The sequence below is a fragment of the Chiloscyllium plagiosum genome, unplaced genomic scaffold (assembly GCF_037043375.1).
Source record: "Chiloscyllium plagiosum isolate Xiang-an unplaced genomic scaffold, Cpla_swu_hap1 HiC_scaffold_9, whole genome shotgun sequence".
NCBI lineage: Eukaryota > Metazoa > Chordata > Chondrichthyes > Orectolobiformes > Hemiscylliidae > Chiloscyllium > Chiloscyllium plagiosum.
The window spans coordinates 81,376,935-81,665,292 of NW_028270147.1; the positions used below are offsets into that span (position 1 = coordinate 81,376,935).

The following is a 288,358-nucleotide window of genomic DNA, read 5'->3' on the forward strand; positions in this document are numbered from 1 at the left end:
ATCTTTTACATATTTTAGCACTCATCCCTGTAATTCAATCTCATATCCCATCATACAATTTTGAAACGAACAGTGGATCAACCCATAGTTCAGGCAATTTTTTTTCATGTTCTTAAAGGAATAAATGAGTAATCAGGCCATGCTATATTACTGGTTGTGTATAAGTTGGCTTCTGCATTTTCCACATTATGACAGGGACTATATTTCAAAAACCTTACAATGACTAGTAAGCACTTGAGCATTTTCTGCAGTCATGACAAGTGACAGTTTTCTCCCTCTTCTTCAAATTCAAGATGGCATGATGAGGAGAGGACAAAGACCCTCACCAACCTTCACCTGCCCCTTCCACTTGCTTGACTCATCCCCTCCCCATCCAGATCAGATATCCCAGCTCCAGGAGATCTCTGCAAGAGTTCCTCTGGGTAGTGGTTCAAGGCCCAATCATCTTGAGCTGACCTTCCCTCTACCATAAGGTCAGAAACGGGGATGTTCACTGATGATTGCACATTATTCGGCATCATTTATGATAAGTCTGATACTATAGCAGTCTACATCCACATACTGTATGACCTCGACAAGGCTGACAAGTGGCAAATAATATTTGCACAAGTACAAGAAAATGACCATCTCACAAAAGATAATTTAACCATCACCCCTCAGCAATTAATGGCTCTACCAACGCTATCAACATCCTGGGGGTTACCATTGATCAGAAACTGAACTGAACCACATAAACAATGGCGCCTAGGAAGTCTCTGGTGAATAGCTCACTTCCTGTCTCCCTTGTGCCTGCCCACTATCAATAAGGCACAAGTCAGGAGTGTGATGGAATACTGTCTGATTACCTGGATGAATGCAGCTCCAACAACACTGGATACCAGGATAAATTAGGCCATTTGATAGGCACGCAATCCATCATCTTCAACAGTCACTCCCTCCACCACCATCAACAATGGAAGTAATATGTACCATCTATAGGAAACCCTGCAGCCACTCAAGTTCCTTCGACAACTCCTTATAACCTGTGACCTCCACCCTCTGAAAGGTCAAGATCAACAGAGGAATGAGAACACCACCATCTCCAAGTCTCTCTCCCCGCCACACCCCACCCTAAATTGAAACTTTAAAAAATTGTTCCTTCATTGTTGCTGGGTCAAAGTATTGATTTCCCATTCTAGTAGCAGTGTGGGTGTAGCTCCACACCAAGGACTGTAACATTTTAAGAAAACAGCTCACCATCTCTTTTTGAAGGGTAAATAGGGATGTACAATAAATGCTGGCAAACCAGCAACACCCACATCTAATGTAAGAAAAAAAGTCATCCTGTTATACAGGATACAATTTGAATAATGCACCTAAAGGCAATTAAATTTTTAAAAATACAATAAAACTAATTTATTCCTATAGCCCCTTACTTGCACTACTAGAGACTACCTAATTCTACAGATTTGAAGCATCCAAGTTGAGCAGGTAATAGAGAAGGCAAAGGGACTGTTGGCGTTTATTTCAAAGGGAATGGGATATAAAAATAGGGAGGTTTCGGTAAAACTCTACAAGCATTAGTCAGTCTACGGTCACAGTATTTGTGAACAATTTTGGTGCACTTATCTAAGGAAAGATATGACTAGAGAAATTGAGATTTTGGTTAAGAATAATGAGGAAGCATATGTCAAGTATAGACAGCAGAGATCAAGTGAGTCCTTAGAAGAGTATAAAGGCACTGGGAGTATACTTAGGAGGCAAATCAGAAGGGCATAAAGAAGACATGAGATAGCTTTGGCAAATAGGGTTAAAGGATTCTAAAGGACAAAGGGTAACTATGGAGAGAATAGGGCCCCTTAAAGATCAGCAAGGCCACCTATGTGTGGAACTGTAGGAGATGGAGAGATACTAAACAAGTATTTTGCAATGGTGTTTACAATGGAGAAGGATATAGAAGATAGAGAACACGGGGAAATAAATAGCAAATTGAAAAATATCCATATTACGAAGGAGGTGGTCTTAAAATGCATAAAGGTGGATGAATCCACAAGATCTAATCTGGTGCAGCCTAGAATTCTGTGGGAAGTTACAGAAGTGACTGCTGGGCCCCTTGCTGAAATATTCATATTATCGAAAGCCACAGGCGAAGTTAATGGAAGACTGGAGGTTGGCTAACCGGATGCCATTAAAGAAATGTGGTAAAGAAAAGCCAGGGTACTACAGCCTGGGGTCGGTGGTGGGTTGGTTGTTGGAGGGAATCCTGAACAACAGGATTTGTATGTATTTGGAAAGACAATAACTGATTAGGGATAGTCAACATGGCTTTGTGCATTGGAAGTCGTGTCTCAAGAACATGATTGAGTTTTTTGAGGTAACAAAGAGGATTGATGAGGGCAGAGCAGCAGACGTGATTTAAATGGACTTCAGTAAGGCGTTCGACAAGGTTCCCCATGAGACACTGGTTAGCAAGGTTAGATCACACGGAATAGAGGGAGAACTAACTACTTGGACACAAAACTAGCTTGAAGGCTTGACAGAGGGTGTTGGCAGATGGCACAGTAAGAACTGCAGATGCTGGAAGCCAGAGTCAATAGATGTGAAGCTGGAAAAGCACAGCAGGTCAGACAGCATCCGAGGGGCAGGAAAGTCAACATTTTGGGCCGAAACTCTTCCTGCTCCTCAAATGCTGTCTGATCTGCTGTGCTTTCTCTTGAATTACATTTCCTTAGGTAAGTGAACCAAAACTGTTCACAGTATTCCAGCTGTGGACTGATTTGTGCCTTGTACAGTTGTAGCAAAACTTCCCTATTTTTATATTTCATTCACTTTGAAATGAAAGCCAATAGTCCATTTGCCTTCCCTGTTACCTGCTCAACTTGGATGCTAACCTTTTGTGATTCATGCATGAGGAACCCCAATGCTGCAGCTTCCTGCAGTGTTTCTCCATTTAGTATTCAGCTTTTCTTCCTGCCAAAGTACATAATTTCACATTTTCCCATCTAAAATTCCATCCGCTAAATCTTTGCTCACCCACTTAACCTGTATACAGCCACCTGTAGACTCCAGTTACCTAATCACAATTATATATTTTTCTTAAAATTCACTTTATTTCTACCACAAGAGGTAGAAGGCCAAGAGGTTGCATAAGGAACACTCAGGTCTTCTCTAGAAATAATCACCTTCCCACATACAAGACCATACCAAAAGTTCTCTCCACATGCTGGCCAATATTCCTTCAGTGTAGACCATCGAACTGCTGCTAACTGCCATTATACAGTCATTCCTTTGTATCCACAAGGGTTCCAATCCTGAGAACACCTGCACATAATGAAATTTGAGAGTGTGGAATTTGTTAAAAATCACAGATAAGACTTTTGCCAGTGAATTTTAATTGTCTTGTTTGGTGCACCTAGGCAAATTCATGATTTCATGATTACAGATTTATTGTATTTCTGCTCACTGGAAGTTAGCAACTGAGTAAGTACTTGAAGTTGAGGCCTGGGAAATTAAATTGACTAGGTTTTGTGGTGGAGGGTTGCTTTTCAGACTGAAGGCTTGTGACCAGCAGTGTGTCACAAGGATCACTGCTGGGTCCATTGGTTGTCATCATTTATATAAATGGTTTGGATGTGAACACAGGAGGTATGGTTAGTAAGCTGGAGGTGTAATAGACAGCGAAGAAGGTTACCTCAGAGTACAATGGTATCTTGATCAGATGGGCCAAAAAGCTGAGAAGTGGCAGATGGAGTTTAATTTAGATAATTGTAAGGTGCTACATTTTGGAAAGGTAAATCAGAGCAGGACATATACACTTAATGGTAAGATCTTGGGAAGTGTTGGTGAACAAAGAGACCTTGGAGTACAGGTTCATAGTTCCTTGAAAGTGGAGTCACAGGTAAATAGGATAGTGAAGAAGACATTTGGTATGCTTTCCTTTATTGGTCAGAGCATTGAGTGTAGGATTTGGGAGGTCATGTTGTGGTTGTACAGGACATTGGTTAGGCTATTTTTGGAGTATGTCATGCAGTTCTGGTCTCCCTCCTATTGAAAGGATGTTGTGAAACTTCAAGTGATTCAAAAAAGATTTACATGAATGTTGCCAGGGTTGGAGGTTTGAGCTATCGGGAGAGGCTGAACAGGCAGGGGCTGTTTTCCCTGGAGCGTCAGAGGCTGAGGGGTGACCTTAGAGAGATTTATAAAATCATGAGGAGCATGGATAGGATAAATAGCCAAGGTCTTTTCCCTGGGGTGTGGAAGTCCAAAACTAGAGGCCATATGTTTAAGGTTAGAGGGGAAAGATTTAAAAGGACCTAAGGGGCAACCTTTTCACATAGAGGTGGTGTGTGTATGGAATGAGCTACCAGAGGAAGTGGTGGAGGCTGGTACAGTTACAACACTTAAGAGGAATCTGGATGGGTATATGAATAGGAAGGGTTTAGAGGGATATGGGCCAAATGCTAGCAGGTGGGACTAGATTAGGTTAGGATATCTGGTAGACATAGATGAGTTAGACGGAAGTGTCTGTTTCTGTGCTGTACATCTCTATGACTCTACTTTTGGACATTGGAACAGTTTAGAGAAAGTTCACTTGGCTGATCCTGGGTATGGAGGGATTTTGTTATTAAGAGAGGTTGAGTACATTGGGCTTGTACTATTTGGAGTTTAGGATAATGAGAGGAGATCTCATTGAAACATAAGATTATTAGATGGCTTGACAAGATAGATGCAAAGATATTGTTTTTCCTTGTGGGAGACTCTAGGAACAAAAAGAGTATAATCACACAGTAAGAAAGAGGTCACCCATTTAAACAGATGAAGACAATGTTGTTTTTCTCTCTCAGAGGATAGTGAATCTGTGAAATCTTTACTACAGAGGCTTGTTGAGGTTAGGTCATTAAATATATTGAAGGCTGAGATGGACAGATTTTTAACTCTTAAGGGAATCAAGCATTTTGAGGATAAGGCAGGAAAGTGACTTTGAGGATTATCAGATCAGCCATGAACTCGAATGGCAGGACAGACTTAATAGGCGAGATGTCAAAGAATGTGGTACTGGAAAAGCACAGCCAGTCAGGCACAATTCAAGGAGAAAGAGAATCAATGTTTTGAGCCTAAGCTCTTCATCAGGAATGAGGTGTCCCAAAGGGGTTGAGAAATAAATGGGAAGTGAGGGGGGAGGTGATTGGGGGTGGAAAAGTAGCTGAGAATGCAAGAGGTAGATGAAGTTAGAGGTGAAGGTGATAGGTCGGAGAGGAGGATGGGGTGGATAGATGGCAAGGAAGATGGACAGGTAGGACAGATCAAGAGGGCGGTGCCAAGTTGTAAGGTTGGATAAGGATAAGGTTGGGGAGGGGAATTGAGGAATCTCGTAAAATCCACATCGATCCCATGTGGTTGGAGGGTCTCAAGGCACAAGATGCAGCGTTCTTCCTCCAGGCGTCGGGTGATTAGGGTTTGGCAATGGAGGCTGCCCAGGGCCTGCATGTCCTTGGTGGAGTGGGAGTGGGGTTGTTTTGTGCGTGTCCCGGAGATATTCTCTGAAATGTTCCACAAGTCGGCATCCTGTCGCCCCCAATGTAGAGGAGACCACATCGAGAGCAACAGATACAGTAGATGACATGTGTGGAAGTGAAGTTGAATCTCTGACGGATGTGGAAGGCTCCTTTGGGGCCTTGGATGGAGGTGAGGGATGAGGTGTGGGCATAGATGTTGCAATTCCTGCGGTGTCAGGGGAAGGTGCCCATAGGGGAGTGTGGGTTGGTGGGGGAGTGTGGACCTAACAAGAGAATCGCAGAGGGAATGGTCTTTACAGAAAGTGGATAGAGGTGGGGAGGGAAATACATTCCTGATGGTGGGGTCTGTTTATAGGTGGCAGAAATGGCAGAGGATAATGCGATGTATCCAGAGGTTGATGGGGTGGAAGGTGAAGACCAGGAGAGTTCTGTCCCAACCCCCTCCCATTTATCTCTCAGGCCTCTTGGGACACCCCCTTATTCCTGATGAAGAGCTTATACTTGAAATGTCGACTCTCCTACTCCTCAGATGCTGCCTGACCGGCTGTGCTTTTGCAGGACCACACTCTTCCACTCTAATCTCCAGCATCTGCAGTCCTCACTTTTCCCCTTGATGGACCAGATGGCTTACTTCTGCTCTTATTTCATAGAATCCCTACAGTGTGGAAACAGGCCATTTGGCACAAGTCTAGACCAACACTCCAAAGAGTAACCCACCCAGACCTATTTCCCAACCCAATACTCTACTTTTACTCCCGATTAATGCACCTAACCTACTCATCCCTGAACACTATAGGCAATTTAGTATGGCCAATTCACCTAACCTGCACACCTAAGACCCACATCTTATGGTCTTCTAGCTCACCAGTTATGAAAGCCACAACAATTAACTCAGTCCACAACTCACAACAGCATCTAGAATTGATGGAGTCTTCAGTTCCTGACCCGAACATCAAATTAAAAAGCCTGCGGTTTCAGACGGATGGCCTTCCCTCTATTCAGATTAAAACAAAAGACAATGGCACCATGTTAGATTGTAGGTGAACTTCCTGAATAAATTTAACTGCCCCCTCATCCATCCATTTGCTCAGTTTCCTCGATTTGCTGGAGTTAAAAGAACATCTATGGTTTCTGTTACAATCTGTTCTCCCAGAAACTTCAATGTAAAATTGTTCAGTTTTAAGGATAGCATTAAAAGTGAAATAATTCATGATCCTTCAATATTACAACTATCTACACAACAGATTAGGGAAAATATGCACTTCAGTTCAACAAACAGAGTTTTGTTTCCAAAATACAAGATCACATGAGAGTTGAAGTACGGTTTGTTAATTTAGACCACATTGTATTTGCTTTCAGCAGATGTATTCTCGGAGTGGGAGAAGGTCAATTTTATTTTGCATTAATACCAAAATCCATACAATTGAAACTTGGAAGCACAATGCTGAGATCATAGTTTCAATTCCTTTCCCATTTGCTGTCATTGTTTTATTCAAAATTTGATTTGGGAAGTTATAGCCGTTTAATAGAAAGAAGGCCTCCTGCATGTGTGAACTGACAGTGCTTTTTCATACACTGCATGTTATCAGTAATGGCTAGAATCCCTCAGGCCAAGAAAAATGGGTTTAAATTGCTGTGATTGGTTATAATCAGCACTTCTAATTGAAACAGCCTGTGTTACTGGGGAATTCTGGGATCTCTGGCAGGCTCCCAAGAATGTCCAGAATGTTAGCTTTTTTCTGCACATCTTACATCAGCTTAGTTCATGTGACAGAGAAAGTACGGAATTCTAAGAAACTTCAGACCAAAGACAGGTCAGTTAGTACATTCAGACAGACAATTAACAAGATATTCTGGACACCCATGTTGAGGAGAACGGTCTTTGTCTGAAAGGTAAGCTCTCTTTTTAAATCCTTTGTGACAGCTCTGTACTGGATGTCTAATCTTTTTGTCTAAACCGGGAATATCTTACTACATTTTAACAGAATGAAGATAAATCATGGCTAATTAAAACCCAACAAAAGACGAAGAGCAAACACATCTTTTGTAGCTCTCCTTTCAAGGATACGTTAGTACTGAAAACTGTGGAAAACAAAATAAAAGTTTTGTGGTCAAACTACAACTTTTTTTTTGCTGTCTGCATGGCAGGCATAACCAGATGATCATCGAGAGCACCAGAGCTCCAGTGCTTGATGTGTGTCCAGATGCAGGTTTCACCGATTCTTAACATTCAAGCATCATGAAGCTTTAGAATTATTGTCCACCACCAGATTATGGACATTGTATGTGCAACCCTCTCAGAGCATTGTTTGCATTTAGAATACTCTGCCTTAAGAAAAAAGTGGATGCAGAATCTTTTTTTTAAGAAAGGCAGAGATATATAGATTCTCGGATTACCAAGGGGATGAAAGTTTATCGAGGGTATGCAGGAATGTAGAGTTGCGATTAAAATCAAATCAGCCCTGATCTTATTGAATGGTGGAGCAGGCTTGAAGGGCCAAGAGCCCTATTCTTGTATATTCATAACTTTTCCTAATCTGTGTCTACTTTTTCTTTAATTGTATTATTGTGTTTACATGAATTGGCTGTATTTTCCTTATGACTTATTTATACAGCTGTTTAATAAGGATACATAGACTCTCCCTAATAGTGTTTCTGCTTATGTAGAACTAGTTTTACAAGATTTATTTTAATTTCCCAGCACATTGTTGCTGAGTGTCTTTGTAACTTTGGACTGAAAACCTGTGCTTGCAAGTCCAGAATTGTTCCAAAGCATAAATCCCCACAATGGTTGCAGTTGGCTAGTGAGGGTCTGGAAAACACCTCAAGCATATGACTTATTTTTCTGGGTAATGACCCCACAGATTCAGGCTGGGATTAGTGCTATATTAATGTCAGATTAATGCCTTAATTTTTCAACAAATATGGAAGTCAAATGATTTACCCTCTATCCAAATCCAAAGTATCTGCATTACTAATCATAGAATCTTTACCTCACAACAAAAGGCCATTCAACCCATAATGTCTATGTTTGCTTTCATAAGGGACAATTTAAGCACTGCCACACCTCCGTCCTCTTCCCATATTTCTCGTCTTCAGATATTCAGAAAACATTTATTTCCCAGGAGGCCATTCAGCCCCATTGTGTGCACCTACTGAAAAATGAACACCCCAGCCTAATCCAAGTTTTGAGCATTTGGACCAGATCCATAGAGATAATAGTACTTGGGACATATACCCAGACACCTTTTAAATGAGTGGAAGGTTTTTGCTTCCACTATCCTTTCAGCCAATTAATAAGACTCCAATCATCTTTTGAAGAAAATAATTTTCTTCATTTACTCTGATCTTTTTACCAGTCACTTTTTAGATCTACCCTTCCAGCCATTGAGAACTCTGCTAAGGAATATAGCTTTTTCCATTCTTTTCTGAATCCTTTCAACTTTGTAATAATCAAACATTTCCTCAGCTGCTTCTGTTTACTCCAATTAAAACAATTCTGGAAATACACAACCAATCAGGAAGTGTCTGTGGAAGACAGAACAACTACCTTCTTAGGTTAAAGACTTATCAGTTTTGATTACAGTTTTATCTTTTTTTATTATCTGCGGTCATGATGCATAAGTACAGTGAACTAAATTGGTGTATGAAAGGAAAAAGTGATCAAAGCAAGTGAAAAAGTCACTGTAAAGTAGCCAGGAATATGAAGCATATTAAACAAGATTTAGTAAAGACTCAAGGAGGAGAGTAGCTAAAGTAATCTGTGATCCCTTCAGGTAGAGAGAGGATAAGTTATCATGGAGAATGGGGAGATGGCAGAAATATTTTTTAAAAATTGTCTTCACAAGCAAAGACATGTTAAATGCTAGAAAAATCAGGGACAAATGAGTGAAGAACTTAAGGTAGTGAGTTAATTAATTTCAGTGGAATTAGAAAAGCTTAAAGCATTAAAAGCCAATAAAATCCCTGGCCCCAATAGTCTATATCATAAGATTCTAAAAACAGAACAATTGATACAGGGAAATCAGAGTTATAATTTTCCTTCCTAGGGCCTAGCCACTGCCTGTTTAGTTTGTAGTTAAGCAGGCCTTTTCTGGTAGAAGCAGCACAAGTCTGTCACCAGCTCGTCAGAGAGATAAACAGACCCTTCAGTCCAACTCGTCCATGCTGACCAGATATCCTAACCTAATCTAGTCCCACTTGCCAGAACCCGGCCCATATCCCTCCAAACCCTTCCTATGCATACACCCATCCAGATGCCTTTTAAATACTGTAATTGTACCAGCTTTCACCACTTCCTCTGACAGCTCATCCATATACACACCACCCTCTGTGTGAAAAAGTTGCCCCTTAGGTCCCTTGTATATCTTTCCCCCCTCACCCGAATCAAATGCCCTCTAGTTCTGGACTCCCCCACCCCAAGGAAAATACCTTGTCTACTTATCCTATCCATGACCTTCATGATTTAATAAACCTCAGTGCCTCAAGACAATCTAACCATAAACATTCTTTCTCTCCACACATGCTACCAGGCATGCAGAGCTATTTCAAGAAATGTTTGTTTACGTTTCAGATTTCCAGCATGCGTAGTATTTTATCTCAGTTAAAGAACCTCAGTGGGCAGTAAAATGGGAAGTGGCCTTGAACCTTCCTGTTCAGGTGCTCACTCTGCCCAATTCATTGTCCTTCTCATCTCTGAGTTCATCACCTTGCAGAAGATTCTTCCCAACATTTTCATCATGGTCATTGAGTTGAAATGTTTAATTCTGTTTCTCTATCCGTGAATGCTACCTGACCTGTTCAATTTTTCCAGCTTTTTTTATTATTATTTAGCAAGGAGTATCATCTTGCCTACTCCTTAGCGCAAAATAGCAATCTATTCATTCTCTTGTCATGCACTGCTATGAATATTGGGTTTAAATGTTTTCTAATCAACTCATTTAGAGACATTACTACACTTTGAGGAGTAGTACTTGAAGCTGGAACTCCTAACCCAGAGGAAGGGATGTTACCAATGCCATAGGTGCCCTTGATAAGTATTGCAGTAAAAATATACTCCACTTTCAATTTTGTTTTCCAAAGGAGAAATTAATTGATGACATAATGAGCCATTGAAATGTTTATATGGCAATAAACTATAGTACTTTACCTAATAGTTACTGTCATTCCTCGTCATTCCCAGAGGCAAGGAAGGATAAAGGACAATTTTAATGTATTCTGCCACTCAGGTAGCTGAGGAGATCAGATGCAATGATAATTGTGGATTAGTGGAAAGTAATATTATGTCATAGAAGTCTACAGCACAGAAAAATGGCCTTCCAGACCATCAAGTCAGTGCCAGTCAAAACAAGCACCTAACTATTTAATTAGTATTGGTTGGTATGTAAAACTGGGATCCCCCAGCCTTCATGCACAGTGACTTCAGTTAGAAGTACCTCATACTGAGTCAGTGGCAAGGGAGCAGAATGCATTATGCATGTCTCCCTTCATCACTTGCAATTCTGAAATGGAGAATGTTGTTATCATTCATTGGTTTGATGTTAAACACAGTCTGCCAAGACTGAGTTCAAAGTAAAATAATATGTTTTGAGCTTAGCAGTGCTGCAATGAAAGCAAAAACCAGGCTGGATGGAATCAAACAGGAGCTTCAGGAAAGATAAGCTGATGAAAATCTACTAAAGGGAACAATGTCCATAGAGTAGGCTGCATTGGGCTGAAAAATATGCAACTTGTCCACATTGTAAATAGCAACCTATAATAATCTCTTTCCAAACTTTACCTGAGCTGTTACTAATTGTTTCCCTGGAAGAGGCCTACTGTCAGAACAGTTACCTTTCACAATTTTATAGTTTAAATGTGAGAATGTTATTCACTTGGAGATTTAAACCTGAACTTGCCTCTTGTTCATCAATTGCTCAAATAGTTATTTAGCTCTTACTGCATTTGGAAATTCATTCCAGATGTGTTCATTTTGAATTAGTATCGTGATTTGTGAAAAAAGAATTTCAAACTTTCAAATCAAATTATATGGATTAATCTTCACATGAAATCTATTTTTTTATCACTATTAGGTTTATAATTTCTGTCACTTTCATGACTGTTTGGACAGGATGCTTTTAATTTACCTTAGCTTTAGACCATGGCATTTAAAAACAATCAATCACAGCAATCAATTAGATTACCACAACTGCTGTACTGGAACAACTGGGATTTCCTGTTCCAGATATGAAGTGATTGTTCTGAGAACTGGCAATGTTTTTCTTGTTAAACCATATAGACTGAGCAACTAGAACAGGAAGTGCTGGTAGGTCCAAAAGTGATTAAATAATCTGATCAGTTTGCATTAACTGTGCTTGATATCATAATAGAAGACAAAGTTGAAAGCATGGTCTGATATTCCATTCAGGCCAATCACATGAATTGGACAGCACTGCCAGCTTGGCTTGTTGGCAACACTTTTGTCACTGAGTTAGAAAGTTGTCAGACTGCCATCTTTGGCTATGCTGTTGGAGATGCTGTGTTGAGACATTAAGCTATTCCAGGCCCAACCTTACAATTAGGCCCTCATGACCTGTCCTACCTGCCCATCCTCCTTCTCACCTATCTGCTCCACCCTCTTCTCCAATTATCACCATTACCCTCACCTTCATCTACCTAATTACACTCTCAGCAACCTCCCTCCCAGTCACCCCCCCCCCCTCCTATTTTATCTCTCCACTCCCTCAGCTGACAAGCCTCATTCCGGATTAAGGGTTTTTGCCCGAAACGCCGATTCTCCTGCTCCTCAAATGCTGCCTGACCTGCTGAGCTTTTCCAGCACCCGACTGTCGACTCTGATCTCCAGCATCTGCAGTCCGCACTTTCTCCACATTAAGCTATCTGCCTTGTCTGGTGGAAGTAAAAGATTTGGTACCACTATTCAAAGAAAAAGGGATCTCTCCCATAGAGCCAGCCAGTATTTATCCTGCATACAACATCTAAAAAACAATCTTGCCAGTTATTTAATTACTGTTTGAGGCTTTGCTGTTTACAATTGGCAACCATGTTGCCATCATTACAACAGTAACCTTGCTTCTAAAATACTGCTTTGGCTGTGAAGCGCTTTGAGATATTGTGGAGGAAATGATAGTTATTGGTTTTTAAATCTCACACCTAATTAGCTTAAGTCAGCATCAATTTTTTCCTGATTACTCTCCTGTGAAAGACATTGAGATATTTTAGTTTTGTAAAGGTGCCTTATAAATACTAGTTTTGAAGCAGCAATATTCAATCAAGTTAATTTTGTTTTACCAGTGTAGGAATCTTATTTTCTGGCTCACTGGAAACAGGCTGAAGTGATCTGAGCATAGCAACTTGAGAGTTTTATTTCCTCTTTCCCTTGTATGGAAAGATGCCCACTCCCCTCCAAGATGTTCCCCACACTCTCCCATAGATTGGAAACTCAGCAGAATGTGGGATCAGTCTTTAGAACACCACATTAGGCAGTATAAAGCTACAGTTCTCAATAACATAATAACTGTAAAAATTAATTTGTAGTTCTGAACATGTTATATTTTGAAATTATTCTGAAACATTTTAAAGCTTGTTAAAAGACATCATTTCATTGATGAGCCCAATTCAATTTGAACCACGACTGCCAACATAATTTCATTGCTATGAATTAAAACAGATAACCATTTAATTCATCCTACGAGCATAATATTTTTTACTTAAAATGGTCAATTCCCAGTTAGAAAGAAACAACTTACATTTATAGAGCAGCGTACTAAAATTAGATCCTTCCAAGATACTTCATAGTAAATAAGGTAACATTTGGTCTGCTGCAGCTACTATTCAAGTAAAAAAACAGAATCCAACACATACAACAAGATCCTGCAAATAGCAAAAGTCAAAGCTTGATATATGTACAAAGGTGATCCAGCCGTTCAGCCAGGAAATAGAAGGTAAGAGCCTACACTATTATGTAATTTGTAGATTTAAGCAAACAATGGATAATTGTTTTGTTAAGAGGTTAGAGTCATAGAGATGTACAGCATGGAAACAGACCCTTCGGTCCAACTCGTCCATGCCGACCAGATATCCCAACCCAATCTAGTCCCACCTGCCAGCACCCAGCCCATATCCCTCCAAACCCTTCCTATTCATATACCCATCCAAATGCCTCTTAAATGTTGCAATTATACCAGCCTCCACCACATCCTCTGGCAGCTCATCCATACACGTACCACCATCTGCGTGAAAAAGTTGCCCCTTGGGTCTCTTTCATACCTTTCCCCTCTCACCCTAAACCTATGCCCTCTAGTTCTGGACTCCCCAACCCCAGGGAAAAGACTTTGTCTATTTATCCTATCCATGCCCCTCATAATTTTGTAAACCTCTATAAGGTCACCCCTCAGCCTCCGCTCCAGGGAAAACAGCCCCAGCCTGTTCAGCCTCTCACTGTAGCTCAGATCCTCCAATCCTGGTAACATCCTTGTAAATCTTTTCTGAACCCTTTCAAGTTTCACAACATTTTTCCGATAGGAAGGAGACCAGAATTGTGTGCAATATTCCAACAGTGGCCTAACCAATGCCCTGTACAGCCGCAACATGACCTCCCAACTCCTGTACTCAATATTCTGACCAATAAAGGAAAGCAAACACCGCCTTCACTATCCTATCCACCTGCGACTCCACTTTCAAGGACCTGTGAACCTGCACTCCAAGGTCTCTTTGTTCAGCAACACTCCCTCGGACCTTACCATTAAACGTATAAGTCCTGCTAAGATTTGCTTTCCCAAAATGCAGCACCTCTCATTTATCTGAATTAAACTCCATCTGCCACTTCTCAGTCCATTGGCCCATCAGGTCCAGATCCTGTTGTAATCTGAGGTAACTCTCTTCGCTGTCCACTACACTCCAATTTTGGTGTCATCTGCAAACTTACTAACTGTACCTCTTATGCTTATGGTGAACAATTTGTTTACTTACAGCATCACTTTAGCAACAAAATAAGGTTCTCCAGTTAATTGCTTCCTATTCACTGATTCACTATAAATTCTGAAATTGGCAAATAAAACCAAACCATTAGGTACTTAGTATATTGCAGGAGCAAAAGATATGGTAGTGTTACCTGACTAGTAATCTGGAGAGTTAGGAGATAGAGATCTGTGTCCAAATCCAACCTGGAAGACTGGGAATTTAAATTCAATCTAATCTGGAGATCTAAAAAAAAATCTGCTCTCAGTAATGGTGACCAAGAATCTAGTGAGTTGCTGTAAAAAGCCAACTGGTTGAATCAGTAATTTAGGGACATTGTGAAGAGGATATAGGAGATTTAAAAAAAGACAAGGTAAAGAGATATCAATAAAGTGAATGTGCAAAGATGAGACAAATGGAGTATTGAGGGGAAAACGTGAAATAATCTGTTTTGGCAGCAAGTATGAAAAGGAAGCATATTGTCTAAAATAGTGAAGGCCAAAATACCACTGAGATGCAGAGGGATCTGGGTGACCTTATGAATGAATCCAGAAAAGGTTAGCATGCAGATAAAGCAAGTGATATGGAAAACTAATAGAATGTCATAGAACATAGAAGAATACAGCGCAGTACAGGCCCTTCGGCCCTCGATGTTGCGCTGATCCAAGCCCACCTAACCTACACTAGCCCACTATCCTCCATATGCCTATCCAATGCCCGCTTAAATGCCCATAATGAGGGAGAGTCCACCACTGCTACTGGCAGGGCATTCCATGAACTCACGACTCGCTGAGGAAAGAACCTACCCCTAACATCTGTCCTATACCTACCCGCCCCTTAATTTAAAGCTATGCCCCCTTGTAATAGCTGACTCCATACGAGGAAAAAGTTTCTCACCCTATCTAAACCCCTAATCATCTTATACACCTCTATCAAGTCACCCCTAAACCTTCTTTTCTCCAATGAAAACAACCCCAAGTGCCTCAGCCTTTCCTCATACGATCTTTCTACCATACCAGGCAACATCCTGGTAAACCTCCTCTGCACCCGTTCCAGTGCCTCCACATCCTTCCTATAGTATGGCGACCAAAACTGCACACAATACTCCAGATGTGGCCGCACCAGAGTCTTATACAACTGCAACATGACCTCAGTACTCCGGAATTCAATTCCTCTACCAATAAAAGCCAGTACGCCATATGCCTTCTTCACCGCACTATTTACTTGGGTGGCAACTTTCAAAGATTTGTGTACATGGACACCAAGATCCCTCTGCTCATCCACACTATCAAGTATCCGACCGTTAGCCCAGTACCCCATCTTTTTATTACTCTTACCAAAGTGAATCACCTCACACTTAGCTACATTGAACTCCATTTGCCACCTTTCTGCCCAGTTCTGCAGCTTATCTATATCCCGCTGTAACCTGCCACATCCTTCCTCACTGTCTACAACTCCTCCGACGTTCGTATCATCCGCAAACTTGCTCACCCAACCTTCTAACCCCTCCTCCAGGTCATTTATAAAAATGACAAACAGCAATGGTCCCAAAACAGATCCTTGCGGAACACCGCTAGTGACGGCACTCCAAGATGAACCTTTGCCATCAACTACTACCCTCTGTCTTCTTCCAGCCAGCCAACTCCTAATCCAAACCTCCAACTCACCCTCAATGCCATACCTCCGTATTTTTTGCAGTAGTCTACCATGGGGAACCTTATCAAACGCCTTACTAAAATCCATATACACCACATCTACTGCTTTCCCCTCGTTCACCTCCTTAGTCACCTTCTCAAAGAATTCAATAAGGTTTGTGAGGCACGACCTGCCCTTCACAAAACCATGCTGACTATCCTTGATCACATTATTCCTATCCAGATGTTCATAAATCCTATCCCTTACAATTCTCTCTAAGATTTTGCCCACAATTTATCACAAAGGGAAATGATTACAAAAGTAGGGAGATTATATTTCTGAACACTGGTGAGACCCCATCAAAAGTACTGTGTAAACTATTGGTCACCATATTTAAGAAAGGATGTAAATATGTTGAAGGCAGTTTGGAGGTTTACTAGCCTATTAACTAGAATGGGCAGATTGTCTGATGAGGGAAGATCAGACAGGCTGGGCTTGTACCTGCCAGAGTTCAGTGTAATTGGCAATTTGATTGAAAAGGTATAAACTCCTGAGAAATCTTGACAGGGCAGTAATGAAGATGTTTCCTCATAATTAGGTGGAAATGTGGATTTGTGGTTACAATCAAATGAGCCTAGTTCACCATTCAACAAGATCACAGCTCAAGAGCCTACTCCTGGATTTGCATGTAACTTTGTTGCCCTCACAAATCACAGAGGTGTGACTCTACACCTTCCAAGCTATGCAGCTGCATTGCAGCTCCACTTTGTACATGATAGCTCTATGAAGTGGCCGCTCAACAAACTTAGAATCTGTGTACTTGTTACAGGTACAAAAACAAAACCCTTCCAGATCCATAATAAGTGTTAGTCTCTGAAATGTCTTCTAAACAGGCTTGGTAAACCAATTCTAGTTAATGACTTATTATAGCAACCTTGAGGCCAATCTGGGATAGGCATTGTTGGCCTCATCAGCAGTAAGACATTGGAGAAGTATTAGGCCATTTGGCCTATCAAGTCTGCTTCACCATTCAGTCATGGCAGATAGGTTTATCAATTCCATTTTCCTGCCCTCTCTCTGAAACCCATGATCCCCTTGACAATCTATCTTAAGTACATTCAAATGACTTGACCTCCAAAATCCTCTACAGAGAGGAATTCCACAGGTTAACCACCCTCTGGCAGAAGAAATTCCTCTGCACCTCAGTTTGAAAGAGTCATCCCTTCATTCTGAGGCTCGTCTCTCCTACTTATAGAAGCATCTTCTCCATGTCCATTCTATCCAGGCTTCTTGGTATTCTGTAACTTTCTATCAGATTCCCTCCTATGCCTCTTGTCTCCCTGTCATCTTTCTAAACTCCATCTTCTGTGCTGGACCCATGATTCTGGATTTCACTTTATTCTGTCTTTTTCAAAAACCTTACAAACAATGAACCAGAAAAGCACCTGCTCCCCTCTGTACCAAATTCACTAGAGCTACATCTCACTCTGGAAACGTTCTCTCTTTCTTGACTAGATGAAACTTACTGATCATGCACTTTCAAAAGACTTCCTCTAAAAGAGAGCTCAGGTAAGTGAGATGACTTTTGCTAATTAAGCTTCACTAGCAGTTAACACCCATTAAAGTTCTATTCAGGCTAACCTGCCCTTGTGAAGCTCATTGATATCCCTATCCTTTTAATGAACTTTTAAAAATCAACAGCTTCATTTCTAGTTAGGCAATGTTGTGGAACAGTCAGGATTTAAGGAATTTGTTTATTTGCAAAAACTTGGCTCATTCAAAACTAAAGCATGCAATTCATTAAATTTACACAGGATTGAAGATGTCAAAATCCCAAACTCCTGTCAAAATGTTGTTTTATTGTTCTGCATTCTTGGATGCCTCATGGGCTCAATTATGTTCGCAACTCATAGACTCTGACAAGATATGTCTGCCAATTTGAATGACAATTTAAAGACACACAATTATCACTAATGCACAAAGTATTGCCTGTGTCATTGCAATGTAAAAACATAATATAAAAGACATAAAAATTCATCTCAGCTTCATTAATGTGGCGCTCCAATCTTCCAACAGCTCATTTGATGAAATGGTATTGTTTAGTTTCCAATCTGTGGTTTTGAGAAGAAGCCAGAAAAAGAGAAAAATAAAATTGTTTCACTCAATTGCTGGCATGTTTCCTATTGAACTAATTATTTGAAAACTTTATTTAGCATGTAAACTGTCCAGATCTCTTGAAAAACAAACTTTCCTACAGTTATGTTTAGTGTCTGATGAACTACTCATAATTTTGTTATTGTGAATATCTTGTCAAAATTGTACTCTTGCTGCAGTGGGTAACTACATACACCATTTTGAAGCTTGCTTATACCATAATATTAATATGTCCCTTTTCTCCTCCTTATTTTATTCTATTTGACTTGCTTTCATCTTTCCTCCATTCTTCCACTCGAAAAAATGGAGCACTGTGCTTCTAATAATTTTCACCATCAATAAAGGTGCAGTTGAGTTTTCTCTACCTATGTCTTTCTCACTATCCCTCGCACTTTCATATGTCAAAACTATGCTTCAACCAGCCAAATGAATTAAAAGTGCCCTGTATTTGCCTATCATTCCTAACAAGACACTAATTATAAAATTTGCTGTCTGGAGATTGAGTGTGAACCTACATTCTAGTAAGGTGTGGCAAGGGTTGATAACTTACAGTGAAGTTTGTATTTACATTTCTATATAAGGTAGCTCTTCAGATTTTAGATAAAATATTAGTGAGGAGTCAATGCTCTTTGACTGGATTCCTTACAGTGTAGAAACAGGCCCTTCAGCCCAACAAGTCCACATGACCCTCCGAAGAGTGACCCTCCAAACAGTAACCCACCCAGACCCATTTCCCTCTAACTAATACACCTAGCTCTATGGGCAATTTAGCATCGCCAATTCACCTGACCTGCACATCTTTGGACTGTGGGAGGAAACCGGAGCACCCGGAGGAAACCCACACAGACATGGGAAGAATATGCAAACTTTACACAGACAATTGCCTGAGGCTGGAATCAAACCAGGGTCCCTGGTGCTGTGAGGCAGCAGTGTTAACCACTGAGCCACCGTGCCACCCAAAACGTATTTTGAATACACCAGCATTGATGATGATCTGGTCCATGGCGGTCTTTACCCCATTTGTTCCATATTGCCTGTAACATAACTGTAATATACACATTGGAACTGTACTGAACTTGTCTCACGATGGCCCACATTGTAACTGCCCCTGTGATTTTTTTAAGTGTAATCAGCTGCTGCAACATATGAACTCCTTAGGGAGCAGGAGTTAAAATGTCACTTTTAATGTGCTATGCAAATATTTGATGAGCTGATATGAAATCATATGTTTTAATTTAAAATAAACAATGTGCCATGATGCAAGGACCTTGTTTGTAAACATAAAGTCTCCACATTTCTGAAATGGAATACTGCTGTGAACATTTGAATATCTTCACAATGAACTGAATCCGAAGTGCCTTTAGAAAGCAAGTTTATTTGGATATGAAATTTGATAACTCCCAAAAAGGACATGGAGCATACAATGTGCAATTCAGCTGTGTTTAATGCTTCTGACATAGTCAGCATGAAAATGTTGTATTTGTTGCACATTGATTGTAATGTGCACTCAGCGTGCTGTTGTGTGGCTGCATGCCTCAAAATACAATCATGAGTGGTTCACTTATACTACTTAAATCTATTCTACTGTTCGTAAAAGGAAGATGTGTTTTGACTATAGTAGATAGTGGAAGGTGTTCTTAAAATGATTCTTTGTTGGGAATGTCATGACAGTGCCATAGCATGGCATAGGGTAACCTCAAAGATCGTCAGTTGCTGCTATAGAACTATTGGGTGGAGGAGGTGGCGAGCAGGACATAGCTGCTGAGGTTGAGGAGACTCTCCTGACAAGCCTAGAGGAGATAATGGACCCAGATAACCAAGTTGATTAATTCCAGGAATCAAGACCCAAATGCCTGGACATATTGCTGCAAGACATTCATTTTTCCTACCTAAGTACTCCAGCCTCCTATCTGACCTATCGTCATCACCCCCTCCACCTATATCTACCTATTGCCTTCCCCCCCAGCCCCACCCCCCCATCCTCCTATTTATCACTCAGCCCCCTTCCCCCACCCGATGAAAGCATTATGCCTGAATCGCGACTCCTCTGCTCCTCGGATGCTGCCTGACTTGCTGTCCTTATCCAGCGCCACACCTTTCGACTCTGATCTCCAGCATCTGCAGTCTTCACTTTCTCTCTTTCATCCTCACTTGCTTGTTTATTTTCCCCATTATATGTATCTAAAATGTTCCCCTCAACCATTGTCTGTCAAAGCAGATTCCATGTACTTTCCACTCTGGAAATTATTTGATTTCTGTATTCTGTCTTGGTGACTATCTTATATTGATGGCTTCTAGTCATACTCTTCCCCACAAGAGAAAACATTTCCTCTGCACATTCTCCCGGTTTCCTCCCACATCCAAAAATGTGCAGGTTAGGTGAATTGGCCATGCTAAATTTCCCACAGTGTTCAGGGATGTGTAGGTTAGGTGCATTAGTCAGAGATAAATGTAGAGTAATAGGGTAGGGGAATGGGTCTGGGTGGGTTACTCTATGGAGGGTCAGTGTAGACTTGTTGGGCCAAATGGCCTGTTTCCACATTGTAGGGATTCTATGATCACATACCAGTGAGCAAGGTCAGGGAACCCATCTTCAACTATTCAAATAAGAGCACCTCTAGCTTCAGATGCTACTCAATATTTACCAGATAAATATACATATGTTGAATTAGGCAGCAAAAGATTGAGATTTAAAAGGATTTGATTGTAAATCTTTAGTTTAGTACAAATACTCGCATCCACCCTTTTCTTGTAAGGAAGAACCCAGCTCTTTTGCTTTCCTTTTTAATGATCTGAATGGGCATGTTCAGTATGGACCTCTGAACGGAAAATTGTTTGATGAATCTGTTGGAGCTTTCTGAGGAGGTCATTACCAAAGGGAAGTCAATAGACATTGTGGATATTTTTAATCAACCTGTTCAGAGGTGTTATGACACACCTCTGGAGCAGATAGGATTTAAACCTGGTCCTTCTAGCTCAGAGATAGGCATGTGACCAAATGCCAAAAGAATCCCACTTTTTTTTGTAAAACAGACACGCCACATATTTAACAAATTACATAAATGAAGAATGTTTTAAAAAATATCTTTAATCTACTTGTTCAGATGTATTTTTACACTCTTCTGCAGCAGCTGGGTCTTGAACTCAGGTTTCACTCCCTCTTGCAGAAGCAAGTCAGCACATGACTGGGAGCAACAACACCTATGGAGTGAGGATAGCCATGAGTGCATGTCCTAGTTCCCATGGTCGACACAATGCTTGTTAGCATTGGAGCAACCACTGCCGAGGCCATATTCAGTATGGGCTTTGAAACTATTGAGGATGGTGGTGCATTCATTCCTAACCCACCTCGTCATATCTCCCATTTCTCTCTTATCCCACAATCTCTTATGATTTACCAACAGCAAACAGTGTAAGAATGCATCTCTTGCTTTCTCGCACCAACCCTTCCCTCATTGGTGTTTCCTCTTCGAACTGCAGCCTGGTCAGGCTGTGGTGAAAGAGGAAGAGCAGGAAGACAGTAATGAAGAAGAATGCCATAGTCAATCTCACGCTCTAACTCAGATACTGTTCTGTGTACTTCACAGGATTGTTCAGACATGGGGTCAGCATATGGCTGGACACTGGGCATGAAAGCCCTGCAGTCATGGCAGGCACCAAGCATATCAGGGGACACCTTATCATAGTGGGAACTCACTTGTGGGTTTTTGCAGCAGAGAACTCAAATAAGATAATGGGGTGGCACATTGGCTCAGTGGTCAGCACTGCTACCTCACTGCTAGGGGCCAGGGTTCAATTCCAGCCTCGGCCGACTGTCTGTGTGAAGTTTGCACGTTCTCCCCATGTCTTTGTGGGTTTCCTCCGGGTGCTCCAGTTTCCTCCCACAGTCCAGAGATGTGCAGGATAGGTAGATTGGCCTTGGAAAGTGCAGGGTTACAGAGATAGGGTAGGAGGGTGTGTCTGGGTGAGATACTCTTTGGAGAGTCAGTATGGACTTGTTGGGCTGAATGACCTGTTTCCACACTATAGGGACTCTACAGAAAGGTAAAGTAAGTCATAGAAGAGTGGTGATTATGCACAATGGCACATTTGCAATCCACCCAGAAAACCTCCGGCTATTGCCAATGAATATGAAGATGCCTGGCATCGTGTTGTTATCAGAGTTTTGAAGAGCTTGAAGCCCATTTGGTATTGAAATGGTGGCTGACTCCATGAGCAGACTTGTTCTCTCAACTATGATGTTGTGTCTGATGGTTGATGTCTTAGCTTCAATCTCAGAAGCAGAAGGACCCCAATATCTAAGTGATGTAATGACATCTTAGACCGAGATCAGTCAAGCTGGGTTTACAGCCACACAAGCTCAGTATGCAAGAGGTGCTTTCTTACACTGTTTGCTGTTGGTAAATCATAAGAGATTGTTGGATAAGACATACCAAAACATCTAAATTACAACAAAAGACAACCGGCAAATAACCTGAAAGTAGTCGATTGTGCCTTTAAAAAGATCTGAGCAGAGATCCTTCCTGCAGCTGACCACATGTTCAGCAATATGAGATCAAGAAAAGGAATTAGTTTGGTCATTAGGAATGATCATTGATATCAAACTGGCATTACAGTGAGCATGACAAGTGTGCGTGCATGCTATGAATACAACTTTGGAGGCCAAACAGCACTGAATTATAGTGCCTTTGATTTCTATATGTAGAACAGAAAAGGTGGAAGGTGATTACTACAACTGAACAGTGCACTCAGTAGAGTATACATTTCTGCCAGGCTATTTCAATTCAATATTACAATGCAACTCGTCCTTGAAGCTATTTATAGCCTAGCTGAACTACAAAACTGAAACAAAAAATATTTTAAGAGCTTCCATCTCAATGAAGAGGCTTCGGGCTAATCCACACCCAACAACCTGCACTGAAAACTCCACTCCTGTTTTGACAACTGTGACAAATTCCACCACAGTGTCCAAAACAATTCTCAACGTTCTTTCTTCTAAAGAAAATACTAAATTTGTCTTATCTCTCAATATTAACATATCCTTTAAAGAAAATCCAGACTCTGCATCTGGATGTGCCCAAAAGTAATCAATGTTTCCCATCTGTGTATCAAGTTTTGTTGAAATTGCTGCACAGTTTTGAAATATATTGTTTACAGACTAACAAACAAGGGTTAAACATTATCCCATGCTTCTCCATGCTGGAGGTAATAAGTGGACCAATCATTGTTTACGGAACTAATCAAAGATGGAAAAGGATTCAACATCTATTATTCCAAGTCAATTGCATCTGTTATCATTTCCAAACAACATTTTGTGTCAATCCCATCTGTTAACAATTTTCTTCAGTTGTTAATTAGACCTTCATCATATTTATCATTTTAGAAAATTACACAATGTCTTGTTTTTTTTGTAAATTATAAAACAAATAATAGTAAGGACAGAACACTGAGTTTACTGATGCCAGCATTTGATGGATAATCAGACAGGCAAGGAGCCAAGATAAGATTGGCACAGACAAAGGTCTAAGTAAATATGTACCACAGGAACGTAAAGTTTGGCATAAGGCACATGATAATGGTGAATCACTGCATAATAATCTCATAGTTACACGCTGCCAAAATGAATGAATTTGCAGGGTAAATGTATTGCGTTCTGAAGGTCACATGGATGAGGACATGTTTTACATGTTTGCTACTCAAATTCTACCATTCCCATTCTGTTAACAGCATTAAAATTCTTGAAACTTTCACTATGTTAAGCAATAGAAGATTTAGCAGGACAGCTCATTATCATACTGGTAATACTGGTGCCAAGGCAGATTCAAGGCACAACTAATAGTCCCAAGATTGCGGGTGGCAGTCAGAGGATGGTGGAGGATAAATATAAGAAGTCTACTTTTGTCGAATTATACTTATCAAGAGCTCAGGATAGGAAAGGAAGTTAGAACATAGAGTGAAATTTCCGTTCTAGAACAAGGGGTGTAACTAATCTGACAGTCATCTTGGTAGTACAGTACTGTAGATGGTAAAAATACTGTAACAGTTTACTCTTCTTTTGTTCTTTGAATAATCATGCGTATCTTTGACTGAGTATAAAGAGATCAGAATCTAGGTCTTCCTTCGTCAGCGAATTGCATCTATATGTTACTTTATCAGGGCAACTTCACTTAAAGGATACATTGCCAGAATATTGTCACATTGTAAGAGTTGAATACTTGAGTACCCCAACACTTCTGTGATCATGTTTTTATTGACCATGAGAGCTTGCTTCTACTAAAATCCTGTCACATTTAAGAGCTTTTGTTCTTAAATACTAAGTCCCATCCTAAACATTTTTGTTACAAGTTGTACAGGTATGTTTAAAGTTGATTTATTTCTTTATACAATATTGAAGCACGTCCTCAGGGTGCCAGCTTTAGTTAAGAAGCCAAATTAAACAAATTAAAGACATTTTGAATTGCTCAATGTAGGAAGTGACTTATTTCTCGACTTCAACAAGCAACAACTGCATTTTCAAGATTTTAGTGGGGTTCTCTTTTTTAGTCAAATGTGAATCTACAGATTCATGCTAAATATAGATTAATAATCTCTGCGTGGTCTCTATCAACATTACCTGATTGGCATACCTCCACTTTGTCATCAAAATTATAATATCTGCCTCACAGCGCCAGAGACCCGGGTTCAATTCCCGCCTCAGGCGACTGACTGTGTGGAGTTTGCACGTTCTCCCCGTGTCTGCGTGGGTTTCCTCCGGGTGCTCCGGTTTCCTCCTACAGTCCAAAGATGTGCAGGTCAGGCGAATTGGCCATGCTAAATTGCCCGTAGTGTTAGGTAAGAGGTAGATGTAGGGGTATGGGTGGGTTGCGCTTCGGCGGAGCGGTATGGACTTGTTGGGCCGAAGGGCCTGTTTCCACACTGTAAGTAATCTAAAACAAAAATCTAAAAAAAACCATAGCCAAAGATGTGCAAATAACATTATAATCCTGCCAAATCATGGAATGGTAACAGAACAGAAGAGATCCATTCAGTACATGCAGTTCAAACACTGGCACGCTGCAAGAGGAATTTAGTTTCTGACTGTAGTCCTGCATTTTTTCCCCATCAGTTATTTATCCAAATCCCGTTTGTAAGCAGAAAGTGAATCTACTTCTACTTCTCTAAATAGTACATAATCACTTCCTGTGTTTAAAAAAAAGTCCTTTGTTTCTTTTGACAGTCACTTTTTAAATCTGATTCTTAACTCTTCTGCCGATGGATACGGTTTCTCTCCAAATACGCCAACCAGACCTTTCATGGTTTCAAGTCTTTTTATTAACTATCCTTCCAACTTTCTCTCCTCTAAGAAGAACAAATCCGACGTTGCCAATCAAATCAAGCTTTGGATTAATCAGTCCTGGAACCATTCTCCTGAATCTCTTTTTGGACCCTTTCTAAAACATTCATAACTTTCCTAAAGTGCAGTTTACCAGAAGAGGACACAACAGTCCTGTTCATGTTGAACCAGGGTTTTATAATAAAAGTAAAATAGAGTTTTATTTTAACTGCATCAGTGACTTGTCTACAGTAAGGCACCAAAGTTCTTTGACTGCGAGACTATGGAAAAGCATGCTTCTGATTTGAGTGATGGTAGGGAATTTAGATTGAAAACTCTTCTGCTAATCATCTACTCTACCAAAATTGCCCTTTAATTTTCTAGAGAAAATCATCTACTGTCTATCTTTTCGTGCTTAGGGCTATGATTGCTGATTGCCAGGTTATGTAGGGAAATACCATCTCAATGATGGATGAAAGCTGACATGAGCTCCCTGATGGCACTGAGGCTCAATTGCTGTATTAAAGGAATATAACCAAACTAGTCCTCTTCTCTTCTTCGGAGCTTAATGGTTTCAATGTAAGCGTAGGAGGTAAAGAAGGAAGATTTTCATTGTGTCTCCAGATTGTATTCCCAAAGTTCAATTCTTTTTGGTCTGGGACAGAAACTACAGATGGATCCTGAAAAGGCACAAAGACAAAGTCTTTTCCCTGGGGTCGGGGAGTCCAGAACTAGAGGGCATAGGTTTAGGGTGAGAGGGGAAAGATATAAAAGGGACCTAAGGGGCAACTTTTCCACGCAGAGGATGGTATGTGTATGGAATGAGCTGCCAGAGGATGTGGTGGAGGCTGGTACAATTGAAACATTTAAAAGGCATCTGGATGCATATATGAATAGGAAGGGTTCGGAGGGATATGGGCCGGGTGCTGGCAGGTGAGACTAGATTGGATTGGGATATCTGGTCAGCATGGACAAGTTGGACCAAAGGGTCTGTTTCCGTGCTGTACATATCTATGACTCTATGACTCCATAAGCCTGCCTCAGGATAGCAAATCTTACCAATTCTGCAAAACCTACATAGTATGTTGGACAGCTGCATATTCCCCGTTTTCTTTTCTCTTTGCAAGTCATCCACAATGTGTGTGTGTTTTTTTTCAACACCATATGCAGCAGATCACTGCCAGAATGATAAATCTTTGATTTCACAGCATGCCACATGATGCAACAGACCAATTAAAACTGATTTCAAAATAATGTCAGATGTTCCCTTCAATGATGATCAATGGAATCAGAACAATCTGTTACTAAGTTTGTACAACTCTATCGTACCATTTTGTTTTTATTTGTATCAGCTCAAGTTCACCAATATTGGTATAATTTTTACAAGATATATGTGTACTGTTGTTGCGTATGATGCACGTGTACTTAAGGGGGTGTATTTTAAACTGCTATCAATCATGACCCACCTCTAGGCAGGATGTAGTGCAGTCATCCCATGATTCTTTACTCAGAATACAGGGGCAGAACTCCAAGGCAAGTGTGTCTATGAAGCCTTCCAAGCAACACTATATATATGTGTTCTTATCTTCTTCAGGAACCCAGTTTTTTTTTTTAACATTCCTTGGGTATTTATTGGTACTTTCACCTAAAAAAGAAGAACATAACATCTGTGCAATAGATCTTGGGCTCAATATCACCATGCCAACTCCACTACTTTTCTAAAGTTAATTTTTCTGAAGTTACTGCCAGTTCCTTCTCGAAAGCTAACCCTGCACAAAGAAACCTCATTCAAATATGATGAATATCAAAAGTTGCCAAAAAAATTACTAGGGGAAAGTAAGCAAGGAAGAGAAAAGTTCATTTAAAAATTATCCATTTATATTCAGCACTACATCATTAAAATAAATGAATAATTCATCTTGGCAACAAGCAAGGTTGGTGTCCTTAGTATCTCCATTTGTTTTGATCTCTGCCACAGGTAGCTAAAATAGTCAGACCCAAACTGGTATTACTCCTTGTAATGAATGTTCTTGATCAAGTCTGTGACCTGCACCCTCCCTCCTAAAAGTTTATTTTCATTTTAACACACTGCCCATCAAACCTACAAGTCCTCATCAGGGAACATGTTTCTCAGTGAGTCATTTCTTACAGGATTTAGACAGTCAATGTGAGCTGTGTAAGAGCATTATTAAAAATGTCATGTATAGCTTACTCTCTTATGTGGAGTTCATGATGCACAAAATCATTTGCCATTAAAATTGCACAATCTTTTGCCATTTTGACTGACTTCAAGAAAAAAATCTACAATTCTTCATAAAATAGGAATTTAAGTCCCAATGAAAACTAAAACAGTTCAATAATAGATATCTTTTTTGCAAATGTGTAAAACAGTTTCATTAGAGTACTCCAGGAGATGAGCCTAGCCAATCAGTACAAGGAGACCAAGATATGACTTGATTGACGCATCATAACCTGGCCATCAGTTTTTCCTTTGGTCACATTTGAGTGCTCAGCCAGTACAAGCCATGGCTTTCTTGTATTTGAATTAAAAAGGAAATCAATTGACTGCTGTTCCTTGTTGAATTAATCAATAAGTTAAAATCTAATTTTAATTAGAACAAACAAGGCATGCCTCGTAACTGAACACTTTGACATGTTTTCATTTAATTACTTTCTTGTATAAATTGCTGTATTAGTTTGGTGAGGGGTTTCCTTGGGATGAGCAGCACAAGGAATTATTTAAGAAGTATTGAACCTCAGCTCAGTTCATGTCATCTGCCACTAAATGTATATGAAAAGACCGGTTTGCGGTGAAGAAGATATGCTCATAAGAGGTTAATTGTCACAGGTTGTTGGAAATTTTGTGTTGGTCTGCTATTACCCTTGCAAAAATAGGGGCCTCGAGTTTTACAGTCAACAGTGAGACAAAAGCATTTGCTACTGACCTTGAAGAAAGGTGCTGCTTATGGTCTAGCAATTTCTGTAGTGCAGATTTCCCCTTTTTGATGGCAAATCTGACACCCAAAGCAAATAGAACTGCAGGCATGAAGCAACAGTGATGTCAGGAAATAGAATAAGCAGCCAATTATATTGAATCATTTTCACAGGCAGCAAATCTGGAAGTTAAAGCATTGAATCCTTTTGCTCTTAATTTATGTCTATGTTTGAAGCCTTAAATTCTGTCTGGAAGCTATGATAAAGGTCAGCGAAGTTCAAGAGAAATGAAAATGTGGATTTATCAGAATTATATGACTATGAATCTCTATGACTCTATGAATCTATGATATTGCACAAATGTAAAATTAGCATTTGCCCCTCAATGTTTCGTTGCACCAGCTCCATAGATCTGTGGTCAACCAGTGTGAAGGGGAGTTGGCAGGACAAAGGACCTCATTGTCAGCTTGATGCTGGGAATAGCCAAAGTGAAAGTATCAAGTCCAACCAATGGAGAGTTGAGGAGGCCAGTCAGGTCAGCCAGATGCCTCTGTTCCATAGGAGAAAGTGAGGACAGCAAATGCTGGAGATCAATGTCAAGAGTGTGGTGCTGGAAAGCACAGCAGGTCAGGCAGCATCCGAGGAACAGGAGAATCGACGTTTCAGGCAAGAGCCCTTCATCAGGAATGATGCTTGTGAGCCAAGGGGTTAGAGAGATCTCAGGAATGAAGCTTGTGAGCCAAGGGGATAGAGAGATCTCCACCCCCTTGGCTCACAAGCCTCATTACTGATGAAGGGCTCTTGCCTGAAATGTCGATTCTCCTGCTCCTCGGATGCAGCCTGACCTGCTGTGCTTTTCCAACACCAAACTCGTGCCTCTTTTCCATAGTCAAGTCCACACTTGGGTGTCCATGGAGAAGGAACATGTGGTGTCCACCAATACATTTCAGGCCTTGTGTGACCAATGTGTACTACAAGGCCTGGCATGCATCATCTCCCTTCCAAATGGTACTTTAAGTTAAATTTTAGTTTTCTTAAAGTTTTGGTTTTAGTTACATTCTTCCTTGAGGGCCTGTCAACTAGTGCATTACTTCTTTCAGTTGATTTAATCAAAAAAATTAAAGTAGTAGTATTTCAGACAAGGGTATTTAATAGTAATTATGTGAAAATGCTATTTAAGGCAAAGTTACTCCTTGTTTAATAAGGATTTCAAAGGTTTTTTGCAGGAAGACTAGAAACATAAAAAAAGTGTAAGTTCTGGTCTATTCACAGATTTCCCATTGATTGCAGTCTGATGGAACCTCAGCGGGGAAATGAATAATCACTGTTAATAACCACTCGTGAGCATCTCTTAACCACAAATTGCTGACCTTTTTTTATTTACAATCAGCAGCAGATGCCATGAACTGAGCACTATTTTATTCAAATAAACACTTAAAGAACTGCAGATGCTGTAAATCGGAAACAAAAACAGAAGTTGCTGGAAAAGTTCAGCAGGTCTGACAGCACCCGTGGAGAGAAATCAGAGTTAATGTTTCTGGTCTGCTGAAATTCTGATCATTTCAATGTTACTATCATTTAAATATCTATGTTAAGCTTATCTTTAACCTATCTGAGCTTCAACAAATTGCTATAATTTTCTTGTAAGTACAAATGAATCTCACCACAGATAACCAAATGGTTTGTCATGTTCTGAGGACCATATTAAAGACATGATCTATAGTCCTGATAATAAACTTAACTTCTCTGGTTCAGAAAGGTAGCAATTCATACTGCACAATTTTATTCCTGCAGATAAAAACTTGTTCTAGAATCATTCTAAATTACATGTTTTTAAACTTTTTCTTTCTGCTTTTTCTGTCTTTGAAATCAAATCTTTCTCCTCAAGAGGGTAATTCTCTTTCTCTACAATGTTAGTCTGATTCATTCTGTTGTTTACTCTGCTTCCTTCCCTATCCTTAGATTCACTGGTCAAGGTCATAACAATCATTCTTTAAGTTGTTCCTTAAAATTTACTTTGCTTGTTTGTCCAGAAACTCCCATTTGCATCTTGTTATTTTTGCCTGATTTTGTTTCTTCAGTCATTGGAATATGATAATTGTGCTTACTTAAATGAAGAACAAGTTGCTGTTGAGTGCTTCATGATCAGATGGTCAGATGAGATGCAAAACCAGCACCCCAAGAGTAAGAACACTCTGGCGATTGTGTAGTAACACTAGTCCCTACTCCTCAGATTTAATCATTTAATTCACTGCAATTTGTGGGAATTTGCTACATGCAAATTGGCTACTGTGGTTTCATGCAGTGGAGGTGACTTTGCTTCAAAATTGGTTCCAGTTCATTGCAGCAGAAAGAACTGTGAAGCCAATATAAAACTTAAGGCCTTCAACAAAGGTGGTTTATCTGATGAGGTAATGTTTATTTTACCTCCCATAACGTAAGAAACTGGCCATGGATATTTTGATCTTGAAGAATCCAGTAGACATTTATTGCATCTAACTACTATAAAGTGTCTGGACTGTATTGAACTAGTTATAACTGAGGAGCATGCTTCCAATAGAGTGTCATGCTTCAGGTGATCTAGGTGATGAAATCAGGAGAAATAACACCTTAAAGATGCCATGTCAAAGTCATACTGCTCAATAATAACAGTGTGTACCATCTGCTATGATATGTGAAGCACTGCATAACAAAGCATCATTGACCACATCTCCCAAAACATAACTTCTACCACCTGAAAGGACAATGACAGCAGATATGAGGGACAGCACCACCTCCAAGTTGCTCTCTGTCTCTCACTATCTGGACTTTTAAGTATATTATCAGTGCTGGTTGAAGTCCTAATACTTCCTCCCTAACAGAATTGTGGGTGTGCCTGATCAAGAAGGCAGCTTCTTGATCAAGAACATATTCTGAAGGTCCAGTTGGGATGGGCAATAAATATTGAGTTTACCAGTCACTACCACATCTAATGAAAGATTACAAAAAAAATTAAATTTTGTTTGTTGTTTTTACACTTTAAACCTGATGTTTCTTTAACATAACTGAGACTATGTCCATGTGCATCTTTTTTATAGTTTGGCTTCTCTCCCTGCTCTCAACTGCAGCCCCAGAATGCTGCTCCAAATAATCAAATACAATGTTAACTCACCTCAAGTCCATTACTGAAACAGATTTGGAGTGGGTCTATATAAGTTCTGCTGATGCTGTGATGGCTGGAAGCTCTTAGTGAGATGTTGACTGGTAAATTTCAGCCAGAGTTCAGCACCCGCGGAAAGACACCACAACAGGGCTCCAATGTTGGATGCTTTATGTTAAACCGCAAAAGGGAAGAAAGTCCAAAATAAACGGAAGGATTCAGATGCGTGCAAAACAAAGGCCTTTGCAAAGATTGTGTCAACAAGTCTGGTTTCTGTTCAGTGAAGTACCATCGGCTTCCTTTAAAGCTTCTTAAAAGCACATTTTGAAATAACTTGGCTCCTTGTCCACTACAGATTAATTTCCATCGGATCAGCTGTGTTGTGGATCATGAAGTTAAGTGATTCACTTCTGTTCCCAGAACAGTTGACCTCCCCTGTTATATTACACATTATAAATTTGAACAATATCTTTTTGATCCATTCTCCAAATGCAGTGTGTGAGGTTAAAAATATAAATACAATGATAATTTAACTCCAGTTGTTGGTGAAATCAGACATGGACTGAGACATAAGACTGCGATTTTGTATACTTGATACTCAGAAAACTTAACATCGTTGAGGGTGTTTAATGGCTGAATGATGTAAAACTGACAATATGGTATTCTTACCCATTTTCAACTAGTCAAAATTTTCCCACTGTCTCCATGAAACTACTCACCTGTCTTGTAGTCCATTAATGCTTAAGGTAATCTACTAATGTTGCAGCTCACTAACCCAGTCTGTATTTCAAAACTGCATTCTCTACTTCTCAATATCCTGGTCACTTCAAAGGTATCTGGGCAGTTTTTGCATCACATTCTGCGAAGTGGCCATTACCGTTTCTTATGGGACAGACTTGACAAGTTTTTGTGGAAAGTAAATTATGGGTTGGCTGTTTCTGAAATCATGAGAAACTTCTCACATTGATCTAAATATATTCTCGGGTTATTTGGCAATATCATTTCTTTGAACACTCGAATAAAATGTTGTATTTTTCTCTAGAATTCCCACTTAAACAACTTCACTCTCCACTTACACTCCTTTTAAGATTCTCCTGAATAAAAACACTTATTTGATCAAGCTCCTAATCCTCCTAACGTCTTGGATCAGATCTGATTTCTGTGTAATCATCCTTCTCTGAAGACCCTTGAGATGTTTTTCTGCATTAAAGATGCCATATCAAAGCAACTTGTTATTCTCGTAATAAGCACGCAAGAGCTAATTTTGTACTTTAAATGACTAAGGCAAACTGCCAATGTTTACTGACTCTCTAATATATGGTTAATCATCTATGTGAAGCAATTTAGAGAATTGCACATGTTGTTGTAATAATGATATTTCAAGCTTATGTTGAATCCTTGAAGCAGCTTTTATTAAAAAGAAGTCAAATAATAATTTGCCAATAATTTCTGTTGGCTCTAACGGTTCATTTGTTTAACAATCTAGTCTGGATAAAGATTTAAAGAAATCAAGTGGGGTCAAGACACAAATTCATCTTTGGGCAGTCTCAAAATGTTTTGTCACAAACAGGAGGTGGATTGACTCTCCTCTTTACAACAAAGCTTTTATTTCTTCTCATACTCCATATCATACTGAAATTAAAATATCGTGCGCGAGTTCAAAACGAAGTATCTAATTGTAATACTACCTTGATTTTCTTTATTACTTACTAGCCCTGAAAAAAAAGACATGACATTAATCACATGCATACAAACACAAGTATAAAGTTTAAAAAAGAGAGAGAATTTGGTATAAAAGGGAAGGTAAAAGAATCTGCAGTTTATAAGTTTTTAGAGTCCTTGAGGTTATAGCTTTTAACCTGAGACTATGGTTTAAATGAAGTCTTGTATGCCTAGCAATTGCAAAATTTATCAATACATTTGAGTTTTTGGCGATTGGAAATTTCTCCAATTTGCTTTATTAGCTGATATTGTCTTTTAAGAGGGAGAGAGAGAGAGATTTCCAGTTCTGCTGTTTCTCTCTGTTTAAAATATTGCTTCATGGATTTTCCCAAGCTGGGTAATTTGTAAGTGAGCCTTTTATTCCCCCTTATGCATAAAGGTGTAAATCAAATGGGAGATATAGATTTCAATGCCTTTAGATAAAGATGAATTTTGGCTTCAGCTGGTTCTTGTTTATTGATGGGTACGTGGGCAGGCTCAAACTCTGGTGAACAGATTTCTGCAACCATTTTAAGTCTTTTTTTTTTACCTTTTCAAAAACAATTTTTAGTCCATGAGGATCCCCATTATTGATGAAGTTAAATATCGGTAGTTCATATTTTACCACTGATAGCAATATTGAAAGCTGTTTCATTCTTAAGATGTATTCACCACTTCCTCACTGAGTTTTGCCACAATTATAAATTTTGGCAGGAATGGTTATGGAAGAAAATTGGGGGTAAGTTGTTGGCGGTGGTACACCAGAATGATAACATCAAGGACTCACCAAAATTCATTCAAGCCTTTTCATCATACATTGGAGCTTAACCAATTTCAACCTTGGCAAACCTTTGGTCTCACCAAGGTCCTGTACATTTGTAGCAAGGCATCCCTGATCCTGAACTTGAATATTCTCACCAATGTACCCTCTTCACCATCTGCTGCACCTAGATGCTTACTTTCATGGAAGCACAAAAGAGAACTCCAGAGAAAGAGAAGATGATCAAGGAAGTAGTTTGATAGGCTGTTGGTCAGAGCCTGCAGTCGTTCTGTGAGACCAAAAGGATCTTCTCTTCTGTTTTGACCCTCATTTTCTGAGAAGCCCCCTTTTGTCGGGACACTGGTTTAGTAGCTCAAGATCTGGGAATATTGATCAGGGTTTGTATTTCCACTTAGAGTCACAGAGATGTACAGCATGGAAACAGACCCTTCGGTCCAACCCATCCATGCCGACCAGATATCCCAACCCAATTTAGTCCCAGCTGCTAGCACCCGGACCATATCCCTCCAAACCCTTCCTTTTCATATACCCATCCAAATGCCTTTTATATGTTGCAATTGTACTAGCCTCCACCACTTCCTCTGGCAGCTCATTCCATACACGTACTACCCTCTACATGAAAACGTTGCCCCTTAGGTCCCTTTTATATCTTTCCCCTCTCACCCTAAACCTATGCCCTCTAGTTCTGGACTCCCTGATCCCAGGGAAAAGACTTTGTCTATTTATCCTATCCATGCCCCTCATAATTTTGTAAACCTCTATTAGGTCACCCCTATGTCTCCGACGCTCCAGGGAAAACAGTACCAGCCTGTTCAACCTCTCCCCAGGCATTTTTTGCTGGTTAAGGATTGAGTATGAATAATAGACAGATTTTTCTAAAAGAAAAATATGAATATTTCATAGAGATGTACAGCATGGAAACAGACCCTTTGGTCCAAACTGTCAACAAATAATATAACTTTTTTAAAGTAATGTTTATGATTACCAGTAAGTACATTAAGCCTTAATAGGGTTTATTGGTACTGATGAGGTTTATATATGAGTAAGATTTAATAATATTTATTAATATTTGTGTTTTTTAAATTAAGGTTTGATAGTAAGATATATTAACAGTTGAGAGGTCATTAACTAATAGATGGATGAAGGATAGTGCTGCTCTGGCCTTAAGGCATGTCTTGTGCAATGTAGAAACTCCAGAAAATTTTCTATGTCCTGGATTATCATTTGTGCAGGAAGCAACATCAGTTGTAGCACTTTGGTTCTTGAACGTTAAATGGCATCTTTGCATTGCATCTAGGCTGAGGCTTTATGTAGAGCATATTTATATATGAGTTGACCACAAGCTTAAGAGTCTGCAAGGGTGGACCAATGGATGACCAGCAAGCAGTCCAAAAGACATGGTAAATATAAATTTTCACCGTAGTGCTACTGGACCATAAGGGTGCTCTCTGATGGTGGTTTAAGCTGAAGATCACCAGACCTCAGGCAAGGGAAGAGGTTGAGAAGGAATGTCCTTTAGGGTCACCTCAGCCTTTTGGAGGAATTGAATCCACACTGTTGGCAAAACTTGGCCTCACAAACTAGGCCTCCAGCCAACTGAAGCAACTGTCCACCTAAAAGAAATGGACAGGTTTTATAAGAGTCTCTTTAGGTACGCAAGATGTAAAGTTTAGTTAGGACAAATATGGACCCATTACTGATGAAGACAGGATAATTTACAGTGCTGAACAGGAAAAATAGCAAAGAAACTAACCGTTTTTTAGGTCTGTCTTCTTGGAAGAAGATACAGAAAATATCCCTGAAATACTAGGTGGTCAAAGGACTTGTGAAGCTGAGGAATGAAAATAACTTAGTATCAGTACAGCAGGAGTACTTGAAAAGTTATTTAAATTGAAGATTGGTAATTCTACTGGACCAGACAGTCCTCAGCCCAGAGCGTTGAGGAGGTGAAGAATTTGGAGTTACCATTTAAATAACATCTTTGTTACCCGGGAAACATTAATGGATTAAGAACCTGTTCTAACTCCTGGGTTTGTATTAAAATTAACTCCTGATTCACTTATAATTCCCCCAACTATAACCTTTTGTCAATCTTTGATGTCCCAAGCATTCTCCAAAGCCCCCGTCCACCCCACCAGCCACCCCCAGCTCACCCTGGCCCATTCCATTCTGACACTAATTCTCGCATATTTTACCCACCTACCTTTATTCAGTCACTGTTGAAGAGATTTTGGGACTTTTAACTTGTGAAATGCAACTACAAGTGTTAGAAAGAAGGGTGTGTCTTGGCAGAACTTCTTCAAGGTTGAGAGAGACTCACTCACTGAGATGGACCTCTCCCTGGTTTCCTTGGATTTGGGCAAGCCAAAATCAGAAATGTTGGACAGAAAATCCCTAATTGCTATGTTGGTAATTTTAAAGAAGATCAGCCTCAGTTAATTCCTTTCCCTAAAGGATTTTTCAATTAATGTTGCCAATGGGAAAGATTATTAACAGTGAAGCAAACTTCTAAGAGCAGCTTTAATCTTGTGCTGATTGCGTACATCATTGTGTGTCAATGCCTGAACACAACATGCACTTCAATGTTAAGTTATTAACTGAGACCCAGACTTGTATTCTCATAATTTAAATGAACCAGCACACTTAGAATTATAGAAACAAAAAATGGTTACAACACAGTAAAAGGCTATTCAGTCTATTGTATCTGAGGCTGGCCTCCTTCAGCAATTCACCTAGTGTCACTCTTCCGTCTTTTCCCTGTAGGGTTGCGATTCTTTCCTTTTGAACCAATTATCTTTTGAACAACTTGGCTGGACCATATTCTCGTGCATTCTCAATCCTAACTGCTTACTTACATCAAAGCACTTTTTTCTTGTCTTGTCATTGCTTCTTTTACCAGTTTTCTTCAATCAGTGTCCTCTGGCTCTCAATTCTCTCACCAATAGGAAAGGTTTCTCCCTAACTATTGTATTCAGCCCCCTCCTGATTTTGAATACCTCTATCAAATTTCCCTGTCAACATTCTTTTCTCCATGGGGAGCAGTGCCAGTATCTCTAATCTCCTTTTATACAAGCTCTTCATGCTTGGAACCATTCTGTTTTTGTCTTTCTTCCTGATTATCAAACGCATAACCAATTCCTAGATAACCGAGAAACATAATTGTGTTTCCGACATTTCTGTTGAAATCATTGATACATTCCTTAAAAAGCAGGGGATCTGATAGTGAGCCCTGCAGAATTCCACTGGAAATAGCATTCCATTCGTAAACACATCTCATCTCTCAACTTCCATCCTTTTCTTCCTGCTGCTGAATCAACTTCAAATCCAATTCTGTCATCTTCCCTTAGGGCTCAAGGCTTTTACCTTTCTGACCAGCTTACCATGTGATACTTTACACAGAGTTGTGAGAGCATGGAATGCGTTACCAGCAACAGTTGTGGAGGTAGGGTCATTGGGGACATTTAAGAGACTCCTCGACATGCATATAGTCACAGAAATTTGAGGGTGCATACATGAGGATCAGTGGTCAGCATAACATCGTGGGCTGAAGGGCCTGTTCTGTGCTGTACATGTTCTATGTTCTATGTTCTGTAAGCACATGGATGATTTTGGGATTGTGTAGGGGGACGAGCTGAGAACAGTTCACAGGTCAGTGCAACATCGAGGGCCGAAAGGCCTATTCTGCGCTGTATTGTTCTATGTTCTATGTAGTTGCTGGTTGATTTCTTTTAGTTTTTGTTTCAATTCTGTATATCCTTGTGTTTTGCCAATTTGTTTCATGTTGGATATGTCTACATGGAGTTGTTTGGCAGGCACAGTAATATATTTTGCTGAATTTAATGTTCTGCTCAAAGCAGTCACTCCCTGATGTGGTGCAGTAGTTTGCCTTCTCCCTAGAATACAGTACAACTTGGAAGAAACAGGAAAGCCCATCCCGAAGTTGAAAAACACTGGAGAAGCAGAGTACATGGTTAGCGATGGAAAGAAAGCTATTGCAGAGTCAAAAGCACTTACGGAGATAGCAAGAAACCAACATTCAAAAAAAAAATTGATTAGATTAGATTACTTTCAGTGTGGAAACAGGCCCTTCAGCCCAAACGTCCACACCGACCCGCCGAAGCGCACACACCCCAGACCTATTCCCCTACATTTACCCCTTCACCTAACACTATGGGCAATTTAGCATGGCCAATCCACCTAACCTGCACATTTTTGGACTGTGGGAGGAAACCGGAGCACCCGGAGGAAACCCACGCAGACACTGGGAGAATGTGCAAACTCCACACAGTTAGTCGCCTGAGGCAGGAATTGAACCCCGGTCTCTGGCGCTGTGCGGCAGCAGTGCTAACCACTGTGCACCAATAAATAGGGAATTGTTTAAGCCATAAAGGACCTCCATTTGAGGGGAGACTCAATCCAACTAGTTTTAGAGTCACAATTGCTAAGAGACACACTAGGACAAGGCTGCTGTGACAGCAGGGAAAATGAAACATAAATGACAGCAGCCTGCAAGTGTCCCAGCAAACCCTTTTCCTGGAGGACCTGACAGGCATAAGGCAAAAATTTGGGTTTGTTGATCTGGAAGATTTTTTTTCATTATTTCATTCAGAAGATGTGGATTTTACTGATTAGCTTACATGCAGCATGCATAGAATGTCTAAGCAGCCTCACAACTTAGAATTGTTCTCTCAGCATACCAAGTGAATTTGGAATACTGTGCCTCAGAAGATGATGGAGGCAGTGTTATTGAATATTTTTAATGCAGAGGTGGTTAGGTTTTTCTTAGGCAAAGCCATTGAAGGTAATGAGGAATAGATAGCAATGTGGATTTCACAACCATCCCCTTATTGAATCTTAGAGTAGATTCAAGAGGACCGAATGGCTGGTTTTTGCTCCTGAATCATATGCCCATAAAAATAAATGTTAAATTGGCTACCAAAGCAAATGTATTAATTATTTCAGTTGCATAGCCAAGGTTGAGGCCAGGAACCCTCCATTAAACTTTAGGGACTTAGGAAGTGCAAGAATTTAGAGTAGGAGACCATATATACATGTGGCAATGGAAATGAGATTATGGAAATCTAGGATTCAATTCCTAATCATTATCATTTTTATTTAGCAGAGCTGTTTGTCTACTTTTATATATTCTTCAGTCAATAGACATCAAAAACATCCTAATCCTAGCATTGCAGTAAATGGGGCAGATCCTTTCTTTCTCTTAAATGGTGCAAAACTAAGGCAGTTCCCAGCCACCTGGCAGTGGTTTGCTTGTTCAGAATATAGTTAAAGAGAAGGCAACCAATAGACAAATTGTTCATTTACTCCAATCAAATGCAGCTTTCGAAGAGAATCAGTCTACTCTTGGGAAAGATAAGGAGGAAGTAACTTTGTCTCTTTATTGCACAAAAGCTGCCCACATTTGCAGCATCAGCAACTGCAGTCATGGTTAGATCAAGAATTTCCTCCCTATATATATGTCCTGATGACTATTGGGAAGCAGAAAGGTAACTTTATATTACTACAATCATTAATGAAGCCAAGATCTGTTTTTAAAAAAAAATCTACACCTAGTAAAGTAACTATAAAACCTGAGATATCAAGAATTATAGAGATGGAAAGAGATCTTCAGTCATCAAGGGAGCTGTCTCAGAGCTTCAAACTATTCAAGGTGAATGGTGACACACCTACATGAGCAGAAGCAAAGACTATGTAACAAATCCATGTAATCCTATACACAGAACACTTATGTAAGCTTCACATTTCAAAAAAAACTTCTTCCAGTAAAGATTCACCAAGAAGTCCAACCACTTCAGATAGATAACATGAAGTTAGCTTGGGAAAATAAAATCCTGAAGTCTAAAGTTAATATTCAACATGTAGAACTAATTCATGTGCAAGAGAAGCTCATAGGTCATGAAAATATTGAATAGATTTTCTCAGCCAAAGCTTAATTCAGATTATTGAGCTCATAGACACATGGAGTGAGCTTGAAGAGCTCAGAACTCAATCATAATTGGCATTGTCTATCTATCTTAGTGAGACAACTGAACTAAATGTCCAGGTGTTAGCAATCAAGTCTTGGAGACTGAAAATAAGAAGCTTGTAAAAGCTTTGCAAAAATTTTACACTTAAACAACAAGTATTCTCACCCAAGAGACACAACGGAAAGGTATTTTGAGGAATAAGAAAGTCTCTTTGTTCCAGAAATATTCAGAACTCCAGGATCAAGGTGAATGAGTACCTGAGGAAAATTCTCTGCGACTGTTAAAGACCCTAGTCTTTCAAGAAGAAACACAGGACATTGAGAGATCAAGAGTCTTTTAATTCCTTCTTAATGACAGAGATTGCTGCAGAAAGCAGCTTGTCTTTCAAGTAGCACTGCATATCGAAGTATCACACGAGTTTTCTGTTGGTCCTAGTTTGGCAGATTATTCTGTTGTCTGGTATGTCACAGACCTAGTGTCTGAGATGTACTTGCTTAAAATTCAACAGCCTCACCGTGTTCGGTGATAATCATTTAACATTGAAGTGATACCACAAAAAGGAATTGAGGATCAGAAGACAAGTCACTTAGAAAGGAAAAGCTTATTCAACTTGGAGCACTTCAGCTGCAAATCTGATTTTTTTCAATCAGTCTGCACTTGCTGCCATATTCAAGTGGAAGCATATCTGTGCATACAGTTTGAGGTACTCTTTTTACAGTAAGGGAGGAACGTGATAATGTAGTCACAGCTCATGGGAGAGATGCTTTGAACTGAATGCAGTAGAGTCATAGAGTCATAGAGATATACAGCACGGAAACAGACCCATCGGTCCAACCCGTCCATGCCGACCAGATATCCCAATCTAGTCCCACCTGCCAGCACTTGGCCCATATCCCTCCAAACCCTTCCTATTCATATACTCATCCAAATGCCTCTTAAATGTTGCAGTTGTACCACCCTCCACCACATCCTCTGGCAGCTCATCCATACACATACCACCCTCTGCATGAAAAAGTTGCCCCTGAGGTCTCTTTTATATCTTTCCCCTCTCACCCTAAACCTATGCCCTCTAATTCTGGACTCCCCGATCCCAGGGAAAAGACTTTGTCTATTTATCTTATCCATGCCCCTCATAATTTTGTAAACCTCTATAAGGTCACCTCTCAGCCTCCGACGCTCCAAGGAAAACAGCCCCAGCCTGTTCAGCCTCTCCATGTAGCTCAGATCCTCCAACCCTGGCAACATCCTTGTAAATCTTTTCTGAACCCTTTCAAGTTTCACAATATCTTTCCGATAGGAAGGAGACCAGAATTGCACGCAATATTCCAACAGTGGCCTGACCAATGTCCTGTACAACCGCAACATGACCTCCCAACTCCTATACTCAATACTCTGACCAATAAAGAAAAGCATACCAAACGCCTTCTTCACTATCCTATCTACCTGTGACTCCACCTTCAAGAAGCTATGAACCTGCACTCCAAGGTCTCTTTGTTCAGCAACACTCCCTAGGACCTTACCATTAAGTGTACAAGTCCTGCTAAGATTTGCTTTCCCAAAATGCAGCACCTCACATTTATCTGAATTAAACTCCATCTGCCACTTCTCAGCCTATTGGCCAATCTGGTCAAGATCCTGTTGTAATCTGAGGCAACTCTCTTCGCTGTCCACTACACTTCCAATTTTGGTTTCATCTGCAAACTTACTAACTGTACCTCTTATGCTCGCATCCAAATCATTTATGTAAATGACAAAAGGTAGAGGGCCCAGCACCGACCCTTGTGGCACTCCACTGGTCACAGGCCTCCAGTCTGAAAAACAACCCTCCACCTCCATTAGGGAAACACCATCACAAATGCTGTTACCTAACAACTATAGTTACAGGGCAACAGTGATATAATTTACAATGATGCAAGGTAGATCTATTCTGATAAAAGAGAAATTTTACACCCTTCATCAACCCCTCCATGCCCAACTCCCATACCTGCCATCCTCACCCTTCCCTGTACAAGTGGAAGGAGGTTTGGGGAATTCTAAGCTCCAAATATTCAAAGATTCAATTTCCAACATATCCACTTTTAATACAGGAGTTTGGGTGGGACCACCCAACAGTCACAGATAATTTTCCTCAGCTAATCATTCACCTTGATCCTGGAGTTCTGAATATTTTTGGAACAAAGGGGCTTTCTTGTTCCTCAAAATACCTTTCCATTATGTGACTTGGGTGAGAATACTTGAAACTTTATTGCTGGAACAGCACAGCAGGTCAGGCAGCATCCAGGGAACAGGAGATTCGACGTTTCGGGCACAGGCCCTTCTTCAGGAATGAGCAGAGAGTGTTCAGCAGGAGAAGATAAAAGGTAGGGAGGAGGGACTTGGAGGAGGGGCGTTGGAAATGTGATAGGTGGAAAGAGGTCAAGGTGAGGGTGATAGGTCGGAGTAGGATGGAGGCGGAGAGGTCAAGAAGAAGACTGCAGGTCAGGAAGGCGGTGCCGGGCTGGAGGGATTCGGCTGAGACAAGGTGGGGGGAGGGGGGATGAAGAAACTGGTGAAGTCCAAGTTCATCCCCTGTGGTTGGAGGGTTCCCAGTCGGAAGATAAGACGTTCCTCCTCCGACCGTCGCGTTGTTGTGGTTTGGCGGTGGATGAGTCCAATGACCTGCATATCTTCGGTGGAGTGGGAGGGGGGAGTTGAAATGCTGTGCTACAGGGTGGTTGGGTTGGTTCGTCCGGGTGGCCCAGAGGTGCTCTCTGAATCGCTCCGCAAGTAGGCGGCCTGTCTCCCCAATATAGAGGAGGCCACACCGGCTGCAGCGGATGCAGTAGATGATGTGGGTGGAGGTGCAGGTGAATCTGTGGCGGATATGGAAATTTCCTTTGGGGCCTTGGAGAGAAGTGAGGGGGGAGGTGTGGGCGCAAGTGTTGAACCTCCTGCGGTTGCAAGGGAAGGTGCCGGGAGTGGAGGTTGGGTCGGTGGGGGGTGTGGATCTGACAAGGGAGTCGCGGAGGGAGTGGTCTCTACGGAAAGCTGATAGGGGAGGGGAGGGAAATATATCCTTGGTGCTGGGGTCTGTTTGGAGGTAGCGGAAGTGACGGCGGATGATGCGCTGGATGCTGCCTGACCTGCTGTGCTGTTCCAGCAATAAAGTTTCAACTTTGATCTCCAGCATCTGCAGACCTCACTTTCTCCCCTGAGAATACTTGTTGTTTAAGTGTAAAACTTTTGAAATTCTTTTACAAGCTTCTTATTTTCAGGCAGCAGACTTGCTCCTTGAGAATCAGGTTAAATGTTAATAGGACCATACGTCTTAAATTCTATCTGGGGATAACCTCTAATCTCAGTCCTGACACCTGACCTCTCCATTGATCTATAGTCCCTCCTCGTTCCTTCATCTGCTCTGCGCTGCCAAACTCTAGCCTGCCTGCATCCAGCTCAATCCAGTTACTAGACCATTAGCAAATGGAAGAAGGTGCCCAATATATGGGCAAAGAGGTGGAAATCCACTGCAAGCTCTACCTCCTAAAGAGATTTCACAAAGTCGTGGAATTGTTATGGTGCTGAAGAAAGCTCTTCAGCTCATTGTGAGTGCATCGTTTCTATTAGTTAGTGCCATTCTCCTGCCTTTCCCCCATTTCCCTGAATACCTCAGTTCATCCACTACTTCATGAGAATCACTGGGGATGGTCTGTCAGCTATGGCATAATCAATTACAATAGGAAATAAAGGAAAAGCACCATATTCACACAATTAACTAAAGCAATTGCTATCTTTTTCATGAAAAGGTTTTCACTTCCAGTTTTGGATATGAAATCTGACCCTCATATCTTTAGAAAATAAAAATTCCAATTGTCACACTGAGGATGTTTCAAATTGTCAACAGAAAGGATTTCTGGGAAAGGCAGCACGTGAATGAATTCTCTTGCAGCTGGACAATCGTGCTGTCATTGAAGACTGTTCCCTTTTTGTCTTTGAAATGAATATCATGTCTGCATCCTGTTTAGAATTGTCAACTAACTTAGCACAATTCTGAACTTTTCACGAAAAATATATTGGAAAAATAATCTCTATTCTAGTCTCCTTCAAGTGAAGTTCCTCTGAAGATTAGGTTTAGCTTCATGCTGCACAGGTTTATGTCAGCTGCTCACAACAACTATTAGCTTTGTTTACTATCTGTGTGTTTAGAAACCCTTGGTTAATAAAAGTGATTTGCTATTAGATATATCCACAAATGCTTAGGGTCAGAGTGCAATCCTTGCCAGATAGTTTAGAGTTTATTTTCTGTTGTACATCCTACATCTGAATTTTTTTTTAGACTTTTTCACCAAAAAAATTGAATGTTTAAAACAAATGCACACAGATTTACTGCAATACACTTTTGCAACATTTTTCACTCCATAGGTCCATGGAGTCATCGATATTAACTCCAGTTCCCATGAAATTGCATTGCTTTAAATCAAACATAGGCAAGGAAACCCTTCTGCTGATTGCCACCACCATTACCCTCCATCAGCAGATGTATTGGTCCTCCCCCACGTTAAACACCACCTTGAAGCATTGAAGATGGCCAAGGGCACAGAGTGCATTCTGGATGAGGGGTTGCCAACTGAAGAGGATTATCCAGGAAGTCTTCAGCAACTGTAGAGGAAAACCATCAGACGTTGAAATAAATGGATGTATTTGAAATATCTTTTTCAAACTTTTGCTTGTTACAAATATATTGAAGAGGGGGATTAAGGCTTCAAAAAGACTAGAGATGAGATGCCATGTGATGAAACCACCAGAGTTGGCGTCTCTGGGTGGAGATGGTGTCAATGCCCATCATCGAGGGACTCAGTAGCACCACTACCAACATATCTAACTGAGCCCTGGACTTGGCCTACAGCACGTGATGAGAGAACTGACAAGACGGAAGAGCCCACTAGTAGGGGTGACAGCAACACAGTCATTCTGAACGTGTGGTTTCATCTTCACACTAGGGCAATACTCCATTGCCCTAATGTTTCAATAATTACTTGTCTGAATGAGATCATTTATGATTCAATCTAGCAACTTAAAACTGGGCATCTATGAAGTACTCTGGGCTACCGCAGCAGCAGGACACAGTTTAGTGAACACATAGCTTGCCTGTTAGAATTTTCTCTTGGAGGTTGGTGTGGTGGTTGGGTTCATGGACACAGTTACTTTTTTAAAGGTAATCGACCATTCATACGGAATTTTCAGATAGTGTATTAGGTTTATTAAGAAGCAACAGTTAAGATACAAAATATGGGCTAATTAGGCAGAAAGGGAGATAGCCATAATAGATTGAAATAGTGAAGGCAGCGTCCTTTCCTCCAGCTAAGGACTATTTGGGTTTGTTCCTCCTCTCCTGACCTATTTTACATCTGAAGGAAGCAACTCTCTGGCAAGGATTGCACTCTGACCCTAAGCATCTGTGGATATATCTTATAGTAAATCACGTGTCTGAATCCTTTTATTAGCCAAGGGTACAAGACAACCACTCTTAACATCAGAATAATGATAGCTCCCTTTGCCCTAAGTTAATTTTTCATTTTTCTTAAGAACAAAATTTTCATTTTCCTAAACATTGCAGTGTTAATAGGGTTCATATGATACTAGTGATCTGGTGATCCTGGTAATCCTTTTGACCATTATAATACCTTCCTTCTGTACCTCTTTGTTAGCTGTGGTCATGTTGGTAAAGGGAAGTAATTGCTACAACAGTCATTTATGAAACGTAGTGCTGCACAGGTAACACTAGCCAAAACTCACTTTAAAGGGACTCCAAATTGCAACATGATTTCTCCCTCACTCTACCATTACCATCAAGAAAATACAGCCCAATGAGGAATATAGGCCAGCATGTCAAGAGCAGCACATGTGCAAATGAGATACCAAACTGTTGAAGGTACAACATACAAATTAAACAGGCACAAGCAGCATATTAGATGAAGCCAAGGGATCCCACAACAAGTGGATCAAATCAAATCTCCTTTGTCTTGGCAAATCCAATGGAAATGTTATCAATTAAGCAACAGGAATCTCCATAAACATTCTCATTCTCAACGATGACAGAGCATACAAGTGAGTGTGAATTTAAAGGCTGAAGCACTTGCAATTATCTTCATTGATGATCCGTCTTGGAATCCTTCTGAGGTCCCCACTGCTAAATTTACAATCTTCACCCAACCCAAGTTCACTCCACATGAACACAAGAAAGGCAACATGATCTTGGTTTATCATAACTGTCGTGCCAAAGACACATGCTCTCAAACTAGCTTTACACTTAGAAAAAAATTAAATATGAAAATTAGCATATAAAATACTCATTTAATATGTGATACTGCCTTATTGTTCACTGCAGTCTTGTTGTCTTCATCTGTCTTTTGCTCTATAGCAAACATCTGCAGCCTTTTCATATAACATAACCACAACTGTAGTCTGGTTAGATGTTGAGTTACTGTCAGAGAATGATGGATTTTTCTTTTACTATAGAATGCTCTTTATCCAAATAAAAACTTATCTTTTATTGCATCTTAGTCACTGTTCATTATCATGCAGTAACCTGTCAAGATATAGTTGCATTCCAAGTACAATTCTGTGCATTCAAAATTCTACCCTTTAAGCCTCATTATACTGGATAACTATCCTGAGTTATATTGACACAAGGCATACTGCAGGAGGTAGATTTTCTGTGAATGTTTTGGGGCATATTCAAGTTTATGAAAGGGCTTATAAATATTCTCTCTTCTTTTCTTCACGAGACCACAATTTGTCTTGAAATTCACGTGCATTGCTCCTCTGCTTCCCCAGTTTTTAAAAATTGGCAAAATTCCTTCAAGCTCCAGGAACCATTGAAGAGGATGTTTGGCACGGTTGCCTTCATTGGTCAGTGCACTGAGTATAAGAGTTGGACCTTAAAATGTGTTGCTGGAAAAGTGTAGCAGGTCAGGCAGCATCCAAGGAGCAGGAGAATTGACATTTCGGGCATGAGCCCTTCTTCAGGAAGAGTTGGACCATCATGTTGGGCTGTACAGCACATTGATGAGGCTACCTTTAGAACACTGTATTCAATTTTGGTTTCCCTCCTATAGGAAAGATATTATTAAACTTGAAAAGGTTCAGAAAAGCTTTACAAAGATGTTGCTGGGATTGTAGGTTTGAGCTATAGCGAGAGGCTGAATATGCTGGGACTATTTTCTAACGAGCACTGGAGGCTGAGGGATGACCTTAGAGATTTATAAATTCATGAGGGGCATGGATAAGACGAATAGCAAAGGTCTTTTTTCATGGTAGAGGAGTCCAAGACTAGAGGCCCTAGGTTTAAGGTGAGATGAGAGAGATTTAAAAGGGACCTGAGGGGCAACTTATTCATGTAGGGGGTGGTGCATGTATAAGCAAGCTGCCAGAGGAAATGGTGGGGGCAGATACAATTACATTTAAAAAGAATCTGAAAGGGGATCCATAGGAAGGATTTAGATGGATATAGGCCAAATGCTGGCAAATGGGACTAGATCAATTTAGGATATCTGGTCAGCATGGACAAGTTGGACCAAAGGGTCTGTTTCCAAGCAGTATAACTCCATGACTCTATGACAAAGGTCTTCGTGTTGACAGAGCAATGTCAAGTCTTGGCAAGGTGCATGTGTATGTAGCGAGAGTGATCCGAAATAATTTCTGGTATATTGTGGAGGTTTCCAGATAGCTTTTCAGTGAGTAATGTTCATTAGATAACTAAATATTGTGAAGGATATTTGAGTCTAGATCATTTTTTTGTTGAAGAATACTGAAACTGGAAAACACTTTGCACCACACAAATTGTGAACTCTCTTCACAGACTTGTTTTTGGACTGAGGCTGACTTTCAAATCCTGGAGGAGGAAGAGGTTTAAAGACTTTTAGAATCTGGGATAGAATATGGAAATACAAAACTGTGAGAGCTGCACAACATTAAACCTTACAATATACTACCCCTGTTAAAAACTGCTATTCCAATTTTTGTTTCTGACAATGCCCATATTTTTAGCTGGGGAGTTGCATGGGAGAAGGGTTCAGATTGAAATGGACTGTGTGTATTTGTTTAAAAAAATTATGATGAACCTTACAGGGAGCCCCTGCTGGCCAACTGCCTTCATCCGAAATTGCCAGTTTGGTTCCTGCTTTCCAATCACACAAGTTAAACTTTGGCAAGATGTGACCTCTGGATCTTGTCAGACTTTTCCATTTTCCTTTCCTTGGCGATGATCTCCTATGATATTTTCAAGAATTCATGTAGGCCAACCAAAAATAAAGAGTGTCACAAGGTGGCCATTTTCAGAACATTGTACAAACTTTACAAAGTATTTTCACTGTCAGATAAGTATTAGTTCCATGTAAGCATATGAAGGTTGCAATGCGATGCATTTTTATTTTATTAAAAATAAAAACAACTTTGCAATTGCATTGCAGTTTAAAAACAGACATATGTTTAAATTGTTAATGCAAGTTAATCTACAGTCAAGAGATTAAAAATTTGTGGATTTACCAAATGATATTTTTTCAGTAGAGGAATAATTTTGTGGGGCCTTCTGAAAACAGAAAACTGAAAACTTATCTGACAGTGAAAATACTTTGTAAAGTTTGTACAATGTTATAACTTGATGTATTCTCCAAGCATTGCTGGGCACTGGCAACACTATAAGGCTTTCTATCATTAAACAGATACGGCATCTAATTCATGTTTCCCATCCAGAAATTGTCTCCCACTTACCAGTTCCACTTCACAGCCCTGAGTGATTGGCAGCACCCCAGTCAATCAATATCAATAACAGATAAGGTCACATTCCTCCCACAATCAAAACTAACAATATCATTGTTCAAAAATAAATTTTTAGAGTGGGTGTAGAATTCATATTGGTCAACACCAACATTTGGAAGTAGGTTACTATTGGTGAACAAATCACTTCAAAGTGACAACCTACAATGTGTTTTTGATTCAATCTAACATAGAGCTAGCGAAGAGGAAGAGTGTCCATCAGCACCTACACAAAGAAACAAATCAGTTGGGCTTTTATTCAGAATGCATCAAAACATTTTATCCTCATGTTTTCACTTCATGATGTGATTATAATAGAAAATTGTGATGAATTTGACGTTGACTCTCTGGAAGAGTTTCCCTTAACTTGGCCAAACTCTAATCCATCACAAAGCAGCACAGGAAACGTCCATGAATGTTTATCATCCAAAATGTTGTGATGTTTGCAGTCAGCCTGGTGAACGAATTGGATCACTGAAATTTTCTTCAGAACACAATCCACTTCCTTACAGCATATCATGTTGGGGGCAAATTTCCCCCAACCAGTAGCAGGTGCATTGAATGAAAAGATAGATTTTATATAGGCCTCACTGGAATGAATATAGATAGGTAGTGAAAATGCCACTTGAGGTGTGAGTATGGCAGAGCTACACCCTCAGAGCTACCCCGGGCAAACAACAACTTGCCAGTTAGCAATTAAGGCCTATGGGCAGCTATTTTTGGAGGTTGATGGGGATGTTCCAAGTGGCAGTTTGGGGTGGAGGGGAGGGTTCAAAGAAGGGCAGTACTTCAGTCAGATTTAGAGGCTCCCCCTTTCTAATGAAGGCCTTATGTCCAAAACGTCGACTCTCCTGCTCCTCGGATGCTGCCTGACCTGCAATGCTTTTCCAGCATCACACTTTTTGACTCTTTACTTTACTCCAGCATCTACATTCCTCACTTTCTCCTCCACCACCACTGCCTGCCAAGATTCTGCAACAGTAGCAGGTTATGTCCTTTAAGGCTAATGGTGGGGTTCAAAAGCTCACATGGAAAATCTTGCCCCAGCAGACTGATCTGTGGTTATGAAGTCAGGAATCTCCACAAAGGTCAAGAAAATAGCAATGAAAGATTCCTCATCAAGAGTATCAGTTTAATGTTGATATGTAAATGGAAAATTCACCCCCAGTCAGTGCTATGCTACAAGGTAGCGGGTTGTGTTCTGAAGAAAATTTCAGTCACTTCCATGTCTGTCGCTGTAAGAATAAGGTCCTCCAGTGTAGTTTGTATATGCAGCTGTGTTGCAAACTAAGCAGGGATAAATACCTTATGATTACTTTCACTATAGTCAATGTTTGCTGTAATAAAGTTGATTATTATTAAAATCTACCCAAAAACATTTCACAATTGGTAAGATAGGTGGTTGAATTAAAGCAGGATTTGGCAATAAGATCAAGTCTACTGCTTGTTTGGGAGTTAAATTCCAAGACATAGTTTGAACTGCATAGACTGTTACCTTGTTAAAATTGCAAAGAATGTACATGCAATCAAAGTTCCTTATATTCCTGCTGCTGGCTGACTTCACAATCCACTCTGGAGTAGTGCCACAATAATAAAATGGACTTCATCACAACACTTGCCTCTCCCCACCCATATGTAAGAAATACACAACTGAATCCCACAGACATCCAGACGCAATTGTTTTGTCTTCCAGGATACATCTAGGCCCACTACTACTTTCGAAAAGGGAAATATATGTGGAAAAGATGGTGAAACAACAGATTCTTCATAAGGAGTTCAGGAAGATAGTCTTCTCTTGCTCTAGTCTCTATCTCCCCCAACCCCACCATATTTTTATTATTTAAATATTTATTAAAAACTGTGAACAGCTGAATAGAATACAATTGTTTTACACTTGCTACTGCAATGTTTGCACACCTTGGACTCAGCTGCTGGTCAGAGTAATGAAACCAACATTTTGGCAAAACACCATGAAAGGAATTGCTCCTTTTTTCCCAAGTGAACTTTAACAATAGGTGCCATGTTGTCTCAGATAATGCATTGAAGGTGTGAAGTGCCCTGTGCGAGGCTGTCTGTGCCCCAATGTTCAGACTGATTCTATTCCTAAAAAGGAATTTACAGCATGTTACATGGATTCATGCAGTTTTTGAGCACAATAAAATATAATTCTGCAAGTAAGATTCACCCCACAAACTTATATGTATATTTGCAGAATATGTGGGTGTGTGTCTGGGGTTGGGGTATGACTGTGCATGTGTGTGAGTGTAATGGGGTATAAATCTGTGAGAGGATGTGAGTGTGGGTGTGTATGTGTGAGTGTATGACAGAGAGCTTGTGTATGAGAGAGGGTCTGTGTGAGTGTATGGGTCTGTAGGAGTGTGTGTGTGTGTGTGTATAGTGCAGTGGGGTGCAACTATGCATACTGAACTTGGCTATGTCAGATCCATGTAAGATTCTGTAAATCCCTTTTTTAGGAATAGAATCAGTCTGAACGTTGGGCACAGACAGCCTCGCACAGGGCACTTCACACTTTCGATGCATTATCTGAGTCAACATGGCACCTATTGTTAAAGTTCACTTGACCATGCAACATTTTAAAAAAGTTCAGGAATTTACATAGTCATTCTAAAAGATGACAGACTTAACAAACAATCCAGGTCTTTTTCAAGATATAATTTCAGTTGCGTCATCAAATAAACCTGTTAGACTATAACCTGGTGTGGTGTGATTTTTAACTTTCCAATTAGTTTACCTGAAGATGTGTCACAATGTTATCACAGTATCATTCCAATCGTATAGCACAGAGGACACCATTTGGCTCATTGTGCTCTTCCTCTGTAACCCTGCAGTTTTTTTATTCCCTTCAAGCATATCAGATTTCCTCTTGAAAGTTCTGGTCGAATCTACTTTCACCACCCTTTCAGGCAGTGCATCCAAATCATAGCTGTTGTATTGTTGCACAGATCTCTGAAAGCTACTATAACTTTAAGAAAGTCAAATAACATCATGTCATGTGACACACAGATAAATGTGTATACAGAGTATGTGCAACTAGTGAGCCTGTGTCAGTTAGGCAAGTGATTAGTGAGTCAACTATGTATCTCCATAATTAGTAATAGGGAAGCATATAACCCACATTGATGTGTAATTCTGAGATGTCACATTAGTGTACATAGATCGTTGTTAACGAAGTTGCAAATATTTGTCTCAGCAAAACTCTATCTAGACCGTAACTGTTCCATAGGCTAACACATAGGAAGGCACATTTCATCATGGTGGCAGCAAGTGAACACTACAAATTGATAACAGTACATTTATACTAGAATCTAGTCTCAGTAAATTCGCTTTTAAAAGTTAAAAAGGTGATGAGAGCAGTCACAGCCATGTCTTTTTATTCTTAACTGTCACCCATCATCTGTCTGAGTTCTGTGCTGAGGTTCCCTCTAACAACCAAGACTGAACAACCTGTATCAAATCACAGAGTAACAGTTGTGAGTATATACTTTCTCTCCCAAGAGAAAAGCAAGGCAGGCCATTGTGTCTGTTTTTTGAAAGAAAAACAGCATTTTGCAAGTGGCCCAGTACAGTTGATTTCATAAAGCAATCCTCATTGAAGTATATCCCAAATCGCTAGAAAAACATTGTATATATTGTTAAGGCCTTAATTGTGCACAGTCATCAGTTGATTCTGCTATTTTCTTCCTCAGTGTTCGAGAAGGTGTGGAGGTGTCAGTATAGTACTGGGGTGGACAAAGTAAAAATTCACAACACCAGGTTATGGTCAAACAGGTTTGTTTGGAAGTACTAGCTTTCAGAGCACTGCTTCTTCATCAGGCAGCTGTGGAGCAGGATGATAAGACACAGAATTTCTAGCAAAAGATTACAGTGTTATGCAACTGAAACAATATATTGAACAAATCTAGATTGCTGTTACTTTCTTCACCTTTTAGAATGGGTTGCAGGTTTCGGTTCATTAATATGTAAATCCCAGAACTTCTTTCAAGTCATATTCTCAAGATAACTTAAGGTTTCATGTAAAAAAGTGACTTCTCAGCTCAGACAATGCATTAAAGGTGCGAGGTTAGAGTTTGTCTGTATCCCAAACTTGAGTCAGACTGGTTCTATTTCCAAAGTTTATAAAATGTTCCATGGATTGACTGCCTGCAGATAGTATGCTTGATATCATTTCAACAGGTGCTCCACATACAGACGTTGCATAGCTATTTACTTTAAAAGCAAATACAAAAAGCAAAAAAAGCACCAATTTTCAGTTCCTTCAATTTTTAAGTCCCATATTGCCAAAGTATCTCCTTTTTGAAATTAGCTTCACAAAGATAAATAAACATAGAAAGATCACAAGCATTGTTTGGCGAGGTTGAAAAATGTATCCAGCAAATGTGTTCTTCAATATTATGATCCCTCCAGTGTTATCACATTAGAAGTAGATGTGAAATAACTGCACAGAGGCCAGTAAGGGTGGCACCATGGCTCAGTGGTTAGCACTGTAGCCTTACAGCACCAGGGACCCAGGTTCAATTCCAGTCTCGGGTGACTGTCTGTGTGGAGTTTGCACTTTCCCCCAGTGGGTTTCCTCTCAGTGCTCAGGCTTCCTCCCACTATCCAAAGATACGCACATTAGGTAAACTGGACAGGCTAAATTGCCCATAGTGTTCAGGGATGTGTAGGTTGGGGGTAAACATAGGAATGGGTTTAGGTGGGATACTCTTCAGAGGGTCAGTGTGGACTTGTAGGGCCAAAGGGCCCATTTACACGCTGTAGGGATTCTATGATCCTGACACCAAAACACCTTTACTTACATTTGCAAAGTACATTGATTCTGACTAGCCAGTTCAAAGGTGGTCCTGAGACTGAGGAGACCTGCTGAATCTCCCGTTTATATCAGTTAGCCATGGCTCCTTGATTAGCCAGGTTAGCAAGATCTCATAATTAATGAGATCCACCTGGTCCTGGTTCCAATCATTCCATGATGAATCCCAAATAGGCCTCAGATCCTGTCTATTGTGGGATGAGAAGCCAGTTGTGTTTGTTTCCAAAGTCATGATGATAACTGAAACAAAACTATTCAACATAGAAAGGGAAACATTCTCACTCTTGTTTGCATAAGATAAACGTTCCAAACTTTAGTATTTGGCAGACAATTCATTGTTCATTCCAACCAGGAAGTTAGCACATTAATATATTGAGTCACAGAATCATACAGGATGGAAACAGACCCTTCAGTCCAACTTGTCCATACCAACCAGGAATCTTAAACTGAATAAGTCCCATTGGCCTATATTAGTCTAAACCTTTCCTATTCATGCATCTGTCCAAATGCCTTTTAAATGTAATTGTACCCACCTCTACCAGTTCCACTGGCAGCTCATTCCATACATGTACCACCCTCTGTGTGAAAACATTGCTCCTCAGATCTCTTCTGAGCTGTGGGTAAAGCCTACAACTAATATTTTCCATGTCCAAGAACATGATTGAATTCTGGTGACTCACCTTCTCCCCAAATTTGCTTTGGTGAGGCAAATCAAAGATATCATTAGTGCAACAATTGCTCATACATTGACTGCTGGTATGCTTGGTGTTCCTCAACAAACTGCATTTGCTAACAGTCTGCAGCACATGCATGCATCTTTCTAATCTCACTCCCTTCAATGTAATGGTTTTGCAGAATGCACTGTCCATATGGTAAAGTTCAAGAGGTTAAATGCCAAGATTTTCAGAAAGCCATGTCAAACCAACGTCCTCAATGGAAAGATTCGTCCTCAATGGAAAGATTCATCCCTCACGTTTATGAGATCCATAATGTTCTTCCATCATATATTTTACCACTGAAGCAAAACAAATGTGATTCATTGTTGGAAAGAAGGGTATTTAGCCAGGGTGGCATAGTGGCTCAGTGGTTAGCACTGCTGTCTCACAGCGCCAGAGACCTGGGTTCAATCCCTGCCTCGGGTAACTGTCTGTATGGAGTTTGCATATTCTCCCTACGTCTGCGTGGGTTTCCTTCGGGTGCTCCGGTTTCCTCCCACAGTCCAAAGATGTGCAGGTTAGGTCAATTGGTCATGCTAAACTGCCCGTAGTGTTAGGTACATTAGTCAAAGGGGAATGGGTCTGGGTAGGTTGCTCTTCAGAGGATTGGTGTGGACTTGTTGGGCCGAAGGGCCTGTTTCCACACTGTAGGGAATCTAATCTAAATCCGTGTCCTCTCGTCGTTAATGGAACTGCCTGGGGAAACAATTAACATTTTGGTGGGTTGCACGTAGAAATTAGGGTTGTGGGTTTCTATGCTAAACCTTTGCCATTGAGAGGAAAGTTTGCATTTGTGGTTCAGTTTAAATATGAATTATTCTCTCCCCACAATAACCAGCTCTCCCATGGTGGTTGCTGGTTCTGTGAGATAACCAAATTGAAAGGAATGAGTATCTCTTACTTATTTTTGACAAGCCCAAGCAAAGAAGTTTGAGTGTAATTACAAAATTAGCAGAGGTTTGCAGACTGGTTGCTCCCTGCTGCCTTGCATTGTAACGGCACAGGTGGGAAGAGCCAAGAACCAGAGATATCAAAAAAAAGAAATTATTTTTTCTCCCATTAAAAAAAGGAATTTTATACATCCACAATCCCTTGCTGTTTTGTTGCAAGCCTCAATGTGTCTTTTATTCGTCGGCAGTCATCTTGTAAATAACTGCCATTTCAACCACCATGGGGTATGTCGTGCAGAGATGACTAAACATTATTAACAACATCTGGATTAGCTGGCAGCTCTCTGTTACTGAGGGCGGAAAGCCGACTTTCTCTTGGACTGCGCTCCTCGTGGACGAATGCCTCAGACACACACTCTGAATCTGAGAGATGGGCTAAAGGCATAAAAAGCAGTAGCAAGGGAAAGCAAACGTAAACAAGCCCAGCAGAATATGATAATTCAGAGTCTTGTCACTCGGGTGGCTCAAAGCCTCGACACTGTGTATGTAGTGGACACCGTGTCAGGCATGCTTTAGTTTATGTAGTACGAGCTTAAAAAGCTTGTTTACTGAAGACTTTTGGACACTCGTTGTCAGCAAGTCCTCCGTTTAAGCCCGACAATCCTGAAACGCAGACTTCATTTACTGAGAGCCGGGAAAAGTGCTCCAGCTTTCATGCCCGTAGGGATGACCTGATTGCATGATCATCTGGCCGCCCTTCCCTCCCTCGGTTTCATTGGATGAGTGGGGCAGATGGATGTATGAATTATGTTAATATGGCGTTTCGTACAAAGACGAAGGTGTTACCTGCCTTTTCCCAGAGCTGGACTCTCTGCTTTTAAGAGCGGTTGACCAGGGCTAGGAGCTGGGCTCTGAATGCCATGTGAAACAGCGTGTGTTGGAAAGTTGTGATTGATTTGGATTTGCAAGTGTTTGAAAGCCTTGCGGAGGAGTTAGGATCCTGAGAAGATTCTTTGTGTAATCAGCTCAGGTAGGTACATCGTTAAGTTTAGTTTTCATTGCTGATTTACAGCTCCGACTCTTAATGCTGTCCTGTCTCTTTTTGCTGTCTTATTTTCAGTTTTCACAAGGCCAATTGCAGTGGATCACGTAAACCTGTTATTGTTTTGTGAGCAGTGTGCTTCAGGTTGTCTCTCATGACCTGCAAAACTTTAATATTTACAAATACTAGCTGAGGGGGTCTGACTGAAAGCAGATCTGAGGCACGGGGTCCAGAGAAGTGATTTTTTTTTGTCTGATTTCTGTTGCAAATATTTCTCGTGTATTTTCCGGGTACTTGACATCGCCGTTGAAGTGAAATTTGTTTGCTCTCCCTTCCCGAGTGCAGAGTCTCATATCCCAGTAATATTCCATCTAGACTCAGCAGGTATGGCGACATCCGTGGAGGGAGAAACAATTGATTAAGCAGAATTTCTGCACTCAGGGAAATACCCCCCCGGAACAGGCAGGAATGCAGATCAGCTCTCCACTGGGGCTCTTGTGGTGCAGTGGTAGTGTCCTTACCTCTGAGCCAGGAGCCAGATGTGTGTCATGACACCCATAAGCAGATTGCTCCTCGGATGCTGCCTGACCTGCTGTGCTTTTCCAGCACCACTCTAATCTGGTGCTCTGGTTTCCAGCACCTGCAGTCCTTGTTTTTACCTGCTTTTTAAAAAAATCCCACACACCATTGAAACGGGCAGTCAATTTACCATAACCAGTGTCAATTCTCTACCCTCGCTCACATTTATCTGGTGCGTGAGAACTACCCCCATTCCACCACACACATGTTGCATGTAGAGGTTGCTCGCTCATAAGAGAGTTTCTCTGTCTCACTCCAGGAAACCCTTGCAGTTGGAGGCTCCCTCTCCCAGACCCTGCCATTCCTGAAAACATTATTTATGTTAATACTTCCAGGTGTGCCATCAGGTTGAAGTACTCCTGAGGTTTCCTACCTCCCTCAGCATTGCCCACCCCACCCAGTGCTGCCGACCCTCTGACCCAACTGCATCGAGTGCTCACCCTCTCTATTTTTAACAGGACTCTAAGAGCAGAAGCAGCCATTAAGGAGGCTGTTTCCAGTGACCTTGTTGATCCCCTCCCACTGTTAGAAAGTGCCCACTCCAGATATGTATTTTTGGTTCAGACACTGGGACGCTGAAGCCAGTGGGGAAATGCCCAATATTTCAGGTTGATGATTCATCATCAGGAATCCATCTGAAATGTTGACTCCTACGTCTTTCTCCGTAGATGCTGCCCAAGCCTCCTGAGTATTTCCAAAAATGAATTCCAACTTAGTCCTACCCTTGCACCTTCCAACTCAGTATTGGCAGTGAGGGGGTTAAGACAACTCTCTCATATTCACTTGAGCATCGACTTTGTTAGAATAAATGAGTGAGTCTGTAACCACTTAGTGTCCAATGCTTTCTCAAATGGACATTTCGCTTCTGCTGAAATACCTGCTTTAGGATGCCAATGGTTTGTTTTATAGCATTTTGTTAGGCAATTTGGCTCTTACTTGCATGTGTGTCTGCATGGGTGACCCCTTTTTTTTGCCACAGTATGCATGTCCATCTAAAAGCTCAGAACTTTCAAATATTATTCATTGCTGAGGCTTAAGAAGGAGAATTGCTCTTTAAACACATTGGAGGAAATGGCATGATACCAAGACCCCTTATCCCCTCCTCCTCCCTCTTCCAGTGGCTTCTCCTGCTCTGTGTAATCTCTCATTATTTTCCCAGTCATTCTTGATTCCAACAGGAAGGCCTAACCCTGTACCCATGTGGATCCTATGAAAAAGTCTTTATTCCCCAAGGAGGACTGAAACCTTAAACTATGGAGAATTATAGAACCAGCCAGAAGAAGTCAAGCAGAAACCAATCTCTGAGTAATCGATCAAACTTTCAAATAGCACTGGTGGGAATTCTTGCTGCTTTAGTACATGCTAGTCTGTACCAGGGTAAGAGAGGTAAAGGTTATAGTATGGAGATCCAAAGTGGCAGTGCTCATCAAATACTGAACAACTTCATGAGTTGCCTGCTCAATCTGTTTCCAGTGATGTTATGTGTACATTTGCTAACCCAATTACTTATATAACTTTCGAGTACTTTACATTACAAGTGTGCAACATCAATTTGGAACCTGAAGGAACCTCAGAACACCCCAAATAATGATTTCCATTGGGTCCAGTTTTGCCACCTATGTCTTAAAGAAAAATAATTTTACCTGACTGCAAGTTATTCCTTGGAGTCTGAAGACTTGCTCCTTGACTTTTTAGCACTGCTGTCTTACAGCACCAGGGACCTGGGTTTGATTCCACCCTCAGGTGACTGTGTGGAGTTTGTACATTCTCCCCGTGTCTGCATGGGTTTCCTCCTGGTGTTCCAGTTTCCTCCCACAGTCCAAAGCTGTGCAGGTTAAGCGGATTGGCCATGCTAAATCTCCCATAGTGTCCAGGGATGTACAGGCTAGGTGGGTTAGCAAGGGGAAATGCAGGGTTATAGGCATAGGGTAGAATGGTGGGTCTGAATATGCTGTTCTTCAGAGGGTGTGAACTCAATAGGCTGAATGGCCTACTTCTACACTGTAGGGAATCTATGATTCCATGATTATAGATTTTTCTTGATTTACAGTTGACTGTAATAATATGGGGCTGATAAGAAAGGTTTTTGTGATGTGTAAAGAATTAATCACCTTGGTGGTTCAAATGCCAGCTTAAAGGCTTTATCTTGAAGGAAGTGAAAGACTACATTGTAAGGATATAATACCACAGGGTTTCTCATGGATTATTCTTCGGAATGGTTGGGTACCAATTTTACATGAACCGTACCCCTGTTTTCAAGGGAAAGATGCAGAACAGTTACTTGGCATTTTAATGCCAGAAGAGAAGGAAAACGTGGCACTGTCCACATACCCAACATTGGCCAGGTCACACATACCATTGGCAGAACCCTGGCAGAAGGAATTCTGCTTTTGCTGTCAGTTTGTCAATGGGGTCTGGCATGATATGATTCAAGACCAAAAACTTCATCACTGCTAACACTGCCAGGGAGTTTAAATCATATTAAATCACAGTCTTTCTACCAAGATTTAATATATATTCTTCATGGTATTCTTTGTATGTCTGTCCCTTTTTTAAATTTCCTGTAGCGGTCTATGTATAAAGGCAGCTGTTGTTTGTGCAACATGAGGGGACCTGTGCCAAGCCAAAACAGTGTATAAAACCTTCTTAAAGGGACATTTCCATTTTGTAAAAATACTTGCTGTTTTTATAGCAGTAACATCCCACAAGTTTTCACATCTCGCATACTTCAATCGGGTTTTCAAACAAATGACTTTGTTTCACAAAGGCAGTAGCCTTTAATAATCAGTACCAGAAGTGTAAGCTCAGACAGACACAGTGAGTTGCTTGAAAAACAACCAGCAAACAATTAAGATTGAATCAATTTGTAAGACTTTGAAAGATTCCTCAGAATGTAGCTGCTACACATTACAAGAATTTGAAAAAGCTTGTCATCTTGGAGTCTTTCATAGACTTCCATAGGTTTCCAGTCTGTGGACTGGAAAACTAGAATTGCTTCTCACCAAATTGAGAAATTGTCGCTACTGGAATCAGAATGAAATCCAACTGAAGTTGACTAGGAATAAACTCTTTGTGTCTCATATAAGCGTCACAAAATTCTTAGTTTAAAGTTATTACTTACGAATATTTGTACTGAAATCTTCCAAATTTTAATACTTGGCAACAATTAAAATAATTCTTCAAGTTTGTTGAATTATAATCGAACTTCATTCATCAACTATACGTAGGGCAGCATGGTAATACTGCTGCCTCACAGTACCAGGGACCCAGGTTCAATTCCACCCTTGGCTGACCATCTGTGTGGAAAGTTAAAAATCACACAACACCAGGTTATAGTCCAACACTTGATGAAGGAGCGTCGCTCCGAAAGCTAGTGTGCTTCCAATTAAACCTGTTGGACTATAACCTGGTGTTGTGTGATTTTTAACTTTGTACACCCCAGTCCAACACCGGCATCTCCAAATCATGACATCTGTGTGGAGGTTGCATGTTCTCCCTGTGTCTGTGTGGGTTTCGTCTGGGTGCTCTGATATCCTCGCACAGTCCAAAGATGTGTAGGTTAGGTGAATTGATCATGCTAAATTATCCATAGTATCCAGGGATGAATAGGCTGGGTGGATTAGCCATGGTAAATGCAGAAGTATGGGGTTAGAGTGGATGCGCTTTGGAAGCTCAATGGGCCAAATAGCCTCTTTCTGCACTGTAGGAATTCTAGCTTTCATTTTTAAGAGTTCACAAATTCAGGATAGTGGTTTCAAACACATTTGTGTTTTGTCTACCCTTGATCATAGACTCCATCTATCTCTGAATTTGTAACTAATCTATTTAAGCAGTCACTACAGTCTTAGCAGATCATAAGGCTGGTCTCTCATTACAGACGGACAACTAGTGCTGGTTTAACCTGAGGATCATGACTTCTCTGGTGCAGAGAGAGGTTGAGAAGGAGGAGGTAACCTCAGCAAGTAGCAGGGATTGAACTCACGCTATTAGTTTCATTATACATTCAACTCGCCATGCAGCAAACTGAGCTAAACTGACCGTATTGCAGAAAGAATATGGAATGTTGAGAGATTTCCCATTTTATGTGGAATGAGCACTCGATTCCATCACAGTAACAGCAATTTGAATTTATCTAGTGTCTTTAACAAAGTAGAGTTCCAAGAAAATGCAGGGAATATACAAAAATGTACAAAACTCACAGCAGATGATATTCAAACAGATATGCTTTTCCAAAGATGTAGATTTAAAGGTGCCTATTAAAGGAAAAGGATTAGGTAGAGAGATGGAGAGTTGAGAGTGTGGTGCCAGAAAAGCACAGCAGGTCAGGCAGCATCCAAGGAGCAGGAGATTCCAGCATCTGCAGTCCTCACTTTCCCCTAGAGAGATGGAGAGGTTTATAGGTAGTATTCCAGAGCATGGAGTCAAGCAGCCTGGAGACTTGGCCATCAATAGTGAAACAAGGCAAGTAGAGAACACAGTTGATGGGTTGCATACGAGAGGAAGATAGAGTAGGGTGGGACAAAGCAATGGAGGGATTTGAGTACAAGACTAGGAATATTAAAATTGTGGCATTGCTGAATGTAGAATAGCGAGCAGTTGGGTGATGGGTGAATGAACGAAGTGTGAGTTGGAATATGGCAACATGATTTTGATTAGCTCAAGTTTACAAAGGATGAAAGATGGCAGATTGATTAGCGCTGAACTGGAATAAGTGTGTTTTGAGGTAAGAAAATCATGTCCCATTTTGTAAAGGTCACAATGGGTTCTCATAATATAGTTTGGGGAAGTATGAAAGGCAGAACCAAATTTAAAATTGGATTTGTCACAATCAAACCACTTGAATGTCGTTATTTTAATATTTTTCTGAATGTTGTTATTTAATTTTTTTTCACAGAAGGCTCTTAGCTTTTTCATATGGTTCATTGTTGGTACTGAGTTATTCACACCCAAACTCCTAATGTATATACACTGAGACATTTGCCCACTCTGACGCAGACCCTAGTACTGCCCTCCACTGAAAGAGGGAGTGGAGTTTTTCATTTGTGAGAGGCGTGGTCAATAAAAGATCATGCTGTTTTTATTTCTTCTACAGAACGTCAGCCAGAACATTACAGTTTGTTACAACGTGCCTAAATCCTGCTTAGCGAGCACTGACATGTGTGACAAGTCAAGCAAGGGGCAATCCTCGCAGTTAGCATCAAAGTTCTATAAATATTAGAGGTGTTTAAGAGCATAGCATTTGTTTTGGGTTTTCCTAATAGCAATATTGCAAAGGCTAAAAGGAGATTTAAACAATTTCCACAATATGCTCGTAATCACATATAGAATATCATCCTCTGCATGTCACTTACGAAAAGGCACAGTCTTTTCAATACTTGAGCATTCCTGAATAAAGCTGAAAATGTGTTGCTGGAAAAGCGCAGCAGGTCAGGCAGCATCCAAGGAACAGGAGAATCGACGTTTCGGGCATAAGCCCTTCTCCAGGAACGAGGAAAGTGTGACACTTTCCTCATTCCTGAAGAAGGGCTTATGCCTGAAACGTCGATTCTCCTGTTCCTTGGATGCTGCCTGACCTGCTGCGCTTTTCCAGCAACACATTTTCAGCTCTGATCTCCACCATCTGCAGTCCTCACTTTCTCCTCCCATTTCTGAATAAAGACATATATTGCCAACGTTTTTCATCTTGTGCTTATAAGAACAATTCTCAAGAATATCAAGATGAAGGAAGCCAACCTTTATACTGTCTGAGAGGAGAGTTCTGATTTGTTGGCAAATGGAAATGATTATTCTTTTGGCAAGTGGACACTGATTTTTTTAAAATAATTTTTGGAATATGGATGTCGCTGGCTGGGTCAGCATTTGTTGCCCTTCCCCAGTTGGTGAGCTACCTTATTGAACCAGCAGTCCAATATTAGATGTAATTCTATGTTTGGACAACATTTGCTGGATAATCCTGAGTGCACAAAATTTTACACTACCAATTTAGGCTTAGCATCAGGCTTGCAGTGCAGCACACTTACATGTATTGGAAGTTACATATTATTTATGCATAGGGCCCTGTTCTTTACAGACAGAATTGTCATGTACATGCACTGCTCCTGGTTCAACTCAACAAATTACATGACATCTATTCACTGGTTTGTTTCTCAGGAGTCAACTTAACTAGTTTAAAATTTAAACAATGTTTGGCAATTAACTACCAGTCATCTCTCACTGATGCATTCTTTGTAGCAAAACCTCTACCAATCAGAGTCCATTTGCCAAAACCCAACAGTAATCAACACTCTGCTGTCATATTGTACTAATGTTAGTTTCCCTTTCCATTGTTATTTCTTGCAAATTGTCCTGATAAGTGCAAGACAAAAAGCTTCAACAAAAGGTGTCCCATTTTCAGTAATATCCACATTCTGACAACTTTACACTGCTGTTTTTTTTTACGAGGTCCTGTGCATTTCTTTTGTTCAGTTAACTCTGCAAAATTACTTGTACCAGTGCTTCTTAAAAAGACAATTTCAGAGTGTGAGCTGTCAATTTGTTTGGATGAATGCTACAAACTGTTCGAGTCCATGTGGATCAGAGCAGAGGTTGGGAGGTATGTGAGGAATTTTCACTACCTATGCCCTGCATATGTATACTGGGATGAGAATTCAGGGCAGGAATCTCTCAAGGGCTGCAAAAACTGAGAATTCTTGAAATTAAAATTCAAGCACCTGCATGTTTTGTCACAAATCAGGGAATATAGATATGCCTCTGAAAATGATTCGTCACTGGCATCACAAATAATTATTTGAAGTATTTCATAGAGGTTTAATTGAGAGAAGCATTATGCAGACATTTATCAGTATGCATTCAAGCAACTGATCACATCTTAACACCTCCCCCAAAATTATTTGTAGATTTTAATTATTCATGTGGGAATTTCCTCTTCCACTCTTTCTAGAAAAAATGTGCGTCAGTATAAAATACTGGCCTACATGGCCTGCCAATACCCCTATGTGTTGATGTGACTTGTCTCAGCCACCAAAGGCAGATCTCCAAATAGCTTCATTACACCCAGGTCAAAATCATAGGTTCTACAAGGTAGAAAAAGTAGCGGTTGCCAATTCCAGCTTTTAATTGTTGTTACAGACCTCTGCCAGAGAGCATAACTGTGAATAAGAAAGAACCTTGCATTTATAAAGCATCTCTGATGATCCAGGATGCTACAAAGCTGTTCACAGCCAATGAATACCTTTTGAAGTATACCCAGATTAAAAGATAACTATTAGCCAGGACATTGAGAAATGATGACGATTTCTTGCAAAAAAAAAAGCCATGGTGCACTTTGCCATTAACCTGAGAGAGCAGCCTTGACTTGACATCTGTCTTAAAGATAGTGCATTCTGACATGTGCATCACAGAATACATGTCAGCCTGGATTCTGTGGGGAGAAAGTGAGGTCTGCAGATGCTGGAGATCAAAGTTGAAACTTTATTGCTGGAACAGCACAGCAGGTCAGGCAGCATCCAGGGAACAGGAGATTCGACGTTTCAGGCACAGGCCCTTGATTCTGTGCTCAAGCCTTGTGCAATGGGAATTGAACTGATTAATCTTCTAGACTCGGGTGACAGGAGCGCTACCACTGAATTACCACTGACCAGAGAATTGAGTATGGCTATGATTCCCCTGAGACAAACACCTCTGATGTTGAACACGTCGATCTCCACGGTCACCTTTTGTGAAGATATTGGAGACGTACGATTACATATGAAACCAGAAGCTCTGTGTGCACTGTCCTCGTGAGGCAAAGCATAACAGCAAAGGAGAAATATCGTGGAGAAAATGTTAGGATGATTTGGCAGACAAACGTTGTCATCAGGCTAAAAAGGGAGCATTTCTTTGGAGTACAGGAGCCTTTCTGCATATTCCATCTGCAAAGGATGCAGTATGCAAGAGCATCAAAACTAATTCATATTAGCTTGAGGTTTTTATTCAAATGATGGAATGATAAATTATTCTACATTACTTTTATAGACACGATTGTATTTATTTTAACTTACTGAAAATGCAGTGGTAACATGATCAAACTGTTTCTAACATCAAGTTAGTCATTTTGAAATACTTTCCACATTCCCCTAATGCCACAATGCATGCTGGATCCACGAGACCTCGCTGATGTGTCACTTAACTGTGCCATTCAGTCTCAGTCTAATGCTTTGAAACTTTCTGCTTCAGGCTGCTCTGTTTCCACTGAAATCTGCTTTTCATTACTGCTTGGAGGATGTGCCTAAGGCCTGAATTTAAGTCCAGGCCTTATATATTTCTGCTGCTGGATCTATCTTTTGATTTTCGATGTGCTTTGAAACTTAAATGATTTACTCAGTACTTTTTCTCTAAGGACCTTTCATTAACGTATGAGGAATTTAAAGGCTTCAGCTTTCTATTCTTGTTCACTTCAAAGATTGTTCAGTTTAATGAAATTCTAGAAGCTTTCTGTGATGTGCCTGTTTGGCACATGGAGGAGACCTGCTAAGTGAAAGGCAGTTTGATTCCTTTCAAATTCTCAAAGTATACACAGAGGCATGTGAGTAGTGTAGGTGGATTGATTGAGGTCAAGAGTGTGGTGTTGAAAAAGCACAGCAGGTCAGGCAGCATCCGAGGAGCAGGAGAATCGATGTTTCAGGTATAAGTCCTTCATCAGGAATGAGGCTCGGAGCCTTGGGGGTGGAGAGATAAATGGGAGGGGGTTGGTGGGGCTGGGGGGAAGGTAGCTGAGAGTGTGATAGTTGAATGGAGCTAGGGATAAAGGTGATAGGTCGGAGGGGAGGGTAGAGTGGGTAGGTGGGAAGGAAGATGGACAGGTAGGATGGGATATGAGGGTGGTGCTGAGCTGGAAGGTTGGAACTGGGGTAAGGTGGGGAGAGGGAAAATGAGGAAACTGATGAAATCCACATTGATGCCATGGGGTTGCAGGGTCCCAAGGCAGAAGATGAGGCGTTCTTCCTCCAGGCGTCGGGTGGTGAGGGAGTGACAATGGAGGAGGCCCAGGACCTGCCTGTCCTCGGTGGAATGGGAGGGGGCAGTTGAAATGTTCAACAACGAGGCAATGGGTTTCGTTGGTGCGGGTGTCCCGGAGATGTTCTCTGAAGCGCTCTGCGAATAGGCGTCCTGTCTCTCCAATGTAGAGGAGACCGCATCGGGAGCAATGGATACAATAAATGATATTGGTGGATGTGCAGGTGAAACTTTGGATGTGGAAGACTTAGATGGAGGTGAGGGGGAGGTGTGGACGCAGGTTTTGCAATTCCTGCGGAGGCAGGGGTGGGTGCCGGGAGGGGACGGTGGGTTGTTGGGGGGTGTGGACCTGACAAGGTAGTCACAGAGGGAGCGGTCTTTATGGAAAGCAGATAGGGATGGGGAGGGAAATATATCTGTGGTGGTGAGGCCCGTTTATAAGTGGTGGAAATGGTGGAGGATGATGCGATGTATACAGAGGTTGGCAGGGTGGAAGGTGAGGACCGGGGGGTTCTTTCCTTATTGCGGTTGGAGGGGTGGGGTTCGAGGGCAGAGGTGCAGGAAGTGGATGAGATGTGCTGGAGGGTATCATCAACCAACTAATTATGATGATGATGAAGGGCTTTTGCCCGAAACATTGATTTTCCTGCACCTCGGATGCTGCCTGTTCTGCTTTTCCAGCACTACACTCTCGACTCTAATCTCCAGTATCTGCAGTCCTCACTTTCACCTAACTGGATTGATTGAGGTGTTCACCAGTTGAAAAGGTTAATCTTGCTGGATTAGATTATTAATGTACCACAAAATGCATCAGTTGAGCATTGGGAATGGTTAGGATAGGGTTTTTGCACAGTGTTTGTATAACATTCAGAAATTCTAAAGGAAAAGAATAATCATGATGATTGTTACACCTTTAGGCTGCCATCCTTTTATTTAGTCATGGAATTGATTGGCCTTCGGGATATGGGCGATACTGCCATGTTGATTCACCACCCCTAGTCATTTTCTCCTTGGGAACCCTGCTGCCTTCAGGATTCAATATAGAGTTCAGTAATTTTAGAATCTGAACACTTTATTCTGTTTCTTTCACACAGCCCCATACCCCTGGTCCTGTCATGAGTCATAGAGTCTTACAGAGTCATATAAGTGTACAGCATAGAAGCAGACCCTTTGGTCCAACTTGTCCATACTGACCAGATATCCCAATCTAGTCTAGTCCCATTTTCCAGCACTAGGCCCATATCCTATTCATATAGACAATAGGTACAGGAGTAGGCCATTCAGCCCTTCGAGCCTGCACCGCCATTCAATATAATCATGGCTGATCATTCCTAATCAGTATCCTGTTCCTGCCTTATCTCCATAACCCTTGATTCCACTATCTTTGAGAGCCTTATGCAACTCCTTCTTAAATGAATCCAGAGAGTGGGCCTCCACTGCCCTCTGGGGCAGAGCATTCCACACAGCCACCACTCTCTGGGTGAAGAAGTTTCTCCTGAGCTCTGTCCTAAATGGTCTACCCCGTATTTTTAAGCTGTGTCCTCTGGTTCGGCACTCACCCATCAGTGGAAATATGTTTCCTACTGCCAGGGTGTCCAATCCTTTCATAATCTTATACGTCTCAATCAGATCCCCTCTCAATCTTCGAAACTCAAGGGTATACAAGCCCAATCGCTTCAGTCTTTCAGTGTATGGTAATCCTGCCATTCCAGGAATTGACCTCGTGAACCTACGCTGCACTCCCTCAATAGCCAGAATGTCTTTTCTCAAATTTGGAGACCAGAACTGCACACAGTACTCCAGGTATGGTCTCACCAGGGCACTATACAGCTGCAGAAGCACCTCTTTGCTTCTGTACTCAATTCCTCTTGTTATGAAGGCCAGCATGCTATTAGCCTTCTTCACTACCTGCTGTACCTGCATGCTTGCCTTCATTGACTGGTGTACAAGAACACCCAGATCTCTCTGTACTGCCCCTTTACATAAATTGATTCCATTGAGGTAGTAGTCTGCCTTCCTGTTCTTGCTACCAAAGTGGATAACCATACATTTATCCACATTAAACTGCATCTGCCATGCATCTGCCCACTCACCTAATATACCCATCCAGATACATTTTAAATGTTATAATTGTACCAACATCCACAACTTCTTCTGGCAGCTAGTTCCATACACGCATCACCCTCTGAATGAAAATGTTGCCCCTTAGGTCCCTTTTAAATTTTATCTTCTTTCTCCCTAAACCTATGCCCTCTAGTTTTGGACTCCCCCACGCCAGGGAAAAGACCTTGTCTATTTATCCTATCAAGCCTCTCATAATTTCAATAAACTTCGATAAGGTCACTCCTCAGCCTCCGACACTCCAAGGAAAACAGCCCCAGCCTATTCAGCACATGGGCTTCTTTCAGCACAGCCAACCCATTTTCACTTACTCATGGTCCCCATTATCAGCTTTAGTTTCTTCCTGGTTTACCTTGGCTAATCATCCCTTTTATCTGCCTGACTAAGCTCTGTCTCCATCTATTTGCTCACTCATTTCCCCATCCCTTATATCCTGCACATTTTCCTAGCTACTAATAGTTCTGATGAGGGGTCTCTGGACCCAAAATGTTAACTTCGTTTTCTCTCCACAGAGGCTGCCAGACCCCCTGACTTTCTCTGATGAAAAAGTGTTGCTGGAAAAGCGCAGCAGGTCAGGCAGCATCCAAGGAGCAGGAGAATCGATGTTTCGGGCATGAGCCCTTCTTCAGGAATTCTGCTCCTGCTCCTTGGATGCTGCCTGACCTGCTGCGCTTTTCCAGCAACACTTTTTCAGCTCTGATCTCCAGTATCTGCAGTCCTCACTTTCCCCTGACTTTCTCTAGCAATTTCTGTTTTTTGTTTCAGATTTCCAGAATCTGCAGTTCTTTGTTTTATGTTATTGCATTGAGACGGTGTTGGTGGACCACCTGGAACTGCAGCAGTTTTTTTTCTTTTATTCACTACCAGATGTTAGCATGGCTGGCAATGCCTGCATTTATTGCTAATCCCAGGAAGGTGATAATGAACATGTAACCTGCATGGTGTATCTACTCCTCTGTCGATGACATCTGGGAAGGTCTAGGATTTTGAGCCACTGATGAAGGAAAGATGATATATTTTCAAGTCAGGATAGTCAGTGGCTTGGAGGGGCACTTTCAGGTGGTGATGTTCCCCTGTAGCTGATGGGCCATCTAGGTAGTAGAGGCCATAACCTTGTAGTGCAACCTAGCACCAATACACACTGCAGTCAGTGTATGATCTCTAGAAGGTATTCCAGTCATGGCCCATCTCTTGCATGCTAACCAAGAGCAAGCCCAAACTCCATTCTCACACACACGTATTTTGAGAGATTTGCTAAGAAGGAGACAACTGAAAGTTCCATCTTTGAAAAGATCCTTGGGCTGCAACAAGGATCCCCAGCTATCCTTTATAATGAGGGGCTCCACACAGATACTACCACTAAAGATAAATCCAGTTTCCTGAACCAATGTCTTCTCATGAATTGCTGTAACTGTCTGGAAATTGGTCTGAGTCCGACCGTTTGGCACCTGAGATGTGAATACTAACACAAAGTCTGTGACTGCTATGTCCCTGGTGAAGGAATACAAGTTCGTGTTGGATTCCTCTGTGTCTTGGAGGTAATGGTGACCACTTCAAAATGTCTGATATAATTAATGAATTGTTATGAATATGGTTCTTTTCATATGTGGATTCAACAAAGAGTTAAAGGAATGAAACTCAAGTAGAATTCGTCTGCTATGTCATTAAAGTTGCTTCTATCTTTCTTCTCTTTGGAGTTTGGGTACACATTACACATCAAATGTGGTCAAAAAGAAAGCAAACACACTGCCTCTCTTCCCACATAAAATTATTGATGTTACTAATAGTGCTGAGTGAGTATAACTGAAGTGAGACAGGAAAAGTGAATAGAACATGTGAGCAAGTAAGTTTAAGATGGATACCTACATTTAGTGAAACTACAACAGTTTATAGGGGAATAGTGCAGCTGTGGTTCCTTTAGTGGCTTCCTCATTTCCTGATGCAGAAGGTTATGGATGCATGTTGTTGTCTTGAAACTTGAGCATGACAGCTAGGCAGATAATTCAGTGCATTAGAGAGGGGGTGCTGCATTACCTTTCAAATGAGTTGTTTAACTAGTCAGGTAAATATAAATGACCCTGGGGCATGATTTTGAAGAAGAGAGGATGTGTCCCTGTTGCTGAGGCCAACATTCATATCTCAAATGATGTCACAAACCAGTTTATCTCTTATTGCCATGTTGCTGCTTGTAGAATGTTTCAGTTATTCAGCTTTGTATTACTTTCATTGTATGAATGAGCTCACTGTGTATCAAAGGATTTTACTAACAATAGTTTCTAAATTAAATAATTTAGCAATGCGAAAAAAAACTTTCCTCATTCACCTCATCAAGAAACTTAAAATTTTTGTTTAGAATCTGGTCTGGTCATTTTTCACAGCTTTCCTCCCTAGACCCAAACTAGCACAGTATTAACAAAAAATGAAAGAACTGTGGATGCTGGAAATCAGGAACAAAAACAGAAATTGCGAGAAAAGTTCAGCAGGTCTGGCAGCATCTGTGTAAAGAAAGCACAGTAACTTCATTGAACTTGTTTGAAGAAGCAACAAAGAGGATTGATGAGGGTAGAGCAGTGGATGTGATCTATATGGACTGCAGTAAAGTGTTCAACAAGGTACCTCATGGTAGCAAGGTTAGATCAGATGGAATACAGGGTGGACCAGCTATTTGGATATAGAACTGGCTCGAAGGTAGAAGATAGAGGGTGGTGATGGAGGATTGCTTTTCAGATTGGAGGCCTGACAAGTGGTATGCCTCAAGGATCAGTGCTGGGTCCACTGCTTTTTGTCATTTATATAAATGATTTGGATGTGAACATAGGAGGGATGGTTAATAAGTTTGCAGATGACACAAATATTGGAGATGTAGTAGACAGTGAAGGTTACCTCAGAGTAAAACACGAGCTTGATCCGATGGGCCAATGGGCTAAGGAGTGGCAGATGGAGTTTAATTTAGATAAATGTGAGGTGCTGCATTTTGGAAGGGCAAATCAGGGCAGGACTTATACACTTAATGGTAAGGTCCGAGGGAGTGTTGCTGAACAAAGAGAGTACAGGTTCATAGTTCCTTGAAAATGGAGTTGCAAGTAAATAGGATAGTGAAGAAGGTGTTTGGTATGCTTGCCTTTATTGATCAGTGCATTGAGTATAGGAATTGGGAGCTCATGTTGCGACTGTACAGGATATTGGTTCAGTCACTTTTGGAATTTTGCTTGCAGTTCTTATCTCCCTGCCATAGGAAGGATGTTGTGAAACTTGAAAGGGTTCAGAAAGGATTTACGAAGATGTTGCCAAGATTGGAGTTTTTGACCTATAGGGAGAGGCTGAATAGGCTGGGGCTATTTTCCCTGGAGCGTCAGAGGCTGAGGGGGTGACCTTATAAAGGTTTATAAGATCAAGAGGGGCATGGATAATGTATATAGGCAAGGTCTTTTCTCCAGGGTGGGGAGTCCAAAACTAGAGGGCATATGTTTAAGGTGAGAGGGGCAAGATATAAAAGGGACCCAATGGGCAACTTTTTCACACAGACAGTAGTGTATATATTGAATGAACTGCAAGAGGAAGTGCTGGAAGCTGATACGATTACAACATTTAAAAGACATCTGGATGAGTATATGAATAGAAAGGATTTAGAGGGATATAGGCCAAATGCTGGCAAATGGGATAAAATTAAATAGGTTATCTGGCCAACATAGACAAGTTGGACCGAAGGGTCTGTTACCATGCTGTATATCTCTGTGACTCTTTTACTCTATGTGAGTTAATGTTTCAGGTCCAGTGACCCTTCTTCAGAACAGTGTTAATAAACACTGGTACTTCTACAGTTTTGAGATGTTTTGCATTGGTATGGTTTAGACAAGCAGAAATTCACTTAGTGTGGGCAATTTGTTTTGGGCAATTATAATTGGTTTCCGAACATGAACCGGCAATTCTAGACCTGTGAGGCTGACACTGGGCTTGGATAACCTGTTAGTACATAAAATGAGGGAACAATTAGAGAAACTTGATCGAGAACAAAAAACACAGATCTGTTAAAGCCAAAGGTAATAGCAGTATTTTTGAGTGACCAATATAATGGATAAAAGTAAGTCATCTGATAGATGCAGAGTACATGAATTTCAGGTTGTTCCATGAGGAAATATGGCAGTGTGAATAGAAAGTTTGATAAATATTACAGTTTAAATGTATACCGCTCAGATTGGAGAAGGGTAAGAGAGGATGTTGTTGGACCATTTTGTTCTGAGTATATCACTGATTTTCATTTGGGCATTGGTAGCATCATCTCCAAATTTTCAGGAATCACAAAAATACTACGTTTTACAAATAGGCAGTAGGAAGATAAGGAGACGTTAGCAAAATGGCAGATGATTAGAAAATGCATTTTATATTAATAGGTTTTACGATAATACAGTTTGAGATGATGGTTAAGGAATGTAAATAGTGATGAGACACAGACTGGTGTGGGTGAATAGAGAGACCAAATGACCCAAACATGCAATTCAATGAGTGTGCAATTACAAGGAACTAAAGCCAAGGACCGTTTCGGTTTTTCAAATGGGCTGTGTGCAAGACTGAAGAAATAATGATTTTGTACAAAGTAATAGTTAGATAATATATTGCCAAAAGCAGTTTGGGTGTTTACCGAGTTTACAGTATAGACTGTTTACACCATAGATTTCCACTGCAGTAGTAAATGTAAAGAAAACCTTTAACACCCATTTTGACAGCGTATGAAGGAAAAAGAGGAGTTTTTGGAACAAGGGTCAATAATTTGGTCACCCAACAGAATAAAAAGAGAGCATCAATGGAATTCCTTCCACAATGGATAGTGGAACAGTCGCTGGGCAGGACTCAGTTATAGATTATGGAAAGAGGATGATGGAGAGCACTGAGCTTCATTTTGTTTCTCTTAAGTGAAGAACTAGCACAGACATAAACATTCAAAAGACCTCTATCTGTAGTGTAAACTGCTGTGGTTCTTAAATACCACACACCTAAGAGAAAGCTGTAGACAAAGTAGCTTAAATTGAACATGACAAATTGGCAAAATGAGTAAGTAAATGAAAGAATCATTGAACCTTACATGAAAAGAGGAGGCCATGTGATCCAGCATGTCTGTACAGCTATTTAAACCAGCTGATCAAATTCATCTCACTACCCCAGTAAAATGTCTTCTATTTCTTTTGTAAATTGGATTGAAAAAGGATCCAAGAAGTGGTACAATGGGAGTTGTCTGGGTAGGGAATGGTGAGAATCCAGTTCAGACAATAAACTTGTTCGTAGACGTGTTAATTCTAGTAGTGTACATTCAATAGTGTTTGGCAAATGTGGTCTCATCCTCCAGGCAGGTCTCCTTCTCTTTCTAGTCTGACTTCCTCTTTCACTGTTTCTTCTTCTCAAATACTGTTCCTTTGCAATATCTTTCGGTTCTGAAGAATAGTTTGTGACTGACAGTTCCAGAACATCACAACATGTGACATTCCACTCTAAAGGTGGAACAAGAGTCAATAATTTGATCACCCATCTCAACAGCAGTCTGTCTATATAATGGAATCAGTGTAGTCTGTCAGAGGTGTGTGTTATGTGTGTGAGAGAGTGAGAGTAAGCACAGAACCTTGTAAATAGTTGACGTTGTAAATAAACTTCAGATATCTAACTCAAGGAGAACCAAACTGTCGGTGGTATGCATTACGTGGGCTAATACAGAGTAGTAAATCACCAAAATAAAGACATCATGGTGATTGTTAAGGTCCAGGCCAGACCCCCCTCAAAACATTTTAAGAAGGTAGCCCAATACCTAACTTTTATTTTTTGTAAAGGCAGATGTAAGGTGAATATTCCAGGAGTGATACAGCTGGTCAAACCACTCAGATTTAGACAAAACAGAATTTATTTAAAACATTTTGGATGAAACACGAACAAAAGGAAACAGAATTTAAAATAACAACTTATTTGATAACACAACCGACACAATATCATAAATTAACAAAGCTATTCCAATTCCTGCAACATCCCATTAACACACCCCTTGGCAAAAGGTAAATTCAAACACAGGTTCTTACAGGCAGGAGAGGTTTCAGAAGGATAGATCAGGCAAGAAACATCTGTTGAAGCATAAATCTTCTATTTACAATCGGCTGTTTCTCCAGGTCCCCAGAAGTTTTCAACTCCTTGTTAAAGCTAAACCAATCTAGAAAAAGCCTGAACTGGTTTAAAAAATCCTAAAGGCATCCTCTGGCTGATGACTTAGGTGGTTTCTGTCAGCCATTTTGTCACCACTGCCTTTACAACCCCTCTTGAAAAAAACTAAGGGCAGTATAACCTTGTTAAAGGTATCATCACAGTGACAGTACATGGGCAGTAGAAGATGGTGACACCAAGTATGTGTTGAATGCTAGTGTTTACATCTAGTTAGTGGCAATACATGGACATTGCAGTTTTATGAAGTGACAGCAGAGGAGCAGACCTACCCTACTGTCATTTTGTTAGGTTAAAGGAGCTACATCAATGCAATTTGTCATTGTTGTCTTTGAACAGAGCTCCACAGCACAAAATCATTTTCAAACAGTGATATGTATATTTTACAGTTCACCATCCGTAACTCTCATGTCTGAGTGGTGTTGAGAAAGAGTCAGAACATAAGAACTAGAAGTGGGAGTAGGCTGTCCGGCCCTACGAGCCTGCTCTGCAACTCAGTAAGATCATGGCTAAACTTTTCGTGCACTCAGCTCCACTTACCTGCGTTTTCACCATATCTCTTAATTCCTTTATTTTTCAAACAAGTATCTACCTTAGTTTTAAAAGCAATTACTGAAGTAGCGACAACTACTTCCCTGGGCAAGGAAATCCATCGATTAATAACCTCTGGGTGAAGAAGTTCCTTCTCAGTTCAGTTCTAAACCTGCTTCCTCTAATCGTGAGACCATGCCCTCTTGTCCTAGTTTCATCTACCATTGGAAACACCCTCGCTACTTCTATCTTATCGATTCCCTCCATAGTTTTATATGTTTCTATAAGATACCCCCCTCATTCTTCTGAATTCCAATGAATATAATCCCAATCTACTCAGCCTCTCCTCATAAACCAACCCCCTCAACTCCGGAATCAACCTAGTGAACCTCCTCTGCACCCCCTCCAGTACCAGCACATCATTTCTTAGTAAAGAGACCAAATCAGCACATCCCAGGTGTGGTCTTACCAGCACCTTGTACAGCTGTAACATTACCTCTCTGCTTTCAAACTCAAACCCTTCAGCAATGAAGGATAACATTCCATTTGCCTTCCTAATTACGTTGTACCTACAGACCAACCTTCTGTGATTCCTGCACAAGGACATCCAGGTTCCTCAAATCAGCATGCTGCAACTTTTTACCATTCAAGATAATAATCTATTTTGCTCTTACTCCTACCAAAATTAAAAATCACACAACACCAGGTTAAAGTCCAACAGGTTTAATTGGAAGCACACTATAACCTGGTGTTGTGTGATTTTTAACTTTGTACACCCCAGTCCAACACCGGCATCTCCGAATCATCCTACCAAAATGTATGACTTCACATTTGCTAACATTACTGCCAGACCTTTGCCCACTCACTCAATGTATCCATGTTCCTCTGCAAAGTTTCACAGTCCTCTGCCACTCATCTTAGTGTCATCGACAAATTTTGACACTGTACACATGGTCCCCAACTCCAAATCATCTATATAAATTGTAAATAATTATGGTCCCACCTGATCCCTGAGGCACACCACTAGTCACTGATTGCCAGCCAGAATAGCACTCATTTATCCTCTTATCCTCACTGTTGGCTTCCTGTCAGTCAACTAATCCTCTATCCACGCTAATACTCCACCCCTAACAACATGCATCCTTCTCTTATGTAGCAGCCTCATATGCAGCACCTTATCAAAGGCCTTTTGGAAAACTAGGTACACCACATCGACTAGGTGCCAATTGTCCACCTTGCTCATCATGTCTTCGTAGAATTCCAAAAGATTTGTGAAGCATGACCTGCCCTTCATGAACCCGTGCTGCACCTGTGCAATGGGACAATTTCTTTCAAGATGCCCTGCTATTTCTTCCTTGATAATAGACTTCAGCATCTTTCCCACTACAGAGGTTAAGCTCACTGGTCAATAATTCCCCATATTTTGTCTATTTCCCTTTTTAAATAGTGGCATCACATTTGCTATTTTCCAATCTGCTGGGACTGCCCCAGAGTCCAGCGAATTTTGGAAAATTACTGCCAGTCTACCTGCTATTTCTCCCACCATCTCTGTTAGTACACTGGGATGCATTTCATCAGGGTCAGGATACTTATCTATCCTTAGCTCCATTAGATTACCCAACACTAGCTCTTTTGTAATAATACTTGTTTCCAGATCCTCACTTACCTTCGTCTCTTCGTCAAGTACTGGCATGTTTTTAGTGTCCTCCACTGTAAAGATTGATGCAAAGTAACTTTTCAATGCCTCAGCCATTTCATCATATCCCATAACTAACTGTCCCTTCTCATCCTCTAAAGGATCAATATTTGCTTTAGCCACTGTTCTTTTTTTATATATTTATAGAAACTTTTGCTTTCTGTCTTTATATTCTGTGCTAGTTTTTTCTCATGCTCCATCTTACTTTTCTTTATAGCTCTTTTTGTGACTTTCTGTTGACCTTTAAAGTTTTCCCAACCTTCTGGATTCCTGCTGTTTTTGGCCACTTTGTATGCCTTCTCTTTCACTTTGATAGCCTGCCTTATTTCCTTGGATACCCATGACAGATTACCCCTCCTCTTACAGTCCTTCCTTCTCACTGGAATATACTTTTGCTGAGCACTTTGAAAAATTTCTTTGAATGTCCGCCACTGCTCATCAACTGTCGCTCATAAAGTCTCTGTTTCCAGTCTACTTTAGCCAGGTCCTCCCTCATTCTATCATAGTCCCCCTTATTCAAGCACAGGAGTCAGGTATTGGATTTTATCTTCACACTCTCCAGCTGTATTTTAAATTCATCCATACTGTGATCGCTCCTTCCAAGAGAAGGTCATTAATTATTCCTGTCTCATTACATAGGACCAGATCTAGGATAGCTTGCTCCCTCATCAATCCATTACATGCTGTTCAAGAAAACTATCACGGATACACTCAACGAACTCTTCCTCAAGGCTACCCTGACTGAGCTGGTTTGACCAATCTACATGCAGATTAAAATCCCCCATGAAAGTAGCCGTACCACTTTTGAAGGTATTCGTTATTGCACAATTAACGTTGAACCAAACTGTGCAAATGTTCATTTTCATGTCCCTACAAGCATCAGTTTTTTAAAAGAGCTTCAGTTAGAGCTGTATGGGCGTTCAAAAATAACTAACTTCTCAAACATTCAACCAAAGTGGATGAATCTCGTTACATCAACTCCTACATTTCAGTCTATCAACCCCCATCAAACCAGAAAAACTCTACAGTGTGGAAACATCTGGAGGAATATGTGGGTGGTCTGATTAGTAAGTTTGCAGATGATATGAAGATTGGTGGAGTTGCTAACAGTGTTGACGATTGTGAAAGGATACAATGGTTTATAGCTAAATTGGCGACTTGGCACAGAAATGGCAGATGAAGTTTAATTCAGACAAATACAAGGTGATGCATTTTGGAGAACCAAATTTAGGTGTGAATTATACTGTAAATGGCAGAACTCTTTGGAACATTAACATACAGGCAGATTTGTGTGTGCAGTCCACTATTCCCTAAAAGTGGCAACACAGGTAACGGAGGTGATTAAGAAGGCATGTGGCATGCTTACCATCATCAGCCAAAGCATGGAGTACAAGAGTTGGCAAACCATGTTGCAGCTATATAATACCCTTGTTAGGCCACATTTGGAGTATTATGTGCAGTTTTGGCTCGCCATACAATCAGAAGGACGTGGAAGCTTTGGGAAGTGTACAGAGAAGGTTCACAAGGATGTTGCCTGGTCTTGAGGATACTGGCTATGAGAAAGGTTAAAAAGAGTAAGATTGTTTTCACTGGAAAGATGATGGCTGAGAGGACACCTGATAGAGGTCTACAAAATTATGAGAGGCATAGATCAGAGGCTTTTGTCCAGGGTTGAGGTTTCAATTATAAGGGGACACAGGTTCAAGGTGAGAGGGGGAATGTTTAAGGGAGATGTGCGAGGAAAGATTTTCACACAGAACGCACTGCCAGAAGAGGTGATGGAAGCAGCCCCATTGGTAACATTTAAGAAGCATCTGGCTGGTTACATGAATAGGGAGGGAATACAGGGATACGGACAGAAGGTTTTGTTTAGTGTAGTTAAGGCATGATAATCGGCACAGGGTAGGAGGGCATTCATGGTCAAAGGCTGTGAAAAGCTGTATACAAATATAAGATATTTATTTATTCAATGAGTGCATGCAAATTGCAAAGAACAACTTAATGGCAAATGTGTAGAAAATAAAGAATTAACCGTTTAGTCTTTGGATTGAATCCTAAGATATTATTTGTGAGTTCCCGAACGGAGCCTCCAGCACTAAAGCTGACTATCTCTGCCACTGTCAGTGATTGCAATAGACTGATTAACTCTGCAGATCTTCATAGGCCAGCCCGCACAAGCCTGTGCTGTATTCGTGGACTGCTGCTCTGCCACACCTATTCAAATATCACTTTTATACTAGATCCTTTGTCCAAGGTTGTGTATTATTGGCTCCCTGAAATCACAAGAAATCCTCACCGTTTCTTCATTTATCCCACCCCTTCCATCTCCCTCCTTGTCTTTATCTCCACCCAACTTCCATCCTTTACCTTTAGTAACCATTGTCATCATAGTTTTTGTCCAAGTGAGCATCTCTGTAGTCTTCAAATCTCACACATTGGAGGTTCCCTTCCCTAAACTCACCATATCATTTAAAGTAACTTACAAAGACAGAAGTGTGTGAATCTCACTAGACCAAAAGATACATAGATTCATTGATTTATACAGTACAGAAAAGGCCCTACGGCCCATCGAATTTGCACCAACATAACTACTAAAAGTGCACTAATCCCAATTTCCTGCACTTGTCTCATATCCTTGAATGTTATGATATTTGAAGGGCTCATCCAAATATTTTTAAAGGTTGTAAGTTTCCAACCTCCACTACCTTCCCAGGCAGTGCATTCCAGATTCCCACCACCCACTAAGTTAAAAAGGTTTTCCCAAATCTCCTGTCTCCTACCCTGAAATTATGCCCTCTTGTGATTGACTTCTCAACCAAGGGGAATAACTGCTTGCTATGCAGCCTGTCCATACCCCTCATAATCTTATTTACCTCAATCAGGTGCCTCTCAGTCTTTCCATCTCTAAAGAAAACAATCCAGGCCTATCTAGTCTCTCCTTATTTGTTTTTTAATTTTGTTTTTTAATTTCTCCATTCCAGACAACATCCTCAGGATCCTCCTCTGTATCCCTTCTAGTGCTACCACATTCGTTTCTGTAATGAGGTGACCAGAACTGCACACAGTACTCCAGCTGTGGCCTGACCAAAACTCTGTACAGCTACAATATTATATCCTTGCTGTTATACTCTGTGCCAAGACTGACAAAAGCATGTGTCCTATATGTCGCCTTAGATGGGGTAGGAAGACAGGTTTCCACTCACACTTTGCTGTCCCCTTAGTCCCAACTCCCGAGCTTCTTCATTGGCCTGACAAATGCATGCACGGCCAGAAAAGCTGAGGATGAATACAATTTTGTTTTTTTTTTCTCCTATGGAATACATACAAATTACAAAGAATTTTGAAATTCATTAGCAACAATCTCAACAGTGTGCTTTTATTTCTCTCATTTTTTTAACAGATTGTCAGGGTCACACTAGAGATGGTCAGGTCTTCTGTGAGTGCTTTTTATTGACATTACAACTCATTTCTACTCTGGCATCCAATCAACAAACTGACATAAAATACATCCAAAACAGCCTCAAATGCTCTCAACATTCGTTTACTTTTGTGCAGACCTCCCAAGAGAAGATTATGGAGACAGCATCCCATAAGTACAAAGCATCCTTCTGCGATGTTGTTATCGAATCCATTGTGTGTGAAAGGTGGACGATATTGGAAGGCAAATCCCCTACTATAAAGTAAAGGGAAATACATTTCTCTGTTCACCCATCTGTAAAAACAATTTGATTCACAGAGCACTGCAGCCACCAACAGACGGAAATTAATAACAGAGAATGCTTGGAAACACTCAGATTGTTGGTTATTTCTGAAAATGAGTCCACATTTTAATAATTAATTGGTTCCCTCTTTTACCAGTTGTTGACTGACTCGCTACCCACTGCCATTGTTTTTATTTGGTTCAGAGTTTCAACATATGCAGTTTTCTTTGTACATTATTTCAGGAATATATATAGATTGATACCAGAGAAGTCTTATGGTACAGAAGAAGGTCATTTGGTCCTTTGTGTTGACTGGCTTTCCAAATGGGCATCATGACTTAGTGCCACCCTTCCATTTTGTCCCCATTTCCTTGCACATTTGTTAAATAGAAACAATCAACCTCTTCCTTCTTGAATGCTTTTCCAGTTGAATGTCAGTGAACCTGCCTCTACCACATTTCCAGGCAGCACATTCCAAACCCAAACCACTTGTTCTGGAAAAACTTTCTTTCCAACATCACATTTGTTTCTTTTGCAAATCACTTTAAACCTGTGTCCATTTGTTCCTTGATCCTTTAATGATTGGAAACAATTTCTCTCTTTCTACTTTATCTTGTTCCTTCAGGATTTTGAAAACTTATATCAGTCCTTCTCTTAACCTTCCTCTCTGCAACTGAAGCAGTCCCAACTTCTCCAAGTTATCCTCAAAACCAAAGCTTCTCATTCTTTGAATTGTTCTTGTAAATTTCTTCTGCAGTCTTTCCACTGCATTCTGATCCGTCCTATAGTGCGATGCCCACAATAACCCAGTTGAGGTCTGAGAAGGGCCTTATACAACTTCAGCATGACCTCCTTGCTCAAAGCCCCTGTTAGTAAAGTCCATGATACTGTACGTTTTACTAGTTGCTCTGTCAACTTCTGCTGCTACCTTCATTGATTTGTGCACTCCCTTTAAAATTGTACCTCTTATATTATATGTCCATGGTCTTCTCACCAAATGCATCACCTCACGCTTCTCTGCATTGAACTTTATCTGCCACTTATCTGCCCACTCCACCAATCTATCTGGGATGTGTACCTTCTGCAAGTGTGTGTGCGTGTGTGAGGGTGTTGATCTTCTGTACATATGTTCATCCAAGAGAAGATTGTGTAACTGTGTGAGTGCCTCTCCACACACATTTATAAGAGAGATCCTGTGCATGTCTGTGTATTAGTTCTACAAGTGTGATTATATGTACAGGAAGTAGACCAGAAGCATTTAAATGACACCCGGGAATTATAATAGTCAAAAATTGTATCTAGGACCAGCAATGCTTTTTGTTCTGGCTCTGCCCCCCACACACATTCAAAATCTATTCCATATGTTTCATGGTTCATTTACCCAATGAACCTCTGGGCACTCCACTGATTGTTCTTAGCTTCCGGCTCCAGAGATGAAACAGTGGATTATCACATCAGAGCTGGATTTGTCATTCTTTCAGATTTCTTTTGTTGATCATATATCACCAGGTAATGCCACTTCTCCAATAATGACGGTCTATATTTTGCCCGTATAATACGCAATAACACATAATTGGAATGACAGCTCAATGGAGCAGTTTTATCAACTTGAATCATCGAGTACATTCTGAGACTGCAGCCTTGAATGCACTCTTTGCCAAATCTACATCTCCTGCGAAAATAAATTCTGATTATCTCTCAGAATTTTCCCAGATTTCCCAATTTTTGCTTGAAGTTCTCAAAACTTCTAAGAAAGAGACAAAGACGGTTGTTCTTCAAAGCAAGACAATATTTAGTCATTTTTCTTTCTTAAAAATATGTCAAGTTGCATGGCAAGTATTCCATGAAAGCTTTGTAAAACATTGAGCAATACTTCCTACTTCTCTCTTGCAAGAATGTGAATTTGGGCACTTAACATGAAAAAAAAAGGAGGCCTCAGGAGTTGAAATCATGCACTCGCGTAATTTATAGCTTGAATCTAGTTTAACATGTTGAGATTGAACTTTCCTCTCTCCCAGGTGAAATCAGTTTGACAGCCCAGTTTCAAGTTTAGAGCTAATTCTGCAGTGAATAGCATAACATTTGCAGCATCACTCAGAGGACAAAACCATATATCTTTTGTAGAAAATTAAACCATATCCCACTCGGGAAGTTCTTCAAGAATTTGGGCCAGAAAATGCGAGTTTTAATCGAGAGAATCTTTGGTTTTACCACAGTTAACCTGAGTTTCTTACAGACATTAAATGTAAAAATATTTCTTTGTTCAACACCAACCTCTTTCATGAAATGTTGGACTTAAAGACTCCAAGAGCAGGTAATTTATTTTAGATAATTAGATCCTTTAATTTAGCAGGTAATCCAAAATTTGAATTTGTTTATAGAATGATTTATATTTTAACAATAGCTGCAGTTCAAAATCAGAAACATTTTAATCAAGTATTGTATGTGTAGCTCTTTTGCTTGGCCAATATTTCTCAGACAATACAAACTAGATTAATGCTTTGCATGTTTCTCATCCAAATCTATTACAGTTTTAGAGCAACTGATGAAATTTCCAGTTATCAAGCCAAGAGAAAAAAAGAAATGGTTGCTATGTGAACTGAAGTGTTTTGGGAAAACAACATTTTTTTTGCCCATATGTTGTTCTCGTGACTAGTATAACTCTGACACTATATGACTGGCAAACAACACTGCATTTGTTTCACTTCAGCCTGCATTTGAAATAACTTTAAACTATTATTCTGAGTGAAGACTTGATGGAATTTTGTTTATTCAGTCAAAGGAGAGAAAGGAATAATGCTGTCTCTGCTTATCGATCAAAAATATTTATTGGATTTAAGCTTATTAAACAAATGTGTTTATTCAAATAAAAACTGAAAACAGTGGAATTGTTAAGTTAGCCAGGCACCATCTGTCATGAAAGCTGTAGAGATAATGGTTCATGATGATGGTCTGCTGTCAGACCTGGAGTATTTCCAAGGGTCAAAGCTGTCCATCGCTGGTCTTCAGGTTCAGACAAACGTCAATTGCCTTAGACCATTACCAATGTTTCTTTCACTGTAGATACTGTCTGTTCTGCTGAATACTTACCAGCATTTTCTGTTTTTGATTCAGATTACAAGCATTTTCACTATTCAGTCCAATTTATTACCCAGATTTGTCTTAATTTTATGATGTTAAAGGGGAGAGCAATTTGAAGCAAAGCATGAAGCACCACAAAGATTTTATGACTCCTCGCAGTAAAGATCTTTTAACAGAGGAAGTAATGATGTATTGTTTGGCATGGGCCCGTAACTATGCACAGCAGTCGGCAAAATAACAAGACAGAATGACCCCAGTTTATATTGTCAGCAATAATGAAGATAATGTTTGTTTTACGATTAAAAATAAATACAGCTGTTAAATAAACAAGATGATATTCAGTAAAATATTAGGCTGAATAAGACAGTACACAGGCGCCAGATGCACCCAAAGGACTGGAGCTATTTTCTGCATTTTGCACATCTGAACAGATGCATGAGCTATTAATCATCTTGATGGAAGATGCCATATTGAACGAACAGTGCAAGAGTACATCCACAAAACGTACTGCAGCAACTCACCATAGCTCCTTCAGTAGCGCATTGCAAACCTGAGACCTCTGCCATCTGCAATTTCCCCTCCAAGCCATACACAGTGGTGTCTTGGATCTGTATCATCATTCCTTCACTGTCACTGGATCAAAATTCCTGAAACTCCCTCCTTAACAGCATTGTGAGTGTACCTACACCACACAGACTGAAGTAGTTCAAGAAGATGTCTCACTGCCACCTTCTGAAGGATAATTATGGATGGGTTCTGAGGAAGGTCGCTTGACCTGAAATATTAACTCTGAATTCTCTCCACAGATGCTGCCAAACCTGCTGACCTTTTCTAGCAATTTCTGTTTTTGTTTCTGATTTCCAGCATCTGTAGTTCTTTTGGTTTTTATAATTATGAATGGGTTTCCTTGCCAATGATAAACATCTCACATCCTGCAAAAGACCAAAGTGGGATTTCTTGCCAATTATCAAATGGCAATTGACTTCTCATGTGCCTTTCTTCACATTGTTTGGATATTAAACTGTCAGCTTCTAACCTCTAATAGGATTGTACAAAGCCTTCACGGGTGGGGTGTAGAGTTTCCTCTGACCTTCATTTTTGCTCCTGGATCAGGAGCACAGATTCCGGCTCCACAACCTGACCTGGAAAGAAGTGTTGTAGATGGTAGCATTTTTGTTCTAGGGTAGGGGGTAGGGCTTTGGGAGCCATGGTATATGAACCAAAAGACTATGTGGAGGCTGATTGTGGAAGACAGGTTGCTGAAATGGGCTCTGTGAACCAGATCTTTGAGAAAAACACCACAACAACAAACAGCCCTTTTAGCCATCACCCCTTTGTCTCCCCTCAACAACACCACACACACTCCCCATCAATGCCAACTCATGCCACCTCATGGCCCTTTCTAACACCTCATTGCCACACATAGCTCCATGACAGCTTATGCCTCTTCACCCAACCACTATAGCTCTTGTACCCTCCATGGCTGGCACATACTACCTTTTACCCTTGCATCTACCTGGCCAATTCACCTGATATCCATCATGGGCAAATATCTGGAACCACACTAAAATAACATAAAATGACATTCTCAAGTATCTATTAAATGATTCATTATTTCCTAAAAGCTGTCATTAATTAAGAATCCATTCATTACATTGAACTCTCTTCAATCCCATACAAAAACGAGCAGTGAAATTCATAGACCTGTTTCAAAGAGTCTGTAACAGTGTGGAACTCTCAGCCAAATCATGAAATGGCAGGCACCCCAGTGTGATAATGCTTGTGAAATAAGTCAATCAGCACCATTCCAGTAATTATCATGCTGATGATTATGTCAACAGATTGAAATAGCAAAAAAAATTCCACTCAGTATGTTTTTCAACTATTTCAAGGGCAGGAGTTTTAAATGCTTTAGACAGTTGCTGTTGACTCTTCCAATGAGGTTTAAAGTTTGACTTAGTTTATTTGCTTTTTACATTAATTCACCTCTACTTTTAATGATTTCAAAGGACACCTTTCCTCTCCCAAAAGTCACCTAACCTCCCTAAAGGGTATCCCGAAGCTATATCCAAAGAAGTATCTGCCCTCTCCAAAAGTGTACCCAACCTCTCCAAGCAAGCTGTTCTTAAAAAGCCTAATCTGCACAGCACATTGTCCCACTCCTGGCAGACAAAAATCAGAGATGACTGCTGGATTGGCAGTGGCTATATTAGCAGCTGCCTCCCTAAGACAGAAGTACAATTTGATAGTTGTTGCCATCTCTCCACTTACAAAAGTAGCATTTACTACATTCGGGGCCAATCTGTCTCTGGAAAATAATGCTGTAACAATGGAGAGATTTGCCTTCAAAGCAAAAATTCCAGCCTGTCTCTCTGTCTTTCTTTCTCTAAGAAGGACCTGGCATTATAATGTGCGCATTCTTGACAGTCCAAACCCAGTCACTCACATTCATGAGTGAATTGAGTGAAGCACAGATTGATGTAAACAATTAAGATGTTTTTTGGAATTTGAATTCTTGCATAGTTATCATAAATGGATATTGTTGTTAGGGGAGAGATGATTGTAAAGAAGACCTGTCATTGACCATGTTTGGTAAAGAGCAGACATCAGTGCCACACATATAGAAATGGAATGCTAGTTGCAAGCATGAGGGATGGCTTCAACATTGTTTAAACAGTGCCAAGAAGACATTTTAGTCAGACGTAGATTCCTTGATGTCTGATTATGGACTAATAGCAAATTATTCTTTGACCGTCATTAAATAGAAAATCCAGCTGAAAAAATATCTGCATGATGCCAGTCATTTCATCAATTCAGCCTCCAGTGATCATACCACACCCATCAATAACCATGTGGACATGTGCCTGGACAGATAAAAGAAACAGGAAGAGTGATTGAACAGGTTGGAGGCAACAACTAGATAGTGTAAACCATTAGTAAGATTAACTTTCAAAGGTTGGGGTAATTTTTTTGAATTCCGCGAAGTGGTCAAGCAAGCTCCTGAAGGTCATGGTTATGCATGAAGTAATACCAGTTTAAACTCAACTTGCCCAAAACACTTTAATACTGTGATCCCTTCTTAGCTATTTAATATACAAATATTAATTTTCATGAAGAACGCAACATTGATTTTCCATTTAGTATGTGAAGATCGTGGAAGTTACTGTTGCATTAAAAGTTATACCTGATTTTCATTGGGTTTGTGTCTCCAGTTTTCTGTGAAATTTGTTGAAATTTTCACTGCATTTCCTTAGAAGTAGACTGCTTGAGAATCAAGCCAGTTGCTTTGTCCTGGATAGTGTCAAACTTCTTGAGTGTTGTAGGAGTTGCACTCATTCAGGCAAGTGGGGAGTATTCCAACACATTTCTGACTTGTGCCTTGTAGATGGTGGACTAAAGTCAAAAGATGAATTATTCACTGCAAGATTCTTAGCCGCTAACCTTACTTGTAGTCACAATATTTATATGGATGCTCCAGTTCAGTTTCTGGATAACAATAACCACAGGATGTTAATTGTGGGAAATTCAGTAATGCACTATTGAATGTCAAGAGACAATCTCTTGGAGGTGGTAATTGCCTGGAACATGTGTGGTACTAATGTCACTTACCACTTAACAGTCCAAACCTGAATATTGTCCAGAGCTTGCTGCATTTGAACATTTACTGCTTCAGTGGCAAATGGTGTTGTACATTATCCAATCATCAATGAACATCTCCATTTTTGATCTTATGATGCAGAGAAGGTCATTGACAAAGCAGCTGAAAATGGTTGGGCCAAGGACACTCCTTGAGGGACTGTCCTGTAGAGATGTCTTGGAGCTGAAATGACTGACCTCCAACAATCACAACTATCTTCCTTTGTGCCAGATATGATTTCAACAACCTGATTCCCATTGATTCCAGTTTTGCTAGGTCCTCTTGATGTCACACTGTCAAATGTGACCTTGACATCACTCTCACCTCCTCTCTGGAATTCAACTCTTTGGCCTACATTTGAACCAACATTTGGAATGTGTGGCTCTGGTGGAAACTGGATTTAGACATAAAATTAAACCATAGTTCCATTATTATAACAAGAATAGGGGTAGATTCAAGAGGAAGCTACCAGGAAGGGAAGAATAAAATTTTTAAGAGTGATGTGAGATATCAAAGGATGATCTGATTCACGTATTCAGGATGTTGAAACTCATAATAAAGTATGTTGCGATAAATCATTTCTAATCATTGGTGGAACTCTGACAGGACATATCAAATTTAAAATGCTCACAAGGAGAATTGAAGGCAAAGTTTTGAAAATGTCTTTACATACAAAGTACTTAGACTTTGGCATTCTCTGTCACAAGCCACTATCAAAAAAGTGCTTTTTCTTTTAAAAAGAAAGTTGCTTAGATAAAGCAATGCTCAAGAGTACAGGAAACCATTCTCAAAATTGGATTACATTAGATGACTCATAAAGAATAACACTGGTACATTTTAAGACTGGCAATGTTGTGTAATGTTTTGTGTCATCAATGGGCTCTCTTTGAGGTTAGATTAATTTATTCCTTAAATTTTTTTGCATTTTAAATAAATTCATCACTGCTTTATTTTGATTGTCTTTCTTCCTTTTCATTAACTTAGTTTCTCAGCTCTTAATTTCAGTAAATTCCTTTCACCCTGTTTGATGCATCTGTATATTGAAATATTGTATGTTCCAACTTTGAATGAATGATTATTATCATCCATGTAGTTTTTGATTTGCACTGTTGTTTTTGTTTAAATTGTATCATCAAAAAGTCAGAAAAGAATCAATTAATGTTTTCCAATGGACATGTCATTCCGTGGTTCGCCTGCTCACTAGACTACACTCTGATAAGCAGGAACGTGCTCTGTCTCCAGAACTAAAGTGCATTGTCTAACCTGAGATGTCACCTCTTATACATTGATAAAACCTTTAATTATCTAGGGACAAAGCCTTGAAAGCGATTTAGATTTTGCATTTTAATCAGCAGTCTACTTCCTAACTGATTAAAGGATTCAACAAGGGCAGCTAGTTTTAAAGTTGTTAACTTTTTGCTTATAAATACTGTGTCATATACCTCTGTATCATACCATGTCTGAGGAAGGAGCTGAGCTCCAAAAGCTTGCAATTCTGAAAAAGCTATTGGACTAAAACCTGGTGTTGTTTGATTTTTGACCTTGTCCACCCCAGTCCAACTCTAGCATCTCCATATCAGACTGCCTAATATGTGGGATATACCAGAGAGGCAGTTAGCAAAGGGAAATGGAGCTACTAAGCATCTTAGAGGAATTATCTCTGTTTGTATCAGCAAATGTGTCTAACAAATGGTCCGGTAAGTTTACAGCACTTTCCATGTTGTCAAGGCTTCAAGCAACGTTGACAGCTCTCTGTCCATCTTCACAAAGTTGGAGCTAGAAAGTTTGGATTCTAAAGGTCAGATACTGAGATGGAACATGACAGCTTCCCAATGCCTCCTTTCTACCTGAAATTATTGTCAAACTAATAACCAAGAAACAAAACGATGACAATTCATCCAACTTCGATTTTCTACTTTGGAGAACACCATCATAAGATTATAGGGGAGCTATGGACGGTTAGGGAGAACTAGTAGTGGAGCTTCACATAAGGCTACAAATGACCACAGATTTAGAAGCTGCGATGATCTTTCCTTAGTAGATCCCTTTGGAGATATCCAATTAGATATTTCATTTGTACAAACAAGGGATGGGGGGAGGGAGGGGAAGGTATGCACAAAATGTAAGATAGTGAGAAATATAGAGGAACAAAGAAAATATTCATAGACAGATAGTTAAAGGTGGTTAAGAAGAGATATAGGATACACTATATTAGCTGAGCCACAGAAAAACAGGTAAGTTATGGGGGAGTTATGTAGATTGCTACTTAGGCCACAGTTAAAGTACTGCAAACAGTTCTCATTACCACATCACAGGAAGTATATGATCACACTAGAAGATTTAAGAACTTGCTTCCAGGAATGGTGAGTTTCAGCTATGGCGAAAATAATAAAGGTTGGGCTTGTTTTCTTTTGAATAGAGAGTGCTTGGGGGATTTATTTGAGGATAGGAAGAACCTATTTCTTTTAGCAATAACTTGGGGGCACAGATATAAACTAATTATCAGAGGATTAAATGAAAGTGAAGAAGTAAGACTCATATGGTACTCAGTGCCTGAAAGGTTAGTAGAGGCAAAAAATAACACTCCTAACATTTAAAAAAGCATTTTCACTTTAAATGTTGTAACCTAAATACACTATGGACAAGAGCTGGTAAGTGTTACTGAACTGGCTCCTCTTTTTCAATTTCCACAGACATAAAGATCTGAATTGCCTCCCTCTCTACTTCAAACTTGTTTGTAGTTTAAATAGGATTTGTGCAAGCTGAACAAATACGGTAAAAAAAATGTAGGCACCAATTGTAAAAGGAGGAGGACTGCAATAAAATGTGATTTTGTTACTGTAACATGGGAGGCATTCATGTTGTACCAAATGTGGCAGTGGATAAAGCCCCCATTATTCTGAATTGTCTGTGTTACACTGCCATTAAAAAAAAGTCTCCATGTCTTGTCATTATCAAATGCCATGACTATATCAAAAGATACTATTACTGTAATCTTCCAGACTGTCTACTGTGAGATTTTTTGGTTTTTTTCTTAGCATTTTTCTTTTACTGCTTTTAAAACAAAAACAGTTGGACCTCTGATATTTTTATTTTAGACACACTCTCTGGGCATTTCAAACCTTTTTTTTTCCTTGATCTTTGGTTTGCATTGGTCCCATTCCCAGGAATGTCGGCAGCAGCAGGAGTGGTCCCCTTCTCGGGGGTCGGCAGGAGCAGGAGTGGTCCCCTTCCCAGAGTATCGGTAGTAGCGGGTTTCTTTGTTGAAGTGGCAGTCCAAGGAGCCGGCAGTGGCAGCAACATAAGCCAGAATGAGGCATAGGGGCCCAGCGTTGAGCTTGAGCCCAGTTTGGGAGCCAGCAGCTGCATGGTCGAGATCGGCCCAGCACAGACTCCTGTTGGGAACAATGTTGGCAGAGGCAATATGGCACCGAAGAGTGGTGACACGGGTTCCAGTGACGGTGGTGCGGCACCAGGGCATGGCTAGGCCCAGGTATCTGATTGTAGAGTTGGTGACATTCCCGCTGCGGTGTCTTGCAGGGGACTGTGGGAACTTGAGTGATCTCAGACTGAGGGATGGGCTTACTGGAGGCAAGGACTCATGATGAATGGGGCGGGGAGTGATCTTGTTGTTTCCTTTTTTTGTATTTCTGATTCTGTTTTTAATCCTGTCTTTTGTATACTGCATCGATGCCAGAAAGTGGCAATTTTGCACACTTTTCAATGTACTCCTGTATTTGTGTACTTGATTACACATGACAATAAATCTAAATCCAAATCAAACTCAATTGCATTTGAGAGCAGGATGAAATTGAAAGCTCTTCCCTAAACTCTGTTACAGTATCTGCTCAAACACTTTCTCACTAATGTTTCAGACATTGAATAGCAGTAACAAGTATGAGAATGGCAATGAGGAATTTTGTTAACGCCGTGCAATGTCTTATGACAAACCAAAGGTTCCTTGCTTGGTGCAGTAGCAACAATGTGACTGGAATATATTGCTCAATGGGTCTGCTTTGCATTAGAGAAACTGGACGGATTCAGAATAATATTTTCTGCTTTATTCATCCTCACAACAACAGAATCATGTTGATTTTGCATGTGACTGCTTTAAGCAGGATAGCAGGCAGACATTTGAAATACTAGGGGTTAGAACAATGGCACCAATTGTGGTTTGGGAACTCCTGAGATCTGTGTGAGTTTTGTAGTGGCTGTATAACTGAGCCACGAAATAGCATAGAATGGAAACTAGGCTTTTGATAAGCCACTCGGCCCTTCATAGCAATTGATGATCTATTTGCATATGACAAATACTTAGGTGACTTGTGAAATGCTTGTTTTTTTTCTGTAATGTTCAGACATGGGGAGTTGCAAAAAACCTCAAGAAAATTAAACTATTCATCATTGTGATGTAATTTTGTCCCAACCATAGTACTAACACAAAACTGCTCAAAACAATGTAAACCTATTTGTCTGGTTTTCAGCTGTGGCCCAGTGATAGCATTATCGCCTCTGAGTGAGAAAGCTGTGGGTTCAAGTTCCATTTCAGAGATGTAAGCACCAAATTGAAGCTATGCCCTGATGCAGTACTGAGGGCGTACTGCACTGCCATAGGTGCTTTAATGTGCATGAGACATTTAGAGGGAAGCCCTGCCTGCATACAAGCCATTGAGCATAAAACACTTCATGACAGGAGTGTTTTCCTGATGTAATGGCCAATATTAATCCTTAATACTAAAACAGATTGGCAGCTGTATTCCCCTGCATTTCAAAATGCTTTGAGATGTTGTGAAAGGAATTATATACATGCAGGTTCTGCCTTTCAATGCCTGTAGCTCAATTGATTTACAAATAAACTGCAAAAATGCAAAATTTCACCTAAACTTTAGAAGGAACAAACAGCAAATTTTATCATATGATAACTTTTCAAAAGGAATTCTTCACTAACAGCAGATACTTATAAGTAATTGAGGCATATTCCACATTCAAGTTATGAGCATTATATTGCTCTTATTGTTTTGAGGAATTTGCAGCAATGACATGGTTAACCATAGCTTTGAAGCCCAATGTAAACACATGGATTGTAATGTGGGTGAGGTTTTACAGTTCCATTTGGCAGCAGAGAAATACATAGCTGTAAGACTAATGTGATTGCAGGTCTGCTAAAGAAATAAGGCAAATTCAAACAGCTAGAATATAGTTTAGAAAAGGTGATACTATTATTTAAAGTTCAGTACTTACTCTGGTTCTCTTTTTTTCAGACCTGAAAATCTGCTTACCTAAGATGGTCGCGACTTCATTTCCCATTATACATCTGCTATTAATGCTGCTACACCGCCTAGATCTTACAAGTGCTCAGGTGAATCCAGGTAAGGTGTCAACTAGCAATATGATTGATTTAATGTTTCTGAAAATAACATCATAGAATTAGATACGTGTACATGGCTTCACAATTTGTTAATTTGAAAATAACTTTGCAAACAAACAAACCGTCTTTTTCTCTCCCCAAATATTTTAACTCCCCAAAATCTGATATGCTACATTATACATGGAATACTTAAAATATAGCTTTTAGTCATAGAATCATACAGCATAGAAATAGACCCTTCAGTTCGACTCGTCCATGCTGATCAGGTTTCCCAAACTAAACTAGTCCCATTTGCCTACATTTGGCTATGTCCCTTTGAACCCTCATCTAAATCATTAATATATATTGTGCATAGCTCAGAACCAAGCACTGATCCGTGCAGTACTGCAGAAGTCACCTCCTGCTACTCAGAAAAAAGATCAGTTTATTCCTAATCTTTGTTTCCAGTCTGCCAACCAATTTTCTAACCATGTTTTTACACTACTCCCAAACCTATTTGCTTTAATTTTAAATGCTAATTTCTTATGAGCGACCTAATTGAAAGCCTTCTGACAGTCCAAGTAAACCACATTCACTTGCTCCCCCTTATTCACTTTATTAGTTGCATCCTCAAAAAATTCCAGTAGATTTGTCATACGTGATTTCCCTTTCATAAAGTTGTGCTGACTGATCCTGTCCGATCCTGTCACTATTTTCCAAGTGCTCTGCTACTGAATTCTTTATCACAGACTCTAGCATTTTCCCACTATGGATGTCAGGCTAACCGGTCTATAATTCCCTGTTTTATCTTGACCTTTTTTAAATAATGGGGTTACATTAGCTATCTACCAATCAATAGGAAGTGTTCCACTGTCTAGAGATTATGAATGATGACCACCAACTCATCCAATATTTCTAGGGCCACTTTATTAAATGCTTCAGGATGTCAATTTATTAACTTTTAATCACACCTACCTCCATAACATTATATCCCTACTAATACTGACTTCCTTCAGTTCATCCTTCTCATTAGACCATGTCCCCAATATCTTAGGACATTGTTTGTGTCCTCCATTGCAAAAACAGATGCAAGTGTGTATTTAATTGAACATTTCCTCCTCTTAATCAATCCTTTTGTTGTTTGTTGAAATCTGAACTGCTCCCAATCCTTAGGCCTGCTGCTTTTTTTTGATCAGTTTGTATGACACTTCCTTGGATCTATTGCAATCACTAAATTTCCTTGTTGGCCAGGGCTGGGTCACCTTTTCTATTTTATTTTTGTGTCAGACAGGAATGACCAATTCTTGCAATTCATCCACATGATTGTTAAATGTTTGCATTTATGTTTCCACTGTCAGCCCTCTACGTAATATTCCAGTTTATCATATCCAGGCACCTGATAGCCAGCTCCCATTGTAGCTTCCTTTACTGAGATTCAAGATCCTCATCTCAGAATTAACTACATCACATTCTATCTTGAATTGGCTGCCCTCTTCTCCATGTATTTCCTCGATTTATTGATCCAGAAAAGCATCCACTACACACTCAAGGAATTCATTCCGTGTGGTATGGTTTCTAATTTGATTTGTCCAATCTATACAGAGATTAAAGTCATCAATAATTACAACTGCACTTTTATTGCTTGTATCTCTAACTTTCAGTTTAATGCCTTTCCCAACGTTAACAGTACAGTTTGGGGTTCAAATGTATAACCCCCACTATTGTTTAAAAGGTAAAATCTTTAATTAACATTATAGCTTCCTTTTATTTCATGCTACTCGAGCAGAATTAGTTCCTTTGTGACCTGATTCTACACCATGGACAAGTCAGATTTACAACCACTCCACACTGTTGAATCTTTACAGATGCTATTAAAATTATACCTTTTTTGATTTCCTAGGGTGAAGCAGTATCACAGGAAGAATCGCCACTGAAATTCTGATTGATTAGTGCCCCATTTTTACTTAGTACAGAGGAACCTTGAATATCAGTTATCCAAATTTTAGATTATCCGAAGGGGATCTCAAGGTCCTGATAGAAACGTTATGTCAAGGAGCTGCTTCAACCCTGATCACATCTTTTGTTTGCAAGTGCAATGATTAAAAAGGAACCCGGTGCACTGAAATGCTGCCAAGAACAGTCCTGGACAGTCCAGCAACTGTCTCCAAATGACTGACATCCCGTCCTCTCTCTCATCCCACACACTTTCCTTGGAGTTCTACATTGGGGTGAACCCCAAACCCCCCCTTCCCCAGATAATCTCTCCAACATTGTCCTGTACAGGGCAAAGGTGGAATCTATCAGAAGGTTGCAGTAAAAGGTTGTGCGTGTGCTATTTGGAGACTTACCCCACAAAAGCAGCAGCAGTCTTACTGTTGGTGTACAGTCTGGCTGCCAGGGGTGGTCAGCCGGGGGGAGGGGGGCGGGGGCACGGACAGGGGGTGCGGGTTTGAGGAGCTGGCAGGGGGGCAGGGTCGGCATTGGGGTGACGGATGATGTTGGGGCAGGGTGGGGGTGGAAAGTTTTGGGGCGCTGGTGAGGGTGACGGGGTTGGGGTGAGCAGGGAGTGGGGGCAGAGTTGGGGGTGGGTGGACAGGGTTTGAGGGGTGGGGTTGGGGGCAGGGGTGGGGCAGACGGGGTTGGGGTGGCCGGGGGTGGGAGATGGAGTTTGGGGGGGCGGGGTTGAGGACGGGCAGGGGGCAGGTGTTCACATGCGGTGTGCTGCTGCCTAGTCTCCTGGATGGGGAGCAGACTTATCAGAAAACTCCGAGTGCCAGAGGAAATCAATTAACCGAATAATCAATTATCTGAACGAAATAGTGCCCGCCCACCTCTTTCAGATAATCTTTTTTAGATTGTTGCACAAAGTCAAGATTTACTCCAGTTGACAGAGATTGATTGTTATTGCTATGGACCAGACTAGACCCCCTCAAAATATTTTTAAGAAGGTAGCCTAGATCCTAACCTTTCTTTGTTTTAAAGACAAATGTAAAGTGCTGTGTTCCAGATACAAAATAAATTGGGTCAAACTACTCGACGTTAAGCAAAACACAATTTATTCAAACATGATAATTAAAATACAACAAAAGGAAGAAGAACTTAGAATGACTTAACTCTTCAGGAAAAAATAACAGAATAATAGATACAGTAACTATTACTAACTTTTCCAATATAATAACATCTCATAAACAAACCCCTTGGCAAAAAGGCAACTTCAGAAACAGATGGTCTCATGTGTAATCCAACAACAAAGAGAGAGAAAGTATATCAAGCAAAAACTCAGAGAGAGTAGTAGCTTCCAATCCCATTAAGACACAAATAATAAATGATGCTGAATCTCAAGGCTAAAAACAAGAAATCCTGGTCTGTGAGAGCTGGCCACACCTAGCCATGCTGCTTCTATTTTTCCAATTTAAAAAAAACAAGGCCTCCCAAGCTGTTTATGGGCTTTTACTAGCCAGCTCTGTACCTCTGCCTTAAAATCTCTCTTTAAAGAAACCAGGACAAAATAAACTACTTAAAACCAAAGCATCATTACACATCCCCCCCCCCCTTGAAAATAAATGAACCATCAATACATACAAAGGTAGCTTAATTTTTAAAAACACTGTTGGTACACTACAATGCATATACATTACATTGACTCTAAGCATGCAAACTTTCACTACTACAGGCTATTTCAGTCTTTTTTTTTCTGTTACCACATGCCTCCATCTTTCTTCATCAAAATCTTGACCACACCTCAGCAATTACGTTCTCTCATCCTGCCATGTGTATATCTTCAAATTGAATGGCTGAAATAATAAGCTCCATCTAAACAATCTGGAAATTGTTATCTTAAATTTCTCCAAAAATTTTAAAGGGATTATGATCACTATATACAATTGTCTCAGACACATTACTGGCAATGTAAATGGTGGAATGTTGTAATGCCAACACCAAGTTCAAGGTTTCTTTCTCAATCATGGAATATTTCTATTGATGATCATTCAATTTTCTGGAAAAATACCCATTAGGTCTTTCTGTCTTCACATTGTCTTCTTGTAAGAATGCAGCATCAAGACCCACATCTCTCGCATCGATAGCCACCTTGAATGGCTTTGTGTGATTAGATGTGGCTAACACTGGAGCAGTGGATAACACAGTTTTTGGGCTGTCAAATGCCTTGTCCACTAAAACTTTCTGCACTTTTTCAATACGTCAGCCAGTGGAGCAATCTCATTGTGAAAATTCGGTATGAACTTCTGATAAAAACCACTCAAGCCCAGGAATCGTGGTACTGCTCCTTCCATTTATGGTGTGGGAAACTCCTCCGATAACCTTTGTTTTCAAATCACGTAGGGCCATTTGTCCATGTCCAATGACATGGCCCAGGAATATGACTTGAGCTTTTGCAAATTCACTCGTAGCCAGGTTTATCACCAAGCCACCTCCAAAAGTCGATTGAACAATTCCAACAAATGTTCCTTCCAAGTGTGACTAAAAATCACCAGATTGTTCATGTATACCACACAACTGAGTAATCCAGGGATATCTTTGTTGGTTAGTCTTTGAAATGTGCCTGGTGCATTTGTCATACCAAACAGCATGACGTTAATTTGATACAGTCCATTCAGTATCATGAAAGCCAAAATTGTCTTTGCTGTTTCAGATGAAGGTACCTGCGAGTACTGTCTGAGTAAATCCAACTTAGAAATATAAGTTGCTGTCCCACCTTTTCAATACAGTCTTCCAAATGTAGAATAGAATATGAACCAAACTTTGTAACTGAATTGACTTTGTGATAGTCCACACATAATCATTGGGTGCCATTTGGTTTTAGCATTATTACCATATGGGTGAGTTCCAGTAGCTACAACTTACTTTAATTATGTTGTCTTTGAATGTGCATTCAATCTCTTTTTTTAAACTGTGCTAACTTTAGAGGATTAAACAGTTAAGGATGTTGCTTAACTGGAACAGCATTTCCTATATCTATATCTTGCATAATAAGATTAGTACAGGTAAACAACCCTTTATCTGAAATCCCAAAATCTGAAAAGCTCCAAAATCCAAAGGTTTTTTTGTGAAGTTTTTTTCTCAATTACAAGGTTGTTTGGCATCCAAACAGTCAACCCAACTCCACACCCACTCGATGCGTGTCACTCAGATGCGATGTAGGGAGATATGGCTCAGCACTGGCAGGCCTCAATTCTGTTTCAGGGCCCGTTTTACTCAGTGTGTCTGCTCTTTGGTAAGATATTTAAAAATTTCACATCAAACTATCACTAATCCTGAAATTCAAAAAATTCTGAATTCCGAAAACCAGCTGGTCCCAAGCATTTCAGATAAAGGATTGTGCACCTGTACTTCCCAGCTTATTCCCATATATTTCCCCATGTGATTGTAATAACTCTTTCTGGTCATTTTGATTTTCCTTTAGAAGGTAATTCAAATATCTATCCCATTGTTTTTAGAACTGTCTCATTGTCCAATTTAATTTGAAGAATGTCCATATCAGAATCATCTGAACTTGGTTCTTCACTCTGTGTTGTAACCATTAATGCATTCCCTTTTTGCTTTCCTTCCTTATCAAAATAACCTTTGAACATATTCTCAAGACACACTCTGTGAGACTTCTTTCTATCTGGCATTCCCTTCAAATACTTCACCTCACTTTCCTTTCAATTTGTTATGGCCCACTAAACCTTGCTGGTAAACGTCCACCTACCTTTGGAAGTAACAGTAACACTTTATCTCCACTAGCAAAATTGAAACTTTTTGATTTTTTGTTTGCTTCCTGTTTCATCATATGCTGAACTACTTTTAATTGCTGTCTAGCCAACTCAGCTTTCCCTAACATTTCACACATAGTCCAAATGTTTGATCTCTGACTCACCAATTTCTCCTTAATTAATTTCTGTGGGTCCTCTCACCTCATGCCCAAAAACTAATTCAAATGGACTGAATTTGATAGATTCATTTGGTGCATCCCTAATTGCAAAGTGTATAAATGAAATTCCTTTATCCCAATCTTCTAGATAGTCTTGACTGTAGGTCTTCAACATGGTCTTTAAAGTTTTATGCCACCATTTTAATGCAACTTGTGATTCTGGAGTGGATTTGAATTGTTTTATTCCTAAGCTAGCCATAATTTTTAAAAATAATTTTAATGTAAAATTTGACCCTTGATATGATTTTATCTCTATGGGTAGTCCGTACCTAGTAAAAAAAAATTGAGTGACTCTTATACAGTCCTTTTAGCTGTGATACTGTGTAATGGCATGGCCTCTGGAAATTTCCTCATAGAATCTCTTCAGTGTGGAAACAGGTCCTTTGGCCCAACAAGTCCACACTGACCCTCTGAGGAATAACCCACCCAGATCCATTCCCCTACATTTACCCTGACTAATACATCTATCCTACACATGGGCAATTCAGCATAGCCAATTCACCTAACATGCATACCTTTGGATTGCGGGAGGAAACCAGAGCACCTGGAGGAAACCCTCACAGGGAGAATGTGCAAACTCCTCACTTGCAATCGCTCAAGATTTGAATCGATCCTGGGACCCTGGCACTGTGAGGCAGCAGTGCAAACCACTGAGCCACTGTGCCACCAATATTGTAGACACATCCATTATGGTTAGCAAATATGATTCCCACTTTTAGTCCTATGCAATCAATTACGACCCTTGTAAAAGATCTCACAAATGTGGAATGGATATTTTGGGTTCTGGTTTTATCGCTGCCTAAGGTTTCTCAAATACCTGAGGAGTCTGGAAGAAGAGTTACACAAACATTGACTTCTCCACCTCCTGAAGCAGCCTGGCTTGCTGTTTTCTTCCAGCGTCCTGTTTGTCTACCTTGGAATCCAGTATCTGCAGTTTTTTTGTCTCTAACGTACGATATGTCCAGCAAAACTCAACCACATCCTTACGCAGTCCAGGCCAATGAAAATGGTTTCGTAATTTGGCTAAATTATCCTTATTCCAAATGACCACCTACTCCTAATTCATGTGCTACCCACCACACCTCCTTTCTATAACCCACGGCTAATACAATTTCATGAACTTCTGCCTATTTCGCATTTGCCTGAATATGCGATGGTCTCCATTTCCTCTTCAAGACCTTGTTTTAAAGTCTGGAAGGTTTTTACCTTCTGGACACTCAGATTCTCGTCTGTGTATGCTTTTTTGATACAACTGCTTCAGTTTTTTTATCTTTCTCTTGTAATTCAGTTAATTTCTCTGAACTAAAAATATTCACTTTGTCTTCCACCTGTTCTTGTTTTTGCTCAACCATTTGATCAAACATAGTCTCTCACAACTGAACCTCAATTTCCCTATCTTTATTCTTTTGTTTCTCCTCCTGCTTCAACCTGTGGCTTTGTGACCTTGTTACCACACAGTCAGGAAAAATATCAGGATAAACTTCTTATAATACCTCAGTTGCCTGATTTTCCACTGGCTTTTCAACCACAGCAGGCATCACTCCCACCTGCGATCCAGTTATATCATTACCAAGGACAAATTGTATTGCTGGAACCAAGAGTTTGTCCAGTCTTCCAGCCATCACTTCTCCACTTTTCACTGGAAACTCCAACCTAACCTTACATAATGGAGCATTTCTCATCTCGCCATGAATTCCACATATTAACACTTTTTCTGGCAACAATCCATTTAAATCACATATTTCTTCATCTCTCACCATCGAAGATTAATATGCTGTCATATCTCTTAAAATTTTAATTTCATGTATGAAATTTAATGGCACGTATGCGTGAACCTTACCCTCGTAAGTAAATTCTTTAATGAGATCTGGCACTTTCCTCTGAACTAACCCCGATCAGGTTCTATGTTCAATTGCAGCTTTTTAGCATCTACTGTGCTTTCCTTTACCACTTCAACAAAACTCGCTTATCATTTTTTCCCATATCGTCTTCCCAGTGCTTTTTCTAAACCACCAACAACTTCATGTGGCCTACTTCATTGCAGTGAAAACACCTGACCTTTTTTACTTCTGTTACACACTCATAGGTTTCAGGATGGTCTACACCTGAACTTGAGGGGCACCAGTATCCTTGGCGGGAGGTTTGCTAGTGCTCTTGGGGTGGGGGTTAAGCTAACTCTGCAGGGGCATGGGAACCTAGACTGTAGCTTTAGGGTGCAGGACCTGGAGTGTAGGGAGGTTAGGAACATGGCATCAATCTCAAAGGAGGGTGCCTGTAAACAGGAAAGTGGCTTGAAGTGTGTATACTTCAATGCAAGAAGTATACGAAATAAGGTAGGTGAACTTGCAGCGTGGGTTGGTACCTGGGACTTTGATGTTGTGGTTATTACGGAGACATGGGTAGAACAGGGACAGGATTGGCTGTTGCAGGTTCCAGGGTTTAAATGTTTTAATAGGGTCAGAGGTAGGGTCAGAGGTGGGGGTAAAAGAGGGGGAGGTGTGGCATTGCTTGTCAAAGATCGTATCACAGCGGTGGAAAGGACGATGGATGAAGACTCGCCATCTGAGGTAGTTTGGGCTGAGGTTAGGAATAGAAAAGGTGAGGTCACCCTGTTAGGAGTTTTTTACAGGCCTCCTAATAGTCCTAGAAACGTAGAAGAAAGGATTGCGAGGATGATTCAGGAGAAGAGTGAAAGTAATTGGGTGGTTGTTATGGGGGACTTTAACTTTCCTGATATTGATTGGGAAAGCTATAGCTCTAGTTCGTTAGATGGGTCGATGTTTGTCCAATGTGTGCAGGAGGGTTTCCTGAGACAATATGTAGATAGGCCAACAAGAGGTGAGGCCATACTGGATTTGGTTCCGGGTAACGAACCAGGCCAGGTGTTAGAATTAGAGGTAGGTGAGCACTTTGGAGACAGTGACCACAATTCGGTGACTTTTACTCTAGTGATGGAGAGGGATAAGTGTGCACTGCAGGGCAAGAGTTATAACTGGGGGCAGGGAAATTATGATGCGGTGAGGCATGACTTAGGATGCGTGGCTTGGAAAAGTAGGCTTCAAGGCAAGGGCGTAATTGATATGTGGAGCTTGTTCAAGGAGCAACTATTGAGTGTCCTTGATAAGTATGTACCTGTCAGGCAGGGAGGAAAGGGTCGTGTGAGGGAGCCATGGTTTAATAAGGAATTGGAATCCCTTGTTAAATGGAAGAGGGCGGCCTATGTAAAGATGAGGCGTGAAGGTTCAATTGGGGCAATTGAGAGTTATAATGTAGCCAGGAAGGACCTGAAGAGAGAGCTAAGAGCAGCAAGGAGGGGACATGAAAGGTCCTTAGTTGGTAGGATTAGGGAAAACCCTAAGACTTTCTATAGGTATGTCAGGAATAAAAGAATGACTAGGGTAGGAATAGGTCCAGTCAAGGATAGTAGTGGGAAGTTGCGTGTGGAGGCTGAAGAGATTGGGGAGACACTGAATGAATACTTTTCGTCAGTATTCACTCAGGAACAGGACATTGTTGACGATGTGAATACTGAGTCATAATTAAGTAGAATAAATGGCTTTGAGGTATGTAGGGAAGAGGTGTTGGAAATTCTGGAAAGGGTGAAAATAGATAAGTCCCCTGGGCCTGATGGCATTTATCCTAGGATTCTCTGTGAAGCAAGGGAGGAGATTGCAGAGCCATTGGCCTTGATTTTTATGTCCTCGTTGTCTACAGGAGTAGTGCCAGAAGACTGGAGGCTAGCAAATGTGGTTCCCTTGTTCAAGAAGGGGAGTAGGGATAACCCTAGTAACTATAGGCCGGTGAGTCTCACTTCTGTTGTGGGCAAAGTCTTAGATAGAATTGTAAGGGATAGGATTTATGAACATCTGGATAGGAATAATGTGATCAAGGATAGTCAGCATGGTTTTGTGAAGGGCAGGTCGTGCCTCACAAACCTTATTGAATTCTTTGAGAAGGTGACTAAGGAGGTGGATGAGGGTAAAGCGGTAGATGTGGTGTATATGGATTTTAGTAAGGCGTTTGATAAGGTTCCCCATGGTAGGCTACTTCAAAAAATACGGAGGTATGGCATTGAGGGTGAGTTGGAGGTTTGGATTACGAATTGCTGGCTGGAAGAAGACAGAGGGTAGTAGTTGATGGTAAAGGTTCATCTTGGAGTGCCGTTACTGGCAGTGTTCCGCAAGGATCTGTTTTGGGACCATTGCTGTTTGTCATTTTTATAAATGACCTGGAGGAGGGGCTAAAAGGTTGGGTGAGCAAGTTTGCGGATGATACGAAAGTCGGAGGAGTTGTTGACAGTGAGGAAGGATGTGGCAGGTTACAGCGGGATATAGATAAGTTGCAGAGCTGGGCAGAAAGGTGGCAAATGGAGTTCAATGTAGCTAAGTGTGAGGTGATTCACTTTGGTAAGAGTAACAAAACGATGGGGTACTGGGCTAATGGTCAGATACTTGGTAGTGTGGATGAGCAGAGGGATCTTGGTGTCCATGTACACAGATCTTTGAAAGTTGCCACCCAGGTAAATAGTGCGGTGAAGAAGGCATATGGCGTACTGGCTTTTATTGGTAGAGGAATTGAGTTCCGGAGTCCTGAGGTCATGTTGCAGTTGTATAAGACTCTGGTGCGGCCGCATCTGGAGTATTGTGTGCAGTTTTGGTCGCCATACTATAGGAAGGATGTGGAGGCACTGGAACGGGTGCAGAGGAGGTTTACCAGGATGTTGCCTGGTATGGTAGGAAGATCGTATGAGGAAAGGCTGAGGCACTTGGGCTTGTTTTCATTGGAGAAAAGAAGGTTTAGGGGTGACTTGATAGAGGTGTACACGATGATTAGGGGTTTAGATAGGGTTGACCGTGAGAACCTTTTTCCACGTATGGAGTCCGCTATTACGAGGGGGCATAGCTTTAAATTAAGGGGTGGTAGGTATAGTACAGATGTTAGGGGTAGGTTCTTTACTCAGCAAGTCGTGAGTTCCCTGCCAGTAGCAGTGGTGGACTCTCCCTCTTTATGGGCATTGGATAGACATATGGAGGATAGTGGGCTAGTGTAGGTTAGGTGGGCTTGGATCGGCGCAACATCGAGGGCCAAAGGGCCTGTACTGCGCTGTATTCTTCTATGTTCTATGTTTCCTTTTTACCTAGTGTTGAACTATATTTACTATCTTCAATGAGGTTTCATTCCCTTGCCACCTGAGGATTTCTCTTTATCCCAATTTCTATCTCTCACAATTTAAAATTGATGTCAAAACCCAACTTCTGATTATTAAACCAACTCATAACCATCAGCCCTTTCTGCTGTTAATCTTGCAGCTTAACTTTCTGCTCTTCCACATGAGTTCTCATTACCTCAGGAGATGAATTTTGAAATCTTCCAAAATAATTGTTTAAGATCCCTAAAGTCTCATAAACAGCCTTATGAATCTTCAACTCGCCAGCTTGCCATTTCTGCCTTAGAACCTCTCTTAAAAGAAACCAGGATTAAATACACCTCTTAGAGCCACACAATCATCATGTTATGGTGATAATTGTCTTTACATATGTACCATTCAAAGAGTAAGGTGGTTCAGTAGGTGTGAAAGACAGTCTAGTGGCAATCCACACCACAGACTAATGATCCAGATGGGCAGGCTGATAGTTTGGAACATGGTTTCAAATTCCACTGGTGAAATATAAGTTCAATGAATCAATCTGAAATTGAAAGCTCGTTTCAGCAATTGGTGACCATGACTGCCCTCCATAGTCAGGAAAACCTATCTGGTTCACTAATGACTTTAGATTAGATATGTTTATCAACATTTATTTACCCATTCTAACTTACATATGATTCCAGCCCCAGACCAGTTTGATTGGCTCTTAACTGCCCTCTGAAAAAACCTAGCAAGCAAGCCTCACAGTTCGAGGGCTTTGACAGCAGCATCCACATCCCATGAAGTAATCCATTTAAAATTGGCTAAATTTAACTAGACAAACAAAATATAAAGCAAAGGAATGTAACAGCAACAATGGTTTGTTTTTTTCTCTTTTTGGGTACAAGCACATCCATTCATTTTCAACACTTACTGTTTATGTTTAGAATCATATATAAGCTATTTCATAAAAACATCATTTAATTTTTCACAGATTTAATATATTTTCCTCTTAATCAAAGGTAAGAAATATATAGGATATGTAACTAGAATAAATATGAACTGCACACCCCACCCTCTTCAAAGTGTTCCTTAAAAGAAGGGTATGTGGGTCCAACTTCACTCAATGGGAGGCAAATTTGGGATTAATTTTGGATGTGCCTTGTTGCAAAAATAATGATCAGCATATTAACAGAGGCCAAAATTGGAGCTTTTAATAAGTTGAATGCAATGCTTGAGGAAGCTAGAGGGCTCTTCCAGATCAATGCCACAAGAGGGATATGAATAATCCAACTCTCCATAATTACCTTGAATGAAATCTGCAGGAAATTCCCTAAGAATTGGCCAATGGGCTGGTTCAGCATTGAAATCTTTTGTTTAATCAGTTGCTGCATCTTTATATTTAGAATGTTTAATGTATTTATAACATGAGCAGTTTTCCATTTAACTTAGTAGAGCAAGATTAATTGTGAATGCGTATGGTATCACTTTGTCATCATAATGTTAAGCAGTGACAATGTGGTTCCTTCTTCCATTGGTATTTCTCCATGTAGGTGCAAGAGACTGAGCTTCAAAGTATATGAAACAGAAGCATATCCAACAGCTAAAATTCTGCTCCACTTGCCAAATTTTGGCCCTTCTGATTACCTGCTATTTTCATCACTCCATAGCTGTGGAATTTTTCACAGTGGTGTTTTGATACTTGAGATTCTTGTTAAACCGCAGTCTGGGTAACTCAGACCAGACACATACCTTCCGAGCATGTACCTCTGATGCTGCAAACATTCCGAGTCATAATCTTATGCAGAGGCAGTTGAATCAAAACTGATCACCAAAACAGCAAGTGCATATCATTGCCATTAGTGATGATCGAGTGCTCAAATATTGATCCTGTTTGAAACAAATTACTCACTTTTGATAGCTTCTCTTAGTCACACTCTCTTTATATGTGAAGGTGAACAATAAATATCAGTGTACTACTTAATCTACTGAGAGGAGACATTAAACTACTCTCAGTGACACATCCAACTCTCTCTATGAACTTTCAAGGAACCACTCTATTGTCACACCCTAAAAATGTGAGAACAAATGGGCTGGTGGTTATTGCTCGTATATAATTATTGGTAGCATGTCAGTTATCACCTGGAGATGCTGAGGAATGAAGCCTGCTTCAATTAACAATCTGACTCTCCCTTCCTCCATATAAAAAGGTAGAACTCACCCCTATTTGTTAAACAGTTTAACTAAGATTAAATATTATGAGCAGACAAGACATTCTGGAGGCAAACATGTGCCCTGTAATTGTGGCCTAGTATCTGGGTACACCAGTGCATTAACCTGTAAAGTTACAATTTCTGAAATTAAATCAACCTGTTTCTGAAGACAGGTTGGGGAGGCACTGATTTTAATAATAACATAGGTCCAAAATAGGATAGTTTTCTGCTAATTCTAATACAAAATCAAAATGCTGGAATACAGAAAATTAATGAAATACTTAGCAGGTTAGGCAGCATCTGTGAGGAAAGAGAGAGAGAGAGAGAGAGAGATAGAGTTAATGAGTTAAATTTCATCATTGCCCAAGGAAAACCTGATGCTGGAACCAAAAATGGGAACCAACCCCTGCCAGCGGGCACTAGGATGCTGGAATAGCATTTTGCTACCACAGACAATTGAGGATAGTGTTCCACATCCCAGAGATGACAGCCCAATCAGAGAGCAGCTGGTTAATGAAGTTGGTGCCTGATCAATGGAGACAGCCATATTGATCCAGGTGGGCTCATCCTGTGGCTTCCAAGGTGGAGAGTCCTACCACCTTGTTAGCCAGACATAACCTTATGGTCTGTCTATTTGATGGAAGCTCCTCTCAATGCTGGTACAATGCCCAGTGCAACAGGAGGTGGTCCCTAGTTGCACCACGTCCATTTTGCTAATGGTAACATGCCTTTGCAGTGGAAAGTGTTGGTCTCCCCTGCCAAATTACCAACCCTCCCATTTCCGAGCCCACATCTAGAGAGTTTCAAATGAATGACCTTCCATCAGAACTGGAAAATGTTAGAGATGTGACAGTCAAAAACAGTGGAGGCTGAGGAAAAAGGAGAGTGGGTACATGAATGAAAGTCTGAGTTTGTGATAGGCTATAAGGGAGAAGAGCAACTTTGATAATGATTCTGCTGCTACTCACACCATCTCTTGACACACCTTTTCTTCCTTTTCTTGTGCCATTATGGTTGGTTTGCACTATCATGCCTTTTGTCAGCTAACCTTTCCTGCTTCCAGCATTATCACCTTTTGCTCATTCCTCCACTTCCTTCTTTCCCTGTCTACATACATGCTATAACCATGTTACAACTTAGGCTTGTTTCAATCCTGATGAAAGGGCAGAAAGCTGAAATCTTCATTTTGTTTCTCTTTCCACAAATGATCATATGAGTATTTCCAGCATTTTTTATTTCAATGTTTAATAATTCTACTTAACCTGATAATTCAAATCAAAAATTATTGTTTACCTGAATAATTAATGGCTTGCTACCAAATCCAGGCAACATTCAACTTTGATAATTGCAGGTTTCTAAGAATTCAACTGTCCTGACATACATTTCCCATGGCAACACCTCAACCAATCAGAATGGACTTGTTTTTTTCTTCTTTAATTTAAGCTAAAACACAAATTTTTCCCTGGTGCATTCTCCATGCTAATGTCTTATTCAATTAGAGCCTACCAATGAGCATCCTTCTCTCACATAGTACAAATTGTTGTTCTCGTAGAGAATTGGTGATCTTGCATCTATTCTGAAAAGTGTAAGACAAAAGCTTTGACAGCAAGTCTCGTTTTTAAGCACTGCAACCTTTCTGGGCCCCTAATTCTGGTGCAAAAACAGAATTCTCATTTTTCTATTTGAAATGAAGTAATTCAAATGAAAAATCATTGTTTACCTGAATAATTAATGGCTTGCTACCAAATCCAGGTAACATTCAACTTTAGGGCAGCACGGTGGCACAGTGGTTAGCACTGCTGCCTCACAGCGCCAGAGACCCAGGTTCAATTCCCGCCTCAGGCGACTCTCTGTGTGGAGTTTGCACATTCTCCCCGTGGTCTGTGTGGGTTTCCTCCGGGTGCTCCGGTTTCCTCCCACCATCCAAAAATGTGCAGGTTAAGTGAATTGGCCATGCTAAATTGCCCGTAGTGTTAGGTGGAGGGGTAAATGTAGGGGAATGGGTCTGGGTGGGTTGTGGGTCAGTGTGGACTTGTTGGGCTGAAGTGCCTGTTTCCACACTGTAAGTAATCTAATCTAAATTGGTTTCTGAGGCTTCCACAGCAAACAGATTAATCTCATATGTCATGGGTGACTCAAAGCTATCCAGTTTCTGGTGTAAATAAATTGAGTCAGGTTTTCTAGTCTTTACCAGTACTTACTTTTCTTTTTGTCCTTCACAATATATGAGCTTTCACTTATATTTAGAAAGGTAGTTGTGCATAAATATAATATCTGAATGTTGCTGAAATTGCACCTTGTACTCATCATGACATTTCACAAGTAGACAAATTTAAAGGGGAAACCATCGTTTATAAGAGAAGAGAACTAAATAGTTGGCAAATGGACTCTCACTAGCAGAGGCATTGAAATGGAGGATGCATCTATTAATTTTGATTGACAGTTAATTACCATGCTTTGTTTTAATAGGACTGCAAAGTGTGCTCTTTTTTTTAGCAATACTTGAATTATGTACTACCAAATGACAAAACATAAAATTCTGTAATTTATTGGGTCAGAGTGCCATCCATCAAATATTTTGTATAAAATGAAAATCTCAGTACAATTGAAGCTAATGAACAAGTAACTGCTGTTAATACCCAAAGCACAGCAATGTTCAGTTATACCAATCCTTCTTTACATCCATCTAATATGTCAGTCACTATATCCATCCAAAGAGGATGAGCAGGGCATCATTAGATATCTTCCAACACATTTCCAGTTCCATAGACAGGATCTTCTTTGAGTTTCAGAGCCTGAATGTCAGAATTGATTGTAGGTCTGTCACCCACAATTGTCAGGTGACACACTTGGGGAGCTCTTTCCACACAAAATGTGAGGAGGAGTCCCAGTGCAGCCAATCAAATCAGAGGTTTTGCAGCTCAAGAGCCTTAGCAGCCCTCCAGGAGATTTAGGCATTGCGGAGGCCCAAAAATGGAGGTGCCCTGAAACCAAGAAAATAAGTATCTCAGAGGTGCCAAGCTGATAGGTATTGGTGACTTTTGAGACTAGTGTCACTTTTGCGGTCTGCAGCATGGTCTTTGACGCCAATGACCCTGGAAATATTGCACTATTAAGTTATCAGCCTCTGCATATGGTAGGTCATCTACTCCACTACTGGGCCATGTTTTTGCCCATTCACTAAGCCAGTCCAAATTCTCCTGAAGTCACTTTACATCTTCCACACAACAGACATGCCCACTTGGCTTTATATAATACATAAATTTGGAAATATTACATTTGGTCCCTACCTCCAAATCTTTGATAAATTTATTGTGAGCATCTGGGGCTCAAGTACTCATCCTTGCAGTGCCCCCTAGTCATATTCTGCCAATGCAAGAATTACCCATTTACACTTACATTCTGCTTTCTGTCTGTTAGCCAATATTGAACCATATCAGTAGATGCCCTTCTGTGCAAAGTGTTTTAATTTTTTTACCTAAACTCCTGTGGGAGACTTTCTCAAGAATTCTCTGAAACTGTAACTATACCACATTCATTGGCTCACCTTGATCAATTTTGCGAGTAATATCGTCAAAAACTCAACAAAATTTGTCAAACACAATTTCTCATTCACAAATCCAAGCTGAATATGTCCATCAGATCATTATTATCTGAGTGTCCATTTATCCCATCTTTCATAATAGTTTCTAGCATTTTCCCTACTACTCACTTAAGGTCTGTTGTTCCCCATGATCTGTTTTACTCCTTTCTTAAATAATGTGGGAACATTTGCTACTTCCCAATCTGTGGAAATCATTCCAAAATCAATAGAATGTTGGAAGATAATCACCATTGAATTGTCTAACTCTATAACTATCTGCTTTGACATATTGGGATGTAGACCATCAGGTTCTGGCAATTTATCAACCTTTGGCCCCACTGATTTCTCCAGTACAACTTTCTTACTAATGTTAATTTCCTTCAACTCCTCATTCTCCCTAACCACTAGGATCCCTAATTCTGGGCGATTTCTTGTATCTCCCTGAGTGAAAATGGACACAAATCAATCATTTAACTTCACTGCCAATTCTCTATTCCCCAATATAAATTCTCCTGACTCTGCCTGTATGGACCCACTCTTATTTTAGTCAAAATGTTTCCTTTTTATGAGCCCTAAGAAGCTTCTAATGTCTGTTTTTACATATTTTGCTAGATTATATGCATATTCTTTTACCCATTTCCTTACCAGTTTCTTGTTCCTCCTTTGTTATATTCCAGAAATACTCCCAAACCTCAGATTTACTGCTACATCTGGTAACTTTATAGCACTTTTCTTTTAATTTTATATAATCCTGGACTTCCTTTGTTCACCATGGTTGACCAACTTTGTAAAGATGTACACAATGTTTTTTAACCATGGAGATTCAAAAGCAAGAAAACAGCATGAATGTGCTTGACAATGCAACAGTCCCAGAAGCTTTACAGCCAATAAATACTTCCTGAAGGCCAGCCACAATTGTAATGCAGAAAACATTACAGTTAATTGATGTACAAGCTCCCACAAACAGCAACATAATAATAACCAGATCATCTTTCTTATAGCAATATTAGTTGAGGGGTAAGTTTTGGCAGGGAACCTGAAAGAACCTGTCTTCTTCATACTGTGTCATGCAATGTGTTTCATCTACCTTGGGCTGCACAGTGGCTCAGTGGTTAGATTCTGGTCTCGGGCGACTGTCTGTGTGGAGTTTGCACATTCTCCCCGTGTCTGCATGGGTTTCCTCCGGGTGCTCCGGTTTCATCCCACAATCCAAAGATGTGCAGATTAGGTGAATTGGCCATGCTAAATTGCCCATAGTGTTGGGTGCTGAAAGGAAAATGGATAATATAAACATGTCAAGACTTTGAGATTCAGCATTAGGTAACAGTCCAAATAGGATTTTATCAAATGTTTCTGGAATTTAAAAATTGCAAATAACAAGCATAGACATTTTCCTGTGCATTATCTTTGTGCCTGAAGGGAAGATAAATCACCTATTTAACATATCATGCATAAAAAACACTTCTGGTAGTTAAAAACTCCATCCATACTGCCCAGATTCTGTGCTCAAATGTCAGAATTGGGACTTGAACCACAACGTTCTTTTGCAGTTTGAGCTATTTAAGTTTGAGCCAGATACCAAGCTGGTCGTGGAGCTCCGCAGAAGATGGTAACACCCTCCTTTTGGCAGTGTATTCTGAAATGCTGCTCAGAGGCTGTTGGGTGTCTCGAAAAATGTTAAATGTGTTAGATTCCATCGAAGTAGGAAGTTAGCAGATTCATTTGCTGATTAAAAAAAATTTGCTTAAGCCCTAAACACCTCCAAGCATTGGTGTTTATTAAGAAAATCTTTGTATCAGCTGAAGAAAAAGCAGTTATTTGTTTAATCAGAAAGATATTTAATTTCCTCGAACATTAATACCATTTTTCTCATTACTTGCTCTGCTTTGCTTCTTGAAAAGTCCAGCTGTAATATTTGACATGAACTGACTTTCTGCTCAAATTATATGATACACATGACCAAAGTCTAATGATAATGTATGTATGTTGGAGCCAGTGGTAAGACGGTAAATATTGGGGAAACAATTAGACCATTCATCTTGTTTTTTTTCCCATATTGCTGCCAAGGTCTACAGTGCTGGTTTAGGACTGTACCAAACTGCTGTAAAATCAGGGTGGAATCGAGTCTAGTACTTTTCCATTCTTTGTGTTCAAAGCTGAAAGTCTTTTTTCATCATACTGTATCCTCTATGCATGCTTGCAGTCCGTGGGTCTGCAGCTGAGACACAGGAACTGAGGATAGTGCTTGATATTGTCATTGCAGGAAAGGCCAGAGAGGTGACAATTTGGAGTGGACTCCAGCTGAAACTCATGAGTTCGACAACTTAAAGAAAATAAACCCAATACACTTTGCAAGCATCGTGATTGTGTAATGTCTGTGTAGATTTGACTCAGCTTGCTTTGGCCGACACCAAGCCAAGGAGACTATTTTCATAATATTTCATGAAACAGTATTCTCTGCCCCCACACCCACTCCCATCCTACTGCGCTACCTCATCAGTGCGGAAATTGAATATTGACACGTCCTTGAACTTCTAACCATTTTCTGTGGATCACTGCATCTTACTTCACACAAAATAAAACTTTATGAACATTCAAGGAAACAGACTTCTTTTATTTGGAGACAATGTCAAACAGTACAAATGGATCTCCTGCGGGTTACCATTCTGTGGAAGGTACTTTCGTACACTGTGCTTTTAAAGTTTGTCTTTTCAGCAATGTGCAGCCAGTCCTGAAACTATTTATTGTCCTCGTTTGTTTTTAAAAAAAAATTAGTTATGCATTTGACAAATCTGACTTGTTCAAGTAAAAGTGGAGTTCATATCAAATGAGTTCACTACAGCAACTAATGCTGCTTCAAGAAATCCATTGAACTTTGAATTAAAACTGCACTGAGCACAAAATGATGAGTTGGCACTGGGAGTAGTATTTAAAAATAAATGCCTATGTCGAGTTGGGTATATGCAGTAATGAGTACCAAATGTCGTGGATAAGTATCTTCATCCTATGTTAGTGCAGTAAACTTTACTGCTGAGGGCAAAGTGGGAGTGCTGTTGAAAACTGTCACTGTCCGTGTTGCAGATGGCAAGTTTCTCCCCACCTCTGTTCCTATGAATCACAATTGACATTATTCCACAATCAACGTCTACCTCCATAATTCCTTTGCTATCATATAAATGACTTACAGATAAACAAAAACCATGTATAGATATTTTCAAGTAACTTTCAGTCAGAAGTATGACATTGTAGCACATTTGATTGCGATGTGCATTGTTACCTTGATTGAATGAAAAGCATACAACAACCAATATCATTTTTTTTCTATTTTTATGAAACTTAACAAGACTCAATCTGCAGAAGCTATGATCCTGGTGGGGTCCAATAAAGCTTATAGAAGAACTCTGAACAATCAAACATTTAACTGACTGAGCAATGCCAAAAGATTTACATTTTTTAAAAATTGTATAAATAAAAATAAATTGAACAAAGTAAGTGCCATTAATTTAACACTATCCTATAAGGACTTACGTTATAAATTCAGTTCTACTTTTCCTTGTCCTGCTTAAGAGATTCTTTATCTAATGGAATGTTGAAGGTTTTGCTGGAACCAATCCAAAAGGTATGCCACACCTCTCCATAATTTAACTTAATTCACATTAATATTCTAGCTATTCCTTGAGGTATCAATTATATGGGCTCCTTCCATTTAGTTGAACAATCCTCCATTTTCTTTCAAGAACTCATGACTCTGAATTCTTCAGCTACTTGCTCTATCTTTGAATGTACACAAGCTGTTTGGTTTACCTAGATTTCTCTGATAGCCTCTGTATAACTCGCTTTAATGACTGCTTTCTGTCAAAAGACTTTGAGGTTCACTATTGATTTCTAACATTAGCTACAAACCAGACTATATTTTTGAGCTGCCTTTCCCTGGTGAAAACTAAACTAAACTGAAATGATTTGGAGGTGACAGTGTTTGACTGAGGTATACAAAGTTAAAAATCACACAACACCAGGTTATACTCCAACAGGTTTACTTGGGAGTACTAGTTTTCAGAGCGCTGCTCCTTCATCAGGTGATTGTCCACCTGATGAAGGGACAATGCTGTGAAAGCTAGTGCTTCCAAATAAACCTGTTGAACTATTTAGATTAGATTACTTACAGTGTGGAAACAGGCCCAACAAGTCCACACTGACCCTCCAAAGAGCAATCCACCCAGACCCATTCCCCTATATTTACTCCTTCACCTAACACTATGGCAATTTAGCATGATCAATTCACCTAACCTGCACATCTTTGGACTGTGGGAGGAAACCGGAGCACCCGGAGGAAACCCACACAGACACGGGAAGAATGTGCAAACTCCACACAGACAGTTGCCTGAGACGGGGAATTGAACCCTGGTGCTGTGAGGCAGCAGCGCTAACCACTGTGCCACCGTGCCGCTAAATGTGCTTTAACCTGGTGTTGTGTGATTTTTAACTTTAAACTAAAATGAACTGCCTGATTCTGTAGCAAACACACAGATAGGTCAAACAAAGGAAATTTCTACCCCTACATTCCACCTCCATGATCTTAAAATATCTTTGGATACTCTCAAACAGAAATGTAAAGAAATCACTTTACTTCCCATGTTAACTTTTGAATCTGTAATCTATTTGCTAATGGTGTTTTACCACTCTTTCTCCAAATTCCCAGATTCCATTATAATACAGAAGGGTCATTCATTGTTCAAGTTTATTTCCACTATCAAAAAATACAATACAACTTTTAAGTAGAATTAACCTTGAGGCTTGTTTGCTTACCTTTTTTTCAATCAGATGTCCTCACTTACTGTAGTTGGAGCTTTAATTTTTATAACTTAGTTATATTCTAAAACATTTGAGTTATGATCTGGATATTTGCATCAGTCTGTTCAATGCAGAAGTGAACTTCTGACTTAAAATGAAGGGCTGAATTTTGTATCAACGACAAAGCAAAAGAATTCAAAGAAAGCCTTGCTCAAAAGTTGAGTGATAGCTCTGGTGAGAATTATAGCTCAGTCTCTATGTTGTGTTTTGTAACGTTCTTTATGTGGTTTCCTATTGTGGGCCTACTGCAATGTCATTGAGCTGGCTAAGCTACCAATTACATTAAAGAATTATTTGAGACAGCCAGGCATGAAACTAAAAGCACTAATCATCAAATCACTTTTCCAGAGAATGAGATAAAGATTGGGGCAAATAGACAATGTAGAAGCTGACATATCATGAACAAGCATTTTTATGACTAATGACTTTTTAAACTGAAGGCGTTTGGTATGCTTACCTTTATTGGTCAGAGTATTGAGTACCTCTGGAGTTGGGAGGTCATGTTGCAGCTGTACAGGACATTGGTTAGGCCACTGTTGGAATATTGTGTGCAATTCTGCTCTCCTTCCTATCTGAAAGATGTTGTGAAACTTGAAAGGGTTCAGAAAAGATTTACAAGGATGTTGCCAGGATTGGAGGATCTGAGCTACATGGAGAGGCTGAACAGGCTGGGGCTGTTTTCTCTGGAGCGTTGGAGGTTGAGGGGTGACCTTATAGAGGTTTACAAAATTATGAGGGGCATGGATAGACAAAGTCTTTTCCCTGGGATCGGGGAGACCCGAACTAGAGGGCATAGGTTTAGGGTGAGAGGGGAAAGATATAAAAGAGACCCAAGGGGTAACTTCTTCACGCAGAGGGAGTTACGTGTATGGTATGAGCTGCCAGAGGAAGTGGTGGAAGCTGGTACAATTGCAACATTTAAGAGGCATTTGGATGGGTATATGAATAGGAAGGGTTTGGAGGGATATGGGCCGGGTGCTGGCAGGTGGGACGAGATTGGGTTGGAATATCTGGTCAGCGTGGACAGGTTGGACCGAAGGGTTTCTTTCCATGCTGTACATCTCTATGACTCTAAACTAGATTTAACTAAAACTATATTTTTTTTGTTTGAAATAGTGATCAGTCATAATAGAGACTTGTAGCACCATCCCACAATTTTAAAATTATTTACTCAAATAAAAGCAAAATACAGCTAATGCTGAAAACCTTAAATAAAAACACAATGTGCTGGAGAAACTCAGCAGGTCTGACAGCATCTATGGAGAGAAAGCACAGTTAACATTTCAAGTCTGACATGGACCCTCCTTGAGAAGAAGTTATGTTGGACACAAAATGATATATCTGTTTCTCCCTCTCCAGATGCTGCCAGATCCCTTGAGCTTCTCAAGTAGTCTCTATGTTTATATTATCCATTTTCCTTTCAGCACCAGATTGATTGCTCAGAAATAGTCATTACTCGATTGTAATGATAATGAAAACTGACTGTTTTCTGTCAAGACGGTACATATTTTAGGCCATAAGCATTACTTTACAAGATAATCTTTTATCCCTGCACAACAACTATCTATAACTGTTGAGCAAACTGCTGTCAGTCTAAAGCAACCTACTGTCACAGTCACTGAATTGTCCTGTTACATGAGGTGAAATAAAGGGGTATGCATTTCTTTTGTTCCTATGCAAACATTTATTTCAACAAATAACTGGCTCTTCATCTACTGTACCACTGCACAACTCCATACTGACATTTTAAACATTTGCCAACTTTGTGAAAAATAAAGTTACCTCATTATTTTATTTTAAATGCTGGAATGTTCTGAATTACATTCCCCAATCATTGACCACAGCTATCTTTAAATCCAAAAGCTCACTTTCCATTTTTGCAAGTTGAATTCAAAAGGCTCAATGACAATATGGCTTGAAAATGGCCAGTTGTCTAATTTACGGCCTCCATCAAAACTGGAACGAGGTAGGCTTTGATCAGGTGAGGGTTGCAAACTTGATTTTCAAGATTTCAAGCCTCCACTGACCTGGTTCAGCATTTTTTTGAAGTTCCCCTGTCTATGTGGAATGCATCTTAAATGCAGCAAAGCTGCAAGATATCAATAACGCGTGTTAATATTTACCCTTAAACAGTTTAATAAATTTGTAAATGGGATTTATAAGCAGAACATTTATAAATTTACTCGAGTTAACACACGAATGGAAAAAACAGTAATCAACCTTTTGTAGGCATCGTTTACACAAAGCTTCTGAATATCATTTCCAGAAAGAACTGGGGCAGATTTAATCTAATGGAATTAATTAATGCATTAACCCAATACATTAACCCAATACATCAGAATGATGAGAAAGAAAGAGACAATATGTATGTGTGTGAGAGAGAGAGGAGCACTACTAAATAAATGCAACGTTAAAGACCTGAACTCTTCATCTTCTACAGCTTTGTGTCGCTATCCACTTGGGATGTCGGGTCAGAAAATCCCTGATGAAGACATCACTGCTTCCAGCCAGTGGTATGATTCCACTGCAGCGAAACATGGAAGGTGAGTGGACATGCTGTCTGCAGTTTCTAGTCATTAATAGGTGGAATGTGATTTTTACAGTGACCATACAATAGAGTACCAGCTGTGACAATGTCAGGACATGTTTTTGACGTCTAAGGATTTATCCATGTTACAAGATAGGAAAATCGGAGGGGAAATTCAAGGCCGATCGATGCTTGAACAGAACACATCAGATCTTTCAGCAGACATAAAAAGAAATGACAGATTGGTGTGTGCAACTTCAAGACTGAAAACTCACAAAAACAGAAATAACTGAAAACACCAGGGGCATGGAAACTAATTTGATTAGCACTTTCAAGAGCTGGAGCTGAAACCAAAGTCTCCAAATTATCCCATAATTTACTAAATATTGGGAAGATCCAAGCCTTCAGTCTTCGACCCATCCACTAGTCACTGATGCCATCCCTCTCCTTGGCACTTGTCTGAAGCTAAACAAGTCTCTTTGCAATCTTAGTGCCCTACTTGAGATGAAATCTAACTCTGTATCTACTCTACCATCAAGGCTATTTGCTTCCAGCACTGTAACATCATCCGATTCTGTCCCTACCTAAGTTCATCTGTTGCTGAACTCTCCTCCAAGCTTTCAATACTGCCAAATGCCCATTGTCCATGTGCATAAAGTTTGAAGTTGAGACTAACTCTCCAGGTGTGACAGTCAAATTCTAAATCTTGGCTTACGTTGGTTATGGTACAAAACTGGTGCATATTCCTGGAAAATATTCCTGATTTCATTTTCAGTTGTAGATATCCAAGGGTAAATACTAGAGCACATACCTGGTCGTACCCTGGGAGTTTCCTGATAGGAATGCTTTGTTGTAAATGTATAGGGTTATATATTCAGTTATGAATACTAATAAAAAAAACCTGAGAATATCAGGGGTTATCTGGCATATTTCAGCTTTAAATACTTAGGTGTGAAATGCACTCCAGTGACTTACATTCCTGTGTAGGTCAAGAGTAAATAGGTATGAATGTTATAGAATCATAATGCAAAAAAGGAAGCCGTTTGTCCCAAAGAGTCTATATTGGTTTTCTGTAGAGCGGTGTAGTCAGTCCTATTTTTCTGATCCATTCCCAAAGCCTTTCAAGTTTATTTTCTGTTTCCCTGTCCACAGATGCTCCCGGACCTGCTAAATTTCTCGAGCATTCTCTTTGTTTCAGATTTCCAGAATCCACAATATTTTGCTTTAATTCGGGCAGATTCTACCCTGGCTTTCAAAGGAAATTAGATAATTGTCTGAAGAGAAATAAAGTGTAAGGATGCATGGATAGGGCAGGGTACAAGTTGCTTTTGTGGAAAGCACAAGGCATTAGATTCCATCTGTATTGTAACTATTCTATGAGTCCATCCTTCCCACTTGCACCTTGCAGTTTACTTCACTGGACCTGATGTCAATACTATTTAAAACTTTTCAATTTGAACACTATTGTATTTTGCTACCCATGAGCTGAGCACTGATAATGCTCTCTTGCCAACTCATAGGCTGGATTTTGAAGACGGGGATGGAGCCTGGTGTCCAGATGGTCCTGTAGATCCTGAGGACATGGAATTCCTTCAGGTTGACCTGCGAACTCTGCACTTTATTACCCTGGTGGGCACTCAGGGGCGCCACGCTGGAGGTCATGGCAATGAGTTTGCTCAGATGTATCGGCTTGACTACAGTAGAGATGGGAACCGATGGAATTCATGGAAAAATCGACATGGGAAACAGGTAAATTAAGCATCAAAGGCATACCCATATTTTACCACAGCTGGCAATGGGAGCAATTGAAACCATTGCTCAGTAACATCCAATTCATATGGTGAGAGCACAAATGGTGAGTAAAGAGTGTTATGGTTATAGAACATAGAACATAGAATAGAACAGTACAGCACAGAACAGGCCCTTCAGCCCACGATGTTGTGCCGACCACTGATCCTCATGTATGCACCCTCAAATTTCTGTGACCATATGTATGTCGAGGAGTCTCTTAAATGTCCCCAATGACCCTGCCTCCACAACTGCTGCTGGCAAAGAATTCCATGCTCTCACAACTCTCTGTGTAAAAAATCCGCCTCTGACATCCCCTCTATACTTTCCTCCAACAAGCTTAAAACTATGACCCCTCGTGTTAGTCATTTCTGCCCTGGAAAATAGTCTCTGGCTATCGACTCTATCTATGCCTCTCATTACCTTGTATACCTCAATTAGTTCCCCTCTTCTCCTCCTTTTCTCCAATGAAAAAAGTCCAAGCTCAGTCAATCTCTCTTAAGGGTGGCACGGTGGCACAGTGGTTAGTACTGCTGCCTCACAGCACCAGAGACCCGGGTTCAATTCCCGCCTCAGGTTGTGTGGAGTTTGCACATTCTCCCCGTGTCTGTGTGGGTTTCCTCCGGGTGCTCCGGTTTCCTCCCACAGTCCAAAGATGTGCAGGTCAGGTGAATTGGCCATGCTAAATTGCCCACAGTGTTAGGTAAGGGGGAAATGTATGGGTGGGTTGCGCTTCGGCGGGGCGGTGTGGACTTGTTGGGCCGAAGGGCCTGTTTCCACACTGTAAGTAATCTAATTGTGGGCAGCACGGTGGCACAGTAGTTAGCACTGCTGCCTCACAGAGCCAGAGACCCGGGTTCAATTCCCGCCTCAGGCGACTGACTGTGTGGAGTTTGCACATTCTCCCCGTGTCTGCGTGGGTTTCCTACGGGTGCTCCGGTTTCCTCCCAGTCCAAAGATGTGTAGGTCAGGTGAATTGGCCATGCTAAATTGCCGAGGAGAAAGCTGAAGAAGGGCTTATGCCCGAAACGTCGATTCTCCTGTTCCCTGGATGCTGCCTGACCTGCTGCGCTTTTCCAGCAACACATTTTCAACCCATGCTAAATTGCCCACAGTGTTAGGTAAGGGGTAAATGTAGGAGTATGGGTGGGTTGCGCTTTGGCGGGGTGGTGTGGACTTGTTGGGCTGAAGGCCTGTTTCCACACTGTAAGTAATCTAATCTAATCTTATTAAAATAAGCCCTCCAGTCCAGGAAGCATCCTGGTAAACCTCCTCTGAACCCGCCCCAAAGCATCCACATCTTTCCTATAATAGGGCGACCAGAACTGGACACAGTATTCCAAGTGCGGGTCTAACCAAAGTTTTATAGAGCTGCAACAAGATCTCACGACTCTTAAACACAATCCCCCTGTTAATGAAAGCCAAAACACCATATGCTTTCTTAACAACCCTGTCCACTTGGGTGGCCATTTTAAGGGATCTATGTACCTGCACCCCAAGATCCTGCTGTTCCTCCACACTACCAAGAATCCTACCCTTAATCCTGTACTCAGCTTTCAAATTCGACCTTCCAAAATGCATCAACTCGCATTTATCCAGGTTGAACTCCATCTGCCACCTCTCAGCCCATCTCTGCATCCTGTCAATGTCCTGCTGCAGCCTACAACAGCCCTCTATACTGTCAACGACACCTCCAACCTTTGTGTCATCTGCAAACTTGCTGACCCATCCTTCAATCCCCTCATCCAAGTCATTAATAAAAATTACAAACAATAGAGGCCCAAGGACAGAGCCCTGTGGAACACCACTCATCACAGACTTCCAGTCAGAATATTTTCCTTCTACTACCACTCGCTGTCTTCTGTTGGCCAGCCAATTCTGTGTCCAGACAGCTATGTTCCCCTGAATCCCATTCCTCCTGACCTTCTGAATGAGCCTACCATGGGGAACCTTATCAAATGCCTTGCTAAAGTCCATATACACCACATCCACAGCTCGACCCTAATCAACTTTTCTCGTCACATCCTCAAAGAACTCGATAAGGTTTGTGAGGCATGACCTGCCCCTCACAAAGCCGTGTTGACTGCATTTAATCAAGCCATGCTCTTCTAGATGGTCATAAATCCTATCCCTCAGAATCCTTTCTAACACCTTGCAGACGACAGACGTGAGACTTACTGGTCTGTAATTGCCGGGGATTTCCCTATTTCCTTTCTTGAAGAGAAGAATTACATTTGCCTCTCTCCAGTCCTCAGGTACCACTCCAGTAGAGAGCGAGGATGAAAAGATCTTCGCAAGTGGAGAAGCAATTGCATTTCTCGTTTCCCAAAGCAGCCGAGGACAAATCTGGTCAGGGCCTGGCGACTTGTCAATCTTAATGTTTGACAAAATTTTCAGCACATCAGCTTCCTCTATCTCTATCCATTTCAGCATGCACACCTGCTCTCCAAAGGTTTCATTCACTACAAAGTTCGTTTCTTTCGTAAAGACAGAAGCAAAAAACTCATTTAGGGCTTCCCCTACCTCCTCAGGACACAAATTCCCTATGCTATCCCTGATCCGGCCTACTCTTTCTTTGACCATTCTCTTATTCCTCACAGAAGTGTAAAATGCCTTTGTGTTCTCCCTAATCCATTCTGCCAAGCCTTTCTCGTGCCCCCTCCTGGCTCTCCTCAGACCATTTTTAAGCTCCTTCCTTGCCTGCCTGTAATCCTGTAGAGCTGAGCTTGGCCCTAGCTTCCTCCACCTTACGTAAGCTACCTTTTTCCTTTTGACGAGAAGCTCTACTGCTCTCGTCATCCAAGGTTCCGTTATCTTACCACTTCTTGCCTGTCTCAGAGAGACATATTTATTCATCACTTGCAACAACTGTTCCTTAAACAGTCTCCACATGTCTATAGTGCCTTTACCATGGAACAACTGCTCCCAATCCATGCTTCCTAACTCATGTCTAATCGCATCATAGTTTCCTCTTCCCCAATTAAATATCCTCCCATTTTGCTTAATCCTCTCCTTCTCCATAGCTTTGTAGAATGTGAGGCAGTTGTTGTCACTATCACCAAAACGCTCTCCCACCACAAGATCTGATACCTGCCCTGGCTCATTGCCGAGCACCAAGTCTAGAATGGCTTCTCCCCTTGTCGGCCTGTCAACGTACTGAGTTAGGAAACCCTCCTGAACACACCTTACAAAAACAGCTCCATTCAAATCTTCTGCTCGAAGGAGGTTCCAATCAATATTGGGAAAGTTAAAGTCACCCATTACAACAACCCTACTACATCCACACTTTTCCAAAATCTGCCGAGCTATGCTTTCTTCCATCTCTCTGCTGCTATTGGGGGGCCTGTAGTAAACCCCTAAAGAGGTGACTGCTCCCTTGCTGTTCCTAATTTCCACCCATACTGACTCGGTAGGCAGATCTTCTTCGACAATGGCAGCTTCTGTAGCTGTGATGCCCTCTCTGATTAGTAGTGCTACACCCCCTCCTCTTTTTACCCCCTCCCTATTCTTTTTAAATGCTCTAAACCCTGGACCATTCCTGTCCCTGAGAAACCCATGTCTCTGTTATGGCCACAACATCATAGCACCAGGTACTGATCCATGCTCTAAGTTTGTCACTTTTATTCCTGATACTCCTTGCGTTAAAGCAAACACACTTTAACTGATACCTTGGTTCCTTGCCAGGAAAATCCTTCCCACTAGCTGGTCTACCTCTTGCTACTGCCTCATCTGCATCAACTCTCATCTCCGGTATACAACTCAGGTTCCCACCCCCTTGCCATAATAGTTTAAAGAGTTATATATAATTCTTTCAAGCTTATGTATTTATCTTTCAAGTAAGAACATCTGAAATAAGTTAGACGGAATAACTGTATCATATTAGAAGTAATTTTGACTTTGGATAAATTAAGAGAAATGTATCAGGTGGCTGACTCACCTAACGTAAAATAACCCAAATGCATCTGTGTTAATCTCTCAGTCATATTTCCTGTAGAAAGAAAGCACCATTTGTGTCTTTTATTAGGGCATCTCCTTCCCCACCTCAGGCTTTATTTCCTACAAGCCAATTCTAGGTCCTGTCCATTTTGAGGCAGAGATTTGAGGTAGGTAATTTGCTCCCATGCTTTGGCCAATGCTACTCTATTGCAAGAGGAGAAGGACCCGTGCTTTCTTATACTTGTAAAATGTGGAGTATAGCACTGAGAGTGGTGATCCATGCTACCCCACCTACCATTCTCCTCCCCTCCACCCCAGCTCCTGGCTTTAAAATTAGAGCCAAAGACTCTCATAACGAACTCTCACAAACATCTACTTCAGAGGCAAGAGTGCTACTACTGAGCCAATTCTAAGACGAGTCTTTACTCAAAACATTGAAGTGAATTGCTGGAGATCCTGCTGTGGATGGAAGCTTTGTTTCATTTTGGCTGTATTTTTGTGTGTTTTTTTTGTCTTCAGGTAATTGAAGGAAATGCAAACCCATATGATGCTGTACTGAGGGATCTGGAGCCGCCAATGATAGCTAGATTCGTCAGGTTCATACCAATTACTGATCATTCCATGAGTGTGTGTATGAGAGTGGAACTCTATGGATGTGAATGGCTAGGTAAGTGCATGCACAGTCTCAGAAGATAAGACAATGTGTACAAGGTTGATTTTGATCAAAGGATTTGGAGAATCATTCATATTTTCATTTCCTCTGAGCAGCCATTATTGAATCATTACACCCACTATCCATGTTAATATGCTTAAGATACCTGTCCTTATATGAGTGTCTTTATGTATGCATGTCTATGTTTGCAGTTTCACTGAACATTTATAAAGCACATTTAATGTCACAAGACCCTTCACAGGAACATGAAATGTGACAGCAAACACCTAAAGTGATTGAAGGGCAGAATGCTCAAGGGTTGGCAAAATACGTCATTTTAAAGAGTGTCTTAAAGGAGGAAGGGGAGGTTAAGAGACAGAGAGATTAAAGGAGAGAAGTAAGTCCTAGATCTGAAGACCAAAATGCCAATAGTGGAGCAATTAAAACTAAGGTTGCTCATAAGGCCAGATTTTAAGGAGCACAAGTAACTTCAAGGGTTGTATAGAAATTGTGTTGTCATGTAAGAAACAGTTGAGAACCCTTGGTCTGTACTCAGTGGAGTTCAGAAGGATGGGGAGTTATCTGATTGAATCTTAAAGAATACTGACAGACCTGGATAGACTGGACATGGAGAAAATGTTTCCACTTGTAGGAGATTAGGACCCAAAGGTACAAACTCAGAACAAAGGCATGACACTTTAGAACTGAAATAAAGAAGATTTTCTTCAGCCAAAGAATGGTTCATCTTTGGAGCTCATTGCCACAGAGGGCTATGGAGGTCAATCGTTGAGTGTATTTAAGACGGAGGTAGATAGGATCTTGTTTAGTAAGGGTGTCAAAGGTTACAAGGAGAAGGCAGGAAGATTAGTTTGAAAAATATATTAGCCATGATCAAATAGCAGAGCAGACTCAGTGGGCCCAATGACCTCATTCTGCTCCTTTATTTTATGGTCCCATGGGCATGGATGAATTTGAAAGCAAGAATTCTAAAATGAGTGTGTATGTATGTAGTTTTATGATTAAGTCTAAATGTGTGATTCAATGTGTGTGTACAGTAACATCACTTTGTCAAGGGATCTACCAAGGAAAAAGGATGCAACCATCAGATTTTTCCAAGATGAACTATTTTGAGATTGGCTCAAAATGAGCTTTACCCAGTTGTTGGTTGGTAAATTCAAAGCAATTCTGCCATCAATTTGTTGCTTTCCCAGTGTTTCACCATTGGAATGGTGATGTCTTGGAGTGCTTTACAGAATATACAAAAAACAAATGGACACAGATAATAGGGAAAAAGAAATTTATAGAATATTATATTTGTGTTGGAGAGAAAAGCATATCGGAAGAGAAAGGTTTGAAAGGAGCTTCTGAAAACATAGAGGAAGGATTTTAAAAAGGGAGGGACTCATGGATTGAGAGCTATCGAGCATAAATAAAGATTATGCGACAACCATCTATGAATTCATCGCAGGTGAAAAGTTAAAGTGCATCTTTGTGAAAAAGGTGTTTGGGAAAGATTTATAATATATTAATGTCAATGTGTTGATTGGTTGAATGTCAGTTATTATAATGAGTTCTTAAGTTATGGATTATGTTACATTTGTGACAAAAATGATAAAAATTCTTCTGGTTTTACATACAAAGAAACAAAAATTGTTGAATAACATTTCATCAAGCTGCTGTGTCTTTAATTGAGATACGCACCCACATTTCTATTTGGGAGGGAATTCCAGGACTTCAACTAACAATGACATTACACTTTCAAGTCCAGATAGCATGAGACACAGAAAGGAACTTGAAGGTGGTGCTGTTCCTCAAGTCCGCTGTCATTGTCTAACTTAGACAAACTATTAAACACACCTCGAACCTGGTTGTCAGTGAATCACTTTCAGAACAATTCCTCACTGTGGCCCTGGAAGATCTGCAACATTATGACTGCTGTGAACCAACAGAAATTTGGTTTTGCCAAACTGCAAAATTTAGTCTCAAATTGACTGCATTCAATAATTTCTCTATTAGAGTCATTAGAGTTACAGCATGGAAACAGACCCTTTGGTCCAACCCGTCCATGCCGACCAGGTATCCCAACCCAATCTAGTCCCACCTGCCAGCGCCCGGCCCATATCCCTCCAAACCCTTCCTATTCATATACCCATCCAAATGCCTCTTAAATGTTGCAATTGTACCAGCCTCCACCACAACCTCTGGCAGCTCTTTCCACACACGTACCACCCTCTGCGTGAAAACGTTTCCCCTTAGGTCCCTTTTATATCTTTACCCTCTCACCCTAAACCTATGCCTTCTAGTTCTGGACTCCCCGACCCCAGGGAAAAGACTTTGTCTATTTATCCTATCCATGCCCCTCATAATTTTGTAAACCTCCATAAGGTCACCCCTCAGCCTCCGACGCTCGAGGGAAAACAGCCCCAGCCTGTTCAGCCTCTCCCTGTAGCTCAGATCCTCCAACCCTGGCAACATCCTTGTAAATCTTTTCTGAACCCTTTCAAGTTTCACAACATCTTTCCGATGGGAAGGAGACCAGAATTGCACGCAATATTCCAACAGTGGCCTAACCAATGTCTTGTACAGCTACAACATGACCTCCCAACTCCTGTACTCAATACTCTGACCAATAAAGGAAAGCATACCAAACGCCTTCTTCACTATCCTAGGACCTTACCATGAAGTGTATAAGTCCTGCTAAGATTTGCTTTCCCAAATGCAGCACCTCGCATTTATCTAAATTAAACTCCATCTGCCAATTCTCAGCCCATTGGCCCATCTGATCCAGATCCTGTTGTAATCTGAGGTAACCATCTTCGCTGTCCACTACACCTCCAATTTTGGTGTCATCTGCAAACTTACTAACTGTACCTCTTATGCTCACATCCAAATCATTTATATAAATGACAAAAAGTAGAGGATCCAGCACCGATCCTTGTGGCACTCCACTGGTCACAGGCCTCCAGTCTGAAAAACAACCCTCCACCACCACCCTCTGTCTTCTACCTTTGAGCCAGTTCTGTATCCAAATGGCTAGTTCTCTCTGTATTCCATGAGATCTAACCTTGCTAATCAGTCTCCCTTGGGGAACCTCGTCAAACGCCTTACTGAAGTCCATATACATCACATCTACTGCTCTGCCCTCATCAGTCTTCTTTGTTACTTCTTCAAAAAACTCAATCAAGTTTGTGAGACATGATTTCCAAAGCACAAAGCCGTTTTGACTATCCCTAATCAGTCCTTGCCTTTCCAAATACACATACATGCTGTCCCTCAGGATTCCCTCCAACAACTTGCCCACCACCTAGTCAGGCTCACCGGTCTATAGTTCCCTGGCTTGTCTTTACCGCCCTTCTTAAACAGTGGCACCACGTTTGCCAACCTCCAGTCTTCCGGCACCTCACTTGTGACTATCGATGATACAAATATCTCAGCAAGAGGCCCATCAATAACTTCTCTAGCTTCCCACAGAATTCTCAGGTACACCTGATCAGGTCCTGGGGACTTATCCACCTTTAACCCTGGAAGGGTTTGGAGGGATATGGGCTGGGTGCTGGCAGGTGGGACTAGATGGGGTTGGGATATCTGGTCGGCATGGATGCGTTGGACCAAAGGGTTTGTTTCCATGCTGTAAATCTCTATGACTCTTTGATCCCTCAGCCTCCAACACTCGAGGGAAAATACCCCCAGCCTATTCGGCCTCTCCCTATAGCTCAAACCCTCCAACCCTGGCAACATTCTCACGAGTCGTTTCTGAACCTTTTGAAGTTTCATAAGTAAGCAAGCAAGAGAGAAAGGAACAGGAATTGTGGTCACATTAGGTAAAATAAGGTTCAAGGAGACTCATAAGGAGCATGAACAAAGGCACAAACTCATTGGGCCAATTGGCTTTTTTCTAAAATAAATTTGATATTATTATATGAACTGCTCTCATTACTATTATAGAAACATGATAACCAATTTGCAAAAAGGTGAGTTCCCACATGCAGTCAGTTGAATGTTGATGGTGGTTGAGGAAAGGAGATTTTCAGGGGATTGGAAGTGGATGTGAATAAAATTTCTCCTATTAATAATTGTGTGGTAAAGTTAACACAAATATAAAATGGAGTATTTCCCTACAATACTATTTTTAAAGTTACTTTAGACTAAAGGAATTCTATTGGCATTACCTTGTTAAGCTAACGGTACAATTGAATAGGGTGTGTTTTAACTCCTGAGCCTGGCTGAATGCCTGTACAAACACACCAGGATGTACATCTGTAATGTCCAGTCTGCTTTAATACTGGAATCTCATTGCAATACCAGCCCCTTACCAAATGGGGTTGCTTGCTGCAATTGAACCTGTGCAACATTGGCAGGCCTAGCAGTTTCCTCCTAGTAGGAAGACAGTAGCAGGTTTATGAACACAGATTTGGAGGAAGCATCGGCATTAATTGTCCAAACTATTTATTATGGTGTCCAGGAGTCACCGTCTGCTCTTCCTGGCCCCTCAAAGATCATTTTGGTTTCTACTTACTAAAGGAGGGCCTGTTCTTCTGGCCTAACTGCTTCTAGTCAGCAGCATTTCTATAGCAGATAGCCCCACTCATTTAGCCATGCAAATAGTTTTGGGATCTTACTGATGTGATAAACAACTATTCCTGAGATTTAAGGAGGCCTTGCATTGGAATTAAATTTGTAAGCAGGCCACTTTGATTTTAATTATCATACTGTTCAGTTTGCTATGAATGCAAACCAAATTGTGCAGCATAGTTAAAGGCTAGTGAACATTTATTGTATCTTTGATTTCCTCTGGTTATGTCTTTGTACAGATGGTCTAGTGAGTTACAGTAGTCCAGTTGGTCACCAAATTTTCTCACCCAGGAGCCCCACAGTTTATTTGAATGACTCAGTCTATGATGGTGCAATCAGTTCAAGGTAAGATGACCTACATTTTAACAAGTTTCCCCGAGCTCTACTCTCCAAGCATGTTGCTTTTTAACAGGATTTTCAGCGATGACTGTCAGGATTGGTCTCACTGATGTTGGGGTTATGTACAACACCATGAGTTGGAAGAGTTTGTGGAGGCGCTAAGGACAGAACTCATGCTTAAAATAGATCTGTCTTAAAGAAATTTGCTTGTTAGTCAGTTTTATTTTTCTCAAATTCCCAGCAAAATTTCAGATCCATATTAAATCAAATACTCAGTATCCCAAACAATGGTACATTCTGACCTGGAGGTGGTGCTCACCACAATCCATAGTCGAAATCACTTGAGAATTTTGATCCTATTTTGAAACAGTTCTATTTGCCTGACAACAGGATGTGGTGTAGAATAAAGAAACTGTTTCTGAGGATTGGAACCTCACCAAAAAACTTTTCACAAGAAGCACAAATGTCATAAAATAATTTAGTTGTCTGTATTTCACAGCTGTTGTTGAATATTCTGTCCTAGTTCTTCAGTCAGTCATTCTATTTTACTGAATTGTCATGATAACTCCTCCCCACCTCTGTAATCTATTCTTACCCTATTAACTCTTGAAAACCATGAGTTACAGATTGACTTTTTATTCATCTCCATGTTACCACAAGACAGAGGAGCAGAATCAGGCCATTTGGCCCATCGAGTCTGCTCTACCATTCAATCATGACTCATATGTTTCTCAACCCTGTTCTCCTGCCTTCAACCTATAACCCTTGATCCTCTCACTAATCAAGAATCTATTTATCTCTGTCTTAAATATACACAATGACGAGGCCTCTGCAGCACTCTGCTGCAATGAGTTCCACTGGCTGAGGAAATTCCTCCATCTCAGTTTTAAAGGGTCATCCACTCACTCAGAGGCTGTGCCCTTGGCTCTTAGTCTCTCCTTCCAGCGAAAACATCTTCTCCACCTCCACTCTATCCAGGCCTCTCAGTACTCTGTAAATTTCAATCAGATTACCCCCCCACCCTTCTAACCTCCATCAAGTACATACCCATAATCCTCAATTGCTCCTTAAGTGATAAGCTGTTCATCTCTGGGATCATTCTTGTAAAACTTCTTTGGAATCCCTCTAATGCCAGCATATCCTTCCTTAGATACAGGGCCCAAAACTGCTCACATTATTCCAAATGTGGTTTGAGCCTTATTTAGCCTTAGCAGTATATCTCTGCTCATGTATTCTAGCCCTCTCAAAATAAATGCAAACATTTCATTTGCCTTCCTAACTGCCAACTGAACCTGAATGTTAATCTGAAGAGAATTCTGACCTACAACTCCCAAGTCCCTTTGTGCTTCAGATTTCCAAAGCCTTTCCCTATTTAGAAAATAGTCTATCTCTATTCTTCCAGCCAAAATGCATAACCTCACACTTTCCCACCTTGTATTCTATCTGCCACTTCTTAGCCCAATTTTCTCATATGTACATGTTTCCCTGCTTCCTTAAGACTGCCTGCCCCTCCACCTATCTTTGTGTCATCTCCGAACCGAGCGACAATACCTTCAGTTCCTTCATCCAGATCGAAGTCATAAATCACACAACACCAGTTTATAGTCGAACAGGTTTATTTGGAAGCACTAGCATTTGAGGTGCTGTCTCTTCATCAAGTGGTTCTGCAACAGGACCATAAGACACAGAATTTAAAGCAAAATGGTTACATGTCATGGAGCTGTAATGATATATTAAACAAATTTAGATTAAGTTTTTCATCTTTTAGGATGGGATATGCTAGTTTCAGTTCTTTAATATGTAAATCCCAGAACTCCTTTTAAGTTATATTCTCAAAATAGCTTCAGCTTTTCTAACAATAGGTACCATCTCAGGTCAGACCATGCACTAAAGGTGTGAGGTTAAAGTTTGTGTCCCAATGTTGCATCAGACTCGTTCTAAAGTGGGACTTACAGAATCTTACATGGATTAATGTAGTTTTTGAGCAAAATAAAATGTAGTTCTGCAAATATAAGTTGATGGGGGAATTTGTATGTGTGTGCGTGCAGGAGAGACAGAGTGAGTGAGAGCATGTGAGTGCATGTGACTGTGTGTGTAAGCTTGGTCAAGTATGTGTGAGAATATGATGGGGTATAAGCCTGTCAGAGGGTGTGTGCAAGGGGTGCATTTATGTGTGTATGATAAAAAAACTTGTGTATGAGAGAGGGTCTATGTGAGTGTGTGTGTGTGTTTGTATGCGTGAGAGAGTGTATAGTGCAGTGGGGTCACCTGTAGTGTGACGTGAACCCAAGGTCCCGGTTGAGGCTATCCCCATGGGTACCCAATTTGGCTATCAGTTTCTATTCGGCACTTTGTGTTGTTCTTATCTCAAAGTCCACCTTGATGGATGGTCACGCTGAGGTACGAGACTGAATGTACTGGACTGCTGTGTTCCCTGACTGGGAGGAAACACTCCTGCCTAGTGATAATTGCGCGGTGTCCATTCATCCGTTGTCATAGTGTCTGCTCAGTCTTGCCAATGTACCATGCCTCAGGGCATCCTTGCCTGCAGTGTATGAGATAGACAATGTTGGCCGAGTCACATGAGTACCTGCCGTACATGGTGGGAGGTGACCCCACATGTAATGGTGGTATCCATATTGACACGTCTTGCAGCGGCTTTCATGACAGGCTTGTAGGGTGTCATGGTCGATGTTGTCCTGATGGCTGGGCTGTTTGCTGAGAACAATGATCTGTTTGAGGTTTGGTGGTTGTTTAAAGGCGAGAAGTGGAGGCGTGGGGAAGGTCTTGGTGAAGTGCTCATCCTCATCGATAATGTGTTGCAGGCCACGAAGAACATGATGTAGTTTTGGCTCCAGGGGAGTGCTGGAAAACGATAGGTACCCAATCGGTTGCAGCCCGGGTCTGTCTCTTGAGAAGTCATTACGGTTTCCTGCTGTGGCACGTCAGAAATTGCAGTCGATGAAACCGTAATAACCTCCTCAGGAGACAGACACGGGCTGCAACTGATAGGGTAAACTTTGTTGTCCAGCACTTCCCGGGAGCCGAAACTATGCCATGTTCTTCATGGCCTGAAACACATTATCGATGAGGATGAGCAGCTCGCCAAGACCTTCCCCATGCCTCCACTTCTCACCTTTAAACAACCACCAAACCTCAAACAGATCATTTTTCTCAGCAAACTGCCCAGCCTTCAGGAAAACATCGACCAGGACACCGTACAACCCTGTCATGATAGCTGCTGCAAGATGTGTAAGAGTATCGACATGGATACCAACACTACATGAGGGGACACCTCCCACCATGTATGCGGTAGGTACTCGTGTGACTCGGCCAACATTGTCTATCTCATACGCTGCGGGCAAGGATGTTCTGAGGCATGGTACATTGGTGAGAATGAGCAGACACTATGACAATGGATGACTAGACACCACGCAACGATCACCAGGCAAGAGTGTTCCCTCCCAGTTGGGGAACGCAGCAGTCCGGGACATTCGGCCTCAGACCTTCGGGTGACCATTCTCCAAGGCGGACTTCGGGACAAGCAACAACGCAAAGTGCTGAGCAGAGGCTGATCGCCAAGTTTCGTACCCATGGGGATGGCCTTAACCGGGATCTTGGGTTCATGTCACACTACAGGTGACCCCATTGCACTATACACTCATTCACACACTCCTACATACTCACAAACTCACACAGTTTCTCTCTCATATACAAGCTCTTTATCATACGTACACACATGCACCCCTCGCACGCACCCTGTCACAGGCTTATACCCCGTCAAATTCTCACACATACTTGACCAAGCTTACACACACACATACACAATCTCTGTCACATGCACTCACACTCACATGCTCTCACTTACTCTGTCTCTCCTGCATGCTCACACATATAAATTGATGGGGTGAATTTGTATTTGCAGAATTGCATTTTATTTTGCTCAAAAACTGCATAAATCCATGTAAGATTCTGTAAGTCGCACTTTAGAAATAGAACGAGTCTGATGCAACATTGGGACACAGACAAACTTTAACCTCACACCTTTAATGCATGGTCTGAGCTGAGATGGCACCTATTGTTAGAAAAGCTAAAGCTATTTTGAGAATGTAACTTAAAAGAAGGAGTTCTGGGATTTACATATTAAAGAACCAAAACTAACATATCCCTTCTAAAAGATGAAAGCTTTAATATATCATTATAGCTCCATGACACGTAACTGTTTTGCTATAAATTCTGTGTCTTATGGTCTGTGCCACCTGATGAAGAGGTAGCACCTCAAAAGCTAGTTGGACTATAGCCTGGTGGACTATAACCTGGTGTTGTGTGATTTTTAACTTTTTCCACCCCAATCCAACACGGGCACCTCCAAATCATTCAACCAGATCGTTATTGTAGACTGTGAATAGTTGTGGTCCCACATGGATCCTTGCAGAATTCCATTAGCCACTGGCTGCCATCCTGAAAAAGACAACTTGATCCCTACTCTCTGCCTTCTGCCAGGCAGCCAATCCTTTATCCATACTAGTACTTTGCCCCTAACACCATGGGCTATTATCTTACTTAGCAGCTTCCTGACCAGCACCTTGTCAAAGGCTGCCTTGGAATCCAAAATGATCATGTCCACTGGCTCTTCTTTGTTTAGTTTGCTCATTACATCCTCAAAGAGTTCTAACAGATCTGTCAGGAATGACCTTCCCTTGACAAAGTCGTGCTGACTATTGATCATTGTCTCTTAAAGGTATTAGAAAATTGGATGTAAATTTGTCTACGAATTAAATTCATGAAGCAAAGAATGGTTATAGCACAGAATCAGGTCATTTGATCCATCACATCTGTGCCAGCCCTTTGCAAAAGCAATTTAGTTCACTTCACACACTTGCCCTTTCCCCTGGGCCCTGCAATGATCTTCCCTTGTCCAATTCCCTTCTGAAAGCCAGACTTGCATATGTTTCTATCACTCTGTCAGGCAGTGCATTCATGGCCCTAAATGTTATCTAAAATGCTTTCTCTCATTCCTTTCTTTCATTTGTTTGCTAATGCCCTCAGAACTTTTCATTATTTAAGAAAGTTTTGGACCCATTCTTTAATCCCTAAAATTGAATTCAGTCATATTGGCATTAGTACTATAGTTTTACCATCAGTGCTGCACACAGAGTAACAACAATTCTATATAATACAACAATGATATAAGACCAACTACACAAAGGATAATTATGATATAATGATTGGGATATTATGATGCATTCAAGCAGCAGCGAATCTAACTCTTATTAATGGCAAGTTACAACACTGTCATGCTGTGGCAACACAGGCAATTTCTTGAAATATTTAGCACAGTACTAACTTAAAAAGTATTAAACACTGGAGTACTTTATTGCAGTTCTTCCTTCAAGGTTTTTTTGAAACAGCAATTGCCCGAATAAAGAATTGCAAATAGACCACAAATACCATTAACCCTTACTGCTTCGGTTTCTTTTTGAGGAAAGTTTATATTGAGATATTATTTAGAAAAATAATTTTGTGGATGATTATGGCATAAAAGTGGAAAATACAGGAAATATTCAGCACATCAGGCAATATCTGTAAAGTGATCAACAGAGCTTCTATTTCAGGTCAAGAGCTTTTTGTTAGATCAACACAACTGGTGCATTTGTAACTGTTCTGTATGCTTATTTTCTTAATCATCTGCCTCTTGGTAAAATAAACAAATGCCACTGATAGATGCAACTAAATTTGGTATCTTCGCATTGAATCCCATAAATGACATAATGATTTTTACAGGCTTTTAACCCCAAGTATATTCTATTCTTCTGTTTCTGAATAAGCCTCATCATTGCCTCTTTGTTCCTAGGATGATTTCAGAAGGACTTGGTCAGATGACAGATGGTGTCTGGGGTTTGGATGATTTCACACAGAGTCATGTGTACAATGTGTGGCCAGGGTATGACTACGTGGGATGGAGGAATGACAGCTTTGAAAACGGCTACGTACAACTCCTCTTTGAGTTTGATCGGATCCGAAATTTCACAGCCATGAAGGTACAACCCTGCTCTCTTATTTCTTTGTAAATGTCATTCTTTCAACAAATGTTCGATGATTAGAAGCATTCATGAGATTTTTTGGACCAACAATAACTTTCTTTAGAGTGCTAACATAATGCATTACCGGTGGTTATAAAACAAAATTTGATATTGAGCCAAGTAAGGAGATATTAGATCAGATGTGCAAAGGCTTTGGTAAAGAGGTAAGTCTAATTAAAGGAGGGAGCTCAAGAGGTTCAGGAATTCCAAAATTTCAAGCATAAGCATCAAAAGGCAGAGTCACTGATGGCAAAGCATTGATATATAGTTGGTACACAAGTGGCCAAACCTGGTGAAATACAGAGATTTTGTAGAGTTGTAGGGTTGAAGAAGGTTATAGATTAGGCCAGTGTGAGACCATGGTGGGATTTAAAAACAAGGATGATTTTATTTTAAGTCAAACTGTTGCCAGTCTGGGAGACCAAGAATCCGGAGAAAAGGATTGCCTCTGTCATAGCCCACCATCTTTAAAGATCAAAGATCATTTCCTGCTGACTTCCAATGGACCTCAGCTGTAATGCTAGCAGTGGCCTGACAGACCTCACCTGAAAATGGCATGGACCTCCTGCTCAGCTTTATAAGAATTGACCTCCACCTTCCCTTTACAAGTAGCAATGCTGTTGAGGGCAGATATCAAAGCCAGTCATGGATCCTTTCACTGCTTGTGTGAACCCAACAGATCCCAATAGGAAGAGATGGAAAAGAAAACAGTAGTAAATGAAAATAATTAAAACTACCAGTGTTCTTCTCCCCTGTCTCTGTGCTAACTCAGTGAATTTATCCAGTGAACTTAAATACATACCAAGCTCCGTTCCCAGTCTGTGCTCATTCACCTTATTTTATCAATGTGGCTATGACAGGAAAGACCAGCCTGGATTCCTGTCCTTATGGCTATTCAGTATTCACTATCCTGCAGGTATTAACTAATGAGGACCTCAGGAACATACATCACTTCAGTTGAATAGTATCTTTGTAGGCAGCCATCTTTGATAAAATACAGCACAGCAAATAGTCCCTCTGCAAGTTGTTAGTTGTGGCTCACTTCTCAAGTCAAAAGGTTCCAGGTTCCCATCCCATTCAAGAGATTTGAGCACAAAATCTGCCCTACTGTGGAACACAGTCTTTCAGATGAGGTACTACTTTGAGATGATCTTTTGGTGGGACTGTGGAGAGGGAAGGATCTGAAATGATTCTATGGAACTGTTGAAAAAGGGACAGGACAGATATCTGGGAAAACACCTATTCCCTTAGCCAACATTGAAAATAGCTTCATCTTGTCATTCATTTGATTCCTGTTTGTGGGATCATGCTGTGCAAGATCCTGAGTGTGGTGTTGGAAATGCATTGCAGGTCAGGCAGCATCTGAAGAGCAGGAGAATCGATGTTTCGGGCATAAGCCCTTCACACTGGTTTCCACAATTTGTTACACTACAACAGTGATTGCACTTTTAAAAAGTACATTATTGTCTGCAAAATATTTTAGGACATTCTGGGTTGTAAAAGGTGCTGTATAAATATTCCTTGCTTATGCAATTGTAACTCTCATATGGTGTCCTGCTTTCAGAAGAGGGAAGGATCGACAGAAATTGACAAGTAAAATTATTTTAAAATAAATTCCACCATCTCCTAGTAGTTATTTTAAACAATACACAGATGGCAAAACTTCTTGCTTCTAAATGTATTTCATCCCCTTTTTTTCTCCTTTTCCTTTAAGTATGTTTTAACATTTATTGAGAAAGTTATAAATTATTGTTTTGCACTTCTGTAACAGCTAGAATTTGTAAACCCAGTGCCCATGTAATTATAGTTCTTTATGGGAACTCACTGTGTCATGATTCATATATTACAATGGCTGCCAGGATTCAAAAGTTAACAAAAGGATACCGGTACAAAACAGACGCAAAGCTTGCGTGCACTATGATCTGAAAGCAAGGAAATTCTTCAAGAGGGATTTTAAGAGCAGAGACTGCCTGAAGCATGAATCTCCTCATTCTGAGAAACAGACTTCTTTCCTTGCCCCACAGCAGAATTTGCAAGTTACAAAGTTTAGCTGGTCCCACTTTGCCTCCTGTTAGTCAGCCACTCCTGGATTTGGGATAAATTGGTCCATTTTTTAAAAATCAACAAACGGAAAGTTCATAAAAAGATTTACAAGGATGTTGCCAGGGTTGGAGGATTTGAACTACAGGGAGAAGCTGAATAGGCTGGGGCTGTTTTCCCTGGAGCGTCAGAAGCTGAGGGGCGACCTTACAGAGGTTTATAAAATCATGACGGGCATGGATAGGATAAATAGACAAATTATTTTCCCTGAGGTGAGGGAGTCCTGAACAAGCTGGCATAGGTTTAGGATGAAAGGGGAAAGATATAAAAGAGATCTTAGAGGCAACTTTTTCATGCGTGTATGGAATGAGCTGCCAGAGGAAGGGAGGCTGGTGCAATTGCAACATTTAAAAGGCATCTGGATGAGTACATGAATAGGAAGCATTTGGAGGGATATGGGCCAAGTGCTGGCAAACAGGACTAGATTAGATTGGGATATATGGTCGGCATGGTCGAGATGGACCAAAGGGTCTGTTTCCGTGCTGTACATCTCTGTGACTATTTTATTTATTTCTCCTGTCCTCGTTTTGGGAACTAACAATGGCTCCCAATGCCTCAATTTGAAAATCGTCATCCTAATGTTGAAATGTCTCCATCGCCTCTCCTCTTCGTTTCTCTGCGCTTTCCTCCTTCCTTATAGCCCTGAGATCTTTGCACTCTATTGATTCTGGTCTCTGGTCCCTCGAGCATCCCCAGCTTTAATCATTCCGGCATTGGTGGGCAAGCCTTCAGACCTCTGGGCCCTCACCTCCAGATGACTCCCCCCTACACCTCTCTACATTGCTTTCTTGCTTTATGACGTTCCTTAAATCCTACCTCTTAGGCAAAGCTTTGGATCATCAGGCCTGCTTTCAAAAATTCGTTCACTGGATGTGGGTGTTGCTGGTTAGGCCAGCATTTATTACCCATCCTTCATTGCCCAGAGAGAGGTTAAGAGTCAACCAGATTGCCGTGGGTCTGGAGTCAGACCTAGGGCAGGCCAGGTAAGGATGGCAGTTTCTCTCCCTAAAGGATATTAGTGAACCAGATGGATTTTTCCCAGCAATCAGGAATGGATTTATGGTGATCATTGGACTCTTAATTCCAGATGTTTATTGAATTCAAATTCCACCATCTACCATGGCAGGATTTGAACCCAGGTTCCCGGGATTTTACCTGGGTCTACTTGATTACTAGTCCAGCAACAATAACACGAGGGAATCACCTCTCCAATATCTCCTTCAATGGTACCTTGTCATATTTTGTTTGGTAGCACCTTGGAGGGTGTTAAAGGCACTATACAAATACAATCTGTTCTTGTTGTTGCATCACCATATTTTCTATCCATGAACCCAGGTTCCCGGGATTTTACCTGGGTCTACTTGATTACTAGTCCAGCAACAATAACACGAGGGAATCACCTCTCCAATATCTCCTTCAATGGTACCTTGTCATATTTTGTTTGGTAGCACCTTGGAGGGTGTTAAAGGCACTATACAAATACAATCTGTTCTTGTTGTTGCATCACCATATTTTCTATCCATGGCATATAAACATAAACATGGAATGGTTCATTTATTCAGTTGATTCTCATTTGAATATACTTTAGAAACTGTACAAAATTGTGAAAGAGTGAATTCTTCAATTAAATGGCAGATTGGCCCAGCAACATCTCATTAGTGCTCAGTGTCACTAAGCCCCAGTCCACACAAATTGAAACATTTGAGAAATGATGTAAAGATAGTATCATCAATGCCAGCATTAACTGCTTAATAGCCTATCAATACAAACAGGTTAGAATTTTGTCATCATTTGCCGACTTTCTGCATCACGGACTTTGTTAGAATTAGCCAAGTTTAAGTGAATGAAAGACGTCGCTTCCTGTAATAATTAAGCTCTCCATAGCTCAGGAAAATAGACTCAGCTCATAACTACACGTAAACCAAACAGACTGAAGTATTGACCTCAACTAAAATTTATAAGTTGCAACAACAGAGAAAGTTTAGCACGTTAGTTTCAAAATTGCCATAAGCAGATTGATACCAATGCATTCGAGCTTTTCCCCATAACTAGAGGTGTTAGTTTTTATTAAACCCACACTGAACGGGCAGAGGAATGGGGAAATCAGGAGGAGAACTGAGCTTTAAGTTCTTCTTCTCAACTCGTGACAATTTGAATAGCTCATGTTCTCCAAGTCATCAGACTCCAAAGTAAAAAGGGATTTTAAAAAATTTGTAGTTTCATACCTGAGAGATTATTGTAATAAATGTTGCAGTAATAAGTTAAGTTGACACACATCAGCTCAAAGATGAATCATTACATCCAAAACCTAGAAAGGATTTAATATTGTTGTATTGTATCAATACTGAATTAGTGCATTTAACCAGAATTAATCCAGCATTAAGGAGCCCTAGGAAAATAGGAATCGATGAGAATCAGGAAAAATTCTCTGCTAGTTGGAGGCATACCTGGCATAAAGGAAGATGGTTGTAGTTGTTGGAGATCAATCATGTCAGCCTCGAGACATGACTGTGGAGGTTGTTCAGGATAGTGTCCTAGGCTCAAACACCTTCAATTGCTTCATCAATGACCTACCCTCCATCATAAGGTCATAAGTGGAATATTCACTGATAATTGCACAATGGTCAGCACCATTCACCATGCATCAGATACTGAAGCAGTCATGTCCATATGCCACAAAACCAAGCCAATTTTCATGCTTGTGCTGACAAGGGGCAAGTAACATTCACGCCACACAAAATGCCAGGCAATGACCATTTCCAACAAGAGAGAATCTAACCATCACCCATTGGCATTCAATGGCATAGTGGCTACAGAGTGTATCATCCACGGTATGCACTGTAAACTCATCAAGGCACCTTCAACAGCACTTTTCTCTTATGGGAGAATCTAAAACCACGGTGCGGAATTTCAGAATAAGGGGTCTCCCACTTAACAGATGTGATGACGATTTTCTTCTCTGAGGGTTTTTAATATTTGGAATCTCCTACCATAGAAAACAGTGGAAGTTTGGCATTTGAATATATTCAGGGCTAAATTAGAGTCATAAGCATGGAAACAGGCACTTCACCCAACCCAACAGACTTTTGTTTGACAAGCAAGTAAACGGTTATGAAGACAGGGAAAGAAGTGGCTATAAGGCCACAATCTGATCAGCCTTGACTTTATTAAATGGCAGAACAGGCTCAATGTGCTGAATAACATACTTTAGCTACCATTTCTTATGTTCTGATATTCCCTAATTATAATGTTATGATTAGGAAAAGCAATGTGCAACTGAGTGATTTGTGTCTGTGCAATTCAATTGTATTTGAAGATGACTCAGGCAGCTCATGTTGCTTCATGAATAAATGGCAATGGTTGAAGTTTATCTTACATCTTATAATTGAGAATATGATTTGCTTTATATAGCACGTAAACTAGTTTGGCAGGTTGGTAGTCTGTTAAATGTAATGTACAATACTCGCATGTTTCGTCATGTACAATTCTAACATGTAAACCTTTCATCACCATAGGTCCATTGCAATAACATGTTCACAAAGGCGGTGAAGATATTCAGAGAAGTGCAATGTTTTTTCGGCTCAGAACCAGGAAAATGGGAGCCAAATCCAGTTACATCTGTTCTGGTTCTAGATGATGTCAATCCGAGTGCTCGCTTTGTCACCGTTCCACTACAACACCGTATGGCAAATGCCATCAAGTGCCAATTCTACTTTGCCGATATATGGATGATGTTCAGTGAAATTTCCTTCCAGTCAGGTACTTGCAAACTATATCAATGTTTGAAATGTCCTCATGCTCCATTCACAAAATACCCTTCTCATATTTCTTCCCCATTGAGTGCTATTTGTCTTTATACATTGCACATCCAGAAATTTAGTGATCCCAATTGGTCTTGTAATATGTCTGCCATCATTCATTATAACCTGATGATAAAATAACTTTTGACTTAAGCAGATGGATTTAGAGCTTGGATTAATACAGATAACTATGATGTATTATTACAGAGACTTGGCTGAGAGAGGGATAAGCCTGACAGTTTAATGTTCCAGGATCTAGATGCTTCAGGTGAGATAGAGAGGGATGTAAAAGAGTTGGGAAGTTGCATTACTGATAACGGAGAATATCATAATTTACTGAGGGAAGTCACCTTGGAGGGCTCATCCAATATGGGTAGAGCTCAGGAATAGGAAAACTGCAATTACTTTCATGGGATTGGACTACAGGCCTCTCAACAGTCAGCGGCTGATAGAGGAACAGATATTTGGACAGATTATGGAAAAATGTAAAAACAACAGAGTGGCTAAGGTGGGTGATTTTAACTTTCCCTATAATGACTGGGACTCACTTAGGCCAAGGGCCTGGATGGGGGAGATATTTGTTTGGTGTATCCAGGATATTTTTTAATGTAAATAACCCAACTAGAAAACAACCTGTTAAGATGTTGAGAGGCATAGAGTGTATAGCCAGAGACTTTTTCCCATGGTGGAAATGTCAATCACAAGGGGACATAATTTTAAGGAAATTGGAGGAAGGTTTAGGGGAGATGCCAGAGGTCGGTTCTTTACACAGAGTGGTGGGTGCATGGAATGCACTGCCAGCAGTAGAAGTAGAGTCAGATACAGTAGAGACATTTAAGCAGCTCCTGGACAGGCACATGGAAGATAGTACAATGAAGGGTATGTAGGTTAGTCTGATCTTAGAGTAGGATAAAAGGCCAGCACAACATCAAGGACTTAAGGGTCTTGTGCTGTACTGTACTATGTTCTATCTTCTGTGTTCCTACGAGACCTGGTATTGGGAAATGAGCCAAACCAGGTGATCAAAGTTTCAGTGGGGGAGCATTTGGGAAATTCAGTGACCATAGTTTTTAAGCTACAAATGGATAAGGCTCAGGGTAGTCCTCAGGTGAAAGTGCTAAACTGTGGAAAGCTAACTATCACAATATTAGGCAGGAACTGGGAAATGTTTATTGGGGCAGCTGTTTGAGGATAAATCCACATCTAGCATGTGGGACTCTTTTAAAGTCCAGTTGAATAGGGTTCAGAACCAGCATGTTCCTGTGAAAATGTCAATTACTGAGGGACATAGGTTTAAGGTAAAAGGGGATACATTTAAACAGGATGTAAGAGGCAAGTTTTTTTACAGAGAGGTCGTGTAATTAGCTGGAATGCACTGCTAGAGGAGGTGATGAGGGCAGATACAATAGCAACATTTAAGAGACATCTTCACAGAAATGTGAATAGACAAGGAATAGAGGAATATGGATCGCATAGAGGCAAAGCGTTATTAGTTTAGAAAGGCATCAGGTGTTGGTGCAGTCTTGAAGGGGCTGTTCCTGTCCTTTGTTCTTTTTAGCTCCCATTTCAGTTGGGGTGTTTCATGCTGTACTTTCAGAGCTTTAATACAGAAGTAAGGAAATTTGTGTTTCAATGGCACTTGCTTCTAGTTTAAGAAACTAGCCACATACTATGGACTCAACAGTTGACTTCTTGAGAGACCAAACATCCCTTTTCACTGTTCGCATCGTAGCTTCTTCATTTCATTCATGTGCATCTCTCTGCAGCTTAGTTTGCAGGAAACAAACTTCCTTCTGCATTTCTTGAAACCTGACAATCATTTGATCAGATCACTAGTTGGTAAAGGAGAGCAAGTAGTGAAATACTGTTTTTTTTTTACTGTAAGTCTGACATTGCATCTGTAGAGAGAATTAAACTTCTATAGCTCAAAGTGGCTTAAAGAGGTAACAGATTTTGCAGAGGAATTTTTGTGGGCAGCTTTTCATTTAGTTCCTTGTCTGAAAATGTACCATTGTACAAGGTTAGTGCTCACTAAGCACAAAATGGTCACACAACTCAAAATATTAACTCTGTTTTCGCCCCACAGATGCTACTAACTCACTGAGTTTCTCCAGCAATTTTTTGTTTTTGTTGGAATCTGACCCCGTGGCATCGTATGAATGTCCTATTAGGAATTTAAAGATCATACCACTTTAAAGGAGAAATTACACATGGATTCCTGATGCCCTACTACCATCCTCCCAACCCATTATTTGCTCACAATTTAAATGGTGTGTGAATGAGAAAATAAAGGTTCTGAGTTTGTCTTTGCTGTCGGCTAAGGTTTGAGACCTGTTTTTTAAATTTTCTGACAAGTCACAGATTAATGCAGAATACATGGAAGTCATTCAGCCCCTCACCTCCTCTCTGCCTCTTTCAAAGATACCCTATGCTCGGTCCAATTAAATCAGTAGGTTACGACATTGCACCTCCTCAAAACTGCCAATGCAACTACTCCACCACTAACTGAGACATTGGTCAACAATTTGTTTGACTGAACTGTACATATAAGTATTTCTCTCTACATTAAACTGATACCTAACCAAGAAAGTGTTTCATCAACATCATCCAATCTTGCATTGTCCTCATAATTACAACTGTTGACTATAGCAGATATTATTTCATGATCATTTCTAAAGCTAATGCAATTTGTTTTGATCAACTCATTGGTTCAAAAAATGGATACTTATGATGGTACCATTGTTTCTTGTTGCAGACACAGCAATGTACAATACTTCTGGGGTTTATCCAACCGTGAAAGTAGACAGCACCACTCACAGTGAAATAGGTAAGAGGCTATCAATTTACCTCATACTTCAGTAGACATTTGAAGAGGAATGTGAGTTAGCGCTGTCCAGTTAATTTTCCAAAATAATTTTTCCTTCAGAAAAAATTTGTTTTTGTTAACATTGTTATGCTGCATCTTTTCCAATGTTATTACTAGACAAGTCAGCTCCCAGACTGAATGAATAGGTCACTTTTTTGTTTGGTTTTGTTGTAGTGAGGTTGGCTTTTACTGCACCACGAGTACATAATGCAAAAGACTTGGTTGTATTTGTAAAAGTGAAGTTTATTATACAAAAAGTTGAAGATAAAATAGAATATACCAAACTATTTACACACAAGTTTAAAGATTACACAACACACGGTAAGCTAAAATCCCACTAATATCAACAGCACTTCGTTACAGTATTCAAACACAAAAAAGAGATTTCCCTTCTCTATCACATAAACTGTTTGACTTAACCGTGGCTTTAATTCTCTGTTTTGAGAATCTCACCGCTTCTTCCTTGGAATCTCATACAAGTGAGCCTTGACTTTCTCAGCTTCTAATAATCTATTAAGGGTTTTAACTAAACACTTTTAGTCTGGAACTTAAACGCTAAGATAGTCTATTTCTAATACTTCTAAATCACCTTGCTTTCACAGAAACAACCATTTTACATATCCAACTTCAGCCATGGCTCTCTAAATCTGCTAAACTAAAACTCAAAAAATGTTTCCAAGCTGTCGGTGTTTTACCTAATGAAAAGAAAATATCAATCTCTAACCTTCTAACTCAGAGTATAATGCACAACCGTTTACATTGTTTGCATGTAAAAACTCTCCAGTTGTAAACAAATTCCTATCAGCCTCCAAGAGCTCTCTCTCTCTCAGATTGTTTTTAAAAGAAATCACCATGACTACAGAAATAATTACAGTTTAATCATTAATCCCTTTGCACACATAGACCAAAACTGCATACCACTAATCTAAACCCTAAAATAAATTATATTGAAACATCAATACGTTACGCCTTAAATCAGAACATGTATTTCAGAGTGTGTGTTTGGTACCACCATATGATGACTGCTCTTGGATAATTCTTCATTGTTTCTTTCTGATTTCATCAAGTCAAAAATCACACGACACTGGGTTATAGTCCAGCAGGATTTTTGATTTTGTCCATCACCGGCACCACCACATCATGATTTCATTAAATAATAGCAGCACTTTGAGAAATATCCCAATTGTCAGGATCTTCCATTGCTGCAGGAATTAGGTGCCCATGTGTAGTTTATTGTCATGTCAATGTGCTTTGGCTATAGGAGGACTGTTCCCCACTTTACTGCACCATTGTAACAACAGTTCTTGCACTCTAAGAGGTAAAGCCACAATAGTCTCAAAGGACCATATTCCCTTATTAGGTCACCATGTCTCGGGCATGGGGCGAGGTTGAGGAGGTAGGACCTCAGTCAGAGTGGGATTTGAACCCATGTTGCCATCATGCTGCATCACAAACAGTGCAACTAACTGAGCTATCAAGCTCTACATTTATATGAAATTGGTGCCTATTGGCATCAGAGGTGCATGCATGTTATTTAGGCATGGTCAAATGTAGTTTGAAAGTTTACATATTCTCATTCCATTTTGTGGAATCGAGCATAACAATTCCTATTTTCCCCATTGTATTCTCAGACATCAACCCAACGCACAAAGTGGATGACAGCAACACGAGAATCCTCATTGGCTGCTTGGTGGCTATTATTTTTATCCTCGTTGCCATCATCGTCATCATCCTTTGGCGGCAGTTTTGGCAGAAGATGCTGGAAAAGGTTTTAATATCTTTACTGAAGTTTTTTTTCCACCAGCTCTACTTTAAGGAGCATCTAATGGTATTTTAGTTCCCTTATGCTTGAGATGTTGTGCATGGGAAAACAGGAGTCAATTTGTCCATGAAGTAATGAAAAAACAGGAACAAATGCAGTGGGCAAATGAAAAATTCTGGAAATGAACAGTAGCTCAGTAAACATATGAGGAAAGTAGGCAAACATTTCTGCTGGAACACTCACCAGCACTTAGCATTCTGACCAAGATATCGACTCGTTTTAGGGATCCACCTTCCTTACCCACTGATGCACTGTGCACTTCCAGCATTTTCTGGTTTCCCCGTCACCATCCAGTGTCAGATAAAAACTGTGCTCTAGAATTTGTGATAAAAATTGATTCATGAATCAGCTGCAATTCCACATGACAGAAGTTCAAGGAACAAGTAGCCCTGTTATTGTAAAGATAGTCAGTTCTTGTGACTGGTTTTGATACTGGCAGGGCCTCTGCACTGCTCAGACAAAGGGTCACAGCTCAGACAGAAGCTTGGTCACTAAGTTTCTGCAAGCCTTTTGTCTACTGGAGACATCATGCCATACCAGCCTTCATTGAACATCCGCTACAACATGTTATTTATTATTTAGTGGTAACAAATCCCTAAAGTTAAGCAAAGACCTCCTCATTTGCTGAATTTAAGGTGTTATGTCTGCCACTTAGTGTATAGAGGGTTCATGCCTCAGTAATGTGCAGCATTGTTTGTGTCTCTTTGTAAGTGCAAAAAGGGTTTGTACTGAGGCTGCAGTGGTGGACGTTGGCTGCATAGGAGCCCTGTGTCATTCAAAGCTGTTTAGCAAACCCCACTCTCACAGCAGAAGCCAAGCTAGCGGGGGGTTTGTCACAAGAAACTTATTAGTGACCTCCTGTGTTTTCCATTCCTTGATCCAAAGGAAAACTGCTGGTGGATCTTGCTTATGGAGGATGCTCCACAGGTTGGAGTGTAGTTTAGATGAACAGCTTATTGTGGAGTGTAAATGAAGTGCAGCACAAATTCTTTCAACCAGTTTTTATCAGCATCAGAAGTCACATGACACCAAGTTATAATCCAGCAGGTTTATTTGAAATCACAAGCTTTTGGAGCATTGCTCCTTCTTCAGGAAAGACTCCACCTGACGAAGGGACAGCGCTCTGAAAGCTTGTGATTTCAAATAAACCTTTCAGACTATAACCTGGTGTCGTGTGAATTCAGGCCTTGTCCACCTCAGTCCAATACCAGCACCTCCACATCACAGTTCTTTGTCAGTCAGCAGTCTATCCACTTCCAAGTGACTGAGGAATGAGAACCTTGAATGATATAGCTCCGAGAATTAGGGGTCATGCATTAGCATAAATTGAGGATTGGTTACTATATAGAAGACAAAGAGTCGGAATTAATGGATCTTTTTCAGTTTGGAAAGATAGAACTGATGGAATGTCACAAGGATCCATCTTAGGGCCTCCATTGCTTACTGTCTATATTAATGACTTGGAGCAGGGGTAATGTATCCAAATTCGCTGTTGATAACAAATGGCAGATTGTGATGAGGACAAAGGAATCTGCAGGGAGATATAGATGCGTTGAGTGAGTTGGCAAAACCTTAGTAGATGGAGTTTAATGATGGAAAGTGTGAGGTCATGCACTTTGGTAGGTAACTTCAAAAGGCAGACTATTATTTAAGTGAAGGGAGACACCAAAAAGGAATCTGGAGGGGTGTCTTTGTGCATTAAACCCAAAACGTTAGAACTCAGTTCCTCATGTAATTAAGAAGGCAAATGGAAATTTCACCTTTACTGTAAGGGATTTGAGTTTAAAAATAGGGAAGTCTAATTAGAATAGCACAGGGTGTTGGTGAGGCCATACCTGCAGTTTTGTACACAGTTGATCCTTCTATTTAAAAAATATATATGTTAGCAATGGAAGTTATTCAATATAGATTCATCAGGCTGATTCTTGGGGTGATGGGGATGATTTATCAAGAACAGCTAAATAGGTTAGGCCTCTATTCGTAGGAGTTCAGAAAAAACATTCTAGAAAAAAATCCATTTTGAAATGTACAAGATTCTGAGGGGGCTTAACAGGATAGATGTTAAGATATTTCCACTCATGGTGGAATCTCAAACTAGGGGACATAGTTACAGAATAAGGGGGCACTCATTTAAGACAGAGATGCAAAGGAATTCCTTCTCCCAGAAGGTTGTGAATCTCTGGAATTTTCTACTCTTCAGAGTTGTGAAGGCTAGATCACAAAGAAGTAGATAAATATTTGAAATATCAGGGAGTTAAGGGCTATGCTGAGCTGGCAGGGAAGAGGAATTGAGGCAAATGAACATTACCCTAACCCACCATCACCTATCTCAACTCTTCCACAGTTGCCAAATTATCAGATTACATATCTGACATCAAGTGCAAGAGGAGCAAAAAATTCCACAAAGTAACGAGAAGACTGAAGCCAGCAGCTCTGGTCACTGGCTGCAAACTCTGTTCCCTCATTACTGATTCTTCTTCCCTGATGCTGAACTCGACTATCCATAATCTCTGCACTATATTTGACTCAGACATGAGTTTTCAACCGGATATTCACTTTGTCAAAATTTTACTCATTTCCAGCTCTGTGACACACCATCTCCTACATTGCCTCGGCTGCTTTCCTGCTGAAACCCTTATTCAGTTCCTGGTTACCTCCAAACCTGACAATTCCAATCCACTCAGTGGCCTCCCTGTTTCTACCCTCTGTAAAATTCCAGTCAGACAAAACTCTGCTTCTCTGCCTTAAATTCCACTCAAATGCCAATCATACATCACTCTTGGTTCCCAGAAAAAGAACAATTTGATTCTAAAATGCTTATCCACCTTTGACCTTGCCCATCCCATGCTCTGTAATTTCCTTCAACTTCCCACCCACTGAAATATCCATGTTTTTTGAGGTTGACCTCTTGAACATTCACAATTTTAATCAAGCCACCTTGATCAGCATTCCTTCAGTTGCTGGGAGCCCAAATTCTGAAATATCCTCACTGCACTTCTCTGCCTCCCTATCTCACTTTGATGCATATTAAACCTACCTCTTTAACCAAGCTTCTGGTCGTCTGACCTAATATCTCCTCATGTAGGTCGGTGTCTTTTTTTGTTTCATTAAGGTCCTGTAAAGTACTTTGGAATGTTTTATTCTGTGAAAGGAGCTGCATAAATACAAATCGTTATTGTTGGATCCACATTCCTTGAATATTCGTGTCTGACAAAAATCCATCAAGTTTTCAGTTGGCTTATCCCAAACAAGTATCTGCTCCAATTTCCACTTCTTTCTGAGTGAAGAAGTCCCCAGAGCAACCTCACTCTAATATTTAGGTTATGCTCCCTTGTTCTGGACTGGACCATCAGAGGAAATGGTTATCTACCCTATCAACTCCTATAATCATCTCAGGTACTTCATTAGAAAAATCCATCTAGTTACTTAAGCTCAGGGAAACACAGGCATCAGTAACAGCTTCCACACCAATTGACAGACTATATGAACTTTACATATAGCTAGGATGCAGAGTCTGATGGTATTTGTACAGATTTCATGGAAGACGGCTTCTGTTTCAGGCTTCACGTCGAATTCTGGACGATGAGCTCACAGTGAGCCTCTCACTGCAGAGTGAGACCATTATGATAAACAACAAGTCCTCTCCACCCAGTGAACAAGAATCCAATTCCACATACGACCGGATATTCCCACTCGGACCTGATTACCAGGAGCCATCAAAGCTACTCCGCAAGCTGCCAGAATTTTCCCTGAGTTGGGATGAACCAGGTGAGAATATTGAAAATGACATAAGCTGCTCAATTCATTGATAGTTTCAGCAAATTGTTTGATATTTAGATAATTGTTTGAGCTTTTTGTTTTGGTGTTTGATTGTGTGTTTGTGAGGGTTTCTCTGGATTATCCTGCCATACCATGCGGAATGCCAGATTTCTCCTTGATGTGTTTCCATGACAGCATGACTGAGATCTGGAACTCACCAAAGGAAAGCTAAAATTCTCATGGTTTGAAGGCAGTTTCTGTCAGTATTTCTTCCAGTGATATATGATCTAGACAAGATAAAATTGTCTTCACCATGGAAATAAGAACAGTGCTAGTGATCTGAAATAAAGTGTTGAGACTACACAACAGACCTGAAAAGAAAAAGAGATAAATAGCTGAGTGTGTCATAGTGTAGTGATTATGTTATTTGATAAGTTGTCAAGAGATAGGACTTAAAATCCCATCACTGGAGTGGCTATTGTCTAATCAACCTGTACAGATATGTTATTACACACCTCTGGGACAGATGAGTCTTGAACCCACTCTTCCTGGCTTAGACTTGGGAATACTACCACTGTGACACAACAATTGTAACTGGATATTTAAGTTCAGTTAATTAAATAAACGTGGAATGAAAAGCTGATATCAATGGTGTAACGAAAAGGTAGGCATAAAACTTAATTAATTCTCTATTAATGTGCCATCATTACCTGGTCTGGCTTACATGATCCTCCAAATCCACAGCAGTGTGATTTTTTTTTCTTGACTGCCATCCACTCAGTTGTCAGTACCACCTTGTCAAAAGCAATTATGTATCAGCAATAAATCAGCCTAGGGATTCCCATATCCTGTTAATGAATCAACAAGGAACTTGAGAAAAACACTCTCCATTTCTTTATGGATGAACAATTTTTTCAACAAAAAGGTTCATTTCATTTGCAGATCTTTGTGGTGTGAATCAATTTATTCAGAAGGTACACCAGCTTCTGGAGAAAGGGTTAACAATTTTTCTACGTTTTTTAAGCAAAAGTGCTATATGTCATTTTCATGATGACAATGGCACACCGCCAGTGATATCTCAATAAAAACAAGTTATATTAATGTGGCACTATTAATGTAATTAAACATTTTTTTATAAAACAAGGCCGCTAAAAGTTTCTTAAAGGAGGGAAATGAGGTGGAGAGGAGGAGAGGTTTACAGGGGGAGTTTCAGAAGGCATGACCATGTAGGGTGATTAAAACTGGGGACACTCGAGGCCAGAATTAGAAATGTGCAGATATCTTAGATAGTTGTGGAGCTGGATGAGATTTGAGAATAAGGGAGGGGTGAGGCTGTAGAGGGATTTAAAAACATGGATAAGTATTTTAAAATCAAGAGTGACATTATTCAGGAGCAAATATGTTACCAAGTAATCAGAAAATACTTTGCATGCACTTCTACACAGCCAGCTGTCTCTCCAAGGCACCAATTTCAAATAGGGAATTTGAAAAATTTTTTCTCATCTTAAACATTGAAGTGAAATCTGTATTGCAGAGGGATTGAGTAAAATGTTTTTTTTCCTCTCCTCAGGGTGTAGCAGTGATTATGCAAAACCACTTGGAGCACCGCAGGATAATGTGCCACATTATGCCGAGGCTGATATTGTGAACCTGCAGGGTGTCACTGGGAGTAACACTTATTCTGTACCTGCCGTGACCATGGATTTACTGTCTGGTAAAGATATAGCTGTGGAGGAGTTCCCACGTAAACTGCTGACACTTAAAGAGAAACTTGGAGAGGGACAATTTGGGGAGGTTAGTACAATGCTTAAGCTAGTGTTAACCATTGAACTGGAGCATAGAAACATAAAGAAGCAGGACATTCAGCCTCCTGTGTCTGCTCAATTGGATCTGAGTTTATTTGTACTTGGACTCAAATTTCCTACCTGTACCTTTTTTTCCTTGTTACCCACTGTCAGACAAATAACCTACCTGTCTTGGTTTCAAGAGCTTCACGATTGCACAAAACAATCTGTTTTGTGACAAATACTTCCTGATCTTGTTTCTGAATGGCCTCACTCTACTATTAAGATGATGGGCAGAATTTAATGTTATGCCCTGAGAACATTTAGTCGTGGGTTGAGGCGAGGAACAGTTATAATGATACAAATAGTGTAAGGTATCAACAAGGACATAATGTGTGATACCATCATTTTTGTAGTGTGTTGGTTGGCAGTAATTTGAAGAACACTGCATGAACCATACCCTCAATGTCAAAATCACCATTGTCTTAGTGTAAAATTATAAGCTTCAAATTCTGATCTGTTTAAGGTTCACCTTTGTGAAGCAGAAGGGATGCAAGAATTCATAGACAAGGAGTTTCCATTTGACATTTGCGTCAATCAGCCAGTTTTGGTTGCTGTAAAAATGCTACGGTCAGATGCTAACAAGAATGCCAGGTGAGTGCTACTTCACTCCAAAATCCTTTCCAAGAACCTTGCTGGGATTTCACCATCACCACTACTAAAATTATAAGCACATTGTCCTTTGGTCTCAATTTGTTAACAGATTTGTCACAGATGAAATTCTTAGCTATGCCTGGGGACAGCACGGTGGCTCAATGGTTAGCACTGTTGCCTCACAGCACCAGGGACCTGGGTTTGATTACCGCCTCGGGCGACTCTCTGTGTGCAGTTTGCATGTTCTCCCCATGTCTGTGTGGGTTTCCTCCCACAATCCAAAGATGTGCAGATTATGTGAATTGGCCATGCGAAATTGCCCATAGTGTTCAGGTTAGGTTAGGTACATTAGTCTGGAGTAAATGTAGAGTAGTAGGGGAATGGGTCTGGGTGGGTTAATCTTTGGAGGGTCGGTTGTACTTGTTGGGCCGGAGGGCCTGCTTCCACACTGTAGGGATTCTATGATTCTAAGAATGAGGATCTTTTGGAAAAGCTTCAATAAACAAATTGTTTTCCTTAGTTCCATATTTTACTAATCTGCTATCTTTGTATTCAAGAGAGGTTGGTAAATACTGCAGGAATCTTTCCATGCCAGCAAACATTACTTTTTATTTAAAATAGCTGCCCTGCAATACTGCCATGTCCTTCTGCTTTGTGCGTCCCAATTGGATTCAATCCATCTGTACAGCCCTAGTGATTTAATTTGACAGGACACTGGTCCTAGCATGGTTTAAGTGAAACCATTTCCACTGGAATGGCTGCCTTCCATCCCTGTACTGGTTACAGTGCCTCATGAATTAAACCCTTTCCGCCCAAACCAATCTTCCAGCTATGTATTAACCTCCTTTATTTTACTTACACTATGCCAGTATGTCCATGGCTTAGGTCCATAGATCATTGTGCCAAAGTTTCTACTTTCTAATTTAGATCCTAACTGTTCAAATTCTTTGTAAATTGTAACTTACTTTAAAATAAAACACCAGAATTAATGTAATACTAGACAGGATGAGCTTTTTTGTAAAAGAGAGAAGAAATGTCTAGAGACCTAAATTCAAATTGATAACCTTACTTATACTTCCAGACTGAAATATTCATCAATCGTACTCAGCAACCAGCTGTTTTCCCTGTACTGCCATCACATTGTAGTTTGTGATTACCAGTCTCACTGCAGGCCAGCCTCTCAATCCACCCTCCTGCTCACCTCTCACGCTGGAAACTTTACTTCCTGCAATAAACTTTACTTAGAACAACTTTTACTCGCTCTGCACTGAATTCCTGCTTTCAATCAAATTCTTAGATGTTAATATCGGAGCAGGAATAGGTCATTTGGCCCTTTGAGCCTGCGCCATGATTGATTATGATCATAGCTGACCATCCCTTTATTCCTGATGAAGGGCTTTTGCCCGAACGTCGATTTTGCCTGTCCTCGGATGCTGCCTGAATTGCTGTGCACTTCCAGCACCACTGATCCAGAATCCATCCAATTCAATGGCCTGGTCCTACTTTTCTCCCATATCCTTTGATCTCTGTTGCTCCAAGTGTTATGTCCTTCTTGAATTCAAACAATGTTTTGTCCTCGACTGCTTTCTGTGGTAGTGAATTACACAGGTTTACCTCTCTCTGGGTGAAGAGATCATAGAACATAGAACAATACAGCACAGAACAGGCCCTTCGGCCCACGATGTTGTGCCGAACATATGTCCTAGCTTAAGCACCCATCCATGTACCTATCCAATTGCCGCTTAAAGGTCACCAAAGATTCTGACTCTACCACTTCCACAAGCAGCACATTCCATGCCCCCACCACTCTCTGGGTAAAGAACCTACCCCTGACATCCCCCCTATACCTTCCACCCTTCACCTTAAATTTATGTCCCCTTGTAACACTCTGTTGTACCCGGGAAAAAAGTTTCTGACTGTCTACTCTATCTATTCCTCTGATCATCTTATAAACCTCTATCAAGTCACCCCTCATCCTTCGCCGTTCCAACGAGAAAAGGCCTAGCACTCTCAACCTATCCTCGTACGACCTATTCTCCATTCCAGGCAACATCCTGGTAAATCTTCTCTGCACCCTCTCCAAAGCTTCCACATCTTTCCTAAAGTGAGGCGACCAGAACTGCACACAGTACTCCAAATGTGGCCTAACCAAAGTCCTGTACAGTTGCAACATCACTTCACGACGCTTGAATTCAATCCCTCTGCTAATGAACGCTAATACACCATAGGCCTTCTTACAAGCTCTATCCACCTGAGTGGCAACTTTCAAAGATCTATGAACATAGACCGCAAGATCCCTCTGTTCCTCCACCTCACTAAGAACCCTACCGTTAACCCTGTATTCCGCATTCTTATTTGTCTTTCCAAAATGGACAACCTCACACTTGGCAGGGTTGAACTCCATCTGCCACTCCTCAGACCAGCTCTGCATCATATCTAAGTCCCTTTGCAGCTGACAACAGCCCTCCTCACTATCCACAACTCCACCAATCTTCGTATCATCTGCAAATTTACTGACCCACCCTTCGACTCCCTCATCCAAGTCATTAATAAAAATTACAAACAGCAGAGGACCCAGAACTGATCCCTGCGGAACTCCACTTGTAACTGGGCTCCAGGCTGAATATTTACCATCTACCACCACTCTCTGACTTCGACCAGTTAGCCAGTTTTCTATCTAATTGGCCAAATTTCCCTCTATCCCATGCCTCCTGACTTTCCGCATAAGCCTACCATGGGGAACCTTATCAAATGCCTTACTAAAATCCATGTATACTACATCCACTGCTCTACCCTCATCCACATGCTTGGTCACCTCCTCAAAGAATTCAATCAGACTTGTAAGGCAAGACCTACCCTTCACAAATCCGTGCTGGCTGTCCCTAATCAAGCAGTGTCTTTCCAGAAACTCATAAATCCTATCCCTCAGTATCCTTTCCATTACTTTACCTACCACCGAAGTAAGACTAACTGGCCTGTAATTCCCAGGGTTATCTCTATTCCCTTTTTTGAACAGGGGCACAACATTCACCACTCTCCAGTCCCCTGGTACTACCCCCGTTGACAATGAAGATGAAAAGATCATTGCCAAAGGTACTGCAATTTCCTCTCTTGCTTCCCACATAATCCTAGGATATAACCCATCAGGCCTGGGGGACTTGTCTGTCCTCAAGTTGTTCAAAATGTCCAACACATCTTCCTTCCTAACAAGTATCTCCTCTAGCTTACCAGTCCGTTTCACACTCTCCTCTTCAACAATACGGTCCCTCTCATTCGTAAATACTGAAGAAAAGTACTCATTCAAGACCTCTCCTATCTCTTCCGACTCAATACACAGTCTCCCACTACTGTCCTTGATCGGACCTACCCTCGTTCTCGTCATTCTCATGTTTCTCACATACGCATAAAATGCCTTTGGGTTATTCTTGATCCTATCCGCCAAAGATTTTTCATGCCCTCTCTTAGCTCTCCTAATCCCTTTCTTCAGGTCCCTTCTGGCTATCCTGTATCCCTCCACTGCTCTGTCTGAACCCGGTTTCCTCAACCTTATGTAAGCCTCCTTCTTCCTCTTTACAAGACATTCAACCTCCCTCGTCAACCAAGGTTCCCTCACACGACCATTTCTTTCCTGCCTGACAGGTACATACATATCAAGGACACGTCGTATCTGTTCCTTGAAAAAGTTCCACATTTCCACGACATCCTTCCCCGACAGCCTATGCTCCCAACGTATGCTCCTCAGATTCTGTCTTACAGCATCGTAATTACCCTTCCCCCAATTGTAAAACCTACCCTGTTACACGCACCTATCTCTCTCCATAACCAAGGTGAAAGTCACAGAATTGTGGTCACCATCACCAAAATGTTCACCCACTAACAAGCCCATCACTTGTCCCGGTTCATTACCGAGTACCAAATCCAAAATGGCCTCCCCTCTGGTCGGACAATCTACATACTGAGTTAGAAAAGCTTCCTGGACACACTGCACAAACACCACCCCATCCAATCTACTGATCTAAAGAGCTTCCAATCAATACTTGGGAAGTTGAAATCGCCCATGACTACTACCCTGTGGCTTCTGCGCCTTTCCAAAATCTGTTTCCCAATCTGTTTCTCCACATCTCTGCTGCTATTGGGGGGCCTATAGTAAACACCCAACAAGGTGACTGCACCTTTCCTATTTCTGACTTCAGCCCATACTACCTCTAAAGGCAGATCCCCCTCGAACTGCCTTTCTGCAGCCGTTATACCATTTCTAATGAGCAACGCCACCCCCCCCTCCTTTTTTACCACCCTCCCTAATCCTACTGAAACATCTGTAACCAGAAACCTCCAACAACCATTCCTGTCCCTCTTCTATCCACGTTTTCGTGATGGCCACAACATCGTAGTCCCAGGTACCGATCCACGCCTTAAGTTCACACACCTTATTTCTGATACTCCTTGCGTTGAAGTATACGCACTTGAACCCATCTCTGTGTCCGCAAGTATTCCCTGTCAGTGCTACCTTCTTCACAGCCTCCCTACATTCTTGGACATCCTGACAAACAGCTAGCCTACTTGCTGGACTACAAGTCCGGATCCCATCCCCCTGCCAAATTAGTTTAAACCCCCCCCCAAAGATTGCTAGCAAACCTACCCCCCAGGATATTGGTGCCCTTCTGGTTCAGGTGCAACCCGTCCTGCTTGTACAGGTCCCACCTTCCCCAGAATGCAGTCCAATTGTCCAAATACCTGAAGCCCTCCCTTCTACACCATCCTTGAAGCCACGTGTTCAACTGCACTCTCTCCCTATTCCTTGCCTCACTCTCACGTGGCACCGGCAACAACCCAGAGATGACAACTCTGTCTGTCCTAGCTTTTAGCTTCCAGCCTAACTCCCTGAGCTCTTGAATGACCTCCCCACCCCTCTTCCTACCTATGTCGTTGGTGCCAACGTGAACCACGACTTCTGGCTGCACACCCTCCCCCTTAAGGATTCTGAAGACACGGTCCGAGACGTCTCGGACCCTGGCACCCGGGAGGCAACAAACCATCCGAGAGTCTCGCCCATGCCCACAGAACCGCCTGTCCGTCCCTCTAACTAGAGACTCTCCTATAACTAGTGCTCTCCTCCTCTCCCCCTTTCCCTTCTGAATCTGAGAGCCAGACCTCACGCCACAGACCCGGTCACTGCAGCTTACCCCTGCTAGGCTGTCCCCCCCACCAGTATCCAAAGCGGTATACTTATTGTTTAGGGGAATGACCACAGGGGATCCCTGCACTGCCTGCTTCCTCCCCTTCCCACCTCTAACTGTTACCCAGCTACCTCTGTTCTCTGGCGTAACTTTGTCCCTGTAGCTTCTATCTGTAGATCACTGAATCTTTTTCTCACTCAGGAGAAGTCCCCATTCAAACTGACCAATTGCCTTGCTGACCTTAGAGTGAAAAACCTCCTTTCTTAAATGGAACTACTCTGAGTCATGTCTTAGCTACAATAATCAGTCTTGCACTTAGATAGTGGACTTAAGTGATTGAATGATCAGGCAGGCCTCTTTCAAATAGGCTGTTTTACCTTAGCTAAGGTAAATCTGTCCAAATCTGTCCAAATCTGACTTTGAAAAGTTGGATCAATTGAATACCCAGTTTGAACTAAATTTCCAGATATACTCATTTGGCCTTTGTCTCTTTCAGATGAAGTCTCCATTCACATGGACAGTACACCCTCACTGGATGCTGCCATTAAGCCAAAAGACATTCGCCCTATCATTTTTAGATCTGATTCCACCACTGGATAAGATTTGATAAATAATTCCAAGTGTGCTAAGACTTACGTCAACAAACAATTTACATTGTCAGTCAGACTTACTGTTTGTTGTACTTGTACCTACTCATAGATACATATGTTAATATACAGGGCCCTGATCTTTAAATACAGAAAATACATGTTCATGTGCTTTGTCTGATTTAAATGAACAAAATAGATTACAACCATTACTTGGTTCATTCATCAGGCATCAAAGCCTTGACGAAAGTTAACCTGCCTGGTTTATACATAAATAAAGCTTGACATTTAATTGTCTAACTGGTGCATTCTCCATTCCAATTCCTTAATCAATCACAGTCCACATGCCAAATAATGTCTTCAACAATATTAGATTAGATTAGATTACTGACAATGTGGAAACAGGATATTAAACAATGAGTGTTGTTCCTGTATAATATCAAATGCTATTCCACTTTACATTGGAATTCTCACAAATGTCCAGTCAAGTGCAAGATGAAAAGTGTAACGTTTTACAACAGTATTCAGATTCTGTACTATGAAACAACTAAGTAATAGGGAATACCTTCTCATCAATTGTACATCATTAATGAGGAGAAAATCTCTGAGGCACTTCACAGACACAATGGCAAATAGGGGAAAAAGATTGTGAGGCAAGACCAGACATTTAATGGAAGCGATGGGTTTTAAGAATCACCTTAAAGGAGAGTGTGATGGTGTGAGAGGATTCAGGAGGGAACTCGAAACTGGCGGCTAAAAACAAGTGACCACTAGTGATTGGAAAGAAAAGTGGAGCATGGATGTGAAGCAGACTCTTGAGAAACTAGGAGCTTTGAATTGAGTGGGAGTTGACATAGATTGCAAAGTTTAAATGAGCTTAATTAAAGGAGAAATCATGAAGTAACATTATCAGTAACTAAAACATTTCAGTTTTCTAAGTTCATTTAATCACTTCTTGAAGTAAAAAGGGAATAATCTGTATTTTCCCTTAGAAAAATCAAATTATTGAAAATATTTTCTTAATTTTTATTTACTGCCTTTAAAAATTAACTTAAATGAAACATTACTTCTGCAAACATGAAATTCAATTAATTATTTCTTTTCTGTTGGATGTTAACTATGATTTTTCCATTCCAATAATAAAATAACTTTGAGGTTTTATTATGGTGCAGTTTTTTCCAAGTCCTGCATTCAAGGCCTTAGCAATAATTTTCAACCTCTGGTAAGGTGTCAGAGCTGATCACTCACCCAGGCTAAAATTCAATGGTATGTTAATTAGTTTTGTCCTGGAAAGGGTGAGTGAATAGATTATCCACAAAATTATCATCCAGGCAATAAAAATGGACAACAACTCTCAATGAAGCCCTAATTGATGTCTAGAACCATTGAAACTCTCCACTACATCACTCGCAACAACCTTTAACTAGTAGAGTGTCCCAGGCAAATCGCAACAACTTTATTTAAATAAATGTGATGCTAAACAGTACAAGGAGATATTAGAACTGGTGACAAAAAAGTTCAGTTCAGATTGTGGATTTAGGAAGCATTTAAAGGAAAATGAGAGAGAGGCATACAATTTTATGGAGGGAATTCCACACCTTAGAAGTACCTCAAATGACTACTATTTCCTGACAGCCTGAACAATAAGCTGTCAACATGTTGTACAACAGTGGAAGCATCACAGGCAAGGCTATACGATACAATAGAGCACAGGAACAGGTCCTTCAGCCCAACAAGCCAGCACCGATTCCTAGTCCTTACTTAGACTTGCTGCATATTGCCCAACGCAGTATCTATCCCTCCATTCATCTCACATTCATATGTCTATTAAGGTACACCTTAAATGCTGCTAATATGCCTGTTTCCACCACTTCCACCACAGGGCATTTCAGGCAATTACCGCCCTCTATGTGAACACTTTTCTCTGCACTTCTCCCCTAAGCTTTCCCCCTCTAACCTTGAGCTTGTGCCATCTTGTAGTTGATGTTTCCACCCTGGGAAAATGTCTCTGCTGTCCACTACATCTATAATTTTGTAGACCTCTCCCAGGTGACTTCTGAACCTCCATCTTTCCAAGGAAAACAATCCGAGTTTATCCAACCACTCCTCATAACTGAAACTTTCCAGAATAGACAACATCCTGGTAAACCTTCTAAAACTTCTCTTCACCCTCTCCAACGCATCTATGTCCTTCTGGTAATGTGGCGACCAGAACTACGCACAATATTCCACATGTGGCCTAACTAAAGTTTTGTACAGCAGTAAAATAACTTAAGAACTTTTATATTTGAGGCCTCAGCTGATTAAGACAACCGTGTTGTGAAATAACTTCAGAGGGGCTGGTATCCCATCACCAAGTCAACCTTTATTGACACATGGAGAGCCCTTCACACTGACCTGGCTTCCTCAGAGCCAGCTGTCAGATTGAACAAAACCTCTGACACTCCTTTTATATGTATGAGGTTGAGCTGGCTGACCTTGCTACAATCACTACACACTGTATGCCTTCTTCTTCTGCAGTTGTTATCACATGTGCACCTTTTAGGAATTGTTGGGTCTTCCTTCCCCAAACTCTTTCGACACTACAGCCAAATTAATAACCATTTCTGCTGCCCTGATCAGGATCAGCTAATTCAGCATATACCAGGTTTTGAATTTTCCTATTCTGTATAACCGAGAGGTGACAACGCATTCAGAGGCCAATAAATGCTTCTCTGCATCTCATTTGTTATCCAGCATAAAGTATGTTTTATTAAATTTCCAATCGTATTTAACCTTCTATAGAAATGACTTCCTGAAAGAAATCAAGATCATGTCACGGCTGAAAGATCCAAACATTATCCGGTTGTTGGCGGTCTGTATCAGAGATGACCCCCTCTGTATGATCACAGAATACATGGAAAATGGGGATCTAAACCAGTTCTTAACTCGCCATGAACCAGAAAGTGTGGAGCCTATGGCAAGCAATGCACCCATTGTAAGGTGAGGCCCCTATAAGCAGTTGTTAAATGTCACTTTCATGCTAGGTATGTGATGTTGTAGCATTACAGTGTGACAATGTATCTGAACAGCACAGGTAGATCTTAAGGTAAAAACTGGACTCATTCAATGTGAGCAGTTTGAGTAACAGAAACTGTTAGTAAGCAGTTTTCTAAATAAGCTCATATAGAGATTTTTGGTTTTCTTATTAATATCAAAGTGTATCCTCAAAGCTCAATCATTGAGCTAAAAAAGAGGGCTAATAATATGAACAAATTAAAGTTGGTTCTCGATCAGTGGGGGAACTATTCATGAAAGCCATTATATGACATGTTTACCAGTATGTTCAGTAGCTGGTATCATTTTGTTTTTCTTTTGTCAAACTTACTGAGTAGCAGTAACTAATTTCCTACGGCTCTGAAATCATGTTCTGCAGGCTTCTTCTTACATTTTTCTACCTACTTTGTTCTGAAAATTTAATTTAGCAAGTAGTTTATCAGCCTTGTCTCAATTGGTAGCTGTCCCGCCTCCGAGCCACAAAAGTGGGTGCAAATCTAAGTCCAGGAGTTTGAGTACAAAAGTGAAGGTTGATACTCCAGCGCAGTGCTGAGGGAGTGAGCCATCTTTCAGATGAGATGCTAAACTAAGATCCTGTACACTCTGTCAGGTAAACATAAAAGGTTCCGTTGTATTAAACAAACAAGAACAGGGTTGTTCTCTCCAGTGCCCTGGTCAACATATCACGCAACTAACATCATAAAGACAAATATTATATTCATTATCACCTTGCTGTTTGTAGGAACTTGCTGTGTGCAAATTGCATATTGTGTTTCCTACATTAAAACAATGACCACACTTCAAAAGTACTCCATTGGCTGTGAAGCGCTTTGGAACATCCGGTGGTCGTGAAAGGCGTTATATAAATGCAAGTCTTCCTTTTCTATTTTAACATCTGCTTTTCATATCTGTTCGACATATGAAATTTTCTTGAAAACAAAATCTCTTTTCACTTTCCTCTTTTTTTCTAAATCTTAGCTATGCCAACCTCATATTGATGGCCACGCAGATAGCTTCTGGTATGAAATACCTTTCCTCCCTCAACTTTGTTCACCGTGACCTTGCCACTCGAAACTGCCTAGTGGGTAAGAATTACACAATCAAGATTGCAGACTTTGGTATGAGCCGGAACCTATACAGTGGAGATTACTATCGAATCCAAGGGCGAGCTGTACTTCCGATTCGTTGGATGTCCTGGGAGAGCATTCTATTGGTGAGCACCTCAGCCCAACAACAGGCAGAAGAATGAAGTCCTTTGTTGTGCACTTATGTCCAATTCAGTAGTGTGCCAGTGTCCTGCATTAGTACTCCCTGAATCTGTTTCATTATGTAGAATACACACCATTTACATAACCCAGAGAAGGTTTACCAGACTAAAATATAGAATGAGCAGATTGCTTTATCAGGAAAGGCTACAGGCTAGACTTGTATCCTCTACAGTTTTAGAATCAGAGGTGACTTAATTGAAACGTATAAGATTCTGAGAGGACTTGATAGGCTGGATGTTGAAAGCATGTATTGTGAGAGAATCTTGAAGTAGGGGTCATAGTTTAAAAATAAGAGGGTTGCCCATTCAAGGTAGAGATGAGAAAACAATTTTTGTTCTCAGAGGGTTGTAAATCTTTGCAATTCCCTTCCACAAAAAGAAGTGGATGCAGAATTTCTGAGAATTTTAAAGGCAAAGAAAGATAGATTCTTGATTACCAAGGGGATGAAAGATTATCACGGATATGCAGAAATGTGGAGTTGAGGTTAAAATCGATCTTACTGAATGGCAGAGCAGGCTCGAAGGGCCCAGTGGCTGAACTTTGTTCTTTATTCATATGTTCAACCAAATAAGGAATTCGTCCCAACAGGTTCATGCCCATGCTTCTGCTTATCATGAGCCTCCTACATTACCTCGAGAAATGAGATAAAATTGAAATGAAAATAAAAGGCATAAAGTAGACAGCAAGTGGGTGAGGAAAGGGAAAATGAAAAGGTAACAAAAGAAGCTTTAACAAGTTAGGAAATCAATGCAACACTACAATATTAAAAAATTTAGGAATGCAGGAAAATGTATTCAATGGATGCATAAATAACAAAAGAAAACCCAAGATAGGATAGGGTCAATACAGAGTACACATAATTAACTCAAAGATTGTGAAATGGCTGAAATAGCAAATAATTACTATGCCCTTGTATTTACCAGGAGACTAACGAGGGTCTGATTTTTTTTTTACTTGTTCATTTGATGTGAGTGTTCCTGGTAAGGCCAGAATTTATTGTCTATCCTAAATTATACTTGAAAAGGTGTTGTTGAACTGCTTTCTTGAACCAATGCAATATATGCCATGTATGTATGCTCTTGAAGCTGTTAGAAAAGGTGTTCCAGGATTTTGATCCAGTGACTATAAAGGACTGGCAATATAATTTCAAAATATGTGAAGCAGGACAGACAAAAAAGATTTTAAAAATTTATGAAAGAAAGTCGGAGGCAAATAGATAAGCTAGTGTAATTTAGAGAGGATAAAAGCCTCTGGCAAAGAATGAATGGCTTGTGATTGAAATGCAACTTACAATAGACAAAAACATGGTAAATAACGTCAGATGGAATATTTGGTCATCGATCTGATTATTGCAACTAACAACATCTCAGATCTTTTAATTTGTCCTCCGTCACCATTTTTTTAGTGAGTTCATTGTTGCTGATATCTTATTTTGCCTGTTTCTCATTTAGGGCAAGTTTACTACAGCAAGTGATGTATGGGCTTTTGGAGTGACCTTATGGGAGTCTTTGACCTTCTGCCGAGAACAGCCCTACTCCCAACTGTCAGATGAGCAAGTCATTGAAAATACTGGCGAGTTTTTCAGAGATCATGGCAGACAAGTAAGCTTGGGAAGAATCTTTCAAAACCAATCATGTTCAAATACATTTTATTTCTTCTGATTTAGTATATCTGAATATTTTGTGACTTTGCTTTGAGGAGAGTCATGCCAAATTATTGGAACTGCAGATTTCAACTTTATGGTCAGTCCTTTACATTCCGTTCCAACATTGTACCCCACAAAGATACTAACTTGAAACTAAAGCTTCATCTGAAAAATGGAATGTCCAATGGTGCAGTTGTCTAGTGAATTATGGTTGCGTAGTCAGTTTGATTTAGGTATTAATGTTCTGGAGTGAGACTTGTAATCATCATATGGTTACAGCATAAAAGAAGACCATTCGGCACAACATATCCATGCTGACTGTCAGCAAGAGCAACATGAATCACAGCCTTTCAGCTAAAGCAATGCTAGCAGCTGAGCTTAGTAGATACCCAAACAGAACAACATGGGAGGTGTGATTACAAACCCATTTAAATTAATAAAACTCTTTGTTTCTGTAATAGGTGATATACTTCTAAGTAAGTATGTTGTTAAATCAAAATGAATGAGGTGCATGCTTCCATCAGTCACACACTTACTCACTTTCTCTCTCTCTCTCACACACACACACACTCACTTTCTCTCTCTCTCTGACTTTTTCACACTCTCTCACTCACACACACACACAGTCTCACTCATTTTCTCACACACACACACACACACATACACGTGCACACACACACAGACATATCAGTACTGCTAAAATTAAAGACTTTTGGAACACATGAAAAGCAACTGGAATTTTTTTAGCGCATAATTCAAAAGACAAGGTTGTAGCTTCATCTCAGTGATAAACCTCTAGAATGCAGGATGCCAAAGACATTGCAATTTCAAACAAACACTGAAGTGGCAATCTTCTGCTATCCCATTAACTTTATCCTGAAAAACAGACCTACAAAAGCCACACCAAATTATGGTGTGGAGGTGCTGGTGTTGGGTTGGTGTGGACAAAGTTAAAAATGATACAACAACAAGTTACAATCCAACAAGTTTATTTGAAAATATTTGAAAGCAGTGCTCCAAAAGCTTGTACTATCAAATAAACCTGTTGGACTATACACTGGTGTTGTGTAATTTTTAACTTTGCACACCAAATTAGGTGATGAAAAGTCAATTGAGAACACCTGATCTGAAAGAACAAGTTATGACTACAACAAAGTACTGAACAGTTTGAAAAATAAAGGGCCTTTCAACATTTTATTAAATCTTCCAAGGAGAACAGATTTTGGGAAACTGTCAAATTTATTTCCTGTAACGTCTTTCTTATCCCAGTTTATGAATATATTTACTATTAAGAAATATTTTTCTAACTCTAAACTCTAATTCTGATCTGCAAAATTGTCATTTCATCAGTAGATAACCTACTGCCACGTTTTTGCCTCTTATTATCAAGTCACCATGAAGTACAGAGAAAGAGCAAAACTTGATCTTTTCTTGGGTAATAAGGGGGGGAAAATGTCTGAAGGGATAATAGGGGAATACTTTAGATCAAGTGATAATAATTCTACTAGTTGCCAATTTTGGAGAGTTTGAGCTATAGGGGATGGCTGAATTAGCTGGGGCTGCCAAATGAGGCTATATTAATTTAGGGTATCCAGTCAGCATGGACGAGTTGGACTAAAGGGTCTTTTTCCGTGCTGTATATGTCTATGACTTTATAAAAGATTGCTGGAAATAGATTCAGTATCAGTCAGAATCAGAAAGAGAGTCTGTTTCAATGTAACAATCTGGTTTCTAGTTGTCAAAAGCCTCTTGTGTACTTTCAGTGTTTTCTGGATTAAATTTTCATTATGTATTATTTGAGTAATTAATAATTGGTAGCAGTCCCACTTCTTAGTTAGAAGTTTATGGATTCAAGGCCCACTTTAACAACTCGAACGCATTCCAGCACATTACTGAGGGTATTCCACATTGTTGGTGGTGTTGTATTTCTGGGAAGATGTTAAACCAAAGACCGTATTTGCTGATACCAAGGAGTCCACCCTATATGCTCTAGAGAGACGATTGTGCATGTGCTAGTGAATGAGGCTCAATGAAGTGATTGGGTTGGTAAGATCAGGACAGGGCAGGGGATTTTGGGAGGAATGTGGATTGATCCAGAAAAAGGGGAGATATGGGGACTGGGGGAATGCCCACACATCCCGAATGATCCTGAAGGTCTTTGCTGTTGTTGAACCCCAATTCAGTGCTGTGCTTGTGTGAAATGCAACAATGTAGAATGTCTGAAACTGTGCATACATGTTTCTGAATAAGCACACAGGCACCTAAATCATTGGGTCATTTGCCTTAAGGTGAATGTAAAAGATCCCATCACAATACTTTGTAGAAGTCCAACAGAGTTCTCCCTAACACCCTGTTCAATATTTATCCCTGCATCAATAAGATTATCTGATCATTATCACAGTGCTACATCTGAGAGCTTGCTCAACACAAATTGGTTACACCTTATTCGTGAAACACTCACTAATTTCAAAGAATACTACATTGGATGTAACACATCTTGTGACATTCACAGCTATGAAAGGCATACTGTAAATGCAAGTTTGTGGATCTTTTGTGACATTACCTTTTCTTTTGTAACTAATCAATGCCATTGGATTTGTTATATTGGTTATCTATCTCTGTTTTGTTGTATGTAGGTTTTTCTCTGTCAGCCAGCAATCTGTCCAGACGGCGTGTATAAACTGATGCTCAGCTGTTGGCGACGTGAACCCAAAAGCCGTCCCACATTCCAGGATATTCATCGCATTTTGCAGGAATCTGCCATTGCATCTGGGCTGGAGGAATGAGCACAGGGTGAGGGGATGTCAGAACAGTCGTGACTTTAAATACACCTTTTCATGTCTGATTACTATTACGCATTTTGGCGTGTTTAAACTGTGGAGGGTGTGGAATGAAAGCCACAGCTTCCGGTGCTGCCAGGTGGAAGCATGTTTGAAAGAGGAAGAAATGAGGAGAATAAATGCAAGGGGAAAGTCTTATCTTCACCATAAAAAGTGGAAATTAGAACTTAATGATACGGCGCTGGACAAACATCCTTATATTCTTGTTCATTTGGACTTCCCATAATTGGGTGAACAAGATAGTGAAAGCAGAGCCATATCAGAGTTGAATGTTTCTTGGTAAGGTGCAAGGACATGTAGAAAATGAAAGAATAAAAGCAATACCTGTACAGTATTATATATGCAGTAGAAGTTACTTCCTATGGACATCTTTATTCTAAATCTTCTATTCCCATTTTTTAGTTAATACTTCAGAAGAATTTGTAAATGCTGTTCAGAATAAGAGGGACCAAAATGTTTGGTAAAGTATTCGGTCTATGAATTTTTAGTATATGGTTCACAGCAAAGAATATCATGTAGAAACATGGAAAAACTATTTTTAGATTTGTTTTAAAAAGAAGCACTTTTGCTACTAATGTCTAGAAAAAGGCACAATTGTGAGTCCTTTCAAAGTGCAATTTATATCCAAGAATAAGATTGCTTTGGCTTAATGACAGATATTACAGCATCAAATTAAGTCTACTAATGCATGTTGTTCTTTGAGTTATGACCAAGCAATAAAGGTGCTGCTTTAATTTAGATATCAAAATGTCTATTGGCAGACTTGTGTCATTGCTTTATTATTTGATTTTGGATATCTGTATATTGTCTAGATGTTTTCATTTTGAGTGCAGTTATCCAACTGTATTTAGATATTTATGCAAATTTTATTAAATATACCTGCAAATATCAATCTTCTCAGTACCATATGTAAGGCTTTTCTTAGTCCTAACTAAGAAAAGGAATATGTCCCAGATTTTAGAGTTCTGACCCAAGAATTGCAAGAATGAAATCACACTCAAAAGATTTAGTTAACCAAACAAGATTATTATTCTTTTTCAAAATATAAAGCGTTCAGTATATTAGTCAACAAACAAAAGGGTGCATTGAATTATCGAGTTTGTTTCTACGAATCATTCATAACTTGTCCATTCACCATTGGTTATAGAACATAGAACAGTACAGCACAGAACAGGCCCTTCAGCCCACGATGTTGTGCCGACCACTGATCCTCATGTATGCACCCTCAAATTTCTGTGACCATATGCATGTCCAGTAGTCTCTTAAATGTCCCCAATGACCTTGCTTCCCTGCTGGTGGCAACGCTGGTGGTGGCAACGCATTCCATGCTGTCACAGCTCTCTGTGTAAAGAGAGTTATATTCGACAGTGATTGATCAAATCGCCTCTCTATGTTGACTGCAATCCAGAGTGTTTTATCTAGTTTAAGTTCCATAAGCACATGATTTGTTGTTGGTCAATCTTTAACTTCTGATATTCTTTAGCTAAATGCAATTAAGGTTGATAAACTTGACCATTTTTCAGATATGAAGCCTGACTGCTTTGTTTTTTCGCTAGTAATTAGTTCTGCTTATCAAGTCCCTGAACACTGACAAATGTTCAGTGTTAACATCCTTCAAGGAGTACTTCTAGCCTCTTTCCTTTTTTGTTGTCTTCTGATAACAAAGTGTGACTCCCATGTGAAAAAATTACTTCAACATTGTACAGTCCAACAAGTTTAGGCAAAACAAATTGGATTGCCTGTGCGAGTCTCAACCGTAAGCTATGGCTCTTTCTACAAATTCCATATCCTACACTTGCTTCAGCAGAAAGACGTCATATTCACATAGTTCCATACATACATAAGTACTCAGATGCAATTTTGTTGCAGATGGACACATGCTTGCACATGTAAGTATACAATTGAACATACACATGCAAAATACATTTTAATGCAGATGAAAAAGATGGGTTCACACAACTTACTGGAGATTTTTTCTGTCATCTGATGCCTGGTGAGGAGCAGAAGCCTACAAGGGTGAAAATGGATAGGCGTCTAAGGCTTGAAGACTAAGGAGTGGGTAGTTAGAACTGGTGGCTCTGAGAAGTGAAACATACTGGCAAAACATTTTCATTTTTTTTAATTGGGCCATAAGAAAAATGCATTTTTATTTTCTTTAAGTTCATCAAACATTCTAAAATAATGCATTATTTATATCAAGGACACCAAATTAATCAGCATGCAAACCTTTATACAAGCATGCCAATGTTTGCATGAGAGTGTGCTTGTCCCTCGAGCAAGGCTTCCGTATTTTAATTCAATCTCCTTTTGAAAGATCTCAGGGATTATCAAGGTCACAGTCTGATATACATTGCTGAAAGAAGAAATATTTGATAAACACCACCATGAATGAAATGAGAGGATGTTAGCAAGAGACGACGATGTGGAATTCTTTCCAAATTGTAATATATACAATTTTTCCACATCTGGTTTTCCTAGGAACTATTCAGCAATGCTTTTTATTTAAGCAAAATTCCAACTAGGCCAGCATATCCATTGAGGAGAAAGTGAGGACTGCAGATGCTGGAGATCAGAGCTGAAAATGTGTTGCTGGAAAAGCGCAGCAGGTCAGGCAGCATCCAAGGAGCAGGAGAATCGATGTTTCGGGCATAAGCCCTTCTTCAGCATATCCATTGCAGAGTTTGATTCTGTGAATAACATCTCTGTTTGCTCAGATGCATAAATGTTTGGCCTGCAAGCTAGAAATTCCTGACAAATGTAAAATTTCACCCATCAGAGACAAAAGAATGCTTTATTTCCAAATTAAAACCTAGCAAAAAAAAATTGCTATTGAGCTATCCATAACACAAAGAGGGCTGGGTAGACCTCTTGGCTGTCGAGTCTACACCAGCATTCAATAAGATTATGGGTGGTCTTCTATTTCAATTACACCTTGCCTCACTAGCTGTGCATCCTTTGATTCCTTAAGTGTACATTAGTCAGTTGATCTCTGTTTTGAATATACTTACTTTGCAATAACATTCCGCTGGGGTAGAGACATCCAAACATTCTCAACCGCTGAAGTGACAAACTGTTTGCTCATTTCACTCTTAAATGAGGCAATCACTTATCCTGACACTGATGTAGTATTTTAAATTCCCCAGCCCAGAGAAACATCCAGTTTCTATCTTGTCAAATCCCATAAGAATTTTGTGTTTCAATTAGATGACCACTCATTCTTCTAACTATTGGAAATATAAGCTAAAAGTCCATTTTTAACAATATTTTGTATGAAGTGTTCTACCAATTTCAAGTTCATGATTTTCAAAGGTTCTATGAAGTATAATTGCTGTTGATGTGGTCAGTATCAGATAAAGTTACCTGTCCTCATTTCATGGATTGTATTATTTATTAATTCTGTATCAATTCTGCTCACAAATGATTTTGTTACACAGTTCAGTGGTCTCAGTTACCTGAATTAAGATACTTTGGAGTAAATGTAGAGTTGAAAAGTGTGGTGCTGGAAAAACACAGCAGGCCAGGCAGCATCTGAGGAGCAGGAGAATCGATATTTCGGGCATAAGCCCTCCTTCAGGAATGAGGCTGGTGTGCCAAGCGGGCTGAGATGCAAGGTATGGAGGAGGGAATTTGGGGGGAGGGGCGCTGGGAATACAATAGGTGGAAGGAGGTGAGGGTGAGGGTGTTAGGCCGGAGGTGGGGGGGGGGGGGGGGGGGGGGGGGGGTGCGCGGAGAGGTCAGGAAGAAGATTGCAGGTCAAGAGGGCGGTGCTGAGTCCGAGGGTTGGGACTGTGATAAGGTGGGGGAAGGGGAAATGAGGAAGCTGGAGAAATCTACATTCATCCCGTGTTGTTGGAGAGTTCCTAGGCGGAAGATGAGGCGCTCTTCCTCCAGGCGTCGTGTGGCCAGAGTCTGGCAATGGAGGAGGCCAAGGACCTGCATGTCCTTGGTGGAGTGGGAGGGGGAGTTCCCAATGGATCCTTCCATATCCGTCGCAAATTCACCTGCACCTCCACATACATCATTTACTGTATCTAATGCACCCGGATGCTACCTGGCCTGCTGTGTTTTTCCAGCACCACACTTTTCAACTCTGGTCTCCAGCATCTGCAGTCCTCACTTTCTCCTTTGGAGTAAATGTAGCAAATTGCAGCACACAACACCAGAATCTTGCGGAACGTTTCAGGGAACACCTCTGGGACACCCGCACCAACCAACCCAACCGGCCTGTGGCTGAATACTTTAACTCCCCCTCCCACTCCACGAAGGACATGCAGATCCTTGGCCGCCTCCATCGCCAGACCCTGGCCACACGACGCCTGGAGGAAGCGCGCCTCATCTTCCGCCTAGGAACCCTCCAACCACATGAGATGAATGTAGACTTCTCCAGCTTCCTTATTTCCCCTCCCCCCACCTTATCTCAGTCCCAACCCCCGGATTCAGCACCGCCCTCTTGACCTGCAATCTTCTTCCCGACCTCTTCGCCCCCACCCCCTCACCCTCACCCTCACCTCCTTTCACCTATCGTATTCCCAGCGCCCCTCCCTCAAATTCCCTCCCCCCTACCTTTTATCTCAGCCCACTTGGCACACCAGCTTCATTCCTGAAGAAGGGCTTACGCCTGAAACGTCAATTCTCTTGCTCCTCGGATGCTGCCTGGCCTGCTGTGTTTTTCCAGCACCACACTTTTCAACTCTGGTCTCCAGCATCTGCAGTCCTCACTTTCTCCTTTGGAGTAAATGTAGCAAATTGCAGCACACAACACCAGAATCTTGCTTGATACGCTTGGCTGATCTGTACATTCAATTCTCTGACTAAGGCTCTATATCTTGCCTGTAAAGTTGATCTGCTCTTAGGTTTGTGAATGGAGTTCTCAGATGCATTTGTTAGGCCACACAAGCAGTTAATACACAAGGTCCATGGTGTTGCAGGGCATTTTCAAGCAAGCAGACTTTAACATATGCAGTGCCTCTCAGATCAGTGATAGCACCTCAACTAATTATAATCTATACTAATGACTTAAAGAGACAGAAAATAATGTATTAAATCTTGACAATGCAAATCTAGGTGAGAATTTGGCAGTGAGGAGTACAAAAAGCATTCAGATATAGATAGGTTAAGAGAGTGGTCAGCAAAATGGTAACGGAGAATTATGAAGGGGCAGATGATGTTCTTCATGTTGGTAATACAAAAAAGTTAATGTTTATTGGGATTTCAATGTGTTTGTGTGAAGGGACACATAAGTTAGCATGCAGATTAGAACAAGCTTTGAGGAAGATAAAATGGCATGTTAGTCTTTCTTGCAAGGGGAGAGAAGTACGGAAGTAAAGTGGTTTTGTTGCAATTGTACAAGGTTTTATGCCTGTACCTAGAATATAGTGTGCAGTATTGTCTCAATTTAAGGAATGCACCAAAGGGTCATAAGATTGAGAGGCTGAGTAAATTAAGACTATATTCTCCAGAGTTTGGAAGAATCAGAGTTGATCTCATTGAAATATACAAGATTCTGAATGGGGTTAATAGAGTGACCACTAAGAAGTTGTTTCACCTGGCTGGGAAATCTAAAACATGTGGACTGAATTTCAGGATAAGGGGCAGATCATTTAGGTCAGAGGTGAGAAATATTTCTTCACACAAAGGGTGATAAACCATTGGAACTTTCTACTCTGGCAGGTGAGGGGAGGCTGTTGATGTATCATCACTGAATATAATGAAAACACAAATACAATGTTTTTTTGTCTCTTTATGGAATTGGAGTTATGGGATCAGACAGGAAAATGGGGTTGAAGCAAAAGATAAGCAAAGACTATTAAATAACAGAAAGATTTTGACAGGCTGTCTACTGCTCCTTTTTCTTAAATTCCTTTGTTGTCTCACAGTAATCAGCGAGGAGAAAGTGAGGACTGCAGATGCTGGAGATCAGAGCTGAAAATGTGTTGCTGGAAAAGCGCAGCGGGTCAGGCAGCATCCAAGGAACAGGAGAATCGACGCTTCGGGCATAAGCCTGAAGAAGGGCTTATGCCCGAAACGTCGATTCTCCTGTTCCTTGGATGCTACCTGACCTGCTGCGCTTTTCCAGCACACATTTTCAGCTCACAGTAATCAGCCTCAACTTTAATCGAGCCTGCAGTTGCCACAGAATGTTATCTCCCTTAATGAAAACAGAATATCTTTCTTTGAATTCTGTGCAATAGCCAACAACAGAAAGTCCTTTTCCTGCAGACTTTTGTTTCAGCCTGCCTCTTCTTGGTCTATGAAGTTTGTGCTGTATCCCTAAAAGAAACCCTCTCTTTTATCTTTCTTCACACATGAAAAAATTTCCAGTGCAATTTAGGAACAGATCTTGACTTTGTGGTTTAAAGCAAAACAAATGATAGCAAGTCACAGTATGCTTTACATCCCTTCAGATTCTTAATTAAAGGGGATGTCAATGGAACTACAAATGAGGGAAAATATGAAATGAGTTGCAACTCCCTAACAACCATTTCACAGGAACAGCGAAAGTCAAGAGCTACACTATAAAAAGTGTATTTTCAGTTATCCAGCAAGCTAACAGGTTGCTCAACGTTCAACTCTTGGAAAAAACAGCTTTCATTGAGGATGCTAACCTCCTTGCACTTTGCTGTCCACTCTTAAATTTCAAAATACAGTTTTATTTGGGGAAAAACAGCATTGGAAGTAATTCAATGATTCCAGTAGATAAAAAAAATCAAAGTAAATGCAACAGGGAGAGAAGGAAAAAAGTAGATTGAGCCAGATAACAAGAATTGTATTTCTTACTTATAAATATTATTTTTTAATTTGTCATTCTGAAGAAGTCATATCAGACTCTAAACATTAATTGTTTCTCCCTTCACAGATGCTGCCGGAAATGTTGTGTTTCTCTAGCATTTTATGTTTTATTTCAAATTTCCAGCATTCTTTTATTCATAAAGCAATTGCCTGGCCCAGAAATCCAGGTATGCAGCAAGAACGAAAATATTTGATTCAAAAAGCAGTTACCTTCCAGGATGAACAATCCTGAGATTAATGCTCGTCTAGATGATGTGAAGGGACAATTAACTGGGTGAATGGGGAAGCATTTACCTGTAAAGGAAATTGATGGTCCTCCAGATTAATTAATGGACCAACTACCGGGTTCAGCATGACATCCTCCTTTAAACATATCCAGGAGATTAATGATTCTTCCGCACTGAAATGATTTACAGAAAATTAGAATCGAGGTCCAGAATCCTCATGCCAAACTTTTCCAAATTAGAAAGGATTGTATTCTAGAAGACTAGTGCAAACTCCAGACTGCCTATATCTCCGAAAACAGAGGTTAATGGTCAAAGCAAAGGTAATTATATACACATAAATGTGTAATTATTCACCATAGGGAAAAAGGCCTGTGGGGGAGATGTTTAAATAGTTAATGATAAAGCTAGATTTACTTCAACCTGGTGGACACAGACATGACATACCTGACTCTTGCTTGTTGTAGTTATATCTAACTAGTTAATGTTAATTGTCCCTATTATTACCATTCAATAAACCGATACATAAGACCATAAGACATAGGAGTGGAAGTAAGGCCATTCAGCCCATCGAGTCCACTGCGCCATTCAATCATGGCTGATGGGCATTTCAACTCCACTTACCCGCATTCTCCCCGTAGCCCTTAATTCCTTGTGACATCAAGAATTTACCAATTTCTGCCTTGAAGACATTTAGCGTCCCAGCCTCCACTGCACTCTGCGGCAATGAATTCCACAAGCCCACCACTCTCTGGCTGAAGAAATGTCTCCGCATTTCTGTTCTGAATTTACCCCCTCCAATTCTAAGACTGTGTCCACGGGTCCTAGTCTCCTCACCTAACGGAAACAATTTCCTAGTGTCCACCCTCTCCAAGCCATGTATTATCTTGTAAGTTTCTCTTAGATGTCCGCTTTTGCCCGAAACTTCGATTTCGAAGCTCCTTGGATGCTGCCTGAACTGCTGTGCTCTTCCAGCACCACTGATCCAGAATTCTATTAGATCTCCCTTACATCTTGTGTAAGACAAGCGTATCTTGTTTTTGGACCCCGAAGTAAAATCTATTCAGACCTATTCTTAGATACACTTAGATTGAAAGGAGGAGTTGAGGCAGTGAACAATCCCAATCACAAGGCACCAGTGATGCTGACCAGAAATTATGACAGTAATCACTTCTGTGAAAAACTTTGGAATGATTTAAAATATTAAATGAGTTAGATAAATGTAAATTGCTGTTGTTGTATTTCTTGCCATGTGCCTTTGAATGTATAAAAACAATGGGCAAATGGGTAAGTGATAATAAAGCCTGCTCAGTTCCTTATATGGAAATAGTCTTTTGAAACAAGTATTCAGGGTGCAAAAAGGACAAAGACAGAATATACTGTACATGGAAACAACAACACACTGCAAGTTTCCCTCCAAGTCACATATCATGCTGACTTAGAATTATATAACTGTTCCTTCAGTGTTGTTGGGATAAAATACTTGATCTTCCTTCCTGACAGCAATGCGGGTTTCCTTTCACCCCAAGGACTGCAACAGTTCACGTTGGCAGTTCAACATGACCTACTCAAAGGCAATTAGAGATTGGCAACAAATGTCAACTGAGCAAGTGATGCCCATACCTTATGAAAGAACAAAAAAAATCAAAAAAGGTCTCATTAATATATTCCATTTGATTTAGTGATATTCTCAGGAAAGAAGAGTATTGTCAGATCAATATGTTAGAGAAGTCCAGAGGCCGTTCTTAACGAGATGTCAGTGAAATGAGAGGGACTGCCCTTGAAATCAAGATTGCATTTGACTGAGTGTAGCATTAAGAAGCCTGAGAAAGATCAGAGTCCATGAGAATCAGGAGAAAAACTTTCTGCTGGTTGGAGTAATACCCAGCACGAAGTAAGATAGTTGTGGTTATTAGAAGTCAGAGTCAAAAAATGTGGTGCTGGAAAAGCACAGCTGGCCAGGCAGCATCCAAGGAGCAAGAGCGTGTCCTGATGAAGAGCTTATGCTGAAATGTCGACTCTCCTGCTCCTCAGATGCTGCCTGACTGGTTGTGCTTTTCCAGCACCACATATTTTGACTCTGATCTCCAGCACTTGCAGTCCTCACTTTCTCCCCATTATTGAAGGTCAGTCATCTCAGATCCAGGGCATCTTTGCAGCTTGGGGTAGTGACCTAAGACTAACTTTTTCTGCTGCTTGATCAATGACTTTTCTGCCATTGTAAGTTCAAAAGTGGGGATGTTCACTGACGATTACACAATGTTCAGCGCCATTCAGGTCTCCTAAGCTATTGAAGCAGTTCCTTCAAAACTGCAGCAAGACCTGGCCAATATCCAGATTTGGGCTGTCAAGTGACAAATAAACATTTGTGTCACACAAGTGCCAGGTAATGACCATCTCCAACAGGAGAGAGAATCTAACCATCTAACCTTGACTTACAATCACTGAAATACTCACTATCAACATCTAGTGGGTTATCATTAACAAGAAACTGACTAGCCACATAAATAGTATGATTACAAGAGCAGGTCAGATGTATTACACTGAGTAATACATCTCCTGACTCCCCAAACCGTGTCCATATTCTACAAGGCACAAGTTTTAAGTGTGATGGAATACTCCCCAGTTGCCTGGATGAGTGCAATTTCAACAAAGAAAAAAAGGAGTGGCTCCGTGGCTAACACTGCTACCTCACAGCATGAAGGACCTGGGTTCAATTCCAGCCTCAGGCGACTGATTGGAGTTTGCATAATTCTCCCGCGTCTGTGTGGGATTATGCTTGGTGCTCCGGTTTCCTCCAATTTCCAAATGTGTGCAGGTTAGTTGGATTGGCCTTGCTAAAATTGCCCATAGTGTCCAAGGATATGTAGGTTACGTGCATGAGCCATAGAAATTATATGGTAGGAGGTGAGTCTGGGTGGGATGTTCTCTAGAGAGTAAGTATAGACTTGTTGGGTCAAATGGCCTGTTTTCACACTTTAGGGATTCTATTCTATTCTAACACTCAAGAAGCTTGACACCATCCAGAACAAAGTAGCCTGCTTGATTGGCACCTCATTCAGTTCCCCCACCACCAATGCTCAGTAGCAGCAATGTGTACCATTTCCAAGACACTCTGCAGAAAATCACCAAGACGCCTTAGACAGCAACTTCCAAATCCATGATCATCAACATCTTGAAGAACAAGGGTAGCAGACGCTGAGGAATACCACCACCTGCAAGTGCTTCTCCAAGCCACAAACCATCCAAATTTGGATCATATCACCATTCCTTCACTATTGCTTGGTCAAAATCATTGAAATCTCTCTCCAGTGGCACTGTAGGTCTACTTACACAGAATAAACAGCAGCAGTTCAAAAAGAAAGTTCATCACCACCTTCCCAAGGGCAACTAGGTATAAGCAATACCCACATCAGATGAATGAATAAAATAAAATATCCATTGGCTCTACAGAGTCATTGAACTGATCAGTAAATAACTTGCTGGAATGTTCCAGTGAAATTGGATAAACATAAAAAGTAGAACCAGCAGAGTGCAAATAAGAATGTCCTTTGGAATGTGAATCCTTCCGGGTCAAATCTATAATGATTTCTACAAGTTAGGATAGTAAAATCAGGATTATGCTTAATGGCTGAATTTTATGCTTTTTCCTCCTGAACATGAGTCAAGACAACTCAGAGACTCGTGCTGAGACACACTAGCCTTGGCGGAAGGAAGCCCAGAACACCATGACTCAGACATGCTTCTCTGCTGCACAGCAGATCCTCCAGTGGAAGACACCAGATTAATCTCTCAGTTTGTAGAAGGTAGCCCCTCTCAGCAGAACAACAAATCCACTTCTTATTGGATTTGACCTTAGTGACAAAGCAAGACTTCTGTGAACACATAAGGCCACATCACGCTGAAAGACATCTGGCACAGGCAGCTCCCAGAGACAATGTCACTAATCTCCCATCCAACAAATGCCATGATTTTAACACAGTCAGTCACTCACATTAAACTGCATGGATTTAACAATGACTTTATGATCTACACCTAGGTAAAACCCAATGTGATGCAACCATTCTCTGCCTCTTCAGATAGCTCCAAAACCTGAGTTTAACACATATAGTACAGCATCTGATTAGCTGCACATTCACTCATGCATCATCACTATAAACGTTCAGAATACAGCACAGGCTGAGTCCGGTGGATGCTGCAATTGACTCTCCATGAGGTTGGCCTGTCATTCAGTGAAGGAACTCATGTTTTCAGATGTCTGATTACACAGCTCATCTTGTCAACTGATCTTCCATGCAAAACAAAACTGTTCACTGTACTTAGGTACATGTGACAACAATAAATCAAACGAAATCAAATCATGCATGATTCCTCATGGAGCAAATCACCCCCTCTTAGGTAACTGCAGTCTTCACATTCAGCTGCTGTTCCTCCAAAATCGGCTCTGATGTCTGAGAGAAACTGGAGTTATCCAACATCATTCATCTCAACCAACCCTTCACTATGAAGAGAGAACAATCGGAAATGACTTCACAGCATTGGAAATTCCTCTAAAGTTGTATTCAGCTATCAGAGGTTTAAACCATCCTGTAAAAAAGTGAAGATCAGACAATTTCCAATCACAAACAACAATATTCTAGACTGTATTTCCCACTTTTAAGACATACAAAAAAACCATGAGATGATAACATGAATTGATTTCATTATACATGCATTACATCCATTATTTTTAATGGTAGTTTAAGCTGCATTTCTTGGAAGTGGGAATTTTTCTGTGGCACACCCATTCTATCACTTAACTTGAACAATAAATATATGCGACACCCAACCATCAGCATCAGGCTATGAATTTGCTGTTATGTTTTCTGAACCATGCTAGGCTACCGATATTAAAATCCTCCACATGAACTACAGTTGAGTATCATGTGTCAGAAAATAAATTAGTTACAATTCCTTAAGTATCAAAATAAGCAAAATGGTTTCCACTGTCACTTTAGCTGCCGTATTAAATTGAAGAACGGGGTCATGACTGGCTTGGGTTCCATGTTATTCAAGAAGCAGCTTACAAGTGGAAGCTTGTGGGTTCTTGTGACGCAGTGGTAGTGTCCCTTTCAAAAGTTAAAATCCTACCTGTTCCAGGGGTGTATCATGTCATAACAGATTGAGTTAAAATAGGATACAAGTGAAAATTTAAGGCTGTTGACTTTTGTAAAGAACTGCACCCATAGAATCATTGTGATGCTTGAAGATGCATGAAGTCTGATCACTTTCTGATGCACATCTGATCAGAATTTGCTTCTCTGTGCTACAATGTCTCAAAGCATCTTAAAACTATGAATTATTTGAAATATGGAATAGTATTCGACACAAACATAGAAGTCTTTAGCTCTCATCTCTCTAGTTTACGTAAACTATGTAATAGGTGATGGCTTTTTGTGTTTAAAAATATTTTATTTTCCAGAAAGCATATTTGTTACTCTCTTATACCTACTGTCCTGTCAAATTAAATAATGGGGGTGCCTGAACTGCTGTGCTTTTCCAGCACCACTCTAACCTAGACTCTGGTTTCCAGCATCTGCAGTCATTGTTTTTACCTAGTTGATTTTAACCCTCCTGCGAATCCTCTTGCAAGGATGCCTGCCTTGAACAAGTTTTCCTCTCTCTACAAGAATCTCAAGGAGTCCCTCTCCCACTGCAACTCCCAGGTCATTTCCTCTGCCCTGAAGCTCTTACTTCAACAGTTTCCTCATTTCCCCTTCCCCCACCTCAGCCCAGTTCCAAACTTCCAGCTCAGCACTTGTCCTATCTCCCTATCTTCTTTTCCACCTATCCACTCCACCCCTCCGACCTATCACCTTCATCCCCTCCCATACTCACCTATTGTACTCTATGCTACTTTCTCCCCACCCCCACCCACTCTCACTTATCTCTCCAACCTCCAGCCTCTCTGCCTGTATTCCTGATGAAGGGCTTTTGCCCAAAACGTCGATTTTACTGCTCATCGGATGCTGCCTGAACTGCTGTGCTTTTCCAGCACCACTCTAATCTAGACTCTGGTTTCCAGCATCTGCAGTCATTGTTTTTACGAAATTAAATAATGTTAAACCCCCAAAAATTAATGTATTCCTTGTATATGTTTGCTTTAAATTTAATGCAGCAATGATGATTATTGTGGAAGATTCTTCTAATTGATGAATTGGAGGAATTCTGTTGAGTCCAAATTGCCCATTAATCAACACAGATACAAAGATATTAAGTGACTGCATCACCTCATGGAAGAGTGAGTGAAAATGAAAAAAGGGCCCCCAAATGTCAAAAAGAAGCCCTCAAGAAACCTCAAGGACAGCTTTAAAAAAGCTATTTTGAGCCATGCTGCAGGCAGTAGTTGACACAAACTTCCAATTGGTTCTGCAAACCAGGGGTTGATATCCACATTGTACACTTGGTTTAATGAAGGATTGGATTTATACACTTGGAATTGCATTAGCACCTTTCAGTATCTCAGGATGTTCCAAAACTCTTCACTACCATTGAAATACTTCACCATCCTACATACCATTGTACTGGAAATATATCTCTGACTTATAGGACTCCACAATGTTTGATAGAGAGGGTGAATCAATCTCTAAGGGCTCCAAGGGGCAGGGGACTGGCCATGTTTTACTCCCATACAGTCTGCAAATTTGCAGCATTTAAATGGTCCACATGCTTTTCCACACCACCCTGAACTTCTCAAGTCAGTGGTCCGAATCTCAAGTGGCACATGCCTCTTACTCATGTGGGGCCACTTTCACGATTCTTGCAGCAAGCTTAGTCTCCTGTATTAAACAGTCTCTCTCACTTGGCAGAGTCTTGGATTCAGCATGGGAGTCCCAGATGCTGTTTCACCCTCCATTCCAGCTTCGGTAACTTCAGACTTCAACCCATTAGCAAGTCTGCTGGTGCTATTCCTGTAACTGCTTATGAAGTGGTCCTATAATCAAAATAGAAACATGACAACTTGGTGTCTAATGAGGCTAAAAGCTGTTTCTTCAGTCCAGCTTCAAGGTTGGACCACTCTTTCTGCCAGACAATTAGATGATGGGTGCTATGGACCTGATACGTTGAATCCCATTCGACTTTAAGAAGTAATTGAAGTTCCTGCAGGTAAATGATGGCCTCTTATCTGTGATCAACACCTACAGGACTCCATCTGTCATGAAAGATCTATGCACATTCAACCATTTTGAGTGGGCATCTACAATGTCTAAAAACATTGAACCTATGAAAGGACCTACCCTTAATCTGCAATGGTTCCTTGGTATAGGTTCACAGCCTAGCTTAGGTCTTGTGCAAATTTAAGGGCTGATTACAGTGCAAATTTTTTTTTAAATTGGTTCCGCAATCACTGATAGGGCTGCATCTATATCGAACTTATTTGAGCCACATGATCATTAAACCAGATGTTCATCTTGATTGGTTCTGATTTGGATGTTGCTAAGCAATTTGACAGTTCAAAATAAGATGCAGGTCAAGTTTCCAGAATCTGAACTCTCCTGGATACCCTCCTGGATACTGGCCTATGAGTTAATTTACTCCATTTAGCTCTAGTAGGGCTCTGTTTCTGTCCCAAATCCACATATCGACAATTACAATGTCTTAACGGGCAGGGTTCTGAGAAAAAACTGTAACTGTTTGGCTGAGACTTTGAATAGTTTGGGAGTTTTACTGTGGATCATCTGAGAGTTAGTTTTATCAGATATTTTCTGAGTGAGGCTATGCAAGCTCAAGTTCACCTGCTCCACTTGCCAGTTGCAGTGCCTGTTTGAAGTCCAGTTGACCTTCAGCCAGTAGCATGTTTGAATAGTCACATCATTAATCCCATATACTGGACTGGCTCAAAGTATTTCGTTAAGGGTGAAACCAAATTCACAGTCTTCTGCTGGGTCATCTTATCCTAGTGAAAAACTTCTATGCGAATTCCCCTGGTTCTCAACTTGCCAAGTAAAACTGATGACATCTCAGAATTCAAGGAGATTTGGGAGTCATAATATTTCTTAACTATGTCAATCAATTTTTGAAAGGTTTCAGTTTCTGGTGCCTCAGGAAATGTTAGGCTTCCGATGACAATAAAAGCTGCAGCTCCACAGACTGTCAGATAATTACTCATTGTTTTTCATCCATTACAATGCTGTTTGCCGAGAAAAAAAAATGCATTCTTTCCACATACTGGGCCCAGTCCTCAATGGCAGGGTCAAACAAGTCAAGCTTCCCAAACAGAGACATGATGTAAGAAAATGCTTACCCCAACTTTAAAACAACTGCTGCGAGTGCATTTCTCTTGTCGGCGCTGAAATAACTCTTGAGAGGCCAGCATCCCATAACCAATCACCCTTTATTTAAAAATACATAGCCTTTGACAATAGCACTGTCTCTCAGTAAGTCAGACATTTAGGGGGCCAAATATCCCTGACATTTATGTGTTTATGTCAACCAAGTCTTGCTGACTGGACAAGATTAACAGCCCCAATCAGGGAACCTGTATCCCATGATATCCAGCTGGCTGATGTTACAATCACATCAGAAGTCAGTCACTGAATATAATCACTATGACTAACAATGCAGTTTTAACAAAGACATGAAAGTTTGCAGCATATTGTAGATGGAAAAAGACTATATGTTGGTGCTTCATTTGGAATCCAGCCGATCTACACTTGCTTCTGCCCATACAGATTTTATGACTGACACCTCAGGCCACTTGGAGTGAGGCATACATGCTCACTAGTAGCATCTGCCTACTAGTGCCTCAAAATCAACTTGAATTCCCTGCCATGGTGTTTAAGGTCATTCCCATGGGTGTAGGGACGATAACAGTGGTGCCTTTCTTACTAATGTGCAGAATGTGTATGATCCTGCTTTGTCCTCAAACTGGAAGTCCACCAAAATAGCTCCTGGCTACATCCTTAATTCACACCATGCCAGGGTGTTTTTGGTACATTTATTCCAGCATGTGTCTGCTTTTTGGGGTTGGAACAACAACTCTCATTCCCCATATTAAGCACTGTTCCATATGGACAACTCCCACTTGTTGGAGAGGTATGGGCATAATCCTGAGCAGTCTTCAAGACTGGTCCTTCCTCTCAAGATTAAGTCCACCACTCAACTCAAAATCAGGTTGATTTTGACTCAGCTGATTCGCTGATACCAGCACCTTGTCCTCTTGGGAAAAGTGCATCATACACAAGGTAAACAAATTGTAAATCTGAACAGGAACACTTTATTGACGAAGCTCAAACTACCACAGCTGGTTCTAGACTGGACCACAAGCTCCAGCTCTCTTAAAGGGGTAGCACATCCAACTACATTCATAACAGAAATGTTCAGTAAAATTCCAAAGATGACAAATCCCAAGTTTCAAGGCTAGGTAAAGTTTTTTCACACAGTTCCTCTTGACATTTCTCACTGATGGCATGCTGTTGTCTGTAAAGTGACCTCCGTTCTTCACTGATGGTTGATCTGGTGCATCGTGGAATGTCTTCTCTGGAAGTTTCTCTTGTTGCACCAGAGTCCTGAGAATTGTGGAAGTCTAGCTCCTGATGGTACTTAAGAAAACAACTACCAGGATGTCCTCAGCCACTTTGTGTGCCTTTAAAAATAAATTAAAGTGCTCCATCTTTGAAGTCTGATTTTCTGACTCTTCATCAAATGTTCCCATCCCCCAAATAATGGGAATTTTTCCCACCTCTTGAATCTGGAAAGCATTCGCAGCCTGAGATTCCTCGGATGAACACTCATGCATTGGTTAGGAGAAAGTGAGGACTGCAGATGCTGGAGATCAGAGCTTAAAAATGTGTTGCTGGAAAAGCGCAGCAGGTCAGGCAGCATCAAAGGAACAGGAGAATCGACGTTTCGGGCATAAGCCCTGTTCCTTTGATGCTGCCTGACCTGCTGCGCTTTTCCAGCAACACATTTTTGAACTTATGCATTGGCCACTCACACAAATGGTGCTTTCATTCCATGCCTCCCTGGCGTCACACGCAGGCCAAGTTTCCTCGCAACCACTTCCCATGGTGACTTCAGAAGCTCCCGGGTACATTCTCTTCCTCAGCCACTAACCTCCAGTCCACTCATGACTGCCAGGCTTGGCCCTCTCCCTGGTGGGTGAGTTCTTGCTTGGCGTCGAACACAACCCAAGTCACCCCCACCTCCCTCAACATTACCTCTTTAATCCTGCACCCACAAGCTCAGCCCCTCCAAAATACTTTATTGACAATGATTACATTGCCACAGCCAATTCTAGACTGGACTACAAGCTCTGCCCTTCCAGGTCACCTGACCAGAAATCCTAAAATGGCAGCACACCTAATTACAGATGTAACAGAAAAGATAAGTAAAATTCCAATGATTAAAAGTTCAGATTTCAAGGATGGGTTAAGTTGTCTCATACAGTCCCTCTTGAGCTTTAACACTGAAGGCATGCTGCTGTCTGTAAAGCAAAGGCTATTCCTCACCATAGTTGATCTGGTGAACCAAGGTCTTTCCTTGTTAGAATTCTTCCATTTAAGCTTTCTTGGGTTTTCTGTCTCTTTCCCCACATGGAGAGGTTTTCAGATTGCAGGCTCTGGGTGCCTCTGGCTGTCCTTGCACTTACAGCTTTGTGAGAAGTCAGATGACACCAGATGATAGTCCAACACATTTATTTGAAATTACAAGCTTTCTGAGTGATGCCCCTTCATTAAACTTCACCTGACGATTTAAGTAAATGTGTTGAACAAAAGCCTGGTGTCGTCTGACTTCTGGTTTTGTCCAAACCAGTCCAAAACGGGTACCGCCAGATTAGATTAGATTAGATTAGATTAGATTAGATTACAGTGTGGAAACAGGCCCTTCGGCCCAACAAGTCCACACCGACCCGCCGAAGCGAAACCCACCCATACCCCTACATTTACCCCTTACCTAACACTACTGGCAATTTAGCATGGCCAATTCACCTGACCCTGCACATCTTTTGGACTGTGGGAGGAAACCGGAGCACCCGGAGGAAACCCACGCAGACACGGGGAGAATGTGCAAACTCCACACAGTCAGTCGCCTGAGGCGGGAATTGAACCCGGGTCTCAGGCGCTGTGAGGCAGCAGTGCTAACCACTGTGCCACCGTGCTGCCCATTACAGCTTTGTAGCAAACTACATTTCAACAAATCTGAGGACTGTGATCAGTCAGAATTTCCTTAACCTAAAGACTCTTGGTTAATTTTGTCTCAAGATATCCCCCGCACTGCTTGCAAAAACAAAATTATTTTGCACAGCTATAAATGTGCACATTTGATTTTACATGTTGCATTTAACTCCTGGTATTTCAACTGTATTATATTCCAAAATCATTTCAGGTTATAGACCCAAAAGGAAAAAGAAAGGTCCTTTACACTATTTCTATTTTAAAGCTTCTTCCTCAGCTCGCACAGTTGTAGTCAGTTTCTTTCTAGCAAATTTATTTGCATTACTTATTTTCTTCAATTCACGTCTCTCCCTATGACTCTTAAAACAAACTGCCTAATCTCTATCGCTTAACATGGGTTCCTAAACATGTCTTCAACAGCCTTGTACAATGTCTTCCTTCATGAGACCCTCACAGCTTTCTACTTTCACACATATAAAGATAGCTATGGGCATTGTATTGGGCAATCACATTAAAGTATTTTCCTGGGGAGGTGGCATGGTATTATGGTAGATTGCCTGCTGACTGATCAGTGATACTTTTAGTGTCCTACTGAAATCTCTGCACTATTCATGTCTTACTTATCTCATAGCCAGAGATACGCCCTTAGAGGGACCTGCTTAATACTATCTGGTGTCCTAGGCATGCCTTTGGGAGCTCTTCATCATGGGGATTCTTTCACCAAGGAATTCCCTCTCCATGTCAGGTTGTGTCAAGCGCAACATACATTATCAGTAGGAATACACTGACTGGAGCATTCTGAAGAACTCCTCATGATCTGTTCAGGCATCTAACACTCTCAAAGCTATACATCATTGAAAATAGCATCATTGTGCAATAGTTGTCATTGTACCTTCAATCAGCTTCAATCCTAGATACCTGACAGATGTCTGAGCCATTTACTCAAGGGATAGCCTCAGTTCACTGGCAGCCATCCTCCCAAAGCATTAGGTCCAATAAAAATCCATAGACCATAAGACCATAAGTCAAAAAGTGTGGCGCTGGAAAAACACAGCATGTCAAGTAGCATCCAAGGAACAGGAGAATCAACGTTTTGGGCATAAGCCCTTCATCAGGAATGTTGTGTGGGGGGGGGAAGGGGCTGAGAGATAAATAGGAAGGGGGGGAGCTGGGCTGGGGATAAGGTAGCTTAGAAGGTATCAGAAGCAGGTGGGGGTTGATGGTGATAGATCAGAACGGAAGGTGAAGCAGATAGGTGAGAAGGAAGATGGACAGGTAGGAAAGTTCAAGAGGGCAGTGCCATGTTGGAGAGTTGGATCTGGGATGAGGTGGGGGAGGGGAGATGAGGAAACTAATGAAATCAACATTGATGCCGTGTGGTTGGAGAGTCCCAAGGCAGAAGATGAGGCGTTCTTCCTCCAGGCATTGGGTGGCTAGAATTTGGTGGCGAAGGAGGCCCAGGACTTGCATGCCTTGGCGGAGTGGGAGGGGGAGTTGAAGTGGTCGGCCACAGGGTGGTGGGGTTGTTTTGTGCGTGTGTCCCAGAGATGTTCTCTGAAACGTTCCACGAGTTGACATCTGTCTACCCAATATAGAGGAGACCACATCGACAGCAATGGACAGAGTAGATGATGTGTTTGGATGTGCTGGAAAATCTCTGCTGGATGTGGAAGGATCCTTTAGGGCCATGGATGGAGGTGACCAAAAGATATAGGAACAGAATTAGGCAATTCTCCTATCAAGATTGCTTCACCATTCAATCATGCCCTGATATGTTTCTCAAACCTAATCTTCCTTTTCCCTGTAAGGCTTGATCCCTTTACCTATCAAAAACCTATCTACCCGTGTCTTAAATATACTCAATGAATTGACATCCACAGCCCTCAAAGGCAATGGGTTCCACAGATTAACCACTCTCTGGCTGAAGAAATTCCTCTTCATTTCAGTTCTAAAGGGTTCAGTTCACTCTAAGGCTGTGCCTTCAAGTCTTCATCTCTCCTACGAGTAGATGCATCTTCTCTATGTCCATTTTATCCAGTTCTCTCAATTTTTTGTAATTTTCATTCAGATCTCCCCATATCCTCCAAAACTCCATCAAGTATAGATGCAGAGTCCTCAATGACTCCACATATGAGAAGTTCTATCCCCAGGATCATTCTTGTAAATCTCTTGTGGACCCCCTCCATAGTTCAGCACATCCTTCCTAAGATTTGGGGCTCAAAACTGCTCACAATATTCAAAATGCAGCCTGACCAGAGCCTTAAACAGCCTCAGCAGAACATCTCTGCTCTTGTATTCTAGCCCTCTTGAAATAAATGCTGACATTCCATTTGGCTTCCTAGCTGACATCTGAATCTGTATGTCATCCTGAAAAGAATCCTCAACTCAGACTCCCAAGTTCCTTTGTAATTCAGATTTCCAAAGTTTTTCCACATTTAGAAAATAGACTATGCCTCTATTCTTTCTACCAAAGCGCATAACCTCACACTTTCCTACATTCCATCTGCCACTTTTTTGCCAACTCTTCATCGTCCAAGTCCTTCTGCAGCCTCCACATTTTCTCAACATTAGCCACCTCTCCATCTATCTATGTTAAAACAGGAGTAATGTTCCGTCAGACCTTCTGACATTAGTAGTCAATACCACAAGCACCATGATGACAATGATCACCATACATACAACTTTGTCATGGCTGTGAGCATCTGAAGTTTAGAGGAAATGTTGCCTAGCACACTGTACACTCATTGCCTGTTGTTTCATATTAACTGTATATTTATAAACTGAAAACACTTGCTGTTCAACTCTACTGTCCCACCTGCTGTGTTTTTCCGGCACCACTCTGATCTAAACTCTGGTTTCCAGCATCTGCAGTCCTCACTTTTGCCTGATTCCTTCACTTGCCAGGTTAAAAATAACACAACACCAGGTTATAGTCCAACAGGTTTATTTGGAAGCACTAGCTTTCAGAGTGCTGCTCCTTCATTAGGTGGTCGTGCAGTATAAGATTGTAAGACACAGAATTTACAGCAAAAGTTTACAGTGTGATGTAACTGAAATTATATATTGAAAAAGACCTGGATTGTTTGTTAAGTCTCTCATCTTTTAGAACGACCATGTTGGTTTCAGTTCTTTTATATATAAATCGCAAAACTTTTTTAAAAGTTACATTCTCAAGTGAACTTTAACAATTGGTGTCATGTTGGCCCAGATAATACATTGAAGGTGTAAGGTGCCCTGCATAAGACTGTGTGTGCCACAATGATCAGACTGATTCTAATCTACAAAATGGATTGACAGAATCTTACTGTACAAAATGGATTTGCAGAATCTTTTTCTACAGAACGGATTTACAGAATCTTCACTTGCAGTCTTCTGAATTCTGCTTCCACTTTTGCCTGTAAGGTAAATGACACTGGATGGGCCTTGCAGAATCACGGAACCACTTCCCAGTTCATCTGATAGTCCCTGGATCTTCCAGGAAAGCTTCTGAGTGTTGAATTAAGACTTCACTCGAGCAGCCATTTTCTAATCAAAAAATGTTGAATCAACAAAGATGAATCTCTCACAATCAATTTCACCCTGTCAAGCTTGGCCCAGAGCCTTCTACTATAACCACTGGTAGCTGAACCAGCTGCCTTTCATAAGAAACCGGAACAGAGGTTGTACTCTTAATCTGCAAAAGTTCCCTGGTACAGGTTTTCAGCCTAGCTGAAGTCTTGTGCAAATTTAAGAGCTGGAGTCCAGAGTGCTTTTTATGAAAAACTGGTTCTACAATCACTGATACAGCCGTGTCAGTATCGACCACCATTTGAACTGAATCGCCATTTAACCAGTCCTTTATCTTGATTGGTTCTGATTTGGATGTTGCTAAGCAATTTAATTGTTCCAAACCAGATGCAGGTGGAGTTTCCCAGGTATGAACTCTCTTGGGCATCCTACTGAATGACGGTCCACAAGATAACTTACTCCATTTAATTCTAGTAGTGCTCTGTTGCTGTTTCGGATCCGCATATTGACAACAATTACAATGTATTACCGAGCAGGATCCTGAAGAAAATTGTAAATGTTTGGCCGTGACTTGGCTTGGTTTTCGGGTTTTGCTATCGGCTGACCTAGCGTTACTCTTTGCAAGATATTTCCTGATATTTGACTTATTTACAGTCCTTGTTACAAAAATACAGAGAAAAGTATTGTATAGTGTCACCACACTCCTGCACTGTCTTAAAATATAGAAAAATAAACCAAACTATACAATAGCAAAACAGATAAATGAAGAAATAAAGAAAAAAGTGCTCAACTTTACAATCCTTCTTGTTAATTACTCCACCATGGGTCATGGGCCTGCTGGCCAGGTATGATCTCCTTCACTATGTCATTGCTGATGGAATGAAAGTTGCCACTCTTTGGCACCATCTCGCCTGCACTGATGCCCTCACCGTTATAGGTCCTAGCTGGACAATGCAGACAACACGGATGCTGCCTGGTACTGCACCTATCCCGAACTCAATTCCACCGCTGCCAAGAATCTGCTTCAGGCCCACCTCACCAACACAGCCAACTAGTGGGTCTAGTACTGGGTACAAACCCGCCTCCATCTCCTCAAATCCGTGGTGGACGCAGATGCTGTTGGGAACACAAATTCGCCTCCGTCGCAGCAGCTGTGAGGAGGCGTTAGGACCGCCTTGACAATGCAAAAGCTGCCAGGAACCCAAACCTCCCTCTGATTACGCTGCCACAAGTCTGCGCTGCTGGGCCTACTCACTGTCCCCGTTACTGTGACTGAGCTCTTCACCAAGAGGTAAGTAAACTAAAATAAAAGAGAAAAAAAAAGAGAGAAAAAAAAAGCAGACGAGCCCCAGGCTCAGAAGCCCTACTCCATCGCCACCTTATCGGAAGAGGTATCCTACCCTATCTGTCTGATAGAGGCTGTGCAGTTGCCTACACTTAATTGATATTTCCCAAGCTCAGGCAGATTGGCAAAGGTCTCAACTGCCATTGGAGTACCTTGCAATCCACCTGCTCCATTTGCCACATTTTCTCTTGATAAAGCCAGTTTTAGCATCTGTTTGAAGCCCCGTTGAGCTACAGCCGGTAGGCATTTTTGCACAGCCACGTCATTAATTATTAATGGGGATGGCACAGTTGCTCAGTGGTTAGCACTGCTGCCTCACAGCACCAGGCGCCCGATTTGATTCCAGCCTCAGGTGACTGCCTGTGTGGAGTTTGCACATTCTTGCTGTATCTGTATGGGTTTCCTTTGGGTGCTCTGGTTTCCTCCCACAATCCAAAGATGTGCAGGTTAGGTGAACTGGCCATGCTAAATTGCCCATAGTGTTCAGGGATGTGTAGATTTGGTGCATTAGGCGGGGTAAATGTAGAGTAATAGGGTAGGGGAATCGGTCTGGTTGGGTTACTCTTCGGAGGGTCGGTGTGGACTTGTTGGGCTGAAGCACAGCAGGTCAGGCAGCAGCCAAGGAGCAGGAAAATCAACTTTTCGGACAGGAGCCCTTCATCCTGCCTGACCTGCTGTGCTTTTCCAGCACCACTCTAATCTTGAATCTGATCTCCAGCATCTTTCGCCTTGTTGGGTTGAAAGGCTTGTTTCCAAACTGTAGTGATTCTATAAAAAAATCCCACATACGAGACAGTCTGTAAGCATTCAGTTAAAGGTGAACCAAACTCACAGGCTTCTGCCAGTTATCTTAACCTAGTCAAAAAGCTTAATAAGGTTTCCAGTGGTTCTCAAATTACTGAGTAAAAGCGATAATATCTCAGAAGTCAAGCTTCCCAAACAGGGGCATGATGTAAGAAAATGCTTACCCCACAACTTCAAAATTACTGCTCCAACTGCATTGGTTCAGGATCGTGCTTTACACCCGTTGCTACTGAAATAACTCTTCAAAAACTGGCATTGTATCAACAATCACCCTTTATTTACAAATGCATAGCCTTTGACAATAGCACAGCCCCTCACTGAGACAGGCATTCAGGGGCCCAATATCCTCAACACACTTTAATGTCAGCCAGGTTGCCCTGATTGATCCAGATTTACGTATTCTATGCAGTCCAGCTAGCTGATTTTATTACAATCACTACTTCCATCCACCTCCAAGTCTATGGTCACAGGGTAGTCCCATTACTTTCCCAACCTCCTGGCATGTTTTAACACCAGGTCAGGTTCTTTCACCCAGAATACAACACAGGAGGTGTGTCAAGAACGGGAGCTCGCCTCTTGCACCTGGAGTGCCTCAGTAGACTTGCACTTCCTTCTTCTGGAGGCAGAAGTGTTCAGGCAGCTACTTCCATCATATCCATCTCTGATTCAGAGGACTCAACAATGTTGGATGAAGAGGGTGAATCAACAGGTTCCTGAAGTCTGTCTGAAGGCTCCAAGGGGCAGGGATGGTTTTGCTCCTACACAATCTACAAATTTGCAGCTTTCAAATGGTCCATATACTTATTCAGGACAGTCACACCTACCTGAACTTTATAAGTCACTGGTCCTGATCTCACATCAATCATGCTTCTTACCCATGTAGGCTATTTCCAAATTTCTTGCACCAAACTTTGTCCCCTGTATCAAACTGTCTTTCTAGCTTGGCAGAGTCTTGCATTCAGCATTGGAGTTCATGATGCCATTTCACCCTCCCCATCCAGGTCTGAGAAGGTGAGACTTAGCTTGGTGCAGAATTTTTAATCCATTAGCAACTCTGCCAATGCTATCCCAGTAGTTGCACGTGGGGTGGTCCTAAAATCAAACAAGACAACTTGGTATCTAGTGAGCCTATGGGCTGTTTCTTCAGTCCAAGTTCAAAGTTTGGACTGCTCTTTCTGCCAGGCCTTTAGTTGATGGGTGGAACGGAACTGTCCTAATATGTTGAATAAATAACTAAAATCCTTGCTGGTAAATGAGGACTCGTTATGTGTGACCAATACCACCAGGATTCCATGTACTGCAAGAGACATATGCAATATTTCTATCTTCATTCCAGCGTTCACGGATGATTCTATGCATGTCCAACCACTTGAGTGGGTGTCTACAATGACTAAAACCATTGAACTGATGAAAGTACCTGAATAGTTGACATGCAACCAAGTCCAAGGTTTACGTAGCAATTCCCACAGATGTAAGGAAGCTGTTGGCAGTAATTTGTGTCCTTGTTGACACTCTGTCTATTGTCCCACTAACACAGTAATGTGTGAGCCCAAGCTTGGCCACCAAACATAACTCCTCATCAACATCTTCATTTTGGAGAGTCCTGGTTTTGGAGCCCATATTTGACAGCGATCCTTATTTGGGACAATCCCCATAACAATATATAATATTCTTACGCAGGGAGTGGTTCGTGCATGGAATGAACTTCCAGGGAAAGTGGTGGGTGTGTGTACAGATCCAACATTTCAAAGACATTTAATTAAGTAAGTGAATAAGAAATATTCGGTGGGATATGAGCCAAACACAGGCAGGTGGGACGAGCTTAGTTTGGGATTGTGTTCAGCATGGACTGATTGGACCAAAAAGTCTGTTTCCGTGTTGTATGACTCCATGCCGTCCTTTAGTATAAGCTGGTTTCTCCATGTCCAAAAAGGTTTTAATTCTAGCTATGACAGCCCTTTGGCTTCCCTAATTGATACTAATTGTTTCAGTTCAGGAAGGACTGGATTTTTCTATGTCCAAAATCTGATATTGTTAGTTATGTTCAGAAAATTCAATGTCGTGACCGATTCTTCCAAAGGGGGTACCATGAATGGTAATCTGCTAATGGAAGGTGGCTTAATGCATCCACATTCACTATTTGGTGTCCAGGACAATGTTCTAATAAGTACTTAAAATTAGACCCCAAAGCTAAATGATGCTATGGGCAGCACTGCCTTTGCCTTTTGAAGCAGACAAATTGGGGTATTGTGATCCATGATTATCACAAATTTTCGTCCATAAAGTTATTGGTGGAACTTTCTGACTCTAAGTATGACCACAATACCTTCATATTCTACTTAGGCATACTTATGAAAAGAAAGTTAGCATTAAGGCACTTTACCTGAATGCTCGTAGTATTCATAACAAAGCAGACGAACTAATGGCACAGGTCATTGTGAATGATTATGATGTGGTAGGCATCACAGAGACGTGGTTACAGGGGGGTCAGGACTGGCAGATAAACATCCAAGGGTTTTCAACTTATCGAAAAGACAGGGAGGTGGGCAGAGGGGGCGGTGTTGCCTTGTTAGTTAAGAACAAAATTAAATCTATGGTGCTGAATGACATAGCGTCGGATGATGTGGAGTCTAAATGGGTGGAATTGAGGAACCACAAAGGCAAAAAAACCATAGTGGGAGTTATGTACAGACCTCCTAACAGTGGTCAGGACCAGGGGCGCAACATGTACCGGGAAATAGAGAAGGCATGTCAGAAAGGCAAGGTCACAGTGATCATGGGAGACTTCAATATGCAGGTGGACTGGGTAAAAAATGTTGCCAGTGGATCCAAAGAAAGGGAATTCTTGGAATGCTTACAGGATGGCTTTTTGGAACAGCTTGTCATGGAGCCCACAAGGGAGCAGGCTATTCTGGACCTAGTGCTATGTAATGAACCAGACTTTATAAAAAATCTTAAAGTAAGGGAACACTTAGGAAGCAGCGATCATAATATGGTAAAGTTCAGTCTGCAGTTTGAAAGAGAGAAGGCAAAATCGGATGTAATGGTGTTACAGTTAAATAAAGGTAACTATGAGGGCATGAGAGAGGAACTGACGAAAATCGACTGGAAGCAGAGCCTAGCAGGGAAGACAGTAGAGCAAAAATGGATGGAGTTTGTGGGTAAAATTGAGGACACTGTACAGAGGTTCATCCCCAAGAAGAGAAAGATTATCCGGGGAGGGCTTAGACAGCCATGGCTGACAAAGGAAGTCAGGAAATCTATCAAAGAAAAAGAGAGAGCCTATAAAGTGGCCAAGAGCACTGGGAAATCAGAAGATTGGGAAGGCTACAAAAACAAACAGAGGATAACAAAGAGAGAAATAAGGAAGGAGAGGATCAAATATGAAGGTAGGCTAGCCAGTAATATTAGAAATGATAGTAAAAGTTTCTTTCAATACATAAGAAACAAACGACAGGCAAGAGTAGACATTGGGCCACTTCAAACTGATGCTGGAAGCCTAGTGATGGGAGATAAGGAAATAGCAGGAGAACTTAATAAGTACTTTGCGTCAGTCTTCACAGTGGAAGACATGTGTAATATCCCAACAATTAAAGGGAGTCAGGGGGCTGAGTTGAGTATGGTTGCCATTACAAAAGAGAAAGTGCTAGAAAAGCTAAAAGGTCTTAAAATTGATAAATCTCCTGGCCCTGATGGGTTACATCCTAGAGTTCTGAGGGAGGTGGCTGAGGAAATAGCGGAGGCGTTGGTTGAGACCTTTCAAAAGTCACTGGAGTCCAGGAAAGTCCTAGATGATTGGAAGATCGCTGTTGTAACCCCCTTGTTCAAGAAAGGATCAAGGCAAAAGATGGAAAATTATAGGCCAATTAGCCTAACCTCGGTTGTTGGTAAAATTCTAGAATCCATCATTAAGGATGAGGTTTCTAAATTCTTGCAAGAGCAGGGTCGGATTAGAACAAGTCAACATGGATTTAGTAAGGGGAGGTCGTGCCTGACAAACCTGTTGGAGTTCTTTGAAGAGGTGACAAGTAGATTAGACCGGGGAAACCCAGTGGATGTGGTCTACCTAGACTTCCAAAAGGCCTTTGATAAAGTGCCACATGGGAGGCTGCTGAGCAAGGTGAGGGTCCATGGTGTTCGAGGTGAGCTACTGGCATGGATAGAGGATTGGATGTCTGACAGGAGGCAGAGAGTTGGGATAAAAGGTTCTTTTTCGGAATGGCAGCCGGTGACAAGCGGTGTCCCGCAGGGTTCAGTGTTGGGGCCGCAGCTGTTTACATTATATATTAATGATCTGGATGAAGGGACTGGGGGCATTCTAGCCAAGTTTGCCGACGATACAAAGTTAGGTGGACAGGCAGGTAGTACTGAGGAAGTGGGGAGGCTGCAGAAGGATCTAGACAGTTTGGAAGAGTGGTCCAGGAAATGGTTGATGGAATTCAATGTGAGCAAATGCGAGGTCTTGCACTTTGGGAAAAAGAATAGAAGCATGGATTACTTTCTAAACGGTGAGAAAATTCGTAAAGCCAAAGTACAGAGGGATCTGGGAGTGCTAGTTGAGGATTCTCTAAAGGTAAACATGCAGGTTGAGTCCGTGATTAAGAAAGCGAATGCAATGTTGTCAATTATCTCAAGGGGGTTGGAATATAAAAGCACCGTTGTGCTACTGAGACTTTATAAAGATCTGGTTAGGCCCCATTTGGAGTACTGTGTCCAGTTTTGGTCCCCACACCTCAGGAAGGACATACTGGCACTGGAGCGTGTCCAGCGGAGATTCACACGGATGATTCCTGGAATGGTAGGTCTAACATACAAGGAACGGCTGAGGATCCTGGGATTGTATTCATTTGAGTTTAGAAGATTAAGGGGAGATCTAATAGAAACTTACAAGATAATACATGGCTTGGAAAGGGTGGACACTAGGAAATTGTTTCCGTTAGGTGAGGAGACTAGGACCCGTGGACACAGCCTTAGAATTAGGGAGGGTAAATTCAGAACAGAAATGCGGAGACATTTCTTCAGCCAGAGAGTGGTGGGCTTGTGGAATTCATTGCCACAGAATGCAATGGAGGCTGGGACGTTAAATGTCTTCAAGGCAGAAATTGATAAATTCTTGATGTCACAAGGAATTAAGGGCTACGGGGAGAATGTGGGTAAGTGGAGTTGAAATGCCCATCAGCCATGATTGAATGGCGGAGTGGACTCGATGGGCCAAATGGCCTTACTTCTGCTCCTATGTCTTATGGTCTTATGCTCTGCATTAGCCAAAGTCCTGGATGCCATTGGCATTCCTCTTCAGGGCCACGAATGAGCCAATACCACCTTGATGCCTTACGGGGAGGCATCACATGTCAATATCAGATCTTTCCAGGAATCAAAGTGTGCCAACTCATTAGAGGATGATACTTCATCAAAATCTTGGGCCTGTCTATGAGACCAATTCCAAGGCTGACCCTTCTGTAGGAGTTGGTGCAATGATGCCAGGATAGATGCCAGGTTGTGCTTCTGTAATAGTTTACCAGACCCAGAAATTACCAAAGCTCCTGGACAGACATGGGGACTGGGACACCTTTGATTGCCCTCATTTTATCTTCCAATGAGTGTACCCCAGTCTTATTGACCCTGTAGCCTAAGTATGACTCTTTGAGTGCCTGGAACACATGCTGTTCCCTTCTTAGGCATACATTTGCCTAGGAAAAATGTCTTAGGACTATACCCAAGTTCTTTAAGAGCTCCGTATCAGTTTTGTCTGCTATCAGGGTGTCATCTAGATAAATAGCAACCTGAGATAGACCTTGCAAAATTTTCTCCATCTGACCTTGTTACAAACACTACAGTGATAACTGTGTGCTGAAGAAAATTGTTGAGACTGACTGAAAGGGCTTTAAAAAAAAGAGGAGAGCTGATTCCCTCTTCTCAGCTGGCCATATTAAATAACATAGACCATTAGGGCTAGATGGCCTATTTTGTTCTCTAAGTTCCTTGTAACAGAATTCCATCCTATTGGAATGGTACTACAAGAGCTGGTTATGCTAACTGACATATTAACACTCTGTTTGGTAGGTGATTACATAACAAATTAGCTGGTACTGCAGATGGCCTGTATAAAGACCTGGAAGGAGCTAAGTAGAAATGCTGAGGACAACAGAGAACCTGACTTTTACTGGCAGTCCCGTCCTGCACTGGAGAGAAGTTACAGGCCTCCCCAGTGCAGTAGCATCACTCTGTAACTGATTCAATACCTGCAGAAGCAATTGTCTTCAGTATTTGCTATGGCAAGTAGTGAATATTCAGATATGGTGTTTGTTGATTTTAGTTAGGAAACAGATCAGCCATGATTTTGTTGAATGTTTTCAGCTGTTGAATCACATGTTTCCATCTTCATGTTTCCATGATCTACCAGGTGTACTTTCATTCCTATATTATTTCAGTTATGAAATACAGTACTCAAAACAAACCCCAAGCATTTATTTTGAAAATGGGTCTAGTCATGGAATTCAATAACTTGCAAAGCCCATTAATGCTAGGCATCTGGATAACTATGCGTATCAACTTTTCTTCCAATGCGTATCAAATTCTTCCAATTCAGTTTAAGTTTTGTAATTATTCCAATTAGCTCTTTTAATTTGACAGGAACATTCTCCAAATATTTCAATATGAAAATAATTTGGAAAGCAATGAAATCAGAAAGTGAAATTAAACATTTTAAAGTTATTTTTAAAATCACAATTTAAATGTGCTAGAAAAATAAAAACTTAAATGTTACACAAAAAAAAACTGTCCCATTATACATTTATCTTGTTTTTTTTTCAAATTCACTTATATGATGTATGTAATTTGCCTAATAGTTTACATATTATAAGATCTTTTGATCACTACTCAAGATAGGTAAATGAACCACCCAACATGATTCCAATCCAGACACAGGGGAGATCTCATAGAGTGTTATATTTCCCCACATCTCAATTAGATTCCCACATGTGTTGTGCAAAGATTTATCAGGTCATCCTGTCTGGCCAGCATGAAGGTAACACATCACTCACTGGGACACATTCCCTTAGGATGGCTTGTAGGATTATTGTTTCTCAAACTTCACTCATAGTCCAACAGCTACAAATATGGCCCACAGTCTTTGAATATCATTCAAAATCTCTTGAGTGATTGAAAGATAATTTTTCATGACACAAACTTCAGTTAGAGGGGAAATTGTGCATTGGGCATAAAATTATAATGCGTTAAATTCATTCATCTAAGCCAGAGGGAAAACTCTATTTTGCTGGTAATTTTCTGTGTGTGTGGCAAGAAAAGTTGGAGGTGCAGTATTTAGTTTTCAGAAGGAAACTGGGCTTCAGTAACATGAGAATGCATTTGAATGAGTTTCACATCAATCACTATGTTTATGAGTGAACAGAGATAGTACAGACCTGTTAAAAGCACTATCTACATGGACTCTTGTGACATTGTGGTAGTGTCACTGCCTTCTGGGCCAGGACTAGCTGGTTCAAATCCCACTTGACCTGGATGTGTGTCATAATATACCTGAATAGGTAAATGCTTCTGTAAGGTAAGTATTATGGTATTGAGCAGGTAAGGTATTAGCTGGAGTGGAATTAGGATGCATAGTGGTAAGTGGTTAGGATGGGCTAAAAACGTCAAGAACTTGTTATTAACAGTATAACAGCCACCCATGTTAAACCAGTAATTAAGGTTTTAGTTATCACATTTAGATTTGAAGTCCCATTGATGGCATGATGCTATTGTACAGTTCTACCATAATGACAGATCTTTGGCTGCCTGGCATACAGATTACTGTTTCTCCTATGACATTATTACTAACCCTTTTCTTGTAATTAGCCTCAAGTGTTGCTTCTCAACCTCAGTAGTTATGAGTAACTGTGTTGGTAGTTGGTGAGAAGAAGAATCTGCAGTAAGTTATTGTCTTGTTCTGGACTAATTCTATTCTGACAGACTGCTCTTCCGGACTTATAATGACAAAAAAAGGGACAATTGTCAGAAGTGTTGCCAAAAAACACTTTCTGAACAGCCTTCAGATTCCCATCTATTTGGGTGTTCAAAAAGTTGAGAAGTGCAATTCTGAGATTAAATAGCAATCTATGTTATTGAGTCAAACCTATGCAACAGCTTGTACATATTCTCTATTTCAATTATAGATAATTGCCATTCATTATGAAGCATGTTTATTTTTCCCTCCTTTGAATGTGAGACCCAGATTTGATAAGGAATTCTGTCATAAGCAATGTTTAGCTTTGGTGGTATTCCTTTTCCTCCATTTCTGTAGCACTTAACAATTTTATGAGACAGGCTCGGACATATCGAACATTAAATTCCTCTGAACTTAATCTCAGAATTTTCAAATAATTCTTCATTCATTGACAGTGTTCTTGACTGTGGTTTAAATTCATGATTTTCTCACTTTGTGGAAGGAGTAATGGTGAATGTAATCATTCAATATATGGGAACCGCTGATAGACTCATTATGTTCTCATCCTGCATCTCTAATATCAATAAATTACATTATAAATATACTAAGAGCTTGAAGTGAATAGCACTGACACCTACTGACCAGATCTTAGTATTGCTCGTTTTTCTGTTAAAAACATGCAGATGCTGGACATCTGAAACTGAAATGAATTCATATACAGGGAAAACTTGATTATCCGGCAATCAACTATCTGAATATCGGATTATCCAGCAAGATCGCAAGGTCCCAATGCTTGGCAAAAATATGTTATCCAAAATTCAATGAACCGAACAAAATACTCCCTGCCCGAGTTCTTCGGATAATTGAAGTTCCTCTGTACAGCAGTTCCACAGCATTTTAAAGAGCAAAGTCTGGACAACAAGAACTGTACCTAAAAGAAACCTAAAATTTGAAGACTAGATGGTTGGGGGGAGTGGGGAGGAGGCGCCAGCAACCAACTGAATAATTCAAATACAGGTACCATACTGAAGGGGGAGATGATAGCATTATTACTGGACTATTAATCCAGAAATCCAGATAATGTTCTGGGAACGTGGGTTTAAATCCCGCCACAGCAGAGGGTCAAATTTGAATTCAATAAGTATCTGGAATTAAGAATCTAATGATGACCATAGCTTCATTGATGAGGGAAAACCATCTGGTTCACGGATGTCCTTTAGGGAATTGTGAGAAATAGAACCCACTCACTTCAATAATTTCAGTCCAAGACAAGATCTGAAGCAGCAGTATCATTTATTATACGCTTGCAAGCTTGGTGTCTATAAGATAGGCACACCAAGTTTAACAAGTACACAACTTTTTATACAGTTCATTCCTCTTTCCCTCCTCCCATTGCTCCTCCCCTGTTTACATCTCCCACTACTCTAAACCTGGCTGTTTATCTCTTGCCTCATCCAGCCTTGTGCATAACAAAGTACAAGTTTTACTTGGCCATTTCACCACATCCCACTATGGTCCATTGTTATATATCCTCCTCCACTGCCATCTAATTCCTTGCTTGCTAAAGCAATATTCCCTTCCATTCTTTGCCCATACTGAGCCTTATGACCTCTTGATTGTGGTCTTTTTTTGTTTTTACAGAAGTGGGAAACAGATGCTTGTAACTGTTTGTACAGGCATATCTAGCTTAACCTACAACCCTCCCCTCACAGCACCTTATCTATTTGTCTGTAACATCTACTATTGTTTGCAGGCACATTTCATTCTTGCATGCACATTTTAGCTAATGCAAAAGCAATTATATATTTCCTTCACATAGTTTTCATTCTTGTTGACTCAGCTCTTGGCTGAAACAATTATACACTGGTGTGAGTTCATTTAGCTTACATAAGCAATTATGATTGCAGAAGTAACACTGCTTTACCTATATCCCACAATTTTCCCCTTTTTCTTTAACTATCATTGTTATCTTCTGCATTTTTCTTATATGTCACTTCCAAATTGACAAGCATCTTTCCCGAAATTTCATTTATTTTGGAAATCTCCTCGAGGTCACTTATTCCTTCGTTGTTTAACAGGTAGAGCTCTTCTCTCTGATTGCTCTTTGGGACATTTGTTTCATTAAGGTTGTCTCAATTCAATCTTTGGGTGAGCCCTCTATACAGGGTATGATGCAACAGCCAATGGCTACCAATACCCTGGCTACTACTATCAGCGAAGTAAAGATGAAAACCACCACCCCCTTTTTCCACTAATATCATATCAAGGGCCATTCTGTTTTCCCATGCCATCCTACTTATCGCATCAAGCTGTTCTGATATTCCTTTAATTGCATCTCTTGTATAATTTATAAATCGCTGATTATAGAAAATGAGTTTCAGTGGTTCTTGCATTGATTCGGTTGTCCAGACTTCTTCCCCAACCGGAGAATCCACTGGCCCTTTGATCTGAGTGTAGTGAGTCCAGCCTTTATTCAATCTACATTTTTATTAATTGTTACCCACCAAAAGAGAGCTGACTCAAAGCCTGCTGCAATCTGGTTGCGAGCCTTGAACTCATCAGATACCTCCCTAAGGACTCCGATAGAATCGAGATAAATCCTGTCATCGAAAGAAGTGTCTAACAGTGATCTCTTACCCCTTCCCTTTTCCCCTACTATCTTTTCCATCTCAAATGCCAGAGTAAATGGAATTGCCAATTGTACAATTGCACATATCCCTCCAATCTGGAGGTAGGGTGGGTCTCAATATTTTGCCTCCACAGTACCACCACAGATCCGCTCGGGGAATCTTTAGTGCTGAGTAGTTCCCAACCTTGTCCGTTTCGGTGACATTCTTAATTTCTGTGCATAATTTCAGCTCCCCCAAATCTCTACACCGATTTGTACCTCGTCTACACACACAAGACATGTGATTTCCGACGGCGGCTGAAAACGTAGGGGGAGCTTTTAAGTCTTTCTTCTCCAAGGGAGGGAACATCAGATATAGGGAGGTACAGTTCCTATCATTCCATGCAGTCTTATCCTGATACAGGGCTATCATACATTTCATGCCCTTCCTGTCTCGCTTCCACCCAAGCGGAAAGGGGACCACCTGGGCCACTGGCCTACCGGAGGCAACATGCATAGCAATTGCTCTTATTCAGACTTTTTACAGTATACTTTACCCATTCAACTCAGGCATTTGTATCCCCATATCCTATTTCTATTTCGATGGTCTGTTTCAAGTCCTTCACCTCTATAATATTTACCACTTTAGGGTCATCAGGAGGAGTGAAAGGTTGTACCTTATTATCCAGTAGTTCTACCCGTTTTCCCTTTCCTACGCTAATTCGAAAACAACAGCCCGAGAAATCATTCCCATTTGTTTTCATTTCTATCCCAAATGATTCATTTAATTATACCTGATAGGTGCCCCCCCCCCCCCCCCCCCACCAAAGAATTGCTTCGTGCCATGTGGTTTTCTTTATTGTTAGGTATATTGGGTTACACTCCTTATTGGGACAATCGAAAGCTGGTTGGAAGGGGGCCCGGTGTACTGTGATGAGACCATTATACCAAGTACCATCCCCAAGGCCATCCCCGTAGGACTTAAGATGTATCTCTGAGCTGCAGTACTATCTTTGATTATCTACATCTCCACAATTTACTAAACTGCGTGCTTCAGCGTCTATTACTTGGGGATTATCAGACTCAGGGACCGTTAATAACACATATGAAAATGATGTTTGACAAAATTCCAATACTAAGAGAGCTGGTATCATAACTCTAAGCATTCCCAGCATTCTAAATATTGTGCTGAAGCATCAAAAGACTTAATCTACAATCCTACAGAAATAATCCTGCGCATGTGTCGCCACTGTATAATCAGTTACTCAAAGTCTCTTTAGCCTGAGTTTCAGCGGTTCTTGCACTGATTCGGTTGTCCAGACTTCTTCCCCAACTGGAGAATCCACTGGCCCTTTGATCTGAGTGTAGTGAGTCCAGCCTTTTTCTGCCATTCTTATCGCTGTTTCAGTGGTCAAGAGAGCCTGGTACAGCCCTTCCCAGTCCGGTTGCAACTTAGTCTCTGTCCATGATTTTATTAAGACCCAATCTCCCGGTCGAATCAGATGAACAGCGAATTCAAGTCTGTGCCAATAAACCCTGTTTCCTGAGGAAAGACAAAGAGGAGGACAAGCCCAGTATATACTTCTTTAAGAACAAATCTTTAGTTTCTGGGATTGGCAGTGGCCAGATGATATGCTGCCACCCATCAGGATAAATGATCAACTATTACCAACATATACCTCAGTCTTCCCACTCAGGGTAATTCAGTATAATCTACTTGTATACTCTGCAAGGGTCTCAATCATGGGTTTCTTCCTCCTGGGACTTGTTTCCTTAACACTTTCCTGTTTACTTTTTTTTACATGTTATGTATCCCTCACATATCTGTTTGGCTATCATATATATCCCTTTGCATCCATATTTCCTTAAGACTAAATCACACATTGCTTGCACTCCCCAGTGGCTCCTCGGATGTAAGTTTCCAACTCTCCTCTACCAATAAGGCTGTAGCTACCACTGCCTGCACACACTCTGCCCAGTAATGTAGCTTTCCATTCTTTAATTAACAATGAATTAAAGCAGACATATTTTAAATTAACCATGAATCAATATGACAGGTCACTGAGAATGTGTGAAGGAATCCTGCCAATTAATATTGATTCAAGCTAACACAATCGATTTATTACAAATATTAATTAATAATTATATATATATTACATAAGTAAAATAATCATTATCTGTAATTCATGGTGGAAATGCAACAAATGACTAAAACATTTTTAAAACTGTAATTGCGCAGTTCTGTTTGCTTACCAGTCACTTGTGGCTTCTCATTGTGTTTCTGTAATTGTTTTGCTCGAGCACAGTCATTTTTAAGAACCTCAACAGATTTCATAGCACCATTTGCAGTTAATTCAATCCCCAATTTGGTGGCAGTATCTTGTCATGAGCGCAAATCTGATTCTTCGTGCCTCTCATCACAAAACTGTCGCCATAATCCAATTAATTCTTTCATTCCCGTTGCCTTGGGCTTAAAATTTAAGGATGACCTTGCTGCCTCGTATCGACTAGGAAAACTACATCCTCTTTGTAAGGTCCCACCTTTAAATTTATCAAGGGTTCCTGGTGGGTCTCGGGGGGCAGGAACCCCTGACACCCCTATTCGTCATCGAAATTCATTGCCCTCTCTTCCCTTTTCAGATCCGGACACTCCCGCTTAAAGTGACCTGTCTTTCCACAGTAATAACATCCCGCCTGTGGAGATTTCCACCTCGATACCTGTCCCTGTCCACCAAACCCCTTAACATCTCCTCCCTTTATTTTCAACATGCTGTCCGCCACCATTCCTGTTTCCTTTTCCTTTTAGTGTTCTCCTTTTCTTTATTACCTCATCAACCACGGCTATCATTATTTTTGCCTTTTGTTTCTGCTTCTCATGTTACGTTGCCAGATGTTTGTTTAGACCTTGAATTTTCTTTTAAGAAATATTGCAATATTTCTTGCTCCCTACAACTTCAAATACCAACGCATCAATTTATGCTTGTCTAACTTTAAAGCCTGTTCCTAACTATACATTTTGGAACCTTACTTATAAATATATATTTATATATTATAAATTCATTTATTTAGTATTTAATATTTAAAATGTAAAATGCATACAGTTCCCAACTTTGAAATCCACTATAATTACCCAGTTTTAGCTCCTTAATTTAAATCCAAAATTAGTTTTCTTAAGTATTTCTGACCAGTCATTGCTCAATTATAATGCTATAGGTCGTGAAATAACTGAACCTGTCTTAAAAGGATTTGTCTATTCAAGTTAAAAAAAACTTCTAATGCATGAATAATGGCCGAATCCAAGGTCACAGATATTAACCATAGGATTTTTTAAATTACAATCTAATGTTGAACTGAAACTTCAACTGTCCTCCATAAATCGCTTTTATGCAAGGATAAAAGAGATTAGTTAGAAACTGATATAAAAGCAGTCATGGCCTGTAAAAAGAACAGGAGTTAACATTTAATTTCATAATCACTGTAAAATCCTTAACCTTAAAAGAAATCATGTTAAATTTCCATAATAGAAATCAGATTCAAAACAGTCCTGGATCTCAAGCTATAGGGAACAAAGCACAAACACTCAATCACCAACAAAAAAATGTGCATTCAAACCAGATCACAAAGGGTTAAATTTTCTACCAGCTGTACAGCTCTTTTCTCTCTCTCTCTCTCACACACACACACACACACACCGTATCTCACAGACACTTTCTAAGCTTCCCGCAACAACTCCTCTAGAGGCTTCTCGCTTCACCCTTCTGTCTTTTGGTATATTTTTCTGGATTTAGTTCCAAAGTGTACTCTCTGACACGAAGCATAATCTGATCCCTCCTGACTGTAAGGCTGTTTTCCATTGACATATAAATTCAAATATTTACAAACCCAGTCTTCATCCGACCGGTACTTTGGCCAGAAGACGGTGGGATGAAGAATGGATTCCTTAGTCCATACAAAGCAACAATATTAATCATCTTTTTCCTATCTTTTCCCCTTGTACAAGTATTATTTTTCCAATTTTTCAACATCCATCCCAAGGGACCTTCTGGAGAGATGTCTTCTGTGACTTCTTTACCCTTTATCTCAGGTTCCTTCATTTTTGCTTCCTTTGCCTCCCATAGTGGTCAACCCACCAATCCCTTAATTTGACAGGTATCACACTCCCAGTCACCAAGGCAATTCTAAATCAAACCCAATCAAACCCAGGGGACTCTAACCCCAATCAAACCCAGGTGAACATCCCTCCCAAAGGACTTTCTGGAGGTATGTTGTCAGGGACCCCGCCTCCATTTCCATTTCTTTTTTTTTCCTGGAGACTTTTTCTTTGCCCTCTGCGCAGCCCATATTGAGTTTCTTCGTCACTTCAATAATTTCAGTCCGAGACAAGATCTGAAGCAGCAGTATCATTTATTATACGCTTGCAAACATGGTATCTATAAGATCGGCACACTGAGTTTAACAAGTACATAACATTTTATACAATTCATTCCTCTTTCCCTCCTCCCATTGCTCCTTCCCTGTTTACATCTCCCACTACTCTAAACCTGGCTGTTTATCTCTTGCTCTATCCCACAGGAATGAAACTGCCATCCTCAACTGGTCTGACCTACATGTGACTCCAGACCCACAGTAATGTGGTTGCATCACTCCAGGACTTCTAGCTGCCCTCAGGCAATTAGGGATGGGCAATAAATGAACAAACAAAGAAAAAAAACGTACTGAAGCTGCTGCTAGAGAAGAAAAGCAAGAGGTCGATAGCTTTGTAATGTAGATGCAGGTTTTGGACTGGGGTGGACAAAGTTAAAAATCACACCACACCAGGTTATAATCCAACAGGTTTATTTGGAAGTACAAGCTTTCGGAGCACTGTTTCTTCCTCAGGTAGCTAGGAGTAGGATCATAGAACACAGACTTTATAGCAAAAGACCATGGTGTCATACACTGATGCAATATATTAAACAAACCTAGATTACTGTAAGGTCTTTCATCTTTTAGAATGGGTTGCAGGTTTCAATTCATTAATATGTAAATCCCAGAACTTCTTTCAAGTCACATTCCTGAGATAACTTAAGGTTTTATATTAAAAAAAGTGACATCCCAGCTCAGACAGTGCATTAAAGGTGTGAGGTTAGAGTCTGTACCCCAATCTGGACTCAGACTGGTTCTATTTCCAAAGCAGAAACTTACAAAATGTCACATGGAATATAAAAAATATTGACTGCCGACAGATTGTGTGCGTTATGAACAAAATAGAATGTATCAGCAAATACAATTCTGCAAACGCAATTTTGTAGTTACTGATCGGTCGAACGGTTTCGAGATCCGCGCAACGAGGCGGCGCGCTTTCTAATTTATGGTGGGCGGTGCCCGCCGTACCTGACTGGCTGGTTCGCCGCTGCGAGGGCTCGGCTCCGACCTCAGGCGGCGGTGACGCGATATGGTGCGAGGAGGCGGAGTCGCTGACACACACACACAGGGAGGAGAAAGGAGTCAGAGTCGTGAGAAGACACGGAGCGGGCAATTTAACCGGCCGCCGACTAACCTTGAGAAGGTGAAGGAAGAGCCGAGCCGCGGGCGAGTCTGGTCCCCGAGCGATGGCCGCGCGCAGGGTTGTCCTGGTAACGGGAGCCAACAGGTAACCATGGAGACGGGAGCCAGTGGCCCCCTAGCGGTAGGGATGGGACATGGCGAAAGGCATCTGTATCTTTGGAGAGGCTCCAGCATCAGCGTGAAGGGATGCTGTTGTGGGGCTGTGCAGTGATGGTAGCGGCCCTGCCCCTGGGCCAGGAGACTCCCGGGTTCCACTTGTCACTTGCCACCAGTGTTGTGGCATAATGTTTCTGAACAAGCTGTTAAGCAACTATCTAAACTGTGAAATGAGGACGCTACACTGGTTTTGTCTCTGGAAGTGATGGGACTGGAACCTGGGCCTCCACCCCAACTGAACAGATTGATGTGGAAAATATCTAAAACATTAAGTCAGAAAGGCTTGGATGCAGGAGGAGCTAAGAGGGTGCTTGTAGCCCACACCCTTGGACAATTATTCCAGTGTTGACTGCTGCTATGAAAGTATGCCTTGAATACAGGCCACATTTTGGCAGCATTGTTTGTAAGGTCCTTCTTTGTAATTGAAAAATGAGTTCTTGGGCAGGCTGCCTAAGCACTGTTTGATCTATACCTAGGTTTACCATTGCCTTGGTGCAGAAAGAGAACTAAGAAGGAGGGACTGGAAGGAAAATGCACTATTTGCTGGCAGCCTGTATGTATTAGTAGTTGGAAGTGCAGCCATCAGTATGTATGTGAGAGTGTCTGTAAGCAAATGTTAGTGAATGACTGATAACTTTTCATTCATCGCTGACCATGAAATATGAGCCACATTTAAATACTTATTTCTTCACTGTTGGTGATACTTTATGTGCATAGTGATTGCTAAATTTTTCTATATTATAATCATGGCTTCACTTATTGGCTATAGTACGAATGGCATTGCAAGTTTGATTTGACTCCATGAAGTCTCATGACATCAGGTTGAACATGGGCAAGGGAAACTCCTGTTGTTTAAAACAACTGCCCTGCCTCGAGCGCTGACTTAGTATTTGTTCATGTCAAATGCCATTTTGAGAAAATGTTGAGGGTGAGAAGAGTGCAGAATGTATTCTGGGTAGGAGTTTCAATGTTCATCACTTGGATTGGCTCAGTAGCACCACTACTGACTGAGCTTTTGTTTTTTCTTTGCTTATTTTTTCCCCAGCACCCATGTTGTGTGTGTGCAGGTGTGAGACACAGTGAAAGACACAAGGTGCACAAATCTTTATTCAAATTTGCACCACCAGGAAGAAAGGACACACCCAAGTGGCCAGTGACAAGCAGTTCCCCTCACATCAAAGGCCAATGCTGTGTGATCAAACAGTGAAGGGGAGGGCAGGAATTAAATCAAACTAGAGTTGGAGTGGGAAATAACGCACTCCACTCCCTGTGGCGCCCACCTGTCCCTGAACAACTCCAGGATGTTGGTGGACACTGCGTGCTCCTTTTCCAGAGACACCCGGGCTCTAACATAACCGCGGAAGAGGGGCAGGCAGTTGGCCCTAACGATCCCCTCCACGGCCCGCTGCCTGGACTTGTTTATGACCAGTTTGGTCAGGCCCAGGAGTAGACCCACGAGGAGGTCTTCAGACCTGCCCTCCCCACTCCGTACTGGGTGCCCAAAGATCAGGAGCGTGGGACTGAAGTGCAACCAAAAGCAGAGGAGGAGGTTTTTGAGAAAGGGAGTGCAAATGCCCACACCCAATACATACATGGTCCACGGACTCCACAGCACCACAGAACAAGCAGTTGGGATGGGAGTCCGTGAACCACCGCAATCTGCGGTTGCAGGTGACCGCTGCGTGCAGCACCCTCCACTCCAGATCCCCGAGAGAAAGAGGGAGGACGCCCGCGTAGAGAGCCCTCCACTGGAGAACCACTATTGACTGAGCTAGCTGAAGTATAGTAATTAGTTGGTAGATTGGGCCTGCAGTAAGTGATGAAGGAACCACCAAGAGGAAAAACCTACAAGACCTCACAGTTACCAATTTACCTGTCATAGATGCATTTGTCCTTGACATTATTGATCCTTTTGGAGACAGTCATGTCTTCTCACTGATGATTCCATTAACTGTGTTGTGGCCATGCTATATGGGATCCATTCAGAACAGATCTGGCAGCTCAAAACTAGGCATTCATCATCAGTAGCAGAATTGTATTCAACCACAGTCAGTTTCCCTCTATCTATCATTACCATTGAGTCACAGGACCAACTCTGAGGGCACTCTAGAAACAACACCAAGCGTACTACAAAATGAATGTCAGCTACAATATAGGTCTATATGTTAAATTGCAGAAGCTAAGTGGTGCCTCAACCAATGCATCAAATCTGCAGTACTTCATATCAAGTTGTGAACAATGGCCGACAGTTAAACAACCAACAAGAGAAGGAAGGTCTACAGGTATCCCCATCTTCAGTGATGGCAGAAGTTAGCACATATGTCCAAAATGCAAGGTTGAAGTATTTGCCATCATCTTCAGCCAGACTAGAGTTGATGATCCATCTTGTCTTCCTCGTGAGGTCTGCAATATCACACATAACCAGTCTTAAGCCAGTTTGATTCACCATTTTAGAATTAATGTAAAATATTTCCATTTCATTCATTGAGTTTTTAGATCTATTTTAATCAACAAAATTAATCATACCATAAAAGATTTGTAATTGTAGATAGTTATATACTCTGCAAATAATAGTTACGATAACATCATTTTGGACAAAGTATGGTCAGTGCTAGGACAAGGTCAGCATTCTACTTGCAGTGTTGATAAAATGGAGCCAAATCAGCATATAGTACTAGGCATATCTGTTACAAGTTTGTTGGGTGAGCAAACATTTGTATGCTATGAAAACTGAATTTTGTACTTCAGGGATAATTGCTTTGTTTCTAAAGTACTTCCATAGAATCCCTACAGTGTGGAAACAGGCCATTTGGTCCAACAAGTCCACACCAACTCTCCAAAGAACAATCCATCCAGACTCACCTGCTCCATCCCTATAATCCCCACAGCTAATCCACCTAACCTACATATCCCCAGACTTTGTGGGCAATTTATCCTTGGATGATACCTGACTGGCTATGCTTTTCCAGCACCACACTTGTCAATTCTAATCTCCAGCATCTGCAGTCCTCACATTTTCTCCCTGGGCAATTTATCATGACCAATTCACCTAACCTGCACATCTTTGGACAATGGGCAGAAATCAAAGCAACCAGAGGAAACCCATGCAGACACTAGGAGAATGTGCAAATTTCACACAGACAGTCCTCCGAGGCTGGAGGGCCATCCCAGACTTAAATGAAAGATTGTTGACGTAAGACAAATCATTTCCCCAATCAAACCTGTTTTATCTGTGTTAAATAGATCATCTTGTTAGAGATCCTTTTGTTCTCTGTTCTGTTGTAATTACTTTCTGTCTCAGGCAGAATGTAGTTCTTTCTCTTCTCCATCGGTACCTCCACACCCTTAATTATAATTGATGTTTTATCCTTTGAAGTTTTGATAGTGAAGATTATGCAGTGTATAAATGTGGTGTAAACGATGTAAAACAATGAACAACTCTAGAGAAGTTCTTAAGGTTGCAATAAAGCACTAACAAAAATGTCTATATTATTTATTTCATTTCTCTCAACATTTTCCATGTGCCTGCTTCCAGTTGCTTTGTGTTCTGTCACATTCCAAGGGAGCCTGGCTTTGAATCTTTTTTGGTTGAATTCAATCTTACTCAATATCCTTTGAAGGGAATACCTAAGCATTATATTTTTATCACTGAACTGTATGAATCTTGTCATTAATTGTGTTGTCTTTGCAATTGATTATTCCTTTATTCCCTTCCCAGTGGCATAGGTTTGGCACTTTGTGAACGCATACTATCTGAAGATAACCAGATACATCTGTGTATGGCATGTCGCAACATGCAAAAAGCTGAAGCTGCTAAGTCTGAACTTCTTCTGACACATCCTGGAGCTGATATTAGCCTTTTGAAAGTAGATGTTGGGAATGTTAAATCTGTTATCAAAGCGGCAGAAGAAATAAAGCAAAGGTATGACAGTGTCATTATTACGAATATTGTTAACATGTCACAAATTTAATTGCTTGATATTTGCAAGTTGATTTTCAATGATTATTCCAGCAGATCTATATGAAACAAGTTTCTTGGTGCCCCCCATATTGTGTAGCTGGAATGAAATACATTTGCTATAGGTTTGAAGAAATCTTTCAAGTTTATGTAAAGTCATTTTCATTCTTTAAGTTTATATTTTGTGAGTATACTTACTGCGGGTGGTGATTCTCTGCTCAGCCTTCAATGTTTGAATGTGTCATTAGTATCTCCAAGATCCAGTATTCAATTTGTGGTTTGACAGGGTACTGCACAGTTTGATCACTACATCCTCTGAATTTAATTCTTCTACTCAATATGTAAGTCAATATTCTATTGGTTTTATTAATTGTTGCTATGCATTGTTTCAACATTTCCAGTGTGAGACTGGGCACTTTTCAACTTTATCTTTAGCTATTTCAATGCTATTCTTGAAGAAGTTATGCTTAGTTAGCCTTCTTTTGTACAGTAACTGATACTACTTCACTTTTTTCTTGTCAGTTTGCATATTTTGTGTGACCGATTCTGTAATTTCTGAACTGTCTCGTCTGATTCTACTAGCTCAGCATTTGATAGAAATTATCATGTTTGCATTGGGTTTCTTAATCAGCCCTTTGCTGTAAGTTAAAAACTGGAGGAGAAGACCTTGGCTTTATACCATTGGCTTCAGTGGAAATTAAACTTAGCGTGAAATGAGCTTTAGACTATCACCATCTTCCTCTACTGCATAAATCCAAGATCTGCCTCATAATACTTTGTATCTCGTCCCACGTTTAGCAAGCAGTTGCTGTTTTCTACCATTCAGTCACAGCACAAAGTGATGTATTCTAATGTTATAGCAGCATCAGCGTTAGCCACATGTTAGCTAGCAGAGCATTGTTTTACTTCATGAAATTCAGAAAATACTGGTAATATTCAGCAAGCCAATTAGTAACATTTCATGGCAATCAATGACCTTTGGTCATAATTTGAACTACAGACTGATTGATATTGAGATCTGATAGTCCGACAACCACATGTGATAATCAACTTAGATTGCATGCAACAAAGCAATTAAAGAGAAAGTGGGCTGCAATAGCCAGTCTACTTCAGGGCATGGCTGAAGAGCTTCAGGGCAGAGGATGCAGTGATAGAGATCCTTGTGGAGGGAGGAGAACTTCAAGATGGGCATCCTTGGAAGAAGTTAAAAATCACATAACACCAAGTTATAGTCCAACAGGTTTATTTGGAATCGCCAGCTTTTGAAGCACTGCTTCTTCATCCACCTGATGCAGAAGCAGCTCTTCAAAAGCTAGAGCTTCCAAATAAACCTGTTGGACTATAACCTGGTGTTGTGATTTTTAACTTGGTCCACCTCAGTCCAACGCTGGGACCTCTAATCATTGGAAAAGGCTTCGCAGTAAGGCAATAGCGACTAGGAGAATGTCATGTTCTTTTTGCACTTTTTAAACTCATCAGTGAATAGTCTTTATGCAAATGATTGGAGCATTTTCTGTTTATGGAATTCAAGTTTAGCACCAGACACTCCTAAGATATACAGTATAACCCAAATAGGTGCAAAGAATAGAATTCTCTGATCCACCCTAAAACTGAAGATAAGGAAGATAACTACAATGCTTTGAAATGTAAAATCAATAAGAATATTTTGAATATTGTTGTATAGAGAGATATGTTGCTGAATCTTTTTGTCTTACACTCAGGACAAATGCAAGAATACCAAATTTCACACAATTGAAATAATTTATACTGTAAGTGACAATGGTGCTAATTAATTGGCTATGGTATTGCCATAGAGAAAGCAATGCAAAACTAAAAGCTTCTGAAGCTCCCTGGTAGTTCAGAAATGTGGCGGGCTTGAAAATTTTCTTTCTATTTTCAGAGAATGTGTCTCTGTATTTTGCTTTAGATTCGAGGCCAGACTCATTAGACCAATTAATAGGATCTTATGCAATTATATATTCTGCTGGGAATCAATGCCTGGATGTCTTAATGTGAATTAATAAATGGAAGACCATGTGTTATCTATAGTGATCAGGATAATTTTTTCTTCTAGAAAACATAAATAAGCCACATGATGAGCTGAACTGATTTAAGTTAGCTGATAGTTTTGATAGTAATACAGTCAGGATTGTTCAGCAAATATCATCCAATGGGCTGGTGTAAACATGGGCTGAAAAGGTATTGTCTATACCTTTCCAATCACAACAACTGAAGGAATATGCTGGTTTATTTGATCAGCTACTTATTAGGACACAGAATCTATGTAACATTACTAATGTTCATATATGATACTATTCAAATATGTGGGACAGAGCTTCTTTCTAGACTGAGAGCAACATCCTTACAGTGGAAATACCATTTGCATAGTCACTGTATATTGTTACGACATGGGTTAAACACTCCTGCTTAATTTAAAACCAGCAACACAAAAGATTTATCCCATGCAGTAATCTGTAAAAATTCGAGTGGCCAAGAACTATGTAAAGTAAAAATTAACAACTTTATTTCTTAAAGTATAACAGAGAATAATTAACCAACCACTATAATTTAAATTGCTTTCTCTAACCTATCTTTTTCCTTTCCTTCTATAATACTAGTCCGATAAAACTCCATTAAGATTTACAAAACAACACTTCTTATCTCAAAACCAGGTGGCTGTAGGTTCTTGTCTTCAGATCTTCCTGTGTCTTCTTTTCTCCTTGTTAGGAATTTCTGTGTTACAGGTTACTGATTGGAAAAAGTACTTTTAAGAGAGATACTTTTTGAAGCAGTCTGTTATATGCTGGGACTTGGCAGTTCTCCTCTAAACTGTTCAATTTCCCCCCGGTCTTATACCTCAGAGCATCGGATTGTGTCATTGGCTTTTAAGATTGTCAATATACTCAATTCAAACTTGATTGGAAATTTATTTTTTGGGGTATAATTTAAACTGATTGGCTAAATTCAAATTTATCTTTGTCTCCAGGCATCGAGCTAATCAAGTTGTTTGACCAAGTGTTACATACATTGTTGCCTTTATTGAGAACACTTGGTGCTATGTTCAGTAGTTCTGCTGCTTTTAACTCTCTTAAAGTACACCCACCTCTTCATACAATATTAGCAGCTTGAAATGGATATCTTTTTAACCTGTTGTTCAAAGGTTTGATGTACTGACTTTCCAGAATAATTTGAGGTAGACCTAGCATTTTTCAGAGGTGGCCTTTGGCCCAGTTGCAAGGGAAGAGTTTTGAGAGTTTGAGATTTAGGAGCATTTTTAATTTTGTGTCCTGGTCTGACCTAATAAATAACCAACCTATGGAAACTTCTACTTGTTTCATTCAATCGAACAGTATTTGTAAACCTAAAAGCTGTATTCCTGATGAAGGGCTTTTGCCCGAAACGCCGATTTTACTGCTCCTCGGATGCTGCCTGAACTGCTGTGCTCTTCCAGTACCACTAATCCAGAATCTAGTTTCCAGCATCTGCAGTCATTGTTTTTACCTAAAAGTCTAATCAACCAATTGCCATCTCACATTTAATTAATTGTTAACCGGAAAAAAATTGCATTGTATGGTGATTGTATAAAAGTCTGTTTTCATTAATGTGTAAATACTTTGTTTTGATGCAGGTATCAGCATGTAGATTATCTCTATCTGAATGCTGGAATTATGCCAAATCCTCATTTCAGTTTGAAAGCCTTTCTTAGTAGCCTGTTGTCCAGGTATTGTGCCAAGAGAAATAACCAATTGCTTAAATTGCTGATTTATAGTGAACAAAAGTAAAAAAATTAAAGTGACTAAAATGTCTGTTTCTTATTTTTCTAATCCATTGTTTGAGCTATTATGTAAATAATAGCTTTACTTGTGCAACCCCATGCTGCAGAAAAATCAGTTTGCCAACACTTCAAGCTCTGTTTTTAATGTAATCACATTACAGCCAACACACATTTTAAAAGTTTGCACTTTAGACCATATTAACAAACGCGTTATTACAGAATAACCTGTAACTGTATAATCATAGCTCTGATCTTAATCAAACCCAACAGTGGAAACAGAGTGGATTGGCTCAGGTGCCTATTTTACACCCATCTTATGTTGCTCTCCATTGGAGCTTGGAATATTAAAGTTATATTAAATTGATATTTGTGCTTTGTTTACCTTTGCAATCTCCCGATTTGTACCTCTTTGATACAACCACATGTTCACCTAAAATCTGATCTGTGATGCCCTGCACCCTGTCATTACTGCTACTTTCTTTTGCTTGCTCATCCCTCATCTTTCCCAAATGAAGATTTAATTGACACTCATTAATGTTTGTAAAACATATTTTCAGCATTTTAAAAAGAATGTTTTTAATATAAGCACATTACAGGAACTTTTTAATTGAGCCTTAATTAAAATCAATTAAATTGGCCAAAAAGTGTTAATATTTTCAATGGCACACAGCCATAACAAGATACTGAGACAAAGGACGTTTGGGGAAAATAATGTTTTTACTACAGTAGGTAGAGTTGGTTGGTCAGCCAGTCCAGATACATGCTTGAAGATCCGTCAAAAGATTGGTGGTGTGAGATGGACCCTGGCTTGCAGGACATCTGTGTAACCAGCAGCATTTTGAGTTTGTACTGGTATTTAATAATCGCTGAAGGTATGCTACATATAGTGGAACAGTGTCTAAATTGTTGTGCCATTCATAACTAGTCAAGAATCTTTAGGCCAAATAATGAGATCTTACACAGTTGTATATTCTACTGGGAATCGAGACCTGGATGTCTTAATGTGAACTAATGAATGGAAGAGCAGGTGTTATCTATTGTGTTCAGGATAAATTAAAGCTAATACTCATGTTATCTTGTGATGGTGTTTTCATTTTAAAGAAAAGTTTTCGTCATGTTTCAAACTGGGCAGGGATTGCTCACTCAAGAAGATTGGCTTACTGATGATGGACTACAGCAAGTCTTTATGACCAATGTCTTTGGTCACTTCTTACTGGTAAGAATGTATGTCTACTCATTGCAAGTAAATGTGCTGTCATATAAAGATCATTTATTGTGTACTGCCAGGGAATTTGTACTAACTAAAGCCTTGCAAAAGATTCTTGATCTGCGTGTTGAGTGGAGTAGTTGCAGGAGTTTCGCATTGCATTCTTCATGTTTCTTATTTTCCCAGTATTTTATTATAGATGAGCTGCAAAGCTAAAAAAAAAATTTATCCTTTGCTGGAGTAAACACGACCAGCAATAGGAACCCATGCTAGACACAAATCTAGTATTCAGAACTGAGAAACAGATGAGGAAAATAAATTGGCTTTCTTCAGGCTTGAGGTTTTTTTTACTGCAGAGAAAGAACAGTTCCTTCTTTTCCTGAGGTCTGATGCTTTCTGCCCAAACATTCACATTCACAAGCTGTTCAACTATCTGGGAGCCAATCACATAGTTGTTGCGAGGCAGAAGGCCTTTGTCATCAACAACTGGCCACCATTTCACAGACCAATCAGCTTCTTTTTTTCTGTCTAAATCTCTCTTCGTACACACCTATTGTGTACAAAGGGTCCAGCTCATCTGTAATTAGAATTCCCCCCCTGCCAGTTGCCTGAACAAGCAGCAGTGTAACCAACACTTGCAATGACAGTTAACTTTTTCTTACAAAGTGCAGTATTCCTTTCCACAATACGTGATTTTTAAAAAATAGTTCTTTCCCCATTCAGTCCACAATCAAAAATACAGAAAAATAAAAAGATGCAGTCCTTCTTAAAAAAAAATGTGAAAACCATAAGTATAGTTGAAGAACATTGTTAACGCCAAAGCCCTAGCTGTTTGATTAAGAACTTCAATTCTAAATTATGTTTCTTATTTTAATAATTATTACATTTTTAGAATAAAATATTTAAATATAAATCCATTTCTTTTCCCCATCAAGTCTTGTGAAGAGAAACATCCATATTAGCATTGTCTTTCCTAGCTACAGACCCTTTTTCAACCTTCCTTTCCAGTTCAAAGTTCTTGAACATGCTGTCAGCTTCCAGATTCATGCAAATTATTTGTACTCCAGTTTCTATTCACTATCACAGAAGTGGAACTACTCTTACTAACATCACAAATTACATTAAAAAATGAAATAAAATAAAGAACTGCAGATGCTGGAACTCTGAAGCAAAATGACATGCTTTATGACTCTGACTATGTTAGGTCTTTGATCTCCTTGACCTTGGTCCAAATCTTTGATGCAACTCAAAACACTAACTTCCTTCAGCATAATTCTGCTGTTGCTATTTTCAGTAATGATGACCATAACATTTCTGGATTGGTACGAAATCCAACATAGCTGATGAGACTGGACTGAATGAATTTTGCATACCTCTAAATGGAACTCCAAGTCAGACCATCATTTCCAAGTTTTACTTGGTATCTTTTTACTCATCACAGTTCACTAATTTCCTTTGGGGAAAGAAACTTGCTGTCCTTGTTCATTCAAACTCCTGTCCCATTAAAGAGGTGTATCTGAATGGGTGGCACGGTGGCTCAGTGGTTAGCACTGCAGCCTCATAGCAGCAGGGTCCCAGGTTTGATTCCAGCCTTGGGTGACTGTGCAAACTCCACACAGACATTCTCCCCGTGTCTGCGTGGGTTTCCTCCAGGTGCTCTGGTTTTCTCCCACAGTCCAAAAATTTGCAGGTCAGGTGAATTGGCCATGCTAAATTGCCCGTAGTGTTAGGTGCATTGGTTAGAGTGAAATGGGTCTGGGTGGGTTACTCTTCGGAGGGTTCGGTGTGGACTAGTTGGGCCAAAGGGCCTGTTTCCACACTGTAGGGAATCTAATCTAAAACTGGTTCTGAAATATCCTAACACGCAACTCAGTTATATCAAAACCAATATAGTGGTTGGCATCCATTTAAGAAAGCATCTTCATAATGCTCTAATCATTTAGGATGTACAATACATGCTTGCCTTGCCAGCAATGTTCACCCCCAAAAAGTAGGAAAAAAGCATATAATTTCATGACTAATTCTATTACAAGATGTGTATTTTTAATAAAATGGCTGGTTCGGCCACTTTTTTTTTATAAGTGGGCAGACACTTACAGAGCTCTTGTGAGTTCATGAACATTACCTTATTTGATTGTCGAGTAGGGAAGAAGGCTTTTGTTATGAACACAAACAGCCGACCAACCTTGTCCCTGAACACCACAAGCTGATTTCACAATAATGAAGAAAACACAATAGGCAGCCAGAGGATGCCTGCCTTGAAGAAGTTTTCCTCCTCTTTCTACAAGAATCTCGGAGTCCCTCTCCCACTGCAACTCCCAGGCCATTTCCTCTGCCCTGAAGCTCTTCAACCACTTTGCCTCTATTCCTGATGAAGGGCTTTTCGCCGAAATGTTGATTTTCCGGCATCCTCGGATGCTGCCTGAACTGCTGTGCTTTTCCAGCACCACTCTAATCTAGAATCTGGTTTCCAGCATCTGCAGTCCTTGTTTTTACCTAGCCAGAGAAACTGCCAGCTGAGTTTATTGCCAGAATCTGCACTAAATCAACAGGCTGTGTACTTGCGATATTGTTTTTTAAATAAAATGAAGCAATTGGCGACGAGTTTAAAGAAGGAACTTTTTTAAAAACTCATCGACAAGATAAGAGCATCACATTTATTGGCCATCCCAGAGGGCAGTTAAGAATTAACCACATTGCTATGGGTCTGGTGTCACATGTAGGCCAGACCAGGTAAGCATGGCAGTTTCTTTCCCTAAAGGACATTAGTTTTCCAACAATCGACAGTGGATTCATGGTCATTAGATTCTTAACTCCATTTTTTTTTAAAATTGAATTCAAATTCCACTATCTGCCATGGTGGGATTTGAACTTGGGACCCCAGAGCATTATCTGGGATCTTTGGATTAATAGCCCAGTGGTAATACCACTAGATCACCACAATTCAGTGTACAAAACAACCTTGATTATCTAAACAAGACCGGCGGGGGGTATTTTGTTCAGATAATTGATCATTCCGATAATTGATCTGATCATAAACAAGCGGTAGTTTGAGTGCCTTGGTTATCTGGCAATGCACACCATAATGCCGTTTAACTGAATGCTGAGTTGCCTACTGCCATTTTTATGGGACCTTGAGATCTTGTTTAGATAATCTGAAATTTGGATAATCGAGGGGGGTTGTTCTGTATATCTGTAAGTATCAGCCTGAGGGCTGTAGAATATTTTCAAGCAACTGGTGTTGGTATCAGTAGGGAACTTGTAGAAATAAAAGTAGCAACTCTGTACTCATGTTTTCTCCTTCATTCAAACAGGTAAGAACAACAATGGGGGGGGGGGGGGGTTCAAATGGGAACAAGGCTGTCTGGATCATGTGGAAAAGACTCACATCCTTCACATTTCTGCTGTTGTCTAACTCTGGAATTGCTCTCACATGATTCCAATCAAGATAGGAAATGTCAATTCCATTATAATCCAGGTTTATCTGGTTTCTCTTTCTGATTCATATGATTACCATCAAGTCCCCAAGAATCTCTACTTGGCAGGCCTCCTCTTCCTCATCTGCATGCTGTCCATTGACAATATCATCCACAGACAATGGGGTCTGTTTTCACATACAGTATACACTGACAACACCTAACTGCTCCATTTCCACTGTGTTGTCAGTATTACTTATTCAACTGGAAACACTTGGGTGAGCCACAAGTGTTTCCAGTTGAACTATTGAGGAAATCAAGCTCATTTTATTAACCCTCTTTGCCTCACCTTCTTCCCATCTCTTAAACTTCGTTTCCTGTTCCCATTTCCTCCCTCCTCGTTCCTAACTGTTGTCAAGTGAAAACAGAATGTGCACAGTTTCTGTTTTCAAGTGGACCTAAGCAAAACTTTCAAACCTATTATGTGCCATCAGAAAGCCAATCAACTTCTGTATACCTCTACAGCATCACCTCTGGCACTTAATGATTGGTATATTAAAAGTTAAAATCATATAAATTGTAATTTCATAATGAATTTTCACTTTTAAATGCATTAATTTATATTTAAAGTGCATCCACATAATTTCCTTTATTTCCTCTGCCTAATCTTATAAATTACAGTACAATTTTGGTTTCAATTTTGTTTCTCCAAAGAAAACAAATTAAACTGTACAAAGAGGTTAATCAGAAAATGAAAATACATTATCTTAAAGTTGGTGGAGATTTATACATTTTCAAGGAAGCATCTCATGTGACTAGAATGTGTGAATTTAATATCTTGGTCTTTTACAAGGCACAATGAGAAAGTGAAAACCATCATAAAGAAAATATTGAAGAGATGGAAACAATGCAAATTATGGTGTACAACCAAACTGTTAATTTTTAATATTAAGAATGTCTATTCCTAGATTCGCAACCTGGAGCCTGTACTCTGTCAAGCTGATTGTGTGTCACATTTAGTTTGGACATCTTCTCGTAATGCAGGGAAATCTGCCTTCAGTCTGACAGACTACCAGCATAGCCAAGGCCAGGAATCATACAGTTCTTCTAAATATGCAACTGATCTACTTAGCGTAGGTTTGAATAAGCACTACAATAACAAGGTAAATTTGGTATCAATTGTTGCAACGTGCTAAGATGAAAATTTATAAAGACTGTGATGAGACTTTATTAATGAATTTGAGCAACCTGTTTATGAAAAGTAACATTGATTCATGTAGAAACTTTAGCAACTTACAAACAATTCTGAAAGTAATTTCCTGAATGGACATCTTTATTAGCCTGTTTTAAGAAGCTAAAGAAGTGTTTAGAAATTAATTGGGAGGTCTAAGATTTTGTTTCTATCCGCTAACATCTATGGCAATTTAAGCCAAGGAACACTGTGTATTGTGTTTTCCTCCTCAACTTTTCCTGTCAGTAAGATTGATCTGTGTGTATATGTGTGCTGCATGGTGGCTCAGTGGTCAGCACTGCTGCCCCACGGTGCTAGGGAACTGGGTTCGATTCCACTATCAGATGACTGTGTGGAATTTGCACATGCTCCCCATGTCTGCATGGTTTTCCTCCGGGTGCACTGGTTTCCTCCCACAATCCAACCATGTGCAGGTTAGGTAGACTGGACAATTTAACATGGCCATAGTGTGCAAGCTAGGTGAATAGCTATGGGAAGTGCATGGTTACGGGGATAAGGTAGGGTCTTGGCCTGGGTGGGATGCTGTTCAGAGGATGTGATGGGCTGAATGTCCTGTATGGAATTCTATGAACAAGTTGTGAATTTTTTCACCTGTTTTTGTTCCCAAATTGCATAGTGTTATGGTGTCTTATGAAATTCAGTCTCTGAAAAGAGCAAAGCATGAGATTAAGGAGAGAAGAAGTGTATTTACAACATGCGCTTCCATTGTTTAGTACAAGAGGAAGAAAAGTGGCATGTTTAATGCAGTCTGTAGTTTGCTGCCATTACTTTCCATACGAAAATAAGGTAGAGGCAAGTTTGCCTTCATTGTCAAAAGACTTGAAGAGAAATCATTCCTGGTTAACTTACAAATTCACAAATCGTTTAATGTTCAAAGCTATTTTTGACTGGAGCTATAGTTTGGGTGACATGCCTATCGTGGGAGGAATTTTTCCTTGTACTTGGCTTCATTGCCAAAAGAACATCTTATCTATTAATGTTTGTGGTCACAGTATACTGCTGTCTCCTAACGTGAGAAAAGATTTTTGATTTGTCCACATGCAAATTTAACTTAGTCTTTCCATCTACTCTTCCATCCAGGGTCTGTTTTCTAGTGTGGTCTGTCCAGGTCTTGTTTTGACTAATTTGACCTATGGTATCTTTCCTTCTTTCTTCTGGACATTAATTACACCCATTATGTGGCTGGTGAGTAAAATATCTTTGACATTTCCAAATCCGAGCAGCAGTTTTGATCAATTTGCACTTTTAACAACATTCATTATTTGTTCTGTCCTTCAGATTCGTGTATTCATAAATTCGTTTACACTGAGCCCTTACAATGGAACAGAAGCATTGGTATGTAGCCTGAGTCTTGATTATTTGGAAAAATTTCAATCCTTTATTGTCATCAATAACTCACACAGTGGTTCACTAGCTAGAAATGTTACCTCACAGTGCCAGGGACTCAGGTTCGATTCCAGCCTTGGCTGACTGTCTGTGTGGAGTTTGCACATTCTCCCCAGGTCTACACGGGTTTCCTGCAGATGCTCCAGTTTCCTCCCACAGTCCAAGTTAGGTAAGTTGGCCATGCTAAATTTGCTCAGTGTACAGGAATGTGTAGATTAGGTGCATTAGTCATGAGAAATGGAGGGTTGTAGGGTAGGGGAATGAGTCAGGGTGGGATACTCTTTGGAGGGTTGGTGTGGACTTGTTGTGCCAAATGGCTGTTTCCACACTGTAGGGATTCTATGAACTCTCAAGATGTATAACACTAAAGTTTTAAAATCTTTACTGGCCAAATTTAATTCCCAAATGAAAATCATTAGATGTCTTCATCTGTTTAATTACACATACAGGCAAGTCAGGTAAATTCCAACGAGCACATATGCATCAGGTGAAGTGCAAACTTAAACACCATACAAATATAAAGCATAAAATTCTTTGCTGGTTAAGATACTGTTATTCAATAATGCTATTCACAAGAGGCTTTTGTCACACACTTAATGCTTTGGAAAAATAGGTAACTATGAGCTTCCCTTTATATGGCTGAGTCGACTATTTCATTTGAGAAGAAATTGTTCCTAATTTTCTGAAAATAGCCCAAGACTCAAAAGATTCCACACTCACTCAGAGTCACTGAGCTTTACAACATGGAAACCAGCCCCACGATCCAACTCATTTATGCCAACCAGATATCTTAAATATATCACAGTGGCTCAGTGATTAGCACCAGGGACCCAGGTTCAATTCCAGCCTTGGGCAACTGTCTGTGTGAAGTTTGCACGTTCTCCCTGTGTCTGCGTGGGCTTCCTCTGGGTGCTCCGGTTTCCTCCCACAATCCAAAGATATGCTGGTTAGGTGAATTGGTCATACTAAATTGCCCATAGTGTTCAGGGATGTGTGGGTTAGGTACATTAGTCAGGGGTAAATATGGAGTGATGGGATGGGGGAATGAGTCTGGGTGGGTTGGTGTGGACTTGTTGGGCTGAATGGCCTGTTTCTGCACTGTAGGGATTCTTCTTCTAAATCTAGTCTCATCTGCCAGCATTTGGCCCAAATACCCTCAACCTGACCTATTCATGTACCCATCGAGATGCCTTTTAAATGTTGTAATTATACCAGCCTCCACCCCTTCCACTGCAGCTCATTCTATACACGCACTACCTTCTGTGTGGAAAAGGTTGCCCTTTAGGTCCCTTTTTTAAAATCTTTCTCCTCTCACCTTTAACCTATGCCCTCTAGTTCTGGACTCCCTCACCCCATTTTTTACCCTATCCATGTCCCTCATGATTTTATAAACCTCTATACGGTCACCCTTCAGCCATTTGATGCCTAAGGGAAAATGGCCCCAGCCTATTCAACCTCTCTCTACTATTCAAACTCTCCAACCCTGGCAACATCCTTGTAAATCTTCTCTGAACCCTTTTAAGTTTAACAACATGTTCCCTATAGCAGGGGGACCAGAATTGCACACAGTGTTCCAAAAGTGGCCTGCCCAATAAAGACAAGCATCCCAAACACTTCCTTCACTATCCGGTCTACCTGCAACTCCACTTTCAAGGGACTATGAACCTGCAATCCAAGATCTCTTTGTTCAATTACTTTAGCAATAGGTGTATGAATCCTGCCCTAATTTACCTTTCCAAAATGCAGCATATCACATTTATCTAAATTAAACTCCATCTACCACTCCTTTGGCCCATTGGCCCACCTGATCAAGATCCCATTGTACTCTGAAATAATCTTCTTCACTGTCCACTACACCTCCAATTTGTTGTCATTGCAAATTTACTAACCATACCTTCTATATTCATATCCAAATAATTTATATAAATGACAAAAAGCAGTGGACCCAAAACTGATCCTTGTGGCACACCACTGGTCACGGTCCTCCAATCTGAAAAGCAACCCAATACTACTACACTCTGTCTTCTACCTTTGAACCAGTTCTGTATCCAAATGGCTAGTTCTCCCTGTGATCTAACCTCGCAAACCAGTCTACAATGAGGAACCTTGTCGAATGCCTTACTGAAGTCCTTCTAGGTCACGTCCACTACTTTGCCCTGATCAGTCCTCTCTGTTACTTGTTCAGAAAACTCAATCAAGTTCCTGAGACATGATTTCCCATGCACAAAGCCATGCTGACTATCCCTAACCAATCCTTGCCTTTCCAAATACATGTAAATCCTGTCCCTCAGAATTCCCTCCAACAACTTGCAATGGAAGGCTCACCAGTCTATTGTTCTTTGTCTTTTTCTTACCAACTTTCTTAAATAGTGGCATTATGTCAACCAACTTCCAGTCTTCCGGCACCTCACCTGTGACTACTGATGGTACAAATATCTCAGCATGGGGCCCAGCAATGACTTCCTTAGCTTCTCACAGAATTCTAGGGTACACCTGATCAGGTCCTGGGGATTTATCCACCTTTATGCATTTTAAGCCGTTCAGCACCACCACCTCTGTAATATTGACATGTTTCAAGATGCCACTACTTATTTTCCCATGTTCTCTACCTCCCATATCCTGCTCGACAGATACAAAATACTTACTTACTCACTCACTCTATTCATTTATTTAGGCACTTTCTTCCAAATTAGTTCAGACCTGTTGTACTCTTGACTTTTCCAACTTCATCTCTCACTTCATGGTTAAAATCTCCAGCAAGCATTTTAATAGCAAAAGGATTATTTTAGCCATTATGACTAGGAAAGAATGAATATGTATATGGTGTGTTGCTACAAGTTGCAACTTCAAATCCTATTCATTGCAAATAGAAAAACAAAAGTTTGTTTCACTTGACTGATATAATTTATGGGAACAGTTTTGCTACAGAAAAGCGAGCACAGGCCAATAACCTGCAATTTTGTGTGCACTGCTTTGTTGATAGTGGGGAGGGGATGATTTAACTTAACTGGCTGGTTTGCAATCAACAGTGGCCCTGACAGCATAGATTCAGTTCCCACACTGGCTGAGGTTACCATGAAGGACTTTTCTTCTTCATCTCTCCCCTTGCTTGAGGCAGGGTGACCCTCTGGTTAAGCCATCACCAGTCTCCTCTCTATAATGAGAGAGCAGTCCATTGGTCTGACAGGACTATGGTGACTTTACCCAGTGCGGAATTCAGTAATGGTAGTGCCATTGAGTGACAAGGAGCGATGATGAGATTCAGTCTCATTGGTGATGACACTTGCATTTGTGCTGCAAATATTATTTACCACTTGTCAGCCCAAGGTTGGTCTTGCTATACTTGAACATGGACTACCTTAGTACCTGAAAGGGTCACGAATGGCGCTGAATACTGTGCAGTTATCGGCAAAATCCCTATTACTGGCTTCACTATGGAGAGAAGGTCATTCATGTAGCAACGAAAGGTGATTGGACTCCAAAGACTACGCTGAGCAGTTCTTGAACAGCTTTTGTGGTGGTGTGGTCTTGCCCCTACCTCTAAAACAGGAGGCCCAGGTTAAAGCCCCACCTGCTCCAGAGGTATGTAATGACATCTCTGAACAAGTTTACTAGAGAATATCTAGCCTGAGGAATTCCTGCAGCTCAGGTGACTGACCTCCAACAACCCCAACATCTTTCTGTGTGCCATGTATGAGTGCAATTTGCAGAGATTTTGCTGAGGTCCCTTGATGCAACAGTTAGTAAATGGCAAGAGAAATGCCTCATTTTGTTCAAGCTTTCCTTTCAGTTTTTTTTTGTGTTTTAAAAGGAAAAATAACTTTTATGCAGAGATTCCCACTCAGCTTCTTCCATTTCTGTCCTCTTTCAATTTTCTAGATCTGGTTGTTCTCACAGAAGCCAGAATCGCTGGACCCAATGAAGAAATATCTCAGCTGTACATCTGGATTTGGGAACAATTACGTAACCCTGTGCAAGGTCAGGTGCTTATAAATATAGTACAATAAAATGCAGTGAATATTACCACTAGTATTATAACTTATTCCAGTAAATATTTACAACAAAAAATAGTACATATATATTGGATCTTACAATAGTTTTTGGTTGTAAATTGAATACTTGGTGAAATAAACATTTTCTATGTTTCAGTATTACCATCACAATTAATCCAAATAGATCAGGATTCTTGCTACCTGAGAAATTGTCCCCACAAACCAACAACAGGCAACATTGCTATTCAGAAGACTGCTGTAAATTTTATTTTTGTAAATTAGTGGAAATAATTGTGCTGCCTTGTCTATTACAGCTTGCGTTAAGATAACAGGCCATTTTTGTTCTTACTAGATGGACATCAATGTTGAAACAGCTGAAATATTTTATCAAGAGTTGTTAAAGCTTGAAGTCCAGATGGAAGAAAAGAATAAAGTTGCTGGTGACCATAGTTAAATACTATACATTCTTAACATTACACACAACACTTCCTAATGGGAGCAAAAAAAACTTGGTTTATTAAAGTTGATTTGGAAAGATAGTATTCATAATACTTGAATCAACTCTTTAATCATGGAATTATTTTGTGCTTGATTCAAAACAACTTCAGTATTTCAACAGAACTTCAGGTTTACTATTATCGAATTTACCTCTGAAATGTTTACTGGCATTATGGAAAGAATTTTAATTGCTAAGGGGAAATGGATTCTGGTGCAAGGTTAAATCGCTAAAAAATATGCTAACATATTGGAAAGCCAATGTGATTCTACTGCCTTGCTAAGGCTTTTATCAAAGGGTAACCTCAATGAAGCTACTGGGTCAGTATTTAAATGTGTAACTATCCAATTATTTATGCTTTTAATATAAAATTATAATTTTTAAAGTCCATACCCTACCTATGTGAAAGACTTGTGCTCACTGGACTTGTTGCATCAGCTTCTCAAACTTTACAAATTGCTGGGTTTTTTTAGCAGAAAGAAAAGTTGTTTTAACTTATTGTACTATGATCTCACAAATACAAGGTAGATGGGGCACATTCCTACAATCAGCATCCAAGTGTAACTCCTTATGCAACTGAGAGCCTTCATCTTCTGCTTTCTATAACTCCTAAGGAATACAATCCCCTCTGGCTTCAGCAGAGCAGAGATGGAGGCAAGTTACTCACTCTATTAGCTGAGATGTTTATGTTAGATGTCTGCTCGATGTTAAGAAGCCATGACATTTCCATTAAAGATCACCACACTTCTGCCAAGGAAGTCTCTGCTATTGTGGCAGGAAACAATGTGGCAGTCTCTGGGGCGAGGTGATTGGAACAAGGAATGAGAAGTGGGAGCTCCTTCAGAAGAGACCTCACTTTGATTTGTCCTTTCCCTGTCTTCCCTATCATGGCTATCCTGCACTTTCCTGCTAGCTAAGAGTTAAAGAGTACATTGTTGCATTCCATTGAGGCTTAAATAGTCAATGTGAGACTTTCCTTCATGCTGTTTAAAGTGTCAGTCTCATTCTGCATATTTTCGGTTGTCTATTGTATCTGATGCTGTGTAAAGGTGACCACTTTCCATGAATAAGAATATCACTACAAACACAAGAAGTACATGACACTCGTGGTAGAGCTAGACTCCTCTAACCTCTCTCAAAGTGCACAATGCCCTCAGAAGTGTAGTCACAGCCTCATACATTTTCTGCTGCTGCTCGCACTCGCGTTATCTACTCTTCCTCATCTTTAATCAAACTATCTCAGTTGGATATCTCACTGCAATGTCTGTTTCTGCCCCAGTGCAAGGTGTGCTTAAGTCATGTGACAGTGCTCCCTTAGAGTGCGCACCTTCCTTGAAGGTGTCTTCAGCCTTCTCCACAACCCTTGAAGGACCTGGGGGGGAGATGAAAGAACTGAAAATGGGAAAGGATTTGTAGTCCAAATTGTAATTTCAAGATCTGCACAATTAGTAGTCAGTAAATTGTGACTACAATTCAAAAGGAGTGAATATCATGTGCAAGTGGTATTGTAATATCTGATTTAGTCATCAAGGCTCTGCCTTCCATAATGCCTTTTGCTCCTCTAAGGTTTCCTCCTTTGCACCGGTTAAAGGGTTCTTTGGAGGTGTGCCAGCAGAGTGAGAACAACAGTAACATGTTTGAGAAATGGGATGGTAACTGTAAATAATGGCTGTGAGATCACACTGAGGTATGGGTGTGTTTCAATGTTGGTTATTTTGATGAGTATGCAAGAGGTATCTCAAGAGAATGTATCTTGCTGCTTCATTCATTCCAATGTTAAGCTACTTAACTTTTCCTGCTATCTTAAAGTCCTTGCTCTGGGATCCACACTTTTGCAAGCCATGCCGAAGGATACCGGCCATTCAAGTAGACTGTTAACCCTTCCAACATTGTGATGTTGCCAGACCTACTGCGTTTCTCCAGCACTTCCATGCTTTTACTTACCCAGGGTTTAGGCCAGCTCTTGACAAGAGAACTTAGGTAGCCTTTAAATGCTCTTAATTGGTGGCTAGCCGTCTCTCATGGGAAGTCTCCCCATCCCTGTACCCCACTAGAAAAATGGCCTGTAAGTCAGGTGGTGTAGTCACACAGGTTGGTGGTGCGAATACCTTTCCCAGCTGCCTTCGTGTTCACCTGCATAATTCATGCAGTAGTTTTTAAATAAGAACAGTTAAATGCAACTAATTTCTAACTGATCACAATTTTCCAGCATCATGCATTTGATTTAATTATGTCCATTTTTGTTGGTAGTAAGCTGATGAATAAAATTAACAATTACTTAGAAGTTCATACTTCATGCTTTAGTGCCTAGATAGTGATATCTTAGGAGATTTGAAGAAAGACAAGGGACTATAACGCCTTACTTTCCAAAGAAAAAGCTTGCATTTACCTTATTCAGGAAATCCAGAGGTGCTTAAAAATGAATTATTTTTCAATGCACTGTGGTTACTATTGTTAAATAATCAAATGTAACAACCAAATTTCAAAAAGTAAAATTCTGAAACAGCAAGTTAAACAAATGATCACTTTTCTGCTGGTAGTGGTGGTTGAAAAATAAATATTGGCTCTGGGAAACATTACAAGGAAAACTCCTTTGTGCTTCTGAATGCAATGGAATCTTCTCCATCTCAGCTTCTCTATAACATCTTTTGCAAAACAAAGAATCCCTGATAACGAAGACCTCAATCAATACTGCACTGCAGTGTCAGCCTAGCTGAAGGTCTCAAATTTGTCACAAGCCTTGAGGTCACAAAGGTCTCATTCTGGTAATAAATGCTACCATCTGAAACTTCATCCACGCTATCGGTCCCAATAAATATTTTACACTGTTTAGTCTCCGTTTTAAGTTGTTCTGGTTGCCAGAAATAAATTGGGTATAAACCTACATGTAAATAATTGAGCTGAGCACTGTGCGGTGTTCAGTTCATTATTACATAATCTACATTATTATTTTAGATCTTCTCATAACCTAGGTTGGGGAGTTTAACAACAACAAATAGTCCTGGAACTTTACTTTCATGGCAGACAAACTAACTCGGTGAGGAAGTGAGTTATAGGATTTCCTATAAACTGCTGCAGCATTTCCCTCAAATGCTTTCTATTTTGTTGTATGAAAGTCAGTTGATGTATTAAAGAGGACTCTTTAAAAGCTCAACTGACTCCATGATCTGAAACGCAAACCTCAACCTCCAGTGAGTGTAACCATTCATTGGACAAAAATTAAAGAATGGGGAAATAGTTCACTGATGATTGAATCACTTGACTGATTCTCTGCCCTGTGGATTCTAGACTCCTTATGAGTATAGCCAGTTCATATAATTGATATTATTATCTGACAATAATAGCCAATGTATTTTCTTGGTTAATTGTTTATTTGGTTTAAATTTACATTAGTTGCTGCACAGCTGAATTTAACCTATGTTTAGAAGCTATGCAGCCTCTTGTGACTTCAAACTGACCATTTATATATACAAATAGGGGCTATCTGGGTACCTACTGCAATGTTGGTTTGCTTTTTCAGAGAAAACCAATCCCATTAAAAAAAAATTGGTATTTTGGCAACTGGTATCCTGAACTCTACCAGTGCTGGGCCCAGTTTCTCAATCTCCCACCTCTAAGCCTTGACCCCCAATCTGCACACTCCCTATGTCAAACGTCCAGCTGTGTTACTGCTGTGGAGTGTAGGCCAATCATCCTTCTCCCTTTGTCTCCCCTTTATCTCCTATGTACATGGACACAGTACAGCAGCCACCTGAATGTAGTTAAAAACTGTTGTTTGACTATACATTTAGATACAGTTTAAAATTGTATTTTTGCTTCTATTAAATAATTATGTCAACCAAAACACACAATCCAGATTTTGACTCCGAGCTTTTCTAAACAGCTTTAAGCATGATTGTTTCGAAGAAGAGCAGCTGAGTCATCCCCAGTGTCCTGGCCAATATTTATTCTTCAACCAACATAACAAAAAAAATTATCTGGTCATAATCCAGTTTATATTTGTCAGAGTTAGCTGAGGAGGAAATTGGCTACCACATTTCTGACATTACAGCAGTGACTAGGTTTCAAAAAAGCACATCATTGTTTGTTATGGAATCTTCTGCTTGGCACTGAGACATCCAGTGAATCTGAAAAATACTTTACAAATGCAGCTTTTTACTTTGATTAATAGGAAGCATATAATTTTTGTGAAAAGTCTTCTTAAATGCTATTTGTTTCCTTATCACAAAATGATTTATTAGCTTGATTAATTGTGTTTAATGTTTGGAACTAAATAAAATATTGCTGTATACATTCATTCTGGTAATGTGACATTTTTAATAACACAAGACATAGAAGGTTTGAACTTGGGAGCAGGATTATGTCATCCTGCCCTTCAAGCCTGCACCACCATGCAATAAGTGATCTGGATATGGTTTCCTGTCAAAGACCTATCTGTTTTCTGGGGAAAAGAATTTCACATTGAGAAACACATTTTTGGTAAAGCACGCAAGATGTTGGAGTTTTTCAGCAGACGTGGAAGCATCTCTGTGGAGAGAAACAAACTAAATGGCTTGAGTTTCACGGACCTCCAGCTGGTAGGAGGCTGGTGAACCAAAGAGGATGCGTTGGCACAGATCCCTGATGTGGTCCTACTACCATCAGAGGTTCCCAGTGGCAGGCAGGAGGTGGGCTGGGGTGCTGGGTGACTTACCACTCTACAGAGATGGGCAGCTTATAATTAGGACCCTATTAAAGCCACTATAAACACTGGCGGGAAGACACCCCTACTACTGCATGGGCAGCCAACTTCATGGAGACAGTTTCCCCACAGCAGCCACTGCCACAGACAGGAAAGGCAGCACAAACAAACATTGCAGCCTTGGAGACATGGTGATCGGGAATAGTTTTGGTTGTGTACTGAGGGTGCACGCTCAAGTGTTGGAAAAGCTCAAACAACAAGCACAGTGGAGACATGGACAGCACATGTGAGTGAGCCATTGTTTATGTTGATAGCTTCAGTCTCTTGCTTTTGACCTTCAAGGAACAAATGAACACACACGATACTAGGGTCATTGAAGTGGTTCAGATCATCATGGACCCTATGGAGGAGAAAGACCTTCAAATTGATGGTAGTAACGCAGCAGGAAATCAGTTTTGGTATCAAGTATTTGTTGATGATAGAATGAAAAGGTCTTACCATAGTCACTTGACAGGGATGGAGTTTCCTCCTCCTCAGTTACTTCATGTGGACACTAACCCATTGTCATGGAATTGCCACAGTTCTGTGGAATCAGCAACAGAGGGGAAATTGCCAAACCTAATCCTTATGTTTACCACAAGATTTGATGTGGAGGAGCAACCTTATCATACCACTGTACCACCAAGGAGAAGTTCAAAGGAGGAGAATGCATCTGAATCAATACTGTCACAGTAGTTACTGCACCCTCCACCAGAACATAAAACGCTCACTTCTTTAGGGCTTCACAAATGTAGAACGCAAAGCATACGGTGGCCCTTGCATGTGAGCAGGGAGTGATGAGAAAAACTGAAACAGCCATTCACAGCAAACCTACCCGAATAATAGCGGATAGACACTGCCAAGCTCAGTTGAGCAGATGTTTAGAGCCACATTGGGTAAGGGGTCACATCGAGGTGGGACTTTATGGACCAGCAATCGCAGATATGTGTCCAAATGTCAGAGTTTCTTGATACATACAATAGTGGGCAGAGTATGGAGAAATCCATTAATAAGATGTACTCTGCTATATGTCAAGCATTTGATTGCATGACCTCCTCCAAAGAAAGAGTTGCCAACCTGACAGGGTTATACATTGCATTGCATTTGATAGATGCAAGAACACCGTAATACCACAGACAAAATGCACACTACATTCTATAGTATTGACTGGTCAGTTGCACTGATGGTACAAAGATGGGCAACCCAATGTGCCCCAGCTGCTGGTCTCCTCAAATGTGTATGCGGGACCGCACTTGATGGGGAATCTTCATCAATGACCAATCTCCCTCGGGCCCCCTAACAATCATATTTACACACATGAGGCTGCCCTCATCATTGCAGTCCGTGGCCCAATCTTATTGACTGGTGCCACATCTGAACTCCATGGAATAATTTACCGATAATTGTTTAACTGAGCATTTATACTGTTGCAAAGATAAGACTATGTTTGACAATACAGCCATATGCTGATGGTCTTATGATTAATAAGTAACCAAAGCTTCTGAGTCACATCAGCAATTGTTAATATTTGGTAAAGATCAGTAAAATAAGTTATAGCTTGGAACAATTGGAACTTTGGAACCAGACAAAGAAGGTAGATAAACAGGATAAACAGAGTTCCATAAACTCTGCAAAATGATGTTCAAGATCAGGAAATGTCTGGTACAGCAGATTCACAAGTCACCTAGACTTGCTGGTTAAGCCAAAAACTAGAGTTCACACTAATGTGGTCAAAAGTGATTGAACTTATTGAATCATATAATTTGACCTTTGTGCAATAAAGGTTTGTTAAACAGTCAGATATTGAAGTAGAAGGGAGGGTGAAGATACCTAGCTTGTGTAGGTAGGCATTATGCCGAGCTAGATACAAAACAAGACAATGTACCTTTCTCTGTGCAGTAATTGGATGGATGGTAACCATTCAGTGCTATAAACTGTTGCCATTATATAATGTCATGTATTGATTTGTTTAGTGTCTTAATAAAAGATGTACCCAATTAATATCTAGACTGAAGTTTTTAAAATTTTCTAAGTACTATGGTTTGCTTGTCATTAATCTTTACTGATTTGTAACTTCCTCCTCCCATCTCCACATTTTTCTGTGCTTATGTTAGTCTCATCTGTGAACTTGGATGCACAATGCTGTAGTTCTTAATCCAGTTATTAATATACATGGTTAAAAGCTGAGCTCCCAGTATATATCTTTGGGGAGCATCACTTGTCACAACTCACCAGTCATAGAATGCCACCTTTATCGCTATTTCCTAAGTTTCAACCAATTTCCAATCCATGCAATGAAGTTATTTCAAGTATTGAGTATTTCACTTTTGCTACTCAATCCAAAACAGATGCCTTCTGGAAGTCAGTACTGACAGCATCAATACCCATACCAACAGACCTTGACCAGCTGATGGTCATCCAAGTGCTCACACACTTAGTCTCTGACAATAGAATCTAGTATTTTTTCCTACAACCAATGTTAAATTGACAGATCTGTAGTTATTTGGGTTTCCTTTTTTAAATAACAGAATGACACCTGCGATCTTCCAATGCAAGGGCACAATTTCTGAACCTCGAAAACAAAATCAATTACTATGTCTGCAATTTCCTCACCAATTGCTCAGGTGGAAATCAATTATCCACTGACAATTTGTCAATGTCCCATTTTTTCCCCTTTTTATTCGGTTGAATTAAATACATTTTCTTTGATAAATGTTTATGTTTCTTTATTCAACTGGTGTTTTATCTTCTCCCACATTGTATCTGTTTAGTCAGGCTGCCAAATTCATATTGTCTATTATTGCTTTGTCAATGGTTGCTCTTTACCAGGTTGGCATTGCCTTCAACACCTGGTTCCTATTAGCTTGGATGTATGTTACAAGTTTTCATTCCTGTTTAATCTGTTATTACTCTCTTTGTAATTTTGTACTTGCCTTTTTGGCTTTTTCTGCTCTGCGGTTTTTTAAATGTCTACCTCAATTTGTATTTCTGGAAATTTTCTACAGCTTGATATCATCTCTTACCTTATTTGTTGACCATAGTTGTTCAGGTACATAACACTGATTCCTTATTCCGAATATGCTGTAGTTTGAGGAAAAGGTGATCAATTTGGCCTTGTAATGTTTACAAATACTTAACAGTAGTGATGCAATGATGTGATATCATCCATCTTGATAATTCAGATAAAAATCTAGGAATGTATAACCCAAACTGGTCATACAAATGGTAAGGGAATTTTCTGTTTATGCTGGAACTTTGTGCAAGCTTGAGGTCTTTTGGAGCAGTGGGTAGCATTCCCTCCCTCTGAGTCAGAAGCTTCAGGTTCAAGTACCACCCCAAGATTTGAGGAAGGTGTGTCTGTTAATCAGCCAGCCAAACAGGGTGAATATCAACTTGTAAATCCTTTCATTACATGCCAATAGCAGGCAGAAAGGGCGGGAGAGATTCATAGTCAGCCATGTCATGTAAACAAAGTGTAAAAAAAATTGGATTGGAGCCACCACCAACACAATGTTCAATCTCCATTCTGGTGGGATGGATTCAGGATGTACTTCCCTGCCCTACACCTGGTGGTGGACTGGGAAAATCACTGGATTGCAAGAAAAGGAATTTGTGGAATGTCTACGAGATGGTTTTTTGGAGCAGCTTATGGTGGAGTCCACTAGGGAACAGGCAAAACTGGATTCAGTGTTGTGCAATGAGGCAGACTTGACAAGAGAGCTTAAGATGAAGGAGCCCCTAGGTTGAAGAGGTGCTGGGTATTGGACTGAGGTGGACAAAGTTAAAAATCACACAACACCAGGTTATAGTCCAACAGGTTTGTTTGGAAGTAGTACTAGTGCAGGCAGTCAATCCATGAGACATTTTATAAATTCCTGCTTTGGAATTAGAACCAGTCTGATTCAAGATTAGAATGCAGACAGACTCTAACCTCACACCTTTAATGCATTGTCTGAGCTGAGATTTTTTTTATATAAAACCTTAAGTTATCTCCGGAATGTGACTTGAGAAAGTTCTCGGATTTACATATTAATGAATTGAAACCTGCAACCCATTCTAAAAGATGAAAGACTTAACAGCAGTCTAGGTTTGTTCAATATATTGTATCAGTTGCATGACACTATGATTTTGTGCTGTAGATTCTGTGTCTTATGATCCTGCCCCTCGAGCTACCTGACAAAGGAGCAGCACTCCAAAAACCATTACTTCCAAATAAACCTGTTGGACAATAACCTGATATTGTGCAACCCTTAAGAAGCAGTGATCATAATATGATTGAATTTACTCTGCAATGTTTCAGAGGAAGAAGATAGAATCAGAGGTAACAGTATTACAGCTGAATAAAGGCATAAGGGAGGAGCTCGGTAGAATTGACAGGGAAAGGTGCTTAGCAAGAAAGGCGGTGGAACAGCAATGGCAGGAGCTTCTGGGAGTAATTCAGGAGACACAGCAGAGATTCTACCAGAGGGAATAGAGCTTGGTACAGGGAGATTGAGGCAACCATGCCTGACTAGGGAAGTTAGGGATAGCATTAAAGTCAAAAGAGAAAGCATATAATATGGCGAAGGGCAGTGGGAGCCCAGAGAATTGGGATGCTTACAAAGACCAATAGAGGGCAACAAAGAAAATAAATAAGGATGGAGAAGATTAAGTATGAGGGTAAGCTAGCCAGTAATATAAAGGAAGATTGTAAGAGTTTCTTAAGATATATAAAGAGCAAAAGAGAGACAAAAGCGAACATTGGGCCACTGGAAAATGGCACTGGAGAGATACTAGTGGGGAACAAGAAAGTGGCTGAGGAACTGAATAATTAGTTCGCATCAGTCTTCACGGTGGAAGACACAAGTAATATCTCAAAAATTAAAGAGTGAGGGGCAGAGCTGAGTATGGTGGCTATCACCAAAGAGAAGGTGCTAGAAAAATTGAATGGCCTGAAGGTGGATAAACCACCTGGACCAGATGGACTGCACCCCAGAGTTCTAAGGGAGATAGCTAAAGGGATAGTGGAGGCATTAGGGGTAATCTTTCAGGAATCGTTAGAATGAGGGAGGGTCCCAGAGGACTGGAAAATCACTAATGTGGCATCCTTGTTTAAAAAGTGAATAAGGCAAAAGACGGAAAATTACAGGCCGATTAGCCTAACCTCAGTCGTGGGTAAGATCTTGGAATCCATTGTGAAGGATGAGATTTCTGAATACTTGGAAGTGTATGGTAAAATCAGGCAAAGTCAGCATGGTTTCAACAAGGGCAAATCATGCCTGACAAATCTGCTAGGATTCTTTGAGGAAGTAGTGAGCAGTTTAGACCATGAAGAGCCAATGGATGTTATCAACCTGAACTTCAAGAAGGCCTTTGAAAAGATGCCGCACATCAGGCTACTGAGTAAGATAAGGGCCCATAGTGTCAGAGGTAAGGTGCTAGCATGGATAGAAGCTTGGCTGTCTGGCAGAAAGCAAAGTGTGGGAATAAAAGGGTCCTTCTCAGGATTCCACAAGGCTCAGTGTTGTGACCACAACTTTTCACTTTCTACATTAACGATCTAGATGAAAGAACTGAGGGCATTCTGGCTTATTTTGCAGATGATACAAAGATAGGTAAAGGGACAAATAGCATTGAAGAGGCAGGGAGGCTGAAGATGGATTTGAACAGGTTAGGAGAGTGAGCAAAGTGGCAGATGGAGTACAATGTGGAAAGTGGAGGTCATGCACTTTGGTAGGAAGAATAGAGGCATCGACTATTTTCTAAATGGGGAGAAAAATCAAAAGTCTGAAGTGCAAACAGACTTGGGAGTTGTAGTCCAGGATTCTCTCAAGGTAAACTTGCAAGTTGAGTCAGTAGTTAGGAAGGCAAATGCAATGATGGCATTTATTTTGAGAGGACTTGAATATAAAAGCAGGGATGTACCTCTAATGCTCAATAAGTTTCTGGTCAGACCACATTTGGAGTGTTGTGCACAGTTTTGGGTCCCATATCTCAGGAAGGATGTACTGGCCCTGAAGCGTGTTTAGAGGAGGTTCACAAGAATGGTCCCAAGAATGAAAAGCTTAACATATGAGGAATGTTTGAGGTCTCTGGGTTTATACTTGACGGAGTTTAGAAGGATGAGGTGGGATCTAATTGAAACATACAGAATACTGAATGCCTGAACAGAGTAGATGTTGGGAAGATATTTCCGTTAGTAGAAGAGACGAGGATCCAAGGGCATAACCTTAGAGTAAAGGGAAGACCTTTTAGAATGGAGATAAGGAGAAACTTCTTCAGCCAGAGAGTGGCGAATCTATGGAATTCATTGCCACAGAAGGCTGTGGAGGCCAGGTCATTGAGTATATTTAAGACAGCGATAGATCGGTTCTTGAGTATCAAGGGGATCTAGTGTTACTGTGAGAAAGTAGGAGAATGGGGTTGAGAAATTTATTAGCCATGATTGAATGGCGGAGCAAACTTAATGGGCTGAATGGCCTAATTTCTGTTCCTATGTTTTATGGTCTTATGGATTTGCCTTCTGGTAGAGAAAAGGAAATGTAAGATATGGGGCTGAACCGTGATATGGACAGGTTAACTCCGAGGTGGCAGATGGAGTATGATGTGGGAAGTGTGAGATTATTCACTTTGGTAGTAAAAATTGAAAGTCAAAATATTTTTAAAAGGTGTCAAGCTTTGAAATGTTGGTGTTCAGAGAAACTTGAGTGTACACATACAAGCAATGCAGAAAGTTAGCACTGAGTTCTGATGAAAACTATTGGACTCCAAACATGAGCTCTGTCTCTCACTCAAAAGATGCTGAATTTTTCCAGCACTGTCTGACTTTATCCCCAAGAGTTAGTAAGTGGATACAACAAGCAATTAGAAAGGCAAGTGGAAAATTGGCATTTATTGCAAAGTGACTGGAATAAAAGATTAAGGAAGTCTAACTTCAATTATATAAAGTTTTAGTGAATATCATCTTTAAATTTGGTCTTCATATCTCAGGAAGGGAAGATATATTTGCCATGAAGATTGTGCCATGAAGGTTCAATAGATTGGTTTCTGGGATAAGGGTTGTCTAATAACATAAGGCTGAGTAAATTGAGCCTAAACACTATAATTTAACACTGCAAGAGATGATTTTATTGAAGCATGCAAGATTCTGAAGGGACTTGTCAGACCAAACACTGAGATGATGTTACCGCTGCCTGTGAAATCTCGAACTTTTCAGTACATTTGCAGGATAAGGGGTGATCTTTTCAGACAAGGAGACATTTAGTCACACAGAGGATTATGATGCATGCAGCCGAGGTTTGTAGATGCTCATTTTTGAGTATATTTAACAATGACATAGACAGATTTTTGGTCTCAGGGAAGTAAAGGATAGGGAAAGCAGTTGGGAAAGTAGTATTGAGGTGAAACATCAGCCATCTTTATATTGAATAATGGAATAAGCTTGAAGGGACATATGGACAGGCAGGAGGCTGGAAGAACATAGTATAACCAGGCAGCATCAGGAGGTGGAGAAGTCAACATTTCAGGTATAACCCTCCTTATGGTGCATTCTTGCTTCCATTTCTTATGCTCTTCCATTCATTCCATCTTACTTCAAAGAAATCAATGTTAAGAAAATCTTTAAATTGGGGACATAGCGACACAGATTCCTCCATTTTGATATTTTTATTTTAAGTTTGGGTGAAGATTTGTAGCTTGGGTGCTCGTTGTTGTGGTTCTGTTCGCCGAGCTGGAAATTTTTGTTGCAAACGTTTCGTCCCCTGTCTAGGTGACATCCTCAGTGCTTGGGAGCCTCCTGTGAAGCGCTTCTGTGGTGTTTCCTCCAGCGTTTATAGTGGCCTGTCCCTGCCGCTTCCGGTTGTCAGTTTCAGCTGTCCGCTGTAGTGGCCAGTATATTGGGTCCAGGTCGATGTGTTTGTTGATGGCGTTTGTGGATGAGTGCCATGCTTCTAGGAATTCCCTGGCTGTTCTTTGTTTGGCTTGCCCTATAATGGTAGTGTTGTCCTAGTCGAATTCATGTTGCTTGTCGTCTGCGTGTGTGGCTACTAAGGATAGCTGGTCGTGGCGTTTCGTGGCTAGTTGATGTTCATGGATGTGGATCGTTAGCTGTCTTCCTGTTTGTCCTATATAGTGTTTTGTGCAGTCCTTGCATGGGATTTTGTACATTATATTAGTTTTGCTCATGCTGGGTATCGGGTCCTTCGTTCTGGTGAGTTGTTGTATGAGGGTGGCTGTTGGTTTGTGTGCTGTTATAAGTCCTAGTGGTCGCAGTAATCTGGCTGTCAGTTCTGAAATGCTCCTGATGTATGGTAGTGTGGCTAGTCCTTTGGGTTGCGGCATGTCCGCGTTCCGTTGTCTTTCTCTTAGGCATCTGTTGATGAAATTGCGCGGGTATCCGTTTTTGGCAAATACCTTGTACAGGTGTTCTGGACCAAGTCCTGAACTATGAAAGCAACCACCCCAACACACACAAACGAAGTTGCATCAAGATGCTATTCAAAAGGGCCACAACACACTGCAGCACACCAGAACTGCAAAAAGAGGAAGAGGAACACCTGTACAAGAGATTCACCAAAAACGGACACCCATGCAATTTCATCAACAGATGCCTAAGAGAAAGACAACGGAACGAGGACATGCCGCAACGCAAAGGACTAGCCACACTACCAAACATCAGGAGCATTTCAGAACTGACAGCCAGATTACTGCGACCACTAGGACTTATAACAGCACACAAACTAACATGAACAAAACTAATGTAGTGTACAAAATCCCATGCAAGGACTGCACAAAACACTTTATAGGACAAACAGGAAGACAGCTAATGATCCACATCCATGAACATCAACTAGCCATGAAACGCCACGACCAGCTATCCTTAGTAGCCACACACGCAGACGACAAGCAACATGAAATCGACTGGGACAACACTACCATTATAGGACAAGCCAAACAAAGAACAGCCAGGGAATTCCTAGAAGCATGGCACTCATCCACAAACGCCATCAACAAACACATCGACCTGGACCCAATATACTGGCCACTACAGCGGACAGCTGAAACTGACAACCGGAAGCGGCAGGGACAGGCCACTATAAATGCTTGAGGAAACACCACAGAAGCGCTTCACAGGAGGCTCCCAAGCACTGAGGATGTCACCTAGACAGGGGACGAAACGTTTGCAACAAAACTTTCCAGCTCGGCGAACAGAACCACAACATTTTTATTTTAACTTTGAATATTTTCTCTTTATTGTTTCTTTAATTAGTCTTTCTGTTTCAAATTTGTTCTTGGTTCTCTTGTGACTCTATTCATCCTCTTCAGTTTATTTTTCCTCCTATCTTTGTACATTTCTTGAAGTTTCCTATTGTTTCTGCAGATCTGCAATGGGTCTCAACCTTAATCCTATTGTAAGTGACTTGTGTGATCCCACTGACTAGCTCCCTTGTGCCCTCTTCCCATACCTTAACTGTTAAGGAAGTATCAACGTTTGAGATGGAGCTCATTCATCTTAAAACCAAAACTCTGGAAAACATACATATCATGAAGAGATTTATTGAAAGACAAACATCTTGCACTTAAAGAACCTTAGAGACCTTCCAGATAGCTGACTTTAATGGGAGTAATAACAAATCAATCTGTCACTGGAAATTCAGGATTTATTTCTTCCCATTTCCGGACTAGTGGGACTGATGCTTTTCATCAATGAAATCAGAGTCACTACACAATCCAAACCATTTGAGAGCTGCAATTCATAAACTACATTGGTACTTGAAAATAAACCACTAATTATTCACAATCAGGTTGTATTTGTCCATTGTATTATGTGATGCTTAAATTAAGTTGGCATTCCATCACTTCAACTAAGGTTCTGTAAATTGCATAATTATATTAAATAAGTTGTTCAGTATTTATCAGGCACTACCTGAAAATAATTTGAGTGATGAGAACTAGGATCAATACAATAATAATTGTTAGGCAACATATTAAAGTGATAACATAGCAATGATGACATAAGCCTCCTGTAGTCCACAAAATGAGCCAAGAGATTGTATATTGAGCTAACCTTGTGTACAAGGTTAATATTCTTCTATATGGTCTTATGTTTCTTTTGGCTCTGAACCTAAACCGATGAACATTGTTCATATGTAGCTGTTCATTCATTTCAGGATTTGACACGTGCAAAGCACTTTCTTGAGAGATTCTGTCCACACAATCAAGGCCAGAAGAGACTTGTGAAATCTTTGTCATGATGGTGTGGCAGATTGGACACCTCAGTGCTTGTACAGCAAAACTTGGATGTCTGGAATCCACTATTACCTGAAAAAGAAATTATTCTCTCATCCCAGAAACTAGTTCCTTGAAGTTGTATTTTCATGTAAACTCATATTAGATTTTTAAAAGACTTGTTCAAAGATTCATACCCCATATGCAGCATCGCAGATGTCTTTGTTCTTGCCATTTCGGTGAGACTTCATTCCTGAGTAGATTAAAAATAATTGCTGTTTGATATGGAGTTTACCATCTCCATATTTCTGGGAGACCATCCATTATCAGTCTCCCACTGCAAATTAAAAGCACAGATTTTAAAAAGTCTTCATTTTTTTAATCTAATTGGACTATCTTATATGTATCTGTTACTGTTTTGTGACGACTGAAAGTGGGATTTGAGGTTTGTCCTCATTTCCCTGAAAACTGGTTAAATGGTGAGGTTTGGGGCCTGGCTTTGCCACTCCTCTCCCTTGTAAATTGCTGTATACAGCTGTTAATGTTAATTGTTTTGTAAATTCTATTGTTTAATAAAATAAAAAAAAGTCTTGAACTTTTTTTGTTACAATCAAAAGGGTTTGAGAAAACCACAACAACATGGATTGATTTTTCACACATGCCTAATGCTGGACAACAACTCCATGAAAAACCTCAGAATCAAATTTTGGGGCTGAACTTAGTTTTCAACCCAAAAAGCAAATTTTGAGGAGGGAAGTGGAAGATGGCTGTGTTGAACTGGTAGGTGGAAGTTCAGTTATTTTGTTGCCATCTTTCACAGGAAATAGACAGGCAGGAAGCTGGAAGGATACAGCAAGCCAGGCAAAATCAGGAGGTCGACATTTTGAATGTAATCATTCTTCATAACTGGGGATGGGTATGGGGGGGAGCTGCAGATAAAGGGAGTGGTGACTGGCAGGTTTGTGAAGTGGGGATAGATGAAGACAGGTAGAGGGTATGATCTGGTTGGTCAATGGGAGGAATGAATCCGGTTGGTGGCAGGGAGCAGTGGAAGGAAAGTAGAGATTATTTGAAATTGGAGAACTCAATGTTGAGTCCTCCGGGCTGTAGGCTGCCCAGGCGGAAGATGAGGTGTTGTTCCTCCAATTTGTGGTTTATTGTGGCAATGGAGGAGGCCAAGGATGGTCATGTCAGAAAGGGAGTGGGAAGGGGAATTGTCTTGGGTGGTGACCCAGCTGTGATCTTTGCCAAGCTGTTCCCTAAGTTTACGTTCGGTCTCCCTGATGTGGAGAAGACCACACCGGGAGCACATCAAGCAGTAAACCTGGTTAGAAGAGAGGCAGGTAAACCTCCCTTCTCCTCCATTCCTCTCATTGACCAACCAGGTCATACCCTCTATCTGTCTTCACCTATCCCCACCACCAATCTGCCCTGCCACCCCCTTTGATCTGCAGCTCTCCCCAAACCAACCCCTGGTCCTGAAGAAGGGTGACAATTGAAACGTCAATTTCTACACCTCCACCTGCTGCCTGATTTGCTGTGTTCTTCTAGCCTCCCGCCTGTCCATTTTGAATTCCAGCATCTGCAGTTTTTTTGTCCTAATCTTTGGTAGGAAGGCAGTGTTAAATAATGATTCTGAGATATTAATGGTGGATACTACATAAAGCTCCACCATATCTGATGATTTCAGCTCCCTGAAAGTGACCGCACAAGTAGATAGGGTGGTAAAGAAGGTATATGGCATGCTTGCCTTTATTGGTTGGGGGATTAAGTACAAGAGTCATGATTGCAGCTTTATAAGACTTTGGGTAGGCCATGCTTAGAGTTTTCCATTCAATTTTGGTCGCCACATTATTGGAAAGATTTGGAGGCTTTGGAGAGAATGCAGAAGAGGTTTACCAGGATGCTTCCTGGATTATGTGCTATAAGGGGATGCTAGAAAAACTTGGGCTGTTTTCTCTGGAGTGGCAAATGCTGAGGGGAGACTGGATAGAAGTCTATAAAATTATGAGGTGCATAGATAGGGTTGACAGTCAAAATCTTTTTCCCAGGGTTGAAATGTCTAATACTAGGGGGCATGCATTTAAGGTGAGAGGCATGCTTTTTAAACAGAGTGGTGGGAGTCTGGGTGGGTGGTGATGGAGGCAAATACAATAGGGACATTTAAGGGGCTTTTAGATAAGCACATGAATATGCAAGGAATAGAGGGACCTGCAACAAAAACTGACAGAAGGGATTAGTTAAATTTGACATCATGTTCAGCACAACATCATGGGCTGAAATGCCCATTCCTGTGCTGTACTATTCTAAATTCTATGATGATTATTTACTGACTTGAATTTTATAGAGCTCAATCTACATCCTACGAATGATCATAGTCTTAGTAACAATATCTTAGTAACAGAACTGCACCTAATTATTTGCATGCAATAAACTAAATCTTGATAAGAAAACAAGAGCCTCTTACTAAGACTCAATATTGGTTGATCCTCTACCACCCTGAACTGATTAAATCCAAGGGAAGAGGATTGATGGCATATTCTCCTCTCCAGAAATTTCACAGACAGAAAGGTTTCACAAAGTTGCAATCTGAGGTGGACAGACCAAAGTGGGGAATGCCTGATGGAGTAGTCTGAGTGGAATGGAATGAAATGTCAAATCCAGAGGTGGTACCTAAACTTACCTGATGTATAAGAATGATGTCTGCTGCAAATGTGTCCCAGGCAACGTCCTCAAATTGAAATATTACCCAAGGCTGGCTGTTCTAAAATGGTCTCACAATTCACTACAATTACCTTTTGTCAAATTAGTCCTAGTACAGCATGACCTCTTTGACACTAGAGCCTGAAACACATACCGTAAAAATGATCCCAGAGCAAAACAACTTTATAGATTATAATCACATCATTGTTTACTCAGAGTAACCTTATAGTACCCTGGTACGGAACACGATTAGTGCTGTTCTTTCCACAAACACTATAGAGGAATAGCAACCTCCCACCACTTTACAAAAGAAGGGAGCACCGCGTTTCCGAGAGGAGACTCCATTCAAGGCTCTTTCAGAAGTGCAGACCTGTTGGGGAGCAAAGCACACCCCTTTTTAACAGCAGTCAGTTGCTGTATTCTGACATTTGAAGGTCTTGACAGGCACTTTGACAGTTGCTGCCAACCCATTAGTACATGAAATAAATATGATGTTAGGATTGTGGCTGAGTGGGGGCCAGTTTGCCAGGTAGGTAGGTTGCCTGGTTGTAGGGTGCCAGAGTTCCAGCTGGTTACATAAAAGACCAGGGATGGAGGATGCCAACGGAAAGGGACTATGATGCCAGCTTGATAAAGGGCAGGGGAGGCAGGGGAAGATAGCCAATGGAGTAGGTGGTACGGTGCCATGTAAACGCCTTTATTGGTCAGTGCATTGAGTATAGGAGTTAGGAGGTCATGTTGCAGTTGTACAGGACATTCGTTAGGCCACTTTTGGAATATTGTGTGCAATTCTAATCTTTCTCCTATAGGAAGGATGTTGTGAAACTTGAAAAGGTTCAGAAAAGATTGACAAGAATGTTGCCAAGGTTGGAGGATTTGAGCTACAGGAAGAGGCTGAATAGGCTGGAGCTATTCTCACTGGAGTATTGGAGGCTGAGGGATGACCTTATGGAAGTTTATAAAATCATGAGGGGCATGGATAGAGTAAATAGACAAGGTCTTTTCCCCGGGGTAGGGAAGTCTAAAACTAGAGGGCATAGGTTTAAGATGAGAGAGGAAAGATATAAAAGAGACCTAAGGGGCAACTTTTTCACGCAGAGGGTGGTATGTGCATGGAATGAGTTGCCAGAGGAAGTGGTGGAGGCTGGTACAATTACAGCATTTAAAAGGTATCTGGTGGGGATATGAATATGAAGGATTTAGACGGATATGGGCCAAGTTCTGGCAAATGGGACTAGTTTTAGATATCTGGTCGGCATGGGTGTGTTGGACCAAAGGGTCTGTCTCTATGCTGTACAGGTCTATAACTCTATGACTCTAAATAAGAGTGAAGTTGGGAGTAGGATGCCAGTTAAGTATTAATTAAATGGCATGAGAAACCCAAGGAAGTTGGAGCAGGTTTTCTGCCTGCCTCCCAAATGGATTACCTTCTACCTTTAAGGGGGCAATTGGTGCAGGGGTGCAATGTGTTCATGGTAGGGGTGGATAGCGTTGAAATATGTTCAAGGTAGGGGTGGATAGGTTTGGAATGAGTTCATGGTAGGGGTTGATAGGATTGGGATACTCTGGTCTCCTTACTATCGGAAAGATGTTGTGAAACTTGAAAGAGTTCAGAAAAGATTCACAAGGATGTTGTCAGGATTGGAGGATTTGAGCTATAGGGAGAGGCTGAACAGGCTGGGGCTGTTTTCCCTGGAGTGTCAGAGGCTGAGGGGTGACTTTATAGAGGATTACAAAATTATGGGGGGGCATGGGTAGGGTAAATAGGCAAAGTCTTTTCCCTGGGGTCGGGGAGTCCAGAACTAGACAGCATAAGTTTAGGGTGAGAAGGGAAAGATATAAAAGAGACCTAAGGGGCAACTTTCTCACGCAGAGGGTGGTATGGGTATGGAATGAGCTGCCAGAGGAAGTGGTGGAGGCTGGTACAATTGCAACATTTAAGAGGCATTTGGATGAGTATATGAATAGGAAGGGTTTGGAGGTTATGGGCCGGGTGCTGGCAGGTGGGACTAGATTGGGTTGGGATATCTGGTTGGCATGGATGGGTTGGACCGATGTGTCTATTTCCCTGCTGTACATCTCTATGACTCTATGACATTTGATTAAAGAAAGACTTGGATTTACATGATGCCTACCATAACCTCAGCTATCCCAAATTGAGTATAGGAGTTGGGAGGTCATGTTGTGGCTGTACAGGGCATTGGTTAGGCCACTGTTGGAATATTGCGTGCAATTCTGGTCTCCTTCCTGTTGGAAGGATGTTGTGAAACTTGAACGGGTTCAGAAATGACTTACAAGGATGTTGCCAGGGTTGGATGATATGAGCTATAGGAAGAGGTTGAATAGGCTGGGGCTGTTTTCCCTGGAGCGTCGGGGGTTGAGGGGTGACCATATGGAGGTTTATAAAATCATAACGGGCATGGATAGAATAGACAAGGTCCTTTCCCTGGGGTGGGGTAGTCCAGAACTGGAGGACATAGCTTTAGGGTGAGAGGGGAAAGACATAAAAGGGACATAAGGGACAACTTTTTCACATAGAGAGTGGTGCATGTATAGAATGAGCTGCCAGAGGATGTGGTAGAGGCTAGTACAGTTATAACATTTAAAAGGCATTTGGATGGGTATGTGAATAGGAAGGGTTTAAAGGGATATGGGCCAAGTGCTAGTAAATGGGACTAGATTAGGTTAGGATATCTGGTTGGCATGGTCAAGTTGGACCGAAGGTCTGTTTCCGTGCTGCACATCTCTATGACTCTAAGAGGGTGCTGAATCCACAAGCGGAGGAAGTGGGTTGGGTTACAGATGTAGAATGGGGGAAGAGGGAATGCATCCAGGGGGATTGTCAGGTCAGATTCTGGGGTGTACAAATGGTCCGGTACAATGAATGGTTTGATTGCAGTCAGCCTGCCCATTTCCACCTGCTTGGGAATCCTATTGACTTTTGGGGACCATTTGATAGAGCTCCATCTAAATTCTTCTCTCAGTTCAAGAAAATACTGAACAGAAGTTAAATATTTACATTGACAAGTATTAACAGTTAGTTAGAGATAAAAATAACTGCAGATGCTGGAATCATCATTTGCCTGTGTTACGGGTTTTTACACTACCAACCATTCAATATGTACTGCTGACAATTTAATTTCTGTTGTTAAATAGTTGATCCATGAGTTATGCAGGCAGCATTATCTACCAACAATACGTAAATCTGCCTTCTTTGAATTATGTTTAAATACTATAAAAACAAAGATTTTTAGTGTTGTAATATGTTTTCGCTGTAGGTTCATACCTTTCAAAGAAAAGATATTTTATGTATTATATATAAAGCTAATGATATAGCCATAGAGTCATAGAGTAATTCAGTGACGAAATAGACCCTTCGGTCCAACCAGTCCATGCCAAACACAATCCCAAATTAAACTAATCTCACCTGCCTGCTCCTGGCCCATATCTTTTCAAATCTTTCCTAATCATGAATCTCTCCAAATGTCTTTTAAACGTTATAATTGTACCCACATCCATGACTTTTGCAGGAAGTTTATTCCATATGTGAACCACCCTCTCTGTAAAGCTTTGCCTCATGCCTCTGCTCTCACCTTAAAGATCATCTTGAAATCACCCATCCTAGGGAAAAGCCAAATACCATCAACTCTATCTATACCCCTCATGATTTTATACACTTCTATCTGATTGTCTCTCAACCTCCTACTCTCCAGTGAAAAAAGTCCCAGCCTATCCAGCCTTTCTTTATAACTCAAACCTTCCATACCTGGCAACATCCTGTTAAATCTCTTCTGAATCCTCTCCAGCCAGATACTGCCCTTCGATAGCTGGGTGACCAGAACTGGACACAGTCATTGCCAATAGCACGGGACTATTGCCATTCAGGTAGTAATGGTGAACTGTGAAACAATTTTATAACCTATCCTGGGTGATAACTTGATTTGATTTGATGGGGGCTTTTTGAATACATTTGTGGTAAAGATCTTTCTCATACCTCAGGTGAGTGCAGCTTAATTGATGTTAAATGAGGGTGCAAAGATTTGGCAAATGGAGTATAACATGGGAAACTTTGTAATTGTCTATTTTGTCAGAAGGAGTAAAAAAGAAAGCATATTATCTAAATGGTGAGAGATTGCAGAACTCTGAGACATGAAGGGATCTGGGTGTCTTAGTGTATGAATCGTAAGAAGTTAGTATGCGTGAACAGCAAGAAATTAGAAAAACTAATACAACGTTACTTTGCTGAATATGGAGGGGCTAGTGTTGGATTGGGATGGACAAAGTTAAAAATCACACAACACCAGGTTATAGTCTGATGAAAGAGCAGCACTCTGAAAGCTAATGCTTCCAGTTAAACCTGTTGGACTATAACCTGACATTGTGCGATTTTTAACTTACTTTGCACAGTGAGGTGAATTAGGTACAAAAGTTGGGCAGTAATACAAGGCATTCTTGGGACCACATCTGTGTATAGCATTGGTCCCCTTATGTAAAGCAAGATGTAAATGCATTGGAAGCAGTTCAGAGAAGATTTACGAAACTAATATCTAGAATGGGTGAATTGTCTTATCAGCAAAGGTTGGACAATCTAGCTTTATAATCACTGGACTTTAGAACAGCAAGAGGCAACTTGATTGAAACGTGAAAGATTCCTAACAGTCTTAAGAGAGGGTTCATGTGGAAAGGTTGGTTCCTACTGCAGACAAATCCAAAAGTAGGAGTCACTGTTTAAAAATGGGAAACATTTGAGACCAAAGATAGGAGACTTTTGTTTTCGCGTACAAAGGATTGTGAGTCAAAATGAGGTGGAAAGAAAGTCCTTGAATATTTAGATTTAGATAGATTCTTGACAGGAATACACTTGACTGATTATTGTGGATATGTGGGAATGTGGAGTAATCAGGTCAGTGATCTTATTGAATGACAGAGCATGGTCAAGGGCCTGTGTGGCTTACTCCTAAAAAATTTACATCGCCAAATATATGTTTGTATTAATCATATCAAAGGGGAGGGAGAGTGGTACTCAAAGAGTTCAAGGAAGGTTGATAGCAAAGTGTCCAAGCAACCTGCCTGGGAATGTTCTCAGGAAATATTCTCAGTCATTTGCATTTTAATAATTGCTGTTAGATATTTAAATGACTTACTGATAAAATTTTCAACAAATGCGTTTTAGCTTCCTGCAATCTTTAATAACAGCTACTTAAAATGTATTTCAATATTAATCCAGGATTGAACATTTTGTAGCTATTAATCAAAATGTAGCAAGATGTTTAGATAATTAATTGTTCAGCTGAATTATAAACTAAAGAAAAATCAATTGTTTATTCATATGGTTTAGAAAGATCCAGTTAGGCTGCCTGTTGCAGCCATTTAGTCCAAAATGTCGGTGTTAACCAATTTAAATGAAAATGGGGGATGATTAAGCTTCTTATGTTAGAATGATTTTGTATTTATTCAATGCCATTCAAAAGCTCGGGATGATCTAAAAGGATATGTGTTCATTGTTCTGATGTAAAAATCCAACAAGGTCCCAGAAGCAAGAATATGGTCATGCCAAATAGCCTGTTTTATTCATATTGATTGAGGGATTAGTCTTGTCCAGGACACCCACGAGAACTTCATGGCTTTTCTTTGAAATAATGCTATTTTTTTTAACATCAGTGTGAGAGGGTAAATAGTGCCTCAGTTTTTAGCCACATTTGAAAGCTGACAGCTCCATCAATGCAACATGACCTCCACAATGGAGTTGAGGTCCTGGCCTGGATTATGTGTTCAAGTATGTGGCACTTGGTTGATGAGATAGATTTGTCTGAGCATTGGTGAAAGGCAAAGGCAGAGTTTGTTTGGGAGGATAGACCCTTGAAATGGATAGTAGAAGGAATGAATGAGCTAAAACATGTTAACCACTAAATGTTTAAACCACACTAGAGGATCAGAAAACAGAGAAACAAAGAAATGAGCCATAAATATTTGAACAGCCTAGTTAGAAGAAGTGTGGACTTAGTAATGATTGAATAAAACAGGAATACCTTGTTGCAGTTACACATACAATTTTGAAAAACTGCAAGCAGAGTAAGAAACCAAATACGACATGGGCTATGGTTGGCTGGTTTGTATTATTCCATGACCCTGTAATTTCATCTTCTCCTTTTAAATTACATAAATGTGGCATGTAAATAACTTTTTTGAACTGGCTAACATTAAAGTTGACTTTTGTCTCAACATCATCAAATGAGTACATAGTCCAGCTGAATGCAAGAAAGAATTCAGATTGTTTGATTTGGTAATTGATGAAGACGCATATGTTTGATAGGGAGACAGTGTGTCAGAATAAACCTTTCTGTAAAATTGCAGATATTAGATGCCATTCATTATTAATATGATACACTACCATGGTGTCTTGTTCTTACTTTGATTGTTCTGCAAACATAAGTTCCACAGCCAAGAAATAATTATAACAAGCTCTGCTAGTTCTCCAGAACTGCCGAACAATGAAAGTAAGAACAAGATACAATAGTAGTGCATCATGTTAATGATGTCACATGGAAAAATGTGGATTGATTTTGAAGAGTTAACTTTAGGATTGATAAGGGTAAATCGAGTCTATCTAACTTGCTGGAGTTTTTTGAAGAGAAAGCTGTGGATATGGTGTATCTGGACTTCCAAAAGGTATTCAATACAGTGTCACATAACAGACCTGTGAGGAAGGATTTAGGTTGTGTAAGCAATGTGAATATCAAGATCGGCTGAGGAATAAGAAACACAAAAAAATGCATAACTAACACTTTTCAGGCTGGTAGAATGTATGTAGTGGTGTTCCCCAGAAATTGGTATTTGGGTCCCTTATAAGTGATCTCGATCTTGGTGCAAGGGACAGTTTTAAAGTTTGGAGATGACACAAAACTAGGCAGAAGTGAGAACTGAGAAAGACAGTGTGGAATTTCAAAAGGATATCGGCACATTGGTCAATGAGTAGATAGCTGGACATTGAAGTTAAATACAGAGAAGTTTAAGGTGATGCATTTTAGTACAAAGAACATGAAGAGAGTATCGAACAAAAGATACTATTCTAAATGGTGTGCAGGAGCAGAAAGATCTGGGTGTACATACACATAAGTTATTAATAGTGTCAGGACAAGTAGAGAGAGCTATTAATAATGTGTGCCCTATTCTAGGCTTTATAAATAGAGGCATAGAGTAAAAGAGCACAGATGTTACAATGAACTAACACTAAGACACTTGTCGGACCTCAGCTGGAGTACTGTATGTGGTTCTGAATGCCATACAATCGGAAGGATGTGAATGTATTGGATAGAGTGCAAACACAATTTATAAGAACGGTTGCAAGATGAGATACTTCAGTAATGAGGAAATATTGTGGAGATTGGAATTGTTTTCATTGAGATTGAAAGGCTAAGAGGAGATTTGATAAAAGTTTTCAGAATCATGAGGGGCCTAGCCAGAGTAGCTAGGGAGACACTGTTTCCACTAATACGTGGATTGAGAACCAGAGGGCACAGTTTCAGAGTGTCTAATGCAATGGGAAAAAAAAACTTTTCCTGCAGTGAGTGTAGAATGCACTGCCTGAAAGTGTGGTGCAATCAAGTTCAGTTGAGGCATTCAAGAGGGCATTGGATGAGTGTTTATGTTTGAATAATGTGCAATGGCATGGGAAAAAGGCAGGAGGTTAGCACTAAATTAAAATACCCAGAAGGCTGGTACAGATACAATGGAGGTGAATGTCTTCCTTCTGCAATTTTTACAATTCTGTAATATAGCGAAGAAATAATTAGTCAGATAAAGACTGGTTAGCTCCGTGAGCTGGTTAGCCAGTTTGCAATGCAGAGTGCTACCAATAGTGTGGGTTTAATTCCTGCGCAACCATGATGGACTCTCTTTCCTGTGATCTCCCCTTTCCTGAGGCAAAGTGACCTTCAGGCTAAACCACCACCTGTTGTCATTCTCTAATGGGTGAAAGTGAGGACTGCAGATGCTGAGGATCAGAGTCAAGATTAGAGTAGTGCTGGAAAAGCACAGCAGGTCAGGCAGCATCCAAAGAGCAGGGATATCGATGTTTTGGGCAAAAGCACTTCATCAGGAATGATGCAGGGAGCCTCCGGGATGGAGAGATAAATGGGAGGGGGGGGTGGACCTAATGAGAGAGCATCACTGTGGTCTAGTAAGATAATGGTGACTTTGTCTTGAATATGTCACCATCACATTAGAGACTGAAAGAAAGAAAAAGGAAGAGGCAGAAAAGGAAAATAAGAAAAACATATAAAAGAACAAACAGAAGTATGCAAGATAACTCAGTTTGGGAATTTCTGCGTTGATCTTTGGAGAGTGAGTGAAATTAATGATCAGGTACATAATATGTACAAAGAATGGGTGTAGATCGCCACATCTGAGGATTTCTCAGCTTTTAATATCATTGATTCTTTCCATACCCTTTCTTTCAAATTTAATATTATTTTGCTTAATTTCCTCATATTTATCAGATCCTATTCACCCTTCAATAGAGTTATAGAGCTGTACAGCATGAAAACAAACCTTTCTGTCCAACTCATCCAAATTGACTAGACATCCTAAATTAATTGAGTCCTATTTTCCAGCATTTGCCCCATATGCCTCTAAACCCTTCCTGTTCATATACCCATCCAGATGGCTTATAAATGTTGCAATTTTACCAGCCTCCATCGCTTCCTCTGGCAGCTCATTCCATACATGTACCATCCTCTGCATGAAAAAGTTGCCCCTTAAGTCCCTTTTAAATCTTCCTCTCTCACCTAAAACCTATGTCCTCTAGTTTAGTATCCCCTACCTCAGGGAAAATACCTTGACTAGTCATCATATCCATGCCACTCATGATTTTATAAAATTCTGTAAGTTCACCCTCAGCCTCGGACACTCCAGGGAAAATAGTCCCAGCATATTCAGCCTCTCCCGAAAGCTCAAACCCTCCAAATCCTGGCAACATCCTTGTCAATCTTTTCTGAACCCTGTCAAGTTTCACAACACCCTTCCTATAGCAGGGAGACCAGAATAGAACACAGTATTCCAAAAGTGGCCTAACTAATGTCCTGCACAGCAGCAACATGACCTCCCAATTCTTATTCTCATGGATTGACCAATAAAAGTAAGCATACCAAATGCTTTCTTCACTATCCTGTCTACCTGCACTCCACTTTCAAAGAACTAAAAACCTGCACCCCAAGGTCTCAGAATATTTCCAAACTGTGAGAGATCAGTCAATGGTGGTAGAGAGATTTTGGTATCCATATACACCTAATCACAGAGAGTTACATGTAGGTACTGCAAGGCAAATGATACATTAACTTTTATAGAAGAAAAGTAAAGAAGACTACCTGCAATCACTCAGGACTTTGTTGAGAGTACTCTGTATAGTTTTAAATCTCTGTACCTAAGGAATGAGAACCTTCAGTCTGAGACAGGTATGATGAAGTTCCATTAGATTGATTTTAGAATGAAACAGCTCTCTATGGAGGTAGTGTGAGTGGAATGGGCCTATACTCTCTGGAGTCTTGAAGAATGAGATGTATTTAATTGAAACAAAAAATTTTTCAATGGCTTGTCAGGGTAGAGCCTGAGATATGTTTGAATTGATTGAAGAATCTAAAACTAAGGGCCACTGTCTCAGGCTAAAGGGTTGGCGATTTAGGATTCCATGTTATATAGTCATAGATAGAGTCATAGAGATGTACAGCATGGAAACAGGTCCTTCGGTCCAACCTGTCCATGCCGACCAGTTATCCCAACCCAATCTAGTCCCACCTACCAGAACCCGGACCATATCCCTCCAAACCCTTCCTATTCATATACCCACCCAAATGCCTCTTAAATGTTGCAATTGTACCTGCCTCCACCACTTCTTCTGGCAGCTCATTCCATACATGTACCACCCTCTGCGTGAAAACGTTGCCCCTTAGGTCTCTTTTATATCTTTCCCGTCTCACCCTAAACCTATGCCCTCTAGTTCTGGACTCCCCCACCTCAGGGAAAACACTTTGCCTATTTACCCTATCCATGCCCCACATAATTTTGTAAACCTCTATAAGGTCACCCCTCAGCCTCCGACGTTCCAGAGAAAATAGACCCAGCCTGTTCAGCCTCTCAAATCCTCCAACCCTGGCAACATCCTTGTAAATCTTTTCTGAACCTTTTCAAATTTCACAACATCTTTCTGATAGGAAGGAGACCAGAATTGCATGCAATATTCCAACAGTGGCCTAACCAATGTCCTGTACAGCCGCAACATGACCTCCCAACTCCTGTACTCAATATTCTGACCAATAAAGGAAAGCATTTCAAACGCCTTCTTCACTATCCTATCTACCTGTGACTCCACTTTCAAGGAGCTATGAACCTGCACTCCAAGGTCTCTTTGTTCAGCAACACACTCTAGGACCTTTCCATTACTTGTATAAGTCCTGCTAAGATCCGCTTTCCCAAAATGCAGCACTTCGCATTCATCTGAATTAAACTCCCATCTGCCACTTCTCAGCCAATTGGCCCACCTGGTCAAGGTCCTGTTATAATCTGAGGTAACCCTCTTCGCTGTCCACTACACCTCCAATTTTGGTGTCATCTGCAAACTTACTAACTGTACCTCTTATGCTCGGATCCAAATCATTTATGTAAATGACAAAAAGTAGAGGACCCAGCACCGATCCTTGTGACACTCCACTGGTACAGGCCTCCAGTCTGAAAAAACCACCCTCCACCATCACCCTCTGTCTTCTACCTTTGAGCCAGTTCTGTATCCAAAATGGTTAGTTCTCCCTGTATTCCATGAGATTTAACCTTGCTAATCAGTCTCCCATGGGGAGCCTTGTCGAATCCCTTACTGAAGTCCATATCGATCACATCTACTGCTCTGCCCTCATCAATCCTCTTTGTTACTTCTTCAAAAAACTCAATCAAGTTTGTGAGACATGATTTCCCACGCACAAAGCCATGTTGACTATCCCTAATCATTCATTGCCTTTCCAAATACATGTACATCCAGTCCCTCAGGATTCCCTCCAACAACTTGCCCACCACTGAGGTCAGGCTCACCGGTCTATAGTTCCCTGGCTTGTCCTTACCACCCTTCTTAAACAGTGGCACCACATTTGCTAACCTCCAGTCTTCCGGCACCTCACCTGAGATATTTGCATCTCGATGATGCAAATATCTCAGCAAGAGACCCAGCAATCATTTCTCTGGCTTCCCACAGATTTCTCGGGTACACCTGATCAGGTCCTGGGGATCATCCACCTTTACCCATTTCAATACATCCAGCACTTCTTCCTCTGTAATCTGGACATTTTGCAAGATGTCACCATCTATTTCCCTGCAGTCTATATCTTCCATATCTTTTTCCACAGTAAATACTGATGCAAAATACTAATTTAGTATCTCCCCCATTTTCTTGCAGCATCACACAAAGGCCGCCTTGCTGATCTTTGAGGGGCCCTATTCTCTCCCTAGTTACCCTTTTGTCCTTAATATATTTGTAAAAACCCTTTGGATTCACCTTAATTCTATTTGCTCAGATGTCTGTGGAATTCTCTATATCAAAGAGCTGTAGAAATTTAGTGCTTAAGAATATTCAAGATCGAGGTCAATGGACTTTTGGGCATTAAGGGAATCGAGGAACATTAAAATAAGGTTGAAAGGAGGAGTTGATGTCAAAGTTTAATGCACCATATGGTTTATTCTTACTCATGTGTTCAGTGGAGAGCTCCATGATCAGAAAGTAATTTTGGTGAAATTAGTGGCCACAAATTGAACAGGAATCTTTAAAGAATCAGAAATATCTCACTAAGCATCTTTTAAGAATTCATAATTAATATGACTCACAATATTCAGCATTAGTTAAATTGTGTGGGAAACAAATAAATAGGAAACAGAATATTGAACATCTATATGCCTGAATGGACTGATTTTCCAAGGTTCTGTGCTGACATTGTTCACACATTTTGCCAATTAGGTGTGTCATTTTGTGGGACAGACTTACAATGCACTACATTTTGTATTCAAGAGTTATTGTCTCTTGGAAATTTATATTCTCCAATAAACCCAAGCACATGTCAGAGATCTCCAAGCAAATCTTTAGAAAAAGGCTCCCATGATATAAAATGTATTTCATCCCACTTTCTAAGCTTTCCTGAGCTGAACAACAGCACAGTCCCAATCCTTACAACCCCCCATGTCTTTTTGCTGGTCCTAATGACGCCAGGTAATTTATAAGCTGTTCTGAAATTATTTTTGCCATCTCTTGAACACAATCCTGGTTCTGCTCCTGCCTCCAGCTAGCCAGTCGATAAGCATGTCACACTCCAGATACAAAATTATCTGTGTAACTAAATTACCTTTGTTTGATGGATCAGATGCACAGGCTGTACTGGTCAAATTCCCATTCCAGTTGGTGCAGTCATGGAGTAATGGTTGTGGTGTAACGTCAAAAACTGAAGCTGTTGTCATGTGGCCCATTGCCCGTTCTCCATTGGACCTCTCACTGGCTGAAATTGGTATCCAACAACGTTTTAACTGGGATGTTGGTGATGGATTGACCTGTACAGTAGTTGAGCTAGAAGACAAGCTGTGGGTTAAAGCTAATGTATGGTTGCCATGAGAACTAGCTAGCTTTTCTCCATTATCCAAACCAAAAGAAGATCCTTTCAAGTGTGAGAAATGCATAGTGCTCTTCCTTTGATCAGTATCTGTTTCCTTATCGCTAGCCTCATCACAGCTTCCTTTGGATTTGACACTCATTAATGGAAATATCTTGGATTGCCACATTCAAATGTTTGCAACTAAAATGATCAAGGTGAATGCTTGGGATCATGGAGTTTCCTGTTTACACCCTCCATCTCACTTCAGATCCGGATCATAATTCAATTTGTTTAAAAGGTTAGAGTAAATCTGGACAGAGTTTGTTCCCTCTCTCACAGCAGACTGTCAGAGAAAAGTATCATTAAACGTTAATGGATTCCATTAGCCAGGTGATGAACAGGTACATCTCAAGTTACTGGTAAATAAACTAACAGTCCTTTTCTGTATTTTGTTAACCAGCTAAATTATGATCTTAATTGTTATATTGAAAATCTTCCCTGCACAGCCTGCTTCAAAATTAAATAGAGTGAACAAGTAATTGCCTTCCTAACCTAGTGAAAGAACACTGGGATCTGAAAGCTCTTACATAATGAATGGTATCATATCTCCCTTAGAACAATGAAGTTACTTTGTTTTAAAAGTTACTTAAAGATTATGCAGCATAGGTTGGATATGCTTGTCACATTATATGCAAGCTAATTTTTCAGTAATTTAGCATTTTAATCGAAATATTAAAGATTGGCAGAGATAAAGAATGAGTAACCATTCAGTGGCTATTTTCCATTGAGTTGAATTACTCTATTTAAAATAATGAGCACGATCCATGATATTAGATGAATTTTTTTTAACGTGGTAGAGATAATTCTATAGATTCAAACTAATGAATACATATGCGCCACATTTATTACAGAGTAAAAAAGGCATCAAAAGGCCAGGGAAAATCGATACTGCTTCAGATGAAAAAGGAGATGGAAAAGAGAATGGACCCCAGGGTGACAAAAATGGGAACTAAGTATAAGTCCTGCAAAGACAGGGATGAGAGAAACAGGGAAGACATAACTTGCTGAAACAGAAACAAGATAATTTGGATAAAATTACACTAAACATTACGGAGTATTTCTTCGCACAAAAGGAAAGATGGTAGAAATCTGAATCAAAACTATTGAGTTTGGGGATCAACAGAAAGTTTGAAACTGGGATTGATGTTATTTTTAAGCAAGGGTATTAGGAGATGCAGAACCAAATGGCTTTATTGTTCTAGTGAAATATGGTCTGATTAAAAGGTCATCCAAACTTCAATAGTTTCCTAGCCTTCAGCTATATTTCCACAACTATCATCAGACTACATAAATGAGCTGGACCACAAATTAAAAATAATTGATTCAAGAAACACTTCCATGAAACACCCACTATTAAGAGTCCATTTTTCCACTGTGCTAATCAACAGCCTGTTCCTTAATGCTAAAAATTGTTCAAAATTGTTTCTGCTGAGATATAAATTTCTTCAGAGGAAACTGTAGTTTGCACATGTTTTGGAGTCTGATTAGGAACTTGTGGGCAGAGTGGTAGGTTGGAGGTTTGGGGGCAGGGGTTGCAATTTCCACCCTGTCTGTGCTTCTGCTTCTTGAAGCAGACAGCAATCTAATGCTACCTCCTCACCTAAGTGATTTAATCATTCGGCTCAGTATAACCTGCACTGCCAGCTGGCTACGTACACAACAGTGGCTGGATGTTATTAATGCATGAGGTTAGTGTATGTTCCACCTTGATAGTCTCCAGCTCCTAAAGACTGTCCATCTCTCTGAAAGAGAAGCACACAAGGCTGCTGTTGAACTCTATTTCTGTGATTGCAACCAAGAGCAAACCAGATAGTGAGGGCTCTATGATTCACCATTTGCAGTGCTGGTCGATCTTGTTATGGAGGTGGGCAGGAGGAGAGATGCAGGAGTAAACAGGAGACCCTCAAGAAAAATCTTTCAAAGAGATTGGGAGCAGCTGGTTGAGGAGGTGAATTCTCAGAGGGAATGACAGAACGATGCTGCAAGAACTTCAAATGTCCTTATTGAGTTGGGATCAAGGTCAGCGAATGCATCTTCACATGAAGTCTCCCATCTATCACATCTCAAACCTCTGGCTGGGTTCAACTGGCCAGACCCACAACCACTCAACAACCAGCAGTCCCTAGAAATCAGGACTCACATCTTTATTCATAAAATTCTCCTCACCCTTGCAGAGTTTTCACCGATTCCCAGCTTCACACCTACCTTCCACATATTTGCGTCCACATTCCTAAAGCCATTCAACTACGGTAGTCACATTACCTAAGTGGAGTGCAACACATAAACATTATCTCCTGGGAACAAAGTGACACAGATTTTTGAAGGAGCAATTAAGATTTGACAGAGATCAGGCTTGCATTCATCTATGGAGTCTGATGGTGCTGAGAATCAACAGGCCAGCTGAAATGTAGGTGTGGTATCTTGCATCATTGAGAATATTCTTGATTATGGCATGCTATTGCCTTATGATCCTCCTCAGTTTTCACCCCAGTCTCTAGTCCCCACCACAACCCTCCTCTGTAGGCTTTTCTGCTTTCAGAAACCCAAAGCCTGTCACATGGCTTGCCACACACATGAGGGAGAGAGTGAGAAAGAAAAACTCACACCATTTCATGAGAAAGCACCAACTCTTGATCTGGACCCATAGGAGATTGCTGATGAGCATTCACGCTAAGATGCTGGCAGGTTCCAGTCTGGCATCGCCACGGAGTGTGTACGTCTATAGCTGCAGTGTGGCAGGGCCAGCAAGTGATGGCCTGTTTTATGGCAGCTTGAGCTGATCCGACTGTAATGGAGCATTGGGAGATTGTTTACTTAGCTTCTACTGCAGCACGAGAAGTCACCCAATCTCTTAGTCCTGCAGTGAAAGTTCAGAAAGTGGCCAGGAGATCCACAGTTTGTTGCTGTGCAGGCTCAGACTGCTCCCCTATGTCTGTAGATCCTCATAGGCTCTCTCTGCAGTCCAGCCATCTGTGCGGCAGCAGAATGTTAAATTGGCTGATCATGCTAACCAATTAACATTTTAAATTCTGAATCATGGTCATTATTGACTAATTTTACCTCAACCAATGTCGAGATTTTTATTGTATAATTGTGTCCAAGTGCTTGAGCTGTTTCTCTCACAATAAAGTCATAGTAACAATTGTAATAGCTAATAGCTGTGTATATTCTGGTCACCAAATAGTAACAAATAAAGTAATCTGAATCCTACTGCTAACTGTAATTGTAACTGTGACTCTAATTGTAATTGTAATTCAAACCTAAACCTAATCCTAACAGAGTAGTCATCATCACAGATCAGTTGATAAAGGTATTGACCATTTTCCACCTGTCCACTCGTATCATGATATTGCTTTTATTATATTAATGCAGTTAATTTCTTTGAGTGCCTGGTGTGTTTCTGTGAAGTGCTTTTTAATTCTGTCTCCTTTAACCAAAAACTATCTACATTGTTGGGTAAAGAATTTCACACATGTGTCTAGCAAAGATGTCTTTAGGTTTTGGAATGTAATGCCAAATAGGAAGGTGCAATCAGATACAATTGAAAACTTAACAAGCAAATTGGATAAATAAACAGGAAAGAAAAGTAATCAGGATCTAGAAAAAAGCAAAAAGACCTAGCTAGATGGTAGTTTGAAAGAATTGGCACAGACTCAATATGCCAATGGCCTGCTAATATACTGTTATATGTTAGCACGACTCAATGCAATCACAATATTGAAGAACAGAACAATGGAGACAACACAATGTAATGTATCAGAGACAGTATAAATAAAAAAATACAGTGTAATGATTGCTGAATAGATCGCTCAGCACCAAAGTGACAGAATTACTTGCAATTCCATTTCTCATCTCCAAAATACTAAAGTAGTTTTATTTTCAGCTGCTGATTGAGATGCCGTACAGTTCCAGGTTCTCCTGTCTTCTGCCCTGGATTTCCAGGTTTTTTTTGTTAGAAGTACCGTGATTGGCAATTGTAATGTTGTATGGGTGTCATTCATTTATAATCCATACACTTGCATTTAATTTGGTGCTTGTGTAAATTTTAGTCAGGCTAAGAAAATGTCCTTCTGCTTACAGAGCCCTGATTAAACCACACCAGGAGTACTGTTAACAATTCTGGTTACCACTCATTAGGAAGGAGGTGTTAACTTTGGAAACTCCACAGGGGAGGGCGTCAACAGTAATAGCTGGATTCCACAGGTTAAATTATGAAGAGACATTATACAAGCTCGGACTGTATTTCCTGGAATTTAGAAGATTATTTGTGATTTGATCAGTTTTCAAGATATTGAGGGGAACAGATTGAGTAGAAAGAGGCATAGTTTAAATATTAGAGCCAAGTCTTTCAGGAATGAATTTTGTAAATATTTCAACATGAAAAACATGGTGGAAATTTAGACCTTTCTTTCACCAATGACAATTGGTACCAGATCAATTGTTAATTTAGTATCTGAGATTGACAGATATGAGTTTCACAAATGATTTGGAGATGCCGGTGTTGGGCTGGAATGTACAAAGTTAAAAATCACACAACACCAGGTTATAGTCCAACAGGTTTAACTGGAAGCACTAGCTGATGACAACCACCTGATAAAGGAGCAGCGCTCCGAAAGCTAGTGCTTCCAATTAACCTGTTGGACTATAACCTGTTGTTGTGAGATTTGCAAAGGTATTAAAGGATTTAGGGTGCAAAGGCAGTATTAGTTAGGTTGGAGATCAGTTATGATTGGTATTGGAACAGGTTCCTACTCCCATCTTGCGATGGCATGTTACACATTTTAAGTGCTTACATGACCATTCACGGAGAGAAGAATAAGAAAAAAAAATAGGGTGATCAGAGAGAAGAGACAAGGGAAGAGGTTTTTAATATTTGACCAAACCGTACTATCATGTCTTCTGTGACATTAATGACTCATAACAATCATGATTTGGAGATGTTGGTGTTGGACTAGGGTGTACAAAATTAAAAATCACACAACGCCAGGTTATAGTCCAACAGGTTTAGTGCTCCAAAAGCTAGTGCTTCCAATTAAACCTTTTCGACTATAACCTGGTGTTGTGTGATTTTTAACTTTGACTCATAACAAGTCATTATGGCTCAAAATCTTTCATGATTCATAAAAAAGAATTACGTCTCTTTGTGACGTCATGACTGATTGTAACCCAATAAATACAATTGCAATGTCAGAGATCAATTGCAATCAATACAATTGCAATGTGGGCGGCACGGTGGCAGTGGGCGGCATGGTGGCACAGTGGTTAGCACTGCTGCCTCACAGCGCCTGAGACCCGGGTTCAATTCCCGCCTCAGGCGACTGACTGTGTGGAGTTTGCATGTTCTCCCCGTGTCTGTGTGGGTTTCCTCCGGGTGCTCCGGTTTCCTCCCACAGTCCAAAGATGTGCAGGTTAGGTCAATTGGCCATGCTAAATTGCCCGTTAGTGTTAGGTAAGGGGTAAATGTAGGGGTATGGGTGGGTTGCGCTTCGGCGGGGCGGTGTGGACTTGTTGGGCTGAAGGGCCTGTTTCCACACTGTAAGTAATCTAATCTAATCTAAAGATCAGCCTTCATCAGGAAATGCAACAGCATCAGACAAGTGACTGATAGATTTTCATCCTGAAAAGATGCTACAAGATAAATATCATTTAATGCTACAAGTTCCAGCAAGGTTAGAGACCACAGCAACTACAAGTTGGCCCAGGGTTAATTTACACTTTCAAGAGTGCTGGATCAAAATATGTTAAGATGCAGAGAGACAGAGAGGGGATAGAGACATTAATTTGACTGTTGGCACTATCACCGCTGATCTGCAACCTTATTAAAACCACAATAAAGCCCTTAATATCTTTAGATAATAAATGTCTATCAATCACAGATTGAAAATTAACAACTGATCCAGCACCAATTCCCATTTGCAGAACTTCTACCATCTTTTTCATGTGGAACTGGTTCTTAATTTGATTCCTGAAATATTTGGCTCTAGTTTAACCCTTGGAGTCCAGCTATCATTTCTTGTAATCCTCCTCAGCACAAACACCTGGACCAATATATTCCTCCTAAAGTGACCAGGAGAGCCACAATTTGTTGCTATGCTCAGACTGCTCCCCTCTGACTGTAGATGACTGAGGGCTCATAGGCTCTCCCTGCAGTCCAGCCATTTGTGCTGTAGCAGAATGTTAAATTGGCTGATTGTGCCAATCAATTAACATTTTAAATTTTCAATCACAGTCATTTACTGACTAATTTTACCTCAATCAATGTCGAGATTTTTATTGTATAATATAATTGTGTCCAAGTGCTGGAGATGTCTCTCTTATAATAGTCACAGTAACTGTATTGACAGCATTCCAGCTGTAGTTTAAACAGTTCCTCCTTCTACTACCCTGATCCCCCACTAACCCGCATCCTGCACCCCACCCTGGGTATACATACTGTTTCTGAATTCTGTATTAGTCAAAAATTGGTTCCCCATACCTGAAAATGTAAGCCCCAATATCATTTAATTACTTGGCTGGCTTTGCAAATTCTTTTTTTGAACAAGTTATATGGTACACAGGCAGGGACAAATCAATTTTTGGATCCCACCCCAACAGCTGGAAACCCGGAAAGATAAAGGCAGAAGGTTAAGAGATTGTTAAATAAAAATGGAAAGAACTACAGATGCTGTAAATCAGAAGCAATAATAGAAATTGCTGGAAGCATCTGTGGAGAGAAATCAGAGTCAATGTTTCGGGTCAGTAACCCTTCCTCAAAATGACCGGGCTACAAATCAAAGTTGACCAGAATTGCAGGCAACAATACATCCCCTACCTGATAGGCTCAATGCATTCTACACTCGCTTTGAAAAAGTCAGTGAAACAACAGCACCTGTCCCAACAGCCTTGGATATAGCTGTATCCATGGTCACCGCCACAGACATCAACTTTCTTGAGAGTGAACCCATGGAAAGTGACCAGCCCAGATGTAGTCCTCAACCATGCACTCAGATTCTGCGGGGACCAGCGAGTGGGAGTGTTCGCAGACCTTTAACCTCTCCTTGCTACGATGTGAATTCCCCACCTGTTTCAAGAAGACCACCACCATCCCAGTGCCAAAGGAAAATCATGCAGTGCCCCACAATCACGACCGCCCGGTGATTCTGACCTCCCATAATTATGATGTGCTTCAAGAGGTTAGTCGTGGCTCACATCAACTCCAGCCTTCCAAATTGCCTTCATCCTTTGCAATTTGCCTACCAGCACAACAGGTCCATGGCAGACACCAACTCCCTGGCCCTATACTCATCCCAAAATTAATATACATATCTTAAGAGATTGAGGATAGGGAAATAAAAATGGGGAATGAGAAAATGGCAGAGGAGTTGATTCAGTATTTGCAACTGTTTTCACAGTAGAGGATATTAACAGCATTCTAAAAAATTCTCTAAATAATCAAAGGGAAAAAGCAGGAGAGTAAACAAGTACAACAACTATTAATACAGAAAAGATACTAAGGAAACTAATAGGGCTAAAGGTTAATTAGTCCCCTGGCTTGATAGGTCAGATCCTAGGATTTGAAAGGAAGGAGGCACAGAGAGGGTGGGTGCACTATAACAACCTAGGTTCTGAAAATGCCCCAGTGGATTTGATGGCAGCCAATTTAGTACCCCACTTAAATCGATCCTCTCCTTTGCAAGGATACCTGATTGCTACTCAGAAGTATATATGTTTTAAAGGGAGCCAAAGTCATCAGGTTTTCTTGAGTATTATTATTATTCAAAAACAGTAACTATAGGCCAGTTGGTTTAACATCCATCATTGGAAAAATATCAACTCTGTTATAAAGAAAGCATTCAGAAATGCATTTTATATTCAAGTGAAGTCAATAAGAAGAGGAAATCACACCTGACAAATTTATTATAATTCTTTGAGGAGATAGCAAGCAGGATAGATAAAGGGATGCACAGACGCACTACATTTGGATTTACAATAGACTTTCAAAAGGGACCACATGTAAGAATACTCTAAGTGCCCATGGTGTTTGTGGTAGTATTTGAACATGGATAGAGGATTATCTAATAACAATTGAGATATGGGGGTATTTTCAGAATGACAACCTGTTACTAGTGGAGTGTCACAGAAATCAGTACTCAGGCCACAATCATTTATGACATTTATTAGTAACTTGGACGAGGAAGTGAATGTACTACCGTCAAGCTTGTGAATAACACAATAATTAGTGGAAGAGAAGTGGTGATGATGATGATGCAATGAGTCTTACAGGAATATAGTCAGGTTAAGTGCATGAGCAAAAAAATGCAAATGTAATATAGTGTGAGAAAGTATGAGTGTATGGTATTTGGTCAGGAAGAATAGAATTGAGTACTATTTAAAGGGAAAAGACTCCAGAAAGCTGTGAAACAAAGGGATTTGGGGTTTCTCATACATAAATCACAAAAACAAATGTATCAGTTTGTCAGGTAATAAGATAGTTAAATAGAATGTTGGCCTTTAATTCAAAAAGAGAATAGAACATAAAAGTCAAGAAGTCTTGCTCAAACTATGCAAGGCACTAGTTGCATCACGTCTGGAAGACTGTGAACAGTTTAGGTCTCTCTAAGTGTTATGGGGATAAGGAAGGAAAGTGGAGTTGACGATTACCAGAGGAGCCATGATCTCATTGAACAGCAAAGTAAACTCAATGGGCCAAATGACCTAAATCTGTCTCATGGTTTAAGGTCTTATGGGTTGCAGTTAGCTTTGAATTAATTTTTTGTGCATTCTTGGAGATGGCTGTCTGCTGCGAGGGATAGTCAACCTCTCACTACCTCTGTAGCACCAGAATTCACAGTTCAGTTTATTTTGAATTGCTTCTCTCCCTTTGAAGGGTTGCTGTTTGAAATTTCCTTGGCACCTTTTCAGATGTAGCATTCCACGGTTCCTCCTCGGGCTTTACCAGAGTCATTGTCATTGAATTTAAATTCAAAGTCATCTTTTGGCTATGCCCTCTTTAAAATAAAACACATTACTATATACCCAAAGTTCGATGAGTAATCAGGATAATGTTCCATTGTCATAACAGATATACATACACACACAAACTCTTATCACCCTGTATCCTATACACTGACTCTTTCCCATTCACTCGAATTCTTTCTCCTTCTCTCACACCCACTCTTCTTCACTAACACATAAATTCCTCCTCACTCCTTCTCTCACACATACACTCTTTTCCCCCTTCCCAACACATACGCATTCTCAACTCCACACACACATACTGTCATGGATACTCCCCTGGCCCTCTCTCATACACACTCCCATCCCTTCCTCACACTCCTCTCTCCATCACAAATACTCCACCCTCCCACATTCCTTCACACATGCTCCATTCCTCACATACACACACTGCACCATCCCCAGATCTTCCCCAATCCCTCACTCTTTCACACACACTGCCCCTTCCCTACTCCCTCAAACATTGCCCACCCTCACTATCCCTCCCTCGAAAATACTGTCCAGCCCTCACACCTTCCTTTTCACCATCACACCCCAACCCTCCTGCCGGCTGTCTCTCTTTCACCCCATCTCTCTCCTTTACAACCCCTGACACTGTTGCCTCTTGATAGTGTTGGCACTAGGCACAGGGCACCCACCCAGAACATTCAGCCTCTCATTTGCAGTCACTCCCCCATACTCCGCTATTGAGCTGCTGTCCAGGTTTCAGAGTAACTTGCTCTTTGATCCTCTCCCCATTCATGTTTGAGTCTACCAGCAGGAAGTACAGGGGATGTGGATTTGTGAAAGTCCTCCTTGCAGATCTGTCATTGCTACTTACTTGTATTTTGAACACTGTCTCAGGAGTCAAACGAAGGCACACAGCATGTCAGATTCAGACCCTTGAGCCAGAACTGGTGGGGGACAAAGGCTCAGTAATGGCAAAGCTTCTTCCAGTTGTTGGTCCGACGGCATTCAATGACAATCATCAGGCAGCATGGAGGACACTGAGGAGAGTGGAATGTCGGTGTGTTATACCACTTCCTAACTCCCAGCAAAACTTCTTCCTGCTGTCTGCCATGATGAGCAAGTTGCATATGGACAAGGCAATGGACTTCTTAGATCCCTCCCAGTCTTTTTCCTTCACCTCAGCTTTTCCTTTCTGATTTCCCACTTTCACCCATGAACAGCTGCCTGCTGTACCACAGCACACCCAGGAGAAAGGGAGTGAGAACAGCCCCATACCAGCTATGCGGAAACTCCATCACCTATTAGAACATTTGTGGTTCAGAAACTGGCATTACACTTAACCTTAGAGGGCAGCTTGAAGTCGGGATCAGTAGTGAGCTACCGGACATGAAGGGCTATCACTTCATACTCAGCCTCCTGCTTCCATGACATTTCCAGTGGCACTAGAGGTCCAAAACTGCTGATGATGGTGCATTGATAAGGACTTTCTGCTGGAGTATCCCAGGCTCAGTCCCTAGGAGTAGGGTGGTTCTGATGGTACATTTAGATGAGAAAAACTGGGAAGAGGTTAGAGTGGAACATGACCAGTGGCATAAACACCTTAGTGCACTGAGTGTCACACAAACAAACAATCTGATGTTTGTTTCATGTTAAATGTTATAAAGGGGGAGGAAAAAATACTCCATGCAGTCACTGACAATTGTAGAGTCTGAAGTTTTGAAAATGAGTATAAAGTTTATTGGCATATAGTTTACAAAATAAATTTATACTTCTGACAATACATAAACAGCAAAGGAAGTGTAAAGTAACAAGAACCATGATAATTTAAGAGAGTGATGCACTCCAGTTTTCCACAATATATCACTGCATTGATCCAATGGCATGTAACTATAATAGAGACACCCACAGATGACCTTGGTGATTAGCACACATCTTGTGGTAGCATGATACTTCTGTAAGGTTCCCTATCATAAGTTGATGTTGGTAAGCCTTACAGTCGTCTTATATGACCTATATTGTTTAATGTCTTCTCCATCATCTTCTTTAAACATTTTTTGACGTTCAAAGAAGACCATCAATGTACCTGTAAGCAAGGCAACAATGATACCACTGATAAATATTGCAAAACCAACTATTACGAAAAATAAATATTCGAAGTAACCCAGAGGTGTGCGACAAATATCGAATATCTTGATTAAAGCCATGGAGACAGGAATTCCAGCCATTGATTTTGGCAAAGTGCATAAAGTGTTATCTTCATCTGTTAAATCAAAAGCAAATTATTTCCCTTTATTTAGTTGCTATTAGAATGATATGAAACAAACTATACATTCAAACAAACATAGATCTAAAAGTATATAACTATTGTGTTTTATTGTGTCATTGAAAGTAGTATGCACATGTAACTTAAAATTGAAATAATTTTCAACAAAAACACCTCAGAACTGTAAATGTTATCTTTCACATTGCAGCATTGATCTACCAAATATATCTGGATTCTATGGGGAAAGTTACAGATTGAGAAAACTCAAATTAGGGTTGTATTCCCTGGAATTGAAAATAGACATTTTCAGGAGGTTAAGAGGCACTAACTGATTGGGAAAGGGAGACAGAAACTATTTCTGTTGATAATGGAATCTAGGACTAGAGGATGTGGACTGTAGCTTGGAATGCAGTTAGAAACCACATTTACTTCTGAACGAGTGGTAGGTGTTTGAAAAGCACTTTTGCAAATGGCAGTTGATAATAGATCAATTGTTAATTTTAAATCAGAAATAAATATAATTTTATTCTCAAAGATATTAAGGTATGTGGGGAAAAGGCTGGCAGGTGAGACTTGATCTGCAATCTAACGTGATCCAATCGAATGGCCTACACCTGTAGCTATGTTCTACTGATGCTGAAAGGACTCAGCAATGCTAAAGTTTCTTGTGCCTGTGAACAAAAATGTTGGAGGACACAATGTTCGTTATAACGTGTAAAATAATCTAATTATGGTTAAAAATCAAGCTTGAGTTGTCGGGGAGTCCAGAACTAGAGGGCATAGGTTTAGGGTGAGAGGGGAAAGATATAAAAGAGACCTAAGGGGCAACTTTTTTCACACAGAGAGTGGAACGTGTATGGAATGAGCTGCCAGAGGATGTGGTGGAGGCTGGTACAATTGCAACATTTAAGAGGCATTTGGATGGGTATATGAATAGGAAGGATTTGGAGGGATATGGGCCGGGTGCTGGCAGGTGGGACTAGATTGGGTTGGGATATCTGGTTGGCATGGACGGGTTGGACCGAAGGGTCTGTTTCCATGCTGTACATCTCTATCACTCTATAACCAACTGTCTAGGAAAAGCAAAATAATAGAATATATTGCCAGTTCAGGTTTTCTGAATTAAATGATCTGGGAACCTCAAGAAGGAAAAAAGACTCTTCTAAACTGAAGCAGAAATAAAAGTGAAGTTCTGACAAATACAAAGAACCTAAATTGTGAACAGTATTTAAATTTAAATTTTCCATTTGAGAACTGAAGTTGAGCTGAGACTCTAGTGATATTATATCAGTAGAAGAGCAGATGATTCTGTTTCTCAGATGATTACAAGGGTTTTACCCGCATAGCCTATCTGGATTATCATTCTCCAGCAATGGTCACTGTGTTTGCTGCATAAAAGGGGCATTGAAAATAGGAGCAAAAGTAGATTATTCAGTCCGTCAAACCTGCTCCATCATCCAATACAATCATGGCTGATCTTCTATCTCAACTCCATACTTCTCCTCTCTCCTCACATCCCTTGATACCTTCAGTGTCTAGAAATCTATATTTTCTTTCCTAAATACAGTCAGTGGCTTAAACTCCACAGCCTTATGGGTTAGGGATTCAACAAGTTAACCACGCCTTAATGAAAAATATTCTCCTCAACCCAGTCCTAAATGGTTGACATCGTATCCCACAACTGTGACACTCTGTTCTAGACCCCAGACAGGGGTCTTCATCTCTGCATTTGATCCATCCAGCCCTGTTGGAATTTCATACATTTAAATAGATCCTCTCATTCTTCAAAACTCCAGTCAAGGTTTAGGGAAAGTAACCTTCGCACATACAACAAAGCTGCCAGCCCAGGAATCAACCTGGCGAACCTTCACTGCACTCCCTCTTTGACAATTTTATTCCTTCTTAGGCGAGGAGACCAAAATTGCACACAATACTCTAGGTGTCGTCTCACCTGTTCAGCTACAGTAAGACATCCTTGCCCCATTTACAAATTTCCTGATGCCAACCCTCAAGTTGCCTTTGCTTATTAGAATCTGTGCCCCAAAGTTTAAGTTAAATAATTTTCTAGGGTGGTCTTTTCAATCTAGAGTCTTAAGTATATCTTAAGCATCTAACACAAATCTGTAAGATCACTTCAGTGGGGTTTAATTTCCAAGACTGAAAACATTATTACTCTTCATAATTCAGACCCTTGCCACTGGGGATAATTTGATGGATTTTCTCAAAAGCACATTCAGTGCTTAAACAGGTGTGCCTCTTGCTGCTTAGTGGCCAGAACTGGATGCAGTATTCAAGTTATCGGTTATGCAGTTTGATCATTATTTTACTGCTTTTGACTTCTACTTTATTATTTTGGATATGACATTCGGCATCTCATTCACCTCATTTATTGCTGTTCTGTGTGAATTGGACATATTTGGCATCTGGTCTACTAACACTGCAAAGCCTTTAACTTTATTCAGAATTATTTCAACAAGTTTTATGCAGCACAGGTAACCCTCAGAGTTTTCCTTCTTACTTTAAGAGATATTAGCCCAAAAATTAATTCAAACTTATATATACTAATATATATAGTTGGAATAGCAGCTGGCCATTCAGGCCCCTTTGAGCCTGCTCTGCCATTTATTGGCTGATCTGATTGTGGCATTAACTCCACTTTCCTATCTACCAATGTTAGCCTACGGCTCCATTGTTAATCACAGCTATTCATGTAGAATTATTTCCTTTATTTAGTTTTTTAAGGCTTGAATCCTTTAATCCAAAACCTGACATGGAAAATACTGGAAATACACAGCCGGAAGTCTCATCCTGGGTAGGAAGGAAAATGAAAGATTCGCTTTTCATCAAAAACCCTTCATGAGAACCAAGCTGACCTGTTCTCTGACTTCTCTGGTTAATTGAACTGTTATACATTTCAAGGCAGTCATGAGGATATTTTCTCCTGCATTCTCTAATTTATGTTGAAAAATCTGTTCATCTTGTTGGTTTTCCAGTCAATTTGAACTCACATCTTTCTCTTGGAACAGTTCAAATCCAGAAACAAAGCACTTACAGCCAATTATTGAACCCATGCCTTTCTTGGCAGTTTACTTTGTTTCCTTCTTGGATTTGGTTTAAGTATTAAGATTGAGCTTCAGGTGAAAAAGCTCTTGTTAGAATGCATCTGGAATACTTTGAGCAGTTCCGGGCACCACACCTTGGACAGAACTGCCATATGATTTCACCAGAATCTTAGGCGGATTGCAAGGGATAAATTAAGGGGAAAAATTACACCATGTATTCCCTGGAGTTTATAATAAGGGTCAGAATTGATTGATGCTTTCAATATATGAACAGGAACACAATTTATTCCATTCTACCTTATGTCCATTGGTCTGGATAATGGAACACTGAATAGCATTTGTTTGGAACTCTCTGCTGGAAATGGTCATTGCTGTTTGATTAAAATTGTTAATTTTAAGACCGAATTAGATTTTTTTTGAGATAAGAGAATTTGATGAAAGGTTATCGACTTGAAATGTGAACCATGCTTCTCTCCACCGATGCTACCTAACCTGCTGAGTTTTATTCTCGCACTATTGGTTTAAACTTAAGATTCTCAGTGACCACAGTATTGGTAACTTCTCATTTGCCAAAGGTTTTACAAGGAAATAGGGCACAGGCAAGTTAGGTCTCAGCTCAGCCAGGATCTTGACTGAATGGTAGTGGATTGGGCTAGAACAGTTAAATAGCCTATACCTTTAATAGAACATTCGTCATTTCTGCTAAAAACAAGTTTTTTTTACGTTTCCAATGTGTTCACCACAATCTCAGCACCCACTGCACAGCCAGAAATAACATCATGTGCACACGAAATGAATAGATTGTAGTTTTATTTTTAAAGAGAGAACCTCACCTGGAAAAGTTTCATTGTTTTCAAACATCCACTCACTGAGGTGGCCAATTGTGCACTGACATTCCCAGGGGTTACCAGCCAAATATACGGCCTTCAGCCCTTCCAGGTTCTTTAACGAGGTCGTGTTCAAATATAACAAGCCGTTGTAGCTGAGATTGATCTCTCGAAGCCCCGCATTAGTCGAAAAGGCTCCGGAGTCGATTTCGCTCAGGTTCGGGTTGTTGTTGAGCCTCAAGATGATCAAATTAGTCAACGGCCCGAAAACCGTCCAGCTGATAGTTCTAATGCTGTTGTAACTGAGGTCCAGATATACCAGCTTCGCCATGCCGATGAAATGCAGCCTCGAAATCTCTATTATTCTGTTATGGCTGCAATCCAGATAGACCAAGTCGCCGAGCAGGTTGAGTTCCAGAGAATTGATCTCTTCGATGCTGTTGGTGTTCAGGTCGAGGCGCCTGGTGTTCAGTGGGAGGGATATTGGGAAGGTGGTCAGCCCTGCATTGCTGCAATTCACTTCAAATTGTCCGCACTTACAGTTAGGAGGGCACGCAGCATCTAACACAACCCCCATCAAGAGCAACTCCCAAAGGAGGCCCTGCGCCTCAGATGCAAACCAATACATGTTGACTGGATGTTATCCAAACCGCAGCTCCATGCTCGCTCTTCGGACGTCTGTGTTTATTATTGGGTGCAAAGTTACACCCGGACCCTTTTGTTTTTCAAAAATAAGTAAAACCGCGCAAATAAAGTGATCAGAAGGAAACTAAGATGTGCTGCAACAGCCAACTCATGGTGGCCGACAGCAGAAACTTGCTCAGTGCCTCCACACTTGTAGCCGATGGAAGCGGTGAACGTGAAAGTTAAGAAGAGTTGGCTCATTTAGTAGTAACTGTGACCCAACCCCTTCATCTAATGTCACACCAGTTGCCAGTTAACGCATTTGTGACGTCCCGAATATAAAGGGAGTCTTCAAGGAGAAGGAGGGACTGGGGGGTAGTGTTGGGGGGTGGGGGCAGGAGCATCTCGTGTTATTTACAGTTTAGTCACCAAGCAAGATCTCCTCAGTTGCCTCGTTCTTTGGAGAGACCTGTAAACCAGCGGGTACAAAATGAGTCGAGGTAAGCGGTGTATGGTAATTATCGAAGATCCAGTCAGTGCTGGCCACTTACAGGAGTTGCTAGAATTGCCTATCGCCTACTGCCTCAAGAACAGTCCCGACAGTGGGGCCGAACGTCGCTCCATCTCTGATCAAATACTTTGGTTGGCCACGGTATATGGGACCAGGCTTCTGGTATGTCCCTAGTTCTGGGTAAGGAGATCTGTGTTCCAAGCCCAGAGGTGTGTCATAACATGTCTGAAGTAGCTCTGTGACTGCATGTTGGCTGGAAAGTGCATTCTCTTCCTCCAACTCTCCACAATCCGTTCAGTTACCAACCCTCCCGGTGTCTGAAACGTATTTTAACTGTAGTCTTGTATACGTAAGGAATGGCTTGGGTTTGATCTCCACATGTAAAAATTGTACAGAATCAAACTGCTTTAGATTACATTACAGTGTAGAAACAGGCCCTTCGGCCCAACAAGTCCACACCGACCCGCCGAAGCATAACCCACCCATACCCCTACATTTACCCCTTACCTAACACTACAGGCAATTTAGCATGGCTAATTCACCTGACCTGCACATCTTTGGACTGTGGGAGGAAACCGGAGCACCCGGAGGAAACCCACACAGACACTGGGAGAACGTGCAAACTCCACACAGTCAGTCACCTGAGGGGGGAATTGAACCCCGGTCTCTGGTGCTGTGAGGCAGCAGTGCTAACTGCTGTGCCACCGTGCACTAGTAACTGTGTATATAAAGATTTTTTAAAAGAATAAAGTGTGTTTTGAAATTTAAAAATAGCAAAGAACTGCTGCTAAAGGCAGCACTCAATACCATGAGAGAACAGTATCAGATCCCTCCTGGTTAAATACCCTAGAAACCCATTTGTCTAGAGGAAAAAAAACCTATAAAAATGATTCCCAAGAGCCCCTTTAGAGTCAGAAGATTGCCAGTTTGTAGAATATGAATTTATTTGGGATCTTATAGCATTGTAGTAGTGACCCTACATCTGTCCAAGCCCCAGTTGTCTTGGAGGTCTGTCACATCTTATATGAACAGGTTGATTAAAATAACTGTAAGACTGAGACTGTCTCACAATTTGAGGTTAAGGAATTTCATTGCTTTGGAGATACATTTTTCTGGTTTCAGACTGTGTCATGGATTCTTCAACAAAATAGGAGTTCAGCAGAACAGTAAGTGTTGAATTTAATATTGTATGCAAAATACCTTTTCTCCCCCAGTATTGTATTTCTGTTGTGGGGAGTGGTAGTGTAAGAGAATTTTAATCCTGGAATGTTTCCTGGTCATTAAATATGTATCTCTTTCATTTTAAACATGTTTCAATGCACAATTAGTAGTTGAAGTAGTTTTTTTAAAACTAGATATGCCTTAATCCATATTCAACTGACTAATAAGGCTATCACTTCCCCAACACCATCTGGATAGTCACAACAAGGGCCATAGATGCATGTGAACACCACCACTGTCAAAGTCCTGAACTCCCTTCCTAACAGCACTTTTCATGTACCTCACCCCATGAACACCGGTGGTTGAAGTGGGTGACGAAACACCATCTTCTCCAGGGCAAACAGAGATGGGCATTAATCTGTCCAGCCAGTGATGACGACATCCTATGAATGATTATAAATTGGTGCTCTCTCTTTGCCATACATTCTCCTTCGATTCCTTGCTCAATAATCCAATTCCAGTTGTAGAGTCTATCTCTTCTCCAGACTATTTCTGTCTTTGTCATATTGTGGTTCATCAGCCAACACCCTGTGTCATAGTTGTTGTATCACTACTTCAGTATTTGTCCCTGTGGCTGTCTGCTGCTCTCACTGTGGCTTTGTTCCTTGGGTCGCTTGTAATCCTCTCTGCTACCATCATTCAAAATAACATGGAATCTTCTTGCGTTCACTGGATAGGGCAGACATGCCCTCAATTTAAGCTTTCATCTAAAAGAGGTCAGTGCGTCACTCTTTCACTAAAGGATCACTGGAGTAGAAAGATTAGCTCTGTGTTTTCTCTTCACAGATCCTTCCAGACCTGCTGATTTTCCCCAATAATTTCTGTTTTCATTTGCCTTGATACTGTGTGCTGTGCTCAGGTCTCTGGGGTGAAACCTGAGAGTGAAAACTTTTCTCGCAGGTTCAGACTTGCAGCATCTGCATTATTTTACTACTTGTTTAAAGGTAAATAATTGTACCTCCCATAACATGCAGAAAGGTATTTATTGTTACTCACATTTACCATCTGCAACTTTGTAGAAATGTGTGACAAGTTGTTAAATGTTAAATTGTTTTTAATTTTTGTGATCTATTGTCAATCAAGTGACTTGATTTTGCTTTCTCAAAATTTCTCTTTTATTTAATATTTCTTGTATAATGAATTCCAGAGCCATATTATTTATAAGCATTTAATTAAGAGATATTTTCTTAGCTGGGAGCCTCAATGAAGACATATTCATCTCCATCTTTCCATCATCTGAAAGAAATATGCATCAATGTATTTAACAGACACCACGGAAACATTCTGCCAATTATATTCTATATTAAAATATATTTAGTATACTCAGTTAACTGAGGCAGAGTCACAGAGATGTATAGCACAAAAACGCTCCAATTCATCCACGCTGACCAAATATCCTCAATTAATGTAATCCCATTTGCCAGAATTTGGCCCCTATTCTTCTAAAACCTTCCTTTTCATATACCCATCCAGATTACTTTTAAATGTTGTAATTATACAAGCTTCCACCACTTCCTCTGGTAGCTGCTTCCATACATGCACCATCCTCTGCATTAAAAGAAAATGCCCCTTAGGTCCCTTATAAAACTTTCCCCACTCACCTTAAATCTATGCGCTCTAGTTTTGGACTCCCCAACACTGTGGAAAAGACCTTGCTGTTCACCCTATCTATGCCCCTCATTATTTTATAAACCTCAATAAGATTACTTCTCAGTCTCCGATGTTTGAAGGAAAGTAGCCCCAGCTAATTCAGCCTCCCCCTTTAGCTCAAACCCTTCTGCCCTGGCAACATTCTTATAAATCCTTTCTAAACCTTTTCAAGATTCACAACATCTTTCTTTTAGCTGATAAAATACATTCTAAATGTAGTTTTTAATGTTGGCAAAATAAAATTTGATATATCAGAACATAAGGTGTTGTAAGTTGCAAATGGCTGCTAATAGAAAACTCTTCAGCATTAAGAACTTAAAGGTCTAATCTACTATAGTCCAAAAAATGAAATCAAACAAAGAGTTGCTGGAGATCTGAAACTAACTGAAACAGACATTGCTGTAGAAACTCCAAAGACATGGCAGCACCTGTGAAGAAAACAGTTGATGTTTCAAGTTCTGAAAAAGGGTCACTGGACTCAAATGCTAACTCTATTTTCTCTCCACAGATTGTGCCAGATCTGTTGAGTTTCTCCATCAATTTCTGTTTTAATTTCAACAAGCTTTCTAACAAAATAAAAGACACTGATTAAAAATACTTTGTCAAGGTGATTGTTATAAGAGAGCACAAACATGTTGCACTTCACAACATTTGCTGTTTAAACTTGGCTCACTTTGTCATTGTTAGTTGCATCCTATTCAACTTCAGGTAACTCTTACATTCTGTGTAGGACCTTCCACGCACTGCCAAATTCAGCAAAGCTGACGATGGAATGGAGGGGTGGTGACACTCCATAGAGGTTGGCTGCAGGAAGCAAAGAGCTTGGAGGAATCAATAGATTCAAAGTTTGTGAGAAGATTTGTAGCTCGGGTGCTCGTTGCTGTGGTTCTGTTTGCCGAGCTGGAAGTTTTTGTTGCAAACGTTTCGTCCCCTGTCAAGGTGACATCCTCAGTGCTTGGGAGCCTCCTGTGAAGCGCTTCTGTGGTGTTTCCTCCGGCATTTATAGTGGCCTGTCCCTGCCGCTTCCGGTTGTCAGTTTCAGCTGTCCGCTGTAGTGGCCGGTATATTGGGTCCAGGTCTATGTGTTTGTTGATGGAGTTTGTGGATGAGTGCCATGCTTCTAGGAATTCCCTGGCTGTTCTTTGTTTCGCTTGCCCTATAATGGTAATGTTGTCCCAGTCAAATTCATGTTGCTTGTCGTCTGCGTATGTGGCTACTAGGGATAGCTGGTCGTGTCGTTTCGTGGCTAGTTGATGTTCGTGGATGCAGATCGTTAGCTGTCTTCCTGTTTGTCCTATATAGTGTTTTGTGCAGTCCTTGCATGGGATTTTGTACACTACATTACATTAGTTTTGCTCATGCTGGGTATCTGGGTGACCAGAACGAAGGACCCAATACCCAGCATGAGCAAAACTAATGTAGTGTACAAAATCCCATGCAAGGACTGCACAAAACACTATATAGGACAAACAGGAAGACAGCTAACGATCCGCATCCACGAACATCAACTAGCCACGAAACGACACGACCAGCTATCCCTAGTAGCCACACACGCAGACGACAAGCAATATGAATTTGACTGGGACAAACTACCATTATAGGGCAAGCGAAACAAAGAACAGTATGGCACTCATCCACAAACTCCATCAACAAACACATAGACCTGGACCCAATACACCGGCCACTACAGCGGACAGCTGCAACTGACAACCGGAAGCGGCAGGGACAGGCCACTATAAATGCCGGAGGAAACACCACAGAAGCGCTTCACAGGAGGCTCCCAAGCACTGAGGATGTCACCTAGACAGGGAATGAAACGTTTGCAACAAAAACTTCCAGCTCGGCGAACAGAACCACAGCAGGAATCAATAGATAGACTGAAGAAGACACAGTAGATTGGCCATAACGTACTGGACAGTGAATGAAGATTACCCAACCATTGGGAGAGAAAGACATCATTGCAGTCAAACAGCTCTCTCAGAAGATATTAGAGCACTCCAAAATTCTGGGAGCAGAGAGGACACTGTTCAAGTCTTCAACTTCTAATACATTTTCTTTGATCATATTTTCATCAAAGCAGTGACTTCATCCAGTTATACTCATATAGATGTACAAGACAGAAACAGACACTTCAGTCCAACTCATCTATGATGACCAGATATCCTAAATTACCCATTAGCCAGCATTTGGCCTATATCCCTGTAAACCCTTCCTATTCTTATACCCATCCAGATTACTTTTAAATGTTGCAATTGTACCAACCTCCAGCACTTCCTCTGGCAGTTCATTCCATACATGCACCACCTTCTGTGTGAAAAGGTTACCCCTTAGGTCCCTTTAAAATCTTTCCCCTTTCACCTTAAACCAGAGGTGGGGAACCTTTTCATGTTGGAAGGCCGTATTATGTTAGGTGTAATTTAATAAGGCCGCATCCAAGAAACGTCAATTATATATTCTTCAAAATTCACACTTTTTTAATTGTGGCGGTCAGTCTGTGAGCATTATTTCGTTGAATTTTCTTTTACTTTCTGGTATTTTAAATACATTTATTTTAAGATTAAAATAAAAATAATAAAGGATGAAAAAAAAACATATTAATAAAAAATAAAAGATTTGTTCTGCAAAATTTGGATTCATTCAAAAGGCCACACACAATGGCCTGGAAGGCCGCATGCAGCCTTAAGGCCGCAGGTTCCCCACCCCTGCCTTAAACCTATGCTTTCTAGTTTTAGACTCTCCCACCCTGGGGAAAAGATCTTGACAATTCATCCTATCCATACCCAGCATGATTTTATAAACCTCCAACAAGTCAATTGCCATAACCTTTGTGTAAAGTGTCAATGCACCACTCTCCTGTATAAAGGACAAATAACTTCTTCCTCTTGATGTAGTGCAAGAATCTAAAGACAATCTTCACCGAACGTTTACAGGCATGCCAGGACTTCGGGCAAGTTGGGTCCCAAACCATAGTTAGTAAAACCAATAGGACAAGACAAATCTTCAGTAAAATGAGAGAGTCTGCTATCAGAGGACACAATGCTGCATGTTACTAGCAATAGAATATTTTAATCATTCTAGTTCAGAAAACAGGAGGTTTTTAGAACCAATGACAGAGGAAGGGAAAAGAATGAGATTCCCGAAGGGAGAATATAGAGAGTTAGGCAGGAATTTAAAAAGGAGATCCTCGAGACTAGTAATATCTGGACTACTTCCGGTGCTGCGAGCCAGTGAGGGTAGGAATAGGAGGATAGAGCAGATAAATGCATGGCTGAGGGGCTGGTGTATGGGAGAAGGATTCACATTTTTGGATCATTCGAATCTCTTCTGGCGTAGAAGTGCCCTGTACAAGAAGGACGGATTGCACCTAAATTGGAAGGGGGCTGATATACTGGCAGGGAGATTTGCTAGAGCTACTCAGGAGAATTTAAACTATTAAGGTGGGAGAGTGGGACCCAGGGAGATAGTGAGGAAAGAGATCAATCTGAGACTGGTATGGTTGAGAAAAGAAGCGAGTCAAACAGTCAGGACAGGCAGGGACAAGGTAGGACTAGTAAATTAAACTGCATTTATTTTAATGCAAGAGACCTAACACGGAAGGCAGATGAACCCAAGGCATGGTTAGAAACATGGGACTGGGATATCATAGCAATTACAGAAATGTGGCTCAGGGATGGACAGGACTGGCAGCTTAATGTTCCAGGATACAAAAGCTACAGGAAGGATAGAAAGGGAGGCAAGAGAGGAGGGGGAGTGGCATTTTTGATAAGTGATAGCAAGTGATGTACAGAGGGAGGATATTTCCGCAAATACATCCAGGGAAGTTATTTAGGTTGAACTGAGAAATAAGAAAGGGATGATCACTTTATTGGGATTGTATTATAGACCCCTTAGTAGTCAGAGGGAAATTGAGAAACAAACTTGTAAGGAGATCTCAGTTATCTGTAAGAATAATAGGGTGGTTATGGTAGGGGACTTTAACTTTCCGAACATAGACTGGGACTGCCATAGTGTTAAGGGTTTAGATGGAGGGGAATTTGTTAAGTGTGTACAAGAAAATTTTCTGATTCAATATGTGGATGTAACTACTAGAAAAAGTGCAAAACTTGACCTACTCTTGGGAAACAAGGCAGGGCAGGTGACTGAGGTGTCAGTGGGGGAGCACTTTGGAGCCAGCGACATAATTCTAATAGTTTTAAAATAATGATGGAAAATAATGATCTAAAAGTTGGAGGAAGGCTAATTTTGACGGTATTAGGCAAAGGGTTCGCAGGTAAAGGGTTGACTGGAAAATGGGAAGCCTTCAGAAATGAGATAACAAGAGTCCAGAGACAGTACATTCCTGTTAGGGTGAAAGGAAAGGTTGGTAGGTGTCAGGATTGCTGGATGACTAAAGAAATTGAGGGTCTGTGTAGGAAAAAGAAGAAAGCATATGTTAGGTATAGACAAGATAGATCGAATGAATCCTTAGAAGATTATAAAGGTAGTAGGAGTATACTTTTGAGGGAAATCAGGAGGGCAAAAAGGGGACATGAGATGGCTTTGGCAAATAGAGTTAAAGAGAGTCCAAAGGGCTTTTACAAATACATTAAGGACAAAAGGGTAACTGGGGAGAGAATAGATCCCCTCAATGATCAGCAAGGAAGCCTTTGTGTGGAGCCGCAGGAGATGGGGGAGATACTAAATGAGTAGTTTACATTGGTGTTTACTGAGGAATAGGACATGGAAGATATAGGATGTAGGAAAATAGATGGTGACATCTTGAAAAATATCCATATTGCAGAGGAAGAAATGCTGGATGTATTGAACACATAAAAGTGGATAAATCCCCAGTACCTGATCAGATGTACTCTAGAACTCTGTGAGAAGCTAGGGAAGTATTTGCTGGGCCCCTTGCTGAGATATTTGTATCACCAATAGTCACAGGTGAGGTGCCAGAAGACTGGAGGCTGGCTAACATAGTGCCACTGTTTAAGAAGGATGGTAAGGATAAGCCATACGTTTTATGTATACATATAAATTTCTGACCTTTACATGTACCTCCACCAATGTCATCTACTGTATCCGTTGCACCCAATGTGGTCTCCTCTTCATCAGGGAGACAGGATGTCTACTTGCAGATTGTTTCAGAGAATATCTCTGGGACACCCGGACCGACCAACCCCACTGCCCTGTGGCTGAACACTTCAACCCCTCCCCCTCCTACTCCGTCAAGGACATGCAGGTCTTGGGCCTCCTCCATCGCCAAACTGTTATTACCCGATGCCTGGAGGAAGAATGCCTCATATTCCGCCTTGGGACCCTGCAACCACATGGAATTAATGTGGATTTCACCAGTTTCCTCATTTTCCCTCAACGCATATTGTCTGAGTCCTAAGCCTCCAACTCGGCACCGCACCCCTGACTTGTCTATCATCTTTCCCATCTATCTGCTACACCTCCCCCCCAAGCTATCACCTTCTCCCTCATCTTCATTTACCTATTGCATTCTCAGCTAACTTTCCCCCAAATCCACCCCCCTCCCATTTATCCCTCAGCCCCTTGGCTCACAAGCCTCATTCCTGATGAAGGGCTTATGCCTGAAACATAGATTCTCCTGCTCCTCAGATGCTGCCTGACCTGCTGTGCTTTTCCAGCACCACACTCTCGACTCTGAAATCTCCAGCATCTGCAGTCCTCACTTTCTGCCTGTAGGGTTAGAAGCCATACATTTGTAATATTTTATTCTATGAAGAAGACAAAAACTGAATAAAAATTGACGTCTAGTGTCCTTTTTTATCAACTGGGCGTAAGAGGTTTATGCATTTCAGAAGTACCTCAGTGGCTCTAAAGTGCTTGTGGTTTTACTTGCGGTTGTGAAAGGTACTCTCTAAATGCAAGTCTTTCAATTTTTTAAGTAAGCTATTGGTTGAGAAAAGAGTCTGCTGATGTGAACCATCACCTATTATAGAAGAGATCGAATTAATCAAACTGTTGGTCTATTCTCTCCATCCGCCATGACCAGGGCCTCCAAGCTCTCCATTTCTTCCTCTCCCGACGTCCCCACCAGTACCCTTCCACTGACACTCTTATTCGTTTGGCGGAACTGGTCCTCACCCTCAACAATTTCTCCTTTGAATCCTCCCACTTCCTCCAGACGAAAGGGGTAGCCATGGGCACCCACATGGGACCCAGCTATGCCTGTCTCTTTGTTGGCTACGTAGAACATTCCATCTTCTGGAGTTACACTGGCACCATTCCCCACCTTTTCCTTCGCTACATTAATGACTGCAACAGTGCCACGTTGTGTCCCCACGAGGAGGTTGAACAGTTCATTAACTTCATCAACGCATTCCATCCCAACTTTAAATTCCCCTGGACCACCTCTGACACCTCCCTCCCCTTCCTGGACCTCCATCTCCATCAACGATGACCGACTCAACACTGACATTTTCTACAAACCCACCGACTCCTACCTGGATTACACCTCCTCCCACCCTTCCTCATGCAAAAATGCTATTCCTTATTCCCAATTCCTCTGCCTCCACTGCATCTGCTCCCAGGAGGTCCAGTTCCACCACAGAACACACCAGATGGCCTCTTTCTTCAAAGACCACAATTTTCCCTCTCACGCAGCTTGTGATGCCTTCTAACGCATCTCATCCACATTCCGCACCTCCGCCCTCGAACCCCACCCCTCCAATCACAACAAGGACAGAACCACCCAGGTCCTCACCTACCACCCCACCAACCTCCATATACATCGCATCATCCACCGCCATCTCTGCCACCTACAAATGAACCCCACCACCAGAGATATATTTCCCTCCCCACCCCTATTTGTTTTTCCATAAAGACTGCTCCCTCCGCGACTACCACGTCAGGTTCATGCCCCCCAACAACCTACCCTCCTCTCATGGAACCTTCCCCTGCCACTGCAGGAATTGAAAATCCTGCGCCCACACCTCCCCCTCACCTCTTACCAAGGCCCAAAGGAGCCTTCCACATCCATCAAAGTTTCACCTGGACTTCCACACGTCATTTACTGTATCCGTTGCTCCCAATCCAATCTCCTCTACATTGGTGAGACAGGACGCCTACATGCAGATCGTTTGAGGGACACCCTGACCAATCAATCCTACTGCCCCGCGCCTGGACACTTCAACTCCCCCTCCCATTCTGCCGAGGACATGCAAGTCCTGGTACTCCTCCATCACCACTCCCTTACCACCTGACGCCTGGAGGAAGAACACCTATCTTCTGCCTCAGGACCCTCCAACCCCATGGCATCAATGTGGATTTCACTAGTTTCCTCATTTCCCCTTCCCCCACCTTACCCCAGTTCCTACACCATTCTCCTGACCTGTCCCATCTGTCAATCTTCCTTCCCACCATCCACTCCTCTGACCTATCACCTTTACCCCCACCTCCATCCACCTGTTGCACTCTCAGCTACCTTCACCGCCCCCGCCCCCAGCTCCACCCCCTCCCATTTATCTCCCCACTCCCAAGACAACCAGCCTAATTCCTGATGAAGGGCTTTTGCCCGAAATGTCTATTTTCCTGCTCCTCAGATGCTGCCTGACTGCTGTGCTTTTGCAGCACCACACTCTTGACTCTAATCTCCAGCATCGGCAGACGCCACTTCCACCTCTGTTGGTCTGTTCTTGTCTATCATTTTAAAAATATTTTTAATCCAGCATTTAAATCGGCTCAGTGGAATGATATGTTTAATAAAGCTATGTTGTGATTGTGTGACTTCTCTTAATTAAGATGCACTTGATTATTTTCACTAATTTTGGCTATTTGGTTGTAGGGATAACAAGCTAATAAACTGATGATACCATGCTAATCTTAATACTTTGCCCAAAGTTAAGTTAAAATACAATGCCTTATGACTTATACAGTATTAAAAACACCTTTTTAGCATTTGTAGATTTTTTTCTCATGTGCATGTTCTCAGTGCTCCCATTTCAAGGTGCTTAATTTAATGAGTCAGACTTCACCTTAAATTCATAATATTATTTTAGGTTAATGCACCCTTAATGCCTCTTTCCTTGTAGTAGTTTGAAGCAAATCAAGTGATAGCTGCCACTCAAATTATCTGATACATTGCCCTCCCAGAGACAATTAAAACATAGTGGCTTGGATTTTCTGCTGGCCAGTCATTACTCCGGTATTGTTAGGAATTGTGAATTTTCCACTGGGTAATTCTTCCACGCAGGGTAGCCTCCAATGCTCTCCACTTAAATCGGAAACTTTGGGGATTTCCAGTGAAATGAAATTAAATAGCTATTCAGGAAAAGTCAGACTATTTGAAACACAGCGTAACTCCTGATTAAGTATTTAACAAGTGGCACAGTTACATCACACTACACTTCTGTCAGTCAGTCCCTCATCCCACCTCACCCCTGATACCCCCTTCCCACTAACAGACATGTCCTAACCACCCTGCCACTAGACTTGACCCCTCCCCTTCACTACAGTCGATGAACATGAGCATCTCAGACCCAACAGCAATCATGTTCCCCATGTTCTATCAGATTGGATTACTCCCACCAACCCTAAACATTGCGCCACTGAGCAGGTCCACTTGCCAGCTTGCACCCTATCCACCACCGTACACCCTAGCCAATTTGCACCCTATCACCTAAGCAGCTGGCACCCTGCTTACCTGCCCCCTTCTCCCTCCTCATCTGGTATCCAACCCAGTTAGCACCCTTAGGACCATAACCCCTACCCAACAGGAATCCTACTTTCTGGCACCCTACCTAATAACTAGTTGGCACCTTACTTTCCTGATACTGTAAATGTTTGGTAGACTGCATCCCTGGTATCTTACCTTGTACCAACCTGGTATCCTATCCCCTGTCACCCTACATATCCAAAACCCTAATATCACATTTATCTCATGTACTTACGTAAGCATCTTTCAAAGTGACTATCAGGACTTTTCAGAATACAGCAGCTGATTGCTGTAAAAAGGTGTGGTTTGCCTTTCTCTGACAGGTCTGTGCTACCGAAGAGCTGTCAGAATAGAAGTAACACTCTGCGTCTCTGAGGGAGCTCTGACCAGAAATACAGAAATCACTTTATTTCAGAAAGAACAAAGGAGGAGTGACATGCTCGTGGGAGGTTTATTCTTTGGATTTATTGTAGGTGGACATTGCTGACTATGCCCTCATTTACTACTCTGAGGACAGTTAAGAGCCAACCTATTGCTGCGGATTGGAAGTTTACATACAGACCAGACAATAAGGAAGGCAGATTCCCTTTCCTAAAGGATATTAGTGAACCAGATAGAATTTTACAATAATTGGAACTGGTTATATGATCACTGCGGTTAGCAGAAGAGTCATACTGAATTTGAACCGTTAACTCAGTTTCACTCTGCACAGATACTACTAGGCCTGCTAAGTTTCTCCAGCATTTTCTGTGTTTGTATTACAACCATGTTTACCAACTATTACATTACATACCCAATGATGAGTTTGGCATGAGCAGGCAGGAAGGAGAAGGCATTGTTTAGATAGCCTTGATAAACGGTGGGATTGGAAGAGAGACACATCATTTAATGGGTGCAGTATGCTTATTGGGGACACACCATCCCCAAACTGTTAGCCCATTTCGTATTCCCTGCATAGCCTCCAAGAGCCAACTCCTTTCCTTAAGCTCCCAGATTAATCCACTGTCCAAGATTTTGTCGGGGTCTGGATGCCATGGTTGTCTTCATCCCATTGCCTATTTGCAGCAGACCCAGTAGCAGCCGTTACTCAGTGCCAGCCCTGCTGGAATGACGCTGCAGTCCTTACTCACTGCTGGCCCTGCAGGAACAACACTGCAGTCCTTACTCACTGCTGGCCCTGCTGGAACAACACTGCAGCCCTTACTCACTGCTGGCCCTGCTGGAATGATGCTGCAGTCCTTACTCACTGCTAGCCCTGCAGGAACAACACTGCAGCCCTTACTCACTGCTGGCCCTGCAGGAACAACACTGCAGCCCTTACTCACCGCTGGCTCTGCAGGAACAACACTGCAGTCCTTACTCACTGCTGGCCCTGCAGGAACAACACTGCAGCCCTTACTCACTGCTGGCCCTGCAGGAACAACACTGCAGCCCTTACTCACTGCTGGCTCTGCAGGAACAACACTGCAGCCCTTACTCACTGCTGGCCCTGCTGGAATGACGCTGCAGTCCTTACTCACTGCTGGCTCTGCAGGAACAACACTGCAGCCCTTACTCACTGCTGGCCCTGCTGGAATGACGCTGCAGTCCTTACTCACTGCTGGCCCTGCAGGAACAACACTGCAGCCCTTACTCACTGCTGGCCCTGTTGGAACAACACTGCAGCCCTTACTCACTGCTGGCCCTGTTGGAATGACGCTGCAGTCCTTACTCACTGCTGGCTCTGCAGGAACAACACTGCAGTCCTTACTCACTGCTGGCCCTGCTGGAATGACGCTGCAGTCCTTACTCACTGCTGGCCCTGCAGGAACAACACTGCAGCCCTTATTCACTGCTGGCCCTGCAGGAACAACACTGCAGCCCTTATTCACTGCTGGCCCTGCTGGAACAACACTGCAGCCCTTATTCACTGCTGGCCCTGCAGGAACAACACTGCAGCCCTTACTCACTGCTGGCCCTGCTGGAATGACGCTGCAGTCCTTACTCACTGCAGGAATGGCCCTGCCACCAAGGAATAAAACCCTCAGTCTCTATTCCTTCAGCTGCTGACATCAGGCTGTTGCTGAGAGGCAGGATGTTTTTAAAATCAGTCAGCCAGCATCCAACTTTTGCAATGCAGGGGCAAGAAACAAATCCCTCTTGAAGATAACGCAGATGGATACTAATCACCTTACTGAGTCAACGTTTCTTCTCTACAGGAATCACTCAGTTAATCTCATCCCTCTGGCCTTTCCTCATAACTCTGCAAATGATTTTTTCTTCATGTCCTTATGCAATTTCCATGATTGAATCTTCCACCTCCACACTCTTGGGCTTAATTTAAGACAATAACAATCTTCAGATAAAACATTCTCCCCAAGTCACCATTGTTTGCTTTCTTTCTCACCTTAAATCAGTCACCATTAATTCTCAGCTTTTCCACAAATGTAAGCAATTACTCTTTATCTACTCTTTCTGGACGCCTCATGGTTTTGAACATCTAGGCAGAAAGAGAATTTAAAGAGGTCCATGAGATAGTGCTGAAGGAGTCTCAGCCCTTGAGCTTGTCTAACAGGTTTGAGATTCTTGCTCCCTCTGTGGAAGAGAGTAGGAGTTGAATTGAGGATGAGCAGATTGACCGCAGCACTGTGCTACAGGGAGCCATTCAAGAGGGAGGGGAGAAAGGAGAAATGTAGTACAGTCAGGGTAGTCTGTGCTCAGGATCAAGAGTGCCGAAGGCTGTGTTGCCTGCCTGGTGCCTGGGTTCAGGATATCTCATCTGGGCTACAGAGGAACTTGGCATGGGAGGGGAGAGATCTAGTTGTCATGGTACCAACCATATATTTGGAAGGGGAAAGTGGTTCAGCTGAGGGAATATGAGCAGCTAGGGCTTAAATTAAAATGCAGAGTCAAGAAGGTAATAATCTTTGGATTACTACCTAAGCCACATGCAAATTGGCACTGAGTCAACAAAATTAAAGTGGTAAACACATGGCTCAAAAATTGGTATGGGAGAAATGGGTTTGAATTCATGGGACATTGGCACTAGTACTGTAGAAGGAGGGGCTGTGCCAATGGGATGTGCTCTATCTGAATCATGCTGGGTCCAGAGACCTTGCCAATTGCACAACTAGGGCTGTGGATAGGGCTTAAACTAAATAATGAGGGGGTGAGTTCAGTTGCATGGAAAGTTATGGAAAAAGTTAAAGCTCAACTGAGGTTATTACAGTTACCAGAACAAGTAATAGGGCAGAGTGTATAGAAGGTATCAGGAATCTAAGTTCATCTACAGCAGATAAGGATCAACTATGAGAAGGGGGGCAGTCAACGTGGGACTAAGGACGTTGCACACAAATGTACATAGAAACAAGATAAGTGAGGTTGCAACACAGATTAAAATTAGCAGGTATGATGCTGTGGGTATTAGAGAGACATGGCTGCAAAGAGAACTAGGTATCCAAGAATACACAGCCTATCGAAAGGACAAACAAATGGGCAGAGGGGACGGGGTTATCTTATTGGTAAGAAATGAAAATAAATTGATTGCAAGAAGTGCTTATAGAGTTGGAAGGCATAGATTCTGTGTGGGTAGAATTGAGGAACCTCAAGGTAAAAAAGACCCTGGTAGGAGTTGTGTACAGGCCCCCTAGCAGTAGTCAGGATGTGAAGAAGGAAGAAAATAACTCAGGAGATGGAAAAGGCAAGTAAGAAAAGCACAATTACAATGATCATGAGGATTTCAATCTTCAGAAATCAAATTGATAGCAGATTTCAAGAAAAGAAATTTATAGAATGTCAACTAGATGGGGTTTTTTGAGCAGCTTGTGGTGGAGCCCACTAGGGAACAGGCAATTTTTGATTTTGTGATGTGTAACAAGCCAGATTTGATTAGGGAGCTTAAGGTGAAGGAACTCCTAGGGGGTAGTGACCATTATATGATAGAACTCACCCTGCAGTTTGAGAGAAACTGGAATCAGATGTAACGTAATTATAATTGAGTAAAGATAACTACAAAGACATGACAGAGGAGCTGGCCGGAGTTGATTGAATGGGGAGCCTAGCAGGCAATATAGTGAAGCAGCAATAGCAGGACTTCCTGTGGGAATTCAGGAAGCACAGGAGAAATTCATCCCAAGGAAGAAGAAACATCCTAAGGAGAAAACAAGACAACCATGGCTGACAAGGGAAGCCAGGGACAACATAAAAACAAAAGAAAAAGCTTACATTATTGCGAAGATTAGTGTGAAACCAAAGGATTGGAAAGCTTTTAAAAACCAGCAGAGGATAATTAAATAGCAATAAGGAGGGGAAGAAAATGAAATATGAGAGTAAGCTAGCTAGTAATAATAAAGAAGATTGCAAGAATTTTCTAGGATTTCTAAGAGGTAAGGGGCGGCAAGAGTGGACATTAGACTTTTGGAAAATGAGACTGGGGAAGTAATAATGGGGTACAAAGAAAAGGTGAAGGAACTGAATAGTACTTTGCATCAGTTTTCAGTGAGGAAGACAGCTGCAACATACCCGAATTTTAAGAGTTGGGAACACAGGTGAGTGTAGTGGCTATCACTAAGGAAAAGGTAGTGGGGAATCTAAAAGGTCTGAAGGTGGATAAATCACCCAGACCAGATGGATAACACTCTAAAGGTCTGAAGGAGACAGCTAAGGAGATTGTGGAGGAATTTGTGGTGATCCTTAAGGAATCGCTGGAGTCAGAGCGTGGACTGGAAAATGGTTAATGTGACAAACCTGTTTAAGAAGGGAGGGAAGCAGAAGACAGGAAACTATAGACCAGTTAGCCTGGCTGCAGTCATTTGTAAGATTTTAGAGTCCATTATTAAGGATGAAATTGTGGAATATTTAGAAGTTCATGGTAAAATCAGGCTGAATCAGCACGGCTTCATGAAGGGGAGGTCATGGCTGACAAATGCTTTAGAATTCTTTGAGGAGGTAACAAGCAAGTTTGACAAAGGCAAACTAATGGATGTGATCTATTTGGATTTCCAGAAGGTCTTTGACAAGGTGCTGCACAGGAGGCTGTTAAATAAGATAACAGCCTATGGTGTTAGAGGCTAGGTACTGGCATGGATAGAGGATTGGTTGACTGTCAGGAGGCACAAAATGGGGATAAAGGGGTATTTTTCAGGAAGACAACTGGGGTGATTAGTGGAGTTCTACAGGGATCTGTTTTGGGACCACAACTATTCACATTATACATTTACAATCTGAATAAAGGAATTAAGGACATTGTTGCTAAGTTTGCAGATGACACAAAGGCAGGTGAAGGATCGGGTGGTGTTGAGGAAGCAGGGAGGCTGCAGAAACTCTTTGTTAGGATGAATAGAGGTGTAGACTACTTTCTAAATGGGGAAAGGCTTCAGATATCTGAAGCACAAATGGATTTGGGAGTCCAAGTTCACAATTCTCTTTAGGTTAACGTGCAAGTTCAGTTGGCAGTTAAGAAGGCGATTGCAATGTTAGCATGAATTTCAAGAGTGCTAGAATAGAACAGCAGAGCTGTACTGCTAAGGCTGTATAAGCCCCTGGTCAGACTACATTGAAATATTGTG

The 288,358-nt window shown here is 40.8% G+C and overlaps 3 protein-coding genes and 1 long non-coding RNA gene across 8 annotated transcripts; 2 read left to right on the forward strand and 2 right to left on the reverse strand.

Annotated features, from left to right (window-relative positions):
- Positions 1-7,234: 7,234 nt before the first annotated feature.
- On the forward strand, positions 7,235-166,075 carry ddr2a (discoidin domain receptor tyrosine kinase 2a). Of its 4 annotated transcripts, none has more exons than XM_043699846.2 (17): positions 7,235-7,388; positions 92,159-92,266; positions 116,389-116,491; positions 117,996-118,224; positions 122,719-122,866; positions 127,663-127,768; positions 133,617-133,803; positions 139,461-139,704; positions 142,501-142,572; positions 144,243-144,379; positions 147,994-148,201; positions 149,763-149,986; positions 150,503-150,630; positions 159,179-159,376; positions 160,409-160,643; positions 162,150-162,299; positions 164,980-166,075. In XM_043699846.2, exons 2-17 carry the CDS (start codon positions 92,182-92,184, stop codon positions 165,127-165,129), a joined length of 2,604 nt encoding a protein of 867 aa, XP_043555781.1. In that variant the 5' UTR covers positions 7,235-7,388; positions 92,159-92,181; the 3' UTR covers positions 165,130-166,075. The 4 variants fall into 4 exon arrangements, 3 of the variants coding, with proteins under 3 accessions (XP_043555781.1, XP_087846996.1, XP_043555780.1); XM_087990870.1 differs by lacking the exon at positions 7,235-7,388 and adding an exon at positions 17,635-17,657; XM_043699845.2 differs by lacking the exon at positions 7,235-7,388 and adding an exon at positions 55,865-56,350.
- LOC148149179 (uncharacterized) lies at positions 108,152-112,906 on the reverse strand. The gene is made up of 3 exons (XR_015758055.1): positions 112,626-112,906; positions 110,185-110,363; positions 108,152-108,498 (listed from the first exon to the last, which is right to left on the reverse strand). It is a non-coding gene; the product is annotated as an uncharacterized LOC148149179 (long non-coding RNA).
- Positions 166,076-204,953: 38,878 nt separating the features above from the next.
- Positions 204,954-228,964, forward strand: hsd17b7 (hydroxysteroid (17-beta) dehydrogenase 7). Of its 2 annotated transcripts, XM_043699848.2 has the most exons (9): positions 204,959-205,190; positions 208,980-209,183; positions 212,848-212,940; positions 214,096-214,210; positions 218,586-218,780; positions 219,950-220,054; positions 220,148-220,204; positions 224,135-224,233; positions 224,600-228,964. In XM_043699848.2, the coding sequence occupies exons 1-9, from the start codon at positions 205,150-205,152 to the stop codon at positions 224,699-224,701; spliced, it is 1,011 nt and encodes a 336-aa protein (XP_043555783.1). In that variant the 5' UTR covers positions 204,959-205,149; the 3' UTR covers positions 224,702-228,964. The 2 variants fall into 2 exon arrangements, with proteins under 2 accessions (XP_087846997.1, XP_043555783.1); XM_087990871.1 differs by lacking the exon at positions 212,848-212,940 and having other exon boundaries at positions 204,954-205,190.
- Positions 228,965-265,959: 36,995 nt separating this feature from the next.
- lrrc52 (leucine rich repeat containing 52) lies at positions 265,960-270,772 on the reverse strand. Its single transcript, XM_043700164.2, has 2 exons — positions 270,151-270,772; positions 265,960-266,252 (listed from the first exon to the last, which is right to left on the reverse strand). Exons 1-2 carry the CDS (start codon positions 270,770-270,772, stop codon positions 265,960-265,962), a joined length of 915 nt encoding a protein of 304 aa, XP_043556099.1.
- Positions 270,773-288,358: the final 17,586 nt, after the last annotated feature.

Coding starts and splice junctions, on each gene's coding strand:
- hsd17b7 (XM_043699848.2), top strand. CDS start 205,150: ATGGCCGCGCGCAGGGTTGTCCTGGTAACGGGAGCCAACAG. Junction 205,191..208,979: donor CTGGTAACGGGAGCCAACAG/GTAACCATGGAG, acceptor TTCCCTTCCCAG/TGGCATAGGTTTGGCACTTT. Junction 214,211..218,585: donor TCTTTGGTCACTTCTTACTG/GTAAGAATGTAT, acceptor GTCTATTCCTAG/ATTCGCAACCTGGAGCCTGT.
- lrrc52 (XM_043700164.2), bottom strand. CDS start 270,772: ATGTATTGGTTTGCATCTGAGGCGCAGGGCCTCCTTTGGGAGTTGCTC. Junction 266,253..270,150: donor AAACAATGAAACTTTTCCAG/GTGAGGTTCTCT, acceptor TTGATTTAACAG/ATGAAGATAACACTTTATGC.
- ddr2a (XM_043699846.2), top strand. CDS start 92,182: ATGGTCGCGACTTCATTTCCCATTATACATCTGCTATTAATGCTGCTA. Junction 133,804..139,460: donor GAAATTTCACAGCCATGAAG/GTACAACCCTGC, acceptor TCATCACCATAG/GTCCATTGCAATAACATGTT. Junction 139,705..142,500: donor TGAAATTTCCTTCCAGTCAG/GTACTTGCAAAC, acceptor TTCTTGTTGCAG/ACACAGCAATGTACAATACT.